Source organism: Dysidea avara, chromosome 7, assembly GCF_963678975.1.
Source record: "Dysidea avara chromosome 7, odDysAvar1.4, whole genome shotgun sequence".
In the NCBI taxonomy this organism is placed as follows: domain Eukaryota; kingdom Metazoa; phylum Porifera; class Demospongiae; order Dictyoceratida; family Dysideidae; genus Dysidea; species Dysidea avara.
The window spans coordinates 23336831-23625188 of NC_089278.1; the positions used below are offsets into that span (position 1 = coordinate 23336831).

Here is a 288358-nt window from a genome sequence, read left to right on the forward strand (position 1 = left end):
ATCCTCATTACTTTTCAAAACTGGATTTTTTGCTAACTTGAATGTGTAGAACACCTAGCTAAGCTTATAATTATTAGAAATACAATTAACTAAATATATAGACATACAACTTACTAAACTTTACCTCCATGAAAATCATTCCCCCCAAAAATACTTATTAATTGGTTACACCCTTTACTATTAGCTAAACATCAACAATCATAATGTGTTTAGAGGTGATTCTTTTATCATCTTATTTTGTAATTCGCAGGGGCATGGCATGACTCATGGAACAATACTTACTCAATCAGCAGGGTCATAATATGAAATGAAAGCATGCACTCAGTAGGAAATAAAATACAATAAAAAACATATAATCTAGTAGCAGTTTAAGCAGTACATTAAGGATTAACCACAGGGAGTCTTTCATAAAATAACATGTACACTTCCACTTGCTGTTTCTTGAGATCTTCAAAACCACCTGGAAGTCTCTTCACTTGACGATCATTAACATAAAACCAATCTCCTTTTTTAGCGTCATCTTCATCATAGACCATTCTTGATGGATGTGAAACACTTTCTGCCAACTTCTTGTTTCTTCTTCTAATATAGGCAACATAGTGGCCACCTGATAAACAATTTCCACGATGCTCCACTACAGCATATAGCCCATATAATATTTTCATACTGGAATCAGCAAATTCCTATTAATTAAAATATATGCATGCATGCATAATCACATACATGTACCTGTACACATGCAATTTTTGTGTATGTGTGCATAAATGGTTATGCTAGTAGGGATCAACCAGGATCTGGAACTTCTTCTCAATTAACATAAACTTAAACAACATTTACTGTTAAATCTAATTTCCTTTGAACATAGTGGCTTTGATTGGGGGTTGGTGGTGGCATCCTTAGCTTTTAGAGTGCTTTGAGGCGGCTTCTGATCGCCTCTAAACACTCCTAAAACTAAGGATACCACCAATGCCCAGGTTTGAGGCCACCATCCCCCACTTAAAACCACTGAGAAAATTTGAAGGTTAAATCTAATTTCCTTTGCCTACATACATAGTACACATACAGTGTATAATTCAACTTAGCTTAATTATGAGTCAGCTATTTAATAGTGACTGAAACTCAATATTAAAGTATATTAAACCTAATCCAAAATAGCTAAGCTGTGAAAAAGGGGTGCGGCCTTTCAAAAATTGGTTAGTGTGAAAAAGATGTGTGATATCAAAGGTGGCAAGCAAGAAATGGCTGCAAGATATCACGTCAATTAAATGACAATGTCGCCACCTTTGATATCACATATTTGTATATACAAGCACCAAAGCCATGCAGCTTGCAGCAGCTGGCTTTGAAGCTGACTTTTGTCTTTTTCTGCAGGTAAACAGAAAGCTCTAAGACATTCTACTATTTTGAAGTTATTTTGTAGTGACTTACTTCATATTTTGTTGAATTTATTTGTATTGCTGCTCTATTGAGATACATATATCTCGAAGTGTGCTTGTTACATAAACAAATGCATACTAGTATAATATATATGGCTGGCTATTGAGTTAGTTGTAACTCATTGATATTAAACAGATTTCCATTACATTAATGAAGGTTTGTACCTTAATATATAGTTACCTGACATGTGCAGGCATAAGCGGTTAAGCTGGAAGGCATGACAACAAATTGCACTGTCATCAACTGCACCATTTAGAGTACATTAGGATGTTTAGTATATTGCTAAAACCTAATTTATTTTTGTAGTACTCTAATCAATGGCGGATCCAGCATGGGGTATTTGGGGCAAATGTCCCGTATTTTTAAACCAGGTGCATGCCTACAGCTGGTGTGGGTGTGCGCCTGGTTTACTGAAATTGTTTTCATAAAGGTGTGTGTGTGTGTGTGTGCGTGTGTGTGTGTGTGTGCGCGCGTGCGTGCGTGCATGGGTGTGTGTGTGTGTGTGTACCTATCTACCTATGTTTGCAGTACACACCCACGTGAGCAAAATTGTTAAATGGTAAAAGCAACTTTTACATAAGAAGTAAAAGCGAAACGAAGTCTGTATTAAACTTTTGCACAGGTAAGCTTTGTTCTGAGGTGGTTTCTTTTCGGCAGTTTGAAATACGGGTGTGGCAACTCTCCTCAGACTTTGTGAATTACCTTCCCTTCGGGTTTTACAGGCATTTAACAACTGAAAAACAACTGTGCAGGCCTCGTAGACTACCAGGAATAGCCTATCCCTTCAAGTTGGAAAAGGGGCATATCCCCTACGTACGCAAACAAAAATGAAGAGCAGCTTTGAGACTTTGTTGAGAGAATTTGTGGGAAAAAACATGATAGTCAAACTATAAAACAGTTTAGAAGATACTTCTGCATGTAATATGTTTTTAAAAGCGGTTTGTTTGTTTGTTTGTTTATTTATTTATTTATTTATTAATGCTTTACAGCACAAGTGCTGAAGGTCTGTAGGATACCTGGTCCTACAGCCTGCTCAAAGACTTTAGCTACTTGGACTTTAACTACTTAAGGTGTGTTTGAAAAGTTGGAGAAAGGAGAAAAAATCCATGACTGGACCTAGGTAGCCTCGAACCTGCAGCCATCCGATTTACGCTCAAACGCTTACAGGAGTCTACCAGGTGGTCAGGATGTTTTCTCCTTGTTATTTTCATGTAATTATATCCATAGGAATTCTAGAGAGTAACTCATTATCTCTAAGTACCCCAAGTAGAACCAAATGGACACTAGTTTATTTATCAATGCTTTACAGCGTTTAACAAGCGCTTCCTTAGCAGTGCATAGCAACGTAACTGAAGAATCACAAAAATTTCGTGAATTACAAAATCAGAGAATTACAATAAATTATATATTATTGCACAACCAAAAACCTATTGGTTAAAATAAATAAATGTAAGTTAGCCAGCTGCATGGCCCCTGGCTTTTAGAAGTAGCACAACATCAACTTGTTTCTTTTGTCATTTTTCCCAACCAAATGACTAAAAAAATACAGGCTGGCTGGCGAGACTAGTAGCTAGCTATATACTAGTTCCTTCCCCTTTGATCTGAACTTGTTTGTGCCCTACCCCTGGATCCACTCCTGCTAATAGAGCACATATTTTTTTCTGAGTACCTCTAATACAACACTAATACAACTCACATAGAATGTTCTAGAACAATCTACTGATAAATCTATGAATTATAACACTTTTACCATTCTAGTGAAGTAAAGGTAAGCAACTGGCAGCAGTGGCAGAGCAATAAAGGGTTCTGGTGTGGAGGTCCCTAGTTTGAATCCTGTGCAAACATTTTTCCAACATCTTTCATGCACTTTTTTTTTACTTTACTTCTTCATGACTGCTTTACTAGAGTACCTCAATTGCACTTGTTTTACATATTTCGATTTTGCTTTATAACTCCTTAACTAACATACTCAGTACTTTCAATCCCCGCACTACAATAGTTACTTCATATACAGATTAATTTTCAATGTCAAGCAGATTACCCTGTAGGTGTGACAACAAATCTCTTTTGCATTTTTCAAAATTCACATATAACTCCCTTGTTCTTAATCTCATCTATACAAATATTGAACTGCAACATGCTGTATTATGCTTTTACTGCCCTCCAAATCTGAAGTAAATCAATTAGATTAAGAAAAATATGAAGAAAAAAAGACAAACCATGGGAGAACATATCTCAGCAATGGCTGAGTGGATTCAACTAAAATTTGAATAAGAGGTGTCCTACCCAGAGAAAGTTTCAAAAATAGTTAATTCCGTTCAGGCACTATTGAGCTACGGATGCGTGAAAACATCAACTTTCTTGGTTTCTGTAAAATACACACTTGTCTGTCGTGGCCTGCACTAGCTGTACTTGGCCACACGACACACCATTGTGTGTCTTGATACAACTCAGGGGCTCATGGCTTCTATGCAGATAAAAAAGGAGCAGAATCTACTTACCAAACAACCTTGTTTCGTAATATGTATGCACTGTACTAGTATAGTATATTACTACTATTATTCATTAACACAAAACTTACCTCAAGACATTCATTGGTGCAATAAGGTGCCATATTCAGAATCAATGGGAAAGAAATTATTATTGTAGATTTTGAAACGCGTACACCAAGGTTAAATCTTTTCATATGTAAAACTAGTATTTCAGGTAGATCAGCAATGCTAAGTTGTTTACTAACTTCAGACAAGCCAATCTGACTAGTAACTTCAGGTGAGTATCCTAGTAAATAAATAAATGCAAAAATAACAATTAAGTGTAAAATACTCAACTCTTAATCCAGTTAAAGCAAAAGAGTTGAGTTTCTACATCAATTCCCAAAACAACATAACTACTGGACAAATACCATACCTTGTTTTTCTACTCTTTCTGCAGTACAAACGTCACACATAAACTTATTATGTTCATCCAGTACATCTAGTTCAAAGTATGCTTGTAGTCCAGCCTCTAAATCAGTTTCTACATTACAACGTGAAACTCGGTAAGGAAACTTTTCTTTTTTCAAGTGCAACTGTAACTGTTTCTCGTCAGTTGTAAACTTAGCACCTTTAACAACAGCAGCAGTAGCAGTACTAGCAGCAGTACTAGCAGCAGTACTAGAAGAATCATTATGAACACTGGCTCCACCAATTACTGAAGAGCTTGAGGCTACTTTATAATCATTGTTGACTTCAGAAGGAACAGGCACTACAGCAGGGGGTTGATATTGGTGGACAGCCTCATTCTCAATAGTGACTGTAGTTAGATTACTATGACCTTCATCAGCTGGTTTTGTTGACTTTGTCATGGAAGGTTCAGGCATATGAGGAATTACAACTGTACTACTCCGAACTGAATCAGTAAACCTGTTTGATTCAACAAATTCACTAGTGGGCATTGAATATTTCTGTCTAGTGTCAGTTCGCATGTATGAAGCAACAGGCTGGTTGGATCTTTTCCGTGAAGAGGTAGACATCTCAAGCATACCAGTGTGGGCTGTAGAAGTGGTACTAGGTCTACTCAGAGTGGGACTTCTACTGCCAGGTATTTCTCTAGGTGTGCTCCGAATAATCGTTTCCGGTTCTGGCACTACATTAAGCAAAAGCAACTATTCACAGAAGTGATTATATCAATCTCTACAGTACCCATATTTTTAGCTCATGTGTCATAAAACACAGGACCATTTAAAATGCTTTGAAAAAAGTTGTTATGTGTGTACTGATTACATAAACATACAAAAGGATAGATCTATGGTTTGTGCACCAGAAAGATGCAGTAGATACTAAAGTCAATGTTGTTACTTTGACGGTCGTAAGCATCCTCATATTCTTCTTTCGAGGTATCTTCAGTGGCTGTTAAATAATTACTACTTTTACTATTGGTTGGAATCTCAAAACTGTGAGAGTAGCAATTGGAAGCTTTTTCAACTCTTTTCTATAACAAAAAATACTGTGGTCTGCATAAACTAATGTAACAAATAGCTTACTGCAACAGGAACTGACAAATCAAAATATTCCTCTTCAAGAGCTAATATCTGTATAGAAAAGAAATGATAAGCAGACATGTTACAATAACAAAATGCAAGCAGGGCTCAACCCAGAATGTTAAGCTAGGGAGGGCAAAGTAAGCCGCTTTGGATTCTAGGGGGCCCTGCATGGGGGCATGCTCCCCCAGGGAAATTCTGAAAATTTAGGTGTAAATATACTCAATTTTGGTGAAATTTTATTGTGATGCCATTGAATATTGACCATTCGATTACACAACTTTGGGATCAATTAAACCTTTCCATTTCTCAAGGCTTTAGGTACAAACCTAGGGGGGGAATGTGCACTTTCCACCCACCCTAGATTAAACCCTGGTAAGGATAACAGATTTCAGTTAACAAACAGTTCTAAGTTTAGGTAAACAATTTAAGTCTGAATAACTGGGAAAACTACGTGTACAGAAGTATGTAGCATGTAATAAGCATCCACCATAAGGGGCTAATTGTGTACAGGTGTATGTGTTGCAGTAGATCAAGACACATAGTGAAGTGTAGTGCAGCTGAGGGAAGTTGTACAGGTGTGTAACATAAAGTGTGCATTATGCAGAAACTATTGCTGCATCAGTCATTCCTGAATGAAATATTTCAATGTGGAAGCCCCTTTGGGTGGGACACGTTCTATACTGATACCCATCTTGGAGATATGTAAAAGTCTGATTTAACTTTTTCATACTCCACTTTCCTTTTTTAAATCACTGTAACTCACACATACTTAATTGAATTTCTTTCAAGTTTAGAGGATAGTAAAAGTATAGCACACTGCATGTTCTAACCAATATCATACAATACGGTAGTACTGTATATTAGGGATCATAGAGATTTGAGTTTTCCTAGCAAAAAATTCATCCCAAAATGAGCTTCACAACTCCATCCTGGCATCTTGGCAGTATTGGTTAGGTATAACCAAGCCCAAAAGTGCCTTCAGTACAACCCTAAAGGCTTCCAATAAATTGTTATTTAAAAAATTTATTCAATGGAATTTTCTACTGACTAACTGCCTGCCTGCCTGCCTGCCTGCCTGCCTGCCTGCCTGCCTGCCTGCCTGCCTGCCTGCCTGCCTGCCTGCCTGCCTGCCTGCCTGCCTGCCTGCCTGCCTGCCTGCCTGCAAACGTAACTTAATAACGGCTAAGGCTATGGGCTTGATTATTTTACTGTTCGATGTTACTTCGTCCCGGGATGTGCCTTTTGGCATACTGCAGTATGTACAATACACATCATGGACTTACCTTTGTCCTCCTTTGTGTCCCATTTCTTTTTGCTGACAGCCCAAGGTGTCGATTCGCGGTAGCACAATGCATGGCTTCCCTACGGTACGTTTGCAAATGGGAATCATCCGTATTTTCCGTGGTGACTGGATTGATTGCAGAGACGATTTTAACACTGTTCTTCATTTGTAACGTTGTGTAACGGGCTGAAAATAGCTGAAAGCGAAGCGTAATGGTGGCTGTGCACTTTCGAGGCAGTAATTGATAGTTGGGGGCACACAAATCGTCGTATTTTTGTGGTAACTGGATTGTTGCAAAGGTACTTTTTCTATTGTTTTTCATCTGTAGCACTGTGTAACGGGCTGAACATAGCTGAAAGTGAAGCGTAATGGCCACTGTACTTTTGAAGTAGTATTTGATAACTGGGGCGCATGCTGTTCAGACGAAAACATTAATTCTGGCGCCATCCTTTCTTTTGATGCGGTGTGCGTGGGTTCACCAGTCATAATAACGTTACAAAAAAAAATTAACAAACAAGTTTAAGGAAAAATTAGGAATTTTAAATTTGATTAAGGATCATAGAAAAAAAGTAGGGAAACAAGGGAGGTCGTCTACGCTTGCAAATATACTAGTGAACATTTAATCCCTAATTCAGTCTATATCCGAGACCAAGACTGAATTAGGGATTAAATGTTCACTAGTATATTTGCAAGTGTAGACGACCTCCCTTGTTTCCCTACTTTTTTTATTCTATGATACTTAAAATTCCTAATTTTCCGTATATAATTATGTTGAAGGATGACAAGAATAAAAAATGTGAAGTTCATAGTTACATAAGCAACATATATCAATAATAATAATAATCTACCCACCTGCATTGCCATTGTGAAAATTGGTGGCCAAGGAATTAATAATTAAGTTCATGCGGCTAATTTATTATATTTCAGGTGATTCTATAGTAGTAATAGTGCAACAAAAGATTATTAATTTAAAAATGAAGTAGGGTTCCAGCAATAAAAAATAGTGAAACAAGAGATGATGGTAGTTATGAAGGACTACTTGGCATTGTAGCAATGTGGGAAAATCCCTACTTGGCATTGGAGTAATGTCGATTGTCCCATGTTGCTACAATGCCAAGTAGCTAGGAATTTTCCCTCATAGCTACCATCATCTCTTGTTTCACTACTTTTTTATTGCTGGAACCCTACTTCAATTTTAAATTAATAACTTTTTATTACATTAGTTTGTTAACTTAGCATATAGCTATAAATACACATGTGGCTGTGACTGCTGTATTAGAGTATATCAATCTTACCATTGAGCTAGTGGGTGTGGCACAATGCTTTATTTTCCTATGGAGCCAGTTCGTTATAGCAAATTTTGATCATTTAAGGGGGCATGGCAATGTTTTAAAAGTGTAGCTTAGCTACTACCCAATACTACAGTATATTGAATGCCTCATATAGTTTCATGGCATCTAATTACGATCCTTCAAGGAAAGTGTTAATACGGAAAATTAACACCTTGGCATGGTTTATCATGAAGAAGATGATAATTTATTTGAAGATAAAAGGAATGGCAAAGCACAGAAGGTATACATTTGTCAGAACTACAAAAGGCACATCCCACCAGTAAGTTTGTTGCTATGGTGTAAAATGGTGGCTGTACGCTGCTTTATTTGGCTTGTGACTGTGGTCGGTCAGGCAGGCAGGCAGGCAGGCAGGCAGGCAGGCAGGCAGGCAGGCAGGCAGGCAGGCAGGCAGGCAGGCAGGCAGGCAGGCAGGCAGGCAGGCAGGCAGGCAGGCAGGCAGGCAGGCAGGCAGGCAGGCAGGCAGGCAGGCAGGCAGGCAGGCAGGCAGGCAGGCAGGCAGGCAGGCAGGCAGGCAGGCAGGCAGGCAGGCAGGCAGGCAGGCAGGCAGGCAGGCAGGCAGGCAGGCAGGCAGGCAGGCAGGCAGGCAGGCAGGCAGGCAGGCAGGCAGGCAGGCAGGCAGGCAGGCAGGCAGGGCAAGCTGGCAAACAAAATTTTGAGTTATGATGATTGTTTTAAAATTAAATATCCAGATGCCTGTAAGTGTTTTCTTGTTTTTAATGCTGTAATTTAAGCTGAATGGAGTAAGACTATTCCGTAAAGGTGATTTTTGCCGTTTCCATGATGGTTTTAGACATGGCTTTTTTTGCAGCGTGCATCACTCTAGGGGAGAACCTTACTAAACTGTGTGACCATACTGTTCAATACAATGCACATATCATGTGTTTGCATATGACCAGGCAGCTATACACTGTATGCTCCGAAAATCAGAATAACAAGTTGTTATCAATAGTTTATGATCATCACTTGCTACTAAGCGATACCATATAGCCAGAAATTTTCAAGGGATGAAACTTTTGTGAATTTCGTGAGTAATGATGGCTTCATGAAAATGTAATCAATGATCATGAAAGTTTTAGGTTTATATACATAGCTACTACTTTACCAAAACCAATTATTATACTTTGACCTAAAAATGCAAGGATTGTATTTTACACAGTTTCGTGAAAGTTTCATGCCTAAAAAATTTCCCGCTATACGGTATTATCTACATTGTCAGCCTATAACAATTTACAGTATGTACAGGCATGTACACTAGCCAGTAGTGTATGACTTTACAGAATGCTGTTAAAAGGCCTCTCAATTATCCTTGAATATCTAATGATGTCTGTAAGGTATGAGGTTCAGGGTAAACGATATATATTTTACCACACCATAAGGCCATTTGACAGTGACTACGCACAAGTCCCAATGTTACTCACCGAGTTACATTCACGACATACGATGATGTTGACAACTCTACCACCAAATACTTCCCTTACCAACTTGCAGTACTTCTGTGCTTGTCTCAAATATGCTGCAGTACAAAGATTAATACACATATGATTATATGACTCTCAATTGTTCAGTTACAATTAACATATGCAAAGACCTCCATATTAGAATCAGTGCAATGCCTTATGGCTGGAACATTTGTACAAAAAATTGTGTATTGCTAGAAATTATATTACACTGTAGCTTGTGAAACCATACCAAGCAATCGGTGCACTAGTTTATTGATACAGTACACTGTATACTATAACAACACATATATATAGAGCCCAGTAATTTCACATAGTCACCATAGAAAATATAATCCATGTGCTTTACTGTATAACAAGTAAACTTACTATATATATAGAGGTAGTTTTTAAATGCAGTATTTATGTAATTGCTAACTAGTAAAATGCTATCTGGATTGCACATACAGTCATTTCTTGTTTTGTATAATTGCAGCTTTATAAACCAAGACAATTTGGGATATACGTAATTCATTGATAAAACTTAAAGTAGTCCCTTTATTACATAAACATACCGTTAATCTCTCTTTGTTCCACTTCACCCCTTCGGTTAATAGATTTCTTGCCAACTCCAAAATATCTATAAATAGCTCGCTTAATTTCCTAGAAGACAGTATTAACTATAGTACAAACCGGCACATACAAAAGTACACTATCACACTGTCAAATTCATATTTGTAATCAATAAAATATCCAGCTGAGCAATAAAAATGCCGGACACTGAAAACAAACAAATACTACAAGAGCTGCTGAAATAGAAAAAAAATTGTACAGCCATGACTAAAAGAGGGATAAATACATACTAGTGTATAATCACTACAGATGTAGGCGACCTTCTTTGTTCTATTACTTATATTATTGCTAGAAAAATGAAGAATTTTAAGGGATCATAGAAACAAAAAGTAGTGAAACAAGGGAGGTCACTTGCACCTGAAGATATACAAGTGGACATCCTTAATGTCCACTAGCAGGTGTAGGCAACCTCCCTTAATGTTCACTAGTATATCTTCAGGTGTAGGCGACCTTCCTTGTTTCATTACTTTTTGTTTCTATGATCCCTAATTGAACTTATTTTTCCTTATACTTGTTTACTTTACAAGTATACAGAAAGATTTGGAATTTTCAACTAGAGTAGGGACCATAGCACATTGATAAAAAGTACTGAAACAAGCTGGAGTAGTGCACGATATTAAATCACAGTAAAACAATAAGAAGTGTTATATCCCTACTGAGCTCAAGATACCATAATGGAAATGCACAGTACGGATAGCTATAACACTTCTTATTGTTTTACTGTGATTTAATATCGTGCACTATTCCAGCTTGTTTCAGTACTTTTTATCGATGTGCTATGGTCCCTACTCTAGTTGAAAATTCCAAATTTTTCTGTGTACTTGTTTGTTAACTATGACCGGTGAACCCATGCATACTGCATCTAAAATGGCACTGCATGCCACAATTATCGTCTGAAAAGTGAAGTATCCATTACGCTTTGTTGTCAGCTATGTTCAACCTGTTACACAGCATTTCGGATCAAGAACTGTTCGAAAAGCACCTCTTCTATCAAAATAGCCACTATGAAATATACAGATGATTTACATCACGAAGGGAAGCCATCATGTGCTACCGCCAAATTGACACTTTTCGCTGTCAGCAAAGATGAATGGGACACAAAGAAGGACACTGGTAAGTCTAAGAAGAATACATTGTATGTATTGCGGTATACCAAAAGGCACCTCTCGGGCTGAAGCGACGTCAAACAGTGAAAAAATAAAACCCGTAGCCTTAGCCGTTATCGAGTTACGCTTGTCTGAAGGCATCAGTCAGTTACTTAGTCAGTCAGTAGAAAATTCCATTAAATAAATTATTTTTAAAATTCTGTAGCAACTTATGTAAAGCATTTTGGGTTGATCTGAAAGCTTGTTTGGGCTTAGTTTTACCTAACCAATACTGCCTCATCGTCATCAGGGAAAATTGAAGCTGGTTTTTCGGTGATGTCTTTTCGTGGGCCATGCCTACTCTCTTGTGGTCCCTACTATACAGTACTATCGTACTGTATAATTATTACTAGTGAACCCTTGCATACCGGAAAGAATAGCACCAGGCTTATTGTTTTTGCCCGAACACTTGCCCCAAATATCAATTACTGAAATAGCGAAGTGGCCATTACACTTCATTTTCAACTAGCCTGTTACACAGCATTAGAAATACTAGGAGAAGGGACAAAATGAAGCTTATAGCCTTGAGTTATACCTGTTTGAAGGAATCAGGTAAAAAGCAATTAGTCAGTCATTTAAAAAATCCACTAGTTAAAATTTGTAACATTTTTGGTCACGCTGAAGGAACTTTTGAGCTTGGTTATACCGTGAAGGTATTGTGAGGCTGGTTTCTGGTCAATATTTTTTTTTTGTGAGAAAGTGCAAATCTCACTATACAGTATTGCCGATATTGTATGGTGATGCCCACTCAAATTAAAAAAATTCCTAAAATTTTCCTTATACTTGTTTGTTTATTTTCTTTGTATAACATAATGTGACAAGTAAACTAGAGCACACTACATCAAAGGAGGAATGCACCAATCGCATATTTCAGTGTACATGCAAACCTTCAACAGCTGCAATCATTTGCTTTGTTTTTAACCTTTACACAATGTTACACACACAGAAAAGTACAAGAAGCTCATCTGTTCTCACTCCCAATGTAGCAAGTGTGGTACAAAAATTACTCACGTGCTATCCACCAATCAACACCTATGCACTAGTAGAGAAAGAAATGGGACAGAGAAAGGTAACGATTGTATTGTAGCTTCTGCAGTAGGCAAAAAGGAATGTCTCAGCCTAAGCAACATCAAACACAGAAGAAAACTTAATGCCATAGTTGAGTTACACTTGGCTGAAGGTAACAGTTACTTAGTCATTTAGTCTATAGAAAATTTGGTGGTTAACTTTAAAGTATTTGAAGACACGTTTGGGTTTGATTATCACCAGTGTCAGGTCATCATGAAAGAAAGGAGATATTGAACACTTTCATTGATAATTTTAAATGCACATCTTGATGATTCCTACTATACAGGTACATGTAAGACATGCATATCACACACCTCACATTCTTCATTTCTGATACAATCCAAAATTGTACGGAATACCTCATGGCTATCTTGTTGAGAATGTCCTTGGTACATCTTATTGCTACAATACACATGTATACATACTTATACCTGTTACACATGCTGTAATTACATACCCCGTGGCAAGTTTTTTTTTTTTTGTCAGGAAAGATTTTTACGAATTTACATATTATTTGTGAATATCTCCCTCTAACATTGTTTACATGTGTGTCACATTAGATTTCTAGCTAGAGCAGTAGCATGATCTAACTAGTATTTTATAAAAATTGTAAATTTAAAAATGAAGTAGGGATCTATGCAATAAAAGTAGTGAAACAAGAGATGAATTATGGTATTACAGCATAGCTCGGTGGGAATGTCCCTACTTTAGCACATTACTTTTTCATTGAACAAAATAATTGTTATCGCTAATGTGCCACAGTAGGGACCAAGCTATGCTGTAATACCATCATTCATCTCTTGTTTCACTACTTTTTATTGCATAGATCCCTACTTCATGTAAATTAACAATTTTTAAATATACTAGTTTGTTTAGTTTTTTGGTGTAGCACAGCTAACTACAATGTAACTTGTGACCGTTGTATTAGAATATCATACATGACTGTTGTATTAGAGTATCTCAAGTCAGCCAAGGGGTGTGCAGCTAGCTAGACCAATAAGGGGTGAGGTCATCATGTTTACTGTTAAGTAAATTACCTAGCTTGTTAAGAAGTGTGGTATCCGTACTCTATCGCTATTAGTAGTGTTGGGAGTAACGCGTTACTTATGTAACACGTTATGTAATATTATTACTTTTGTGGTAACTAAGTAATATAACGAAATACGCTATAAAAACAGGTAATATAACTCAAGTTACTTTACTTACAAATGTAACGCGTTACCTAAGTAATATAGTTACTGTAATGAATCTAATATTACGTAATATTATTAGTACAAGTAATAAAGTTACTAATCTCGTTAGTAATCCACTGAGTAACGCCTAGCCTCAATGAAGTAATGAAGCCTACTGAATGAAGCTTATTCACCAGCTTCTTATTCATAACCAAGATTTGCACATTGTCCAACAGCACAATCATGTCACGTGATAAGGTGGTAGTTTCACACGTGACAGCTTAAGGCTGTGGACACAAAGTAATATAATATGTAATATTACTATAGTTACTTTATTTCATGGGTAATATGTAACTGTAACTAAACAGTTCAGTTGCAAGTAATATGTAATATGTAACTAGTTACTTTTAAAAAGTAACTTGCCCAACACTGGCTATTAGTCCACTTAGGTCTTTATTTGATGGGCGTGGTCGCGAACCTACTGCGAATGGGATCCCCAATCGCAAAGTTGCAGATATCTACTAGCTAGTATACCTATTATATAGCACTGGGACTGAAGCGCTTCTGAAATCCAGCTCTGAAATAATTCTGTGGCATCTAAATATGCTGTTGAATGGAAGTAAATTAACGCCTTGATATGGTTTCGCTGGATGAAGAAGAAAACAAGCAGCCTGATTGAAGATAAAAGAAAAGACAAGGCAAAGTCGTCGGAACCCCAAAAGGCACATCCCACTGGTGAGTTTGTTATTGTGGCGTAAAATGGTGGCAGTGCACTGCTTCGTTAGGCCTCTAGCCTTGTGCTGTGGTCAGGCAGTGAGACTAAAATTTGAGTTTTAGTGATTTTCTAAAATTCTATATCTGGCTACTTGTAAGTGTTTTGTTATATTAAATCTAATCAAAAATAACCAAACTGTAAAAAAAGGGTGCAGCCTCCAAAAAAGCCAGGATGAAAAAGATGTGAAATACAAGGTGGCGGCCAAGAAATGGCTGTGATGGTAGGTTATGGAAAAAATTTTAATAACGACAAATTCAGGTGAATTTGTGTTGCCTTTTCCAAGTTTCACTAGGATTTGGCACCAAATTCACCTGAATTGTTGTTATTAAAATTTTTGGCATTAACCTACCATCATAGCCATTTCTTGGTTGCCACCTTGGATTTTGCATCTTTTTTCACCCTGACTTTTTTGGAGGTCACACCTTTTTTACAGCTTGGCTATTTTTGATTAGATATCACTTCTTTTTGTAATTTCATACCTAAAGTCAGCCTTTGGCTAGCTTTGGGTATTTCTTTCAACTTGTCCTTTTCTATTCTATAGGAATACTAAGAAAATTTTTAAAATTGTTAAGCTATACATGCACACTCACAATATTATTTAGTAATTATTACAGTTGTGTTTATTATTCATTAATTAACTCAATACAGGCTTAATTGTTTTGCAGCTGAAAACTCTACAGGGAAATGTGTATGTATGTAGCTGAAATTTCTACAGGGAGACTCATAATGTAGCTGTACTCTTAGACAACATGGTGAACGATTTGTAATTGAACTCACCATAGAGTGACTTATAAACCAAACTCTACAGAAGAATTACAAGATAGCTGAACTTTCTACAGGATGGTTTTCTTGTAGGTAAACCCTCTACAGTGTGAGATGTTTCTAGCTGAACTCTCTACAGGGTGACTTGGTTCTATCTGATCTCTCTACAGGGTGATTTGTTTCTAACTGATCCTTCTACTGGGTAATATGTTCCTCTCTACAGGTTGGTTTGAAATATAGCTGATTTTTCTATACTGTGACTTGTTTCTAGCTGATCTCTCTACAGGGTAATTGTTTCAAGCTGATCTATCTACAGGGTGACTTGTTTCTAACTGATCTCTCTACGGGATAATTTGATTCAAGCTGATCTTTCTACAGGGTGATTTGATGATCTCTCTACAGGGTGACTTGTTTCTAGCTGACCTCTGTGACTTGTTTTTAGCTAATTTCTCTACAGGTGACTTCTTTTATAGTTGAACTCTCTACAGGATGACTTGTTTCTACCTGATATCTGTACACAGTGATTCAGTGATTTGTTTCAAGCTGATCTCTCTACAGGGTGATTTGTTTCTAGCTGAACTGTCTACTGAGATATTTGTTTGCAGCTGAACTCTCTTGTAATGTAGTTGGACTCACTACAGGGTGACTTGATCAAGCTGATCTCTCTACAGAGTGATTTATTTCTAGTTGATTTCTCTACAGCATGATTTGTTTCTAGCTGATCTTTCTACAGGGTGACTTGTTTCTAGCTGAACTCTCTACAGGGTGACTTGATTCTATCTGATCTTACTACAGGGTGACTTGTTTCTAACTGATTCTTCCAGGGGGTGATTTGTTTCAAGCTGGTCTTTCTACAGGGTGATTTGAATGTAGCTGATCTTGCAACAGGGTGACTTGTTTCTAGCGAGCTGATCTTTCTACAGGGTGACTTGTTTCTAGCTGAACTCTCTACAGGGTGACTTGATTCTATCTGATCTCTCTACAGGGTGACTTGTTTCTAACTGATCCTTCCAGGGGGGTGATTCATTTCAAGCTGGTCTTTCAACAGGGTGATTTGAAATGTAGTTGATTTCGCTACAGGGTGACTTGTTTCTAGCTAGCTGATTCTACAGGGTGACAGGCAGCTTATTTCTCTACAGGGTGCCTTCTGAGCTCTCATTTTGTTTCGAACTAATCTCTCTACAGGGTTGCTTGTTTCTCTCTACAGGATGAAATGAAAACTAGTTGAACTATTTGCAGCATAGCTTGACCTCTCTATAGAGTGATTTGTTTCTAGCTGATCACTCTACAGAGTGATTTGTTTCTAACTGAATGCTATACAGGATAATTTGCTGATCAGTCTACTGAGAGATTTTTTTGTAGCTGAACTCTCCACAGGGTAACTTGTAATGTAGTTGGACTCACTACAGGGTGATTTGATAAAGTTGATCTCTCCACAAGGTGCCTTGTTTCCAGCTGATCTCTCAACAGAGTGATTATTTTCTAGCTGATCTTTCTACAGGGTGACTTGTTTCTAGCTAGCTGATCTCTACAGAGTGACCTGTTTCTGGCTGATTTCTCTCCAGCGTGACTTCTTTCTGGCTATACTCTCTACAGGGTGACTTGCTTCTACCAGATCTCTCTACAGGGTGATTTGTTTTGAGCTGATCTCTCTACAGGGTGATTTGAAATGTAGCTGATCTTATTACAGGGTTACTTGTTTCTAGCTGACCTCTCTATAGGATGCCTTGATTCTATCTGATCTCTCTACAGGGTGACTTGTTTCTAACTGATCCTTCTATGGGGTGATTTGCCTCAAGCTGGTCTTTCTACAGGGTGATTAGAGATGGCTGCAGGTTCGAGGCTACCTAGGTCCAGTCATGGATTTTTTCTCCTTTCTGCAACTTTTCAAACACACCTTATGTAACTAATGTCTTTGTGTCTAATGTCTTTGAGCAGGCTGTAGGACCAGGTGTCCTACAGACCTTCAGCACTTGTGCTGTAAAGCTTTAATAAATAAAAAATAAATAAAAGAAATGTAGCTGATCTCATTACAGGATGACTTGCTTCTAGCTAAACATTCTACAGGGTGACTTGATTCTAGCTGGTCTGTGATCTGTTTCTAGCTGAACTCTCTACAGAGTGACTTGAAATGTAGTCAAACTCTCTACTGGGTGACTTGATCAAGCTGATCTCTCTACAAGGTGATTTGTTTTCAGCTGATCTCTCTTCATGGTGACTTGCTTATATATAGCTGCATGAACTCTCTATACATAGTGACCTGATCTCTCTACAAGGTAACTTGTTTTTAGCTGAACTCTCAACAGAGTGACTTGAAATATAGTTGAATTCTCTTTAGGGTGAATGGTTTCTAGCTGAATACTCTACAGGATGTGCTTTAACACTTTGCAGAGTGACTTGCTGACTTGTTTCTAGCTGATTTCTCTACAGGGTGATCTTTTTTTTAGTTAAGCTCCATACTATAATACATAAATGACTGCTTTAAGAGAGTAATTATTTACTTATTAGCTGACTGCTCTATTAGGGTGTCTGCTCTATTAGAGTATCTTGATCGCGCACTTGTTATACCTAGTTGACTTTCGTAGTGTAGCTCAGTGGTTTTTATTCTGATTCCTTGTAAACTACTGAAAGATCATTCTAAAATAATTATTCTACCTCTCTACTTATTTTCAGCTGATTCCATTAGCTATTTGCCTGGTACGTGTGGTAAGTAATACTAAAAACTCAATCATGCGATTTTTACACATGGTTGGCATTTTTGTTATAACTCCATGGCTGTAAGTACGATTTCTTTCAAACCACAAAAGGTTTGCACTACGATAGCTACTCCATGTACGGACTGATTTTCAAGTTATTCTGTCAAATGGTTTACCCTGGAGGCGTAACAACAAATTGCCTTTGGGTTTTTGAAAATTTGCACATAACTCCCTTGTTCTTTGTCTGATCTGTACCAAAATTGGACTGTAAATGTGCAGTATTATGCTCTTACTGCCCTCCAAATGTTAAGTAAATCGACCAAAGTATGCACGAGTTATTTATTTTTCTAAAGTGTGCGAGACGTAGAAGAAAAACATGAAGAAAATAAGACGAACTTTGAAGGTGTGTATCTCAGTTATGGATGGGCAGATTCACATCAAATTTGGAATGGGAAGTGCCCTACCCAGAGGGAGTTTCCACAGCAAAAATGGTTAATTTTCATCCAGTCATTATCAAGCTATGGATGCATGAAAATGGCGTTTTCTTGGTTCCTGTAAAATACACACTTGTCTGTCACGGCTGTGCTTGGCCGCATGACACACTATCGTGTGTCTTGATGCAGTATTATACATTATATAGACTAGTACTATTCTATAAAAGTGATTTTTGTCACGTAAGATGTCTCTAGGATGATTTTCAGAGGTGGAATTTTGGTGGCGCACAAATTTTTGGGGCGATCCCTACTTAAATGGTACTACTGTACCATTTGATAAGGCAGTAAAGTTATCTGAAAATGTTTATCATGATATGTACAAATCAGTCAAAGAACTATGCTAGTGCCAGAAACTGTACATCTTATGTGGGACATTGGAAACAGTGGAAACCGAAACCTGAAACTGAAAAATTAGTACAGCTGTAATTCCTTACAAGACCACCTCTACAAAAGATTAACCTCTATAATAAGACCTCCTCGAAAAGTTGGATGGTAATGATTCATGAAAAATTTTAATCTTGAAAAACACTGTACATACATACATACATACATATGTATGTACGTATGTACGTACATGCACAGTACAAGTACACATACACTACATACACTTCACTTACCACTGACGTATTGTAGACAAGACTGCAGTTGGCTTGACCACAGTACGTGACTCATTGGAGTTTATTTCAGTAAAAAACTTGTACAGTGCTTTCCCCACGGAGCCCATTTTCCTATCCACAGTTACCTTTATACCCATACGGTCTGGTGATGCACTACTATCCTGTAAGAAATCAACATATATTATGTCTATATGTACAGCCTGCATGAAATGCTCAGTGACATATGTGGCTACCAGATGCAATATCTTACTTTGAGAATCAAATAATTTTGGTCATGATTTTGAGGCGAAGCAGCATCAGTCAATAACTTGAATACCTCAACAGTTTGGTTCAAACACTGCATGCATATAAATACAGGTAACTATTTTATGATTCAGTAGCAATTTATAAACATCTTAACTAGCTCAGTATAGTAAACACATGACAGAAGAGCTTACTCCAATTAATGTACACAGAAGTTAGTGAGCAGTTACTATTACTTCTGCATTGCATACTACAGCCAACTGCATGTGTTAAACAATATTACAGGCCTCTAATCTCATTAGATAATCTCAGATAACATACTATAATTACAATGAGCATGATAACGTGGTATAGGACTCACAGTGAGGAACAATGAGTATACAGATGTAAATCACTTACTTGCAACATGCTACTAAGGTAGCAAGTGTTTCCCAAGTTTTTCATACCCTATGAACAATTACACACATAGCTATAAAGTGTTTATATATATAAATAAGAAAAGCCATCTTTCTGTCTGTCTGCATTCCATTTGAGTCATGCGTTTGTTTTGTTCATAATTTATGACATCCTGGAATACAAGTTGCTTAAAACAAGAACCTTATATGGTAAGCTGATTAAGATATAGTCTGGCCAGTTTGTAATGTGCAGGAGCTGATTACGTACATGTGACCTACATGTGATAGGGCAAGTATTTGTGCTAGATATTTATATAAGGACAAAATACAAATAACTAAATAATATACTAACATAAAGGGGCAGGGACCATTACAATGAAACAAGGTGGAACCATCAACTGAAGTGCAAGTTTAATTCTTCATTTAACCAATATGATTAACAACAAACCAGACTAGGAATTCAAGTGACTATATAATCCTCACTTTCTTTTGTAATGATTAGGGTTTGTAAAATTCCTGATTTTTCTTTACACTTGATTCTCAACTTTTTGTAGTGAAATTCTATAACACTGCAGAATATCGTATCAGGGGATAATTGCGCATGCCCCCCCTCCCCATAAAAATTACTAGTAAGCAATGAAATGGTTTTGTGTAGCTTTAAGTTATGCTTGTCTGAAGGCATCATTTAGCTAGATAGTCAGTCAATAGAAAAAAATTTATTGAAGGCATTATTTAGGAGTTGCACTTAGGAGTGTTTAGGATTACATATACCTGCCGAAGTATTGTGAAGCTGGGGTCTGGTCAATACTTTTTCATGGAAGGGACAAACACACAGTATGATGTATCAGTGAATGGCACCAATACTGATACCGGTATCATTACATGTCCTTACAAAATACATCCAATTGATATACCTACCTTGACACCAGGATGAGAATAATATTGAGGACCACATAATGAAACTATAGAATAATGAACCACATGGATAGATTAAGACACAAACAAAACAAACATGCAAAACTTATAGGGCTTCCCATACCATTAGACCTACTATTAATTGTTCAGAAGATGTAAAAACACCTTAACTAATTTTTAATACTCTGTTGGTCTTTTTCAATAATATATAGCCTATTCGTTTAAGGCAGTGGAATGTTGTGGTTAGACTGTAACAACATAATTGGTCCATGATGTGGCAGCTACAATTTCGTATGAATGGGTAAGTGTTGACGAGTGGTGGATTATTACATTCGCGAGTAATTAGTGGGATTATCAAGTTGAAGCCATCTTAGCTTTGTTGCCAGTTATGTGAATGCTAGTCCTGTATCATTTACTGAAACAGCATGAAAGGAGAGTACTGTATACAGGTAGCCCAGTGATGTAGCCTAGATCAAAAGCATGGTACTCACAAGCTATCCAAGAGCTACAATAGCGTCAAATAAATCCCCAGCAATGCGTAGATTCATAGCGTCACTCCCAGCTATTATTATTTTCTTTAGCCTCTCCAATACGTTGGTTTCTCTACACAATCACTACCATCAAAGTTTGGGAACAGTACACTGGTCAAACGGCACCTTCACCATAGCTCCAGGTATGTCATTCACTATTTTCTGTTGTTGCCATCCTTAGCTTTGCTTGAATGGCTGCTAGTGGCGAGAAAGGTGGTGAATTATCATTAGCACTAGAATTATCACCAGTGGCTTCGTTAACTACAGCACTAAACAAAGTGATTAAGTACATGAACAGCTGTTTATACAACTTCTGTAACTCAAAGACGGGTTGTTGTAACGTAACAAGACAAAGTTTCCTGAGAGAGGAAGACCACATCTAACATCTAAAGAAACTTGGGATACATATACGGTAGTATGAAAGTTTCAGCTTTTTAAAAAAAATGTATTTTTGTAAAGGAGTCAATGGGAACCGCGAGTTGTGGTTAGCAATATTGCACTCCAGAAAAGTGAAGGAAGTATTTAATACTAATGACATATTTTGGTTAGTTAAACAAAAGGCCTATTCTACGACTATAGGAATAATGGTAAATGCCACATTTGAACAAGCTTAAGGTTCTCAGGAACATGATTATATCATTCACATCAGTACTTCCTCAAGCTATCTCCTTAATTATCCATACGCCAAAAGTGACTGTTCTATTAGAGTATTTCATTAATAGTGTCCATTCCATTAGAGTAAAAGTATGTTGTTCTATTAGAGTAATTGAATGGAGATCTGCACATAAATCGGTGGGCTTTATATTATCTATCAGAATAGCTTTAGGAACAAAGTTTTTTTGTTATGTACAGTAGGATCTCCACTATCTGAACACCTGTGTGCCAGTTCAATCATAAAAGTGTTCAGATAAGTGAATTTGTTTAGATAAATGATTTATATACAGAGTTCTGTTCAAATACTCTAATAGAACATACACTTACTCTAATAGAACGTTCACCTAATGACGAAATAATCTAATAGAACAGTCACCGCCACTGTTCAGATAATTGAAGGTTTGGATAATCTAAGTCCTACTGTATATGCATAGGCGTATAAATAACACAGAAAGATGAGCAAGTATCATATAATGTAAATTTGCTTACTTCTGCTCCGTCGTGACATGGTACTACCCTCCATTGAAGATGAACATCTTTTAAACGCTTCATGATCAACTTCTAAATTGAATTATACACAAGAGATCACATAACACATCCTGTATGTATGCATATGTACACAAGGAACTATAGTACTGTTACACACTGATCATTCACCTTTGCATTGAGTACATAAGACAATTTTGTACATAAGACAATTTTGTACATAAGACAATATTGCACATACCATGAGTACTATATGTAGTCTGCAAAGGTATCTGATTGCTTATATACTTGTTAATAGATTCAGACTACATTTTTCACACATGCATGCAGACATATTTTGTAGCAATTCCTTAATTCATAGTACATTCATTGTATTAGTAATTATATTAGTGAAACCGTATCATTTAGAAATACACAGCAGTCATAAGCCGAGAAAAAATCCAGGGTCGTTGTCACTTTAAATGATTTACCATAACATTGTAGTGACCATTTTTTGACTACCACCTAGATTTCACAATCATTATATATGCAACTGGATTTTGAAAAAACGATCTAAATTGCACATGAGAAGTTTCAAGATAAATGGTTTTAAAGAACCCAAGCCATTATAACTTGCCATAGATAGCAAGCACACAAATGAAATTTACACAAGAGATGCATCAATTTACAGACCACCTCCAGTACTTGTAGCTGTTTGTAGGGTTTCCTACCATATAATATATAAAATCTGACTAGCAAAGTAGTATCACGAGTGCTTACAAAGGGGTGGAGTGTGGGGGGTGGCAGGGTGGGCAGATATAGACTTAAAAATGGAAATAGACTACAATTGAAGTCCAGACATGAGATTGCAGGGCCGTGCTGGCCGATACACAGCAAAATCGACACAGAAACATTTGGCCAACTATATCAGGCCATCCACCAGTACAGTACTTATTCATAAGGCCAGATATCACCATTTGAGCTTGCCAGAAAATACATCTCTTAAAACCAGCCTTGAGTAATGATAACTAATAGTATGGGAGTGTAGCTATCCACTGGTGTTGTTAGTCTGATGTGAGGTTTGGATGGGTTTTGCAAAATCTGGTCACATTTTTAAGACAGATCCTTGTAGATATCATTTTGTGCTTGCATTTGTAAGTCCCAAAACTGGCTAATGAGACCGCCTTTGGTGTTTGCATTTCTAAATGAATAACAAGTTAATATTAAGACAGAACGTGTGTGTTGCTACAATATCTCCAACTTTTAAATCACTCTACAATTGATCTGCTGATTTTCTGCCATAGTGAGACTTTTCATTTATTTTGTTTGATACAAATACTTGGTAGAATACTAGATCACAGCTTTTAGTTTGATCAATGCAAAATTGTAATGTGATTAATCATGTAGCTATAGGTGGAAATATACACCTGGACAGATAAATACAGTAGAGGTGTAAACTTATATGAACACTTACTTGAAAGCTTTTCACGTTTAGAAGATCTGAAACAAAATAAAACACGATAAAGAGCTGTTATTTATGTGTACGCACATGTAGAATGTAATCAGTGTATATTGCAGTAATCACATATGACAAGAGAGTAAAGTTTCTTTATAACCGCAGGCTTCAAACAATAAACAAGTCTGGTAATGTGTGAGCAAAATTACCGGGCAAGTAACAAGGCTCCATGTCAACACACCGTCATGTTAAGAAATCACAATGATTACCTGACATGATGGTTAACTGTTGGGGCCTTGTAATAGTGCAACCTTTTAATGTGTGTCCGTGAACTAAAAGGGCTGAATTTGCACATGATAGACTAAACCTATAACTTCTCACATGATGCTGATTCTATTGGTGCATTAAAAGTCAAATGACAACAACACAACGGTGGAGACCTTGTTTGTTGCTTCATGTCGCAAATACAAGTTGTCTGGAATAATGCCTCACTCATGGTATGTATTTATGCATAATTACAAGCTGAAAATTTTAGTTGATCCTCTAAAGTATGGTTACTGGAAAAAAATGAAAAACAAACTTATACATACTTACAAGCACCACCATGCAGTGACCATGCACAATGTACAACAAAATTTCGTATGTTTATAACCTTCAACTACCTTAACTCTAATGGTCTCAGGTAATTGTAAAAGTGTTCAGTTAAGTGAAATGTTCAGATACCTGAAGCCTATGCATTTACCGTGCTCTGTTGAAATACTCTAATAGAACATACACCTGTACTCAAAATACTCTAATAGAACAGTCATTTCCAATAGACAAGGGTACAGATAAATGAGGGTATACTGTACTGAACTAACCTAAAACAACAACAACAAGTTGACTCATCATCGTCATCGTCATCACCATTATATTTATCATCATAGTTATCACCCATAGCACTACTTTCGTTCTTGATCATTGCGCTCTTCTCATCAACACTGTTGTCACCAATGACGTCATCACTCTTGATTTTATTTTTACTGTAAAAAAGCAATACACACACATTGATGCAGATACCAGTATAGTGCACATTGGCACACTACTGCACTTACCCAGTGGAGCAACAGCAAAGACAACAGCAAAGACAACAGCTGCAGCAGGTAGCCTTATCATTACCAACACTGTTTTTGCTCTTCTTTTTACTTAAAATGTATGTGTATAGATATTATACATATGTCTACAGTGTACTCACCCAAAGAGACCACAGCAACAAGTCGTCCTGTCATCATCATCACCCTCAAAGTAGTCACTGTTGATACTCAATGGTTCACCACTACTACCACTCCTGCTATTACTAGAAATCTTGTTCCCTTTAATTGGATTCTTCTTGCCAATCTTGCTTTTATCATCGCAATCCTCCTACAGTAAAAAAATACAACAGATTTTTTGCTAGTATTATACAAAAGCGCTAAATAGTAGGGATGTCACGTCAAGAGGATATGATATATTTATTATATGTATGACTAACATAAATCTGGTCAACACGATATATCAGTTTCCATACCTATGAGGGAATAACATCAGGACCAGATCCAGGAGCTGGCAAGGGAAGGGGCACAAACAAGCTCAGAACCACACCATTAAAAGGGAATCCATTCAGAGGCAGCTAGTGTATAGCTAGCTACAGTCTGTTATAGTTGATGTATACCTCACAGCAGCAAATAATCACCTAACAGTGGTGTAACTGTATCACTTACTGTAGGCTATTGCAGAAGGTTGTGAAGAGTCGTAAAAGCTATAACAAAAGCTACTAAATGGCTTAAACACCTGCGACATAACAATTAATTTCAGAGGCCGTTAGTGTACATGAAGAACCTGGATGACAGCTTGAGTTTGGTTTCAGGTGAACTTGCAGTAAAGGTAGCCTGTCTGCCTTTTAAAGCTAACATAGCATTTCTTGAGTAATAAACTGATTTTGGCCTTACTTTGGACTTTTAAATATTAATGTTATTTTAATGCAACAAATGGGAAAAGGTCACAATCAGGATTAATCAATCAACAAAACTATACCTTGATTGTTTGACAACCTAATAGAGCAGTAACACCTGATGTCACAGTGGTTGCATGATTAATTCCACAGGGTAGAAAATGTATGCAAGTTATAGGAGCACAAGCCTACATGTCGCTCCAGGTTTGTTAAGCTCCCCATCTAGATATGAACAGGTTACTAGGAACAAGAAAGTGAGTAATAGTATGAGAGATATTGGAGTAGAGCAAGTTGACCTGAGTAAGTGATTAGCAAAATATGCGTGGGATTTTGACACTTGTTAAGAACAACAGTCCCACAACATTTATATCACAGTTCACTATCATTCACTCTTCTTTTCTTCCTTACTGAAGTGTTGTTGTTTGGCGACCACTGCTTTCTCAAGTTGTGTCAAAATAGCCAGTTTGAATATCCTTGTAACCTGGTTAAAACTGCCCAAATAATGTTCATCATGGTATTTCCCAATTACTGCTCTATAAGATTTGTCAAATTGTAGGAGACACACTGTTGAATTAGCCACAATTTTTGCCCAAAGTTATCACTCTATAGACCATTCGTGATGTGGTCCACTACAAATGCACACAAGATGCTATTTTTGGGAGGGGTGCATAGGGAGGCAAAAACATATGCACTCCATGCAACGAAAATTTTTAAACGTGAAAGAACCATACTGGAAGTTAGTGCATTAAGTTATTTAACAAAGTTGTGCTGTGTTGTGATATTTTGCATAATGACAGTTCTTGCAATAAAACCTTTTACCATCACTTTTCCTATAAACATTGTGAAATCCAATTTCACAGGATCACATCCAAGATGGCACATGGTCTATACACAAATTTTGTTAACTTTATTAATTGTTTCTCATTCCCCCACCACCTTTTGCTGCTGTTATAATCATGTGCACAAGTGCTGAGTAAACTTTACCATTATTTTATAGTTCAAAAATGTCTCTTTCAGCTCAAAAGGTAGTAGAAAGTACTACCTTTCAAAAGGCTTTAGCTAATCTTTAGAGTAATGGATAACCTGGTATTGTTGTGGTTTGGAGTGATTTTCTATAATGAAAATGACATCCCAATCAATTTGGTTCATGAGAAACAAGTAATCAAGTTTGTCAAATCAGATTAGGATGTCAAATTAGATTAGGATGTCAAATCAGATTAGGATGTTATACATGCAATTATCTAGGTCTAGAGTTATTAAGGGTGGGGGAGTTAATTACACTTAGCGTCGTGCTTGACGTAACACAACATTTGCTTACTAAGGTTGAGTAGTGATGATTTGAAAACTGTGGCTGCGCCATAGCGGGTACCATCTTTTCCTCGATCTTTTCACACGCAGCACATGTAAAAAAAAAAAGTACCAAATACCTTGTGATATCATATTAGCTCACAACACTAGCTCACTTGTGCAAGCAGGTAGACTGCTTTTTTGTATTTTAAGCTACAATATGAGCAACGGCGACAACTTAACGCTCACACGCTCCAAAACAGACAGCAACATCTAAATCCGCATAACTCACCGTAAACTTTCGGTGACATTTCAGCGATTGCTTTGACTTAGAGATCACGTGTGCTTGTGCCACGTTGTTCAATAAAATGTTGCAGTGCTTGAGTCGCATGAATCGTTTCTGTTTATCGCGATCGTTATTGAGTAGGACAGTATGGAGACCTATTGTGCACGTAAGGAAGATATGTATACGTATCCTAGCTTGCACTTTGCTGTAACTTAATCCCACAATTGAAGTTTTTAAGGTTGTGCATTTAATTGCTGTAGGGTATCCATAACAGTAAACAGCTGACATCTTTTATAGTCTGCAGAGATTCTGTGTCAAAGTGTTCTTCAGGTAAGAGGTGTGTGTCCGTTTTGCTTAATGACTATCTACACTCGTTCACATTACAAGTCCCTTTAAATGTATTGGAGCAATTTGGCCATTGTAGTATGAATTTTGAGTGTTTTAATTTTAGGACTTGAGTGTAGGTGCTCTTTGTTGCATATGATATTTCTATGATGGTATTAATAGCAACACTTTGGTGGGGACCTTACTAAGTAGTACTTCCGTATTGTTTCATTAATTTATTGCTTGAATTCATCGCATTTTTATGCACTGCTTACAAAGCATTGCTCAACAAATCACTTAAAACCACCACAGATTACACACAGAAGTATTTCGGCTAGATTATATAATATTCTAAACACAAAATTCTAGACAAAACCTCAAGGATGTTCTTCATTTTCATAGATGTACAAAAAGGACATGTCCTTTTCAACTTAGAAACTCGTGTTTCAAACTGACCACCTGAAAGTAAAGATTACTTATGGAAGATCAAAGCCTTTATTTTTTCACAACAGGCTGCATTTAGCATTAAACATGTTGCTCACTAAGGTGCAGAAAGGCAAACAGGGAAACATGAATAAATACACATAAACGATAGCACGTACATTTTTCAGAGGAAAATGCATAGCAAACATCTGTTAATTTTACAAGTATAAGAATAATATGGACTAAAAATCAGGGATTAAATGCATATCTGGAGGTGTAGGCGACCTCCCATGTTTCCCTGCTTTTTTCTATGATCCCTAGAATTCAAACTTTTCCTTTGTTTACTTTTTTGTAACTGAAACCATGCATACTGCATCAAAGGAAAGGATGGCACCAGAGGTAATATTTTCAACTGAACGCATACCGCAACTATTGTTTACTGACTTGAAAGTGAAGTGGCCATTATTATGCTTGGCTTTCAGCTATGTTCAGCCAGTTTCAAGCACCTCTGCAATCAATCCATTCACCATGGAAAATATGGACGACTCCCATTTACAAGCATAGGTAAGCCATTGCACTACTGTGAATCAACACCTTGGGCTGTCAGCAAAAAGAAATATGACACAAAGGAGGACAAAGGAAAGTCCATGATGCATGTATTGTACATATTTTATTATAGTATGCCAAAAGGCACCTGTCAGGCTGAAGCAATGTAGAAAAAAATCAAGTCTGTAGCCTTAGCTGTTATCGAGTTACACTTATGTCAAGCAGGAAGGCAGTTAGCCACAGTCAGTAGAAAAAAAGTCCATTAAATAAAATTAAAAAAAAATTAGGGTCAACAATTGGGCTTGGTTATACCTAACCAATACTGCCAAGGCACCAGGAAGGTCTTGTGAAGCTGGTTTTTGGGTGGTATATTTGCTAAACTGATCCATGTTCCCTATTACCATACTGTATGATTATGTCTTTGGTCTATAGACTTGTTCCTCAATTTTGCCAGCCAATTTTTTGTAGCATTTGGCTAATCATGTTGAGTATCTGATCAGTTTGTACACAAAACCAATGTAGGGTCTAAATATGTTTCACTACTCTATGCAATGGGTCAATGAAATATATCAAATCCTCTAATGTTCTAGCACATTGTAACACAACCAGAAGGATTAAAATTTTCATAGATTTTGAAATAAATCTAGTAGATATTTCAGTTTTTCACAGCCAACTCACATCTAGCATCAAATCTAGTGCTAAAAACAAAACAAAGACTACTTACAGAAGACTGGAAAAGGTTTTTTTTTAAATTTTGGAGGTTTTTGTTCTGCCTGCCAGCCTGACTACAGTTACAAGGCTAGCAAAGCAGTGCATAACCATTTCATGCCACAATAACAAACTCACTAGTGGCATGTGCCTTTTCTGAGAATGCTATTCATCGATGCTTTGCCGTTCCTTTTATTCTCCTGTTGTCTTCTTCATGTCATACTGAGGCATTAATTTTCCATACCAACACTTAGAGGAATGCATTTAATCAATGTAGTGCTTATGTGCTATTGTAAGGGGGTAGATACCTGTTACTGTGCTTATGAAATAATCGCATGGCGGACCACGTCTTTAAAAGTTCAGAATATGATGTCACAATGATCAGAGCATGGCAACCAGATCTAGCTACAATCAGCTGCAGTTTTTGCTATAGAAAACAAGACACGTCAATCACCGATTCACTGATAATCACACCCTGTAATTGAGAGACTGAGATACTCCATTAAAGCAGTTACAGCCACATGTGTGTGTATTGATTGTAAATCAAGGAGATGGATTCTTGTTAGCACACTGTTAACACTTTTTTTTATTATCAAAACCACAACACTGTAAAACTATACATGTGTTACAAATGCATACGTGATCCTAATAGTACGTACACTACACTCTTCCCCAATCAACTTACAAGTAAAATTACAACAGAAGCTCCAGCATGATAGTAATGGTCACAAGAGAGAGTAACATTTCTGTTAGTTTCTGGACATAACAGGTCAAACCTGGTTCTCACCTCTCTCTCTTGAGAAATAGTGTACGTGGAGCAACGTTTGTTGTGGAATGAGGTGTAATTCTGTAGGTTAAGAGAAAATTCATCAAACGTTGATAGAAAAATGAGTTGCTTTTGCTGCTGACTTGCATGACTTTCTTGAATATCATCTGGAAGCCTTATGATTTTGTTTACCACAATGGAGCAGGGACTGTGTAGGGAGGTTCCCCAGTAAGTTCATTCACAGTACCATCTGTTGTACCTTTGAACTGGTGAGACTTCTTGTCTGCTGCCTCCATTCTGTTCACTATTTTCACTGTACAAGTGAAGTTTAGCTCACTTATAGTCAAAAGCTTCTGGGTGGCCTCACTTCATAAACCACATACAAAACGATCCCTCAATGCTTTATCTAAATGATCTTTACAATTGCAATTGAGTGTTAATTTACATAATTTAGCAAGATACTCGGCTATAGACTCTTAGTTTTGTTGATGACAGGTAAATCACTCAATGATGATCACTCTCTTAAGTTCATAGCGTTTCCTCAAGGATTCAAGTAATTTCGTCAAACTTGGACTGTGAGGTTTAGCTAGTGCCAGTATGTTCCTTAGCAAGCTGTACATTTGTCTGCCGATATTATTGAGAAGTACTGCATCTCATTTGTTATCATCAATGTCGTTCAGTAGAAAACAGAGTTCAATCCATTCAAGATAACTGCTAATAGTCACTTTATGACCTGGGTTAAACTTCTCAAGATGGCCAAACATTACCATTGTAAGTCAGTACCTCATTGCCAGTTGTAATTATTGTAACCAAGAAGGATTCAAGGAATTTGTGCTAGCACACTATTAACCCTATACTCATTTATTATCAAAACAATTACACATGCACATTACAGCACTATAAAACTATGCATACATCACAAGTACAGTGGATCCTCGCTTATCCAAACCTCAGTTATCCAAACACCCCGATTATCCAAACGCTAAATTTGACTGTTCTATTAGAGTATTTTGTCATCAGTATGCATTCTATGACTGTTCTATTAGAGTAGTTGAACGGAGCTCTATGGACTTCAGCTATCTGAACAATTTCACTTATCTGAACACTTTTGGCTAAAAAAGCTGTCTGGATAACTGAGGATCTGTTGTACATAATATATGATACAGCATACATTATTATACAGCATACATTATTGTACACCACATTTAGTGCAATGAAAATTATTAATGTAAAAATGAGGTAGGGTTCCAGCGATAAATAGTAGTGAAAGAAGAGATATGAATGATTATTACAATCGTGGTTATGTGGGAAAATCCTGGCATTAACACAATATAGCACAATATGTTGGGAAATCCCTACTTTGGCATTGACCACATATAGCTATGTCATAATAACTACATTATAATGGCTATGTCATATTATTAACTAGCTCCTCTTGTTTCACTACTTTTTATCTCTGCAATTCACTAGCCAGTTATACTTGTACTGCTTTATTTCAATTTCATTGTTATGCAATTAAAAACTTTCTTTTCCTTTTTTCATAGTTTTTCTACCTGTTTTGAAATTTACTGACTTCAGTCATGTGATTCCAACTTCTCATTCTCTGATACCAAGACGATACTTGACAGTGAACCAGAGGAGAATGAGAGGGAGATATCAAAAGAAGAGAAGAAAAGGTGTAATGTTTGGCAACCCACAAATGCGAGGAATTATTCTAAAGCTGGTTGTTCGTAAGCCAAGAAAGCCTAACTCTGCTCAAAGAAAATGTGCACTAGTAAAACTCAGTAATGGAAAGAGAGTGTTTGCATATATACCAGGAGTAGGTCACAATTTACAGGACCACAATATAGTGTTGGTACAAGGTGGAGGGCCACAGGACACACCTGCGGTGAACCGCTCTATTATTAGGGGAAAATATGATTGTGCGCATGTTAAAAAGAAATAAGTGTTTGTATCTTAATGGAATAATGTATTATTATTATTATGTAATGGACACAATTCAATTACAAAATTCAATTAATAGGCCAGGGGAATTTGACAATGTCAATATCCAGTTTCTATCCAGTAAACAACCGTTTAAATGTTGAGATTGTTTCAGCCATAACTACTTCAGGTAGGGTGTTCCAATGTTGAACTACTCGAAAAGTGAAGAAATGCTGACTAATGCTGGTATTAGTTCTTCGTTTAAATAGTTTCATTTGGTGACCCCTTGTGGCATTTCCTTGCTGTAGTGTAAAAACATCTTCTGGATTAATGTTGTAGTAAGAATTAAGTTTTTTGTATACCTCAATGAGGTCACCTCTCTTTGCCTTCTACAAAAATGTGAATGTATGTTTAGTTCTTCAAGTCTAGCTTCATATGACAATATAGTGATTGATGGTATCAGTTTAGTGACCCTCCTTATTATCATTAGACCTTCATTTGGAATCTGTTCAATCATGTGATGTTTACACTGGGTGTATTGGAAAGAATGCCTTGTAGTGTGTATTCTACTGTAAACCTCTGCCACATATGACACTTAATTTATACAACCCATGCACACAGTCACCCTTTATGTTTTTGTGTAGAACAGTGTGTCAAAAGGAGGATTATTGTCATAAATATTTAATTGATCTTCAAAAATAATATGCGGGCACACACACTAGCAAAACAAAAGTAAAGAGGAAAAAAAACAAGTCCAAAATCAGTCCAATCATAGTTTGGCAGCTCACCTCCTGGTAGGAGGATTTTCAAACCAGAACAGCTCACGATTTGTCCTCTCCCTTGCATGTATGGTGACATGATCATTCATCTTAGGTGGGTCAACTTCATAGCCTCCTTGCAATACAGTGTCTGGGAAGATCCCACTTTCAGAGATAATAAAGCAGCCAGATTTACAATTATCACCAGGGTTTTTCTCTTCATAGCGGAACTGGTAGGTTTTGTCCAGTGGCATGGGAAGAGGACTTCCCAGCACTATGTTGGAAGGCAGCTTGACAACCTTGACACGACAAGCCTTTTCATATCCTTCAATTCGATCATTTGTGGCTTGCAGGACTTTATTAGTAGTTGGGTAGCTGCAGATGATAAATTTCTCTCCCATTGATGGTGTCCTCACCAAGCACCAGTGTTGTTCTGTGGACTGAGCACCAAGCAGTCGAATGGTCTGTGAGTCTGGCCTTGAATCATTGGCAATTGTGACATAGAGTGTTTTTTCAGTGCTCCCTTGAGCACACTCCATACGTCCAACGACGGTAAGTTTGCTGACGTTCTCAGATGCCATCGTTGCTCAGTTGATTGCTGCTGCACTTGATAAACTCCAAAGTAGTGAGATGACAATTGCACTCTCTGTGTCCTCTTTTATACCTTATCACTGAAAAAATTCAGACTTGTTGGTTGACAGAACAGTACATTTTGATATGGCTTATTATTTCAACTGTGCATGGCATGATTGTGTAAATACAGTGTGTTATCTGTTCGTATAATTCCAGAATTACAAACATGCACTGTTTTTTTCAGCAAGATTTCTGTAGTGATAGCAAGTATGGTGACCTATTAATTATTTAATGGATGTAATTACTTCTATTGTCTTCTAGTTGGATGTAGCTATAGTTGCATTGATGGTGCAATAAAAAAAAGTTGATGACTACAGAAAAAAGTTGCAGTAGCCATACTCTTATGACCTATGTGTAGAACACAGCTCAGGAGAGTACAGTCTATTTCCGGTTGGTTGACTAGAGAAACAAAGTGTTAAAAGTCACGTTCTTGAAAAGTAGCCAATGAGATCAGTAGCCTTCAGTTTAAACTAGCGCCGTCCGCCTGGTGTGAAATTTCATTGGTTATTTCTATTCACATGATATTTTTGCATTTGGCTTATGTGGACAACCAACCTGAAATAGACTGTAAGGCTACTTTTATATATCTAGCATTTTTGTGTAATGTGTGTTAAAAGTCAGATTGAAGTCGGTTCACTAGATAGATCCATGGAGTTTTTCATGAGCCATAGTATATTGTTTCAGTGAGCTGTCGTCCGTGCATGTGACCAGTTAACATATTGTCTTCATGGCCTCTCAGGAAAGTTTGAGTACCAAGGTGGTTTTAGCATAGATATATAGTATACCACAGTGTCTGTGGTATACTATCTATGGTAGGTGTGTAGGATTTTTTTGGAAAAAAAAACATGGGTGATCCCTATTATATGAACTGAACTGATTCTATATGTTAATCACATAACACTCTTCTGATATACGAGTTTAGCTGCCAGCAGTCACAAATTATTTGTATGTCATGAACTATATAAATCTCTGAATCAAATTCCAATTGTACCTGTGCAGTCTATCATCTTTATAGTAACTATTATAGTAATATGTAACCATGAATGAATTTATCGGCAGTATCACCACTAAGCAGAGAGGAATTCTTGGGGGGGGGGGGGGGGGGGGGGTATGGAGGGCTGTTTGCTTTTATATACCCATAATTGCCAATAAATCACCCTATAGGCTTAATACTATATGTACCATCAAAAGTTAATAATAGAGCTATTATTACATTATGCCACACGCCCTATAGCTATAAGGCTGTGACATAAAATGTGACTATACACCAAAGTTAGTTACATAACACTTTAAAGTCCTAATAAGGACTATTTAATAGTGAGTGATGAAAATATACTATAGTTGTACATAAATGTAAGTTAGCTCTATATGATAACCTTTAAGGTGATGTCTCTCCCATGCATGATTGATTAGTAGGAGATGATGGTTCACATTTATTTTTCAATGGAACAATCCTAAACTATTATCACATATACACAACAGAGGAATGTGTATAGTATGCACTCAAGTGCATGGGTGTTACACACAGGTGTACCAGTGTTAGAATTAATAATCAGTAAAAGGCACAGCCTGTGAATCCTGTTCACAATACCATAGCATTGTACTAGATAGTATATCCTTCCTTAGGGCTGGGTACTTTGCACGCCAACTTCTATGTGCCATCTATGGTTTGTTTAGCTATCTTATAATACATTTGTGGAGTTGCAAGGCATGCATGCTAGTTTGTATGTAATTCACTTGTATCCTACACAATCCACTGACCCCAATCTAAAATATACATCTGTTAGCTATGACAATGGAGACCCTTTAAACTTGAAACCTGGGCCTTGGATCAGTGCCTGTAATGGATGTGATTTTCCTGCATTCTTTGAATTCATATGCATCATGTCCAGCTATTACAATGACCTCAAACTGTGCAACAAGAAGCCCCACAATATTGTTCAGGCATGTTGTTCAAGTGATGACACAGCAATAATATTATAATAATTATTTTGTTGTAAATTTTTTTAGCTAAATTACCAGCTGCTATATAGGTTAAATGTCTTAGACTCTAAGTAAACATATTATACATGGCTTCTATTGTCACATGCACATATAGCTATCAAGAGTTCATAATGCAGTTGTTGATGGTGGTGGTGGGGGGACTGACCAGAGTATAGATCTCTGGTAGCAGGGTTTACAGACTAAATGTGTACAGTTATCAATTGCAAGTTGTAGGATTGCAGTCAATAAAGCACCAACTATGGTACTACACTTGTATGACTGAATTAATAGTAGCTACAAAGCAGTTTTTAAACACTTAGAGAAACGGGAAGATCATAAAAGTATGGTCTTACAAGAAAAAAAAGTGGGAATCAAACCACATACCTCTTGATTTGAGACTGGATTGTGTATAATATTAAATAGTGCTGTTTCTTTGAAGTGATTGCACTAATTTTATTTCTGTTGCAATAGAACAGTACCCTTGGATTTTTGCAAAACAAATTGCAATTATTACAGGTGTTGTATTGGTTTAATGTACCACTGACAGCTGAAATAGTTGATTAGTTTGCTGTTGCACATCCTTGTATTTCTAAGGCAACAACACTGAAATATCTTATAGGTCACCTTATAAAAGGAGTCACAGAGAGAATGTAGTGGTCATCAAATTACTGAGTTTGAAGCTAAATCAGCACAAATCAACTGAACCAAGACACAGTAATGGAGAATGTTAGCAAGCTCACTGTTGTTGGTCGTATAGAATGTGCTCAAGGGAGCACTTCACAGCCCCTCTACATTACCATTGCTAATGATACACAGACGGACTCACAGACCATTAGACTGATCCGTGCCCAGTCTACAGAACAACACTGGTGCTTAGTGAGGACGCCATCAATGGGAGAGAAATTTATCATCTGCAGCTACCCAACCACAGATAGAGTTCTACAAGCTACAGAAGTTCCAATTGATGCATATGAAAAGGCTTTTCGTATCAAAGTTGTCAAGTTGCCTACCAACATAGTATTGGGACGACCTCTTCCCATGCCCATGGATAAATATTACCAATTCACTCTTGAAGAGAAGAAGCCTGGTGACCGCTGCAGAACTGGTTGCTTTATACGCTCAGAAAGTGAGATCTTATCAGACACTGTTGTACAGGGAGGCTACAAAAAATCTAAAGATGAGACTCCAGAACTTCCACCAGAGCCAAATGACAATGTAAACATCCACTTAAGGGCACTGATACATCGTGAGCTGTTCTGGTTTGAAAATGTTCCCACCAAGTAGCTAACAAAATGACAAAACACTTAAGGAACGTGATCTTTTCTTAATTGACTCTGTGAGTGTGTGTACAATATTTCTTTTAAACTCATTTTGATTATGACTGATATGGTCATGTAGCACCACATCTATATATAATTATACTCATAGTTGAGCTTTATGTTCTCAAACTACAGTATGCTACTTTACTGAGGGGTATTGTTACACATGATTTTAATAGCATGCAGTGTAATGAAGAATACCTCTATATAACCCGACACTGTTTGCTATACCAATATATAACACTTTATCAATGTCCTACCACGTATAATACAATAATCACTTTTGAGCAACAACAGATTACACTGAGCAGTATGTGTGCAGCTGCTACTGCAATATACATACATAGGGCTGATCGAGTCTTAATGCCATGATGCATTGGCCAATTTTGTTTGTGATTGGGAGTAATGGAGTCAGCATACAATGCTGGTTATCTTCTAATAATTTGTCCTAGAATAGCAGATCATTTCTAGCATAATATGATGAGTCTATGCCAGTATAGATTGTTACATATAGGGAGACAGAAGTTTCACTTTTTTGCACTGATGATATATAGGAGTATAGGGTAGTCTCATTTTCCACACTCAGGTATCAATTTTGGATTAGAGATTATAAATGTACCCTCTAAGGATGAGACTAAATCTATGGGGTAATTAGTATATTGTGCACACATACCATTCGTGACAGAATATATGAAAACAACTCATAGGCTTTCAGAAAAGTGCAAACAGTTAGAATCTAAAGAAGAGTCTCCACAGTTTAGTCCCACTCATCCACTTGAGTGTAACACACTTCAAAGTACGCACAATCATTCATGACGTACTGGCACTCATCTGCATCCTACATATATTATGCAGGTAAACCAAACTACAATCAATTGTGCAGTACACTTACTCCTTGGTCCACAGTTTCTGCTCCTTTTACATTGTCATACTTCAAACTGGTACGACAATGTTTCGAATTGCTAAGTTGGTTCAGAAGTGAAACAGTAAAATTTCCTTTGGGTTGGTATGCTACATCCCCATTATTGAAGTATGCACTGTTTTTCGTGATGTGCACGCTTTTAATTATTTCCTACATGTACATTATATGAACATACAAACACCACATATACTTTGGACTTACACTCTGCATTTCTTTACTACCATGCTGCAAATCTTTGATTAATTTAATATGGACAGAAAATTGAGTGACTCTATAGCCTTTCCCTCCAGGAATAATATGAACATAGACCCTGTAGCCATTCTCATGCGTGAGAAAGATTGGACTCTTATAAACAGTACGGTGATCTTTTTTATGAGAGACGTTGGTTATCTTCATTATTACTGGAGCTACCAGTTCAGTTTGACTTGTTAGTGAGCTTGATAATTCCAGCCGTGTTTCCCAATCCAGAGTACTTAATAGTTTGCTTAGGAACGAGCCATTCATCATTTTCCAATGGGCAAACTCCTCTTGCGTTCTATGTAACTCAGTGGTAACCACATCAAGCTTCCCATGCAGTTTAGCATTAAGGTCTTGTAAGTGTTGAACTTCATTTTGATGTAATAGATCATCCTCAAGTGGGAAAAGTGGTTCATTTTTCTTCTGGTGTTTCGATGCAAGCTCAACCTCCTTCGGTTTGTCATCCCAAGATTTATAAAACCTCCCTTCCCCAACTTGTAACTTGAGATCTATTAATTCTTCTTTGGTCTTCACAAGTTCATTTCTCATCAGCTGGAAATGTTCTTTCATGCAAGTGTCATCATGCTCGCCTTGACTGCCACTCAGGATCATGGCTTCACATCCCATAGTACGAAACCGACAGTAAACCTTTTGCAATGGACATTTCCTCAGGTGCTGTTTCAACTCACTCCTAGTGATATCTGTAAGGCCACACTCATTGGGACAGGCTAACGGTAACTTGGCGCACGTGTCCCTATGTTGCCCTATGATCCATCCATACTCTCCAGTCACGTGGCAATGTTCACAGTTCACTTGACGATGCAAACACTCATTTTGAAGGTGGGTGGTTACGTTTTGTCTCTGAACAAGCATCTCACAACCACCTGGGCACTGCACATCTTCAAATTCACACAAGCGTAAGTGATCTTCTGTCTTCTCTAACTCATCTCGCCATTTGCAGCCTTTGTCCTTGTTCTGACACAGAATAAGCAACTTCTTAATTTCGCGATCTGATAACTTGTTCGGAAAGGTTGTAAAAAAGACGTCGCTATCATCACAGGATGGACACCCTCCTTCTTCGCTTATTCTCTTCTCCAGACACAACTTGCAGAAATTGTTGCCGCAACAAACAGACAATTGTGGTTCGCGAGCTACCAGTTGACATATTTGGCACAACAGTGCTCCAGGAGGCGTGATAACAAACGTATAAGCGTAACCACTTCCACTACTCGCCATCATAGCCCTAGTGCTCTCGCATAAACAGACCACTTCTTTATGCGTATGGCCCGCGTATGGGTGGGCCCCAAAACCACACACAAAAGGGGTCTGGCTAAATCACGTGCCCGCCAATTTATATTAAGCGCCTACAGGAGGTTGGAGATGTGGTGGCGGCTAAAAATAATCGCTTTGACTGGCGTTTCTGGCATGATAGACTTCCTCTATGCTGTAGAAGGTGCGTATTTTGTACCAGCTATTTATGATAAAGGATTATCCACCTTTTATGGATCCATGTTGCTATCCCTTAGTCCCGTATTGGGTATTCTGTTTCAGAGTTACCTTGGGTCTGCTAGTGACCAGTGTAAGTGTCGCTGGGGGAAACGTAGACCTTTTATACTAGCACTGACTATTTGTTGTATTTGTGGATTAGTACTATTCCCCTTTACTGAAGACGTATCAGATCTGCTGGGTGGAGCAAGGCTTCCTGTTCTTATTGTGTTAACAGTAATAGCAACAACTCTGGTTGACTTTGGTGCAGGTGCTCTACAAGTTCCATCCAGGGCTTACCTGTTAGATGTCCTACCGCAAAAGCACACTAAATTTGGCAACATATTATACTCCGTATGGGTATCAGTAGGGGCTACAATAGGATTTGCTTTTGGTGCTATAAACTGGTCATCTGATTTTAGTACGCAAGTTAAAATAGTGTGTGGTATATCACTGGTGATCACTGTAATCTGTGTTACCCTAACACTGTTCAGTGTTGATGAACAAAACCCACAAGTGAAGGTAACAGTAAAAGAGACTACTGATGCATCATGTAAACCTCCCTCATCAGATAATGGCGACATTGATATAATGGAACGTACAAATGATGATAATAACGATAGATGTTCTTGTGATGTATCAATTGCAAGTGATGACAGAGAAGCTGCTTGTAATGGTGCTAAAATTCAAGGACAGTGTGCCCATATGATGAAATACTTGTCGATAGATGACTTGACCATATTGCCAAATGGAGAGTATGTTACAGATGTCGTATTTGATGATCAGAAAAATTGTGGATGTGATTGCATTAGTAACTTTACTAGCTCACTAGTAGGAAATTATCGTTTCACTAAATATATGTCCTCGCCAATGTGGATATTAACATTTGCCTACTTCTTTGGATTTCTAGCAATATTTAGTGAGACCTTTTTCTTCACAGACTATGTAGCAGATACCATATACAATGGTGATATTACAGCACCAGAGAACTCAACAGCTTACAATGAATACATCAAGGGTGTCAGAATTGGCTCACTTGCATTTGGCGTAGCATCACTTTCATCGTTAATCACTTCAATGTTGTTGGGACCAACAATGAAGTTGATCGGAACAAGACCAACCTTTGTAGCTTCTTATGTAGTAGTAATGATGCAAAGTGGTATCATGATTTTTAATCGTAATGTTATAGTGTTGTTCCTCCTATCAGCAACTATGCTGTGTAATAGTGTACTACTGACAATTGTTCCATTTATTTTAATATCTCAGTACGAAACCAAATCAATACTGTTGAGAAAGGTTTGGCCATATGCAGATAAGAATTTAATCGGAAGAGCTTGTTCTGTTCTCATCACAGCTTTACTCTTGTCACAAACTATTGCACTACTGACTAATGGACCATTACAAGATTTATATGGTGGTGCAGAGTCTGTGATGATTATTACATGTGCTTCTTCTTTTGTGGGTGCAGTCATCGCTTGCTTTGTAACAATTCCTCCTACGGAAACCAGTAATAAGAATTCCGTCAAACTACCAAAAATCAAGGAAGAAATAACAGAGTTATGACACTTAGCTACTAAGGGTATGTTCCATACCACCAGATGTACTACAAGTGATAACGTGCATTTGCATTTAATGCATCGTTTATGGCATTTAAGACTACTGAATATGATTGAGAGTATGTATTTTATGTAGGTCTGTCATTCATGTTTATCACAATAGAACTATTGCTGTATAATGAAGAGTTGTGACTATATGTGACCTGAGTATTCATTGTGAACAATGGTGACTGTCATTTACTGTGTTGTATTTAATTTTCAGTGTTGATTGTTCTCACTGAATATGTATGCCATAAATCTTGTGTGACTTAGCAAACTTTCACTAACTGAGTGATGGTGTGTATCCATTCACTGGACTGGATTACTAGACTACTGGACTCAAGTTTTTCTTTCATAGCCAGACTTAGCCACTGAAGTATATTAGAATTCATCTTGAGACAACTTGCACATTATTCACTAAAGCTACACTAAAACCTTAGTGTAGTTTGAATAAATGATGATCTGCCTACTGCTAACAATGTTACAAGCACTGTGCACATGATGCTACTAATGCACCTGTCTGTCTTCTATAATAGTACACATTGACATGGATTATGTTACCAGTCAGACAAGAGTTAGCATCGATGCATCATTGTGATTCTCACTAAAGGGGAAAAAAGGCAATATGGAATTGAGAAACTAAAGTAGGGATTAGTCAAAACTCAGTAGTCACCTCTTTTATAAAGACAACGCAACTCTATGGTTAGGCCACCTCATTACAGTGAACATGTCAAATAGGTTTCAAGGTATATACTTCATGACCATGCATGGCCCCAGATAAAGCACTTGAATATCATTATTACAAGATCCCAGAAAAGCTGTGGTAGTGTATTTCATGAGTTTGTTTACGAAGTCATCTATATTAGTGACTTCTTATTAGTGTAAAGAATTAATTTGTATAGTGGACTCTAGGCTTATTAATCAAGACTCCTGTGAGAGTGTTGATGTGTATGTTACAGAAGGATTAAGAGGTCATTATAGATTTAGAAATTTGCTTACTAAATATGATCACACCATCTTCTCCTTTGTTAAGTATATGGCAAATTTAATTAGCAAGTTCTGCACAAAGTGCTCCATGTCAGAGTTATACGTATACCTGTATACTTAGAGCATGCTCAGAGGCAGATCAGGATGTAGCATAAGGAGCAAATGCTCCCCCAAGGTGTATGGAAACATGTATACAGAGGAGCTACATGTACATGCACATTTGCTAGCTTTATCACTATATCGGGTGGATTTAACATCATCCTCTGCTCTGGCTTAACTAGTATAGTCAGTTTGTGTTCACCTGAGCAAATATGGTGGTATCAAAAAGGTGAATACATGGTCAGCTGTTTGGGTAGCTGACCCATACAACAAGAGTTATTAACAAGAAATGAGGGCTCAGGTGAACATAAACTAACTATAGAGCAGCCTATAACTCTAATAGTACAGTCATTGCAAAATCATTTATTACTATTAAGTGAGACCTTTGAATGGTATTGTTGATTACACTTAATGAACTATAAAATTAATGGTATTCGGTATAACAGAACCTTTCACTCTAACCACAGGACTGGGTGCTAGTAGCTCCCCTGACACTTTTTGTTGTCAAATTGCAAGTCTACAAATTATATAATAACTACAAAGTAGCTATATGTCTTGCTGTTACAATGCACATAATGAGCTAAGCTGCTAACTTGGTATTCCCTTTTTGGTACAGAAGCTACATGGGAGGCATTCTTGCCATCCCCACATAATTATATTATGCATTTAATATAATCAATCTGCTATTGTGTGCATGAAAGCCTAAAGACTTCATTTTCAGGTAATAACACTTTGTTTTTTAAAAACAACTATTCCACTATATATTTCACCATTTTAATCCCATTCCACTGTTTATACACTCCCCAGGGGAATGACTTGCACAAAATTGCTATTATGGATCTTTTCCCCTACCCCAATTACAAGAAATAGTAGTCGGCATGGTTATACAAGATTATATAATCATGATGTAGTAACTATAAATGAAGAAATTAACACGGAGGTTCTAATATAGCTACTTCATGACCTCATATGTTTGTCTCATACAAGGGAGCCGGTTCCAATATATGTATGGTGTAGCTGCTTCATGGCTTCATAAAATGATACTGTATGTTTGCAAGGACGGATCTATGGGGGAAGGGGGGTTGTGCTAAGCGGCATCTATATAGCAGGAACTATATATGAAAATCGGCTGCTGGTTAATACAACTATATATACAGCTATAGTATAGTGTGTGATCCCACAGAAAATTTCACAAATTTAACTTCTGAGATTGAATTTTGATTGAATTTCATGAATAAACGTAAGTATTTTAACTAAGTGAAATTAGCATTATTCTCTAGCAATGGTAACACAAGGTGTCCATATAAAGGGCATAGTACAGGGGATTTATCACTTCTTGCAACACAGAAAGCAAAATTCCAAAAGCGTCATATGGCTTCTTTAATTGACCAAAGATGTTGTTCTATAGTCCATATTAGGAATGATAACAGTAAACAACCACCATAATGGGAGTGAACTATACATGTTTGTGGCTGGCTAGTTCACATGTAAGAAGCCATACCACGCTCTATGCTTTTCACTCTCCAATGTTGCAAGCCCCTGTATCAGGACTCATGTTAGTAAGAACAAGCTATAGCTAGTGGCCATGGGGGCCCCAACCAGTTTTGCTTATACAGTATAGCTATCTGTGTTCAAATTAGAATGTAGCAATGCTACAGTGTGTTTAGCATCAACAACATGTGTGGCCACTATAACAAGATGTTCTTAATTATAGAGGTGGTGCATGTTTGTAAAGTGGTATAATTATTAGTAGCAAGTTATTTTAGTATCAAGTTTCAATTTCAGTATAGGTTTCAATTTGAGTGTCAGGTTTCAATTTCCACTGAACAAGTTACATCATATAGTGGCTTGCTACTGTGCCTCACACACACACTTACTCCTTCTGCCATGTTATGGATGACAGTTTTTTATTGCAGCGATTGGTCAAATATAATTCATTGGATTTATTTATTAACAGTTTTCTGGGTATGATTCCTTCTATTTGGGCCACCATCCCATTGACTTTGAGAGAAAGAGGTGTTACTGAGGGATGGTCTGCCCTTCACCAATTCCTGCAGCGACATGTTATACTAACACTTGACTGTTATACATGTATTTTTGTATGTAGCCATCATGTATTTGATGCCGTAAAAAAAAACATTATGCATGATGTGTCCATGCATCAACCCTTCTATATTAAAATCTATACGATCATCTTAAAATATTATTATGAATATAGCACATGCATGACTATCTATACCTGCTTTCACCTTTATACACAATAAAGTGATATTACAGTGTTCACAATTCAGTTGCATCTAAGCTAATTTCACTTTCATCTTTAATAATTTCATTTTTTGCTATGGCATGACGAGGAATTATTACAAAGCAAGCGATGACTGCACCCACAAAAGAAGAAGCACATGTAATAATCATCACAGACTCTGCACCACCGTATAAATCTTTCAATGGTCCATTAGTCAGTAGTGCAATAGTTTGTGACAAGAGTAAAGCAATTATGAACACCGAACAAGCTTTTCCAACCAAATCCTTATCTGCATATGGCCAGTCTTTTCGTAAGAGCATTGAATTGGTTTCATATTCAGATATTAAAATGAATGGCACTGTCAGCATAATGATAGTAGTGTAATAAATAGCTGGTGCCAATAGGAACAAAACGATGACATTGCAGTTAAATATCATGATACCACTTTGTATCATTAATATTACATTTGAAGTTACAAAAGTTAGTCTCCTTCCAAGTAGCTTCATTATTGGTCCTAGCAGTAAGGAAATAATTAGTGAAGATAGTGCTGATATGCCAAATGCAAGTGAGCCAATCCTTACACCTTCAGTGTAATTCTCATATGCTGTTGAGTTCTCTGGAGCAGTAACATCACCATTGTAAACAGTCTCTGCTACAAAGTCTGTGAAGAAAAATGTCTGACTGTAGAGTCCTAGAAATCCAAAGAAAGAATCAAGCATTAATATCCACATTGGTAATGACATGTACTTTGCAAAGTGATAATTTCCTACCAGTGAAGAAATGAGGTTATCCCAGCAATTAACTTTACATGTACACGTAGCTTTTCTCTGATCATCAGATGATATGTTTCTTTGTTCATCATCAGGCACGGTGTATCTTTTAGATGGGGCAGCATTTTCGCTAACTAAACTTACAGACACACGCCTCATTCTTTTGGCACACTCAGTTCGAATGATGATATCGGTACTAGCTGTTTCTCTGTCTCTATTCATATTTAGTACTGCATCTCCATGTATGTCTGCTATAGTAGTGATTCTGTTTATCTCAATGTCTCCTTTAGCGGATGTCGGTGATCCACATGATCGTAAATCTTCTACTGCCGCCACCTTTGCTAATGAATTTTGCTCTTTAACACTGAACAGTGTTAGGGTAACACAGATTACAGTGATCACCAGTGATATGCCACACACTACTTTAATTTGTGTATTAAAATCAGATGACCAGTTTATTGCACCAAAAGCAAATCCAACTGTTGCCCCTATTGATATCCACACGGAGCATATTACATTACCAATTTTTGTGTGTTCTTCGGGTAGGACATCTAATAGGTAAGCCCTGGATGGTGCCTGCCGGGAGAGCTCCCACACCAAAGTCAACCAGAGTTGTCGCTACTACTGTTAACACAATGAGAACCGTAAGCTGTGCTCTACTCAGAAGGTCTGATATGTCTTCAGTAAAGGGGAATAGTACTAATCCACAAATACAACAGATAGTCATTGCTAGTATAAAAGGTCTACGTTTCCCCCAACGACACTTGCACCGGTCACTAGCAGACCCAAGGTAATTTTGAAACAGAATACCCAATATGGGACTGACGGACAGCAACATGGATCCATAAATAGTGGATAACCCCTTGCCATAAATAGCTGGTACAAAATACGCACCTTCTACAGCGTACAATAAATCAATAACGCCAGCGACTCCATTCAAAGCGATAATTCTGGGCCACCACATGGCTCAAAAGTAGGCATGATAGCCGATAGCCACGTTCTGTATTTGTGATGAGCTTCTTGTTGCTCACTAGTCTGGCGCCGCCCACCCTTACTAAAGGGAGGGCGGCGCCAAACCCATAATGCACCTATCAGTATTAATCCCCCTCCTGGGCTTACTAGGGGATTAATGGGGGATTTTGGCCTGATTTTTATCAGAAATTCTGCCCCATTAGTGGGGCATTTGACTGTTCGAAATTCTAGGAGATGGTTGTTTAATAACTTGCAAGCTACATAAGTCGGCATTCCAGTATCCGAGAATTTTTAATAAAATAAGTCTCCGTATATTCCCAATAGAACCCTGGCACAAAATCTCGCACAAAATAACAACACTCGTTTAACTCGGGATTGCTCGTAGTCCGAGCTCCAATGAGGATGAAAGTCGCTATGGAGTTTTTCCACACGCTGATTATTATAAAAATCTTAGTTTTGTCGTGCGCGTTACATATAAGTAAGTTTTGTGCTGTTTTGTAAGGCCAATGAAACTTGATTAGCAGTTTCGCGTCATCGCCCGCATGCTTTTGATACACCCGCATGGAATTTCATTATTGGTATTTCACATCGAAATACTCTAATAGAACAGTCACTTTTATTCTAATAGAGCAATCAGCCATACTCTAATGGAAAAATCACTTGTTTAGGAGTTACAGAAATAGCTGAATATTCTAGTAACGTATTTCAGCTATTTAATGCAAGAGTAATCAATGTAGATCTCACTGTCTTTTGGCAGAAATCTTATGTTTGGGATGTGTGTTGTGCTTTTGGAAAATAATGAATAATGAATAATAACCTCCCGCCCGCATCAAATTTTCAAAAATCTGAGCGAGAAACTGGTAATCAAGTTTCATTGGCCTAATCTTTTCAAGCCTTGCAGTAAATGTATGTAGAATAGTTTAAAAAACGTACTGTCGGGTGGAAGGTAGTCACTGGTGCTTACTTTAAAGTGCATAGTTACTTCGCTCGGGTTAGCGATTTTCAGCTCCAGAGCAATTTTCTGATGGCTGTGTCATCAGCTCAAAAGTATAAACCACTCAAGTTCAAAGTCGGCATAACAATGCCATAATTGAAAACCACAACTCCACCTTAGGTATTGTTGCATCATTGTGACACCTCCACTTTAGTTGTTTACCTTTATAAGCTGTTAACTTGATGTTAGTTTTTCTTACTTGACATAGCCACTTGTCTATGGGTATACACCATTCTATTGACAAGTGTGCAGTAGGTGAAACTGACATATTTGCTCACCACAAAGCATACAAAGATCATTGAGATCCGATAAGACCTCAAGTTACTCTCATTACATGTACAAACCTGCAGCTAGAAGCAACTGCAGTTTCAAAACAGTCCAGATTGCTAGATGGCTTCCTAATTCAATTGTGCCATTTTCCCCTTTTTAATGTATGGGGAGCCCCAGAGAAAAAATATACCCTTTTTCAGTTTTTAAGCACTGTGCATGCCAAAGTAGCTAATTCCAACTCAACAAACTATATATTTCTGAGATCGGCAATCAATACTCTATCTATTGAGCATATAAAAGGTCCATTTTTACAAAATTTAAAAATCGGCCTGGAATGCCTAACATAAGAACTAAGTCCGGGCAAACTTGATTAATTGTTTCTCATCTCCGCCCGCATCCCTTTTTATCCTACCGCTTCTAATTTCATTATTGCTATTATTAGACACATTCAGATGCTAAGAAGGCTGACTATCATTTTACAGCACAGCAAATGTCACTCGCATCCCATGGCCAGAAACGGTGGTAACACCTGAGCATAAGTACTAGTTCTTAAAAGGCTTTGGCTAACCTTTATAGTAACAGTAATTGTAGCATACGCACTATAGCTAACTTTTTATTATGTAACACACACATACTGTAACTTTTTGTTTGCAATCAGTAATTATAACATACATACTCTTATTGATTGTAACGTGCACTGCACTATTTGTTGATTTTGCATCCTAGGCAAACCAGCTGTGCTGCATGTCTGCCTAGTAATTAATAATAAAGAACAGACAGACTTAATTTGGAGTATTTTCTTTAATAATGAATAATGACCTCCCACCCGCATGGAAATCTGAATTTTTGTGGATGAGAAACAAGTAATCAAGTTTGCCTGGCCTAACCTGTTCCTAAAGTGTACTGCAGCCATATACTATATGGAGATTTGACCACTAGTCATTCCCCCATGGGTGGAGAATTTGATTTTTCAAAAAGTCAAATCCCCACCATTTCCCATTTTACGCCCGGTGAGGGAGGTGGGGAATAATATTGATAGGTACATAACTAGCTATAGGTTCAGACAACTAACACCCTCTCACAATTGCACAACAGGTGCATGTTAGAATAATAGTGCATGTAATTGAAACTGGAAGATTTTGAAATTTGAATGATATGAGATTGAGCATTTCATTGGCATGTGTATACTTGAATTAAGTATTGCCATTATGTAAAGACTGTACAAGTAGATAATCAGTTATTTTTAAAATAGACCAATGCACTTCATTGTATGTACATGTATAGACACATCTTTAGGTGCAGACAGAATTCCATAGCAGAACCAACTATTAATTATCTGCTGAATATTCTATTAGAGTAGTTAAGTGACTGCTCTATTAGAGTATCTCAATCTTGTGCACCTCCAATGCTGATCCCAGTGATCAGGGCCCTTGTTGGATACCCTTTAGCATAAATCCAGTGTTAATGACTTGAAAAGATGATTATAAGTGGGTTTAACGAGTATTTGTACCATTATAACTATGCTAAGACAAAAGTTCATTATAATCTTCAGCATATTGATCAAGTAAAGTCTAAAAGCGAAAAGTGAAGGGGGAGGGGGCATTCTTGCCATCCCCACATAATTACATTATACATATAATCAATCTACTATTTTGTGCATGGTGAAATACAAAGCCTAAAGGAGTGTTAATACTTCACTTTCAGGTAATAGCACTTTGTTTTTTTCAAAATATACTTCACCATTTTAATTCCATTCCACTGTTTATACACTCCCAAGGGGAATGACTTGCACAAAATTGCTATTATGGATCTTTCCCCTACCCCAAGAAATAGCAGTCGGCATGGTTACACAAGACTATATAATTATTATGTAGTAACTATAAGTGAAGAAATTAACAAGGAGGTTCCAATATAGCTACTTCATGACCACATACTGCATGTATGTTTGTCTCATGGTTCCAATATATGATGGTGTAGCTACTTTTGGCCTTGTAAAATATTACCATATGTTTGTCTTATACAAGGATGAAGCTATGGGAGGGGGGTTGTACTAAGTGGCATCTATAGCAGGAGCTACGAAAATTGGCTGCTGGTCAATACAACTATATTATACAGTTATGTAGTATAGTGTGTGATCCCACAGAAAGTTTCACAAGTTTAACCTCTAAGATTGAATTTTATGAATAAACGTATAGTAAGTATTTTAACTAAGTGAAATTGGCATTATTCTCTAGCAATGGTAACACCAGTTGTCCATATAAAGGGTACAGTGTCAGGACTCATGTTAGTAAGAACAAGCTAGTGGCCATGGGGACCCCCAACCAATTTTGCTTATACAGTGTATAGCTATCTGTGTTCAAATTAGAATGTAGCAATGCTACAGTGTGTTTAGCATCAACAACATGTGTGGCCACTATAACAAGATGTTCTTATAGAGGTGGTGCATGTTTGTAAAGTGGTATACTTATTAGTAGCAGTTTATATTATATGAAGTTATTTTAGTATCAAGTCAGTTTCAATTTCAGTGTCAGGTTTCAATTTCCACTGTACGTTACACTATACAGTGGCTTACTACTGTACCCCACACACACGCTTACTCCTTCCACCATGTTATGGATGATAGTTTTTTTATTGCGGTGATTGGTCAAATATAATTCATTGGATTTATTTATTAACAGTTTTCTGGGTATGATTCCTTCTATTTGGGCCACCATCCCATTGACTTTGAGGGAAAGAGGTGTTACTGAGGGATGGTCTGCCCTTCTCCAATTCCTGCAGCGACATGTTACTAACACTTGACTGTTATATATGTATTTTTGTATGTAGCCATCATGTATTTGATGCCGTAAAAAAAACAAAAAACATTATGTATGATGTGTCCATGCATCAACCCTTCTATATTAAAATCCATGTAACCATCTTAAAATATTATTATGAATATAGCACATGCATGACTATCGATCTATACCTGCTTTCACCTTTATACACAATAAAGTGATATTACAGTTTACAATTCAGTTGCATCTAAGCTAATTTCACTTTCATCTTTAATAATTTCTTTTTTTGCTATGGCATGATGAGGAATTATTACAAAGCAAGCAATGACTGCACCCACAAAAGAAGGAGCACATGTAATAATCATCACAGACTCTGCACCACCGTATAAATCTTTCAATGGTCCATTAGTCAGTAGTGCAATAGTTTGTGACAAGAGTAAAGCAATTATGAACACCGAACAAGCTTTTCCAACCAAATCCTTATCTGCATATGGCCAGTCTTTTCGTAAGAGCATTGAATTGGTTTCATATTCAGATATTAAAATGAATGGCACTGTCAGCATAATGATAGTAGTGTAATAAATAGCTGCAGTGGCGGATATAGGGGGGTTGCAATGGTTTCAGCTGAAACTCCCTCTGAAAATAGTGCGCGCCCCTAATTCATCTACGACGTGTGATAAAATCACCATGAGTTATAGCTATATAGTGTATTATATTAGGACTTTCTACTGGTGAAACTTCATACTTTTGCCCTTGAAATCACCATTACGGTGTTCAATAGCAGCTTGTGACCTTTTTTTTTTTTGGTCTTCGACTTACAGCTAAGCTGCATCTGAAACCCCCTCTGAAAAATTTCTAGATCCACCACTGAGCTGGTGCCAGTAGGAACAAAACGATGACATTGCGGTTAAATATCATGATACCACTTTGTATCATTAATATTACATTTGAAGTTACAAAAGTTAGTTTCCTTCCAAGTAGCTTCATTATTGGTCCTAGCAGTAAGGAAATAATTAGTGAAGATAGTGCTGATATGCCAAATGCAAGTGAGCCAATCCTTACACCTTCAGTGTAATTCTCATATGCTGTTGAGTTCTCTGGAGCAGTAACATCACCATTGTAAACAGTCTCTGCTACAAAGTCTGTGAAGAAAAATGTCTGACTGTAGAGTCCTAGAAATCCAAAGAAAGAATCAAGCATTAATATCCACATTGGTAATGACATGTACTTTGCAAAGTGATAATTTCCTACCAGTGAAGAAATGAGGTTATCCCAACAATTAATTTTACATGTACATGTAGCTTTTCTCTGATCATCAGATGATATGTTTCTTTGTTCATCATCAGGCACAGTGTATCTTTTAGCTGGGGCAGAAGTTATGCTAACTAAACTAGGTACAAACTAGGTAAGCCCTGGATAGTGCCTGGAGAGCTCCCACACCAGTCAACCAGATTTGTCGCTATTATCGAAGTGTAAGTTGTGTTCCACCCATGTACCCAGCAGATCTGATATGTCTTCAGTAAAGGGGAATAGTACTAATCCACAAATACAACAGATAGTCAGTGCTAGTATAAAAGGTCTATGTTTCCCCCAGCAACACTTACACTGGTCACTAGCAGACCCAAGATAACTCTGAAACAGAATACCCAATATGGGACTGAGGCCAGCAGCATGGATCCATAAATAATAGACAATCCTTTGTCATAAATAGCTGGTACAAAATACGCACCTTCTACAGTGTACAATAAATCAATGACACCAGCAACTCCATTCAAAGCGATTATTCTTGGCCACCACATGGCTCAAAAGCAGTATATGATAATGGATAGCCACGCCCCATACTTGTGATGAATAAAAATAAATAACTGGCGCCACCTGCGGCAACACCAAAAACCCATAAGGCATAATCCTATAACCAAGAGTACCAGACTGAGTGAATAATGTAACCTATAACGACAGTACGTACTATTTGGAGGCAGCCGCCCGTCCTTTCGAAGGGCTGTCTGCAATTATTATAGTACTACCCTATGCTGCTGTTGCTTCTGCTGACTTATTCACAGGAGGTGCTTATTGATTAGAAATTATAAGCAACCTAAATATTAAAAAGTTTAATTGATAAGTGTCACCTTGGGTATATGAATTTCATAAGGAGTTTAAACCGTTGCCCCTAGCAACCTGAATTTTACATTATTTTCAAACTCCAATTTTTAAAAGATAGCATATATAGGTTATGAAGTAGCCACATTTTAAAGTTTGCAGTTTCCCCATACATTAACAGTTGCTCCTTCTGGGCAATCACATGGATAATGTATGGGAAAACCAAAAAATTCAAAATGTCATATCTCAAGATCTATTATACTCTATTGCTTTAAAATTTAGAGAGGTCAATTGTGAGATTCACACTTACAAATAATGTTAAATTGAGAAATGACATTAATTAAATTTGTTGTTTTCCCACACATTATTTATGTGATTGCCCAGAAGGTGCAACTGTTGCCCCCTCTCATAGACAATGCATGGAAAAATGACAAACTTTAAAATGTTGTATCTTATGACCTATATATGCTATCCATTTAAAATTTGGAGATGTTACTATATACCCCTACAATTCAGGTTACTAGGGGCAACTTTTGTTATTATGAATTCATCCATTGAAAGGGCCAGCCAGCAGACCCACATTAATGTGATACCTTTTAGTTTTCACCATGCACATGTAGCTATCTATATACCAGGTGTCCTACAGACCTTCAGTAGTTGTGCTGTAAGGCCTTATTAAATAAATAAACTACCTCAAAAACACCTTCGCTGTAAAAAAAAGGCACATCCAAGAAACTGCAAGTACTTTTAACCCAATGTAAAACAGCTCAGTTGTAGAGAAGACCTCATGAAATTAAAAATAACTGGTAACTTAAAAGAGCTGATATCTGGAGAGGCCAAGAATCACTCTTAATATAACTAACTGTAATTAGTTATGTTTTTAATCCATGCAAGAACACCATCCTAGGCTGTAAAACAGGTGCACACATGAAAATAAAAGTAATTGACAACTGAAACACCTGATATCTGAAGCAGCCAAGAATGAATGTTGATTAAGAATAATAATTTAAACATTGAACCTTTATCATTCAGCAAGAAAGGTAACTGCACATGTCTGTCTAACTACCACCTGACATGCATGTGCATCCATTGCTTTGTAGTGACCAGCATGGCTTTAGAAAACATCGTTTGGATGTGATAGCCAACCCCTTACCACTATTGAAGAATTTTCATGGCATATTGACACTGGGGCACAAATCGATGTTATATTATTGGATTTCTCCAACGCTTTTGATAAGGTAGCACATCAGCAGTTAGTTAAAGCTTGCACGTTATGGAATTCAGGGCCCTGTAATAAAGACACAACAAGTTGTAATATCACTAGTAGTACAGGTGTGCCCCAGGACTCTGTCCTGGGACCTCTTTTGTTCTTGTTGCATATTAATGATCTTCCTTCTACTGTCTCATCCCATATGTACTAGTAATAGCATGGGTAGCAGTGAAATTTGGGATAAATATCACGAGTGTTGTATTGGAAATGGGGATAAATTTCACGAGGCGAAGCCGAGTGAAATTTACCATTTCCAATACAACAAGAGTGGTATTTATCCCAAATTTCACTGCTACCCATGCTATTCCCAGTTAATACCATACTCGCTGCATATGCGCATGCCGTGCATTAGCTTTGCTATGTACGCAATTTGTCACTATGTACTAAACACGCGTCGACACTAATTGGCGCTACATTGTTAACATAAATTCTAGCCAATGAAATTGCAATTACAACTTTTTCACTGCTGTCAGTGAAATACGGGATAAATTTCACTGCTACTATTGAGACTTTTGTACGGGCAGTGAAACAGGTATGGTATTATAAGCTATATATATGCAGATGACAACTTTTAATATAATATAATCATCCACACACCTTAAGATATAGCAATGTTACAAAGAGACTTGGATACTTTATCTAAATGGGCAGAAAAATAGTTAATGAGCTTTAACTCTTCAAAATGTATGCATCTAACTATCACCCATAAGACACATCCTTTACCGTCAATTGCAAGATACTCAATCTGTGACTCAGTTAATCAACAAACCAATAGTGCCAAATACCTTGGAATTACCATTAAAAGTAATCTCTCATGGTCTGAACACATCAACTAGACTACCAACTAAGCCAATTCCACCAGAGCTTTCTTACAAAGAAATCTTAATCAGTGCCAACCATATCAGCTTGTTACACAACCTACATTTTCCCCATACTAGAGTATGCTTCAACTGTCTGGTCTCCCCATCTAGTTGGAGATATATAGTAAACAGAATTAAAATGGTCCAACGCTGCTCCGCAAGGTTTGTGCATAACAATTTTAACAGAACAGCTTGAACTGGCCCACTCTCACAACATAAACTACTTGAACTGGCCCACTCTCAAGCTCAGAAGAAATCAAGCCAAGCTAAATATGTTTTACAAAATCATAAATAATCTCAGTACCACATGACCATGTTTTATCCAGTCAATCTTCAACCACCCGAGGTCACAGCATGAGATATCCACAGCTGGCAGCTAGAACAAACACATATCTGCACTCCTTCTTCCCATCCACCACATGCATCAGAGTATGGAACTCCCTCCCAGAAGGAATTATTAGTTCACCAGACTTCAATCATTTTAAACTACTTTTAGAAAATTTAATCAATTGTATCTGTACTTGCATGCTATACTCAATTCTGTGCATTACAAATAAAAGCTAGTCAGTAAAATGTGCACAATTTCTGTTAAAAGGCCCACAATTTTAGTAATAAAGTCCAACATTTTGTAGCGAAGTATCTCAGTATTTTCAAAAAAATTCCTGCTGTGGCTTGCCCCCAAATCCCCCTAGCTTTGCATGTCTGATATAAACATTTACAAGAGGTTCACTTTTCATCCAAGAAACCACGCAGTACCCAGTTAAAAGTCTGGCTATGGCCCTGGAATGAGTGCCGTATAGGTGATTATTATAGTCATTGTATTAGTATAAACAAGTTACCCGCATCTAGAGAGTTCAACTACATTATTTTCAAGTCACCATGAATAGAGTTTAGTTACAAATAAATCATCCTGTAAAGAGTTGCGCAACAACAAAACAAGGCACCTGTAGCTTGACTGAGAGCTTAGCTGCACATGCAGCAAGTCAACCTAGATAGTTCAGCCTTAACAAGTTACCCTGTAGAGAGTTCGGCCACAAAAAGTCACTCTGTAGAGGTTTCAGTTGCAAAAATTCACCCTGCAGTAGAGTTCAGCTATGTTACAAGTCACCTTGTAGAGAGATCAGCTATGATTAAGTCACCATGGGAAGAGTTCAGCCACAAACAAGTCACCCTGTAGAAATTTCAGCTACACAGTTCAACAACAAATAAGTTACCCTGTAGAGAGTTCAGGTAAACAAAGTCAACCTGTAGGAAGTTCAGCTACATTACAAATTATTCTGTAGAGAGTTCAGCTATATTTCACCCCGCTTCCAAACCAGTCACCCTGTGTGGAGTACAAACAAGTCATCCTGTAGAGAGTTCTGCTACATAATAAGTCACCTTATTACCTAAGTGATAATCAGTTTTATATGCACTTAAAATTTGATTAGATATGGACAAACTATATAGCTGTAAACACATAGAAATTCTTTGTCTTGATCAACAATTCCTGTAAAAAACAAGTTAAAAGGAAGCCCCAAACCAGTGGCTTGCAATTATAAAAAGGAAGTGATATCTAAACCAAAACAGCCAAGCCGTAAAAAGAGTGTGGCCGCCAAAAAGGCCAGGAGCAAGGATGAAAAAAGTTGTGAAACCAAAAGTGACAGCCAAGAAGTTACAGTCTTCTTTTCTATATAGCTATCCTATTTCAAATTCAGTTAATTTTTTGCAAAGCGTAATCCCAAACATCTGGGGAGGAGGAAGGAGATCTCCACCAGGGACCTGCCTCTATGGAATGCACATTACCACAACTTCATAATTATCAACACAATAATGCCACAATCACACTACAGGATGCATGTACACTACTGGCTACTCCACTTTCACACTAAAGAAATAAAATTTAAAAATCATGTATATGTAGCTAATGTTTGATACAAAAAAATTAAGCAATCATTAAATATGTTCCAAGCCACTCGCACACACTAGGATGACGCCTGGGGAGTATTCTCCAGCACAACTGTACACTGTAGTATCGTACTGTTAGCATTGTCTGTACGATTAGCCACTACTGTGGCAGATGTATGAATTTCTGCCATCTGGTAGGGGAATGAAAAAGTTGCTGAAGAGGAGTTACCATTATTTCCAGTTTTCCAGTTAGCACAAATGCTTTGCCGTATGTCACATTTTTCCTGTATCTTCTCAGTCACTGGTAATGGTATATTAGCAGGCTTTACTTCCTCAGGACAATTCTGTATCTCTTCCACATCACGCTCTGGACATTTAGTCTGTTCATGAGCGGATTCCAATTCTGCAGAACCATTGCTGAGGCTCTTTGTATTATCATCAGTCTTTGTGCCAAACACACACTCTGGACTTTCTTTTTTCTGTAATTGATATCGACTGATACTACTACCCAATGACTTGACAGGATCAGATGAGTTCTTGCTCATATCTGTTGATGGTGCAGTAGACGATTTCTTAACGGATTGTTTACTTTTCTTCCGTTGCTTTGGTAACAAGTCACCACTACCACTGTCAATACTAACATCAGAACCTAGAAACATAACAAAATATCACCTTTATATAATATAGGCTATGTATATGCCTCTATACAGTGAAAGTGTTAGCCTTCACTCAGTTGTACAAAACATGTCACAATGCAATGTGTATATCACACATACATGTACTTTGATCATCTTGGCTTTCATCTCTTGATCGCTTATTAATTTTCACCCGACTCTCTGTATGCCGTAAAGTGTACTTAGATTTGGTTTTCAGTTCAGATCTGTCCCTGAAGGCACCTCGTCCTTTACTATAAAGGTTAGCAATAGGATATCATTCATCACATCCACAAGGAAAACAGATGATTTATACAGAGAGATGTGTACACTTCACAAACACAACTTGATACAGTGGAACCTCAGTTATCCAGACCCCAATTATCCAGATTCTTGGTTTACTGAACTACGGAAATGACTGCTCTATTAGAGTAGTAACTGTTCTATTGGTGTACTAAATTACGTTCTTTATGCTATTTTATACACAGTTTCAGAGATATGGACTATTCAGACTTACTGTATGGTCCACCCCTGGTCCCAAGGGGTTCGGATAACTGTACATATAGCAACATGAAGTAAGATAAACAGATCATTAATGCAACAATTTTGTATGGTGACATGTAAATACTGTATATCTAGCATTTAGTAGTAATGTGTAAAGAAATATCTATACTAAAACAACCAGGCTGTGGAAAAAGGTGTGGCTCTCTGTCATCATTAAAAATGATTAGCACTAGCATTGTTGCAGCCATTTCTTGTTTAACTTCCACCCTGGCCTTTTTGAAGAGTCTCACCCTTTTCTTCACAGCTTGTATAGATGTCACCTTTTTTTTTTTGTAATTGCAACCTGCTTTAAGGATTTCCTTTTACCTGTTTTTCTTTACTAATGGAATCATTCAACACAAAAAAGACTACTATTTTAGTGAATTTGTGTATAATATAAACTGAATAAAATGATTAGCTATTAGGGTGACTTGTTACGCAGCTGAACCCAGTACAGCGTGACTTTTACATGGCTGAACACTCTACAGGGTGGCTTGTTTGTAGCCAGTATCTCTACAGGGTGACTTGTTCATAGCTGAAATTTCTAGGGTAATGTTTTTGTATGCTGAACTTTCACAAGTTACAGCTGAACTCATTACAAGGTGGCTTGCTCATTGCTAAACTCTCTATGTTGTGACTTGATTGTAGCTGATCTCTCTATGAGGTTGACTTGTAATCTACAGAATTGCTGAACTCTCTACAAAGTGACTTGTTGTGGCCGAATTCTCTACAGGGTGACTACTTGTGCTACTTGTGCAGCTGAACTCTCTACATGGTGACTTGTTTGAAGTTGAACTCTCTCTAGGGTGACTTGTTTGTGTGGTTTTTATGTGAATTCTTCTAAACTACTGAAAGGTCATTCTATGATGATTAATCTACCTATACACTGATTTTCAGTTCATTTCTATAAGTGGTTTGCCTAGTAGGTGTGGCAACTAAACATTTTTTGAATTAACAAAACTTGATTACCAGGAGTGCATCGGATCCTATGGACAAGGGAGCATGTAACTCCGTACACTACCAATACTACGGGAAAACTTCAAACATGGCGTCGGGTGTTACTATGTATATAATTGGTTACATCATTCTTAAGTGGAACAGGGATGCACTGAGTGGGCTGCTACTCCATCGTCTAAAGTGAAGGTAGCAAAACTGCTTGATAGGAAGATCATCAAGTCGAAAGCTTGGAATAGTCAAGCGGAGTAATTTTGCGTGATTATTGACTGTAGAAAGACTGTCCTGCTAAGCCTGTGCTACTATTCCTCCGTTACGCCATTGAACTTCGTTTCCATAGCTTTGCTTCGTCGCAGCGGAAATGTGACGTATTTTAGTATGCGCCCCCACATAATATCCTAATTAAGAAATTTTAAAAGTTACTTATTATAGTACACGGCAGCCATGTTTGAATTTCACTCTTTACGAAGTTACCTGCTCCCTTGTCCATAGGATTCGATGCGCTCCTGTTACACACTGGTGGTTTTTGTGTTGTATCGATCTTCATGGTCTTAACCTTAATTTCTTTCAAACTACTAAAAGGCACTCCCATGATGGTTACTCTAACCACAGACCACCTTTTAACTGAATTCTCAAAGCGGTTTATCCTGTATGCACGATAGAAGTTTGATATTATTTTATTTATGCACATAACTCCATGAATGTTGATCGGATATCTACCAAAATTGGTACTGAGATTTGCTTTAATAACCCCTTTAAGTGTGCCAAATTTCAGCTTGATTGGAGTCCGCATTTGTGAAAGATTTTGAAAAGTGTGCAGAATGAAATAGAAATATATACAGGATATCCAATTGGTTAAGGGATCACAGAGCTACATATGTGTGAAATCATGTTTTCTTTCTTCCTGTCAACATACAGTACCATGGTGTGGTGTGCCAGCTTCTTGGGTCGTATGACACACTACTATGCGCCTTGATCAGGCAGTAAGGAAAGTGTAACCCCACCTTTACTTGTGGAAATCTAGTAGCAAGAGTTCATAATATATATACTAAGGAGAGTATCCTACTCTCATATACCCCTGTAGAAAGGCGTATCGTGAAGTTATGACGTAACGACAAGATGTTGTGGTTTGTGACGTACAGGAAGCTGTAAAAGTGCAAGAATCGTTAACACCGTTTCACACTTGCGACGCTCAGGATAGCCGTATTCGCAAATGGCCTAGTAAGAAACGCCTACGAAGTGGTCTTAACCCATGAAGGAACGATTGTAGTTGGGTGAGAAACGCTTAGAGCTGGAGTTAATTTGGTTGCTAACGACGTTGGTAGGCACGCGTTCAATCGATACCATTGTCAACTAATGACATCATTAATTATACAAAGAAAAACGGGCAAACTCAGAAGTGTTACGTCATAACTTCACGATACGCCTTTCTACAGGGGTATATGAGAGTAGGATACTCTCCTTAGTATATATATTATGAACTCTTGCTAGTAGGCCTCAGGTTAATAAATACTATATCCTACTTATGGTGTAGTTAACTATACTTACTGCTAGATACTAAGGCTAAATGGTATTTTAAGGAGTCAACATTAATACTTGCATTGAGATTCTGGTTGTCAAGCATTTGAATATTATAATACACTGTACATGTACATATGCAGGTGTAAGGCATGAATAGCTACAAATGTATTGTAAGTCAAGCAGTATTATGTTCATACATGTGATACAGTACTAAGTATACGCATATGGTATATACCTTTCACAAGTCTCACATTCACACAATTCATTTCCTTCGCCAAAAAAATTGTCCCCATAGTAACAAGTGATCTCGTCTCCAGGTTCCATGTCCTCCAACACTCTGACATAAGCAGTGTCTCTTCCTTTGGCTATAAACTAGATTATGTACAACGATGTACATTTACATGTCTATTTCAGCCATACCGAGCATCTATGCAGTATGTACTATACAACTTGCATCCTAAAATACACACAAATGGTCCACATACACACCACGTGGCATCCTGTGATCTATACTAACAGTACATGGCCACAGATTGGTTGTATCACAGCCATTAACTCGAAACAAACATTACAAATGTACAGAGTGTACAATAAACATATTGTACTGCACGGACAAACAAGGTGAAAAACTTACTTTACACGTTGGCTTGCAATCTATAGATACAACAAAACAGTAATATTACACATCCTAGAACAGTAAGCACCACAGTATATACTTGAACACCCAAGGTCACATGAGTACATGTACACTGCTAAACAATATCTGGAAAGGGATAGTAGTTAATTTTGTCAAGTCAGTGGCTTACAACATGTAAATCGCTTTCAACATGTAAATCATCAGCTTATAATGAGCTTTTGTCATTAATTAGGCCATGGCTAGGTGACCCATTTCTCGAGGCTTCACTTATAGCATGCACAACAATGTACAACACTAGAGTAAACAATGGAGCCATTCCATTATTTACTCTTGGGTACCAGAGGGGTAGGACATGATGTTATAACGTGTACGTTTTTTGCATAATGCAATTGAATTCCAACGATAATTACATGATAAAAACTAACGTACCAGCCACTTGCTTCACTGTAGATGCCCAAGTTGACTGAATTTACTGCTAGTGACTAAGAATGCAGCAAACAATAACACAGGTATCTAGAAATTGAATTTATTTTATAATGTGCTATTGCAAATTTCACCATAAAATTGCTGGAGCTCAATGAAGCTCAACACATGAAACAATTTCTACGCTAGTGAATTACCATGTCCGACAATAAATCCAGTTCACGGTTTACTAGAACTACACCCTATGGTAAATGTATAGTATGCATACGCCACACAATTATTGTGACATCATGTCCTATCCCCCCCCACGTTTGGTTACACTAAATGACATATTTTGATGTATGTACACATGCCACACAAAACATGACTAACCATGGTTGACATAGGCTGCTGGACCCAGCCATAGTTGAGAACACCTCTTGCGTGTTGAGAACATGACACTAAAGTCATTCTGGCCAGGCTTGAGAAATGTCCGTTCTTCCTCTTTAGACATCTCTGCTATGCAGCCAAATAAATTGGGAATATACTGGCCAACTTTCCTAGGTAAAGAAAACAATATCAATACACAGTAGTATAATTGTATCAGTACACAGCTTGTGTGTGTTGCATGAGCACACATTAAACAACACATGCCACACATCCCATGCGTACACACACACACATACACGTACACATATTTCAAGTTATCCAACCAAGTATAATGTTATAGTTACAAGCAACTACAACTATTAGGCAGACATAGCAATAAATAATCATAAAACCGCACACATTTAAGTACACGTGTAACTCTATACTCTATAATACTTGAACCTTGTGAGAATGAAACACACAATACGTACTTGATGCATTAGTGAGCCAAACGTACAGCATGTACACGTACCACGTTTTAGTCACAACAAGTTTGGCCCCAGCTCCTTCTTTGTCCTGAGAATATCTGTTTGATGAGGTGACCTTAAATCCTGAGTCTGGTTCATAGACACGCAAGTAGCGAACTAGCTATAAGGTCAAAAGAAAAAGGATGTTTATAGAAGCACATACCAACCAGTAACCAGTGGTGACTGTAGTTATGTATCAAGTTACCAGTTGATTAACTTGTTTGGTTTCCAATACCAACATGACCAAATATGTACGCTAATTCACATTCCCATCCCACACATTGTCACTTGACTCCTACATCCCCTATATGTGTGCCTATTATATTACAGGCATTGTTTGCCCTTTTTGTACATGTATAGCAAAAATGGATGGTTGTGATTTATTTATACTACAGCACATACTACACACAGTGTAAGCCACACAACAAATCCTTACAGATATAGCGTCTCTCTCTGCACACATTCAATTTTTATACTCTCTTGTATGAAGATGTAACAAGTAACAACTCAACACACACTGGGAAAATATTGTGGGAATTGTTAAAATTCAGGGACATCATCAGCTATCAGATTTGTATTTTTCTGAAACAGTGGAAAAACTAACAACTACTACATGATAGGAAATTTAACAAAATAGAAGGTCAATTAATTGGATAAATCTGTTTCAGCAAGCATCCATAAACCCCTTTAAATGTTTTAATATAGGATTTCTTCAACATTTTATTTGCTGATAATATTGTGGATTTTTGTCAACTTTCCTTCCATATGGTAATTAGGACAAGAATTAGTTATTACCGTAGATTCCCTAAAAATTCGGCAGAAATAAATTAATTCTGTTCAGGTCTGGCCGAACAATTAGGAAAAAAATGTACCAGCCTGGTGCTATTGTCGAATTTTTAGGGATCTATCTCTAATACAGTCTGCACGCTTCATGGCTATGTTATTTGCGATTTGTTTACTGCTTACTTTCTAGATTTCCTTCTACAGGGACCAATAGGAACACCTCGAGGTGGAGCTGACGATACCACAACACTCACTTGGCCGCAGCGCTATATACTATGATTGCCTACATTATCCAGGAGGGATGGTCAATGTCATTACTACATCACTTTTGAATACAATCACCCAGACGTAATATTAAAGATTTCAACAAGTAATAAAAAAAATAGAAACCACAATCAATAATATTATTAAACTATCTCGTGATAAATCTTGCTACTAGATGCTGCATGAAGTGTTCCATGGCTTAACAAAGTGTTATCTGAAGGTGTATCATGTGGGGCCAGGAGAGATTTTATTCTGTGAACAGAAACGAAGATCGTTTTGCTATAGCCAGCCGTGATGTCACACGATGATATCGTTGGGCACGTTCCCTGAACAATTTCACACTTGGTACTTCATACAGAATCGAGGTAACATATTGTGTGAGGTCACCGGGAATCCTCAGTACTCAAGAGACCTTCGTCAAACTAGTACTCCAAGCGCCGAAAAATTAGCGCGCTTATAATTAAAAACTTTCCTGCACTTGCCAAAACTTAGAGCACATTGCGTTCAAAGCACGGGGAGTGCCGAATATTTAGAGATGCCGAAATTTTAGGGAACCTACGGTATTCATAATAAAGGCTTTGTAAAAATTGCGGTAGCAGTGTATTTTAATAATAGAAAGACTGTATGACAGCAGTCTCCATAAGTAGCATTGATGGGGAGGAATAGCATAAACTTGCATGGTTAGTCATTTCAAGTAACTGTAATATATTTAACAGTATATTTAACGTATATAGAAATTAAACTTTGTTTTGACATCAGCTTAGTTACAGGGAACGTGTGTATAACACAGTGCACATTACACAATACAATTTCAAAGTCTATTAAGTCATAAATGTTGAGAGATAACAGTTTATTGTTATATTGAAAATGTTCTATATTCTGCAGAATCTGTACACAAATACATCATTGCAGCAACGTCCACATACTATTTAAATCTACAAACATTATGTAAACCATTAGAACCTTTCCATTGAAAGACCTGACATTAGCTAACATTTTGAGAATTGCGAAAGTTTCAATGGAATAAAAACTGGACACATTTTTTAAGATAGAGAAACATGCAGTAATTGTAATGATACAGTCTACACATTGTAAAAATATTCTCCATTTATGGATAAATGTATAGCCTCTACTGTACCTGACATACATCGGCTAGCAAACAAAAACAGTAATCCAATATGTTTACCAGTCATCAATATGTTAGCCTATCTGTGATTACATTAACAAGTGATCTTAGCAATTGCTGCATGACTCATTGTATCCAACTATTACTAATGAAATGTGTAGGCAACTAAATGACCAGTGGAACGTAGTTATTAAAACAAGAGGCGTTTACAAGAACTGAAATTATACAGTCCACACTCACATGTTCCTTGAAGGCAGCCTTTTGTTCTTCCGTTTTTCGTAAAAAGTACAAGCGGGCCCATTCTGTGTCCTCCACTAGCAGTTTGTACGCCTTCTCGGTATCGCCATCCTCAGAAAATTCCATTACAATCGCCTTCAAGTCGTGATATTTGCCTCTGACGTGTCTAAACCTGCTACACATTTTGTGTGTGGTGAACCCCAGCATTGGGTCCACCACGAGACTACTGGAAATGTCATCGAACTCGGCAAGCTGCCTCGAAGGAGTCATATTCAAACAGTGAGTGCACGTGATATCACGCGATAGTCCATGTGCTGTGAGTTTCTTCGCGAAAGGAGTTGGTGAAGAGTCTATCAGAACCTGGTGAGTGTTACTTGTGGTTAAATGGTGATTTCTTGACCAGTGGAACTCCTTGAGGACCGCTGTTGGAGATGTTGGAAACTTTTTAACCCTTAGCCATATAGATTTTTCGGGACATCCCTCTGTATCAGGCTGTGACGAAGATTGAAACGTGAGATGTGGTTGATTCTTGCCATGGTTAATTTATAAATACTAGGATTGTTTGTTGCTCATCTAGTTTCAATATTTATTTTGTTTAATTAACTGCACTTTTCTTAATTGATTAAAAACTTTTGTTTTGTAAATCTGAATATGGTTGTGCCGTCACCTGTCATGATCACTGCTCTTTCAAATGCAGAATTCATTGGTGTATACCTGATAATTAACTGAACATTTTTTGAATACCAGTCACTTTCTTGTGGTTAATGGTAAAACACGACTGAAGCGATATTCCCATGATTCCAAAATCTTTTGAATGCTTTTATCACTTTGATACTTTGAAAATTTTATGGTAGCTAAGAGACCAGGTAATGGGTAATATGTGATAGAGGCATTATTTAGAAAAAATGTACTCAAACCTGCACCTGTAGTTTTTATTATTATTATTATCATGAATAGATGTATTATCATGTTTACAGTGCAGCAAGTAGTAGTAGTAGTGGTTCACTGCTACTGACAGTGCAGCTGTTCAGTGTCTTTGCATCTGGGTGATTTGTTGTGGGTGAACACTGTAGTCAGTTAACTTCCAAAATATGGCAAAGCCAAAATAGCATATTTGCTGATGAATGGGGACTGAGATACTGATCGTCCTTTACAATACAGTAAAGAAGATCTGGTCATTTACTCATATAGTGGGTTTATTTCTTTCAGAAATTTTTGAGGTTGCATCTGAGAACTTAGCAATGGCCATACATAGCTGGACTTGACAATAATTAGCCCAGATACAATTATGAAGTATTGTATGCATGATTTAGAAATTGGGCCACCATTCTGCATTTTGAGAGTAGAAGTAAGTGTTTATGATGTAGTTGTAAATTAATACAATAGCTGTCACAAACTGCAAGTATGATGCTTGTTCATACATTGTGTGTTAATGTACACAGGTGATGGCTGTAATGTTATCTTTTCTCAAACTGCAATTCATTCAAAGTTCCTTAAAGCCATGTGCTCATACTGTGCTAACTTACAGTGTGAAACGTAATGATCATCATATTATATTGTCATTACTGTTGCTTTTAAAGTTGATGGTGGCTCATTTAAACCAAGAGTTCGTAACATATTATTAACTCTTGCTTAAACAGATTATGCATTGGCTGTTTGTTGTTACTCGTGTTTACGCCAGTTTTTAAACTGTATGGAATGGTTGCTAATCATTAAGTACTAAATATGTAGTATGGATTATTTACTATTCTTGAGAAATGTCTGAACAGCTAGTGTGACCACCTTTGGTTCCAGGTAATTGGTGTGCATCACTCATTTCTGTTGTAACCATTAATGTCCAGTGTCCACATACTCTTAAGAGATTGCCCCCACATCCTGAGCAACATCAATTCCATCAGAGAAAGTTTTCAGTAAAGCAGCATTTGCAGACCACATCGACTACGTGAAGCAAGCTTGTTTTCTGCCAGCACCTTTGAACATGCTGGTCTTTATAGTGGAGAACCTACTGACTTATAATGACCTAATGTGCAGTATTCAGTATTGTTAATAGTTAAGAATGCTATTGATCGTGATACTACAATAGCAGTATTGCTCTATACTTTTGATCATTAATAGATAAAATTCCGTTGAGCACCAAAAGAATTTCTTTTAATTCTTCACTTACATTCGCCAGGAAATCTTTGGTTTCCTACTCATAAAATCACAATGAATGGTGAGGCAACAATAAGCTTTTGAAGTCCACAAATCAGTGGTAATGACATAGTTATCTCCATTACTGATAGAATATACAAGCCTTGTACATCTTATACTGCGTTTTGACAGGAGTAGCGTTGGTCTTCCTGTCGGAGGGAAACTCAAAGACCATAGTTCATCAGTTTGCAGCATTATTAGAACCTGGCATCATTAATCGTGTTATAAGGGTAACATCTTTGCCAATTACCATACAGTACAATAGTAACTGTATAGTAGCGACCACAAAGGAGTAGGCGTGGCCCACGAAATAATATCACCCAAAAAAAACAGCCTCAATTTCCCCTGACGACAATGAGGCAGTATTGCTAAGGTAGAACTAAGCCCAAACAAGCTTTCAGATCGACCTAAAATGCTTTCAACAAGTTGCTACGGGATTTTAAAAATAGTTTATTTAACAGAATTTTCTACTGACTGAGTAAGTAAGTAAGTAACTGACTGATGCCTTCAGACAAGCGTAACTAGATAACGGCTAAGGCTACGGGCTTGATTTTTTCACTGTTCGACGTTGCTTTGGCCTGACAGGTGCCTTTTGGCATACCGCAGTACGTACAATGCATTCTTTATGGACTTACCAGTGTCCTCCTTTGTGTTCCATTCATCTTTGCTGACAGCAAAAAGTGTCGATTTGGCGATGGCACGTGATGGCTTCCCTTTGTAACGGAAATCGTCCGTATTTTTCATAGTGGCTATTTTGATAGCAGAGGTGCTTTTCGAACAGTTCTTTATACAAAATGCTGCATAACTGGTTGAACAAAGCTGACAATGAAGCATAATGTATACTTTACTTTTCAGACTATAATTGGGATGTGCAGTGCCATTTCAGATGCATGGGTTCACCAGTCCATAATAGTTATTTACAAAAAAAGTTAACAAACAAGTACACAGAAAAATTTGGAATTTTCAACTAGAGTAGGGACCATAGCACATCAATAAAAAGTACTGAAACAAGTGCACGATATTAAATCACAGTAAAACAATTATATCCCTACTGTGCATTTCCATTATGGTATCATGAGCACAGTAGGGATATAGCACTTCTTATTGTTTTACTGTGATTTAATATTGTACACTACTCCAGCTTGTTTCAGTACTTTTTATCAATGTGCTATGGTCCCTACTCTAGTTGAAAATTCCAAATTTTTCTGTGTACTTGTACTCTTAGTTGACTGAATTCGTTGATTGACTTAATTAGGGCAATGAAAATTAGGTGTTACACCATTTAGAGAAAGATTTCAGCTTTTATGCTGTACTACCCACGTGTCTTCTTGTAATACCAAGTGAGATGTTTTAGCTAGGTGCTTTCTCCCTTGGGATCTAGAGCAGAGAGAAGTGGGACCCTCCCTTCACCTGTGGGGTAACTGGTATCACCACACTTTTGTTAAACCTCTTACTACAGTTGCATACTAGTTGTGGTTGCCATGTTAGAGGTATTGGGAAGTCCCTTATTGATATCCCTGACAGACATCCCTGACGGACATCCCTGACCATGTGTAATTACTTTCCAGTTGACCTGAAACACTCCTGCCACCTTTGTTGGGAGCTCTGGCCTTGGGCAATTCTTGTGTCAATGCATCGTGCAGTTATTATGTAGTTTTTAAAGATATGCAATGCTTTAACTCACTCCTCATCATCCTCAATAGGCAGTTGTTGGCTGGTTTTGATATCCTCTGTGATCTACAGACCATGTGTGATCTAGCGTGCCAAACAATAAATGTATGCACTCTGTGGTAGGAAAAATTTTAAAATGCTAATGCAGTCGTACTGGAAGTTAGTGTATTAAAAGTATACTACATACTTACACTGTGGTGAATTATTCTGCTTAAGGATGGTTTTTGCAGTTGTGAACTATAAGCTATAAATAGTGCCACACATTTGCCACCACAGCCCTTTACCACAAGGGGCAATCACTCGAACACAGTCTTTAAGGTGCAAGTAAGACAAGGGTAAATTAGTTGCCATAGCTAACACAACAGGGTCAGTGGAGCAGCGGCAGCTGCACATCAACCCAAGCAGCAAGAATAAAAACACATCTGATAACTTACTAGGACAACACTGAGGATCAACCTGAATCTCTCTGCTGCTCTCAATCCAGTGAGTGATAATGGCAGGAAATCACCTTGCTGTCTTTGTGTCAGTTCTAACAAGGGAGTTTCCGAAAGGTACAGTAGCTTCACTGCACTGGCAAACACCCAAAAGAAACCAAGATGTCCCTCCTCAGCAAGACTGTACAAGGTGTGGAAGGCAGAACGTTCAAAGCAATCATCTAGAGGCCAAGTACCTTTTACTGGATGCTGTGGGACCTCTGGTATAGACCATATCTTGGGGGTGGTTCTGGAAAAAGTCACTATGGGTTTGGATTTCATGATGTTCTATGATGTTCTATGGGAAAAATGAGGGCAAGTTTTCTTGTGTAAATTGCATGTGCTGCACGTGCTTCTAAAACTTGAAATGACTGGCTAGCTTAAAAACTGGCTATCTATTAACTTGCTCTTGTGCAAATTGTGAATTTGATCCAGTGTTGTAGTTGTGCAATGGAAATATTTTTAATATAGTGTAGTTACAAGATCTATAAGTATACCCCCCTTGCTTTTATAGCACACCTTGGCTGAGGCATGGAATTGTAGCAATGCTAAAAGATACTGTTTCCTTTTTGCAATCTGTGTGAGGTAATACAGCGAATTACTTGCTGTAGTTGCACAGTTGATGTATTTATCAAGTGGCCTGTATGATCATGTGTCACCTTGTTATCATTGTAGTCATAATGCCTTCTAAGAAGGGATCACAATCTAAAGATCAACAACTGTCTCAGCCGCAACAACAGGCTCAGCCACAACAACAGGCTCCTCCTCCCCCACCAGCTACTACCACAGCTGCTGCTGCTGGTAAACTACTACAAGATCAGTCACAGCAGATGTTGTTGCTGCAGGAGAGCACAGATCCTGTCAGTGCTTGCATGTCGGTTGTTGATAGGAAAGTCCGTAACTTGGACAAGCGGAAGGTACGTGTGTTGGTATTGTTTTTTTTTTTTTGTTGTGTGTGTGTTCTGTAATAAATATACTTGCATGTTTTGTTTTCTGGTTAGACAAGACTTCTATCATTAAAGGAGAAGGTGTCAGCTGGTGAAAAAATCGAGAAAGAACAAATGGTATTTATGTTGTACACCGTTTATTGTTGTTGTCATGGTTTAATGATGCTGTGTAGGATGCTGTTTCTAAGCTGCAGTCTGTTGAGGAACAATTGGAGATGTTGAAAGATGTTCAGAAACAATTAAGTAGCCTAGGGACTGAAGTATGTAGTCGTAAAATCTTTGCAAAGTTTGTTTAGCCTATTGCCATATTGTGATGTGTGGTCACATTGTTAGTGCATTATAGTGTGTATAGTGTAGCAGATGTGCGTGTGTGTGCATGCATTGGTTGGTATTTGAGTCCATGAAGAATAATTTGTTTTCTAGTACGTTAAGTTAAAGAAAAAGCAACAGAGGCAAGAGAAGGTGCAGCAAAGAGATCAACAAAAAGAAATTGAGAAAAATGCCGTTGCAGGTATTTTATTATGTAAAAGTGGTTGAAACCATTTACAGGACTTGTTTACTTAAATATGTGCAGTCTGTATGACCTATGTACATATTAATAGTTAAAGTTTAAAGTGCCTTTGCTATCACTAATATTTTAATGTTTAGGGACTTTGAGACTGCAGTTGGTTTTAAACAGTTTGGATGACACTGCCAAGGAAGACTTCCAAAATGGAACCAATGGAGCAGTAGTAAGTGGAGAGTAGTTCATAGTGTTGGGCATGTGTATCATATCCTTTGATGTATAGAGATTAAATGAAGCAGAACTAGAACAGCTGGATGACTGGTACCAGTTGATCAACCCACCAAGAGCTGATAGCGAAGAGTAAGCATTGTGTTTGCTATACATGTCCATACTGTAGTACAGTGGTTCAACTTCATTTGTGCATCGGATGATACATGTTTGTGTAATGTGCATACAAAGTGTTTGTACTAAGCATTATGATCTTCTTGTCAATTGGTATTTTTTACAGTTACAGTCGAGATATACAAGAAGCCACCGATCATATATTATGTTATTTGGACAACAGTACAAAACAGGTTAACGGAACTACTTGTATCCTTTCCTTTGAAGGACTTGTTTGCTAGTGCTCTCTGTAGATGTGTATCTATCCAAGTGTCATATCATATAGTTTCTCAGTGGCTCAGTGTCTCAATACATAGTAATAGTGATTGGTTTCAAATTTGGCGTACAGCAGGAAATATGATGCATGCATCACAATCAGTTACCCTTGTGTGTGCATCTCATTTCTGTTTGCTTGAAGAAGTCTGCAGGTGCCACTTCACAAGTAGTGCGTGGGTCAATAGCTTGTCTGTCTCATAAGGATGTGATTTTTGTACCACATATCTGATTTGGTTTGAAAGGTCGTATAGTTCTCCATATGTAACAGGCAGTACACAGGTTAAGTTTGCTTGCCAGTAATTGGTACAGGGTGCATCAGCATGTGTCATACCCATGTAGCTGGTTCCTATCTTTCTGATGTTAATGAGTATTAAGTTATCCGGTGTTCAATACAATTGTATGTGTTACCACCAATATGCGCAGTGGGTTTAATAGTTAAATCTGTATACAACTGAATGAATGGTGATCTCTCCTTGAAACATGTAAACCTTGACAGAGATACAGATGAGGAACTCAATAAACTAGTCACGAAAGTCGATGAGAGTGGCTACTTTGATGTGGGACATGTTGGAACCGATGAAGAAGAGGAAGAAGAAGAATATTCGCAGGAGGAAGAAGAGGCTAAGGAAGACTATGGAGGAGATGAGTCATCACCTGAAGAAGATGAAGCAGAACCTCAGTCATCTCTCCAACAAGTATACATATGTAGCTAGTAAATATCCACGTGGTTGTGTGTATGCACAAATACTAGTATGTACCGTGAATATGCACATGTCCTATATGTGTATTGAATGTGATATGCTCTTATTTTGGTATCAGGTACTTGTTGGTTCAGTACCAGCACAGACAATTGGATTAGGAGGAAAGCGAGAAAGTCCTCAGCCAACAGCTTCTGCTTCTACTCACATTCCACCTGGTGAGTACTGGATAACCTTTTACAATTTTGTGATGGAGACGTTTCTTTGTAACCTGTTACAGCTGTACAGTCCCACCAAGGAATGGTGCCAGCACATGTTAACTATCTACCAGGCACCCCGTCACCGACATTTCCAGGTCTTCAGTCCACTATTCTACAAACTGGAGGAGAGGAAAATTTCCCAATTGACTTTCTACATGAATCAGACCTAAGAGGTGGTCTATGCACTAAGCTTGCATGTCATCTAAATGCCTTGGCTTATATCTTGAATGCATCAGTCATGTGTGTGCACGTCACATGTGCGTGTGGGTGTGTGTGGGCATGTGATATATATGGCAAACTGTGTACGTTAATTTGATTCAATTATACAGGTGTCACATTGTGCTAAGTGTAACTTGTGTGATGCTCCATTTTTGTGTTATGATTTAGTGACCTTAATAATGTGCCATGCGACATTAGCATCCATAGTATATGTGTGACTGCCCAACCCACCGTGTTTCATACTGTACAAAAATAGAGTTGAATGGTCTTAGAGTTGTGTTAACAGTAGACAGGGAAAACAGTTAGAAACCAGACGAAGTTGTGCAGAAATGAGAAAGATATTTTTTGCTATTCGTGAGCAGACAAATATGATTGCACATCCTTGTATAAAGGCCCGGGCTTCTATATCCTTCCTAGACATTTTGACCAAGCCTGTAATCATGGGCTTCAGGGCATTTATTTTGGATAGGTCCAATTGATGGCTGTCATTTAATCGAATTCAAGTCCTGGTAGAACACCATTATTGTGAAGAACCTTTAACAACATAAGTGTAGTGAAGGCCTAAAAGGACAGAAAAACAGTTGTATGATGCATATCTGCATGTATGCGGACTCGCATGGACTACTAATGTGATTACTTGTAGCACCTTCATCTCTCAGAGGGTTCTAAACTTAACAAGAGAGAAGAAACAACAGCAGCAAGGGAAAGCATTAAAGTCATTAACAGTAGATTCCAAATGTGCTGGAAATTCCTGGCTTGTAATCGAGACAGGCGTTTATTTTGAATTGGCTATTATATGGTGGGTTTGTGTCTTGCTTTGCTGAGTACTGAAACAAGTTTTTGTAACATCATACATAGTAGGGACCACAAAGGTTTGTGTGTGGCCCACCCAAAAACCAACATCATTTTTCCCTGATGACGATAAGCGGTATTGGTTAGCCCAAACAAGCCGACCCGAAATGCTTTCAACAAATTGCTATGAATTAAAAAAAAAAAAAATTATTAACCGAACTTTCTAGTGACTGGCTGACTGACTGATGCCTTCAGACTAGCGTAACTCGATAACTACTAAGGCTACGAGCTTGACTTTTTCACTGTTTGACGTAACTTCAGCCGGACACATGCCTTTTGGCATACCACAGTATGTACACTTACCAGTGTCCTCCTTTGTGTCCCATTCATCTTTGCTGACAGCGAAAGGTGTCAATTTAGTGGTAGTGTGTGATGGCTTCCTTTGTAATGGAAATCGTCTGTATTTTTCATAGTGGCTACTTTGATTGCAGGGGTGCTTTTTGAACAGTTCTTGTTTTGTAATGGTTGAACATAGCTGGCAAGGAAGCATAATGGATACTCCACTTTTCAGACGATAATTGATAGCTGGGGTGTGCAGCGCCATTTCTTTCTTTTGATGCGGTATGCATAGGTCCACCAGTCATAATAATTTTATTTTGCAAAAAAAAGTTTACAAGTACACAAAAAAATTTTAGAATTTTCAACTAGAGTAGGGACCATACATAGTACATCGATAAAAAGTACTGAAACAAGTGCACGATATTAAATCACAGTAAAACAATAAGTAATAGTTGTAACACAGGCATGAGGCTTTGCCTGATATGTATGCCCAACTACCTGAGGGCCACAGGCCCGAGGGCAGAGGGCATACATATCAGGCAAAGCCCGAATGCCCTGTGTTACTAACACTTACTAGGCTGATAGCCTGTACAGGGCGATCAATCACCCAAGCCAATACGAGTGCAGCCACTGGCTGTATTATATACAGACATGTATGCATACCTAAAATTTTCGATTATGGGTCAGCAGCTAGTACGTTCTGGTCACATTCGGTTATGATAAACGGACATATCCTAGGCGAAGAATTTCAGTTACGCAAGTTTAATGTTTAATCAGTGCTATTGAATCGTTTATGGAAAAACTACGCAGTTCACTAAAGGCCTAAACAGGTAAGCTTGCTTGTAGAGTGGTTACTCTGTACAGAGTGGTAGCTCGTGATGGGGGCGTGTCTGTATTCGAAAACATGTGCAAAAACGATCGATGAATAAGCTATAGCACTAGTTTTCACCTTAGTCCAATGTTTTTCAACTTGTAGGATGGCGAGGATAACAAAATGCTCTCTGAGTGGTTTTCATGGCAAAATCCAAGTCGTGCATCCTAATCACGTGAGTATTAGTCGATCCCCACAATCAATTTCGGTATCAGTGTCTATATAATCACTGCCCAGTTCTAGCCTGGTCTACATTTTGTATCTAGCTGGGCTACATACGAAATGTAGCCTGGGCGGTTCCTTTGATCTGAGGTGTGAAAGTGTTATATATCCCTACTGTACTAAAGATACCATAACGGAAATGCACAGTAGGGATATAACACTTCCGCTTATTATTTTACCATGATTTGTGACGGTCTCAGCGAAAAACCGCCTGGTTCGCACAAGCATGAGTTTTGAGAAAAACAAAATTTAAAAACTTGAAATTACGCATGTTACAAGAAAATTTTATGCAAGTTTTAATCAAGCCATTACTCAGAGAAAAAAGACTCAAATCAATTAAACCTATACACCATCTTATTCGCCAACTAATGGGGAGTTCAAAAATCTTTGTTTAACTTCTGTAGCCCCAATGGTTTGCGTGTCACGTGCGTTTGTTTATGATGCGGTAGACGTAAACAAAGCCGTTGCCGTTTCTTCAATAAAACCGTCTTCATACACCTATGCACAAGGAATTGTTGGGCGAAAACTAAACCTTGATCGATCTGCCAATTCATGGTGAATATTGTAAACCAAATCCCAACTCTGTAGACTAATCCAAACAGAAGTTATGGCTGCAAATGTAAGCGCCTGTTGTTTATTTTTAGTATAGTCACTGTACAAATCAATTTCCTTGTTCTTCCTACTGTCTAGTGCTGTAATTCCAAACCTACTCACCATAATTGACTGAAACTTTGGGGAACCGTTCCTTGATGAGATAATGCTGAGAAAACAAAAAGAAATTTGGAAGTTGTGCGAACTAGATGGGTTTTCGCTGAGATGGTCACATTTAATATGCACACTCCAGCTTGTTTCAGTACTTTTAATCGATGTACTATGGTCCCTACTCTAGTTAAAATTTCCAAATTTTTTTCTGTACTTGTTTTAAACAAAGTTTACAAACATGATGGGTTTTTGTTCACCCAATCTCATCATTGTATGTTGTAGATGATAATGCAATTTTAGTCTTAGAAGGCAACCCTTATATTGACTGTTCAATTAGAGTAATACAGCAGAGGTGTGTGTTCTATTAGAATATTTAAACAGACTTGTGTATTAATACCTGGTCAATACACTTTACCTGAGCACTGTTATCATTACATACAAACAAATGTCCTTGCAAGCAAAATTGCAAAATTTCTCATTTGTAAAAATAATTTTTTTCACGAATTTGTATGTACAATGAACGTAATTTTTTGGTGTATGTGTATGATACGTGTGCCTTAGTAAAGTAATTGTTAGCGATTTTCTTTTTAGGTGCTGAACACGAGCAAACTAATGATAGCTCATCATCATACATTGCTGCTCACCAGCAGCAGCAACAAAGTCACGAAGTGTCAACAGACTACAACTACACAAATGCAACATTAAACATGACTTCTGCAGACTCTGCTGTCCCTCCCATTGTGTCACCGACTGGTGAGATGATCCAACCTGGACCATCTAGCTATAGCAAGCAAACATTATCAAGTATGTGCAATCTAAAGTGTCAAGTGCTTATCATTCCTTGTTTAAAGCCAACATGTAGAATGGTTTTGCTTGAAACGCTTGCATATGATGCAGCTGAAATGGTGCCTTCTAGTCTTAGATAGCTTTTTGTGAACATTGAGTGTTCATGATAATCTCCAATGTTTTACACTGTACAAGTACTAGCTAAGTTTATTTTTTGTTGGCCTTGAATGAATGGGTTTGCACCATCATTACACTTTTAAATCTCAGTCAACACCAACATTTTGTCTGCTTGTTGTGGAGAGTATTAGTCTAGTTTCAGAAGGCAAACAACAAATATACATCCAAACAATACTTCAGGTTTACAGAATCAATTTTTTGGATGGTTAATCACAAACTGCTGTTGGTATGTTAACTGCATTCAAGTGTGCAGGTATATTGCCACACCACTGGTTGCTTATTCTAATCCGTGCCTTAAGTGCACTAATATTTCATTTACTCTTTAAGGTATATATAGTATGCAGTTTATCCTCTGTTCTAAAGAGCAGACTGAAGTGTTGTACAGCGTGTTAGCTGAATATGTAGTGTATGTTCTATTAGAGTACTAGACCAATGACTCTGTATTGACTGTGTGCAACTTGAGGCTGTTGTACCACATTAGCCATTTATCACAGTAGAGTATTTACAATGCAATGTACAAAGTGAGATGGCGTTTTCCTCTCATTATCCATTTTGTTATTTCGCTTAGATGAATTACCATATTCATTTACTCTGCTTATATAGGTCAGCAGGTAACGTCACACTCTCCGGACCTTACCGAATCATCTACTACCACACCTGGTGGAAGACCTCTACAGTCCAACTCTAAACCTTATGAAGGTGATTACCAAAGTTCTGGCCCCACTTATGCATCGTCGTCAAGCAGGAAGGTGTGTAAGGATTAGAATGTGTGCATGTCATGTTGTAGGAGGAGCACTAGTGAAATATCTAGTTTGGTTTTGCTCGGTGAGAACCGATGCTTATCAAACGGTACTACTGTACCGTTTAAGTAGGGATTGCCCAGAAAATTTTGTGTACCGCTCAAAATTCCGCCTTTAAAAATCACCCTAGAGACATTTTACGCAATGAAAATCAACTTTATGGAATAGTACTAGTCCATATAGTATATAAAACAGCACAAAACACAGGTGGCCGGATATAGATTTTTTTTAAAAAAAATTGCCAAAACCCCTAATTTTAGTCTCACTGCCTCACTGCCTGCCGCAGTCATAAGGCTAGAGGCCAAATGAAGCAGCGCATGGCTACCATTTTACGCCACAATAACAAACTCACCAGTGGAATGTGCCTTTTGGGGTTCTGACGAGTATAGGCCCTCTGCACCTTATCTTTTCTTTTATCTTCAATCAGGCTGCTTGTCTTCTTCATCCAACGAAACCATATTGAGGCATTAATTTTCTGTATCAACACTTTCTTTCAGCAACGTATAAATACCACAGAATTATTTCAGAGCTGGATTTCAGAAGCGATTCAGTCCTGGCGCTATAAGAGATATACTAGCTAGATATCTGCAAGTTTGCGATTGGGATCCCATTTGCGATAGGTTCGCAACCACACCCATTAATTAAAGATCTAGGTGGACTAATAGTGATAGAGTACGGGACTACACCTCTTAACAATCCAACGGTTTACTTAACAGTAAACAAGATGACCTCACCCCGTATTGGTCTAGCTAGCTGCACACCTCTTGGCTGACTTGTCTCTAATACAACAGTCATGTATGATATTCTAATAGAACAGTCACAATGTGCCAAAGTAGGGACTTTCCCACTGAGCTATGCTGTAATACCATCATTCATCTCTTGTTTCACTACTTTTTGTTGCATAGATCCCTACTTCATTTTTAAATTAACAATTTTTAAAAAATACTAGTTTTAGTTTTTTTGTAGTAGCACAGCTAACTACAATGTAACTTATGACTGTTGTATTAGAGTGACTGTTGTATTAGAGTATATCTCAAGTCAGCCAAGAGGTGTGCAGCTAGCTAGACCAATATGGGTGAGGTCATCTTGTTAACTGTTAAGTAAACAGCTAGATTGGTTAAGAGGTATGGTCTCCGTACTCTATCACTATTAGTCCACCTAGATCTTTAATTGATGGGCGTGGTTGCAAACGGGATCCCAATCAGATATCTAGCTAGTATAGCGCTCGGACTGAAGTGCTTCTGAAATCCAGCTCTGAAATAATTCTGTGACGTCTATATTATGTTGCTGAAAGAAAGTGTTGATACGGAAAATTGATGCCTCAATTTGGTTTCGTTGGATGAAGAAGAAGACAAGCAGCCCGAAAGAAAAGACAAGGTGCAGAGGGAACACACTCGTCGGACCCCCCAAAAGGCACATCCCACTGGTGAGTTTGCTATTGTGGCGTAAAATGGTGGCCGCGTGCTGCTTCATTTGGCCTCTAGCCTTGCGACTGTGGTCAGTGAGACTAAAATTTGAGTTTTTAGCAATTAAAAAAAATTAATATCTGTCCACCTGTGTTTTGTTGTATTTGATGTTGTTTTATGTATTATATGGACTAGTACCATTCCGTAAAGTGGCGTAAAATGTCCCTAGGATGATTTTAAAAGCAGAATTTTGGGTGGTGTGCAAAATTTTCACCGCGATTCCTACTTAAACGGTACTACCGTACCATTTAATTCTAGAGTACATAGTGAATGCTTTGTTTATTCTTGTGTTTTAAAATGCTTGTGGTTCTCTTTATTGTTAACCTAGTGCAAGTTAGTCATATTTTGGTCAAGCAACTTGGTGAATTACCATCCTAAAACATATTTCATACCATATTGAGAATGTTAGATGACTAATTTTATTTCAATCTAATTTATTTGTAGGTTATATGGCTTTTATCAAATCATTTCATAATTTGGATTCTACTTTAATGGACATGTCTTATTCACAGACATCAACCATTTGATGTGTATAGTGCTTGGACCAACAGTTGCCATTGTAACACCATACTAGTGTCAGAGAAATTCCAAACTGGGATCTTCCCAGCAGCTTTATTTTTAGTAACCTAGAGCAACCGTGTCTTATTGCTACGTATGTCATATATATGTGTGCGTTTTGTAAAGAGCAATGCTTAATACGTATGTTTGCATTTGTAGCCATTGGATAACGGTGGATCCTCAAACAGTCGAAATTACGGCACTAACAATAACAATGGAAACTTTCGTGGCAATCGCGGAGGAAAGGGCCAGAACATGGGATATCGTAACAGTGGACAAATGGTTGGAGCACCAGTGATAGATAGAGGTGGAAACAAGCCTCCTTACCAGGTATTGCCTATAACTGACTATGAGTATGTACAGTGTTCCAGGCAATTGAGAGTGAATATAGCTAGTGAAGTATTTATATAATTCCTTCCTTTTGTTCATGTAGAGAGTAAAATCCAGCTACCAGGTATTTACCACAAGCCTGCATGTTATTTATTTTTTTTATTAATGCTTTACAGCACAAGTGCTGAAGGTCTGTAGGACACCTGGTCCTACAGCCTGCTCAAAGACTTTAGCTACTTAGACTTTAACTACTTAAGGTGTGTTTGAAAAGGTGGAGAAAGGAGAAAAAATCCATGACTGGACCTAGGTAGCCTCGAACCTGCAGCCATCCGATGTCTGGCCACCTAGCTATCATCAAAATGTAGCCTAAGGGTTGTAGTTTACCTGTTTGTATTAAGAGAGGGAGAGTATCAAACACTCAATATACATGTACAAACTTACTACCACAAGTTAACCTTTTGATGAAATTAATATCTGTCCTAATATGGAGAGATATTGATAGGTGTTTAATACAACTCCACTGGTAAGAGAGAACTGTTGATAGGTGTTGAAGCCTCTATTCTACAGAACAGAGTGAGGTGTTGATACTGTACTAGTGGCAGTGCAGTTTGATAAATACATTCCAGTTAGATACTCTCCCTTACTACTGTATTATGAACTCTTACTGATGCTAATAACAGTTGCTTGGTTGCTAGGAGACACTACTTCTTACGAATAACCATGAGGCCTACTCCTTCCAGTTAGCTGCATGTGCTAGCTCACAACTACAGTGGGGTAGTTGGATAAGGTGGACATGGTCGGATTCGGACGTGGACATACTTAAACATTTATATGGTGTCATGCCTAATGTTGTTTTACACACTAGTCCCTACTTTCGACCCAGACATTGGTTGTCTTCGCATAGCACCGACCATTTTTATAAGCACATGTGTGGATGGTGGGCTAGCACACTACAGAATACTATAGACCATACTGTTGTACATATGCTCTAGAAATATGATGCAGAGTTATATAAACCATAAAGATTCAACTGGTATGCCCCAGTTTAGTCTCACAGGCTAGATCCAGGATTTTATGGTTTTCAGTATAAAGTGCAGGCATTTATACTGAAATAATGAGGCTGTAAGCCTGGCCTGTGAGACTAAGCTAGGGCATTCCAGTTGAATCTCCATGACTCTGTATTAGAGTTTTTAGAGCAAATGTACAACAGTATCAAACAATATAGTAAAAATGTTTAGTAGTGCCATCCCACTCCCTCCCCCTAAAATTAATGTATTGTATGTAGCAAATAGCACCTAAGGAAGAGTCTTTGTTATCAAATCCAGCATCACAAACAAGAAAACACCTAGAGAAGGCTGAATATAGAATTTTTAATGCTGAAACCCGATTTTTGGCCTGCCTGCTAGCTGCAAGGCTAGAGGCCAAACAAAGTAGCATATGGCCATTTTATGTTGCTAGGCGTTGGAGGGTCAATTAAAAAAATAGTGTTCCAGCAATAGAGGATATGCATGCTATATTATTCGAACGAAAAATGATCAGCGGCGCAGCGCTTCCAAAAAAAGTTGACGGTGAACGACTATCGAAGATTTACGAAAATTCCATATAAAAGTACTGGGTAGTGAATGCGGCTCGAAGTATAACTCGCCTTTTAAGCTACATGCAGGCTTTCTGTTGTCGTGAACGATTACCACAAGGCCACGAAAAACTCATATAAAAGTATGGGCAGTGAATGAATGTTCGAACTGGAACTCGCCACTAAAGCGACAGGCCTGCTTCTTCTCGCCGGATGTACTACTTCTTAGGCAGAAGGATAAGTCACTTAGTAAGAATTGCTCGTAACTGATTTACCGTCCATGTAATGAATCGATTCGCATTCCGTTCACCATCATGACGTATGAAAAAATCACGTGTTCATTAGAATGTATTCGGCAGTGCATATCCTCTATAAAAAAGTAGTGAAACAATATATGAATGGTGGTAGCTATTAAAATATAACTATGTGGGAAAATCTCTACTTTGGCATTGAACTTATGGTGTAATGTGGGATTTTGACACATAGCTTTGTTGTAATAGTTGCCATCATTCATATATCTTGTTTCACTACTTTATTGCTGGAACCCTACAGTACTTCATTTTTGAATTAATAATAATAATTTTTAACTGCACCAGTAGTCTGGAATATTCTAAAGCATGCAAGCCTATCCTCTACATATGCACTTATAATGTATTAGTGCTATGCGAAGGTCTCGTAGTAGAAGCTGGTGTAAATTAACATTTTAAAATGTATTTTGAAAATTCCTGTGTTTGTGTCCATGTTCAACCACTTCTACCTTTTCCAACTGCCAACTACAGTGACCATTATTAAGCTGTTAACCATGACTGTTATGGTTAGAAATTAGGAATAATTTCCTTTGATGTCTGTAGGCTTGATGACTTAGATAAATACCTATAGTGGTGGGGTTACTAAATAGGGTATCTTGTGGTCTCACTTGTGGTGTTTACTACTGATCAAAAACCAAAGACAAAATAGGTGTACTGAGATGAACATCATTAGTGTTTATGGTATACTAATTTAATGCTTAAGGTGGTAAAACTTAACTGCTTGTCTGTTTATAATATATGTTGTGTATCTGTCAAGGTTGCTAAGATACATGTAGATGTATTTGTCATTGTACAATCTGTTGACATAAATATAATGGTTTATCTGCTTTACTTGTAGTTACTCCATTGCTGCAATAATACCAGTTTTTAACCCTTAAACCAGAAAACTGGATTTAAACTAATAAATATGCATGCCTTGTACAAAGCGCTGTAACTTTCGAAGTATCCATCTTATGACTACACAATTTACGTCATTCTACTTTTGATGTAACAAGGATTAAAATGATACCTAGGGTTTTACCCTAGTGGTAAACAGTGAGGCCAACACTAGCCATGTAAGTAACTTTTTGGTAAGGAAACACACAAACCCTTTACATACCTTTATAAAATCATCCATAACTCAATGGTGTACTCCTATCACCTTGAAACAAGTTCCTTTTGATTTGCCATTAATTTTCCATCAGGCTATATACGATTAACATGAGTAAACCCACAATCAAAATTAAACACGTGGCTAGAATTTTGAAACACGAAGATGCGACTCGCTGTTGTTCATCACTTCATAACAAGTAAGCCACTGTAGTTAGTGTTTATTTAACCTTCTCCAAGTAGCCCAGTGAACAGGCTTTTAATTAATGTGTAGTTGTAGGCTATAAGAATTAAGTTACCCCTCCTAGTGTCACCATGCATGCTCGTATTGTGTAAACATGCATTTCCCCAAAGTTCTTTGCGGGTTTAAGGGTTAATAGCAAATAGTAGAAAGTCAGGCCTTCATCTAGGTAATGACTCAAAGTGGTCAAAGTAAGCATGTGCACAACATCTATAGAGGAGTTTGCAATTAAATGAAAAAAATATATCCATGTGGATGTTTCATTGTTTGTTTTCTTACAGAATGATTATAGACGTCCAAACAATAATGGAAATTTTAATAGAAACTCAGGTATGGTTTGTTTGAAGATATGTTTAGCACATTGCATATTGCTAGTTATCACATTGCCATCAAATGCATCATTAGAAAGTTTTTTGTCCTTTATAAAGAAGCCTCTTAGCAGAGTACTGTTGATTTAGGGCCCGGACAGATGTGTGAGATTATTCCTGATTCGTAGATGTCCTTTAACTGGGAGTCTACTGTTTGAACTTCAATTGTTATTGTCTTTGTTTTGTATTACTATTAAAGCTCTGCTGTTATCCATCTTGTTGTGATGGTGCTTTACAGGTCGGGGTGGCCAGCGAGGAGGAAGCACTTCATCTAGAAGGACGTAGAAACTACCACATCATTCCAGTTAACACTATTAAGTAGACAACTTGATTTTACATATAATTGCATAGTCATAAAACATTGATGATTCAGCAAATGATTTAAAGTTCTGTAAATACTGTAGTGGTGTGAACTCGGTCACTGATGGCTTTATAATTATAGATTTTGCATTCTATATGTGAGCAAATGCAGAATAGTGGAGATTTTGTAATGAGAACAAAATTGTTGTCCGCTATCCTGTCATTGCTATTCCATCACTAACAAATTTTTTGCAGAAAGTTGACAAATTTTTCCTTGATTTAATATTTTGGGAAAAATAACATCAGCAAAATATTGATCTAGGTTGTAAGACTGTAAATGCTGTCTGTATCTTGCTGGGAGCTGAAGTTACTGAGGATACGTGTGTTTGTTATCTGACCATACATGGTGTTTTTGAAATTCATATACTGATTGATACTAACGACGGTTTCAGACATGTTTTCACATCACATAAAAAGAAGCCATTAATATTTAGTAGTTTGCATAATTGCGTGCACTTTTATTATGTAAGGAAATATCTAACAGCTGTTCATATACACCATCATGCCATATCTACTTATATGGAATTGTTCATCTCTCCGTTGAAACAGAAGTCAAATGTGTTTGGAACTTAATACAATTAAGTTAAATATTCTAATTAATATTAATCTGTCCATCTCACTGTGGTATAGTGTGACATGTTTATGGAAGTTATATAAGTAGAGAATATAAAACTAATACTCATAGTTCCAGTTGCTCTCCAACAGGCTATCTAGAACTAGAAAGCTATAGAAACCCCTCTCTCTTTTTTTTGTAAGCAGAAAGAGATGCATATTTTCTGTGCTATAAAAGACAGGCACCAAACTTCTAACATGAAAACCTGCACAAATTTTCTTTCAATGCTCTACATTAGACTGTATACATGTGCCAGCTTCAGTTGGGGCCTGTTTACCAATGTGCATGGTATGGTCAAGTATACAGTTTGGTAGTACTGTTTTAGTAGTTCAGTGGGCTTTCCATAACCAGCCTCATTTTCCTTCATATAACAGCTTGACAGCATTGGTTAGAAACTGAAAAATGCCTTCAGAGTGACCCCAAACCCTTCCAACAAGTCTCAGTGGTATTGGAAGTAGTAACCAATTAGCCCACTATTTGGTGCTCTGTCTTTCATCAGAAAATTCCAAATGTACAGTGCGGGCAGGCAGGTCATTACCATTATCCATAGTACTTTCCACAGTATAGCTAGCTAGACTTATTTCACACCTCTGTACTCTCCAGGGCCTGATCATGATACACAGGTAATTTGCTAACTCAGCTGTAATATATCTAGTTTGGCAACTTTTTTCTTTAGATGTAGCTACGTTGTCCTCTGTCACGTGATTAGTTCTACTTGAGAGTCAACCTCTTACTTGCAAACTTCATTGAATCAATTTTTCACATTCGCTTGGCTACAATGTGCAAGGTAGCCGCTGTATGAGTGCAACAATCTTGAAACTGAACTGCACATCCTCAATATTTGATAATCAGATGAAATAATGGTTAAATCTTGTATTTGAATGGGAAAATAATTTTTTATGTGCGGCAGTAAAAATACACACGCTGAGGTGCTGATGAAAAACAGAACATTAAACAGTGACCTTATAGTGGTTGATAGTACTGTAACACTGAAAGGCTCTAATTGGAAATCAATGTTATCTTCTAAGCAATATCTTCTGTAGCACAATGAAATGAGCATCAAAGGAAAGAATGCATATGATGCCAAACATTTAAAAATTAATTGTGTGACTGAGCTATTATATGAATTACTGAAATGCAAAGTGGCTATTTCGCTTTAAAATGAAAGACAGTGTGAGAGGTGCTTCTGCAATCAAATCCAGTCACTGGAAAATACAACTGAAAGTGTGCCCTGGCATTTCACTTCAGTTTCAGTGTTTCAACTCTACAAACGAAGAACAGTATGATAAGTTGATCCTCTGCAATCAATCCAGTCACACTATGGAAATTGAAGCACATCAGTAAAAGCCATAACATGTTACCACCAATCAATACCTATGTGGTAATGGAGAAAGAAATGGGACACAAAGGAGAAGAAAGGTATTGATACGTGCTACAGTTGGTGAAAAGGCATGTCTTGGGCTGAAGTGACATTGACTGTAACCTTATCCAATGCTTGGCTGAAGGCATCAATTAGTCATTTAGATTAGTAGAAAATTTAGTAAAGGTTTGAGACTGATTTTTGATTATAATTTTTGACAGGATACTTATGATCCCTAGTATGTAGTTACAAGTGTAAAAAAAAAATTTTTTTTGAATATTTAACAAGCTATAGTAGGGATCATTACAATAAAAGAAGAGGGATTGTCACCTATAGTGCAAATTTAATTTCTAGTTTAGCCCATTTGATTAGTAATAAACCAGAACACTTAAAGTAGGAATTAAATTTGCACTGCAGGTGATAATCCCCTTGTTTAACCACTTCTTATTATAGAATGCATAAGAAATTTCATTTGAGAGTCACAGAAATGAAAAGCCAGTGGGCAATGAAACAAGGGAGGTCATGTACACCTGCATGCAGCTACACTAGTGGACATTTAATTCTTATGCAGCCTGTCAATATTATATAGCTATGACTGAATCAGTCTAGATAAATGTCTGCTAGTATACCAGCAGGTATAGATGTCCTACCCTTTTCATTGCTTTTTATTTCTACGATCCCTACTGAAACCTCATACTTATTCAGTTAATTTTTTTGTGATAACATAGTTCATTTCTGGTAAATCAGCACATACTGCAACAAAGACCAGACATATTATAAAAATTAACTGTGCAACTGAACATGCACTCCGACTATCAATTATTGAAAGGCAAAGAGACTATTCTGCTTTGTTTTTAGTTAAGTTCTGCTTAACAGTACTGTATAGCCTAAATATTTTGAGGGGAAAATTTTTCAAGGTTGAGCAATGTTGCTAAAAATAATTTTTTTGCGGATTTGCAAACACTCCCAAAATGTATTAGACTATAATAATATTATGGAGGTCTAAATATTTCAAAGATAAAATTTTCACTGATAACACCCAAAATCGCGAAATCAGCAAAAAATGTTCCCCTCGAAATATTTAGGCTATATGGTATGAGAAGCACCTGCAATCAATCTATCTAGTTACTACTAAAAGTAATGACAATACACTTGTTGCCAAAAATCAACACCTATGAGACACAAAACAGGACAAATTAAAGTTAAGCCCATGATGAGTGCATTGTAGCTGCTGTGCATGGTTGGTAAAAAGGCATGTTTTGTACTGAAGCTACATCAAACAGTGCATATGATTGTACAATGCTTTTCTACAGAACTGAATGTAATTGTAACTGAATGAAAGAATCTCTATACTGCAGAATCTATTTTGTGAGGTATCTGCTTCAGTAGGACTCTTATCAATGTGTAATCATTATCACTGGTATTGCATCATCTCTTTCGTCACCTGAATCAGAATCTTTGATGGTTCCAGCTTCAGATATAGTATCATCTTTTATAATATCTTGACAAATACAGTAAAACCTCACTTAGTGGCCACCTCATTAATAAGGCCACCTTGTTATAGTGGCCAGGTCCAGAAAGTCCAGATGTAGCTATCTTCCATACTATTCCATTGATTTAATTTTCATTTTTTTAAAGCCAGTGGCCATATACTGAAGGACCAAACTGGTAAAACTAACACAATGTTCCCTTAATAAAGAGGCCAGCTGAACAAACAGTCAACGTATCACTGCAAAAGTTGCTGCTCCTGAGTACCTGCCAAAAGCTATGCCAATAATTTTAGCAATGTGCTTCATGCTGGCTTTTAGCAACCATTATGCCTCAAGTAATGAATAATCCTATCTGTGCATTATGATTAAACCTGTAGTATACGTATATAGCTGTTACAGTAACTATAGCCAGGTGTTGATTTGTTGAAAACCTTGATAATAAGGCCACTTTGTTTATAGCCGGATTAATGAGGTTTTCATTAATAAGGCCACTTCACTAATAGGGCCACTTATTGTGGGTCTCAAAGGTGGCCGTATTAACAAGGTTCACTGTAGTAACATTCATTTCGATATGTTTGCTTGCAGAAACAAATAAATATTAAAAGTCAAGTAATAAGGTATCATTTTGTAGCTATTCAAAATAATTTGCGAACAACGTCTCTGGCTACCATATAAGGTTAGTGACATCACATTTGCTTGTGGGATTTAATTTAGCAGTCATTTACATCAGAAAACAAAACCAGGTGCTAACTTTGATATTTCTAATGCAAAAGACAGCAAGAAATGGTGCTGCTGTGGAAATACAACTAATTATTGAATCAATAACTGAAAAATTCTTACGGCAATGACTATAAACCAAGAGTTCCTTTCAGTAAGCTATATGAACTCTTGCTATAACTTTTCAAAGCTGGATGAAGAATAGAGATGCTACTTTCTGACCCTTTTCTTCATTTAATATGTTTTATTTATTAAATGCTATCCCACTATAGGGACCTGTGAGAAGGCTAAAGCCTATGAGTACAGGGAATCTGAAACATGTAACTGAAACATTGAAGAATGCAGAAAAATCTCAGACCCAGCGGTGACTTGATCCCCTGCAACATGCAGTCTATAGGCACGAGCCAGAGGAGCCACAACAGCTGGGATCTGTGATCTTCTCTGCATTCAACCTCTACTTAATCATTGACTTCTCGCCATCAAGGGGGTTTTATTAAATGCTGTCCCACTAGGGACCTGCGAGAAGGCTAAAGCCTGTGAATATAGGGAGTGTGAAACATCAGCATATTTTTTTATTCCCATGCAGTTGATACCTTGTTATTGTAGTTGGCTAGTTACTTGGTCACATGACAAGGTGGCCAGTAAGCAAAGGACACATGATCCTTTAGTTGCATAAGAGAAGATATTCCTTACCTTAGTAAATAATTACAGTAGAATTTTGTCTGCTTAACAGTTTACACAATGAAGTCTTACTGTCTTACAACATGCTGTTTTTCTTGTTTTAAAACACTGTGATGTGGCTATTTTACTACAGTAATCTCCAACATATACACTATATATTTCGTATATTTGTTTTCAGGGGTTTATCAATATCTATAATCATACAGTACGGTATAGTACTGTATATTAGGGATCATGGAGATTTGGGTTTTCCTAGCCAAAAAATTCACCCAGAAACCAGCTTCACAACTCCATTCTGGCACCTTGGCAGTATTGGTTAGATGTAACCAAGCCTAAAAGTACCTTCAGTACGATCCTAAAAGGTTACAATAAATTGTTATGAAATTAAAAAAAAAACTTTCTACTGACTAACGCTTGCCTTCAGGCAAGTGTAACTCGATAACGGCTAAGGCTATGGGCTTGATTTTTTCACTGTTAAATTTTTAGTATACCAAGATTGAGATACTCTTAGTAGAGCAGTCACTCTAATAAAGCAGTCACAGTATTAGAACAGTGTGTAGTGAGCTATGTAAGGATTTTTATGTACTTTATCAGCTATTGTCAGCTGGCTGTACCCCCCCCCCCTTTTTTTTTGGCCTCACCTTACCAAACCAGAGACAATGTAGTGCCTCAGTTCATTTTGACCCCCCCCCTCTTTCCATAAGTCTGGATCCGCCCCTGCCGAGATGTGTCTTTTGGCATACCGCAGTACGTGCAATGCACACATCATGGACTCTCCTTTGTGTCCCATGTCTTTTTCAGAAAGTCCAAGGTGTCGATTCGCGGTAGCGCGATGCATGGCTTCCCTACAGTACGTTTGTAAGCTTACTCCCACTCTTCAGAGGGCTGTTACTTTAGCACAGGAAAAGGGTGCTTCTAGCTGGCTTACTGCCCTACCTGTGCAGGAACATGGTTTCTCCCTACACAAGACTGCCTTTCAAGATGCCCTTGCTTTGAGGTATGGCTGGATGCCCTCTCGTACACCTTCCCACTGTGCGTGTGGTACCAACTTTTCTGTTGATCATGCCCTATCTTGTCCAAAGGGTGGATTCCCTTCAATACGCCACAACGAAGTGAGGGATATCACAGCTGAATTGTTATCTGAAGTGTGCCATGATGTGGAGGTTGAGCCTCATCTGCAGCCTCTAAGTGATGAAAGATTTCAACAGAAGACAGCCAACACTCAGGATGGCGCACGCTTGGACATTGCCATGAATGGATTTTGGGGTGGTCGTTATGAAAAATGTTATACGGATGTCAGAGTTTTTAACCCACTTGCACCATCCAACAGTGGAACCACCCTTCAGTCATGTTACAAGAAACACGAAATAACAAAGAAGAGAGCTTATGAGTTGCGAATCCGTGAAGTGGAACACAGTTCTTTTACCCCTCTAGTGTTCTCTTCTTCTGGGGGAATGGGCCATGAAGCCAGTGTTTTTTACAAGCGATTGGCGAGTTTATTGTCTGACAAATGGAATGACCCTTATGCCACAGTACTAGGATGGATTAGATGTAGATTGTCATTTTGTTTACTGCGTTCAGCAATCCAATGCATTAGAGGAGCACGATCTTCACAAGGTCGTTACATCAAAAGTGCTCCTGTGGCCTTGGTGCAATCAGAGACTCAGTTTATGATTTAATTGTTTAACTGTTATTTGTTTGTTCTAATCTTATTTTCTTTATAACTACCACAAAAGAAAAAAAAAGAAAAAAAGAAAATAAATAAATAAAAAAAGAAGATAGTAATTGATAGTCGGGGGGGGGCGCGCAAATCGTCGTATTTTCGTGGTGACTGGACTGTTGCAGAGGCACTTCTTCTACTGTTTTTCGTCTGTATCGCTGTGTAACGGGCTGAACATAACTGACAGCGAAGCGTAATGGCCACTGCACTTTCGAAACAGTTCTTGATAGCTGCATGGGGCGCGCGTTCAGATGAAACATTAATTCTGGCGCCATCCTTTCTTTTGATGCGGTATGCGTGGGTTCACCAGTCATAATAATTTTACAAAAAAGTGAACAAACAAGGGTAAGGAAAAATTAGAAATTTTAAGTTTGATTAAGGATCATAGAAAAAAAAAGAGTAGGGAAACAAGGGAGGTCGCCTACACCTGCAGATATACTAGTGGACATTTAATCCCTAATTCAGTCTTGCATGGTCTTGGGTATAGACTGAATTAGGGATTAAATGTTCGCTAGTATATCTGCAGGTGTAGGCGACCTCCCTTGTTTTCCTACTTTTTTTTCTATGATCCCTAATCGAACTTAAAATTTCTAATTTTTCCTTAAACTTGTACATATAGTACCGTATATAATATATATATTCCAGCACTGATTATTATTGAATGGCCAATTAGTAACGACGTGAATGTCCTGTGTGACTCAGTCAATTATTATGACTATAAATGGTTAACGTTCATTCCCATTGGATTCATGATAATTATTTCGGTAAGTATATAGACAGGTTAGCTACTCAAGTTTCATAGTCAGACTCAAAGCTGGTATGTTCACTAAAGTTGATAGTTTACATAATAACACTTAAGAATATACTGTATTAGGAAGTAGCCAATAGCTAATATATTCATTGTATTATAATCTCTGCCATAAAAGTATTTGTACATATATGGAGTTCTGTATATTAGTTAACAGAAGCCAATTGTAAATGGAATGTAACCTGATTAATGAATAGAAAGGAAGTAATATAATACGTATATAATTGTAATTGGATCTGCAAAACCAGGGATTGACATCATCCATTACTATAATGCTCTAAGATCACAATGTACATGATAGCTGCGTTTAACACTTCATCAGAGACTGCTTTTGTATAATGTCACATTTCTGAGTTTCAGTTTGAGCTCTTTAATAGAGAGGCTCAGGAACACTACACGAAGTATGGATAATTAATTATGTGTGGCATCCAGACTCACATTCCACATGTAATGCTGGACATGGTGACAGTGGAGATGGGGATGCGCTCCCTCCCCCTCAACTTTTATAGGACAATATTTGCAAGAAAAGATCGAGATACTCTAATAGAACAGTCACAGTAGCAGAGAAGCAGTGTAGCAAGCTACTTAGCTACGTATGTGTAGTAATAAATAAGGAGATATAGTTGGTGGAGGGCAGCTATTGTCAGCAGATGATTATTTTTTTCTTTCTTCTTCACTTACAGCTGGTCTGGCCCCCCTCACTCTTTGGCCTGCTCCACAGCCCCTGAACTGTAGCCATCTTATGATTATTTCTACCATAGCCCCCCATGCAGCTGGGCACATGACTGTCACGTGCCCAGCTGGGGGTTACAGCAGTTGCATAGCTATACTTATTTCATTTGTGATAGCTATTAGGTGAAATATACATCATTTTATTAGTTGATTTTCCCACAAGTTTCATTTAGAATTTTAGCTACACATGCAACTGACAACTGAAAAAAGAAACTGTCATAGCTATATGGCTATATAGTGAGGTAAATTTTTTCTTTAAGACCATGAGATGCTGCCAGGATAATGCCAGCTGGGTGAGACCAACATACCACCTCTGAACACTACAGTCATGCAAGAACCACCATGTATCATGTGCATAGCTACATAACACTATGTTGCTTTTGGTTACCATTGTTTGGCTTGTTTATATAGCTATCAGGCCATTAGGCGTTAGCAACTCCAATGCATGTGTGTGTGTGTGTGTGTGTGTGTGTGTGTGTGTGTGTGTGTGTGTGTGTGTGTGTGTGTGTGTGTGTGTGTGTGTGTGTGTGTGTGTGTGTGTGTGTGTGTGTGTGTGTGTGTGTGTGTGTGTGTGTGTGTGTGTGTGTGTGTGTGTGTGTGTGTGTGTGTGTGTGTGTGTGTGTGTGTGTGTGTGTGTGTGTGTGTGTGTGTGTGCGTGTGAAGTATCAACTTGACCACACCTTTTATATATGCAGTTACCTTAATTGCAGCACACAATCCATTTAAAAATTCCAGCTTTAGTGTGTGATATATAGTTACCGCAGTAATGATTTAGTCTGGCCACTGGAGCTTCATGTATATATGATGGGCCCAGCTATTGGCCATTATTTGTTTAGACGAGTATAGCTTTAGTTGTCAATATGATAATGATAATACAACACTACAAATCATAACTGTAGAGGTAGCTGGCTAGCTAGCTAGCCAGCTACGAAGATGTTAATCGCTTGTACTGGCACTTATGCTGTGCTAAAATATTAAAGTCTTCCAAGAAGCCTATATAGCAGTAACGCATCCATGCATGTATAGCTAGCTAGTTGAATATTTTTTGGCAAGCCGATTAGTTTACTGTATTATCATACTTATCAGTCAAAAATATTAAAGGACGAACACAGACAGTGTTTTGCCCTAAAAGTCTATGTTTTAGCTGCATAGCTGCAAACAAGCCCCTATAGTGTGGCGCGGCCGCTCCTTCGATTAAACCTTAATCTCTAATCGAAGGGGCGGCCGCGCCAGACTAGCAAGCTCCGGCCAGTTGTTATGGTCTTAAAAAACCGCTTGACCTGATTCAATAATAGTGCACGGAATATTCCGGTTTTAGTGGTATAAATGACGAAACATGTACACTTGTGCGGCTACTCAACTGTCGGCGACACTGACACCAGCCATTTCGTGATTCACCCAGCTGAATCCGTGTAAGTGCAATTTCTATAAAGTATCATTTTACTTTCCGGCCAGGTTACTAGTCACACCGTGGCTCGTTGACTTGCGTAGTGTACAACTGGCAGGTGTTTGGATTCAGACTTTCCAACAGGTACGTCGAATGTATGCCGTATGTAACAATAGCTAATAATTATCAAATAGCTGTACCGGATAGAGTCGATGCAAAGCCGGTGCACCGAATAGCTAAAATTGCTTGTAAATTTGCTCAGCTCAATTCAAGCATAAAAGCATAGCTGTGGACACAATTCGGAGGGTGTGGGCTGCGTCTTATTAAAGTGCCCAACCACTGTAGTCACGCGCCAACAGACCGAAAAGGCACTTCTGTAGCAAGTGCGTGGCGGTGGGACTATTAATATCTACACCTATAGAGGGAACTTTTATTACAGTTTTCAAAAGCATGATTATTCCATACCAATAGCTGCTAAAAAAAAAAAACCAGATTTCTACTTCGCCATCAGCTAGCTAGATGTGAAAGTTACGAACCAGCTGCTATTAAAATAACACTAAATTGACCTGTGAAGACCATCTCGAACCCGACGTTTGACCTGCCGTCACGCTTTCTGTTCAGTCCAAGTTTTGTAGATTCTGTTGAACTTGAGACCTCCTGTAGAACCTGGAACTGATTGGCCAACTTTATTCCACGAAGTTGAACTCTGTTTCATGCTCCCACTCCCTGCAGTTTGGTCAGTAGCCTGCAGGGCTTTCTTCTCAAGGCCCCTGTCCGGGGGTTTTGCTGTGTGTATGCTGGCGGTCCATGCGGTGTTTTTGTAGGTCTGTGTAGGCTCTGTAGGTTTAGCTGCTTCTTGTCTTTTATAAATTAAATTAGGTTTAACTTCTAGCTAGAGATTGGGGAGGATGGGAGTGCCATTATAGGGCCGGAATAAAAATATAAAAGGAAACTTTATTCCACGAACTGGACTCGCGGACTGAGCTGGAAACAGCTTTTAAACATTAATCCAGGCATTATCCATCTCTTGCAACACTGGAGACACCACTATCGAGCTACAACTGCTGGTACTGCTCTTCCTTGACACTAGCGCCTGCACTAATTGATTACTGACAATTAACTTTACTACATAAGTTTAATTAACTCCCGGCTGCCAGCACAGGTTGCTGGCAGACCATCAATGCAACTTTTTCTTCATCTATACCCACCTACACATGTATAATTGTAATTGTATGTTGCATTGTAAAGCATTAATAATATTAGAATACACTTACGATACGCGTTTACTAGCAGTGATACAGCGTGATAGAGGCTATTGTTATAGTGTAGATGTTTTCCTTTGTTGCTTTAGCATTAGTGTTACAGCTGTAGAGATGAGCTAGTAATTGTTCTTAGTAGGTAGCTAGAGTCAACTATCAATTATCGCGCACTATAGTTTTCGAACAGCTGCCACTTACTTCATAGAAATCCAACAGCTGAGGTTATTATACCACAAAGTAGCCTACACTAAGCAGCAATTATCCTCCAATAATCAGGTATGTAGGATTAATAGCAGGAGAGCTGCAGCTACTAGGTCCGATAAATTCCAGGCTCGAACTGTCAATGCACCAATGGTCCGGGCATATAAGGTCTGGGCGGACCATTTATGCTGTCACAAATGGTCTGGCCGGACCACTTGTGTTTACATAACTGGTCCCCCCGGACCACCCATGACAGTGCATAAATGGTCTGGGCTGGACATCAACGGTCCGCCTCCAGTCTGCCATGCATGCACCCGATAATTACGCTGGCGTGAATTTTGCAGCGTAAGTTATAGATATTTGAAGCAATATGGTTGATTCTACAAACCTTTGACATTTTAAAGACATGGGTTAATCAAAACTTCATTTAGGTAGATTTGGATTGTGTATATGTGTGCTGGGTGCAGTAGCTAGGGTGTTACTGTCAGAGAAGCCTAAATGCAATGTAGCTATTTGGGCAAAAATCAAGGTGCAGCCATTGTATATGTATCTATTTACTATTAAACGGTTGCTGATGCTCTCAATGTTCATAAAAATAGCTTTGAACTCGATATAGGTAACTATTTGATTTGCAAGAGCTTCACATCTGGCCGAATTTAAGATTGCACGACAGAGGTGACTTTGAAGCTTTGTAATTCCCAGCCAATAAGGACTAAGCCAATTTTCTGCATATATTTGGAGGGTATAAGAGTTGCTTTCATATCAAGCACAGAAAGACTTGATCAGTTTCAAGCATTACAAGCAGTACCACTCGACCGATAATACATTTTTTGTCCGAGAATTGAGAACATTCGGACAGGTCACTTTTGCAGCTCCTGCAGCCAGACGAAGAAAGCTGCAGACCTGAAATTTTGCATGCAAGAGTTTATGGTCTAGACCTCTCCCAAGGAATTTGCAAGAGCAGAAATTTTCTTTGCAGGTTTAAAGCAAATTCGTGTCCAAAGTGATGGTGGTCGAACATCAGTAGCTTAGTCTAGCTACTCCGCCAGTATATTTGCTAACTGCTGAGGACGAACTGTCTCCAGACCTTGACTTTGGTTAAGTTGATAGTTAGGTATGATAGGTATTTTTGGTCACTCAGTATAGCAAGTAGTGACGAGTGGCTAAATTAGCTTTACCATTGACATTTATAACCCGGGCCAGTTTTGCTCGGGTAGGACCATTTTTGTTGTCAAAGCTGGTCCGGCCAGACCATTTATGTCGAACATATGCGGTCCGGCCGGACCGTTTATGCACCCGGACCAAATATTTTGTTACAGAACAAAACCATCCATTTACGAACATTTCGTTTCACTACCAGAAAACAATACCCAATTTTTTTTTCAAATATATGTATAATATGCCTGTGTTCGTTAGCTACCAATGACCAGAAAATGGTTTCGATATCTTTAGCATAGAGGGAGTACGGGCCTTACGGTATTTGGCGGTGTTTTTGAACGCCATTTATTCTTTATTTAGCTATGCCCACCAGTAGATTTTATGCTTTTGCAAGAAATGCACCGGTGCTAAAGTACAGAAACCGGTAAATAAACACCTTGCATGTATAGAACTGTACTGTGAAGTTGATATCAAAGATATTTTCGTTGTTGCACTGCATTTTTAGCTCCTACATGAGGCCATCACAAATTAATTTTATGTTTCTCGGATGCGGCGGGTCAACAATTTCACTTTTCTGAAAAAGAATAAAAATCATGTGAACTCACATGGCAGATGAAACTGACACCACAGCTTCACGAATCGTTGAGTCATAGATTCTCTCTTGATAATCTATGGTTGAGTGTTGTTTTGAAACGAAGTGTAGTCATCGTTAAAACAGAACAATAGTGAAGTGCTCCTGCGAAGAGACATTTGGGTCACTGGCTAGAAAAGTCGCTTCGGCGGAATTTCACTGAGAAGAAAGAGTCAGGTAATGGGAATATAGCTTACAGCCAGTGGCTTACTTGGCTTTAGTGATTCGACATGCTAAACATACATGTTAATGGAATTTAAACATATAAATTGATATCTAATGGTGAGAAGGGATATATCAATGGTATGTATAATGCACCTATCAATGTCACGCCCCACCTACCCCAGGTCGGGCAGCGGGTGGGGATTTGTAGGGGATTTGTCACCCAAGCTCGTCCCTAGGGTAGGGGCATTTGCAACACGAATATCCGTACTTTTCCATACTGTTGTGATTCCTGGGATAATTAGTAGGGGATTCGTAACTCAAAGTTGTCCCCAGGGGTGGGGAATTTGCATTCTCGCATTTGCAAATCCCCAACAATCCCCACCTCTGCCTGACCTGGGGTAGGTGGGGCTTGACATTGATAGGTGCATAAAGTCTGTCTCTTCAGCTTTGTAGTCACGGCAGGTTTTGCTGATCCAGGTATAGTGTGGCAGCTACTTATGTACATAGCCTACTGCACAAACATGGCATATATATATATACATGCAAAAGATGTTTAAAAACTCATGTATTTTAAGCTGCAAACTGATCATATAATTTATTGCAGCTATATATGTTCTGCTGGGAGTCAATACACAGTATTGTTATAAATCTATGTATGTATTTTAATATACATGTGCCATTCTTTTTTTTTTTTTTTTTTCAACCTGCCGGGTCACCCTTGAGGGTAAAATAATCCGAGAAACATAATATTTATTTGGTATGGCCTGAAGGAGATGCAAAAAAGTGAAAAAAATGAAGTAAGGAGAAGTATCCTCCTGACCATCTCTATATGTTAGTCTAGGTGGCCCACCACAAATACAACCATAAAATTTAAAGGGTGTTGCTTTATCTACCTTATATGGGCGCATAAAGATGCATGATATTGTCATTTTGGCTACTTTATGCACCCTTATAAGGTAGATAAAGCAGCGCCCTTCAAATTTTATGGTTGTATTTGTGGTGGGCCACCTAGACTAACATATAGGGATGGTCAGGAGGTTGCTTCTCCTTACTTCATTTTTTCACTTTTTTTCATCTCTTTCATGTAGGAGCTAAAAATGTAGTGCAACAATGAAAATATCTTTGATATCAACTTCACAGTACAGTTCTATACATGCAAGGTGTTTATTTACCGGTTTCTGTACTGGTGCATTTCTTGCGAAAGCATAAAATCTACTGGTGATCATGGCTAAATAAAAAATAAATGGCGTTCGAAAATACTGCCAAATATCGTAAGGCCCGTACTCCCTCTATGCTAAAGATATCGAAACCATTTTCTGGTCATTGGTAGCTAATGAACACAGGCATATTATACATAAACTTGAAAAAGTTGGGTACTGTATTATTTTCTGGTAGTAAAACAAAATGTTTGTAAATGGATGGTTTTGTTCGAACCTGGAATTTATCGGACCTTGCATATTAGTAGCTGCAGCTCTCCCGCTATTAATCCTACATACCTGATTATTGGAGGATAATTGCTGTTTAGTGTAGGCTACTTTGTCGTACAATAACCTAAGCTGTTGGATTTCCATGAAGTGAGTGGCAGCTGTTTGAAGACCATAGTGCCCAATAATTGATAGTTGACTCTAGGTGGCACCGAGCACCACCAGACGAGGTGATGGGGCTATGCAAATAAACTGGCTCATCACTACAGCCCTAACACTAGTGTTAAGTATTAAAGCAACAAAGGAAAACATCTACACTACAACAATAGCCTCTATCATGCTTTATCACTGTGAGTACACGTGTATCGTAAGTGTATTCTAATTAATCAGTGCGTGCGCTAGTGTCATGAGTTGTAAGGAGGAGCAGTACCAGCAGTTATAGCTCAATAGTGGTGTCTCTAGTGTTGCAAGAGATGGATAATGTCTAGATTATTGTTTAAAAGCTGTTTCCAGCTCAGTCTGCGAGTCCAGTCTGTGGAATGAAGTAGGTGCGGGCCAAACGGACTATTGTCTGGTCTCCATTCAGGTCAAACGTCCTTTCTATGGGCAGCTTCTGGCACATTTCCAACTGCAATGAATTTGCGTCAGCATTGCAATGTAAAATGTATTCTATTTGATTCTTCACGTCCCACTACTGCTCATATCCTAAGTGGTGCATTATCTCAGCTTATCGACATGACTTGGTACTTCATTCTTTAGTCACTAGCTTTTGGCCAAGCAAAGTAGATTGGTAGTTTCTCATCAGCCACTTCCTCAATTTTGATGTGAGCTGGCGGTCATTTTTTTCATTCATCATGAAGGAAGCCCCCAAAATCAAACAATAGTAGGTTCAGTGTCTTTCATGACAAAAGCCTTCTTAAAGCTTATGCTTACACTTTATCACCAGGAAGAAACATTTTCTTAGCTTAAAATGATGGTTGGTTTGTCTAAACATTAAAATGCTAGCACATATGATCTATAGTAATGGAACGGTGATGAGAAACTGTGAATCAGCTTTTCTTGGCCTCATGGAAATGTTGTCAGTTTACTATTTGTTTGTATCTATGCAACCTGTGAGCATGTGAGTCACCTCCGGATACAATTCCAAATAGATAATATAGTAAAGGGGATTGCCAATGGTGGTGTCTCCTTATTATGGGTTGACTTGTCTTGGTTACGAGTTCAGTAGTTGACAGAATCAATGCTCAGTTCACGAAATATATCCTTCATACAAATCTTCAACCACTGTGGACTTAGTTGTTGTTGAAAAAATTCTTGTACTTTGTCAGGGTCCTTAGTAATAGTGCCACAAAAATTATTGGTGCCACACCTGGGCAACCATAACAATGAAGCTCAAGACAACTGGCTCTGTACCGCCTTGACTTGATGACACTCACCTGATGTTATAGTGAAGAGGAAACTCTCAAGGTAAATTCATGAAGAACCAAAGGAGATATGGCCACTCAAAGTCTGGACCCATAACAAGGATTGCCCATACATAAAACTATTAGTTTCTATGGGAATGATGTCACCGTTGCTAGTATACTATATTATCTATGTTCCAACTAATGTACTGGTGACACCTTTTAGACCAGACATTGCCATCCACAATACCATCACTTCCAGTATAACATTATTTGAGCTGACATGTCAATTGGATTCTAATCATCACCTATTGCAGGCTTGATCTTGTAAGCAAAGTAAGGTAGAGTATGAGCAAATACTAGCAGAACTAAATCGGCTGAAAATTCTAAACTCCTCAAAATTTACAATTTATAGTATATTTCTCATGCCCACACTGGTTTTATTTTTGAGTCAGTCTTTGTGGTCACACGTGATCAAGGTTTTTCATGCACGTACTTAGTACATTACATTCTCTCATTATTTAATAATGATGGTTTTCAAACAAATAGTAGTGGTCAATTAGTAATCACATAAAGCTAGACATCTATGCATGCCTATCCGTCAATACTCAATTTTTAGCTAGACACACTGAAATTCCTTTATTGGTGTCAAAAAAGCAAGAATATATCCTAAGTTTGGAAAGGAAAGGTGCACCAGGGTAGTAGGTAGATGATAAACATTCTATAAATTTTAACACAATAGTTTTGTGTACAAATATCTAAAATGTGGCAAGTTGTGCTCGCATATGAATACATGGTCTTTATTATACATGAGTAGTAGGGATCACACAGTGGTAAATTTGACTGTTCTATTAGAGTACCTTGATCTTGCATTAATGGTTTGAGGATGGAGGGGAAAAGATCTCCACACCTCCTGTGCTTCCTCTGGATCCACCACTAAGTTGTTTTGGTTGAACATTATTAAACATTTAATATGTTAGTATTTAAATGTTGAATAGCACTAATGTGTATCATAGGGTTAAGTCAAGCGGGGAGGGGGACATTTGCTCTGTGTGCGCTGAATCTGCCACTGAAAATCATGTCAGATTAGTGACGATGTTGGATTATTGAGATAGTAGCTATTACATAGAAAATGTCTTATTGGTGGAGCAACCATATTCATATTAATATTAATTTTGCATCTAAATGCGTGCCCCAACAATCAATTATGTACTGAAAAGTGAGGTGGCCATTGTGCTTCATCTTCAGGTATGTTTTGCCTGTTACACAGCTTACAAATGAAGAACAGTACAAGAAGTGTCTCTGCCCACCATTATGGAAAATACAGGTGATAGATAAGCATGATACAGTACCACCCAGAGGTAATGTTACAATCCCTCGCGAGTGCTCAAATCCACGCCACAACTTGACATAACACAAGACTGGAATACATCACGTGCAAAGGTACACGGTTACTGGAGCAGCCACCCGAGGGAGTTTGCATGTCATGGCTACATGTGGTGAGTTAGCTAGCACACACATGCCAAAGACATCACGGGTCAAAAAATGGCTACATGAGTGTCAACTGCTTGCTAGTGTAACATTACCTCTGGACAGTACTGTAGCTAGTAGAAGGATATGTATCACATTATCATGAATTAATACCTTGCTTTGTCAATGAAAAGACACAGGAGAACAAAGGGAATTCCATGATGTGTGTATTGTACATACTGCAGTTGGTGAAAAGGCACATCTCAGGATGAAGTGACGTCAAGTAGTGAAGAAATCAAGTCCATAGCTTTATCCACTGTTGAGTTATGTTTGGCTGGAAGCATCACTCAGTCAGTCAGTTAGCAGAAAATTCAGTTAGATAAAAAAATTATAGAAAAGGGTTTGGGGTTGGTCTGAAGACATTTTTGGACTTGGTTATACCTGACCGATACTGCCAAGCTGTCATGTAGGGAAAGTGAGGCTGGTTTTTGGAGAGCTAAAATGCCCAAACCTCACTGATCTCTAATATACGGTACTACCGTACTGTATGATAGCCTGCATTAAACTTCTGGGTAGGTAAGTGTTTAAGGGAAGTCCTTAAGTCAAGTCAGTTTTAAAGTACAGGTCAATGAGTTTCTGAAGACATTGTGAATACCTTTCCCAATTGGCTATAAGGATGTAAAACAACCCGAATATTGTATATCTAGCCTCGTATAGGCTATCAGGAATAACAAATTCCTTTGAGGGGAATGTGCTGTACTTAGCTATGCAAATGAAATGAAGAACAGCCCCAAGGTTTTCTCTGGAGAATTTGGGTAACAGAGCATGACAGACAGGCTATATATAAAACAGTTGAGAAGTTGTTTCTGTGTGTACTTTGTGGTAAGCAGTGCATAGCAGCATTTATAATCAAAATATTTCAAATTCAATATTTAGAACTGAACCAAAATTTTATTATTGCTAACTAAAACATTTATATAATTTATGCATGGTTGATCAATTGTCTGTTTGCAAGGGTAGTATTGACTGCAGGGTGTCTGGATTTTAGAAGTGGCGCCTCATCAACTTCTTGCATTTATACTTCCTCATATTTACAGTATGGCAACATTGAGATATTCTAATAGAGCATTCATCATCTGTTAAACTATGTCCTTGAAGTCTGACCTATGCTTGCAGTAAAAAATGTGACCAGCTGAATGAAAACTGGCCATTTTTGCAAAATTCTAGTTTGCCATTAAAATGTACTGAAATGAACTGGGTAAACATACGCATGATACATAAAACATTTATGCATGTTTTAATTACTTTGGTATGCACTGATAAAAAGCTCAAATCAACAAAACATAATATACCATTAGATTTGTCTGTTCATGAAGAACAAGAAAATTTGTGTTTTGTGTTTGTAGAGCAAAAGTTACATGAGGTATGAACGCATATTACGATACAGTAGAAATACAGTTTACTGTCATCATTTCTTTGTTTGGAATGGCTTTCTTCTTTGTCCACATGGAGAAATACAGGGAAAACACTACCTTGATGGATTTGCTAGTTCTCATTGAGATAAATTTCGTCTTCATAGCTTGTTTCAGTTGTGAGTTATGATGATCAAATAAGTGCCTGTACCCCCAATACCATTGATTGTAATTATTATTATTATGCAGTACTGTAATTTGAAGTCATAGTCAAATCAAAATCAAATCTAATCAAATCAAAGCTTGTAATTTATTTGCTGTGTTGTTGCTTTACAAATCAAATTTATTACTGTTCCAACTGTCTAAGTGCTACAACTCCAAAGCTAGTAGCTACTCATCATGAAAGGCTGAAACTTTGGCTGTCCACTCCTTTGTTGCTATAGATAACAGAGAAGCAATAAAATGGAATTTGAAGAATGTGCAAAGATGACCGGTTTTTGCTCAGCCAGTCACAAATAAGGCTTTACCAGTTCAACACTTAGTGATCTAGAGGTGCCAGTCACTCGATCTGTCAGCCAGTCTGTGGTCAGTCTGTTAGTTATACAATAGTAATAGTATAACTTATGCAAAGAATTCAAGTATTTTTTAAAAGTAATATTAATTCATTATGTTGCTGCATTTAGCCCAATTCAGCCGCCAAGCCAAGCAAAACCACAATATTTATAAAGCACAATGGATAATCGTTTGTGCACAGTAAATGTTGAATATATACTGGTTGAATAATACTATTAGTTTAAAACTGGCAAAGCCCCGTTGCTACTTAGCACATTTCAGACCACCAATTGTTTTGTAAATGTGTCACTTGACAGTAATTTTTCATATAGCTACTAATATTATACACTCGAAAACTATTATTTACTATTGATACAGTTTTTATATGTTTTGACATCTAGTTCATGTTTGAAATATTGTATTAGCAACTGTTCCAAGATGAATGTGCTGCTGTTGCTCATGTCTCTAGTGGCATTAACCACTGAGACATGTATCATGAGAATATGTCCTCTTGGAAAGTTCTACAGTACTACCAGTGGCTCTTGTGTTAGTAGCTGTTATCCACATTATGGTAACTGGACCACAGGAAACTGTACAGAAGGTACAGCATGTACTTATTGACTGTAGAACATGTGTCGGTTCCCAAATTGCAAATGTTTTGTTTGGAATAGTTCATATATTGTGGTCTGTGTTAAGTGAGGGGTCACCTAGCTGTAGGGATGCCATACATGGAAACTTTTATCTTGTCATGATATAACATCTGTCATGAACAGCTAAGCCCCCTTTTAAATAAAAGAGTAGCACATCCTGCTATGAAACACAAGAAACAAAGCTAGATTTTATTCCTCGTATGGTTTATAATGTAATACTGCCACAAATAACACAGACAAGGTAGCTAGCCTTTACTCTATAGTTATATTAATTTGACTTAATCAACAGAGACAAGGTAACTACTAAGGAACTTTTACTGCAGGTTAATGATATGTTTTTTTTCTGTGTGATGTAGTACCAAAAGATCAAGAAGTATGGTTGGATGCCACTGTGTATGAAATCTTCATAAAACCAACTACTAGTTTAAATGAAGTGATTGCTAAGTTTAACTTAACAGTGAGGAAAGATTTTGAAATGGATTCTAGTGGCTCGCATGATATTGATGTTGATGACATAATGCTTGATTTGCAGTCTTCAGACTATTTTTCTCTTACCAACCAGAAAGGTTCTGATTCAGATTTTCATGGACACAATGTTGTTGAGGTACAGCTGCTTTCAACCAAAGCTGGTACCATATCGCTAAATGACTACAAGATGAAGTTAGAAGTTACTATTGGTGATAATCCTTTAACAAGTAGTGACATTATCATTCATGTTGTAGACCCACTACCAACTTTACCTGTACCAGGTAATGTTAGTCACTAGTTTGTATAATGCACTATGTTGTGGAAGTCATCTCTATTAAAAATTGATAACCACACCTTGTTTTTGTGTAGTCTCATGTGTTGGATTCAGTCATTATACATATTATACCATGGAGTCTGATGGTCTACTGAATATTACACTGCAATTAACTGGAGATCCCAAGTCATTTCCTGTCAATGTGACACTTATAGCCAATGTGTCTGATGTGCTGTTCAGCAAAGGTAAATAAATTCACATCCACAGTGATTCATTGGATAGGCAGCAATAATAGAAGCCACAAACTGACTTCTGCATAATACACCACCTGCTGTATGTTGTACTTCTGCTTAAATATTTTTATGTGTGTAACAGTTGTAGTAATGCTTCATTGACAGCATTGTTTATAGCTTATATAGACAGAAGAGACACCTCTCAAGGATACTTCAATATCACATTTTTACCCAATACCACTCAGTTATCAGTGAATGTATCACTACAAAAAGACAAGATAGCAGAAGAGTGTATGGTGTATCTGTACATACCAAGTAGTACATATGAATTAGGAGTGCAAGGAAGCATCCTGCAGGCAGTTATTGTTGTACAAGGTAACTACAATATTTTATTGCTGCAAAGTTTTATAACATCGTAAATAGATTTGTTAGAATCACATCCATAATACCAAGGGTATACAGTGGAACCTCTCTTAACAAACTCCCCGAATTAAGGACACAATAGAAAAAACCTCCATAATAAGGACAAAAATTTTGGTCCCAACAGGTCTGGTTAATACATTTTTTACCTCTGAAAGAGGAAAACCTCTATATTACAGCAAAAAGTGGCCAAATAGTCTGGGTCCCAAAATGTCCACAATAGAGAGGTTCCACTGTACACAGTACTTACACTACCCTACAACATACGTGCTATATACATAGTGGTAGTGTGACTGCTCTATTAGACTATCTTGGTCTAGATAAGCGTAACATATAAAAACTGAAACTGTGTACCCTACAAAATTGACATTACTGCTAAAACATGATTGTTCTCTTGATGTGCCTGTGTTGTATGGTCTGCATCAAGTGTGATGTGAATGGTAATTTGTTTATAATCTCTTCATGACAGGAACAGTGTTTTTCAACAGTTCAGTATATAATTTGGATGACAATTTCAGTTCTGGTGATGGGAGCGGATCTCCTGATGTTATTGAATTGCTGTTATCTCGACCATTTGAAGAAACAACTACCATATACATATCAGTAATGGACGAAGGTAGTTGGAAATTTATTATGTATATATATGTGTGTGTGTATATATATAGACCGTGATGAACTGGATACCATTACAGTAGAGTTTAACACTGGAGAAACTTCTTATGTCATTGAACCAGAACTGCTGAAGGGTGCTAACATGCCTACTAACATTAATGCTATTATTTTGGCTATTAAACCATTTGAGCATCCACTATTAAGTGCTGGTGATAAATCTGAAACAACAGTGATTTTAATAAGTCAGTAGATAAGTACTGTAGATAAACGTTGTTAATGTAGTGCTCTCTGTAGATGAGGTGTTAGTAGAGTGGATTTCTAGATCATTTGAAGCATATGAAAACAGCAGTTACATTGTTGCTACACTTACATCATCTGCAGCATATTCATTTCAATATAACATCACAATTATTCCTTATGGACTAGATAACACATCGGTTATGCCACCTTACTCTCCAGCAAGTAAGTGGTAAATTTTCATGAGCTTTCATAGCATACACATATTATAATGTAGTTTGTGAGCATGGGGTGGCCATTGGTAATCATATGGTGAACACTGGTGATATTAAATAACATTTTTTTGTATATATAAATGTCACAAATCATACAGTACAGTAGTACTGTGTAGTAGTGATTATAAGGTTTGGACTTTCTTGCCCATAAATAACACCCAAAAACCAGACTCACATTTTCTTCACACCAGGCATACATAGTTAAGCCCATAAATATCTTCAGAGTTACCCCAAACCATTCCAACAAATTTCTATGAAATTTTCCTATTTGGCTGAAATTCTACTAACTGACTTGATGCCTTCAGCGAAACATAACTCAACTACAAGTAATGCTACAGGCGTAATTTCTTCACTATTCAATATTACTTCATCCCAAGACATGCTTTTTTGCCAAACAGTGCATACATCATGGACTGTCCTTTCCTTTGTACCCCATTGACTTGTACAGTAAGTAATGTGTGATGACTTCATTGCTAGCTATTATGAGAATTGTCTGTATTTTCATAGTCAGTGGATTGATTGCACGAGGCATCTCATATTGTTCTTCATTTGTGCCATATAACAGGTTGAATATAGCTGAAAATGAAGCAGAATGGTGCCCACTTTCAGTAATTGATGGTTGAGGCTCACATTTACTTGCAATATCTGTAGTGACTGATTGAGTCACTTCTTGTACTTTTCTTTGCTTATAATGGGTGGAATAAGTTGAGAATGAAACAGATTGGTCACATTGCTTTTCAGTAGTTGATAGTCGGAGCACATGTTCAGTTGCTTAATTGATTTTATAGTGTGCTAGCCACTAGGTTATAAAATTTGAAAAAAATTGTGTTTATGTACTTAAATTATACAAGTCTGTGGAAGGTGTTTGATTAATCTGTTAGAATGACTGACTATTCTATTAGAGCTTATTGGGCAATTTATTAGCCACATGCGTGTCCACAGAATAGGTTTCCTGAAAAAAACTGCCTTTTATGATAGCATTATGCTGAAAATTATGCTAGCATAATTTATTTATCAAGGCTTTAGAACACAAGTGCTGAATGTCTGTAAGACGCCTGATCCTACAGTCTGTTTAAAGATGTTATATTAAGTATATTTGCAAAGTCGGAGAAAGGAGAAAAAATTCATGACTGGACCTGAGCAGCTAATAGGCTGGTCCCTAATTCTTATCTATGATCCTACTCAAATTCTAATTTTTCCTTACATTTGTAGAAGATAGATAAAACATTGCTGGGTGAGGTATTAATTTCATTTACAACATTACTGACAGGGATACTAAACATTTTGGAGGTTTAAAGTACTCTCCGTGACCTGAGCTTCCTTAATTCTATCCTTGCTGTTGCCCATGGTATTCAAAAATCTGAGGACGGTTAAAATGCACACTACTGAGAAAGCAAGGGGAATCTCTGTTTAGTAATAGTCTTTCTTCCCTTTGCTTTTCCATAAGCTCCTTTGCAGTCTAGTGTTTTTTTAAAATGTGTAGTGAACATGGCTGTTTGTGAGTGTGAGTGTGTGCATGCGTGTGTGCTTATGTGTGTATATGATATTCATGTTGCATTTTTATGTGCTATATAGAAAGTAGAACAGACTTTCAATCAGAGCCATTCAATATTACTGTGATGAAGTACAGCACCACCATTATGTGCCATATGCCAATATTTCCTGATGTGGCATTGGCATATAGGAAAATATTTGGATTGAAGTTCAATATCTCAGATGAAGTGAGTGTTAAAGTTGGAAGCACTAGTGAAAGCAGAGCCATCATTATAAATACTGACCGTGAGTTTTACAGTGGTAGTGCTTTGTACCAAATGTTATGATTTATGTGTTCACTCAGGCGTTTATGTTATGTTTAATAAGCCATACTACTTTGTTGGTGAAATGAGACAAGCTATACTTGAAGTAACTGTGGACAGGCCTGCTAATGTATCATTCACAGTTAATATGACTACAAAAACATCTGATTTGATTGGTAAGCTTATCCTCACTGTAATTTGCTGTTGTTAAAAGCATTTCACCTTTAAAAAACTTATACAGACAATATGGAATTAATTGTGCATGATATTCTCAAATTTTGCTCATGGTTGATTGCACATTGGTTTAATCTGTTGTACTGATTTCTAAGGTTGCATTAAGGGTGAATTTAGGGGGGTCCTCCAAAATTTTAGCTAGAAAGATAGTAGAAGCTACAGTACTTGCATCCATGGGTAATGGAAACATGGAAAGAGTGAGAAGAAAAGTCTTCTAGGAATTAACAAGAAGGGATCAACTTTATATTTCAGGGGTACCGTAAGCGTATTAAATTTCATGGGTAAAATTTTCATGGTTTAATCTCGACGAGCCAGTTTATTTTCTCAAGGAGCCGCGGAGAGATAAATTCGTGTTTTAAGGTCGCTACAGCTTAGCTAATGGCTTGGCTACTCCATTTACACTGCCTGCGCACTTATTTGTGACTAAGCAAACCATTTTGTGGAGTTGACTCACCACAAAAAATCTTTCCTGCTGGAATAATCAGAGGAAATGGAGGAAACGGGTTGAACAAGGCCATCATCACTATGGTGAATAAGTGTATCTGTCGTCGTCAGGTCATACGTCGCGCATTACAAAAATAATAATATGCTATTATTCTCTGTTATGCGCATTAATAGTATAAGGAAAGCACATTGGTGGCGACGGTTATTAGGTCTGCTCGAGCTGAGACGTACGTTTCTATATGGATTAATTTTTGTGAATCAGCTGTATGCGGATTAATTTTCGTGGATCAACTGCAAACCACGAATTCTGCGAAAATTTATACATCACGAAAATTTCTACGCTGATGGTAAAACTGCTAAACATTGAAATACTCTAATAGAACATCCATCATTAAAATTATTTAAACTATAAAAACAAAGACCAACTCCTAGACCCCTTGAACTTCAACTTTGAACTCAAAAACCATACTGCAGCATTTATGTTGTGCCCTTTATATGACAGCTAGTTACCACTGCAAGTGGCTTACCATGCTTTTAAAAGCCAAATTTGATCTCAGAAAGTTTCCTGTAAGGGCATGCCCCAGACCCCTAGATAAAGCATGCTCCTCGTGCTGAGTGTACTTCTCACACTGCATTGACCAATTGCCATGTTTTTAGCCCTATAGCTAAGCACCCTCTTCGAAAATCCTAGATCCGTTCCTGCATTACACTTTACAGTGTAATGTGTGGCTGATATGGTTAAGGAACAAAACTACATTTGTATGTATGTTATTATGTATTAAGAAATTAAATTGGTGTTCTTGCTCTTTAGCTAGGTGCTAGCATTCTTACTTAGGTTTGAAATAAACAAAATAAATGTAATTGTATATCTTTATAAAAATTTTGCAGTGCCTCCCAGTGTGGGAAACTTTCAACCCAATGATTTGAATACAACTGGAATCATAGAAATACCTGAAGTTACAAACAACTCAGTGATTCAGTTATATTTAGAAGTTCCTCATCAGTTTCAAATGATAGGTGTGCTACTTGGAAAGTTGAGTGTTAGCACGGTGACCATCATTGATGATAGCTGTATGTTGGTACTAGTGTTAAGTACATAGTGATGACTGTTTTATTGTAGATACTCTTATTGAATTTGCTTCTACTTCATACTTTGTAACTGAAATCTCATCAGTGATAAACATTATTGTGAGAAGGAAATTTAATAGTGCAACTGTTACCAGTTTCAGTGTGGCATTACTGCCACTTACAGCTGTTGGTAAGTGGCATATATTGCATTGATACAAAACAAGGTGAATGCTTTTCTTTAGCTAATAGTGATTATGTGCCTTTTGTGGAGCACAAAACATTTTCTGCCAATACTGCTGAAATGGTAATCTCTGTTAGAATCATTAATGATTTAATAGTAGAGAGAGATGAAACTTTCAAAGTTGTGTTACAAGATCCTGGAAAAAACGTTGTTATAGGAGAACATAATGAAACTACCATCACTATCATTAACGATGACTGTGAGTCTCAATCAATACCATAGATAGATAGATACATAGTATGTTATATAGATGGATGTATTGATAGGTAGATATGTATTGGGTACACAAGTAGAAGGGTAGTGATTTGGTTGTTTGTGAATGATGTACTCTATTATTTTTGCAGTTATAATAATTCAATTGTCAACTCCCGCACATTTTGTTCAAGAAAGTTCTGGCTCTTTATCAGTATTGGTTACATTAACCAAAGCAAGCTCGATCCCTTTTGAAGTAAACCTCATCATTTCTAATGATACAGCAACAGGTGATCACATCGATTTACATGTGTGTATATGTGTACATGATATTATAGATTTCACCTGAGTCCCTTGTTTTTATTAAGTAACCTTTGATAAATTGGCCATCTTCCTAAATACTGTGAAGCCCGTTAAATACTAGAACTGTTTATCAGAAGGCAGGAATTATGGGACTTTAAAGCAATTTACATGGTTAGTTTAAATCTTGTAGTGAACATAACATGTTTTTAACACAAAACAACTTTTGTTCCAGTACAAAACCATTGTGAGCATGTGTTCACCTCACTGCCTATAGTGTTCATGGGAGGTAAGGTGAAAAAACAAACAAATGTATCCATGGCTCTCCATGAAATGAATACATCTTGAAATGTATATCCATCCATGAAATGTATCCATCATCCATAACCATGTATCCATGTGCTAGTTAGAAAGATACAGTACAGGTAGAATTACATCTAAAGCATACACAGACAATGAAAAGATGGAAAGAGTGAGAACAGAAGAGCTAATCTCTTCTAGGAATTAACAAGAGGGGGTCAAATTTATATTTCAGTCTAAAAAAACTGTTAAGTAGCAGCATCAAACAGAACAGTCAATTACTCTAATAGAACATCCATCATTAGAATTAACAAAGACCAACTCCTAGACCCCTTGAACTTCACCTTTGAACCCAAACCATACTGCAGCATTTATACTTTGCCCTTTATAATTATGAAAGCTAGTTACCACTAGCAGAAAATAATGATTCCACTTTAATAGCAGAAGTGACTCACAATGCTTATTCAATAAGGCTCTGTAAAAATTTGATCTCAGAAAACTAAATTTGCAAAATTTTCCTATGAGGGCATGTCCCCAGACCTCCCAAGATAAAGCATGCTCTGCATGCTGAGTGTGCTACTCACACTGTACTACTAGTTGTATCAACCAGTTGCCAATTATTTCAGCTCCCACTATAGATGCCCCTAGCTTAGCACCCCCCTCTTGGGAAATCCTAGATCTGCTCCTGATACTATGTGGATAATAAAGCACAAGGAATTTGGCCAAGATACTAATAAAGCATAAGGCTAAGGCAAAGCTGAGTGCTTTATTAGCATCAAGGCTGGGTGCTGAGTGCTTTATTATTGAGCAAGGCAATGCTTAAAGTATTATGGAGTTTTCTAGTGAATTGAAGCCCAGTACATAAAACGTACTAACATGGCAGCTTGCATATGGTGGTTGTTCACTTACACGTGTTGACACTAGTTCAGGTGAGTGTCAGGTCCATAGTGTTTTAGCTTCCTTGTAGCATACAACAAGCCTGTTACAATTAGCATGATAATCATAAATGTCAGCAATTTTCTGTGAACTGAGCTGCTGATTACTGAGTTCCAGTCAGCTGTCCTGAGGGTTGTTGACAACAAACCCGCTGATGTTTGTATTTTAATTACTGTCATAACTGTACTTTATTTGAAGTTTTGTAAGGTATAGTTAGTGGTAAACAAAGTACAGTTCACACCTCAACTGTACTTTATCGAAAATAAAGTACACCTTTTTGTTTGAGTATATGCGACTGTTTTATTAGATCATGCATTTGTTACACATGTTTAGTTTACTCAGTTTGCTTTTTGAGCTACCAAAATGGTGCCTTCCTACAGTGGGTGATGTTGAGCAGGTGATGATAAATATAGTGTTCTGGAATGTGGTGAGATCAAGGCAACGTTCATGGATACACTACTACGACTTAAACTCTGACCTAACTGTATACACACATGACACATTACAATAATAACTAAATGTTGCTGTAGTTAATTACTCAACATCCTCAGGGTCACCAAGGTCCTTAATCCATGCCTAAATCTAATGTTCTGCCTTCTTCTTGGGTGTATGTTGAGGTCGGTTCTGTGGCTGAATTGTCCACATCATTTGGGGTTAGATCATCTGTACTGACGTCTATATGTTGTTTGTCAGAGTCTCTTGGGGGAACACTTCTAAAGGATGCAGTTTAGGATAGGTCTATTTGTCCTGCCATTCATATTTCTGATATGAGCAGCTCTCTCCAAGCCATCACATCCAACTATCATTTCCTCTATCACTGCAAGCTTCCAGTTGATTTAGGAAGTATCATCTTGAACCAAAACTACATCTCCAACAGAAACTCTCTGTTTGGTTGTACCATAGCCAAAAGCTGTCTTGTGGTACTCTTGCAATGAGGTAAGATGTCCATGTTTATATCTCAACTTGAAGTGTTGTAGTGCCAGTTGCTGTTGTTTGACTAATAGTCTTACACTTGATTCATCTCCAAAGTTTGAATCATCCACTTTGTCATTCATAGAATAGGGAAGTTATTCTCTTGCCGTGTCAGAGTCAGAGGATCCATCTCATCAAACTCTGAAGGTGTGTATGTCAAGGGCCTATTATTCAGGACTGCTTCTATTTCCACAACAAGCGTCTCAAGGACTGTCAACAAAACATTAGCTCTATTTAACATCTTCTTCAAAGCAGTCTTCATTATAATCCAATCAAACACTCCCACCAACCACCATCCCAAGGTGCACGTTTTGGCATAAAACTTCCACAGTACTCCCACATTTGCCTATAATGATTCTGCTAGCTTCCTTGATGACAATAACTTCCTCAACTCTTTCGCCACTGAGAGGTAAGTAGAATCAATATCCGAAACAATTATTCACAGTAGTAACTTTTGACCTGCAAATCTCCTCAGGGCTAGAAGGAAGGTTTTGGTGGTAAGGTCTGTAATGATCTCCAAGTGCACTCCTCTTGTTGTTGCGCATGTAAATAGATCTCACTCTCAGCACCATTGATCTGTGCATAGAAGGCGCCCGTAAAGTAAATATCAGTAATTATAAATGGAACCACATCACATATTCTATTCCTGGTAAGAGTGGTTTGGGAATTTGGTTGTTCTTGCCCAAAGAAGCATTGTGGATCCTCCAGCCATAGCAAATGAAGCCATCTTCATTAATAAAGAGGCGATGTTGTCTTACTAGTGGTAACCATTTGCTAGCTAATGAATGTGTACTGGAACTTTCAATATAGAGTGCTTGTTGCTGGCAGTCTTTAACCCACATCATTGTTGCTTCATGTAACTCAACTGCTGTGGGTTGCCCAGTATGTTTAGTATTCTTCAACTTCAGGTTAGCTACAAATCTTAGCACAATGGCAGTAACCCTTACTACTTTCTCAAGTGCACTATAGTTACCCAAGTTGATGATATGGTGCAGACCAATTCAAGGAGGTGAAGTTGTGCTGATGGCAGGAACAAACTCTGCAGTTGTCACAGCTGCTGCTTGCAGATGAACTGTTGCTAATGGCTGCTATACTGGCCAGTTGTTGCAGTTAGTCAGCTACTGTGGTCCAGAATGCCAATCTTGGGATGACTGCTGCAACTGTGCTGCTGTGATACCTTAAATCTGCAGAGTTATCTTCAATGCTCCCATGTTGCAGTGGTTGAGAGCTGGAGGATTTAGTGGGATACAAATTGATTTTAAATTCTTTTCACTATTGAGCCAGTACAGAACTATTTGGCTATCAGACCATGACCAGGCAAAAAAAAAAACTTGCAAGATTAAACAAAATCGTCCAAGATCTTGCAAGGTCACACTAGGTGCAAGGAAAACTCCAACAATCTGGAAAGTAAATGCAAGAATTGGCAAGATTTGTGCAAGAATTTGATGCAAGATTAGCAAGATTCTTGCAAGTTTTTTTTCACCTGGATCAATAGATGGACGATTGAAATGTCTGTGAAATGTAATTTCTTAATCTGGCATCTGTAAGTGCACCCATGAGCTCCAGTTTTGGTAGTGTCAGTTGCTACAGTGGTGCTACTCTTGCCTTGGACGTCACAAAACTGGTGTTGTATCCATGAGGAAGGCTACTGCCTTATAAGCTTTCATGCTGGCATCTGTGAACACATGGAGCTGACAAGGTGATTGAATGTTGTCACCAGTGAAATACTGTCTAGCGATGGAGGGAATTCAGCTACATAGACTTTTCTTTTTATAGTAAGAAAAAAGGAAAGTAAAAGGTATATAATTACAAATAGAAGTGATATCTATTCCAAAACAGCCAAGCTGCAAAAAGGTTCGACCCCCAAAAACCAGGGTGAAAAAAGTTGTGAAATCAAAGGTGGTGGCCAATAAATAGCTATGTAGGCAGGTTAATAGCAAAAACTTTAATATTGATACAGGAGTAAGTTGTGAAATTAAAGGTGGTGGCCAAGAAATGCTGTGATGAGGCTAATGGAAAAATTTTAATTTAGGTGAATTTGGATACAAAATCCTTGGAGGAGGCAACACAAATTTACTTGAATTGTCATTATTAAATTTTTTTGCCATCAACTTACTATCACAACCATTTGTTGGCTGCCATGGTTTGATTTCCCAACTTTTTCATCTTGGCCTTTTTGAGGCCGCATACTTTTTTTTGCAGCTTGGCTGTTTTGGTATAGAATGATTCTTAAGCCCATAAGCAGTTTACCCTCTGGAGGTGACAACAGATCAGCTACTTTGTTTGTTATTACTCTCTGTAAATATTGAAAGACATACGTAAGGCTGTAACTTGTTAGACTTGTTTTGCCCAGCAATTGATCCATTTGTTTGTGTGAATGTAATGACATATCTGTACAAGCTATGACAGTCTAATTAATGCACCTGTAGTTTTATTTTCCATATTAACACTGTACTAATCAATCTTTCTGTTTGTAGCATCGTAGCTTTTAAAGCTCTTAGGTTCTAGAGCCAAAACTTGAGCTGACCATTCCTTCAACTGTCTAGATAAATAACATAAAATAAAATGGATTTGAAAATACATGAACATATGCGGTTCTATGCAGTGGCAAATCCAGGAAGTTTCTAAGGGTTCCATAGAGCCCCTACCCTTTGGAAGAGCTTTCAATTAATTTTACTTGTTGAAATGCTAATTGAAGTATTCATTCTCAGTGAACCAATCAACATTTTGTTGTTCAAATAATTGCTATTATATAATTTTATAGTGGAAAAACACTCAGTTTACCTTTGTTTATTGCAAAATCACTTAAAACTGTTACCTGAACACCTTTATATGCATTAAGTGCCTCTAAAAATAATTATCATGTTGATATTGAACTATTAACGCTACTACTATAAAGACTTCAGTTGCTTTCCTATTTGTAGACCTACATCAAATATGCCAACATAATAAAAAGCATAATAGGCTAGAATGCTATGTCAGCGTAATGCTGGCATATTTCAAACTATGGAGCTTAATAGTTTGATACTGTCTAATAGAGCAGTAAGTATGCAAAAAGAGCACTCAAGTGCATTGTAATTAGATCAATACTCTCTAATAGAACAGTCACTTTGTAGTGAACTACTCTAATAGGACATTCAATGATCAAATGTCCAAAATTATTGTAAGAAATATTATTAGCCTAGGAGAATAACGCATGCATAATGGAGACACTGCAGAGCATAATAGGTGAAAGTTTTGATCCCTGAAAGTATTTTGGGCTAAATTTTTAGTGTATTTGACAGTGAAAAATTACTGAGGATTATTTGCTATCATACACTACAGCTAGGTAGCTATGCTGTAGCTATTACCTTACTTCAGAGTGGACTTCCTTTTAAAAGTCTGAATCCATCTCTGGTATGTCTTGATAAGTGAAGAATTAGAGTCAAATGTGTTAAGGGTACAGTGTGGTAGTATGGTATAATAATTGATGAAACTTCAACAAGACCGTGAATCACTTTAAAGAGCATATGTATATAGAAGCTGGCGCGTAACATCCGTGAGTATATTGATCAAGACACACGGTAGTGTGTCGTGCGGCCCAAGAAGCCGGCGCATAACACCTGTGAGTATATTGACAGGAAGAAAGAAAACGCAATTTTCGCACCTCCGTAGCTTTGTGCTGCCTTGATGAAACAAGACGATTTTTGCTGTGGACACTCCCTCCATCTTCAGCACTGCACATTCCAAATTAAAGCGAAATCGCTTCAAGCGTTCCCGAGATATGCGACTTCAAAAATTGGCTTAGTTTCTTTGTTTTTTTTTTTCTTCTTATTTTTCTTCCTCTTTTCGCGCACTTACAAAAACTGCTATAAAACGTGAACGCTATATCCGATTGCCTTGAAATTTGGCTCGCAGAAGGGGGGATAAAGACGCATCTCTGTACTAACTTTGGCTGGAATACAATAAACAGGCAAAGAGTTATGATCGATTATTCACGAAAAATAACACCAATATGTTGTCAAGCCTACAGGGTAAACCGCGTATGGGAAGAAGCTGAAAATCGGTTGATGAATAGGTTAACTATTGAACCTCAAACCTTTTGTGGTTTGAAAGAAATCGAGCTAAAAACTAGGAAGATACAATGAAAAAACCAACAGTGTGTAACAATTATGCAATCGAGATTAGCTAATAAAAAACGACTACTTGGCACGCCTACCAGATAACCTGCTAGGGGGAATGCTTTGAAAATCGCTGTATAGAAGGAGTAATCATCTTAGAAAGGCTCTTCAATGGTGTAGAAGAATCAGACTTAAAGCCACAGAGTTATAACACGAAATCCAACTTGGAGCAGCAAGTGCGAGATCGAGATACTCTAATAGAGCAGTCATCCTAATAGAGCAGAGAATTCAAGAGATCAGCTAGAAACAAGTAACCTGTATAGAGATCAGCTAGAAACAATTCACCCTGCAGAAAGATCAGCTAGAAGAAATTACCTTGTAGAGAGTTCAGCTACAAAGAAACCATCATGTGGAGAGTTCAGCTGCAAACAAAACACCTGTAGAGAGTTCAGCTACAAACAAATCTCCCTGTAGAGAGATCAGCTAGAAGAAGTTTCCTTGTAGAGAGTTCTGCTACAAACAAATCACCCTGTAGAAAGATTAGCTAGAAGGAGTCACCTTGTAGAGAGTTCAGTTACAAAGAAACCATCATGTAGAGAATTCAGCTACAAACTAGTGACCTTGTAGAGACATCAGCTAAAAGAAATTACCTTGTAGAGAGTTCAGCTACAAAGAAACCACCATGTAGAGAGTTCAGCTGCAAACAAATCACCTGTAGAGAGTTCAGCTACAAGCAAATCTCCCTGTAGAGAGATCAGCTAGAAGAAGTTACCTTGAGGAGAGTTCAGCTACAAAGAAACCATATTGTAGAGAGTTCAGCTGCAAACAAATCACCTATAGAGAGTTCAGCTACAAACAAATCACCCTGTAGAAAGATCAGCTAGAAGGAGTCACTTTGTAGAGAGTTCAGTTACAAAGAAATCATCATGTAGAGAGTTCATCTGCAAACAAATCACCTGTAGAGAGTTAAGCTACAAACAAATCTCCCTGTAGAGAGATCAGCTAGAAGAAGTTACCTTGTGGAGAGTTCAGCTACAAACTAGTGACCTTGTAGAGACATCAGCTAAAATAAATTATCTTGTACAGAGTTCAGCTACAAAGAAACCATCATGTAGAGAGTTCAGCTACAAACAAATCTTCCTGTAGAGAGATCAGCTAGAAGAAGTTACCTTGTGGAGAGTTCAGCTACAAACTAGTGACCTTGTAGAGACATCAGCTAAAATAAATTATCTTGTACAGAGTTCAGCTACAAAGAAACCATCATGTAGAGAGTTCAGCTGCAAACAAATCTTCCTGTAGAGAGATCAGCTAGAAGAAGTTACCTTGTGGAGAGTTCAGTTTCAAAGAAACAATCATGTAGAGAGTTCAGCTGCAAACAAATCACCTGTAGAAAGTTCAGCTACAAACAAATCACCCTGTAGAGAGATCAGCTATAAGAAGTTTCCTTGTAGAGAGTTCAGCTACAAACAAATCACCGTGTAGAAAGATCAGCTAGAAGAAGTTACCTTGTAGAGAGTTCAGTTACAAAGAAACCATCATGTAGAGAGTTCAGCTTCAAACAAATCACCTGTAGAGAGTTCAACTACAAACAAAATCTCCCTGTAGAGAGATTAGTTAGAAGAAGTTTCCTTGTAGAGAGTTCAGCTACAAACAAATCACCCTGTAGAAAGATCAGCTAGAAGGAGTCACCTTGTAGAGAGTTCAGCTACAAACAAATCTCCCTGTAGAAAGATCAGCTAGAAGAAGTCACCTTGTAGAGAGTTCAGTTACAAAGAAACCATCATGTAGAGAGTTCAGCTTCAAACAAATCACCTGTAGAGAGTTCAACTACAAACAAATCTCCCTGTAGAGAGATCAGTTAGAAGAAGTTTCCTTGTAGAGAGTTCAGCTACAAACAAATCTCCCTGTAGAAAGATCAGCTAGAAGGAGTCACATTGTAGAGAGTTCAGTTACAAAGAAATCATCATGTAGAGAGTTCAGCTACAAACTAGTGACCTTGTAGAGACATCAGCTAAAAGAAATTACCTTGTAGAGAGTTCAGCTACAAAGAAACCATCATGTAGAGAGTTCAGCTGCAAACAAATCACCTGTAGAGAGTTCAGCTACAAACAAATCTCCCTGTAGAGAGATCAACTAGAAGAAGTTACCTTGTGGAGAGTTCAGCTTCAAAGAAACCATCATGTAGAGAGTTCAGCTGCAAACAAATCACCTGTAGAGAGTTCAGTTACAAACAAATCTCCCTGTAGAGAGATCCGCTAGAAGAAGTTTCCTTGTAGAGAGTTCAGCTACAAACAAATCACCCTGTAGAAAGATCAGCTAGAAGGAGTCACCTTGTAGAGAGTTCAGTTACAAAGAAACCATCATGTAGAGAGTTCAGCTGCAAACAAATCAGCTGTAAAGAGTTCAGCTACAAACAAATCTCCCTGTAGAGAGATCAGCTAGAAGAAGTTTCCTTGTAGAGAATTCAGCTACAAACAAATCACCCTGTAGAAAGATCAGCTAGAAGAAGTCACCTTGTAGAGAGTTTAGTTACAAAGAAACCATCATGTAGAGAGTTCAGCTGCAAACAAATCACCTGTAGAGAGTTCAGCTACAAACAAATCTCCCTGTAGAAAGATCAGCTAGAAGAAGTCACCTTGTAGAGAGTTCAGCTACAAAGAACCATCATGTAGAGAGTTCAACTGCAAACAAATCACCTGTAGAGAGTTCAGCTACAAACAAATCTCCCTGTAGAAAGATTAGCTGGAAGAAGTTACCTTGTAGAGAGTTCAGCTACAAAGAACCATCATGTAGAGAGTTCAGCTGCAAACAAACCACCTGTAGAGAGTTAAGTTACAAACAAATCTCCCTGTAGAGAGATCAGATAGAAGAAGTTACCTTGTAGAGAGTTCAGTTACATAGAAACCACCATGTAGAGAGTTCAGCTTCAAAGAAATCACCCTGTAGAAAATTCTGCCACAAACAAATTGCCCTGTAGAAAGATCAGTTAGAAGAAGTTACCTTGTAGAGAGTTCAGCTACAAAGAAACCATTCTGTAAAGAGCTCAGCTGCAAACAAATCACCTGCACAGAATTCAGCTACAAACAAATCACCCTGTAGAGAGATCAGCTAGAAGAAGTTACCTTGTAGATTGTTCAGCTACTAACAATTCACCCTGTAGAGAGGGCAGCAAGAAGAAGTCACCTTGTAGAGTGATCAGTTACAAAGAAACCACCATGGATAGTTCTGTAATAAATATATGTATTATATATATAATTTGTACATTTGCTGATAAAATCAGAAATATTTAAAGTACATCTCTTCATCTTTTCTTCTTCCTGTGGTAGAGAAAAAAAAGACAGATTAAAAAAGTCCCAAAGCCGGTCTATTTGTGGTATACAAATACAAAAAGAAATGAAATCTAATCCAAAACAGCCAAGCTGTAAAAAAACAGTGCGGCCCTCAAAAAGGCTATGGTGAAAAAAGATGTGAAATCCAAAGTGGCGGCCAAGAAATGGCTGTGATGGTAGGTTAATGGTAAAATTTTAATAACGGCAATTTAGGTGAATTTTTTAGCGGCACAAAAATTCACCTGAATTGTCGTTATTAAAATTTTTACCATTAACCTACCATCACAGCCATTTCTTGGCCGTCACTTTGGATTTCACATCTTTTTTCACCATAGCCTTTTTGAGGGCCGCACTGTTTTTTTACAGCTTGGCTGTTTTGGATTAGATATATATATATATATATACAACTTGTTCTTTAGTGTAGATATACTTTTAAAATGAGGATCCCACAAAATTACAAATCTTGAAATTTTGTTGAGGACTTAAGACTAGATATATCTAATCCAAAACAGCAAAGCTGTAAAAAAAGTGTGCGGCCCTCAGAAAGGCTATGGTGGAAAAAGATGTGAAATCCAAGGTGGCAGCCAAGAAATAGCTGTGATGGTAGGTTAATGGTAAAAATTTTAATAATGACAATTCAGGTGAATTTTGTGCCAAGACCAAGCGGCACAAAAATTCACCTGAATTGTCGTTATTAAAATTTTTACCATTAACCTACCATCACAGCCATTTCTTGGCCGCCACCTTGGATTTCACATCTTTTTTCACCATAGCCTTTCTGAGGGCCGCACACTTTTTTTACAGCTTGGCTGTTTTGGATTAGATTTCATTTCTTTTTGTATTTGTATACCCCAAAGCCGGCCTATGGCCAGCTTTGGGACTTTTATACCCTATGTTTTTTTTCTTTACTACAGGAAGAAGAAAAGATGAAGTAGATGTACTTTAAGTATTTTATCAGTAAATGTACAAATTATATATATAATACATAATTTGATTACAGAAATCTCCATGGTGGTTTCTTTGTAACTGAACACTCTACAAGCTCTCTATAGGGTGAATTGTTTGTAGCTGAACGATCTACAAGGTAACTTCTTCTAGCTGATCTCTCTACAGGGTGATGTGTTTGTAGTTGAATTCTGTACAGGTGATTTGTTTGCAGCTGAGCTCTTTACAGAATGGTTTCTTTTCTTTGTAGCTGAACTTTCTAAAAGGTAACTTCTTCTAACTGATCTTTCTACAGGGCAATTTGTTTCTTGCAGAATTTTCTACAGGGTGATTTCTTTGCAGCTGAACTCTCTACATGGTGGTTTTTTGTAGCTGAACTCTCTACAAGGTAATTTCTTCTAGCTGATCTCTCTACAGGGAGATTTGTTTGTAGCTGAACTATCTACAAGGTAACTTCTTCTAGCTGATCTCTCTACAGGGTGATTTGTTCGTAGCTGAATTCTGTACAGGTGATTTGTTTGCAGCTGAGCTCTTTACAAAATGGTTTCTTTGTAGCTGAACTCTCTACAAGGTAACTTCTTCTAACTGATCTTTCTACAGGGTGATTTGTTTGTAGCTGAACTATCTACAAGGTAATTTCTTCTAGCTGATCTCTCTACAGGGAGATTTGTTTTTAGCTGAACTATCTACAAGGTAATTTCTTCTAGCTGATCTCTCTACAGGGTGATTTGTTTGTAGCTGAATTCTGTACAGGTGATTTGTTTGCAGCTGAGCTCTTTACAGAATGGTTTCTTTGTAGCTGAACTCTCTACAAGGTAACTTCTTCTAGCTGATGTCTCTACAACATCTTCTGGGCCATGTTCACTTCAAACTTTGATGACAATAATTACTGTACTTATCATGTTGTATGTCCTTGTCATAGGTGTAGTTCCACCCCAATTACCCCTTTGTTAATTAATTAGTTTACTTGTAATTTTTAGTTGCTCCCTTGTAATCTTAACTTATAATTGGCTGCTGATAGCTCTTATCAGCACACCAGCTGCTGTATTTTATTGTCTAGTTTAGTTTTATACCAACCCCCCAGTTTGTATCCATGTCTTTCAGCAGCAAAATCACAATAATAATAATAATAATAATACAAGGTCACTAGTTTGTAGCTGAGCTCTCTACATAGTGGTTTCTTTGTAACTGAACTCTCTACAAGGTGACCTCTGCTAGCTGATCTTTCTACAGGGTGATTTGTTTGAAGCTGAACTCTCTACAAGGTAACTTCTTCTAGCTGATCTCTCTACAGGGAGATTTGTTTGTAGCTGAACTCTCTACATGATGGTTTCTTTGTAGCTGAACTCTCTACAAGGTAACTTCTTCTAGCTAATCTCTCTACAGGGAGATTTGTTTGTAGCTGAACTCTCTACATGATGGTTTCTTTGTAGCTGAACTCTCTACAAGGTAACTTCTTCTAGCTAATCTCTCTACAGGGAGATTTGTTTGTAGCTGAACTCTCTACATGATGGTTTCTTTGTAGCTGAACTCTCTGCAAGGTGACTTCTTCTATTGATCTCTCCACAGGGCGATTGGTTTGTAGCTGAACTCTCTACATGGTGGTTTCTTTGTAGCTGAACTCTACAAGGTGATTTCTTCTAGCTGAACTATCTCTTTCCATAGTTGCATGAACTCCCTACAAGGTAACTTCTTCTAGCTGATCTCTCTACAGGGTGACTTGTGTGTAGCTGATCTCTATACAGGTTTCTTGTTTCTAGCTGATCTCTTGAATTTTCTTCAGGGTGACTGCTCTATTAGGATGACTGCTCTATTAGAGTATCTCGATCTCGCACTTGCTGCACCAAGTTGGATTTCGTGTTATAACTCCGTGGCTTTAAGTCTGATTCTTCTACACCATTGATGAGCCTTTCTAAGATGATTACTCCATCTGTACAACGATTTTCAAAGCATTACCCGAAGCGGTTTATCTGGTAGGCGTGGCAAGCAGTCGTTTTTTTTATTAGCTAATCTCGATTGCATAATTGTTACAGACTGTTGGTTTTTTCGTTGTATCTCCCTGTTTTTTACCTCGATTTCTTTCAAACCACAAAAGATTTGAGGTTCAATAGTTAACCTATTCACCCACCGATTTTCAGCTTCTTCCCATATGCGGTTTACCCTGTAGGCGTGACAACATATTGGTGTTATTTTTCGTGAATAATCGCTCATAACTCTTTGCCTGTTTATGGTATTCCAGCCAAAGTTGGTACCCAGATGCGCTTTTATATCCCCCTTCTGTGTGCCAAATTGCAAGGCAATCGGATATAGCGTTCGCGTTTTATAGCAGTTTTTGTAAGTGTGCGACAAGAAAAAGAAAAATAAGAAGAAAAAAAACCGAAGAAACTGAGCCAATTTCTGAAGTCGCATATCTTGGGAACGCGTTAAGCAATTTCGCTAAAATTTGGAATGTGGAGTGCTGCAGTTGGAGGGCATTTCCACAGCAAAAATCGTCTTGTTTCATCAAGGGAGCACAGAACTACGGAGGTGCGAAAATTGCGTTTTCTTTCTTCCTGTCAATATACTCACGGGTGTTATGCGCCGGCTTCTTGGGCCGCACGACACACTACCGTGTGTCTTGATCACAGCAGCACTTTGATATGATGATATCAAATAAAGCATTAGAAAGCATTAAAACTTCCTTGAAATTTGTGTTTAATGATAGACATTTAACAATCACCAGAACAATTCTAAGGAAACTTAATTGCTATCCCAGTAGGAACCCATGTGCCACAAAGAAATTGAAAACATATACAGCAGGGAGTCAGGTTCTTGTCATTAAAGCTCTGTTGAAAATACAACCTGGGGCATCAATAATTGGAGATACTCTAATAGAGCAGCCAAGATCAAGATACTCTAATGCACCTATCAATGTTTTGCCCCACTACTATGAACACGGGCAGAAGTGGGGGGTAGGTGGGGAATCGACCTCAAACTGTGCCCCAGGTGGTGGGGTATTTGATGCAACAAGGGCACGTAGCGGGTGCTTCGGGGTCCTTTACTGGGGGATAAGTGGGGAATTTGACATCAAAAGTAGCCCCAGGTAGTGGGGATAAGAATTTTTAAATGTTCAAATTCCCACCTATCCCCCACCTCTGCCTGTGTTCATAGTGGTGGGGCAAAACATTGATATGTGCATAATAGAGCAGTCACAATATTTCAGAGAAAAGCAGTGTAACAAGCTACGTATGTAGTTATAATTAAGGAGGTATAGTTGGTGGAGGGCAGCTATTGTTTGTAGGTAGTTACCTTTTTAGACCAGGCGCGCGCCCACAGCTGGCCTTCGGCCGGCTGTGGGCGTGCGCCTGGTTTACTGAAATTGTTTTCGTAAAAGTGTGTGTGTGTGTACCTATCTACCTATCTATGTTTATCCGTACGCACCCACGTGAGCAAAATCGTTTAGTAATGGTAAGAACAGCTTTTAAGTAAGAAGTAAAAGTGAAATGAAGTCTGTATTAAACTTCTGCACAGGTGAACTTTGCTCTGAGGTGGTTTCTTTTCGGCGGACTGAAATACGGGTGTGGCGACTTTCCTCAGACTACCTTCCCCTTGAGGTTATCATGCGTTTAGCCCGGTGCAGGCCTCGTACACTACCAGGAATAGCCTATCACTTCGAGTTGAAAGGGGGCGTATTCCTTACATACGTGAATGAAAATGAAGAGCAGCTTTGAGGCTTTGTCGAGAGAATTTGTGGGAAAAAACACGTTAGTCAAACTATAAAACAGTTTAGAAGATACTTTTGTGCGTATTATGTTGGTAAAAGCAGTTTGTTTAACAAACGCTTCCTTAGTAGTGCATAGCAATGTAATTGAACGAATTACGAATATTTAATGAATTACAAAATACGAGAATTAGCTAATAATGTTATTGCACAACCCAAAATTACCCTATTGTAAAGTAGTAATACATAATTGGTCAATTCATAGTAGCATATACTGTCTATAGATGAGTTAGCTAGCTGCATGGTGCCTGGTTTTTAGAAGTGTACAACATCAACTTGTTTTCTTCTTTGTTTTGGTCTTCAACTTACAGCTAGGCCCTGGCATCACCAAAAGTCTGGCTATACCCCTGATGATATCAAATACTCTGTATCAATTAAATGATTACAGTTAACAGCTAGTGCTATGTAGATACTCCTAAAGTACTTTACTGCAGTGTTACAAGACCGTTTATTATTTATAGCTGAAGATTTCAATTACACAAGTGTAATTCCAGTAAAATTCGAAGCTGGTATCACTGCTGTTGCAGCAAGTATCACTATTGTGGATGATATAGAAGTGGAGTCTGTCACTGAACGGTTCACTATTGAGTTGGTGGTTCCAAACAGTGCCAAAGATATTGGAATAAAAGCTGGATTTATTACTAAGGCAATGGTAGACATATTAGATGATGACAGTGAGTACCACACATGTCTAATAATTGATACATTCTGTTGCATGTAGCTGCCACTGTTGGATTTACCCAGTCACAGTTTAGTGCATTTGAGAATGAGTCACCACTGGTAGCCACACTAGAAGCCAGTGCTCTTGTTGGAATTTCTTTTGAAGTGTTTGTTATTGCAACACCTTTAACTGGACATGGTGGTGCAGGGGGTAAGTGTGTGGTTATATCTGACAACCATGTACATGTTTTACTGAACAGGTTCTGATTTTATGGTTGGTCTTTTAAATGTGGATTTTGTGGCAAGGCAGTTAAAGGTAAATGTATCCATCAATATTATGGATGATGATGATTTGGAACCAGCTGAAGAGTTTAGGTTGACATTTATCATAGTAGCTACGGTTAGTTCAATACAACCAGGAAATATCACTACAGCAACTGGAAGAATTCTAAATGATGACAGTACGTTTATATGTTTTATAAACACGGTTATTTATGGTATCAATTAGGGGTCTATGTTGGGTGGTTGTCCAACATGGCCACAGTATTTGAAGGAAATGATCTTTCTGTTGCTCTGGTATTAAACAGAGAACCTGGTATAACATTTACAGTATCAGTGAATGCCACTAATCTTAATACTACAAGTAAGTAAATTTCTCATTTATCTTAATTTATATTGGAAATATAATATAGAAGATGATTACAGCATTAGTTCACCCTCAATTAATTTTGCAATGGATGAGACAATCAAGTCAATTATTATTTCACCTAGAGTTGACGGATTGCTTGAATTCAATGAAACTTTTCAATTACAGTTTGAAATTGAATCAGATGCAAGGGAAGTAGGAGTTATTTCCAATTCTTCTTCAGTTGCCACCATCACTATACAAAATATTGATAGTTAGTAATATAGTAGTTATGTATGATCGTTTGGTTAAACATGTGTGTTGTAGCTGTTGTAGTGAAATTTGCACAACCAAAATACAATGTCACTGAAGGAGCAGTTATTTCAATTACAGTGGTTATTGGCAGAAGTACTAACAGAAATTTCTCATTGATATTAACCACACTCACCAATTCGTCATCTGGTATGTATCGCTCTGCTCATTAACACATTTGTGATTCACCTGTTCTACACAGAGGATGATTTTGTTAGTAGTACATTTGAATTGGTGCTTGGTCTTAACAAAACAGAAACAAGTGTATTAATCCACACAAAGCAGGATAAAATATTAGAGCCTGATGAAACATTCTTTGCTTTACTACAACTGACAGAAGAAAGCTACAACATTGGAGTTAGACTTGAAGAGGAAACCAGCATCACTGCAGTTACTATTATTAACACCAATGGTGATCATATTTTATTTCAATTTAATAATGTGTTTAGTGTGTCTGTACACAGTGATCTATGTGGGCTTAACTACTACTGAGTACTTCAGTTTTGAGGATAGTAGAGTAATGGCTATTACCTTGGAGAGTGATCCACCAACAAATGCCAATATAAGTGTCAGTTTGAAGCTAACACCCAAATCTGCATCAGGTACTACAACATACTTTGTCATAACTTTATATGTATACTATTGCTCCATTATAGAACTAGACTTCGATAGTGGTGAAATTGAAGTAGTCTTTAGCCCAAACAGTACTCTAGTGTCTGTTAACATTACAATTTTTGATGATATCGACCCTGAATTTAATGAAACAATTGATATTGCAATAATGATAACAGCTGCAATGAAAGAAATAGGTGTGAAGGATGGAAATATTACAAAAGCAATTGGAGTTATACTGAATGACGACAGTAAGCTTATTATAATTGGTACAGCTATTTTTAGACATGTGTATGTTGTGTAGGTTTGTATGTTAGTTTTAATGAGTCATCAGTTACTGTGGATGAAGGAAATAGTACCATAATACAAATAGTTCTAGATCATGCAGCTGGATCCAACTTTTCAGTGAACATTGAGATAACTTCACCATCAATGTTGATAACAGGTGATAGACTATTTTATGGTGCACACAACAAACTAGAAAATATATACATACTGAATCACAATAATTTTCAGGTGATGATTACTCTTTGCCTCAAACTGTAAAGTTTGGACCTAATGAAACAATACAGAATATAATATTGGAGGCAATTGATGATGATGTTGTCGAGTATGATGAAGTTCTTACTTTGAAAATTGACATCACAGATGAGTTGATGGAGATTGGAATTATGCCTGGTGTTCTTAATGAAATGACTGCAACTATTGTTGAAACTGATGGTAAGAGTATATTCTGTATTTTATCCCTACCATACTGCTGTTGCTTTGTATCTTTTAGTTGTTACTGTATCTTTTGAATCTAATTATACATCAGTTGTTGAAGGAGGCAAACTGGAACTTACAGTGGTTGCAAACTATGCATTTGTCTTGACTTACGACATTTTGATATTATCCAACTATGATGGTTTGTAAATCCACTATAGTATTTAAAATGATTTATCTTTTCATAGAGGGAGCTAACAATTATTACACAGCCACATTCAAAGCTGGAGAAACATTGACCAAGGTTGATATTGACATTAAAGAAGATTCCGTGGTAGAGACTGTTAAGCAGTATTCTTTCATGCTTAATGGAAGTAATCAGTCAGTTCCTTTGCAGTTAGGAACTCCTGATCATTTGCAAGTGGATGTGATAGATAATGATGGTAACGAATAATTGTTGTATTTTATGTAAACTATTACAATATACACAGAACATTCTAAAAGAGCATAATTGCATATATTTTAGGAGAAAAAAATTACTATTTAGGTAACAGATGATGTATCATTGTAATATTGTAATATTCCTTTCTGCACGCAATATACCTTTGAACAACAACTTTGATCACCAAAAAACACACACAAAATGTACAGTAACGCAAGTCTATTTTATACCATGCATAATCTTACAATAACATGGTTACAATACAAAAACAAGTTGCTTACTAATTTACAAAGACATTTACACAACCATAATAAGTGCTAATAACCTACTGTAATTACAAAACTCAACAAACAGTTCATAGGTAAAGCTTCTGTTTACCACAATCATGTATATACATATGCAATGTACAGTGTAGCATAATTATTATTAATGAAGTTACCGTATATATAGCTGGTAATTTTCAAAAGGTTTTATTTTCGGATATTTCAAAGAGGCCCTTCTCTTTGAAATAAATTCCCACGTCCGATTGTTCTTCAAAAATAAATTCCCACAAGTGAAAGCAATGATCCAACTTTCGGCGATCCGCTTGTGTATTCCTCAAGTTTTAGCTCAGTATTACTGATGATAATGGGTAAATTGTATCATTACTGTGCCAATAACCAGAAAATAGGCGATCCAGAAGGGAAATTGATGCCGTCTGCTCTTAGAATCTATGGTAGATAGCTAGATAGCTAGCTATGATCGAGTGTGATAGAGCCAGTGAATTTATTCACTTGAGACTCCCTGAGTCTTCTCTCCAGTACACAGGGATGGGAATTATTCCATCAGTAATTCAGTTTTGACAAACATTCATGCATCTTCATAATTTGTGACACAAATTTCCATTTATTTGAAATCCTTCCGGACTTCAAAATATACACTCTTCGAAATTAAAATCCTTCGAAATTCAGATATTGCTTCTTGTGCAAAATTTTCTGTTTCGAAAATAACCCTCTATATGGTAGATTAATAAAGAAAATGTGATGTGTGTATTTAGTTATGGGCATCAGATTTGATCAAGAATCACAGGACATCATTGAAGGAGATGTAGGTACAGTCTCAGTTGTGGCAGATCACATTTCTGAAGTAAATGTTACCATTTACATACAAGTAACTCCTATCACTACATCTGGTAAGACATATTAATCCATCCAATTTGTTCCATTGGTATTTTACGTTTAGTTGATGACTATTACTATTATAATTCGACCACTGTTAATAACACATTGACATCTACTCAAGGGAATACATCTAACATGATGGGTGTAGAATTAGTTCTAGTCTCTGGCCAGAACATGACATCCATCAACATTACCACAGTGGATGATGATATTGTAGAATCAACAGAATCATTACATATTACAATTTACCATGTTTTGACAACAGGAGTTATTTCTCTGCAAATCACAGGACAAAACTCATCAAGTATACAAATTATTAACAATGATGGTAATTGATTATCCTGTAACTAATATAATTTTACATAACTGGTGCATTTCAGTAACATATTCAAGCCTTGCAGCAGCTGAGCAAACAGTTGTTGAAGGTCATGTTGTCATGATTGTTGTTGAAGTCAGTCGACCATTAAGCTTTGATACAACTGTGAATATCTCAATAACTCCATCTAGCAGTTCAGAAACAGGTTTACAATTTGTGTGATTTGTACAGTGGTGCTTTATATAACTTGTTGTATAGCCTCTGTAGATGATTACAGTCCAACTCAACTTACAGCAACCATCACTCCAGGAAGTACAAATACAACAGTGATGTTTGTTATCACTGATGATGATATGCTTGAATCAGTGGAAATATTTGAAATTTTGCTAATAGTGCCAATAGATATGGCTATTTTACCAGGAAATATCACAACACTCACTCTAACTGTCTTAGATAATGATGGTCAGTTTCACAGGAGTGAATATAATAAAATGATTATACACTTTTTTAGAAACTTCTCTGTCATTTTCAAGTCACGAATACATTATATATGAGAATGACACTCAAGTCACAATAATACTGACATCAAATAATATCACCTCTACTATTTTTGAGGTAGAATTGCACATCTCCAAAATCTCTGCAACAGGTAAAAATGAATTATGTTAGTAATTTAGACATATGATATGTATTCAACATATATCCATGCAAACACAGCCAATTGTAAACTGTAAAAAGTTTGTGGTGAAAAAACAAACTTTGAAGCAAACTTTAAATAAATAGTTCAAAGCTGCATGAGTGTATAGGACTTCTAGAAGCAGAGGGTCTGAGAGGACAGACACCCCATACATTTGTTGATATGAATAGACAAGTCCTAGAGATATACAGAATTATGCTAAGCCCCACAATAGATGCATATTGCATGCTAATTACCTGTCATAATAGTACCATGGTTACAAGATGTATTGCACTTATATACACCCTTCATCCTCAATCATCAGAAATTTACTGTTGATAACCCTTGTCTTTGGCTTGGGGTTTATCGCCAGTACATTTCCTCTATTTTGGTTTTGGGGTGTATATAGGTGCAATACACCTCATAGCCATGCTTTACATATCCTTTGCAGCTGGAGATTTTAATACTGCAAGTATCATTCCAATAACATTTGAACCCAACATTACTGAGGTTGTAGTGAATATCACTATTGTGGATGATATGGAACTGGAACTGACTGAAGAGTTTAGTATTGAGCTAGTGATACCGGACAAAGTTCATAATATTGGAGTAAATCCTGGCTTCGTTGCTAGTGCAGTGGTGAAGATAGTAGATGATGATAGTGAGTGATATTGTGTGCAGTAGCTATAAATATTAATTATTGTAACACACAGCTGTTATTGTGGAGTTCACACAGTCAGTATTTACAGTGTTTGAGAATGAGTTAGAAATTATAATCACATTGGAAGTCCGTCATCCCGCACTGACTGAGTTTACTGTGATTGTTTTAGCATCACCTGATACTGCTGATGGTAAAGACTTTGTTAGAGATATTGCCAGTTATATCTTTATATTTATCTTTTAAGCTTCTGATTTTGCAATTGGCAATACAACAGTAACATTTGGACCTGTTGATACGCAAGTGATGTTTCCTATAACGATCACTAATGATAATACTTTAGAGCTGACAGAAGAGTTTGGTTTGACTTTGTTTATCCCTGATATAAGCAGGAGGCTTGGGGTAATGAAAGGGGCCAGAAATTTTGCAGCTGGAAGAATTATGAATGATGATGGTAATGAAATAAAATATGGAAATTGTGATTTTAAGCAGCACTGGTGTTATAGGTGCAAATATTTCATGGTCAATGGACACAGCACTGGTAACCGAAGGAGTGAATATGTCCATTAGCTTGATACTAAACAGAGCACCTGGTGTACCATTTGTTGTTTCTGTGAATTCAACTAACATCAATACCACAGGTTTTGCTGAGTAGCTACATATTAAGACAATTGTCCAATTATTTGCTTTTTATTGTACAGATCACGATTATGCTATCATTCCAAGCTTGGTGAAATTTGATCCTAATGATATAAGAAAAGAGGTCATCATTATGGCATCTATTGATAAACTGTTGGAGTTCAATGAAACATTTGTGCTAAATTTTGAGATTGATTCTGATGCCCAAAGAAGAGGAATCGTTCAGAGCAATCCGTCAATGGCAACCATCACCATAGTGAATAATGATAGTTAGTCATGATAACTTTGTACTATAGTTGAATGTATTTTCAACTGTTATAGTTGTATCTGTCAAGCTTGATCGATTACAATACAGTGTGATGGAGGGATCAAATGTTTCAGTTAAGATTCTAGCTGATAAGCCGGTATTGACAGTTTACTCAGTTTTGCTTGAAACAGTATCCTCTAAATCTTCATCTAGAGCATCTGGTATTTAGTTGTCAATGTATATTTGTAGGTGTTGCTTATGTACATGTTGCAGCTAACGATTTTATTATGGAGATGGTTGAACTACAGTTTGCTCCAAACCAGACAGAGATAAGTTTCTCAATACACACACTAAGTGATTTCCTATTAGAAGCTGATGAGGAGTTTGTTGTTAGGATAGAGGTAACTGATTCAAGTAAAATGATTGGAGTAAAACACAGTAAATCAAATACTTCATCCGCAACTGTTACTATCATCAATACTAATGGTAATATATGTATATGCATGTATACAAAACTATATATATTGTTTGTTTAACAGAGGTCTTTGTGGAACTAACAGCTAATGAGTATTTCACTGTTGAAGATAGTGGAATAATGTTTGTTAGTCTAGAAAGCAATCAACCTGCCAATACTAGCATTACCGTTATTTTACAACTAATGTCAGAAAGTGCATCAGGTATTATGCATGCTAGCTACTTCGTGTTCTAACCATTGTTTGTTCAGGGATGGATTTTAAGAACGATGACATTGCAATGGTATTTGGTCCTAATGATTCCCTAGTAGAAACCAACATTACAATTGTTGCTGACATATATCCAGAATTTAATGAAACATTTGGCATCAGGATTTTAATACCACTGTTCATGGAAGAGATAGGTGTGAAGAGTGGAAATATCACTAAAGCAACTGGAGTCATATGGAATGATGATAGTAATCATTGTTGTGTATTCATATCTTATTATTAACATTTATTTACTTTCAGGTCTGTTTGTCAGCTTTGAGGATCTAATATATAATGTGATTGAAGGAACTGGTGCTGTCATCCAAGTTATATTAGACCATCCTCCAGGCAGTAATATTGATATTATGATAGATGTTAACCCTTTATCTGCAACAGGTGTGTATTAGGGTTGGAACGAATATATAAATACATCCTCCAAAGCGTCTTTTGAAAATGTTGCCAAAGCTTTGAAGCTTTGTTACAGATGTCATGTCAACAATTAATGAATACAATTGATGGTTACTAGGGTATACACTGTAATACAAACTTCTACACTTTGTTATAGCTCCAGTGTAACCATTGTTTAAACTATAACTACTCCAAAAAATAAGCAAATAGCAGCTTCCATAAGGAGTGAAATAGTTGTGCAACTGGTTTAACTTGTTAGTATCTATGGTAATGAAGCTTTGGTGAAGTAAAGCAGCATCCGAATGTTATGAAACCGAACAAAGCTTCAAAGCTTTGAACTATTTGTCTCAACCCTAGTGTGTATATATGTGTGTAATGTGCAAAGTTATTGTTTTGATTAATTTTAGCTTTGGACTACATTTTATCACGTACTAATGTAACATTTGGACCAAATGACACATCACAAAATGTGACACTGTTAGCAGTTGATGATGATATTGTGGAGTATGATGAGTTGTTAACTATGAGTATCATGATCACTGATCAATTAATGGATATTGGAGTTCTACTAGGAGATATTACTATGACAACTATTAATATTACTGATAATGATAGTGAGAACTAGCTACAATATATTTAGTTGATTATAATTATGCTATTTATCACATACAGGAGTTACAGCAAGCCTCTCCCCATCCACTGTTAATGTTAATGAAGGTGACAATTATACAATTGCTGTTACTCTTGACAGACCTGCTGGTGTCATAATTGGTCTGATTATTGAAACAAATCCTTTGACAGCTACAGGTATGTGTACTTCGGTAGTGTAGGCATGCAATATCATTTTGAGTAAGTCTGTAATAACATAGACGTGGGATAGTGATTTTCATTATTGCATTTATACTGGATTTTTATACTGCAGCTGATGACTATGACAATGGAACAATTGTGATATATTTTGAATCAACTGAAGTATCACAAAATCTAACATTGACCACAATACAAGACTCGATATTTGAACCCAAAGAAAGATTTGAGTTGCTTTTGAAAATTCATTATGAATACCAACATTTAGAAATACATACAGCTAATGATAAGGTCATGGTCAATATTGCTAATGATGATGGTGAGTAACTTACCATTGTTATGCTTTATCCTATTGTGATCTTGTTTTTGCATAGAATTGACCATCAGTTTTACAGAACCACTCTACTCTGTATTTGAAAACCAGTCCAGGTTGAAAGTTCAGCTAGAGTGCAGTCAACCACCATACAGAAATATTGCATTCACAGTGACACCAATTGCTGTCAATGCTTCAAGTAAATTAGTGTAGACTTCCTTGTATGCATGTAAACATTTCTGTTTTATGTGTAGAGAGAGATGTAATTTAAAGGATGTTGATGGAAGATTCAAGTTCAATCAAACTAAGACAGAGGTTGAGATTCGCATAAAAGATGATTCTCGTTTAGAATCAGCAGAAATATTTCGATTGATGATAGTTATTGCCAAACGTTATAGAAATATTGGTGTTGCTAAAGGTACATTGTCTGATGCACTAGTTAAAATCATCAGCGATGATAGTAAGTTATGCAAAGTCTGTGATGTTATTAACAAGCTGTTAATATTTAGCTGTAACTGTGCAATTTTCTGCAAACATGTTTAATGCCAGTGAGAACAATGATCTTCCCCCTATCACTGTGACTGTCAGTAGGTTGACTAGAACTCCTTTCAGCATCTATGTGATTGCAACTGCCAACACTGCTATTGGTATAGCAACATCTGTGTAAATGTTTGTCATGACTTAAATGTTGTACACACACACACACACACACACACACACACACACACACACACACACACACACACACACACACACACACACACACACACACACACACACACACACACATACACACACACACACACACACACACACACACACACACACACACACACACACACACATACACACACACACACTGTAATCATATTAAATTATGTCTTTGCTGTGTATACCATTTAATATAGGAGACGATTACCATTTAACCACAACACTACTGCTGGTCAATTTCAGTGGAGACTCACCCACTGCTGATGTCAACATACCAATAGTAGATGATCAAATATTGGAACATCCTGAAATGTTTAGTCTTCAGATTAGCATACCACAAGAATCTGCTGACATTGGAATATTGCTGGGAGACCAGGACACTGCTAATGTGACCATAATAGATAATGATGGTAAGAATCAAGTTTGTTTTGTAATTAGCATAATATAAAAATAATGCATGAAGTTTCATCTGGGTAGCTGTCAAAATTAGGTATAGCTTATGTATATATTAAGCAGTTGCTAATTATATAGACAGTAAAGAGATGTTATCAAAATGGGTAGGCATTTACAGAAGTGCTGATGTTCAGTGAATCTGTTGTGATAATGTGCATCGCTTTGCACACCATTTACATTTGTTATGATCAATAAATAGATTGGCACATTATCATAGTAACTGAGTGTTATTTTAAATCTGAAGCTTAATGACAAATAGCAGTATATCCACTGACAAATATAGTGAAGGTGGGTGTTATTGGTTTTGTTTATGTAATGGTGTAGCTACCTCATGAATTATGTTGCTTTCACTATGCATTTCCCTAAATTTATTCCTGGTAGTGTATGGTATAGCACAGTAATTCTTACTTGGAATAAATCAGAAATATGAGAACCAATAGTTGTAACACAAATCAGTATTTGCTCTGCCTCAAATTCACATGATATCTCATAGTACTGTATATTTTTTTAGTGGCAATACTTATGAGAATATGTTATCAATTACAGGAGTTATAGCCAGTTTTTCATCATCCAGTCCCAATGTAAAAGAAGGCGATAATTATACAGTGACTGTTAGTCTTGACAAATCTCCTGGTAGATTGATTGGTTTCATAATTGAAACCATTCCTTTGTCAGCAACAAGTATGTATGTGTGTTGAATTGTATAAGTCTGTATAATGTATTATATGAACAATCATTTTCATAGCCATTTATTGTGTAAATTTGTTACAACACAATTTCGAGCAGTGCACACCGCCAGAGCAGTGCACACCCTCAGCACTTTTCATGGATTTCATATATGAGCACACATAGGGTAGCATGACTATATAGTAGTTTCCTAGCTATACACACCACACCACATGTAGTTCTACCATGTTGCCACATCAGTTATCATGTTAAATATTGAACTTGTACTTGTACCTGTAATATTGGAAATGTTGACATGTACAGCTGAAAGAAACCATATATGTAGATGTGCATATATGGACCACTTTGATACTTAGCCAATCAATAGTGCTTTTTCCTGGTCTGTGGAGGATATATTAAGTACATCCCAAGGGATTATGAAGGCTTGCATCTTTCCATAAAAAGAATATTGACCAGAAACCAGACTCATAATATCTTGACAGCACCTTGGTGGTATTGGTTGGGTATGCTCTCACTCAAAATTGATAAGTTGCTACAAACTATTTTGTGGAATATTTTACTAGCTACTTAATGCCTTCAGCTAAGCATAAGCTGCAATATTGACTAGTATAGAGGCTAGGGGCTTGATCACTGTTATATGTTACTTCAGCCTGACAGGTACCTTTTGACACACCTTAGGATATACAATGCATGCATCATGGACTTACATTTGTCTTTCTTTTCATCCTGCCTCTTTTCATTGGCACTGCAAGGTGTTGATTTGCAGTAGCACACCAATGATTTAAAATAAAATGAACCTCAAAAATGTTACAGCCTGACCACTCAAGTGTATTCCATTCCATCCAGACTGCTGATATTGAGTGTGTTTTTCAGCATTTGGGCCATAAGTCACCTACTACTGATTGTATACTCCATTGCAGAATTTTAAACCTGCTTGTAAATAGGCAAGTACATGATGTCATGCGAGAACAGAAATTCAACCTTGTATAACTTGACTAGATAGGGGTAATGCTCAGCGCTCTAACCAAATTATAATATCGTATGCAGAACTGATTAATCATCATATTAATAATAGCATAAATGTTAACCACATATGTATATATATGTGTGTGTGTGTGTGTGTGTGTGATGACATGCGGTGATGATAACTTACCATGACATTTTTACTATTATAGGTAGTGATTTTGAAATTGGACCATTTGAAGTGAATTTTGAATCGAATGATATGTCACACAATCTGACACTGGAAATCCTCCAAGATTTAATATTTGAACCTGTGGAATCTTTTGAATTACGTTTGACAGTTCCTGATCAATACCGACACTTAGAAATAAGCATTGATGCATCCAATGACAATGTTAGAGTCAGGATTAATAGTGATGATGGTATGCAACTGATTAGTATAGCTATCACTACCTTGAGCTGAAATTTTAAGGGCTTGGTTTTCAGTGTCATTTAATGGCAGCTTTCAAAATAATATTTTCAAAATTTATGATATGTGTTTCCTCAATTGAAAAACATGTTCATATATCTTCCTATTTGTACTTCTTTGTTTTGTCACAGAACTGGCCATAAGCTTTGCACAACCATTTTACACTGTGTTTGAGAATGAGTCTACTTTGAGAGTGCAGTTAGAATGTAGTCAACTTCCATACAGAGGCATTTCAGTGACAGTGAGACCAACTGCTATCAATGTTACAAGTATGATAGTGTAATTTTCTTGTGCATATAAACAATGCTGGTTTTTGTTTGCAGGAAGAGATCTAGACTTAAGCGATGTTAACACAAAGTTTATGTTGAACGAAACTAAGTCAGAGATTGACATTCGCATTAAAGATGACTCTGATTTAGAATCAGTAGAAGTATTTCAGCTGCGTGTAATTATTCCTAAAGCTATGAGAAGAATTAATGTAGTGAAGGGAGAACTTTATAGTGCATTGGCTGGAATCATTAGCGATGACAGTAAGTTATAGTAGGATATATTTATATTGTGGTATATATTATCTTCTTTTAGCTGTAACTGTGCAGTTTACTGCTAGTACTTTTAATGTCAGTGAGAGCAATGACCATAAACCTGTAACTTTAGCTGTTAGTAGATCAACTGGAATACTTTTTTATGTTGTTGTTAAAGCAGCTTCTCAAACAGCTACAGGTAATATTTACATACAACATGTGCATTTTGACAAGAGGAACATCATGCATTGTTAATGGTTGATAATGTGTGTAAAATAATCACACTGACGCATGAGATTTGTAAAGCTGGGGTATTTTGCTGTTTTGATAGGAGATGATTACCAGGTAGTTGATACACTACTGGTCAATTTCAGGGGAGACTCACTCACTGCTGATGTCAACATACCAATAGTAGATGATCAAATATTGGAACGTCCTGAAATGTTTAGTCTTCAGATCAGCATACCACAAGAATCTGCTGACATAGGAATATTATTAGGAGACCAGGACACTGCTAATGTGACCATAATAGATAATGATGGTAAAGTTGTCTTAGTACTTTTATGTTTTTAACTAGATCATGTGGTTACTTTTTCATAGAGTTCTCAATACACTTTGATGATGATGTGTACATTATTGGGGAACATCAGTTGGTACTACCAATTACAGTAATTGCTGAGAGACCAGCTTTAGTAGAATATGATGTTTTAGTCCATCCTGTGGTAACTGACTCCAATGCTACAAGTATGTATGTGTAGCCATGCATGTTATCATTAATTTCTATTAAAAATTTTAACGTGCAGAGTTTTAATTTGCAACGTTTCAGTTAAAGTTTTTAGCTACTATTTTAAAACTCAGTAGCTCTGTTTAGTAGGTTTCTCCCCCTGGTGCCTGCCAAAATGCTGCCATTAAAGAAGTATCACATGTGACCCGATTTGTGAAAAGGGGTCTTCCAGACATATCCAATTTACCAACTTTGACAACTCATAACTTCAGATAGGAAAAGGCTGTTGACTTAAAATTTGGTCAGTGGTGCACACCAACATCAATTTCAGGTTAATATGTTTGTTTATCACTAAATTGTAGTCTTCCGAGTTCATAGAATTAGATGTGTGTGGAAGTCCCCTTTTTGCAAATTTGGTCACATATACAATGAAAATCATCTTTATGGAATAGTCTTAGTGTATCTGGTATGTTAAACAACAAGACAACAATTACAGAAAGCCAAATATTGAATTTTTAAAAATTCCGCAACTCAATTTTAAATTAATTTGCTTGTCTCCTGTCCTCACCATAGTCGTAAGGATAGAGGCCAAACAGAGTAGTCCATGGCCCCTTTCTCACCACAATAACAAACTCACTTGTGGTATGTGCTTTTTCTGGTTATGATGAGTGTCTCCCTTTTTCGTTTTGCCTTTCCTTTTATCTTCAATTATATGATCATTTTTTCTTCATGCAAGGAAACCATACTGAGGTGTTTATTTCTGTATCAACACTTTCTGCCACAAACTATTTGAAACATTTATGCTACTGTATGAGGAAGTAGATACCTGTAGCAGCACTTACAAAATGATCGTCACACCCCTTAAGTGATCAGGACTTGCCACCACATCCTTAAATGGCAGAACATGGTGCCTATGTCCCTTAATAATCTAGTTGCATTTAGTTACAGTGTTGCTATAGAAAAACAAGACTAGAAACCGTGCCTCTTAATCTGTTACATAGCTCACTCAAGATAGCAGTCATGGCCACATGTGATGTGCTATATCAAAAAAAAAAAACCAAAAAAAAGATCAAAAAAAACTATATAATACAATTATATAATACAATTACTTTAAAAATGAAGTAGGTTTCAGCAATAAAAAGTCGAGGGGTAGCCAATGTCTTGGGACTCTCGTACACTATCCGAGAAATCCAATTAGAAATCCACTAAATATTTAGAAATTCTAAATCCTGAGCCATGTACAGAATAGGTTACTCTTGTTTCTGTCCGTAAATGAGTTCAGTTATAGCCGTCGCTCATACAAATCAACAGTAGTGCAAAGTACATCTGTGCCTCTTCTGGAGTTCCTCTGATCCCATCAGCTCCTCTCTTAGGTGTTTCCTGACAAGCATTAGCAAAAACTTGAGGTAAAAAATCACGATAAAAATTGAAATTAGAATTGCATTGTATTTACAAATATTTTAAAATGTTTTTGACATACTTAAATAGTGGGACTCTCATACACAATATTGGGTTTTTGTATGGGTATTGGCTACTCCCTCGTGAAAAGTAGTGAAACAAGAAATATGAATGATGGTAGCTATTACAACATAACTAATTATGTAAAGTCCCTACTTGGGCATGTTATCACCACCACCTGTTCAGTGCTGAAGTAGGGATTTCCCACTAGTATGATAGAAACACTCTTACCTGAAAACTTCAAAGCATATAATGTTCAAAAATTTTGTGCCCCTCTGACCCCCTTAGGTTGGCATGCTTTGCATACTAGTGCACAAACTAAGTTATCCTCTCAGTATACACAATCTATCACCTAGATATAGTGTTATCCTAAAAACATCTGACTACATCCCTGAATGTGCAACCCCTCTAAAAGTTGTTTCCTTCCCCCTACATTTTGGTGGTTGGTGTTAACATCATTTGTGACCCAGTCTGAGAAAACTGGTCTTATCGCCCATGTCAGTAGATTTGATTTTTCACCCAGGACACAAAGCTACATGAATAAACTATCTAATTCCACAATCAAAATCAGCTAGACTTGAGTGGTCTGGTTTTGCTGGCTGCTTTTCCCAAGCCCAGTGGCGATCCGTACTTGCGGTGTGGGGCCTTAATGGAGCTCTGGTAAGCTTGGGGATGACTGTATGTGGCTGTACAGCTCTGTGATGTTGAATAAGTACTTCTGCTGTGAATTTCCTTTATTTTGGCCAATTTTGAGACCTGAATGGCCCAAAACTTGGCCTAATTCATCCCTATGCCTTCCTTTTAAATTTTTGTACACCATCTTGCCCCCTTCCAGCCCCCCACCTCCCACCCCTTTTGCAGCTCACCTGATACAGTCAACCTTGGTTTAAAAACTATCTAAAATGGCGGGAAATTTAGTTGTTGGCTACTTGCACAGTGGATTCTCTGGAAGGTAAGGAGTTGGTGTAAAACGTGTGAAAATTTGGTACACATAGCTTCAACCATTGGCAAGCTACAACACACTAAATACTTAAAACCGGCATTTCTTGATACTTTTAAATAGGAAATAAGACCGGTTTTCCCAGAGTGGGTCACATTTGTGCTGCATCCATCATAAACAGAGTGTTCAACTATCAGTACTTACTATGTTACAGATAATACAGTGCAAATGTTTTGTGTTAATAGGTGGTGATCTAAACACTTCAGTGCTGACAGCTCATTTTGGTCCTAATGATACTAACAGTACAGTACATATCATCATTACTAATGATGCAATTGTAGAGCCAAGGGAAGCATTCAGAATATCAGTATCTCTTCCAGTTGATTCCATTGAACTTGGTGTTCTCATTGGTGACCCAGCCAATGCTGTTGTGGTGATATTAGATGATGACAGTGGGTGACTTCAACTTTAAATTGTTACTATTCTCTTTTGTATTCTTAGACCTTCATGTATTCTTTAGACACTTGAAGTATACAGCAGTTGAGAATTCTACAATAATGAGTGTTGAAATAGAAGCCAGTAAACCAGCTGGCATCACCTTCAGTGTTTCCGTAGTACCACAATTGTTCATTAACCAAACTGGTATGTTGTAAACCTAACTTTATACACACAAAATGTGTATTCCACAAGCAAGTTAAGTAATAAAAAGTATTGTGAAATCAAAAGGTGGAAATGGCTGCAATGATGGTAATGCCAATCATTTTTTAAAATTGACTTGGTTGCTTTGATATAGATATTACTTCTTATTGTAGCTTTGGAGCTTCCTTTGTGTGTGACTTGCTATGTGTCTATTTGAATCATTTTTGTTGTTTATAACTTAGCTACTGTATAATAATTATTGCCACCTTATTTATAGCTAACTGAAAACTCTACAGGGCAAGTTGTAATGTTGCTAAACTCTCACTTGTAATGTAGCTACACTATCTACAGGGTGACTTGTAACATAAGCTGAACTCTAGGGTGGTTTTACTTGTTTGTAGCTGAACTCTTTACATGGTGACTTGTACCTCTCTAGAGGGTAACTTGCTTGTAGCTGAACTCTCTGACATGTTATTTAACTGAATGCTTTACAGGGTGACTTGCTTGTCTCTCAGTGTGACATTGCTGAATTCTCTACTTGGCAGATAATGTGGCTGAACTCTCTACAGGGTAATTTGTTTGTAGCTGAACTCTCTGCAGAGTGACTTGTTACTTTGCTGATGGTCTAGTAGGTTTATAGGTGACATGAATGCTGAATGCTCTAATAGGATGACTGTAGTATTAGAGTATCTTGATTGGATACTGGTTACTTATAGTTGGTATTCAACTCAGTGACTTTTAATCTCAACAACTGAAAGGGTGTATTGCCTATCTACATACCACTTTTCAGCTTATTCCTTTAAGCAGTTTGTTTGATAGGCGTGACAACAAATTATATTTATTCACAACCTAGATCATGCATCTGTTACGTTTGCAATCTGTACAAAATTGGAGTATCAATGTGCAGTATTATGCTCTTATTGTCCTGTAAAATGAACTAAAGCATGTGTGAGTTATTAAAAAATTTCTAAAGCAACTGAAAAGAATACGAAAAATACAAAGAAAATAAGACAAAAACGTTTTGAAGGCATATATCTTAGTTATGGTTTGGAGAATTCAGCTCAAATTTAGAATAGTCAATGCCCTATTCTGAGGGAGTTAATGGTTAGTGTCCATTCAGGAACAACCAAGATACGGACATGTGAAAATGTCTTTTCTTGGTTTGTGTATAACACACACTTGTCTGTTGTACCCACACCTGCTGTACTTGGCTGCATGACACACTATCACATATCTTGCTGCCAACTACATAATAATTTCCTATCTTTCTATATAGAGTCCAGTGCAACTGATAAGGACATTAACATTTTCCAAATGCCACTGGCATTGTTTGGACCGACTGATAATCATGCTGTTGTTAATGTGACAATCATTGATGATGATGCTGTTGAAGATGAAGAAGTGTTTCAACTACAATTGATGATTTCTTCATCTTTGCAAGAGATTGGTATAATGAAAGGAACACCAAATGTCGCAGAAGCATTAATAGTTGACAATGATGGTTAGTTATGTTGAAAAATAACAATATGTATAATGGTATAGGAAAAATTTGGAATGCTTATACACACAAAATTGCTAGATTTAGTCAGTTTTAGCTCTGCAATAGCCACTGAATTTTCATATTTGATAGATTTTCTTCCAAAGCATTTACTGTGCAAGAACCTTTAGCCTATTTATTGCACTTGTTGAAGTCATCCATTTATGCATATATATGTAAACAGTTTAGTTATTAATCAAACACTCACATTTATACAGTATTAGGTATCAGATTTGAAACAGCTTCACAGAATATTACTGAAGGAGATATAGTGACCATTACACTTGTAGCAGATCACATTGCTGAAGTAGATATTTCCTTTGTATTGCAAGTTGCTCCTATTACAGCCTCTGGTGAGATTTAAATTGGTGTATGTCTATATCAAATGCCTGTGTCACATTGTTAGTTGAAGATTATGGCAATAGTACCCTAGAGACTGTGCTTACAGCTGGACAGCAAACTGCACCAATAAACATATCTACCTTGGATGATAAAATAGTTGAAAAAACTGAATCATTTAATTTAATGATTGAACATATTTTGACACTACCAAAAGTTTCTGTACACGTTATGGAGCCAAGTTCTTCATTAGTAAGAATGGCTAACAATGATGGTAATGAATAAATTGACGTGATTATTACAATTATAGCTTGTACATTGTAGAAACACATGTTAGTCTCTCAGCAACTCAGTACACCATCCTTGAAGGTTTTGATCTTAATATTACTGTTGAGATGGACTTTCCTTTAGGCTTCACTGAAGTCATATACATCGTTGTTGGTCCTTCTAACACTTCAAATACAGGTATGACTGAGTTCTACCTGTTTCAATTGTAATATGCTTTGCAGCCACTGATGATGATTATACATACAATACTGGTCAACCAATACAAATGATTCTCACTGCTGGAGTGACTACCAATACAGTCACACTTGCCATCACTGATGATGATCTTTTAGAATCAACAGAAACTTTTCATATCTCCCTTGGCTTACCTCTACCACACTTGACTAATAAAGGTGTCTTACCAGGGAATGTTACAAAAGCTATAGTGAATATTGTGGACAATGATGGTAACCTACATAACATGAGTCCATTTATTTATTTATTTGTTACAGAAACTACTTTATCATTGTCAAGTAGTGCGTACACAGTTAATGAAACTAGTGGGATAGTATTAATATCTGTGACATCATCTAACATGACCTCTACCACATTTATAGTAGAGCTGCATACTATTCAGCACTCAGCTACAGGTAAAACCATCTGGCATCTAAATCTGTTGGTATCAGTGTTCTTGTGTAAAAAATTTAATTAGCTGCTGATTTTAATGCTACCAGTGTTATTCCAATAACATTTGAACCCAACATTACTGAGGTTGTAGTGAATATCACTATTGTGGATGATATGGAACTGGAACTGACTGAAGAGTTTAGTATAGAGCTAGTAATACCAGACAGTGTTCATAATATTGGAGTAAATCCTGGCTCCATTACTAGTGCAGTGGTGAAGATAGTGGATGATGATAGTGCGTTATATCGCATGTAGTGTGGAGCTATAGTTATTATCATATGTTTTTGTGCTGTAGTTGTTAATGTAGAGTTCACGCAATCAGTGTTTAGTGTATTTGAAAATGAGTCAGAAATGATAATAACTTTGGAAGTCAGTCATCCAGCATTGACTGAGTTTACTGTGATTGTTGTACCTTCACCTGATATTGCTGATGGTAAAGAATATTTTGCATATACTTACGTATATTTCCTTAGTTAATGTGTGTTATTTTAGCTCAAGTGAGATAATTAAATGCTGATTCATACTACTATCTTACACTGGTCACTGTATTCTCTGCTTAGAGCCATGTGTGGGGTTGGTTTGGTAAATGTGCAAGACTTCAACTGTAATGGGGCAAAACTTTGGTAATTCTTTTTCAGTGGCCAAATAGTAATATGACAAAGATACTTGGATAGGAAGATATTTTGTGACTAGATTGGCTCTGTCACTCCAAACGGTATTTTCAATTAGGCCAGAGAAAGCAAGCCAGTAGCTTAGGACAGCTGTTACCCAAGCACCTAACCTAGCATCTTAGATGTGTCAGGATGTTTTAGCCTGTACCGCAGAAGTATAGCTGTCCCATTCTGTAAACTAAAATCAAGATACTCTAATAGAAGTATTAAGTAATCTAATAGAACATCCAAAGTATTTTATTGATGCTCTGCTATTAAAAGGATTAGTATGTGAGCAAAAATTGAGCTTCTTTTTATTCTCATGCATGTTTTAAGTTCAAACAACATCACAACATCTTGCTGTAAAAAAAACCAAGCTGGTGGCATTAGCCAATGCTTTTGTCTATAGATTATAGTCAATAATTATTAGTGTTGGGTGACTAGTCAGTTAGTGTGATGAAAACATGAAGTTGTAAATTGACACTAATTCTTGCAAGTCACTTTGGATTACTTTAAAATCACATTTAAGGTTTGTGGCAAACTGGATTCAGATTGATACATAATTGTGTAGGCAATCACTGCCCTTTTTAAAATTTATTTACAATATCATCTAAAGAGCATACAACATACATACAATTAAACACGCCCTTTGGGATTCCTACTATTGAGCACTATAGATTGCATTTTTATGAATTTCCGAAGGTTCAGATTTTACTACTGAAAATGCAACTGTGACATTTGAACCATATGATGTTCAGGGGAACTTTTCCATAAGGATTATCGATGATGATAGTTTAGAACTGGTTGAGGAGTTTAATTTGGAATTAATTATTCCTTTTGCAAGTAAAGCTATAGGAGTACAAAACACTAATAGTATTGCAACTGGAAGAATTTTGAGTGATGATAGTAAGTAATCAAGCAATTTTAATTGTAAATTTATACTGTTTTATACACATATAGGGGTGGAAATTGCTTGGTTTACTGATGCTATTTTATTAAGTGAAGGAGATAATGTGTCAGTTAGTATAATACTAGACAGACCACCTGGTGTAATGTTTACAGTCTCAATCATTGTTACTGATGTTGATACTACAGGTATTGTGTATATAGTATTTCTTAGCTTACTAAGTATACATGGTTTTATACTAACTACACAGGAGCAGATTACATCATTCTACCAATTTCAGTCACTTTTGATATTGATCAGACAGAGCAAGAAGTTTACATTTCAGTTTTACCTGATTCATTGTTAGAGTTTAATGAAACATTTGAGCTTCAAATTGAAATTTCACATAATGATACACAATTAGGAATCATTTCAAGTATCCCATCAACTCTTACTGTTACTATTCATAACAATGACAGTTAGTTGTTGTTAGTACTGAGCATATAGTAAATGTTGTATCACACAGGTGTGTCTGTCCAACTGTCAGCTATAAATTATACAATTGTTGAAGGATCTAATATTTTAATAACAGTATTAGCAGACAAGCCAGCAAGGAGAAATTTCTCAGTTTTATTGACTCCTTTTACCATAAGCACCACAGGTGCAGCCTCTGGTATGTGTCATGTACCAGTGGTTGAATAGCGCATGAATGTGATTGCTGTATTCTAGCTGATGAGTTTGATAATAGAACACTAGTACTACAGTTTGGTCCCAATCAGACGGTGGGAAGTGTGATGATACAAGCAAATCATGATTTGATATTAGAAAGTGATGAAGTGTTTTATGTCAGATTGGAATTAACAGAAGAAAGTGAAATTATTGGAGTTAATGTTGATGAACCAAATGTGGCAACTGTCACTATTGTCAATACTAATGGTATGACCCATGCTTTACAAATGTATCATATACTGATATTGTATTTATATATTCTACTTCAGTTGTTTTTGTGAGATTAACATCATCTGAATATTTTACTGTTGAAGATAGTGGAGTAATGACTGTTAGTCTTGAATGTGATCAACCAGCCAACATCAGTTTTACTGTTACTCTACAACTAACACCACAAACTGCATCAGGTATTGTTAATATATGTGTGTGTATCAGTATGTACATTTTACGTTTTCTAGAATCAGATTTTAAGCGAGATGATATTGATGTGGTGTTTGGCCCAAATGATACACAAGTATTTGTTAATATCACAATTTTTGATGATTCTTATCCAGAGTTTAATGAAACATTTAATATTTCAGTGATAATCCCACCTGCTATGAGACAAATAGGTGTTATGGAAGGAGACATTATTACTACAACTGGGTTTATACTGAACGATGATAGTAAGCTTTAGTTAAAAGTGTCTTTATGTTTGTATTTCTTGTAATTTCAGGTTTATATATCAATTTTGAGCAGCCATTGTTGGTTGTGAGTGAAGGACACAAACTTGTAGTACAAATTATGACAGACCATCCTGCTGGAACAAGTTTCTCCGTGACAATTCTTGTCAGTGTAGTAAATGCTGTAGGTATGTGTTTCAGCTTATACTTGTAATCGTTTGCTATTACAATATTCTGCAGCTTCAGACTACAATTTATCACATACTAATGTAACATTTGGATCAAATGACACATCACAAAATGTGACACTGTTAGCAGTTGATGATGATATTGTGGAGTATGATGAGTTGTTAACTATGAGTATCATGATCCCTGATCAACTAATGGATATTGGAGTTCTACTAGGAGATGTTACTATGACAACTATTAATATCACTGATAATGATAGTGAGAACTAACTACAATATTAAGTTGATTATTATGCTATTTATCACATACAGGAGTTATAGCAAGCCTGTCACCTTCAACTATCAGAATAGTGGAAGGTGACAATTTTACAGTGACTATCAATCTTGACAGACATGCTGGTACTGAGATTGGATTGATGATTAGTCTTGTGTCTTTGAGTGCTACAGGTCAGCATGTGCACCTGGATGTTGAATATATCTGTTCAATTAGCATAACAATGTCAACTAATACAGAGCACTGTTAAGTGTATGAGCTATTCTAGTACATATTTAAACGTATTTGTCAAAGCTGTAGCAAGTGGTCCAACTTGGCTAGATCACTTTCAGGTATGTGCTTAAATTTTTCCAAAGATCAAGGTACTCTAACAAGTACAAGGAAAATTGGGAATTTTTAAATTCAATTAGGGATCATAGAAATAAATAGTAGTGAAAGAAGGGAGACCACCTACACCTGCAGATATAATAGTGGACATTTAATCCCATTATGTCTGAATTAGGAATTAAAAGTCCTCTGCAGGTGTAGGCGACCTCACTTGTTTCACTACCTGTTGTTTCTATGATACCTAATTGAACTTAAATTCCCAATTCCCTGTACTTGTTTGTTTGCATCATTATGATTAGTGCATACAGCATCAAAATAAAAAATGGCGCCATAAAATTAATTTTGCATCAGAACATGCACCCCAACTGTCAAGTGTAATGGTCATTATGCTTCATTTTCAGCTGTGTTCATCCCGTTACACAACATTAAAAACTAAGAACAGTACCAGAAGCATTTTTACAATCAATTCAGTCACTACAGAAAATATGAATGATTACTATTGTTGTGTAGTAGTCAGCAGGGGTAAGCCAAAGTGCACTACCATGAATTGACACCTTGGCACTCTTAGTGAAAAGAAATGGGACACAGAGGAAGACAAAGGTAAGTCCATGATGCATGTACGTACTGCGGTGTGCCAAAAGGTACCTCCTGTTGGGCTGAAGCAACATCTGGAAGTGAAAAAAATGAAGCCTGTAGTCTTAGCTGCTATTGAGTTATACTTGTCTGAAGGCATTAGTAAGTCAGTCAGTCAGTCGGCAGAAAATTCCACAAAATAAACTTTTTAAAACAACTTATTTGAAGCATTTTGCATCACACTGAAGCACTTTTGGGTTATACTTATGAAGGCAGTGGCTTAAAAGTTATTATTTACAACTGAGACCAGGGGGGAGGGTACATATACTGTTTGAACTATGACAAAGTGCCAGTAATTTTATAAAGAGGAAAACTGTAGGGATTTCTGACTAACTACGGGGTCTGGAGCATACTCTCCAGCAGGGAAATTTTTGTAACGTAAGTGTGCCAAGATTGAATCTGCATATGAAGAAGTTTGCTACATGGCAGTAGTGGTGTGCGGTATCAGGATTTTCATTTCGATACGATATCGATACGATAATAGGGTAAATATCGAAATTTCGATTCGATTTTTGATAATTTTTAATTGTGTGGGTGGAGTAATTGCGTGGGCGGCCGAATTTATAAGTATGCTTCAAATCAAGACTCACGGTAGTGAGTCGCGTGGCCAGTAAAGCAGAAACGCGCGCCGCAGACAATAAATGACGCGACCACTACGTGAGGATTTTACAGGAACGAACGTTGTCAAATTCGGCCGTCCTATAACTCACCCACCACTTACGCGATCCCTCTGAAACTCTAGAGTTGAACTCATCGTGTCACTAGTAACTACCACACAAGCAGTGAAGCAAATCCATGCCAATTGTTTCGTGATCGAGATTGCCGACATCAAAGGGGAAGTTTCATTTTTTTTTTTTTAAATTAATTTATTATTTTTATTATTATTTTTTTAAATTAATTTTTTTATCGCATGCGGTTAGATGCAACCGCAGGTGTATGCCTTGCGTTCCTTTGTGCATTCCAAACATTGATTGCCCTGCTATCGCTTCAGTATTCACTCAATCGCCTCAAGATTCACATCATCGATTTCACCATACATGATTATCCTACAGTCGTAATTTCAGCACCAAATGAAGTTTCAGTCGTCCTCAGTCGACCTAGAGGCCAAATACAAAACCCAGATTGTTGTTTTCCGCAATACTCGCTTGGCATGTAGGGCAATGTGTCTTTAAACTGTTCTAAAAGTTTCGTTTAGATTGAAACATATGTTTTCGAGAATGGCTAGTTTGAAATTTGAATTTAGTCGCCCCCACGTAATTTGCTCTCTCTAAGAATTTCACTCAGAATTTAAAGAATGACGCATAGCACAACTGCGGTCACTGGGTATTGATGAACTGGCGCTCTATGTAGTTAATCAGTGCATAAAGCCACAAAGAAGTGTGCTGCCATAGATTATAGTTCACAGATATAATCTATGGTGCTGCATACCATCATTCGTTTTTAACAAATTTAGTTGCCCCCACCGTGACGTAATTTGTCCTCTAAGGGCGTGGCTTAAAGAATGACACAGAGTACAACTGCAGTTACCAGTTGTTGACACAAGCTGCGAGTAATTAGCACATGTAGCTAGCCAATTGTCACCATGCATTATTGCATTTTATAGCACCCCCGGCCCACACAAAAATTATACATGTAATTACAACATACAGAGGACACATGAATGCCAAACACTTTTCACAACAATAATGTAAGAATTGTACAATAATGACTGTAATATAACAGCTATGAAATGTTTTCCAGTGGCCCGCCATGGTAGCAAGTCTCACATGACGGCATGTATATTCATTCAATCCAAGCACAATGGGAGTAATACGTAAGTATGATGACAAGTTGGTATGACTCCATTTGTAGAATCCAGATGAGTGGGTGTGGCTCCAGTATGTCTAAACAGTTAACAGACATTCCTGTTATAAATACGTGCTAGAGTTGCAATATAATAGCATAGTATTTAAATGCAACAATACATAGTCTCCATTGCAACACTATCAAACGACACTAAGTGGAGGATATTGCTGCATCTCTAGTATGCACACTCTATCAGTACAACCTGTCTTAATGGCCACCAGTATAGAAAGACAACCTCTCTTGAAAAGCCAATTCCAATTGAGAATTTATACACTGTTACCTGCTTATTGAGTGAAAGTGGCAATAAACAAGTTCCACCGTAATCAGCGGCGGAGGAAGTAGTTGATATGAGGGGGGGCTCCGCTGGGCTGACCCAGACTTATTTCTATAGTTTGGTAAGGTGAGACCAAAAAAAAAAAAAAAAAAAAAGGTCATAACCAACTGACAAGAGCTTTCCACCTCACCAGCTACCATTTCTAGCTGATAAACTACATAAAAATCCTTACATAGCTCGCTACACACTGACTACTTTATTAGAGTGACTGCTCTATTAGAGTATCTCGATCTTTATCATGGTTTTCTGCCCCACTCCAAGAAAGATAATTTCGGTGTGATATCATTCTGAGGGGGGCTTCAGCCCCCTAGCCCCCCCCCTTTCCACCGCCTATGACTGTAATTTATACACATGATCTGATCTGTATATTCTGTCAGTGGATGAGATCCACTTGGCCAGGACAAAATGTGACCCAAATGTCCTGGATGATCCATACTCAACCCACTTATGACCCAGTGGCACAATGGAACTGAGTATAGAGAATACATTTATATTTATTTCTAAGATGTGTGGATGTGTGGACACATTACAACACATTACATGTACATACAAGACATGCTACGTACTGTTTTAGCATTTCAAGTCACCACATTATGTACGGACCAGTCAACAATGCTTCATAGTGCCCATCAGTAAACCTGAAGAAAAGTTACGAAAACTAAAAATTCACATAAGTACAATGAAACCTCATTAATATGGCCAGCTGTGGAACCAAAAATTTGGCCTGAATAACAAGGTGGCCTTATGAATGAGGTCATAAAGTACTGCTTAGCTATATTTGGGATCTACTAGAGGTGGCCAATATAATGAGGTGGTCTTATTAAAGAGGTGGCCGCTAAGTGAGGTTTCACTGTACATACAGTTCACAATATTAATGGTTAACAATATACACTGAAACCTGCAGGTCACTTGTGGAAGATTACTCTCTACACAAAATGACACCTTCAGAGATGGATGATACAGTAACACATTGTGACTTCAATACTCGTGATGTGTCACTGCTAGGCAGCAACCATATACACGGCACTGCCAATGCACAACATCCCACTTGTTTGTACACACAATTTTGCTCAAGATTTTACAAATTGATAATTAAGGGGTGTGGAAACTAGCTGCTCGCTTGAAAGACTGTGTGGCAGCTGTTTCCCTTCTGTACAAGTGGCCACCAAGACAGGTCCACTGTGGATAAAAGCCAGGCATTAGATATTTGGTATTTCATGTGTTGAAGGCATTCCAGGGCTTCCGGTAGTCTCAAATCTCACCACAGTTTAACTCAGGTAGTGTTGTGGTCACCACTAAACCACTGGAATGCTGTGTTATGTGAAAAATATATCCTATGGATAATGACTTCATCACTTTCTTCATCAGGAGCTTATAAGGACCAATAGTGAAACTTTTTACACTTTGGGCTGACAGCCAACTGCCTTAGTCTGAAACAGTGCCTTTGGTGCTCTAACAGATTGGCTGTCCCCTTGCTGCCAGCACTCATTGTCTCATACGTTGTCACACACTAAATCCATCTCTATAGCCAGTTAGAACAGTATGCTTCTTACCTTTTTTAAGGCGCAAAATGCAGCCACCTCTTTAAAAAGCTAGGTCAGAAAATTTTTGTCCCTACGGCCTGAATAATGACCAGCTTTCACTGTACTATTAGTGATCATGGAGGATTATTTATTAAGATACTAAGATATACAAACGCTACAACCTCTAAATATAGCAGTAAATTTTTTACCCTGGTCCAATGTATAATAATCATGAGAGACTCTACTGTGACAAATACATGTTTATCATGATATGTGCTAATCGCCTTTTACAATTAAGTTTTACAACACAAATACATGTATAATTAAACTCACCAATTGTGACTAAATCCCTTCAACACGAAAAGACAAGTAATGAGACAACCTTGGAGACAACAGCCTCACAAGCCTATTCTGGTGTGCTTATTTAGTAGTAATATAAATTTTAAAGGCGTTTATTTACAACAGGACATAATTACGCGCCCCTCTTTTGTCTCTGTACATACTTGCCTTTTCTTTACTATTTTCATTTCATTTCACAAGATCTCTTGGCAGGGGCGTAGCTTCTTCACTTGAATTAGTCAATGCTTGAAGTAGATCGAGATACTCTAATAGAACAGTCACATTTCTACAAGTGCCATATTTTTATATTGTAAAGTGTGTAAGTAGCTAGTAATTTAAACTATACAATCCAATGCTAAGCAGAAGTTGTAACTATGCTAAATATTGATTGCAGTGTTACAGCTATTTTGTGACTGCTCTAATAGAGTATTTTGATCGTTTTAATGCAGTACAAGATGAAAGGCAAAGTGTTATTAAGGGTTTACTAGTTAAAATGGGTGTTAGTTGACTGCAGTTGCATGCCACTAACAGGGCCGCCCAGAGAAATTAGGGGGCCCAGGGAAAAGAGTTAAAGAGGGGCCCAGGGGCAAGGAAGGGTCTAGATCCTGACTGCTCTATTAGAGTATATCGACCTTTCTTTAAACAGGCAATCAAGGGGCTCCTTTTGGGCTGGGGCAGGGGGAAAATACCCCCCCCCCCCATGTAGGCGGCCCTGGCCACTAAAATTACAGTTATATTTTAATATTCTGTCACTGTAATCTGGGGTTTCTGTCAAAACCATGGAAACTCACCTACTTTTATCAACAGTGCATTGCTTATTCTAACAAAACGTATTGAAATCCCATCCAAAACAGCTTATAGCTGTAAAAAAGTGTGCGTCCAAGTAAAGCAGAGTTAACTGCGACAAAAAGTAATGATATCATAATGCGGCCATGTACGAGGTGTGCAAGTTGTAAAATTCATATTAGCTAATCAGATAATACAATGTTATTGTTAAAGTGTTAATGAGAACTATGTGATGCTAGTTTATAAGTGTGTGAGCATCTTCATAAATGCCACATAAATTTAATTCTCAATAAAGCAATGTGTATAGATTCTCTGATAGCAATAAATAGTTTGAGTTTGGCCGCCTTTCATGTATACGGCAATGCTACGAACAAAGGAAAGGTGGCCAAACTCAAACTATTTATTGCTATCAGAGAATCTATACACATTGCTTTATTGAGAATTAAATTTATGTGGCATTTATGAAGATGCTCACACACTTATAAACTAGCATCACATAGTTCTCATTAACACTTTAACAATAACATTGTATTATCTGATTAGCTAATATGAATTTTATAACTTGCACACCTCGTACATGGCCGCATTATGATATCATTACTTTTTGTCGCAGTTAACTCTGCTTTACTTGGATATGCACTTTTTTACAGCTATAAGCTGTTTTTGTATGGGATACAATTTACACTCCAGAACTATTGCATAGACCTAATAATAAACCTAGAAAACTGGTAGACAAGCTTTTAAAGTGGCTAGATTGTACAGAACCAACCTTCATTTCTAGCGTGATTGTGCAATCACACATTAAATGCTGTTGATTTATCGAAATTTTCTGCGATATTTCGATAATTATCGAAAAGTTTCGATAATATCGAAATCTGCTGAAGTAGTATAGAAATCGATACGATAACGATATTGACAAATTATCGTGATATCGATATTTTTTCGATATATCGCACACCACTACATGGCAGGACTTAATCACGGAACACTGCAATTTTCACGAACTAACCTGCAGAACTAATTCACAGTGCTTTTGTTTCATTCAACACTAATATAGTGAAGGTTAATGGCTGTCAAGACATCGAAATAGCTCAGAGTGTTCCCTTATAAATATCCACCATTCAATTCACCATAGAAAAAGTAAGTGATTTTCAACCTTAAAATGATGCGCTTAGGTTTCCTCTGATTTCCTTATATTTAATTCGTTATTCACTGCTCTTTCCAAATCTGGTTCAGAATCTGAGGTATCTATCACGTGTCACGGGTTATTATACCTTTTATTGCATGTCCCCGAAATACCCAATACAAAATGTATAGTATGGGGAAATTTTCTACACCCGGTGGGTTTAGGCCATTTTGATGTCCCAATTTTTTTATGAATTTGACTTCTTTTGGCATCATTGTACTCGCAGAGAGTTGCTCTACACATATCAAATTCGGAAAGTTACTAAACAGACTCGAGGTAGGCGGTACACCATAATTTTTAATGGTTTTTCAATCGAAATGTATTGGACATTCCTGTTCCAGCTGGCATTTTTGCCATGAACAAAGGTATAGCAAATGTCCAAAACTTCTTGATATGGGAAACAATTTTAACTGTAAAACTATGTATATAATTACATACATGCATGCAAGCCTTGTTTTATCGGATTTAGAGAATTTTATTTTATAGCGCAGACAGTATAAAACTAGTTGGATTGTAGGGCAATTTTAATGAACCTCAAAATGGAAAATTTTTGAAAACAGCTATCTCAAGATTGGATCTTGAGGTACTTTTAGTCAAACCCTGTAATAAATTGTAAGAGTTAAGATTACAACACATAAGTATATATAACTTTGAGTTTATACTTTTTGTGGAGCAGCTGGCTAAGTTTTACAACTAGCTCAATTACCATTTACAAAAGTCATTTACAACTAGCTTTATGGCCACAACTAACCCCCTTTTTTAGCCCCTGAATGAAGGTATTGTGAGGCTGGTTTCTGGTTAATATATTTTTTTGCAAGATTGTGTAAACTAGTAAGTTCAGTCAGAAATGCTTCCAGTTTCAGTTCAGTTTTAGGGAGGAATGCCTCCATATTTTCCTAGTTTGGTCTTTATGTGCTACACACAGTGCAGCTATCTGCCCTTTCATCCACAACACAGATGTTAATAGCCTGACCATTTTTTTTCTCCTTGCCATGGTTACTAATTGTTCACTTTTTGCAGATTTTTGTGATTTGTAGCTATGAGTGTTATAGATGTGATGTGTTACATTTCATTGTGCTGACTGTAGCTGATGACTATGAAAATGGGCCATTTATGGTGCAGTTTAATTCTAATGAAACAGTAAAAACTGTCAATGTAATGATCATACAAGATGCTCTATTTGAACAAAATGAAATCTTTGAAGTAACTTTACAAGTGCAAGATGAATACCAGCAACTAGGCATTGATATTGATTCTAAAGCGAGTACCATTAGAGTAACAATTAATGATGATGATGGTATGTCTGTGTGTTGCATAGGCGGATCTGAGGGGGGGCAAAGGGGTGCTGTGCCCCCCCTGGCCCTTCTCTGGCCCCCCTTGGACCTACAGTACCATTTGTATACCAGAAACTAGAATCATGCATTCACACTGCATTTAGAAGTATAGAAAGCCAATGGGCAAATAGAAGACAACACTTATAAATGTGCTTAACATTTATAGTTAAACTGTACACCGTAAAGAAAGTGAGGCAAATAAATTTGAATTTTTGTGCAAAGATCGAGATACTCTAATAGAGCAGTCACTACTCTAATAGAACAGTCGCAATTGTGATGTCATCAATTTACAAATTTTACAAATCGTAACAATGTTAGCTACTCCTTATTTTGATTTGGTATACACTTTACCATCAAACAGGTTATCTCAGATAGGCTAATCAATCTTTGTATGCATTGCAAAGCATACACTTTTTAAGCTAAGCGTTATCAAAAATGCTCTGAAATTCAAACCTGGGAGGTCTGATTTTTAAAATTTTCTCCAACTACAGTTTTACAAATTGTATGTCCATCGTTCATCCAGCTATATGCCGAATAAGGTTATGCAAATGAATATAACTTGTGTTCTAGAATTTCCCCATAGCTCATAGTAGAATAAACACTGTTGTGCACTAAAACTTCTTGCCCCCCTTTGGCCCCCCCTGACAGTGTCTCCTAGATCCGCCTATGGTGTGTTGTATATCATTGTGTATTTAGGCATTGTTTCTTACCAATTTAGAATTGAAAATAAACTTTCTGGAGCAACTGTACACTGTCTTTGAGAATGAATCTGTGTTAAGAGTACAGTTAGAATGCAGTCAACCTCCCTATAGAGGGATTCGAGTAACACTCGAGCTCAACCCTATCAATGTAACAAGTAAAGCAGTATGATTTAATACTGAATTTCTGATAATTTGTAATAATTTCAGGAGAAGATGTAGAATTAAGGGATGTAAGTGCAAGGTTTATGATCAACCAAACTGTTACAGAAGCTACAATAACAATAAAAAATGACAACAATTTAGAAGCAATAGAACTGTTTGAATTAGACATTTCTATCTCACGAGTTATAAGAAACATTGGGGTAAATAAAGGTCCATTATCAACTGCAGTAGTTAGAATTGTTAGTGATGACAGTGAGTTATACTGAATCTTTCCTTTCACATATTTTTACTGCTGTTATATTACTAGCTGCTTCTGTACAATTTTCTGCCATGATGTTTAATGTCAGCGAAAGCAATGACCATCAACCTATCACTCTGACTGTCAACAGACTAACAAGAGTACAGTTTAGTGTCATTGTTAATACAATTGCCTATACTGCTACAGGTAATATGTACAATAATAAAACTACAATATTTATTGTAAGAGCTACAAATTAGCATCATACAGATAAATTATCAAACATTTGATGCACATTATCATATTTTACAGGAGATGATTACCAGTTAGTTGATACACTGCTGGTCAATTTCAGTGGAGACTCACTCACTGCTAATGTCAACATACCAATAGTAGATGATCAAATATTGGAACGTCCTGAGATGTTTAGTCTTCAGATTAGCATACCACAAGAATCTGCTGACATAGGAATATTACTGGGAGACCAGGACACTGCTAATGTGACCATATTAGATAATGATGGTAAAGTTGTCTCATTACTTTTATATCGTTAAACTATATCATGTGGGTACTTTGTCATAGAGTTCTCAATACACTTTGATGATGATGTGTACATTATTGGGGAACATCAGTTGTTACTACCAATTACAGTAATTGCTGAGAGACCAGCCTTAGTAGAATATGATGTTTTGGTCCATCCTGTGATAACTGACTCCAATGCTACAGGTTTGTAAGTCTGTGGTGGTATATGTTGAATGTTTAATTTTTGGCATTACTAGTATAGTGTACTATTGTAGATTTAACAATTATTATTTTTTAATATGAAGTAGGGATGCAAGCCTGTTAGTACATTGGCATGTTATAACACTTATTTTGCTCAATGCCTTCCCACCAAGCTATGCTGTAATACCATCATTCATCTCTTGTTTCACTGGTATACTAGTTTATTAAGTTTTTTGTTATAACATACAGCTGTATGAGAGTATCTCGAGTTAGCCTCTCACCTGTTGCATTATAAATATAGCTAAACCAATAAAGAGGTGTGGTCATCACATGTTTGAGTAAATGGATTGTTAACAGGTGTGGTCTCCACTCTCAATTATTATTAATCAACCAAGACCATTAATGGGTGTGGTCTAATACTGATTGTGAAGTTACAGGTATCTACCGAGTGCCCAGTACCTCTTACAGTAGCGTAAGCACTTTAATAAATACTTTTGTGGAGTCTAAGTATACTGCCCAAGGAAAGAAAGTGTTGATACAGAAAATTAACATCTCGATATGGTTTTATTGCATGAAGAAGACGACTACCTGTCTGATTGAAGATAAAAGGAAAGACGAGTCACAGAGAACACACACACTCGCAAAAGGCACATACCACTGGTTCACATTGTTGCTGGTATACCCCATAAGGAAAGTTGTTTGTCCATATTCAAACTGGTACACAGTAAGCTGTACATAGTGCTGAGTAGCTACAGTATTATACAGCATTTATCACCCACTGGCTTCTTTTAATCTTTTCTGTGCAAGTGTATGGGATGGGTGTGGACAGACATGCATTCAGAGGCATGATTTTTCCACACCAATTTCAAGTAACCAAGGCATGTGGCCTGTGGGTCTATAATTCTATACAACATGTGATACATACATCTTCTGGTTATCACAGGGAGCGATCTAAACACTTCAGTGCTGACAGCTCATTTTGGTCCTAATGACACTAACAGTACAGTACATATCATCATTACTAATGATGCAGAGGTAGAGCCAAGGGAAGCATTCAGGATATCATTATCTCTTCCAGTTGATTCCACAGAACTTGGTGTTCTCATTGGTGACCCAGCCAATGCTGTTGTGGTGATATTTGATGATGACAGTGAGTGACTACAACTTTGAATTATCATTACTCTCTTTTGCATTCTTAGACTTTCATGTGTTCTTTAGACACTTGAAGTATACAACAGTTGAGAATTCTACAATAATGAGTGTTGAAATAGAAGCCAGTAAACCAGCTGGAATTTCATTCAATGTTTCTGTAGCACTGCTACTCTTATCCAATACTACGAATACAGGTATGCTGTATATATGTACGAAGTGCACAAAAAAGTGGAATTTTCAACTAGAGTAGGGACCATAGCACATCGATAAAAGTACTGAAACAAGTTGGAGTAGTGCATGATATTAAACAATAAGAAGTGATATATCCCTACTGTGCATGGTATCTTGAGCACAGTAGGGACATAACACTTCTTATTGTTTTACTGTGATTTAATATCATGCACTACCCCCAGCTTGTTTCAGTACTTTTTATTGATGTGCTATGGTCCCTACTCTGGTTGAAAATTCCAATTTTTTTGTGCATTTGTTTGTTAACTTTTTTTATAAAATAAAATTATTGTGACTGATGAACCCATACATACTGCATCAAAAGAAAGAAATGGCACCGCACACCGCAGCCATCAATTATCAACTAAAAAGTGAAGTACCCCATTATGCTTCATTGTCAGCTATGTTCAACCTGTTACACACAGCATTACAAATAAAGAACTGTTCAAAAAGTACCTCTGCAATCAAAGTAGCCACTATGAAAAATATGGATGATTTCCGGTATGAAAGGAAGCCATCATTTGCTATTGCCAAATCAACACTTTTCGTTGTCAGTGAAATGAATGGGACACAAAGGAAAACACTGGTAAGTCCATGAAGAATGCATTGTGTGTACTGTGTGTGGTATGCCAAAAGACACCTCTCATGCTGAAGTGATGTCGAGCAGTGAAAAAAATCAAGCCTGTAGTCTTAGCTGTTATTGAGTTATGCTTGTCTGAAGGCATCAGTGAGTCAGTAGAAAATTCTGTTTAATAATTCAAAAAAAATCTGTAGCAACTTGTTGAAAGCATTTTGGGTCGATCGGAAAGCTTGTTTGGGTTTAGTTTTACCTAACAAATACTGCCTCATTGTCATTAGGGAAAGTGAGACTGGTTTTTGGATGATGTTTCATGGGCCACGCCCACTCCTTTGTGTTCCTTACTATACAGTACAAACTGTTCCTGTAAAAAGGTACAAAATGATCAGTGAAACCTCACTTTTCTTCACCTGTTTGATAAGGCCATATCATTGGCCATGACAAATAGTCTATAACCAATATACAGGTGTACCTTATGAACATAATAATGAGATATATCACCCTATATTATAAACAAGGTTTTATATGTTGTGTTAAAATTTGTTGAACTGATTCAACTCAATTTGTAAAATCATCCATTACGGAGATCAGGAGGTTAAGTATACTTGTAAATGCACTACAAATATTTACAGCATAAAACACACGGCACTTATTACAAAAGTACAATTAAATGTCATAAGATTTCATAATGGCATAATTCACCATTTGTATAATCTTGAGTCTCAACATGATTGTATCATTATGTAGTAGTTAGAGCAAGCAGTGGAGATGTAGATATCTACCAGATGCCACTTGCTTTATTTGGACCAACTGATACAAGCGCCATTGTCTATGTAACAATCACTGATGATAATGTTTCTGAAGATCAAGAAATGTTTCAGCTTGTACTGAATATTTCTCCATCTTTGCAAGAAATTGGCATAGCAAAGGGAACTCCCAGTGTTGTTGATGCATTAATAATTGATGATGATGGTAATTGTGAAGTTTTCTGTATGCTAAACATAGTTAAGCAAGTGTAGCCGTAGTCAAACTTTAGCGTTAAGTTATGAATTTAGTCTATAAAGTGATTTATATGTTGGTAAACATGACTGAATATTCACACCTACAGTAATCCTTCTATTATCTGGCCACAAGCATTCCATTATCCAAACTGTGGAAATGACTGTTCTATTAGAGTATTTGACAAAGGTGTACATTCTATTAGAATATTTGAACAGAGTTTTGTATATGAATGAGCTTCTATTATCCAAACTTTTCAATTATGTGGACTCACTCAGGGTACAAAGAGTTTGGATAATGGAGGAAGGACTGTACTTTGTATACTGCAATTAAAAATTCTTATCTCATGTGTTACCTTGTATTATGATAAAACATTGTTATTTGTATGCATATAGTTCTGAGCATCAGATTTGATCTAGCATTTCAAAATGTCTCAGAAGGAGATGTAGTAACTATTTCACTAGTAGCAGATCATTTTGCTGAATTCCAGCTGTCATTCATCATGCAAATCACTCCTGTTACTGCCTCCAGTAAGAATTGTGATTTACTTGCATTCAGCACAGAATGTTGTAATATGAATTGTATAGGTGAAGACTATTACCACAGTGATTCTGTGGAAATTACATTACTGCCGGGTCAACAAGTAGGTCAAACAGACATTGTCACAGTAGACGATGAAGTTGTGGAATTTAATAAATCATTAACTGTGAGGATTGGACACATAATAGTGTCACAAGGCATAGATGTACAAATTGAAAGACCAAATTCTTCATTCATAGAGATTATTGACAATGATGGTAATATTAAGAATTTATTGCTAAATGCTGCTATCTGTTGTGTTGTACAGAAACACAAGTTAACCTGCTGGTAGAAGATTATAGTGTTATTGAAGGAGACGATCTCATGATTACTATTGAATTAAGTAACCAGTTAGATTTTAATGAAATTGTATATATCATCACATCGCCATCCAATAGCTCAAAATCAGGTTATTGCTGTATAGCGTAAATATATAGTGTAACTAAAGTTTTACTTTTTAGCTTCATTTGATGATTACAGTCCTTTGCTAATGGAAGTGTTTCTTTTTCCGGGGATCACAAACACAACAGTTGCACTTGCTACCAATGATGATAACGAGCTAGAATCTGTTGAGCTGTTTGATGTTTCCCTTGTTGTACCACTAAACCTGAGTAACTTAGGTATTTTGCCAGGAAATGCTACAACAGCTTCATTGAATGTTGTGGATAATGATGGTAAGTTAACCATTTAGCAAGTATGTGGTAGGTGTGGGGAGGTGGGTGGGCTTCTCATAGGAGTATAAAATGAAGTAAGAAGACAGTTGCAATTCAGAAGTCTAATTTGGGCCCTTCTTGCACTCAAATCACTCCCAATGAAGGAGAACACAACTGGCAAGTTCTTTGAAGCTTCCCAGCTTACTACACACCATTCCAACAAAGCCATGGCCATTAAATGGTGCCAAACCATTATTCAAGGCTTTCTCAAGGTCTGAGAAAAGCTGCTATAGAAACCAGACTCACCAATTCTGAAGAAAAGGTACAGTGGAAAATGACAGTGTGTGTATTAGGCCAGCAATAAATTTCTGCAAAAATGTTCTGAAATCCAGTTACATATATATACATGCGCAATACCAAAAACTGGACAAAATATGTAGAAATCAGCTGTGGAATGGATTCTGCTGTAAGTAAACTACATAGAATAGTACTTTGGAATATAAGACATTTTCATAAAAGATTAGGTGGGATTCTGTTATTTTTTCAGGCTAGTTTTTACCAAAAGTTTAGACTTTGCTGTTTAACAACTTCTGTGCCGATATTGTTGTGTAGCCCCTTGGTTTGTAGCAAGTATTTAGATATAAAGTAATTCTGTGTACAGGATGGTTAGTACAATGTAATTCGGCATTTTGGCCTAAGCATTTGTTGGTTAATGGGTTAATTTGTATAAAACAGCTAACCTGTGAAACAGTGGGGCCTTCAAAAACTGGGATTGTATATTAAAGTTGTGAACCCTTCATCTTTAGTAGCAGTTCATATATAATTTTATATTTTGGCATTTTGTATATAACATGATTGCAGCCATTTCTTGGTTATCAACTTTGATTTCGGCTTTTATACTGTTAAACTTTTTCCATTTGGAGAAGATAGAGTGAAGTATACATTGCCTTGTTTAATAATGCACTGGTGGGGTATACCAGCTGATTGGGTTGCATGACACACTGCTGTGTATCTTGATATGTAATATAATACTTTTTTTGTAGAAACACTTGTTTCATTATCAAGCAATGCATACATTTCTCATGAAAGTGATCATCAAGTAACAATATCAGTGACTTCGTCTATCGTTAGCTCAACTTACTTTGTAATAGAATTACACACCAATCCATCTACTGCAACAGGTAATATTTTTATCTGTTTTATAGCTTTACCGGTAGTCAATTCTTGTCTGTGTTGCTTACATCTTAATTCTAGATGCTGATTTTAGCACTACCAGTGTTATTCCAGTAGTATTTGAACCCAACATTACTGAGGTTGTAGTGAACATCACTATTGTGGATGATATGGAACTGGAATTGACTGAAGAGTTTAGTATTGAGCTAGTAATACCAGACATTGTTCATAATATTGGAGTAAATCCTGGCTCCATTACTAGTGCAGTGGTGGAGATAGTAGATGATGATAGTAAGTTAGATTGGAATTAATAACTATGGTTATTATCGTGTATTTTTGCACTGTAGCTGTTAATGTAGAGTTCACGCAATCAGTATTTAGTGTATTCGAAAATGAGTCAGAAATGATAATTGCTTTGGAAGTCAGTCATCCTGCATTGACTGAGTTTACTGTGATTGTTGTAGCATCACCTGATACTGCTGATGGTAGGTGAAGATAATATTAGTAGTGTTAATATACTTTTGTGTTGAAATCATGTTAGATTCTGATGTTGTTCTTGAGAATAAAACACTGACATTTGGTGCAATGGATGTGCAAGCAAATGTATCTCTCAGTATTGTTAATGATGATATTTTAGAACTAGAAGAGCAGTTTTCTTTAGCTTTAATCATTTCAAATCAAAGTAAAATGATTGGAGTAGAAGAAGGAACTCTAATCTCCGCTACTGGAAAGATCTTAAATGATGATGGTAAGTGATGCAATGCTTGTTACAGCAGCAGTCATGTAGGATATAAGCACAGTAACTGGTAGGAGTAAAATCAACACAATAGTGCACATCACAGTTGCAATATATTACTGTAATGAATAAGCGGTGGAAACAGGAAGAGCATGGCCACCTACTTTCATTGGTTAGTACTTGCAGGCGAGATGCAGTCAAAAATTCTACTGAAACAGCTCAGTGATACTGACTCAATATTAACCCTAGTGTAAAGCAATACAACAAGCATGGATGTCATTCTGGGGGCGTGTCCCCAGGAAAATTTTATTTTAGAAGCTATTATACTATTTCACTGTGTTGTTAAGTAGCAAATTACAGTATTAAGAATTTTATATTACGACTGCATGACCCAGTAACCTATATCCAGGTCTGATGCTAATCTGACCTGGAGATGTGTGCTACACCCTACATGCCAAGCTTTACCATACAACCTAAATATTTTAAGGGGTAGAATTTTCACTGATTCCAAGGTTTTGAAAGAAACAGTGAAAATTTTATCCATGAAATATTTATACCAGCATATATATTACATATGGGTTTGCTTGCAAATCCGTGAATATTCTACTGTCCTCATTGCAAATATGATTCAACCTTGAAAATATTCCCCTCAAAATCTTTAGGCTATTATCCAAACTTATTGGGCCCCAGGTGCATTCAGATAATAAAAAAAGTTTAGATAAACAAAGCCCATTCATTTATATACACAGCCCTGTTCAATAGAATGCATACTTTAGACAAAATACTCTAATAGAACAGTTATTTCTATGTGTTCGGATAGTTAATTGATGGACGGATAATGAGGGACCACTTTAAATTGGTTCTGTGTTAGAGTTTTATAAGAGCAAAAGGTACAAGCAAGCTTTTTTTTCATAAATACTCTCATATGCAGAATCTGGGCATGGTTCTAACTGGGTGACTAATAGCGTCTCCATGCTGTATTTTTAATGTCCCCCCTATAAAATTGAAAGGTAGCTGCCAATGGCCAACACAATTACTTAAGAGTGTTTAAATCACAAAGTAGGATTATGATAATCTATACCACCAATATATGTGTGTTTGTTCATCCCTCAGTTATAATATATTCTGGCAGCTTATTTAGGATAATTTTCATGGTGGGAATGCATGAATATGTATGGATATGTACTAACAATAACATATGTATGTCAGGAATGATGCGAATTTACAGATTATTTCTACTTTTGTAGCAACTCTTGTTTCTTTGTCAAGTTCTACGTACATTTCTCATGAAAGTGATCATCAAGTAACAATATCAGTGACTTCATCTACTGTTAGCTCAACTGACTTTGTAATAGAATTGCATACCAATCCAATTACTGTATCAGGTATTTTAAATTATTTGTGATTAGCATTAGTCTAGGTGCATCTTTTTAACCACTTTTAGCCACAGATATTAACACTACAAGTATTATTCCAATAACATTTGAACCCAACATTACTGAGGTTGTAGTAAATATCACTATTGTGGATGATATGGAACTAGAACTGACTGAAGAGTTTAGTATTGAGCTAGTAATACCAGACAGTGTTCATAATATTGGAGTAAATCCTGGCTCCATTACTAGTGCAGTGGTGAAGATAGTGGATGATGATAGTGAGTGATGCTGTTCCAATTATACAAGCATAAGGCCACTTATTGTAAATTTTATGTTTCAGATCAGGAGTCAGCCTAAAACGATGTGGGTGGGCAGATCATTATTCATTACAATCTTGGATGCCTGACTGTTTCATTAGAGTTAGCTGAATGCTCTATTAGAGTATCTTGATCTTTTATCTTAACTTATTGAGAAGTGAAAGGGTTTATTAAAGTCCTTTCTCAGGGTTGGTCTTCAACCCACCTAGCTTTCCTTTCTCTCTGTATTCCTAGCTATGTAAGCAAGTTTGTTTATACAATCACTAAACATTTAGATAATGAAATAATGGTGAAAACTCATCATAATTAACAATTTAGGAGTGAGATGTAGTTGGGGATCTGAAACATGAAATTACCAATAAGTGGTCTAAGAAAATTAGACCACAGCAAGGTGAAATACTCAAATTTCATTGGCTACTTACAAGTATCTAAATTCTGTAGATCCTTTGTTTATGTCTCAATATATCCCTGTCTCTGGGACGATACAAAACACGGCAGTTATGTGCCTGTAACATTTGGCAACGCATAGGAGTTTATCTGGTTAGCAAGTTCTGTTACAAGGTACAGGTATAGGTGTAATGAATGCTACATATTTCGTGTCACAAGCAGCTGTGAAGGTACAACAAGCAGCAGCGAAGGTACAACAACGAGCTGTGGTCTAAATTAGTTAGACTTTGAAACACAGGGTTCCACAGAATTTAGAAAACCTCAGGCCCTGTAGTAGCACCCTTGTGCTTTACTTGTGTGCCACAACGCAGGGAATTTTGGATTTCTAAATTCAGTAGAACCCTGTGTTTTGATGTCTAACTATTATATAAGAATGTTAAGTTGGTTGGGATTATGGAAAAAAAGTAGGGAAACAAGGGAGATCACCTACACCTGCAGATATACTAGTGGACATTTAACTTGATTCATTCTATACCCACGACTGAATTAGGGATTAAATATCCACTGGTATATCTGCAGGTGTAGGTGACCTCCCCTGTTTCCCTACTTTTTGCTATGATCCGTAATCGAGTTTAAAATTCTTAATTTTTCTTTATGCTTCTATTTTGTAACATTATTGTGACTGGTGAACTTGTGCATACTGCATCAAAAGGAAGGATGGAACCAGAGGTAATGTTTTTGACTGAACGCATGCCCCAACTATCAATTACTGACTCAAAAGAACAGTGGCTATTACGCTTTGCTTTTGGCTATGTTCAGCCTGTTACTCAATGTTCCAAATGAAGAACAGTAGGAGGAGAAGCATCTCTGCAATCAATCCAGTCACTGCAGAAAATACGAACAATTCCAGTTTAAAAAAACATAGGAAAGCCATCATGCTACTGCAAATAAACACCTTAGACTGTCAGCAAAATGATATGGCACACAAAGGTAAATCCATGATGTATGCATTGTACATACTGCGATATGCCAAAAGACACCTGTTGGGCAGTAGTGATGTCAAACAGGGAAAAAATCAAGCCTGTATCCTTAGCTGTTATTGAGTCTGAAGGCATCAGACAGGCAGGCGGGTGGGTGGGCGAGCAGGCAGACATGCGGGCAGGTGGGCAGGTGGGCAGGTGGGCAGGTGGGTGGGAGGGCAGGCAGGCAAGTAGGCAGTAGAACATTCCATTGAATAATGTAACAATCTATTGGAAGCATTTAGGGTTGTACTAAAGGCACATTTTGATACCTAACCAATACTGCCAAAGTGCCAGGATGGTATTGTGAAGCTGGTTTTTTGGCGATAATTTTGAAAAGCCAAGCCTCCATGATCCCTAATACACAGTACTACTGTACTACATGATAATTATTAGTTGTGTTGGTATACTGTTCACAGTGGTTACTATGGAGTTTACACAGTCAGTATTTAGTGTATTTGAGAACAATTCACAAATGATGATTACATTGAATGTCAGTCATCCTGCATTGACTGAGTTTACTGTGATTGTTGTAGCATCACCTGATACTGCTGATGGTAGGTGAAGATAATATTAGTAGTGTTAATATACTTTTGTGTTGAAATCATGTTAGATTCTGATGTTGTTCTTGAGAATAAAACACTGACATTTGGTGCAATGGATGTGCAAGCAAATGTATCTCTCAGTATTGTTAATGATGATATTTTAGAACTAGAAGAACAGTTTTCTTTAGCTTTAATCATTTCAAATCAAAGTAAAATGATTGGAGTAGAAGAAGGAACTCTAATCTCCGCTACTGGAAAAATCTTAAATGATGATGGTAAGACTCACTGACCTAGATCCAGGTCAGATGCTAATCTTACTTGGATGTGAGCCAGTTTAATTAGAGATGTGTACATTACCATATATGCTAAATATTTTGAGGAATAACATTTTCAATGATTCTTAGGTTTTGAAAGAACAGCAAAAGAAATATTTATATATTACATGTGGGTTTGCTAGCGAATTTGTGAAATTTTTATTGCAATTGTAAATATAGTTCAACTTTGAAAATATCCCCTCAAAATATTTATGCTATTATCCAATCTCATTAAGCCTCAATTGCATTCAGATAATCAAAAAGTTTGAATAAATGAAGCCCATTCATTTAATATACAGAGCCCCGTTCAATAGAATGCACATGTTAGACAAAATACTCTAATAGAACAGTTATTTCTACTGTTCAGATAGTTAATTGATGGCTGGATAATGAAGAAACCATTGTAATTGGTTTTGTGTTAAAACAAAGAGAGTTATATAAGAGCAAGAGGTAAGTATGTAGATTCAGACTATGTATTAACCAAACAGGAACACAAAGCATTAAAATACAGGATGAGGATGCTATTAGTCATCCAGTTGGAGCCATACCCAGATTCTACATATGACAGTATTTATGGAAATAATTCTTGCTCTTCCCCTATTAGCTATCATTGAATGGTTGAAAGGTAGCTGCTAATGGCCAACACAAATAGTTAAGGGTATTTAGGATTATGATTGTCTATGCTACCAATATCCGTTTGTTTGTTCATCCCTTTTCCTGCAGTTATGCCCTGTTTAGTATATTCTGGTAGCTTGTTTGGGATAATTTTCATGGTGGGAATGACTATGTATTAACCTACATATATGATAACATATGTCAGGAATGATATAAAAATCAATTTACAGATTATTTCTACTTTTGTAGTAACACTTGTTTCTTTGTCAAGTTCTACATACATTTCTCAAGAAAATGATCATCAAGTAACAATATCAGTAACTTCATCTACTGTTAGCTCAACTGACTTTGCAATAGAATTACATACCAATCCAATTACTGCATCAGGTATTTAGGACTATATGTGATTGGCATTAGTCTAGGTGCGTCTTTTACCATTTTTAGCCACAGATATTAACACTACTAGTGTTATTCCAATAACATTTGAACCCAACATTACTGAGGTTGTAGTGAATATCACTATTGTGGATGATATGGAACTAGAACTGACTGAAGAGTTTAGTATTGAGCTAGTAATACCAGACAGTGTTCATAATATTGGAGTAAATCCTGGCTCTATTACTAGTGCAGTGGTGGAGATAGTAGATGATGATAGTAAGTTAGATTGGAATTAATAACTATGGTTATTATCGTGTATTTTTGTACTGTAGCTGTTAATGTAGAGTTCACGCAATCAGTGTTTAGTGTATTTGAAAATGAGTCAGAAATGATAATTACTTTGGAAGTCAGTCATCCTGCATTGACTGAGTTTACTGTGATTGTTGTAGCATCACCTGATATCGCTGATGGTAAAGAGTATTTTGTATTTATATTTAATGTGTGTTACTATGGTTCAGGTGAGATAAGACCTTTGTTTAAATGCTGAATCATGCTATAATTTATTCCCTTGATATTTTTTTACTCTGGTTACTGCACTATCTGCTTAGAGCCTCTCTTCAAGAGTCTCACACAATCCTTTGATTGTGGGGTTGGTTTGGTAAATGTACAAGATCTCAACTGTAATATGGCAAATTTTGGTAATTTTTTCAGTGGTTAAGTAGTAATAAAATGTCTGTAAAATGTCTGTAGGACAGAAGATTTTTTTTGGGGTTAGATTCTGTTTCTTCAAATGATTCTTTCAATTATGCCAGAGAAAGCAAGCCAGTAGTGTAGGCCAGCTGTCGTCCAGGCACCTTGATGATGAATATTCTGATTATTTGTTTGTGGATAAATAGCTGGGGATACTATGGTGACATCATGCAGTAATACAGTATATTGGACAATACAATTTATAACAACAAATAAAAATAACAAGAAATTATAATGCCATATTCCTATGATAAACAACTGTTTGGATAGCTTGCAAGTTCATAAGATGGTGTTTTATGTACACTTATCACTACAACTACAACCTTGCATCTTTTATGTAGACGTCAAGGTGTTTTAGCCTGTGCAACAGAAGTATAGCTTTAGTAGTTGAAATCAAAATACTCTAATAGAAGTATTAACTACTCTAATAGAACATGCAAAGAATTTAATTTATGCTCTGCCATTGAAAAGATCAGTGTGTGATGAAAAAATTGAAGTTTTAAATTTGACAAAACCTCCTACAGGTCACTTTGGATTGCTTTAAAAGAATATTTAAGGTTTTGTGGTAAATATTTGGTGCTGAATTTTGGTTGATATATAATTGTGTAGGTAATCACTGCCCCGAGCATTTAAGATTGTGCTTTTATGAATTTCTTAAGGTTCAGATTTTACTATTGAAAACACAACTGTGACATTTGAACCAGATGATGTTCAGGAGAACTTTTCCATAAGGATTATCGATGATGATAGTTTAGAGCTGGTTGAGGACTTTTATTTGGAATTAGTTATTCCTTTTGCAAGTAAAGCTATAGGAGTACAAAATACTAATAGTATTGCAACTGGAAGAATCTTGAGTGATGACAGTAAGTAATAAGCATTGTGATAGTTTTATGCACATATTGGAGTTAGCTGTTGTTAATACTGAGCATTTGGTAAATGTTGTATCACACAGGCATATCTGTCCAACTGTCAGCACAAAATTTTACCATTGTTGAAGGATCTAGTATTTTAATATCAGTATTAGCAGACAAACCAGCAAGGAGAGAGTTCTCAGTTTTGTTGATTCCTTTTACCATAAGCACCACAGGTGCGGCCTCTGGTATGTGTCATGTACCAGTGGTTGAATAGTGCATGAATGTGATTGCTGTATTCTAGCTGATGAGTTTGATAATAGAACACAAGTACTACAGTTTGGTCCAAATCAAACGGTGGGAAGTGTGATGATGCAAGCAAATCATGATTTGATATTAGAAAGTGATGAAGTGTTTTATGTCAGATTGGAATTAACAGAAGAAAGTGAAATTATTGGAGTTAATGTTGATGAACCAAATGTGGCAATTGTCACTATCATCAATACTAATGGTACGATCCATGCTTTACAAATGTATCATATACTGATATTGTATTTATTATATTCTACTTCAGTTGTTTTTGTGAGATTAACATCATCTGAATCTTTTGCTGTTGAAGATAGCGGAGTAATGACTGTTAGTCTTGAATGTGATCAACCAGCCAACATCAGTTTCACTGTTACTCTACAACTACCACCACAATCTGCATTAGGTATTGTTAATATATGCATGCGTGTGGATAAGCATGTATATTTTATGATTTCTAGAAACAGATTTTAAGAGAGATAATATTGATGTGGTGTTTGGCCCAAATGATACACAAGTATTTGTTAATATCACAATTGTTGATGATTCTTATCCAGAGTTTAATGAAACATTTAATATTTCAGTGATAATCCCACCTGCTATGAGACAAATAGGTGTTATGGAAGGAGACATTATTACTACAACTGGGTTTATACTGAACGATGATAGTAAGCTTCCAAAAAAGTCTTCAAGTTTGTATTTCTTGTAATTTCAGGTTTATATATCAATTTTGAACAGTCATTGTTAGTTGTGAGTGAAGGACATAAACTTGTAGTACAAATTATGGCAGATCATCCTGCTGGAACAAGTTTCTCTGTGACAATTCTTGTCAGTGCAGTAAATGCTGTAGGTATGTGTCTCAGCTTACACATGTAATCTTTTGCTATTACAATATTCTGCAGCTTCAGACTACAATTTATCACATACTAATGTAACATTTGGACCAAATGACACATCACAAAATGTGACACTGTTAGCAGTTGATGATGATATTGTGGAGTATGATGAGTTGTTAACTATGAGTATCATGATCGCTGATCAATTAATGGATATTGGAGTTCTACTAGGAGATGTTAATACGACAACTATTACTATTACTGATAATGATAGTGAGAACTAGCTACAATATATTTAGTTGATTATTATGCTATTTATCACATACAGGAGTTATAGCAAGCCTGTCACCTTCAACCATTAGAATAGTGGAAGGTAACAATTTTACAGTGACTATCAATCTTGACAGACATGCTGGTACTGAGATTGGATTGATGATTAGTCTTGTGTCTTTAAGTGCTACAGGTCAGCATGTACACCTGAATGTTGAATATATATCTGTTCAATTAGCATAACAATGACAACTAATACAGATGTAGATAGGCACTGTTAAGTGTATGGGCTATTCTAGTATGTACATATTTAAACATATTTGTCAAAGCTGTAGCAAGTGATCCAACTATATAGTCTGGTTTTGGCTAGATCACTTTCAGATATGTACTTAAATTTCATTACTTTTTATTTCTATGATCCCCAATCGAACTAAAAATTCCCAATTCCTTGTATTTGTTTGTTTACTTTTGATTATGATTAAAGAATTCGCGCATACCACATCAAAATAAAAAATGGCTCCATAACTTGCATCAGAGCATGCACCCTAATTATCAAGTGTAGTGGCCATTGCACTTCATTTTCAGCTATGCTCAGCTCATTACACAACATTACAAACTAACCAGAAACACCTCTGCGAATATTTCAGTCACTACAGAAAGTACAAATGATTACCATTGTAATGTAGTAGTCAGCAGAGGTAAGCCAAAGTGCACTACCATGAATTGATACCTTGGCACTGTCAGCAAAAGAAATTGGACACAAAGGAGGGCAAAGGTAAGTTCATGATGCATGCATTGTACATACTGTGGTAAGCCAAAAGCTACCTGTTGAGCTGAACTGAGATTGAACAGTGATTAATGTTTAGTTACGCTACCATTCACCTATTTATGTGCTCTGTTCCTTGGATCTTCATTCTTCACCTCCAGCAATCCATTGATTGAGGAGGGGGTGTGGTAAGTGCCAGGGGGCCTCATCTGCCATGGTATATGGCCTAGGCAAGGTTATGTAATTCCAGCGGGGCCAAAGTAGGAAGTACTTTTGGTTTATTGATGCTTGGGTAATGAAAGAGTTTAGAGCAGAGAAGCGTCTCTGTCCTAAACTCTTTACAATAGAGGCCATAGGTAGGTCATGATATGTATTATGTATATCGTGATCTACCCCCCCAAGCATCAAGGTTATTTATTTAGACCATGCAATGTGCAGAAATGATGATGGTGGCAACATCTAGTAATATGCAAGATAAGCTATGCTTGCAGCATACAGAAGATGATGATGATGTGCAAGCTGAGCAACGGTGACATACAAAACAAGCAGTGGCAGTGACATACATTGGTATACGGACAAGCAATGGTGACGACATACATATCAAGCAAGTGTGACAACATAAACATTGGGAAGACATAACGTACACGCAAACTAACATGCAACTAACAATCCAATGGTGTGCCCCGTACCAATTGCCTGGCAAAGTTGTGGAACAGATCCTAACCATAGAACTACAGATATATGACGAAGACACTGTATCGTGTACACATTAGAGCAAGCACTGTGTTTGAAACAATTCCTGTTGAAGATGTATAGGTTGAAGTTTCCTTTAATGACAATAAAATGGACTTTTCTTTGGGACTATTATAAGACTCAAGGGGTATGGTGTGCAAGAAGCTGGCACAACACCGTGAAACTACTATGCAAAGTTCTAACATGTACTTGGCTGCTTTTCAACATACAATTTATGATAACCATGTGTTTGTGTTGTTGTTTTTACAAAGCAACTCTTATTATTTCACATTTTACTGGAGGTGTACCAATAGAGAAATTTCTGAACCGATCCAATATAAAGCGATATACTGAGTCAGAACACCGATACTGACCCAATATAATAAACTGAGAAACTTTAACTTGCCATAAGATACACTTAGTAAGTAGTTCCAAGTCCTAACAATCACTGCCAATGGTTGATTGCCTGTGGTGGTGTGGCCTCAATTAACAGCCCGGACCGTGAGGCACCCACAAGTTTATTTTTTATTATTATTATTTAGTGCGTGCTCCCACCAAGATAAGTCCAAATCACTCCGTATTTTAATGGCTTGTAGAGATGGCTGGTTGTTTCAAGCTGTGTTTCTAGTTTATTCATCCCATGGTTCCTTTTTTTATTTTTTATAATTATTATTATTATTTTTTTTTTATAGCTCTCCACTATGATCATTTTTGTATGGTTATAACAAGGAATGTTTGCTATGCACGTATTTCTATGGCTTCTCGTAGCGTAGCACTTCTTTTCGAGGATAAAACTACTGTTTCCCCAGCTTTGTTTGCTATATAACAGAGGGTATAATGCAGCTTTACCATGGCAAAGACTATTTCGGTATATTATATTGATTTTGGCGGCTATATTGAGACCAACCGATATTGGCAAAAAATAAAATCGCCATATTGGCCACTGATACGATGTACCGGTACATCCCCACTGATTGCATGCAAATATATACAGTGTGTGTGGGGACAGTGTGCAAGATTATACTAGTACACCAATTGGTGTTATACTGTTGCTTAGCCGATGCAGCATCTTGTTTGAGGCCATTTCGCGATAGTCGTGGTGTTTGTCCTCGAAGATTCTGATTGATGCCCATCACGTGATTTCCCTGCATTTTTGTTGATTAGGTGGCGTCTGACGAACTGGCTATGGTATGAGGTGGAGCTGTAGTTACTGTTGGTATTGAGTCCAGCGGCGTTGGAGCTGTCCCAGGCGACAGTGACACCGTGCGTGGGCCAAGGTAAGCAACTTGTAGAAACGACCCTGAAGGCGGCTACTAGCATTGTAGTATCTCATCTTGTCGCGTCGTCGTCCTGTCCGGAATACTTGTTCCTTTAGGCGGCCCTTCCTCCGGCGTGACAAAGCTCTTCGCTTGCTCAATCCAGCAGTCGACCTTCCCAAGGACGACGACCCTCCCTTTCCTCAGCTGGCGAGAACTACGAGTATTCATCTTGAAGATTAAAAGCCACTGTAACTGGCAAGATTTGTTACAACAGGTATGAATTACTGCCAACGTGTTCTGCTCACTTTGTTGCGCATGCGTTGTTCTTATTAGAGCCCACTGTTGCATGCTAATATTTTGGGTATTTGCGCAGCCTACGCTTCACAACATTAACTGTGTTTAATACTTAAACTTTATAAAACTGAAGCCTGTAGTCAGCTGTTATTAAGTTAAAGTTGTGCATGTCTAAAGGCATTAGTAATTCAGTCAGTCTATCTACTAAATAATTTTAAAAAATGTCAGCAATTTATTGGAAGCATTTTGCATCACACTGAAGGCACTTTTGGGCTTAGTTATACCTAACCAATTCTGCTAAGGTGCCATGAAGGCATTGTGAGGCTGGTTTTAGGGTGATATTTTGTATAAGAATGTGACCTTGCTATGGCTCTAGTTGTTCGCTATTTGCAGGCTTTTGTGATTTGTAGCTGTGAGTGTTATAAATGTGATGTGTTACATTTCATTGTTCTGACTGTAGCTGATGACTATGAGAATGGGTCATTTATGGTGCAGTTTAAATCTAATGAAACAGTAAAAACTGTCAATGTAGCAACTATACAAGATGCTCTATTTGAACAAAATGAAATCTTTGAAGTAACTTTACAAGTGCAAGATGAATACCAGCAACTAGGCATTGATATTGATTCTAAAGCGAGTACCATTAGAGTAATAATTAACAATGATGATGGTATGTCTGTGTGTTGTATATCATTGTGTATTTAGGCATTGTTTCTTACCAACTTAGAATTGAAAATAAACTTTCTGGAGCAACTGTACACTGTCTTTGAGAATGAAACTGTGTTAAGAGTACAGTTAGAATGCAGTCAACCTCCCTATAGAGGGATTCGAGTAACACTCGAGCTCAACCCTATCAATGTAACAAGTAAAGCAGTATGATTTAATACTGAATTTCTGATCATTTGTAATAATTTCAGGAGAAGATTTAGAATTAAGGGATGTAAGTGCAAGGTTTATGATCAACCAAACTGTTACAGAAGCTACAATAACAATAAGAAATGACAACAATTTAGAAGCAATAGAACTGTTTGAATTAGACATTTCTATCTCACGAGTTATAAGAAACATTGGGGTAAATAAAGGTCCATTATCAACTGCATTAGTTAGAATTGTTAGTGATGACAGTGAGTTGTACTGAATATTTCCTTTCACATATTACTACTGTTGTATTACTAGCTGCTTCTGTACAATTTTCTGCCATGATGTTTAATGTCAGCGAAAGCAATGACCATGAACCTATCACTCTGACTGTCAACAGACTAACAAGAGTACAGTTTAGTGTTATTGTTAATGCAGTTGCCTATACTGCTACAGGTAATATGTGATAATAAAAATTACATATTTATTGTGAGAGCTACAAATTAGCATCATACCGATAAATTATTGAATATTTGATGCACATTATCATATTTTACAGGAGATGATTACCAGTTAGTTGATACACTGCTGGTCAATTTCAGTGGAGACTCACTCACTGCTAATGTCAACATACCAATAGTAGATGATCAAATATTGGAACGTCCTGAAATGTTTAGTCTTCAAATTAGCATACCACAAGAATCTGCTGACATAGGAATATTATTGGGAGACCAGGACACTGCTAATGTGACCATATTAGATAATGATGGTAAAATTGTCTCATTACTTTTATATTGTTAAACTAGATCATGTGGGTACTTTGTCATAGAGTTCTCAGTACACTTTGATGATGATGTGTACATTATTGGGGAACATCAGTTGGTACTACCAATCACAGTAATTGCTGAGAGACCAGCCTTAGTAGAATATGATGTTTTGGTCCATCCTGTGATAACTGACTCCAATGCTACAGGTTTGTAAGTCTGTGGTGGTATATGTTGAATGTTTAATTTTTGGCATACTAGTATAGTGTACTATTGTAGATTTAACAATTATTATTTTTAATATGAAGTAGGGATCCATGCCTGTTAGTACATTGGCATATTATAACACTTATTTTGCTCAATGCCTTTTCACCGAGCTATGCTGTAATACCATCATTCATCTCTTGTTTCACTGGTATACTAGTTTATTAAGTTTTTTGTTATGACACACAGCTATACATATGTGACTGTTCTATTAGGTTGACTGCTGTATTAGAGTATCTCGAGTTAGCCTCTCACCTGTTGCATTATAAATATAGCTAAACCAATAAGGAGGTGTGGTCATCACATGTTTGAGTAAATGGATTGTTATCAGGTGTGGTCTCCACTCTCAATTATTATTAATCAACCAAGACCATTAATGGGCGTGGTCTAATACTGATCACGACGTTACAGGTATCTACTGGGTGTCCAGTACCTCTTACAGTAGCGTAAGCACTTTAATAAATAATTTTGTGAAGTCTAAGTATGTTGCTCAAGGAAAGAAAGTGTTGATACAGAAAATTAACATCTCGATATGGTTTTATTGCATGAAGAAGACGACTACCTGTCTGATTGAAGATAAAAGGAAAGACATGTCACAGAGAGCACACACTCTCAAAAGGCACATGCCACTGGTTCACATTGTTGCTGGTATACCCCATAAGGAAAGTTGTTTGTCCATATTCAAACTAGTACACAGTAAGCTGTACATAGTGCTGAGTAGCTACAGTATTATACAGCATTTATCACCCACTGGCTTCTTTTAATCTTTTCTGTGCAAGTGTATGGGATGGGTGTGGACAGACATGCATTCAGAGACATGATTTTCCACACTAATTTCAAATAACCAAGGCATGTGGCCTGTGGGTCTATAATTCTATACAAGATGTGATACATACATTTTCTGGTTATCACAGGGAGTGATCTAAACACTTCAGTGCTGACAGCTCATTTTGATCCTAATGACACTAACAGTACAGTACATATCATCATTACTAATGATGCAGTGGTAGAGCCAAAGGAAGCATTCAGGATATCATTATCTCTTCCAGTTGATTCCATTGAACTTGGTGTTCTCATTGGTGACCCAGCCAATGCTGTTGTGGTGATATTTGATGATGACAGTGAGTGACTACAACTTTGAATTATCATTACTCTCTTTTGCATTCTTAGACCTTCATGTATTCTTTAGACACTTGAAGTATACAGCAGTTGAGAATTCTACAATAATGAGTGTTGAAATAGAAGCCAGTAAACCAGCTGGAATTTCATTCAATGTTTCTGTAGCACCGCTACTCTTATCTAACACTACAAATACAGGTATGCTGTATATCTGCAAAAAGTTGGAATTTTCAACTAGAGTAGGGACTAGGGTCCCGCCTATTATGCTCAAAATTTACCTATTATGCTATGCTGCACTGCTCAAAAATTTTACCTATTATGCTCAAATTATGCTCTAGCTTTGTACCTAATTTTCCATGTTTTTGCAGTTATGGGCACACAATAGGTGGCTGAAGCACATCTTTGCTCTTCAAAATGCATGTGACAGAAAAGATTGATATACTATAATAGAACAGTCATTGCCTGATTGTTCTATTAGAGTTATTGACTGTTCTATTAGAGTATATCGATCTTTTTCTGTGATCTGTATTTTAACCATCAAGGATTTCTTCCTATTATGCTGAATGCTTTCAGGCACCTATTATGCTCATAATTATGCCAGCATAATCGGCGGGTCCCTAGTAGGGACCATAGCATATTGATAAAAAATACTGAAACAAGCTGGAGTAGTGTATGATATTAAATCGCAGTAAAACAATAAGAAGTGTTATATCCCTACTGTGCTCAAGATACCATACACAGTAGGGATATATCACTTCTTATTGTTTTACTGTGATCTAATATCGTACATTACTCCAGCTTGTTTCAGTACTTTTTATCGATGTTCTATGACCCCTACTCTAGTTGAAAATTCCAATTTTTTGTGTAGTTGTTTGTTAACTTTCTTTTATAAATAAATTTCTTGTGACTGGTGAACCATGCATACCGCACCAAAAGAAAGAAATGGTACCGCACACCCCAGCTATCAATTATCAACTGAAAAGTGAAGTACCCCAATACGCTTCATTGTCAGCTATGTTCAACCTGTTACACACAGCTGAGGGGTAGGTAATGAGCCAAAATCGAAATTTCAAAGATGACTGCCCATATTTCATCTTTCAGAAGTATGACTGCCCAAATTTCATCTTTCAAGACAAATTTTAGTTCCAATTTCTCCGTAAAGTTTAGTAAATTTGAAATTAGTAAATCTGTAAATTTTTGACTCGATAAAACTCCGTAAATATTTATTACATCTTTCAATCATCAAATTTCATCTTTCAAAGTACACAATTTCAGGCAATATTTCATCTTTCAGAAATAATTTCAGAGATGATCTACGAAATTTCAGGTCGTTACCTATCCCTCGCACACAGCATTACAAATCAAGAACTGTTCAAAAAGCACCTCTGCAATCAAAGTAGCCACTATGAAAAATATGGATGATTTTAATTACGAAGGGAAGCCATCATGTAGTAGTGGGGTCTTGGTACCACATATTATTTTTTCTTCACCATTTGCGTGATTTGTCCATTGACCATTAACTCACCCGCCAACAGTCACAACATCAGTATCTACCCTGCATATACAGAAAGGGATACAGTATGGTAAGGCACAGCTAACTAAAAATGTGTAATCATAGTCAGACTAACATGTCAACAAATACTTACTTCCACTATTATGATTATTGTTAAAGTGAGCATCCAACATAGTCATTTCCAAGATGTATTCAGCATACTGCAGCAATTGATGACCAATTTTGGAGTATATTACTTGACTTCTTTTGTGGTTCTCACCTACATTGTTGACATAACAGTTTTTGTTGCTAGGAGACATATAAACTAGGAGGGACTAATGGTTATAGCATAATGGTAAACAAGTTACAACAGCAAAGGAAATTTTAATAAACTAGCAGTGATTGGATAGTTGATAGATAAAAGTAGAAGACAATTTGTAGTTTTTCCAGTCCTGATTGTTTGAGGATAAGCACATTAGCTGAAAAAAGCAAGACAGACTAAATTTCAACACAAGGTTTATGATGCAAACCCATTATGCACCTACCAATGTGTTACCCTACCACTCCCCTTGGATGTAAGTAGGGCTTTACAAGGCGAATTGACATGAAACTGCTGCTTCACTATGGGGCATTTGACAATCATTCATTAAGCACCCAAGTATTTTTTCTACACTGTCAAATCACCCACGTTGCAACTGGAGCCAATGGTGGGGATTTAACACAATAGGTTTGTCCTACCATGGGGCATTTAACATTCGGTTGTGCCCACTATAGCCCTATATATGCCCGAAGGGGGTGGGGGGTGGGGGGTTAGTAGGGAAATATGTTGATATGTGCATTATATATAATATGGTGCATCTACTGGGGTAAGTAGACTAAGCCTGTACCTTGCGGGCCTAAGCATGTTCCTCTCCTGTTTTGAAAAATAATCTTTTATTGCCTGCCCCTAACTGGAGTTTGCCTAACACCTTCAACATCACAAAAAGCTATCTAAAATGGTTAATTTAGCTTTGACCATTGGCAAACTACAACACTCAACAATTATATCAGAGTATACATAACTCTATATATCTGCCCAGTTACTATATAGTAGGGTCCATGGTTGTCTCAGATCTGCACATGTTATCATCACATCAATCGATTGATGCATATAGTAATTATGGTATACTGTATGTACGCATTGAGCTGAGCCCTCAAAAATATTAACTTATTAGTTTTGTAGTATTGACTTACTTGCTAATCATTCAAATGCCTGACACATTATTCATAGCCAAAGATTTCATCATACATTAGATGAAGCCATAAAAGTATATAGTCTTATTGCCATTCCTGAACTGTTGATGGAAGCATTTGTCTGCTCTTGACAACGGTTGGTTGAAATGTTGAGAAAAAATCTTTCATTTTAGCTGTTTTCTCACTAGGGTTCAGCTCAACTTGTTCGCGGTCTGACCCACACAGCTGCTAGAACAATCCAGCTACAAGGATCTGGCCTACAAAAGCATATACATATAATCCCAGGAAGCTACTATGGCGTGGCCCATGGGGGATTCCTGTCTAAAATTATGACGGTAGTTATATATCCGTTTACAATGACTTATACACGAACTTACTCGGAAATTCACTGGGAGAATAATAGTGTGATGCATTCAGCGCCTTCATGTTGAGTCCATTCCGAGGCATACATTCAGCTAGTCTCGCCATTCAGCAACAACTCGCAGCCGATTCGCCTCCACTTGTTACGCACACAGACTATAGTTATATCACCAATCCACTGCTTCAGGAAGAAACATTAAGATGGTAGCCTCAACTTTGTCACTATCCCTCACGGTTCTTATTTTCACGTGAACATCACGCAAAATATCATGTGAGTCCTTGAGGGAAATTTGAATGGTTTGAATGAGTTTTCTCTTAGCAAGTCACTTTTAGTAGTGCTTCTAAACACTGAACTTGAAGCTTTTGCTACTGATTTAACTAGCTAATCTCATACTGAAGCTGTTATTATGCATGCATACATGTGGTGTCTCCTATGTAATATAATAGCCAATCTTCAGTAACTGTATGCTCTCCATTCAACAAAAAGTAGTGATATCCTGTGCCAAAAACAGCCCAGCTGTAAAAAAGGCGAGGCCAAGAATGCACAAGTACATGTTCATGGAGTAACTACAACCAAAAGACATGATATCAAAATCTGGCCAAGAAAGCATTCACAGTATAGGCACTTTTGTGAATTCGTTTTCTATATGCTTCACATTATCACATCCAGCTAGCTGTACATGTGTGCTTGCAATATAAACAATACTACTGAGATGATAAAAGATATTACACTGCATTGTTACCAAAATTAATTTAACTAAAAATTTACAATTGGTTTCTACTTGGCCATCTTTTTGCACTGCATATTAAAATAAAAAGATGGCCAAGTAGAAACCAATTGTAAATTTTTAGTTAAATTAATTTTGGTAACAATGCAGTGTAATATCTTTTATCATCTCAGTAGTATTGTTTATATTGCAAGCACACATGTACAGCTAGCTGGATGTGATATTGTGAAGCATATAGAAAACGAATGCACAAAAGTGCCTATACTGTGAATGCTTTCTTGGCCAGATTTTGATATCATGTCTTTTGGTTGTAGTTACTCCATGAAAATGTACTTGCGCATTCTTGGCCTCGCCTTTTTTTACAGCTGGGCTGTTTTTAGCACAGGATATTGGTTAGGCATAGCCAAGCCCATGAATCTATTCAGAATGGCCCTAAACCCTTCCAAAAAATTTCTATGAAATTTAAAAAAAATCTATTTAACAGAATTTTATGCTGACTGACTGAGTGACTAACTGATTCCTCCAGCCAAGCATAACTTGACAATGGATAAGGTTACAGGCTTGATTTCTTCACTATTTGATGTCGCATCATCCTGAGATTTGATTTTTTGCCAACTGCAGTACATACAATACATGCATTGTGGACTTCCCTTTGTCCTCCTTTGTGTCTCAGTTCTTTTCACTGACAATGCAAGGTGTCAATTTACAATAGCATGATATGGCCTCCCTGTGACCGTGCTGACTAGCTATCATGCTTATCGCCCATATTTTTAATGGTGATTGGATTGATTACAGAAGCACTTCTCGTACTGTTCTTCATTTGTAACACTGTGTAACGGGCAGAAAATGAAATGACCACTTCACTTTTCAGTAATTTATTTGTTGGAGCTTGCGTTCAAATGAATAATTAATTTTATGGTATGCCTAGTGCCATTCTTTCTTTTTATGTGGTATGCATGAGTTCAGTAGTCATAATTATGCTATCAAAAAAGTAAACAAACAAGTAGAAGGAAAAATAGGAATACTAAGTTGGGTATGGATCAAATAAAGTAGTAAAACAAGGGAATAGCTAAAAAGTAGTGAAACAAGAAAGGTTGTCTATACTTGCAAATATGCTAATACAGTGGTGGATCCAGAGGGGGCACAGGCAGAATGTACCCCTCCCCCCTTGCCCCCAAAAGAAATTTTATACACAAGATTGCGATACTCTAATAGAGCAGTCAGTAGAATACTCTAATAGAACAGTCACCATATGTAACACTATTTTAGAATCCTCCATTGAGTATGAAAACTTGCATCTGCAGCACCAATCCATTAGCTATATGTAGCTTGCTAGGAATCCAATTCACTTGGTTCTTTGTATGTCATTCTTAAAGGACAATTTACTTTAGGCTTGTAACTGACACAATTGCCACTGATCCCTAGATGCAGCTCTTGTTCAATGTAGACCACTTAGAAAGACTTAGAAAGTATGATCTATTACTATGATTTGTGCATAAAAATACTCTACATAAAATTTTCAGTCCTGAAACATGTAAAATGACTATAGCTTTAGGAGGGCACACCCCGTATAGCTACCTACTACCCTGGTCATGGTGCACCCCCTTGTCAATCCTGGATTTGTCCCTGTAATGGAGTTTAATTCCTAATATGGTCATGCTAATAGACTGAAGTACAGGGATCAAATGTCCATCAGTATACATATTTGCAGGTATAGACAGCCTTTCTTGTTTTGCTGCTTTTTAGCTATTCCCTTGTTTCACTACTTTTTTTCTTTGATTCCAACTTATAATTTCTAATATTTCCTTATGTGCTTGTAAGTGCACTCCAAACATTTGTAGCATACAGTACACATAGCACATGCTACAATAGCATAAAATACAATTAATAATTGTCACAAGATTTAAAAAATTTCATAATGGAAATAAAAAGCACAGTTTACTTTTTTGTACCATTTTAAGTTTCAACATGGTCGTATCATTATTTAGTGGTTAGAGCAAGCAGTGGAGATATAGATATCTACCAGATGCCACTTGCTTTATTTGGATCAACTGATACACGTGCCATTGTCAATGTAGCAATTGTTGATGATAATGTTTCTGAAGATCAAGAAGTTTTTCAGCTTGTACTAATTATTTCTCCATCTTTGCAAGAAATTGGCATAGCAAAGGGAACTCCCAGTGTTGCCGATGCATTAATAGTTGATGATGATGGTAATTGTGTAGTTTTTTGTATACTAAACATATTTAAACAATATAAGTGTGTCTGTAGTCAAACTTTAGCATTAAGTTATGAATTTAGTATATGAAGTGGTTACATGTTTGTAAGCATAACTGAATATTCACACACTGCAATTAAAAACTCCTAATATAGACTATCTCATGTGTTACCTTGCATTATGGTAAAACGTTGTTATTCATTTGTGTAGTGCTGAGTATCAGATTTGATCTAGCATTTCAAAATGTCTCAGAAGGAGATGTAGTAACTATTTCGCTAGTAGCAGATCATTTTGCTGAATTCCAGCTGTCATTCATCATGCAAATCACTCCTGTCACTGCCTCCAGTAAGAATTGTGATTTACTTGCATTCAGCACAGAATGTTGCAATATGAATTGTATAGGTGAAGACTATTACCACAATGATACTGTGGAAATTACATTACTACCGGGTCAACAAGTAGGTCAAACAGACATTGTCACAGTGGATGATGAAGTAGTGGAATTTGATAAATCGTTAACTGTGAGGATTGGACACATAATAGTGTCACAAGGCATAGATGTACAAATTGAAAGACCAAATTCTTCATTCATAGAGATTATTGACAATGATGGTAATATTAAGAATTTATTGCTAAATGCTGCTATCTGTTGTGTTGTACAGAAACACAAGTTAACCTGCTGGTAGAAGATTATAGTGTTGTTGAAGGAGATGATCTCATGATAACTATTGAATTAAGTAACCAGTTAGATTTTAATGAAATTGTACATATCATAACATCGCTATCGAATAGCTCAAAATCAGGTTATTGCTGTATATAGTAAATGTATAGTGTAACTAAAGTTTCACTTTTTAGCTTCATTTGATGATTACAGTCCTATTCTAATGGAAGTGTTTCTTTTTCCGGGGATCACAAACACAACAGTTGCACTTGCTACCAATGATGATGACGAGCTAGAATCTGTTGAGCTGTTTGATGTTTCCCTTGTTGTACCACTCAACGTGAGCAACTTACGTATTCTGCCAGGAAATGCTACAACAGTTTCATTGAATATTGTGGATAATGATGGTAAGTTAATCATTCTGCAAGGATGTGGTGGGTGTGGGGAGGTCAGTGGCTTCTCATAGGAGTATAAAATGAAGCAAAAAGACAGTTGCAATTCAGAGGTCTAATTTGGACCCTTCTTGCACTCAAATCACTCCCAAATGAAGGAGAACACAACTGGCAAGTTCTTTGAGGTTTCCCAGCTTACTACACACCATTCCAACAAAGCCATGGCCATTGAATGGTGTCAAACCATTATTCAAGGCTTTTTTGGAGTTTGCTGCAGAAACCAGACTCACCAGCTCTAAAGAAAGATACAATGGAAAACGATAGTGTATTAGGCCAGCAATCAAAATGTGGGTTTGATTTGTTTGAAATCTGGTTACATATATGCATGCCCCAACTATCACTTATTGCTGAAAAGTGAAGTGCCATACGCTTCATTCTCAGCCATGTCCAGCCCATTATATACAGCATTGCAGATGAAGATCAGTACAAGAAACACTTCTTTAATCAAACCAGTTACTATGGAAAATACGGATGATTTTTGTTATAAAATGTGATAGTCAGCAGAGAGGAAGACACATGCGCTACTGCAAATTAACACCTTGCACTGTCAATGAAAAGGAATGCGATGCAAAAGAGGACAAGATAAGTCCAGGGTGCATGCATTGTATGTACTGCGTTATACCAAAAGGGACCAGTCGGGCTGAAATGATGTTTATAAGCGAAAAATCAGGCCCATAGCTTAGCGATTGTCAATTTACACTTGTCTGAAGGCATCAGGTAGTTAGCTAATCAGTCAATCAGTAGAAAATTCTACTAAAAATTAAAATTCCATAGCAGCTTGTTGGAAGCTTTTTTGAACATGCTGTAAACACTTTTGGGCTTGCTTATACCTCACTAACACTGCAAAGATACCATGAAGGTATTGTGAGGCTGGTTTTGGGGTGATACTTTTGGCCAGAAAAGCCCAAACTTTCACGATATCTAATATACAGTACTATGACAATACACAGCTGTTGTTAATAAATATTAGCTATAGCATCATTGCAGCCACTTGTTGGCTGCCATTTTTGATTTCACAACTTTTTCACACCCAGGCAATTGCAGGCTGCACCCCTTTTCACAGCTTGACTGTTTTTGTGAGGATTTCATTTCTTTTTATACTCTATGTGGCCCCACCCACATTTCTTCTGATCTACAGACATTATTGAAGACAGAAGTTGTATTTGTATTAACATTTTGGTAATATTATTGTAATACTCTAATAGAGCACACATTTTTGAGGAATTCTAATAGAACACTTTACATTGATAGATCTCACACCAATTTTTGCATTATAGCTGTCACCTTGGTAGGGTAAGCCACATAGCAAGTTTGGTTAAATTCGCTCCAGCCTTTCATGACATATGAGCAGCAAAATTTTCAATTTTTCTCTTTGTTTTTTCTTCTTAAGGGGGCCTACGGGGGCCTAGATTATTGTTTTTTGCACACTTTGCATACCTTGTTATAAAGTGCAAAAATGTATAATTTGGTACAGATAAAGAGCATATTCATGCACTAAGTTTGCAAGGAATCTAATAAGTTTCCACAGTACTAGTTTATTTATGTAAGAAAAGATTAAACTCCTGTCACGGCTACCAGTGTAAATCTTGTATGGGAATAGATTGAAATTTAATGTGTACATAGGCTAGCTACGTATGTATCATGGCAGTGCCTTTTGATGGTTAGAAAAATGAAGAAGTAATAGCTTTATAGTTACAAAACAAAAATCAAACAAATGTAAATCATGGGGTTTAGTTATCAAATGGAACAGTCACTGTGGGGTACGAAAAAGTGTATGAAAATATTGAAAGAAAAACATACCAGAATTCAAACCAGGGACCTCCATACTGATCACTCAAATCATTAACCACTGAAATCTACATAATAGTTAGACTTGAAACACAGTGTCCTATGGAATTTAGTAACTTGAAGGCCCTGTGTTGTGGCACCCAAGTGAAGCAAAGGTGCTACTACAGGGCCTGAGGGTTTGTAAGTTCCATGGATCCCTGTGTTATGAAGTCTAATTTATTTAGACTACAGTTGTTTGTGACATGATGTTTATTAGTATAAACAAGCCCAGTGTATGTCTTTAGTTAGTAAGGCATTTGTTATCCAGTTAAACAGCTATGTGTTGCCAAATTTACAGGTGTATGTACCACTCTGCGTGGGAAGTTCAAAGGCACCGCCAGTGCCATAATTTGTATATTGCACTGCTGCAGACCGCAGCGACTGCATTATAACTTATAACGCACTGGTTGCGGTTTTGTAGACCACAACGAGTGCATTATAAGTTATAATGCACCGACCGCAGTGCAATATACAGATATTGCACTGGCTGCGGTTTTGTGCAGCATAGCACAAGTGCCGGTGGCGATGACCACTACGACACCTCACCTAATAGGTAGAAAGACACTTCACAAATCACTCGAATTCTTTTATAGCCTGACATGTAAAGGTCGATTGTGGGCCATAACGTCGCCAATGCGTATAATGTTTACAAGCAGCCAATGGCGATCGATAAAGCCAACACGGGTGGCCACAACTCTAGTCTACATATATATATATAAACGTACTTATACACCTTACTAGTCTGGTGCCATCTTAGCCCAGATTAAACTGTAGTCCACTTCGACAATGACTCAATAAAACAAATATATTCTAAATAATACTAACCTTTACGTCCGATTGTGGTAACCAGTTTTGTCATGCCACCAGATTCGAGTTTAGCCAGTGTGAATAGTAAGAATTAGACTAGTATCGTTTAGTAGTTAGGTTTTGTTTACTTAAACCGTCTATTTAGCTGCTTTTTTTCGCTCGAGAGAATCACTATGGCGATTAGTCTGGCACTTAGTCTATATGGCGATTGAGTGATCACGCTGGCATGCTGAGCACTACATGATGAGAGTCAAACAGCGAATGCAGGTTAGTGATATAACGCATAGCGTACTAGCTTTCAATATCTCAGGTGGCTGCAGGGGGAACGTCATCGCAACGTCCGGCTTGGTTACCCACAATCGATGTTAGAAACCTGGCCTTTATAAGTGTTACAGCTGTCTTGTGAGACTCTCCGCACCTATTAGGTGAGTGGTACATAACAGTTATACAACATGCACTCGTGCTCTGCCTGTATAAACGCACTTGCCTTCGGGCCTAACGGCCCTCAGGCTTGTGCGTTTATATCAGGCAGAGCACTCGTGGCCATTGTATAACTATATAAAAATTGCTGCATATTGTATTGCCCTAGAGACAGGGATCTATTGAGAAGAAAACAAGGTTTAGATACCTATTGAAATTGGGTATTTTATCTTGCTGTTGTCTACTTAATAGTAACAGTTTGTAATTCATGGAGCTATGCAAGCATGAAAATTGCATTTACTTTCTTTCTGTCAATATACACATGGTGTGATGTGCCTCTTTTCCTGACTGCATGACACACTACCATGTGTCTTGATGTTAAAATATATTATATAAATTATATACAAACTGCTACTGAAAATGGAGGGAATTTTTACTCCTTAACTTTTTCCATTTGGAGAAGTTTACTTTGCATTAAAATAATGCACTGGTGTTGCACTGCTTTGTATGTTGATATGTGATACTTTATTGTAGAAACATTTGTTTCATTATCGAGCAATACATACAGTTCTCATGAAAGTGATCATCAAGTAACAATATCGGTGACTTCGTCAACCATTAGCTCAACTTACTTTGTAATAGAATTACACACCAATCCATCTACTGCAACAGGTAATGATGTCTTTGTTTTTAACTTTGTAATCAACTCTTGTCTGTGTTGCTTATATCTTAATTCTAGATGCTGATTTTAACACTACCAGTGTTATTCCAGTAATATTTGAACCCAACATTACTGAGGTTGTAGTGAATATCACTATTGTGAATGATATGGAACTGGAACTGACTGAAGAGTTTAGTATTGAGCTAGTAATACCAGGCAGTGTTCATAATATTGGAGTAAATCCTGGCTCCATTACTAGTGCAGTGGTGAAAATTGTGGATGATGATAGTGAGTGATATTGGAATTAATAACTATAGTTATTATTGTGTTTTTGCACTGTAGCCGTTAATGTAGAGTTCACGCAATCAGTGTTTAGTGTATTCGAAAATGAGTCAGAAATGATACTTACTTTGAAAGTCAGTCGTCCTGCATTGACTGAGTTTACTGTGATTGTTGTAGCATCACCCGATACTGCTGATGGTAGGTGAAGATAATATTAGTAGTGTTAATATTCTTTTGTGTTGAAATTATGTGTTAGGTTCTGATGCTGTTCTTGAGAGTAAATCACTGGCATTTGGACCAATGGATATGCAAACAAAGATATCTCTCAGTATTGTTAATGATGATATTTTAGAACTAGAAGAGCAGTTTTCTTTAGCTTTAATCATTTCAAATCAAAGTAAAATGATTGGAGTAGAAGAAGGAACTCTAATCTCCGCTACTGGAAAAATCTTAAATGATGATGGTAAGTGATGCAATGCTTGCTACAGCAGCAGTCATGTAGGATATAAGCAAAGTAACTGGTAGGAGTAAAATCAACACAATAGTGCACATCACAGTTTACAATATATTGCTGTAATGAATAAGCGGTGGAAACAGGAAGAGCATGGCCACCTACTTATATTTGTCATGTTTACAGATAAATATCCTAATAGAGCAGTCAAGAATTCTACTAGAGCAGTTGCAATATCAAGACACTTGGTAGTGTGTTGTGCGGCCAAGAAAGTTGGGGCACGACACTGCGAGTATATTGACAGGAAAAAAAGCAGTATTTCACACATACAGGGTACATAGCTCCATGACCCCTTCTCCAAAGCACATCACTTTTGTATATAGCTGTCTGCCAGGTAGGGTAGACCACACAGCAAATTTGATTAAATTGGCACTAGCCATTTGCAAGATATGGGCATTCAAAGTTTTGATTTATGTAATTTCTTAATTTTTTTAAGCTGTAGGAGACTACAGGGGCTTCAATTTATTTTTGCACACTTTGCAAAAATTTATACAAAACACAAACGTACGTGTAGCTTGATTGGGACAAATGAAGAGCATATAAAGGTGAATTCACGTACGAAATTTGCTATGAATTTGATGAATACCCAAAAAATTATGAGCATTTAATCACGTAAAAAAGACCAAACTTCTGTCACAGCTACAGGGTAAACCGAGTATCATAATGGGAAATTGGTGTGTACATAGGCTGATCATTTTAGCAGTGCCTTTTGATGGTTTGAATAGCAATAGAGTTAAAGTTATCCACACAAAAACAGCCAAGCTGTGAAAAATGGTGCGGCCTTAAAAGCCTGGGTGAAAAAGGTTGTGAAATCAAAGGTGGTGGACAAGAAATAGCTGCAATGATGTTAATGCTAATAAATTTTAATAATGCATACAGCCATGATTAAAAAAAAAAATTAGCATTAACATCATTGCAGCCATTTCTTGTCTGCCAGCTTTGATTTCACAACTTTTTTCACCCAGGCTTTTTAAGGCCGCACCATTTTTTCACAGATTAGCTGTTTTTGTGTGGATTTCAGTTCTTTTTGTACTTTATAAGGCCTCCAAAACCAGCCTATGGCTGACTTTGAGATTTACTCACATTTCTTCTTTTCTATGCAGATACAATGATGATTATTGAAGACAGACTTATAAATGCATGATTTAATTCAATATTATTGTAATACTCTAATAGAGTGCACATTTTTTTGAGGACTTCTAATAGAACATACATAGAATGTTCTAGAACAATCTAGTACTTCTATTGGTAGATCTATGAAATTACAAACGTTTCATTATAAGCAGATTTCAACTAGAAATTTTATTTATAAAGCAGAAATTAAGTGAGGTGATCAGCCAACTGATAAGATATTTTTTGTACACCTTTTTTACCCCGCGGTGACTGCTCTATTAGAGTATCTCGATCCCGCAATTTTACACTTGCTTAGCTTTTGCTTTTTTACCTTTGTCGCTGTAACTCTATTGCTATTCAAACTATCAAAAGGCACTGCTACAATGATCAGTCTATCTACACACCAATTTTTAAGTTATTTCTATACTTGGTTTACCCTGTAGCCATGACAGAAATTTGATCTTTTTTTACGTGAATAAATGCTCATAACTCCTTGAATATTACTTAGATTCACAACAAACTTGGTATGTGAATTCACCGTTGCACGCTCTTGATTTGTGCCAAAGATCGAGGCAATCGAGTTACACATTTGCATTTATAGCAATTTTTGCAAAGTGTGCGAAAAGAAATCAAAGCCCCCATAGCCCCCCCATATGGCATAAGAAGAAAAAAATGGAGAAATATGAAATTTTGAATGCCCATTTCTCGCAAATGGCTGTTGCGAATTTAATCAGATTTGCTGTGTGGCGTACCCTACTTGGGGGACAGCTATAATGCAAAAATGGTGTGCTTAGGAGAAGGGGTCATGGAGCTATATACGCATGAAAAAGCTGTCTTCTTTCTTCCTATAAATATACTCACGGTGTGGTCGCCAGCTTTCTTGGCTGCACGACACACTACCGTGTGTCTTGATATAGCAAAAACCAAACATTGCTCTCTAATAGAGCAGTAACTACAGGGTAAAAAAGTGCACAAAAATGTAAAAAAAAACTTTCAACAGTTCGAACCAGGGACCTTCATACTTAACACCTGGTTTAAAGCAAGCATAGAGAAGTGTAGAAGAAGTGTAGTGTGTAAGTGTAGAAGCTATGAAAAAATGGTGCGACCTTAAAAAGCCTGGGTGAAAAAAGCAAGTGTAGAGAAGATAAAAAAGGCAATGGCTGAAAGTAATAGCAATGAGCAGATTCAACCTTCATCTGTAGATGTACAAGCAAGCCCATTCATTTGTATACAGAGCCCCACTCAATTACTCTAATAGAATGCACACGTTATACAAAATACTCTAATAGAACAGTCATTTCTATTGTTCGAATAGCTAACTAATGGCTGGATAATGAAGGGACCACTGTAATTGGTTTTGTGTTAAAACAAAGAGTTTTATAAGAGCAAAAGAGACATATGCAGATTCAGGTTATGTATTAACCAAATAGTAACACAAGCAAGCGATATTCATAAATACTCTCATATGCAGAATCTGGGCATGGCTCCAACTGGTTGACTAATAGCATCTTCATGCTGTATTTTATGCTTTCCTATAAGCTATCATTAAAAGGTTGAAAGGTAGCTGCTAATGGCCAACGCAACTACTTAAGAGTGTTCAGGTTTGTATCTCACTAAGATAATCTATACCACCAATGTATGTACATTTGTCCATCCCCTTTTCCTGCAGTTACGCCCTGTTTAGTATGTTCTGGTAGCTTGTTTGGGATAATTTTGATGGTGGGAATGACTATGTATTAACCTAAATATATGATAACATATATGTTAGGATTTACAGATTATTTCTACTTCTGTAGTTACACTTGTTTCATTATCAAGCAATGCATACATTTCTCATGAAAGTGATCATCAAGTTACAATATCAGTGACTTCATCTACTGTTAGCTCAACTGACTTTGTGGTAGAATTACATACCAATCCAATTACTGCATCAGGTATTTAGGAATGTGTATAATTAGCATTAGTCTAGGTGCATCTTTACCATTTTTAGCCACAGATATTAACACTACAAGTGTTATTCCAATAACATTTGAACCCAACATTACTGAGGTTGTAGTGAATATCACTATTGTGGATGATATGGAACTGGAACTGACTGAAGAGTTTAGTATTGAGCTAGTAATACCAGACAGTGTTCATAATATTGGAGTAAATCCTGGCTCTATTACTAGTGCAGTGGTGAAGATAGTAGATGATGATAGTGAGTGATGCTGATCTAATTATTATTAATGTTATTTATTCACAGTGGTTACTGTGGAGTTTACACAGTCAGTATTTAGTGTATTTGAGAATGATTCAAACATGATGATTACATTGAATGCCAGTCATCCTGCATTGACTGAGTTTAGTGTGATTGTTGTTATATCACCTGATACTGCTGATGGTAAATATACATACATTGTTCCATAGGTCTCATTCTAGTTTACTGTATTGTGTATACTTGTGATTAGGTTCTGATTTGGCTATTGGAAACACGACAGTGACATTTGGAGCAATGGATATGCAAGCAAATATAACTCTCAGTATTATTAATGATGATATTCTAGAATTAGAGGAGCAATTTGGTTTAGATTTGATCATTTCCAATATAAGTAAAGAGATTGGAGTAGAAGAAGGAACAGTTGTTTCTGCTACTGGAAAGATATTGAATGATGATAGTAAGTGTTGTAATTCTGTGTTGCTTTTAACAGCAGGAAGTTTGAACATGAGCTGATATCTATTGATTCACACTAGTAACACCATAATAGCCTAATTGCTGCATGCATTACAACAGCAGTGGCAGTGAACTTGTTTATCAAATAAATTGCTGGGGTGATTAGTAACCAGACACTTCATTTAGAGTTTTGTATGATGTATTTGTGATGTGTATATATTAGTTATACCATGGCCACGAGGAATTTGCGTGATATAATTATATGCTCAAGCCTGAGGGCATGGGCTATATATCAAGCAAATCCCAAGTGGCCATGGTATTTGTAGTATATGTAACACTTTCACACCTCAGATCAAAGGAGCAGCCTGGGCTACAAATGGGCAGTGATTATATAGACGTTGAGGCCACAATCGATTGAAAGGATCTACTAATACTAACGTGATTAGGCACATAAAACTAATGATTGTGGGTTTTGCTGGTTGTAGTGTGCACTCTGGCCCTGCAGTCCCTCGTGCTCGTGCGTATATTTCAGGCAAATCAAAAGTGCCCTTGTTACAACTACTACACTATAATTATACATACCATGAACATGTGAAACTTCAAACGCACCGCCAGGTGTATATATTTAGGCATACAACCCTCAAACCACAGATAAGTAGATGTGTACTCACCTGTGGTTTGAGACATGTGGCACTAATATGTATCATTCCTATTTGCAGGCTAATAGCCCTGCGGCGGGTGCCAGTACAATCAATTGCCAAAGCTAGTTCAGGCTAAAAGCCTTTGCCACGCTGGGCTATCATTCAAGAATTCAACCACTGGATTCATTTTATAGACATACCTCACAACTTCGATGATGGATGGCAGCAGGTAACATTGCTCTTATGTTTGTTGATATGAATGGAAAAGTTCTGGAGATATATGGAGATTATTAAGTCTTAAAATCAATTGAGGAAGCTACCAGCATGTCTACCATGCAAAACTATGGTGAATTAGCTTTATTATGTAGTTAGTTTGCGTGCACATAGGTTGTGTAGTGCGCTTAGACACATGGTATGTATTATATGAACAATGGCTCACTTCAGTGTATTGTGTGTGTGTGTGTGTGTGTGTGTGTGTGTGTGTGTGTGTGTGTGTGTGTGTGTGTGCAGGAGGGAAAGCAGTGCTATGAATATAGCACACAAAAGAGTGGAGCAGAGACAAATATGTGATAGTCTCAGGAAAAACCTGCCTAGTTTGAAGAACTTCCAAATTTCTTTTTATTTTCTCTTTAATGTTGGTCGTTTAATAATGAATTCTGAACAATCAGCCATTTGTTTCAAGTTTATATTGTTCACTTGTCAACCACCGCCCAATGATGGTGGTTGTTTTGGTAGTTGTGCAGGGTTCCATGGTTCTCCTGCACAATTTTTGCAATAGGACCATTGATATGATCAGCCACAAATTGTGGCTCTCAATTGCATGAGACTTGGGGGTGAAATACCTGGGGGTTCCCAACTTTGAAGCCATAGGGATTTCTAAGGCAATTCTAACAATCCTAATGAAACCCTGCACTATCACACCCCAAGCTATGAATTGCTACTCTTGGAATGGGGGAACACTGGACTTGAGTCTACCACACAAGATTCCCTTCAAAAACTGAGTCTACCATACAAGACTCTCTTTAATGTCTGTGCATTTCCTCCCCTGATAGAAAAAAATCCCATACCATGATGTTTATCCCCTCTTCTTAATAAACATGTCATTTTTATTATCATTCTTATAGCAGCATTAATGTAATTGATTATTTATGTACTCATTTCTGACATAGTCTCCTAGTCCTAGGGGTGGGCTATGAGAAGGAACTATTTTATTCCACCTGGTTACACATTTGGGATGACCCATACATGCGGTATTTTCCTATGCATGTGTTCATAATGTTTTCCAAGTAATACCTATTGTTCCATACTACATCTAACATTGTGTGATGCGGGTGTGCTATGTACCTATTTCATGCTGGCTAGCTGCAATGTGTTGCTACACTGCCCAAACACACGCAAATTATCTCCCTCTGTTAACTTTGTTTAACAAGTTAAACTTCATGCATTTTCTACAGTGTCTAATGAATGGGACTACCAAAGTTTCAGTTTCAGCCTATTGTGGTGAGTAGTTTTGGAATTATAGTGCTTGACAGTAGGAAAAACAAAGGAATCAATTTATACAGCAACTATGCTGATAATAAACTAGAGGTGATTAAATTTGCAGTCATAACTTCCATTTACATTGGTCTATATGGCTTAAAATGTTTGCCATGAATTGTCTAATCAATCAAAGTATAGTTTTAACTCTGTTGTCACTTGCGCATACATGTTTATGAAGACGTTCTAAATAAAGAAATGATCTTGTTTATATTTACTGCATTGTAAATAAACACATGTGACATGCATACCACTGAGATTACAGAAACAAATAAAAAAATATTTGAACTCTCCATGACTTAGCAAATGAGATGGTGTATAGGTTTAATTGATTTAGACTTTCTTCTCTGAGTAATAGCTTGATTTAACTTGTGTATTGTTTTCTTTGCTCCAGGCATAATTTTGCCAATTTTTTCACATTTTGTTTTTCTCAAAAAAGTTTGCTTGTGCAAGCTAGGTGGGTTTTGCTGAGACAATCACATATAGCATAAGGTGAAGCTAAGTGCTACATTTTATCTCAATACGACTTTTAAGTGCAACGTTTTTGAATAGCATGATGCTTAAGCATTCCAAAGAGCCACCTTGAGTAGTTTTAAAGTCTATTATCTTCAATAGATCCACCCATCCAAGAATACTTTCTTTAAGCATTTGTGTCTTGTTGCCCACTTAGTGCTGTATATTGTCTAGGTTGGTTCATGTGCCATTCTAGAACTGTGATATAGACCTACAGTCATGTAAACCAGTTTTATGGTGAATATAGAACTGTTCTTTGCTATGATCTCCCATGCAAGGTTCTTTTATCATACAGTATGGTAGTGCTGTATAGTAGGGATCTTGCAGAACTGGGGTTTTCCAGCCAAAAATATCACCCTAAAACCAGCCTCAATTTCCCTTCATGACAACTTGGCAGTATTGGTTAGGCACAGCCAAGCCCAAAATGTTTTCATATCAACCCTAAACCCTTCCAAAAAAAGTTTCTATGGAATTTTAAAAATTTCTATTTAGCAGAATTTTATTCTGACTAACTGATTCCTTCAGCCAAGCATAATTCGACAATGGATATAGCTACGGGCTTGATTTTTCACTTGTTTCATCCTGAGATATTCCTTTTAACCAACTGCAGTATGTACAATACACGCATCATGGATTTCCTTTGTGCCCAGTTCTTTCCCTGACAATGCAAGGTGTTCATGTATTCATGATAGCGCATCATTGGCTTCCTGCTAATAATTTATTTAGTATGTGCTGCTTGATTTTCTGTGCTGGTTGCTCATGTTTGTTTCTCATGTGTTTGAGTTCAAGTGATTGTTCCAGATGATAGGGATGACGGGTGTAGGATAAGAACTCATTTTTAGCGAAGTAGAACAGGCACATGCTGATTAGTTGGCATGGTTAAATCGCTTGTGTTTCTCATTAATGAACTGCTTTACTGCTGCATAAGTTGTACTCAGGCTAAGGTATTCATTCTATGAACACTGTTAATTGTTTGTTTTTTGTGTGTTTGAGTTCAACTGACTGTTCTAGACGACGGGTGGATACGAACTTGTTCTTAGCCAAGTAGAACAGGCACGTGCTGATTAGTCTCATGTGTCTGAGTTCAAATAACTGTTCCAGATGATGCCAGGGTGGATAAGAACTCATTCTTAGCAAAGTAGACAGAGATGTGTTGATTAGTTGGCACAGTTTCACGCTGCTTTGCTGTATAAGTTCTTTGTACTAAGCTATTTCATTGATGTGCTTGCCTGTATGCCCAGTATGCCCAGCTTGTTACAATTGAGATTAGTTGCTCAGGGCATTTTACACCTGTGACACTATCTCGTGCATGCAAGTTACCATTAAGTCATTGTTTGATCAAGCTGCCAGAATTGCAATATTCTGCCCATACTGGCAGAATTTTCAGTGCTTGCTCCTCAGATCTGTGGGATCTGTCAGATCTAATTAATTTAACATAATAATTGATGTATGTGTGTGTTTTGTTTCTTTTGTGTGTGTGTTTGCCTTGCCAGGGCTCCAGCCGCTTTAAAGCCTGCTACCTCTGCATCTAGGTTGCTTATTTATTTCCTGTACACTTGTCTTAAACCATATTAGACATATAAAACAATCAATTAAATCAATTGTTGTAGAATATCAGTACACTAACCTATGTGCAGAATTACAGTTTATGTTCAACAAGAAAATTGATGGTGTCTTCTTTGACTTCCCATAGCTACATCAATTCATCTTTATGAAACAAGCTAGTTATGTAGGTTGATCACCAGTTCTATAAAAAGAACACAAACAAGTATAAGAAAAAATAGACTAGAGTAGGGGTCAACTAGAATATAGTGCACCATTAATATTAATTACTTGACTAACCTTTGACGTGTCCAGGGAGGTGCAGCACTGGTCGCTCTTCGCCACCGACCAACTGTTGTTGGTAGTGGTGGTTTTGGTATGTGTACCTGGTCCCGGTTGCTGGGTTTGATTTAAAGAATTTTCTGTCCTAAGATTTCTTTTTGGGATCAATTGCCTACCGGGTCTTATATTTTTATTTTCCAGATGTGCTGATACTTGGGCAGGGAAGGACTTTGGTGCCCAGAGGCATTCTACGCACCAAAAGCCTTCCTTTAAGCCATAGAAAGGTGAGCACCCCCACCAGGCACAGGTGGGTGGGGGGGGGGAAGAGACCTTTCACCCAAGTATCTAGATTATGTGTTTTGGAGATACCGGCTGTTTGGGAACAGCAGGTGTGTATGCCAACAAATTGTGTAGGTCAACCGTTATAGCGTGAAGCCACTTTGCGGTAGTGTCAAGACAAGCATGGTAGCAACAAGAAGTGACTGTACAACACTATCAATATGACATATGCAGTACTATTAGACAGTCCTTAGTACATATAAATACACCAATTACATGCTGAGGTTGTCAAAAAGGAGTCAGTGATGACCAGCTGCAATGATCTTGGACATATTTGCTACCTCACTGAGAGGAGGTCTGATATACCTTTTAAATGCATTGCTTTTCCAGCGGCCAAGAATTTGTATGTGAGAGTCTGGCAGTTTGGCTAGAGGCGCAGACGTTGCTGCCCCAATCCGAAGGCTATGTGTGTTATAGTGGCGCTTATCGAGTTTGAGGCTGACCATCAGGGACTGGAGGCCTGCACGAAACATGGCTCCCGTCCAGCCATTTCCTTCTTCAGTGATGAAGAGTGGGCCTGGTTGTTCACTCCTTCTGCCGAGGTATGAAATCATTGCTTTTATTGGACATACCGAGCTATCTGTGGCACCCATGTGCACCTTGGCACCCTGCCTGAATGGGTCTGTTTTGGATTCTTTGAGGGACAGTTGCAGGAGACGGGGTTTCTTCCTGTTGTCAACTGCAATATCCTTGAGAGATAGGTGTCGTGATGGATCATAGGAGCCTTCTGTAGGAATTGTAAACTCGCTGACTCTTAAGAACCCAAAAAAGGCAAGACAGCACATAGCCCAGAGTGTGGTATTATAATAGGAAGGAGGTTTCTTTGATAGGAGGGCTTTTATGTTATAGAGCATCTGGATGGTAATCGGCAGTCGGGTTTTTCCTGAGTGCATGGCTGCTTGGTGCTTTTTGATTCCCCTTAAGATGAGATGGAGCCTAGGAGTGATTTGGCGGTTGAAGTGGTTATGAAGCCCCTTGCATACATGCATGTGTCTAACTGCTGATAGATACACCTTGATAGTTCCCTGCGAGATGTTGGAGGTAGCTAGGTGCGATATGAACAGAGTTAGGGTGCACTCGGATGTTGGGATCGGGTGAATCCTTGCCATTTTGCAGAAGTTAACATATCGTCTTCGTCCAGCCGTGTAGGTGCTTCTGCTGGATTTGGCCAGTCCATGATGTAGTAGCTTTTGGGCTTTGTTCAGTAGCTTGTTGAGGTGAGTACTCCTTGGTAGGTCTACAAATGGAATTTAAGTATGTATGTGTGGCCTTGTTTGCAAGTGTCTATTGGGATTTTGTAACAAGAATGGCAAATGAATTATCAGCTAAGTTAATCATACAGCAATTACAATGAACAGCATAAATTACATTGAACAACAAGTGTGTGGTCAATTATGTTGTAGCATTGTTTTATGTGAGCTCATTAAGTATGTGATTTTTTATTTCTTGCAGGTGGAGACCCTTGCAGTGTATTGATGGTTCGCTTGAAGTGACGAAGAAAGGAGGGAGAAGTCCAGTCTTGTCTCCGGGGTGATATGAGCTTCAACAGTGACATTGGGATTGATGCAGGGGAGCGGCAGGTGTGAGGATGCAGCTTTAAGAATTCTGTTGATCTGTTTCTAGATAACTGGTCTGCGGCAGTGTTCGACGTGCCTGGAATATGGCAAGCTGAGATCTTTATATCAAAATGAGCTGAGAAGAACCAGAGACAGCGTAAGAGGTGCATGACCATTATTTCCTTTGAGGATCCTTTGGTAATGGAGTCAACAACACTGCTGTTGTCACAGTGGAATTCCACTCTGCTGCCTGATAGTAGTGGTCCCCAAATAGCGCAGCTTAAAACAATTGGTGCTAACTCCTTCGCCATTATGTCGATTTGTGCCCAGTCTTTTGACCATGCTAGTTGCAGCCACTGAGATCCAAATACTGCTCCACAGCCCCAGGACCCTGATGCGTCTGAGGCAATTATATAGTCTGGAGTGGAGCCGTTGATAAAACTGAGCCCGTTCCAATGTGTGATGAAGAGGTGCCACCATCTAAGATCTGAGCGGAAGCCGCTTGTGAGACGCGTAAAGTGAGATAATTTTTTGAGGTGAGCTGCTAGTCTGTACATTCTGGACACAAAGGTCCTTCCTGGTGTTACCACCTTAGTGGCATGCTGTAGCAAGCCTACCAGGGATAAGATATCCCTTTTTGTTGCTTTTCTGTGAGATAGCCAAGCTGAAACTTGGTTCCGGATTCTTGAGAGTTTTTCATCAGGTAGGCGGGCCAGCATGAGTTGAGTATCCAGAGAGATTCCCAAAAAGATTAGAGATTGGGAAGGGCCTTCAACCTTCTCTAGGGCAAGAGGTATTCCTAACAAGGAGCAAGTATCTTTAATCCTCTGAAGATTACTAGCACACGAAGGGGAATCTTGTGGGCCAATAGTAAGGAAATCATCCAGATAGTGCAGGACTGGTGTCACCATCTGTTGCTCCAAGACCCAAGACCCAAGACAGTAGGTCGGCCAGAACGTTGAACAACTTGGGGGCAGACCTAAGCCCGAAGGGTAGGCAAGTATCAACAAAGATCTGCTTCTTCCATCTCATAGACAAAAGGTGGCGATCGGCTGGGTGAACTGGAAGGAGGCGGAATGCATTTTTGATGTCAATTTTGGCTAGCAGTGTTCCACGGCCTGTGCACTTAATTTGGTCAATAGCTGAGTCCACTGTGATGTACTTCAGCGAACACAGTTCCTTAGGGATCCCTGCATTGATGCTGCCACTGGTCGGATGGGAGAGGTCAACAATCAGCCTCCACTTGTTTGGTTGGTGGTGCTTGGGGATGACCCCAAATCTGCTAACATGTGCTTGTGGGACCGAAGACTTTTGGAATGGGCCAGCAACATGACCAAGTGCAATTTCTTCGGTTAGGTAGTTCTCTACTGTGTCAGGGTGTTGAAGAGCACAACTCAGGTTTTGCTTGGTGGATTTCAATGGAGTTAATTGCTCTTTGAAGCCAATGCGAAAGCCCTCTGTGATACCGGAAATAAAAAAGTTGACCAATGGTCTGTTAGGGTGATCTACCAGCAATTTTTTCCAGTTGCTTGCATCTAGTGGTGTGTTGACTGCCCTGGCCGCAGGTGGTACTTTGACATCAGATAGCTGGTGGCTCAGGTGATTGGTCCAAGATGAGATCCAGTCACTGTAGTTACAACGCAAGTCCTTAGTGTGCACACCAATAATATGTTGTTCCGACACCACTGCGAGGGGATAAGGTGTCAATAATTAGACTGTCAGCATTGTGCATACTTATCACCACACATAATATTGCATAATATTATATTGACTAAATAGTGTTATTGCACAACAAATCATATGGAAAGAAAAGGAACTACTATCAGTATTGGCCTAAAGTCAGTTAACAAAGAAGGGGAAAAAAACAACAACAAATCACTCAAGTCAAGATTGGTTGTGCTGCCTGTCCTTCTGCCTATATAGACACTGGGAGGCCTTGTGATTCTTGTCTTGGGCTCTGGGATTATGAACACATTGGTAGCAAATATGCTTGAAGCGGCAGGGCGACCGGGAGCATCCATTAGGATTTTCGTTCCAGTCCAGGCAAATTGTTTGGTATTGATATTGGCGTTGTGACCGTTGGGAAGGGTTTGAAGCATAGGGGGTGGAGCCTGCCTGCTGGCGACTCTGAATAACCCTTTCTGGGAAAGTCATATTCCAGAGTGTAACATCTATAACAGACCATAGAGCATTCCGAGAGGCCGATGCTTTTAGGCGAAAGTGACGATCATAAATAACCCACTTGCCTTCACGACAGTCCATTGATGCCCCAATTATTAGGCTCTGGTATCCTAGGAGGTCAGCAATCCTCTTGGGTTTATGGCGGGAAATAATTGCCATATATACTGCAAAGCACTGGATCCAATCAATTATATCTGTCACTGTAGGAAGTCGCTTGCATGATGCGACCTGCCCTTCATTAATGTTAAGGTCAGCTGAGTCCAGGTGGCTTGGCAGAAGTTCTGCCATCTCAACAAACAATCCATCCTCCACGCGCTTCATCAGTCTGGATGGGATGGGAGGGAGGCCATTACTTATTAACACTGGTGGGCGTGACTTCTCCGAAGGGGATGTCTCATCCGAATCATGGCTGTCAATGCTAAGGAGATCATCGGAATCTGGATGGACTTCCAACTGCCGGATATGAGGGAGTTCACAGCCATCAGTGGACTCGTCTGCAGAACAGGACACTAAAGACAATGAGAAGGGGTGGGGTGGGGATTGAATAACGTCTGATTTTTTAACATTATATGGCCTGCATTAAGTAAACATAGTAAGAGGCTTAGGCATGGTATTATGAGATACCCCTTGAACGAGGCTGGAGCATGGTGCATATTACAACTAACGCCACGTGCTACTGCGCATTTGCTAGGATTCTTATTAGTGTGTTGTTATTCTTATTAATGTCTCGTGTCTAAGAGTGGATGCTCGAGGCCGCCATCAAGTTCAATATTAACTTTGTTTAAAGGTATTTTAAACTACATATAAAAAGTACTGATACAAGCTTGACTTAGTATATTATTGCAGCAAATTACTGTAACACAAAAAGAAGTGAATATCCCTACTGTCCATTTCAAGTATGGAAACTCCACAGCACAGTATGGATATTCACTTCTTTTTGTGTAACAGTAATTGGCTGTCATAATATACCAACTCAAGCTTGTTTCAGTACTTTTTATTGGTGCACTATATTCTAGTTAATCCCTCCTCTAGGTTAAAATTCCTAGTTTTTTTTTATACTTGTGTTTATTGTGTGCTGTACATGTTGCAGTAAGATTGACGGTAATGTTGTAATCATAAAAATAGTGATTAAATTTATGCTCTGTTCAAGATTGGCATATAAGTAGGCATATTCTAACGGTTAACATGGGTCGCTAGGATAGTACAACTTAACTGTTATAATACTTGTGAAGTATAATAGGTATACTGTGCAAAAGTTTGAAGCTTACATGATGATGTCTACTTTTATAGCAACACTCATTTCTTTGTCAAGTTCTACATACATTTCTCATGAAAGTGATCATCAAGTAACAATATCAGTGACTTCATCTACTGTTAGCTCAACTGACTTTGTAATAGAATTACATACCAATCCAATTTCTGTAACAGGTAATCAAGCAAGTGTGTAATTGTGCCGATGGCACACTTTTGTAATTCTAGATGCTGATTTTAACACTACTAGTGTTATTCCAGTAACATTTGAGCCCAACATTACTGAGGTTGTAGTGAATATCACTATTGTGGATGATATGGAACTGGAACTGACTGAAGAGTTTAGTATTGAGCTAGTAATACCAGACAGTGTTCATAATATTGGAGTAAATTCTGGCTCCATTACTAGTGCAGTGGTGAAGATAGTAGATGATGATAGTGGGTTATATTTATATGTTGTATTCTGTTGATCATTATATGTATTATTGTACTACAGCTGTTACTGTGCAGTTTGCACAATCAGAATTCAGTGTATTTGAAAATGAGTCAGAAATTATCATCATTTTGGAAGTCAGTCATCCTGCACTTACCGAGTTTACTGTAATTGTTGTAGCATCACCTGATACTGCTGATGGTAGGTATACACTGTTTAAGCAATGCCAGTTTATTGAAAATAATGCTTAGGTTCTGATTTTGCTATTAAAAATGAAACAGTTACATTTGGACCAAGGGATATACAAGCAAACACAATGTTAAGTATCACTGACGATGTCATATTAGAACTGGAAGAGCATTTTAGTTTATCATTACTCATTCCTAATGTCAGCTTAGCAATCGGAGTACAAGAAGGACCTCTAATATTTTCCACTGGAAGAATCTTTAATGATGATGGTAAGTTAAGTTTATATTCACATGTAGTAGTTGTTTATAATAGCTTGTGTACCTTGTTATTACCAAAACAATGATATTATAACTTTTATGCATATGCAATCCTAGTCTCACTAACCAGCTAGTTTTTTATGTGGAGGTGGTAAAATATTGTATAGACACCTGGATTTGTGCAATGATTTACACTCAGTAGCATAAGTTCTTTAAATAACTTTGTAGCATCTACATACACTCTTCTAAAAAAATGTCAATATGGAAAATTAATGCCTTGGTATGGTTTCCTTGCATGAAGAAAACAACCACGTAATCAAAGACAAAAGGAAAGGCAAAGTGCAGAAGGCAGACACTCATTGGAACCAGAAAAGGCACATGCCACACATGAGTTTGTTATTGTGGCAAGAAATGTGGCTGTGTGCTGCTTCATTTGGCAGGTAGTAGGTGGACCAAAAATCAGGTTTTGGCAATTTAAAATCTGTTTTTATATTCAGTATTTGGCCTTCTGCAAGTGTTTTCTTGCTGTGGATTTGATGTTAGATGTACTACAAATATTCCATAAAGGTGATTTTTGTCACGTATAATATTTTAGGGTGGTTTTTATTAGCAACATTTTGGTAGGTGCTGTTCATTTTAAGGGTAAACCTACTAAACAGTACCATCTACTGTACATGTTAATTTTTTACTGATTAGCAAATTTTAAAGTTAACACAGCTTTTTTGCATTCATACTTTCAATCAATAAGCCACTCAATCTCTACACTTAAGCCATGACCAGGTTGAGAAATAAGTCAGATATTTTTTATGGATGATGCCTAGATTACATTGTACTATTCTTAACAGTCTCCAAGGTGGAGTTTTCCAGTAACTATTACAACATCAGTGAAGATGATGATATACTGACAGTGGAGCTATTATCCAGTACAATGTCAGATTTTCCTTTTTATGTTCATATTAATCCATCAAGTTTGGAAATACTAAATGGTACATAACTGCTTTTATATACATCACTTGATTTATGTAAATATTGTGTAAAGGTACTGACTATTTGTTAAGTGTGGTTGAAGTAAGGTTTGAACCAGGAGAGACCACTGCATCAGCTAACATTAACATTATTGATGATAAAATACTAGAGTATACTGAACTGTTTAATATGACATTGGGTATACCAGAACAATTCATGGAATATGGAGTGATGCTAGGGAAGAAATTGGCCACAGTGGTTGAGATTTATGACAATGATGGTGAGGTGATACAGTGTTATTCTGCTTCTATATGTATAAAGTTACTTTTGCACAGAAATTGATACAATATTTTAAGCTGATAGTAATGCATTTACAAAGCTTTGTATATTTTAAAATTGTAGAATTGACTATCAGTTTTAATAGTCAAGAATATAGTGTCGCTGAAGGAAACTTTGTTGTCATCATGATAAATGCTAATAAGCAATCTGGAACACCATATGAAGCTTACCTGACTATTCCAGGTGCCGAAGTCACTGGTAGGTTAATGACCAGTGAAGAGTATCATTGTTTAACCTAATTTTTCATATAGCAAACAGATACAACCAGTCGCATTTAATTGTGATCCATTTTGGACCATCTGATCTCAATCAACAATTTGAGTTACAAGTACACAATAACACATTGGTAGATCCTCCAGTGGAATTTGAAGTTTCATTGTCAGTATCTACAAATGTATCACAACTTGGAGTCATGTTAGGAGAAAATCAATCAGCAGCAGTTGTAGTAGTTGATTCAGGTTAGCATTATGTACTATTAAGACACATCCATCACTGCTGTCTATGACAGGAATAATTGAAGTTAACTTTACACAAAATGAGTACACTATTCCTAATCCACCAATGAGTAATTCTTGTGTAATGCAAAATGATAGTTTACCACTACCATCACTTATAATGTTGCAACTGGATAAACCTGCTTCTGCTAATATAACTGTAACTATTGTAGTGAAGCAAAAAGGAAAATTGAGTAAGGGATATTGTGTACATAATAGTATATTCATGTAACAACCGTGTTATTGAATATTTACAGATGATAGTCAGGAAGTGATGGCATATTTTGGACCTGGTGAAATACTGTGGATTGCGGATAACAGTGCTTTGTTGGAATTAAGAACTAATGAATTACAATTTGAGATTAAAATACCTGAGAACAACATTGAAATAGTCACATCATTCCCAAACCAAGCAAGAGCAGTAATTGGTACACTTATGTTGTATGATAGATGTGACCATTTATGTGATCACATGTGTTGTATGCTAAATAATGTTTCTTGTTTCTAACTCTTTACAAGAGTGTAACTTACTCTGGGATAATTCTCAATTATTATCTCCTCTTTGGGATGGTTTGGGCCTCGCTTATCATAGCTATGTATTCAGTCAGGGTCCCTTTAGCCTCTAATCACAAACTTTGCAAGGTTTTGTATCAGTTCTCTGCATGTAACGTTTAACTGATAATAAAATTAACTCTATTGTATATATATATTCAGCTACTTTAGAGCCCGAGTTAGATTTGTTGGATTACAAACCAACTGAAGTCACTCTGAGAGGAGATGGTGTTATGTTGATGTGTTACGCACGTGGAAGAAGCAAAATCAGCTATCACTGGGAGTATCACAGAAATGGATCTGATGAATGGACAGCACTAAAAACAGAAAGTGGTTTATTAATGTTACCAAGTGTCACTGATGATAATGAAGGAGAATATCGTTGTGTAGCATGTGATTGTTATTCTTGCTCTTATTCCAAGAATACAACCACCCTAGTTGTCTATGGTAAGATTTCATAAATTATGAAGTATAATTTTGAGTTTTAAATTTATTTTATAGATAAGCCAACAGTAGGCCTGCCATCATCGATCGTTAAATTGGAATATACCTCATTTAACCTGACTTGCACTGCTAATGTTGATCCTGATTCTCCACACAGTTTTGTTAGCATTGAATGGCGTAACAGCAGTGGAAACGTGATTGTGAATAATAATGGAACCAATATCACATCTGCTCTACTGAATTTTATGAACACTAGTAGGGATGCTTCTGGAGAATATGAATGTTCTATATTTGATGGAATGTTTAGTCATTCTGATGTCACTAATCTTCATATACAATGTTAGTTACAGCTTCTGCTCATATGTTAATGTAATCATTTATTACTATTAGATGGTCCTACAATTACAAATATAACATCATCACATACGCTGGTACTGGGACAGCCACTTGTGTTAATATGTAAAGCTCATGGAGACCCATTGCCTTTGGTTGGTTGGTACCACAATGGAACACAATTAAATTCCACTCACAATTACAACAAATCACTTATAACAACTGAAGACTCTGGCATATACACTTGTGTAACCAGTAACACTGCTGCAGGGATACCTATGAGTGACAACAAAACTACCACAGTAACTGTTTTGTCAAGTTAGTATACATATTGTATATAAAGTATAGAGTAGTACAAATGGAATTGTACATGTGCAGAGGTGGTGGAAATGGAGGATCATGGCCTTCCCAACTTTGTTGGTGAATACTTGTAACAAAAGATCAAGATACTCCAATAGAACAGTCAATCACTTTAGCAGAACAGCTACCGTAATCAAGACACACAATAGTGTATCATGTGGCCAAGTACAGCCAGTGTGGGCGCGCAACAGACAAGTGTGTATTAGAAATCAAGAAAATGCTGTTTTCATACATTCATATCTCGATAATGGCTAAACGGAAATTAACCATTTTTGCTGTGGAAATTCCCTCGGAGTAGGAAATTTTCCATTCAAAATTTGAAGTGAATTCACCCATCCATCACTGAGATACGTGCCTTCAAATTTCATCTTATTTTCTTCGTATTTTTCTTTTTGATCTTTTTCTTCTTGTTCGCCTCGCACACTTTAGAAAAATCATAATAACTCATGTGTGCTTTAGTCAATTTACTTAAAATTTGAATGGTAGTAAGAGTGTAATACTGTACATGTAGAGTCCAATTTTGGTACAGATCAGACAAAGAACAATGGAGTTATGCACAATTTTTCAAATTTCCAAAGGCAATTTGTTGTCACGCCTCTAGGATAAACTGCTTGGCAGAATAACTTGAAAATTGGTCTGTACATGGAGTAACTATTGTAGTGCGAATCTTTTGTGGTTTGAAAGAAATCACGCTAACAGTCATGGAGTTATAACAAAATCTTCAACCATGTGTAAAATTGTGGGATCAAAATATTCTAATAGAGCAATCACCTTCTTCTGTTTCGTCTCACACACTTAAAAAATATTGTAATAGCTCGTGCGTGCTTTGGTTGATTTACTTAAAATTTGGATGGCAATAGAATGTAATACTGTGCATTTAAAGTCCAATTTTGGTATAGATCAGACAAAAACAAGGGAGTTATGCACAATTTTTCAAAATTCCAAAGGCAATTTGTTGTCACGCCTCCAGGGTAAACCGCTTGACAGAATAACTTGAAAATTGGTCTGTACATGGACTAACTATTGTAGTGAAAATCTTTTGTGGTTTGAAAGAAATCGCACTAACAGTCATGGAGTTATAACAAAATCTCCAACCATGTGTAAAATTGTGAGATTGAGATATTATAATATAGCAGTCACCGCGGGGTAAAAAGGTGCACAAAAAATGTCGAAAAAAAATTTACCAGAGTTCAAACCAGGGACCTCCATATGTATCTAACACTCACATCCTTAACCACTGCTATCTTGGCTGATCACCTTAATTTATTTCTGCTTTATAAATGAAAGTTCAGCAACATTTGTAATTCATAGAACTTGTAGATCTATCAGTGGGAATTCTAGAACATTCTACATGCGTTGTATTGAAGCACTCAGAAAAAATGTGTGCTCTATTAGAGTAGCTACTACAAAAATTATGAAAAAAGCCTATACCAAGTCTGTCATGTGGCCAAGTACAGCTGGTGCGGGTGGGTGGGTGGGTGGGCAATATACTCATTTTACAGAATCAAAAATCGCTGTTTTGTGTATGTGTTGCTCCATAGTCTTGATTGGCGTAATCGATAACCATTTCTGTTATGGAGGCTTCCTCAGGATAGGGTATCTTTCATTCCTAATTTGAGTCAAACCTGTCCAGCTATCATTGGGATATAGGTGCCTTCATGAAATGGGTGAGGATGGAGCTTGTCTAGACGCTTCTGCTTCAGGATTCTGGGGAGGTCAGTGAGCCACAGAAGGCATTTTTGATGTCACAGTGTTTAATGCTAATGCACCTTCATATGGTGGTACCAAGTATCCTCACTTTATCGATGTTTTGAACGTGAGAAACAACACAACTATGAACAACGTAGTACTATAGAAATGAGATGGGTTCTTTACCTCACTTGTTTTTTCAACATTTGGTGCAGTGGTGGTATTGATTATGCTGCTGCTGTATTTTACAGAAGACTTTCTCTCCTTGTCTCTTCAGAAGGAGTCCTGTGATGTTATGGCTGTGTTGCAGGAGGATTAGTTACTCTTTGTTATGCTACACTATATGTGTTTGAGAGGAGCTAGATTACATATCAGGGCTGGCTGTCTGCCACTTTCACTAGGAGCACCAGTTTGTCTAGCACTTCTAACATCTTTAGTGCTAGGGGTGGTAGCAAAGGGTGTTGGTATATGACCCTAGGTAAAAAAGATATATGTGCCTTCAAAAATTTATCTTATTTCAGTTCTTCATTTGCCACGTAGTCTTTGATGATTCCTGTATAGTAAAGGGGGAAAAGATCAAAAGGAATTATCAAGGCCAACCATATAAGCTGGCTTTGGAACTTGCAATTACAAAAATAAGTGATATCCACACAAGCTGTGAATAAAGGTGCGGCCTTAAAAAACCTGGCTGAAAAAAGTTGTGAAATCAAAGGTGGCAGCCAACAAATGGCTGCAATGATGTTATGCTAATAAATTTTAATATTGGCTGTGTGCATTAAAATTTATTAGCATTAACATAATTCCAGCCATTTGTTGGCTGCCACCTTTGATTTCACAACTTTTTTAACCCAGGTTTTTTAAGGCCACACTTTTTTAACAGCTTGGCTGTTTTTGTGTGGATTTTATAAGTAACTACTTAATTACCTGTAAGAATATGGTGAAAATACTATGTAATATCCGAAAAAAATTTATGCCCCAGATCCCCAACATTGGAATCCATGTCTATTTTATGGTTATGTAAAACTCAACTGTGCAACTTTCATTACCAAAATTGCCTCCCCAGCTCCCCCACCCTATGGCCTGCCCTGTGCATGCATACAGTAATTTAATTTTTTGTAATCATGCTCACTGTTTGAAATTACATTAACTGTTTACTCCTACAGGTCTTCCTTCACCCAGACAATTTCATCACATTTTGCTAGACTATGATGTTACATTTACATGGGAAGATCCTAACCTGTCTAGTGATGTTCACCTAGCTAATTTCATATTATTTTACAATGTGACAGATGCATTTCAGAAACAACTAAATGAATCTGTTCAAATTAATGCTATGGATAATTCTTATACGTTCAACAATGCATGTAGTTATGAAACTGAACTATCACTGTGTCCATCATCTGAATACTGCTTTGTACTAAGAGGAACATATATTAGAAATGAAATAGCAGTACTGACAATTCCAACCAATAGAATATGTTTCACTACTGACAAATATCGTAAGTAGAAAATGCTTAGCTACTGTTAAAAGTTCTACACACTTCTATACAGCTCTAATGGTGTCCTTTGCTGACACACACTATAATGCAACAGAGGGAATCAAACTGAATATAAAGTTGTTATCATCCAGAACATTTTCTACTGATTTCTATGTGTATACCAATGTATCGTTAATATCTGCATTGGGTGAGTAGTGTGTATATAAACAATATATACATAGGCATACAAAACTGTACACACCATAGCTTCTGATTTTAACATACCTCAGCAAGTATTGTTTGATCCCACCAATGGACGAGAAGCTGTACTCACTGTAGATATCATTGATGATATCAAATATGAGCCTGGAAATTCATCATTTAGTATCACCATATCAATTGATGAAAATGCTAAGCCACTTGGAGTTATCTTGGGGGATAACAAAACAGCTACTATTTTCATCACTGATAATGATAGTGAGCTAATGGTGTTTATTTTTCTAATGCTTCAATCATTCTATATTATGATAGAATTCAGAGAGTGTGAGGAAGAAATAGATAGGCAGTGGTCAATAAGGTGGAATAAAACAAAACCAAGAAATTATGATGAACAGAAATGCCCTGGAGAATTAACAGTTGGTATGTGATTTGTACACATCTATCAGTGTATCTGCATTAGTACAACATAATTTTCCCACAGGAGTATCTTTTAGGTTGTGTGACTATGGAGGTGTGTGGCATCAGCCTAATGTCAGTACTTGTGTAACAAGAGAATTCATTAATATCAAAAATAAGGTACTGCCATTAATTGTGATCCATTTACAACTTTTGTGCACATAATTCTCAGACTAATTCACTGAATACGACAGATACCAGAAATGTTACTGACATTATTACTGAACTTGTTAACATCACTAAGCCAAATAATCAGTCTCAGTTGCCACAAGACATATCAGTAGCAGTGGAAGTGCTAGAGACCATTATTAACAGGTATGGACTACTATGTAATGTACTGTGAATTTGGGTTCTGCGTACAGATTGAACACAACAAATGAGAGATCAATCACAAATAATGGTGATGTTGTTGATGTATGTTAAGTAGAATGGGTACATTATAGTTTTTAATGCAAATTCTTTATATTTCAGAGTGCTATTAGTGTTATCAATAATTTGCTAAATGAAACTAACAAGGATGGTTGGAATTTGCAATCTCAGGTGTGTATAAATTTTGCGCTTTAGCTAATTGTATGTTCTGTTTCTGAAGAATGCAGAACATCCAGCTGAAATGCTGCTGGAGACTGCAGATGAACTTGGCAGAATTATTAGCTTCTCATCAATACAAAATGTGTCAAGTGTTAATGCAACTGAAACACCAAGCATTGAAAAGGAAAATATTGGTTAGTCAAAGAGTTCAGTAAAGAAAATTTTCCTAACTGCATTTTTGTATTGGGATCCTGTAGTCATACAAACAGTTCAGATAACAAAAGAAGAAATTTCACAACTAGAATCATCAGGATATATATCTTTTCTCAGCAATACAAGTTACAGAAGCTTTCAGGGACGAAATGTTTCTGTAAATTATCCCAGTAACACTGTTAAAGAACAACTGAAAGATGGTATTTCCTGAAATCTATGTTGATTTTGATTTATATTTTCTGTTTTGCAATAAGGTGAAAATATCACATTTGTCAACATGGTATTCTCTAATTTGGGAGATTTCCTAACTGCAGGAAACACAAGGTATGAACACATGGTCCATGCTATACTGTTTTGGAACAGAGTTATAGGGTGCAAACAGTCAGTGACATTATATCCACACAAATCAATTGGAATTACTTGAATGACTTTAGCAGAGAACCCATTGAATTATTATTTGAAGTATCTGAAGTAAGCTAAACACACATATGCGTAAGTTGCTAAATGCAATGCAATTATTTGCTAGATTGTGGACTATGAAGATTACAATATTTCATGTGTGTTTTGGAACTTTAGTATTGATCCATCAAAGTAAGTTTTATAATTAATACTCTATGCTGGTCATAATAAGCAATTTATATATAGAACTGTCAGTCTTACAAGATGGTCCAAGGAAGGGATTAAAACTATAGTTGAAGCTAATTCTTCAACAGTAAAATGCCTATCTAGTCATCTGTCAAGCTTTGCTGTTGTTGCTGAGAATTTGACAATTATAACAGAGATGAACAATAATACAACAACAACTCCAACTGTAACAACAACTACTTCTGAACTACCGACATGTATGAATTTGATGTGCTTATGATATGCATTACTATTGTGTTTGTTTGGAATTATAGCACAAATGCCTTTGTCATGCTGTTGTAGTGAAGATGTAGAGCAATACAGGGATTTTAGTGTTACTTGGAATATCACTGATATTGGTGAAACTGTGGTTACTGATTGCAAAGCAGATGGTGTAATTGGTAAATACAAAAAAAACAGCTTGTATTTTGTATCTATGACAAAACATTGATCCTTAGGGAATGTGACACGTACTTGTGACTCAGATAATCAATGGCTACCTGCTAAGATATATTGCATACGTGAGCAAATCAGCATGGTCTTTTCTCAGGTACGAATTTTTTTTATACCTGTATGTGACATATTGCTGTCCCTATTGCGTATGTTTATGGTGTGTTTGTTTTAGATAACCAACCTCACAGAGTCATTCAGTAATTTAACTGTTACTGAGCAAATCAATGAGACTGACAGTATTATAGAAACTCTGGTGAGTATAACACAACCTGATAAGCAGTCACAATATCCACAAGAACTAAGTGCAGTAGTGGGGATTATTTCTACCATTAACAAGTTAGTAATATCGGTACTTCTATTTGTAAATATCATGTTTGGTTATGTAGTTTTACTGAAGAAATTATTGAGAACCGACAGCCTAATGACACATTCTTCCAAGTACATAAATGAATGTATACATGTAACTATATAATGTGTTGCAAAATGTTTTAGGAAACGCTTCAAGTTTTTGATAATTTACTGAGTGAAAATAATGAAGCAGGCTGGAGAGAACTCCAAGAAGTATATGACTAAATAATCAAACCAAATCCACTACTACTTATTACAGATATCCAGTGATGCTAACCAAGAGCTAGTCAGAAATGCTGAACAATTTGGTCAGTTGCTAGCACGAACGTTAGGTGAAGAAACTCAGGAAGTGCTTATACCCAGATCCAATATAGGTATGAATATTTATAAAAGTATCTTTATTACCACTGTGTTGCATAATTTTCATTACTATTCATATAGTGGTTAAAGCAGAGATCACAACAGCAGAAAAAATCAATCAGTTAGTGACAGAAAGGCGTCCTTTAAGATTTCCAAATGATGATGACATTGCAAAGATTGGTGAATTCTTTAAAGGATTACGTTCTCAAATATCACTACCAAACACACTGTTATCTGAAGCTTTAAACAAAACAAGTGAATATGTATGGAAATTGCTGTTGTTGCTTACATTGTAGTTTCAGATGGAACTAGTCTACCATTAATCAACACTGTATTTAGAAATCTTGCATCAGTCTTGCCAAATGTTTCATGGAATGAGTTAGTATTTCAATTCTTGTACATTTTTATGTTGTGTATTTTTGTAGTGGTAGCGCACATCCCATCAGTGCAGTTCTGTCCAGCCAGATAAGTGACTCAGGAACATTTACTACATCCAACCCCGTTGAACTGGAATTTGATATTACTGAGGTGTGTAGAATTACAGTAACAAAGGCAAATTATACTTTCACATATTCATACTTCATGATAGAATAATAAGAATGAAAGTGTGATGTTAGATCAATTCTGTGGATTTTGGGATTTTAACCTGAACACAAGCAGGTGTGCTGATCATGAAAGTTTCGTTGGGTGGAATTATTTGTGTGTGGTGATAGTGACAGTAATGGACGTGGAGGCTGGTCACGTGAAGGAGTTGAATTGGTAGAAGAACTGTCTAATAACATGTCTGCAATTTGTCGTAGTTACCATCTTACTAGTTTTGCTGTCTTGGTATCCATTCATGAACCTGAAAAAGTACAGTATATCATATTGGTGTGGAATATAAATTTTTGTCGTCTTATAGGAAACAGAAGCTCAGGCACTTACAGTTGTGTCATACATTGGATGTTCTATTTCAATAGTTTGTCTTATAATATCCATTGTTGTACTGGGTGCTTTCATGTACAAGTAAGCTTATAATGCATATGGAGAGTTGTGAATTACTTTACTCTAGGAACTATTTGAAAGGAACTCATGTCTTCATTCATTTTAACTTGTGTATAGCATTACTACTGGGAAATATTGTGTTTGTGTCTGGTGTGGATACTGCTACTAGTAATAGGGTATGTTATAGCCATAATTTTACTACTTGTTAAAGTTTAATTAGTTAAACAAGGTCAATGTTGGGTGTGTATATGGAATAATATCACTTACCAACAGCTAATAGTTGATGACCAGATGAATGCAATATGGTAAATGGGTTCCACAATTTAAAGCAGGCAAAAGAAGGGTGAGCATTAATCAGGGTGACTCACAAATGTATGCACCAGAAAGAGCACGCAGATAGGGTATGTTTCAAGGCCACATGGTGTAAAAAAATCTGTCCCCATCCAAAGCCCACCCATAGATTTAGGAGACTACATTCAAATTTGTGTATATACTGTGTATATATAAGCAGTGCAAATAAAAGATTAAATGCTAAATAATTTAAAAAAAGATATATTGGAGGAGGATATGCATCACATGACAAGTAGACTTGTGCTCCAATATTACCACATTACACGAGTAGCTTCCAACTCAAGGTTAGCTTGAGGTGTGATAGTGCAGGGTTTCAGTAGGATTGGTAGGATGGCCTTAGAAATCCCTGTGGCTTCAAAGTTGGGAACCCCCAGGTATTTGTCCTCAAGCCTCATGCAATCAGGGGAGCCACAATCTGTGGCTATACATATAAGTGGTCCTGTTTTAAAAATATAGGTGAACCGTGGAACCCTGCACAACTTCCCACAACAACCACCATCATTGGACAGAGGTTGACAAGAGAACCAGTTGTGTCACATGGCGAACTGGTTGTGTTATTGTATTGACCAACATTAATACGAATCAAGCAATATAGTTACTGTAATTGTGGTTCCCTCAGATAATGCATGCCATGACTTATGATTCAATACCCTCAAGAAATTAGAAATATGCCTGTGTTAGAAGTATTAAAAACCCAATATGTTGGTCAAAGTGATTGATATAAACTCACAGTATTGATCTTGAGCTAGTGAATAGGTCATGTGAAAATCATAGACATAACTCTTTATTGACATGTGTGTACACCAAAGCTTTCAGAAATATAAGGTTGAATTCAAAACTGAACTGTCTGCTGTTACTGCTTCCTGCTGACAGATGCATGTAATTGCAGCAGCTTTGGCAGACAAGCTCTGGTTACATTGTAGTTTTACAACTTGGTTTAGACTATACATATGTGTGTGTGTGTGTGTGTGTGTGTATGTGTGTGTGTATGTGTGTGTGTGTGTGTGTGTGTGTGTGTGTGTGTGTGTGTGTGTGTGTGTGTGTGTGTGTGTGTGTGTGTGTATACTTGGGGGAGAACATACCAGTTTCCCAAGGACACTTATATTTCCTGTGTCCACCCATCCACCACCACTGATCTCATGTGAAACTCAAAGTCTACTAAACCATCTGTATGCATGGATTATAGTTTGAAATCTAACATGGTGTGTTTTTACAAGTTCTGGATGTCTAATATTTTGGTAAGGCTTTCACTGACTGCTGCATATGCATAAAAAAAGTTTCAAATATTGCTTAAAGCTAGCTACACTACCAGTAAAATAACTTTGTACATTTTAATAGCTACTGGCTTAGTTGCATATGATTTTTGTATACAGGGTGCTTGCATATTTGTGGCAGTTATGCTGCAGTACTTCTTCACATCAGCTTTTTGTTGGATGCTTTGTGAAGGAGTGATACTCTACCTGATGTTGGTCATTGTCTTCAGCAGCAGATTTAACAACCGTCTATTTTTCTTTGCATTGGGATGGGGTATGAATGCAATAATATAGTATAGTTGTGTTATAGTGTGTTTACAGGTCCTGCAATACCTATAGTCGCTATATCTGTTGGAATAGCACATGATCAATATGGTATTGATTAGTAAGTTATTATTCATGAATAACAAAATTGTACATAACAATTTGTACAGCTGCTGGATATCTACAGAAAATGGTGCAATTGCAGCATTTATTGTCCCTATGGTGGTGATCATTTTGGTATGTTTTTTTTCTTACTGAATGGTAGTAACATGATCATTCATGTAGATAAACTGTGTGTTCCTCGGGTTTGCATTACGAGCACTCTACCATAGTAAAAAGGGAAATCCCACTAGTGTGGAGATCAAGAATGCAAATTTGGCAAAGTATGGAGTATCAGATGATTATTATACATATCTAATAATTGAAGTATTCATTGCAAACACCAAATTTATTTTTAGTTGCGTGATAAATAAATTTTGTCACACTTAGCAAGCTGTTATTATTTTCTAAATTAAATTGATACCTTATGCTCATCAATAAGTTTACATTTAGTGTATGTAACTGCATTGAAATAGGTACATTATTAAAGCTACGGTGGTTTTGTTGCCTGTGTTGGGGCTCACTTGGTTAATTGGAATCATATCTGTTAATGAAAACACTACGGCATTTGCTTGGATTTTTACTATTCTGAACTCTTTGCAGGTATGTTTAAGTATTTTTGAATAATGTTTACAAATGGGTTTTTAAATGTAGGGAGTTTTTGTGCTGTTTTTCCATGTGCTCAGAAATCAGGAGGTATCTTTATTGGTAAAATGGTCCATAGCAATCAGAGTATTGTATGTAGGTGAAGAAACGCTTGATTAACATGAAACTCAGAATAACCAGTAGAACATTTCACTCTACTAAATCAGTGAGTTATTTGTTAGGAACTTTGGTAATTACAAACTGCATATTTACTTTTCCTACTAGGGCAGTAAATTCTATCCAACAACTTCAGTATGTCAATGCTTTGTTATTAGTGTATAATTTATGTGCCTTTCTAGACACATTCTTCAAATACAGCTAAAAGAAGGAAGTGTAAGCATGTATTACATTTTATGATGCATTTATGTGTGCTTGTATGCATGCATGGTCACATAGCAAAATTAGCATTGATAGAACTGTGCTGGCATTTGCACTTGTAACTTTACACAGCTTCCCAGAGTGATACCTTCAGTTATAACCAGCCAACAACTCCAACAACCCCTGTTCACTCAGGTGTATTCAGTGAAGGGTATTTGTCTACCACACTTGATAGACCAAGTAAGAAAAGGATACAAAGCGATGAGCCACAGGGTGTTGAAAGCAGTCTATGTAAGTAAAATATATGTATATTGTGTCTTATCAAGAGTTCATAATATCTGTATGGGGAAAGTGTCTAATTGCCAGTATGGCCTGCACAAACACACTGCTGCAAGTTCACTTTTGATCATATGTATACCTCTAGCCTGATTCTACTGATTACAAAGGACTGTTGATTGGTGTTGGTAAGATCAAGTCTTTCTTCTAAGAGAAGCCTGAGGTATTACTTGCAGCAGTGTGTTTACTGAATGTACTCCAGTTAGACATAAATATTATGAACTCTTGGTTTTATGTAAATCTGACTGTTGAGTGCAGTTTTATGTTCACTTTTGTTTTATTTAAAGGTGAAAGCATTTGTAGCATAATTTTTAAAATCAATAATGCTTTTTTTACTGTTACTCCATCTAGGGGTGTATCCAGAATTTTTTCCACATTTGATAGACTTATAGGTGCAGGGTCTGGGGGTGCAGTCCCCAGCCACTGGCAAATTATGCACATTGTACAATGCTTCAAAATTTGTTAGATTCATGATTTCATGTCTCAATATATCATTATTCAACTGAAAAAATGTTCATTAATAAATATTTCAAGATAAAAATGGTTTCGTCCTTCCCTTTTCCTGATGAAAATATTTATGCATGAATAGTTGCTGGAACGCTATGGGACCACATAGCTACACTGTAGTTATGCTAGCTGGAAAGAAGAAGGTATTTAACCAGAAATGTTAGTTATGCCAGCGAGACTGCTAGCTACTATCACTAATGAATCACTGATGAATATACTATGGTGCTAGGTGAACAATGCAGTTGTGTGCTAGTTTTGGTATTATGCTGTAGACGTTTACTAGACTACACTAGACTTAGTGCTCCTGTTGTATGGGGTGTGTTTCATTTCTCCACCTCCACTGACACTACCTTCCTCCATGTCACTTCCCTATCACTAATGCAATATCTAACATCCAGCAGATGCAAGTGCCTCTTTCTGTTTATAATACTGGTAGAGTCATTGTAGTTGGCTTACTCGTTACAACTTGTTATCACTATTGAAGATTGAAAATTTTCATACAGAAAGTTTTCATACAGAATAGCTAGCTAAAATTTGGTCAAATTATGTTCTTTGATGATGAAAATTTTTTTTGTATCAAATATTTTCCTAACCACATTAGGCTATATGCTTTGCTTCCTTTGCCAATTATGGTTGTCAGGCATCAGTTGCGGTGGTCCAATGATTATATCAAATTAAAGTAAAAGTTTAAGAGTTAGCTGCTATCTTTAAATTTCAAGTTTGTTTTTATATTTATGTATTCTTTAAAATTGTACTCTATTGTGAATATTCTATTAGAGTAGTTTTGATGCAATTGTACATCTGACTGCTGTATTAGAGTATATATACATACCCTTGTTCCCACTTTTGAGGAATCATTGTAAGTTTCCATGTTACACTGCTCTGTCCTGTTTTTATTTGTTCTGTATATTTGTGCTACCAAACCATGGTAGTCTGGTATTCTTGCTGCAAGCCCACTAGTTAAATTTCAGATTGGGTTTCCAGAAACACAGGAAATATATATAGTCCCTGCCATCAGTAAGTAATTGCTTGAAATGTCAAACAGTTCCAGATTTACTGCACTTGCTAAGTAACATTTTCAATAGAGTAACTTCCACACAGGCATTCCAACATAAATTGAAGTAATAGATTTGTAGAATTGATATATTTCCTAAAGATTGAGATATTTTAATAGAGTAGTTGGAGAACCTAGCACAGCAGTCACATTACTCTCAACTCTAATAGAATGGTCAACTTGTATCACCTGGTTAATCATTAGGGAGGGATATACTCCTTCCTAATTTTAGTTCAGTACCAGTCAGTTAATTTGTTTGTATTGTTAGATCAGTCTATACACTATGCATCTAACCATTAAGAATGTGTATAAATTTTAATTCATTAGATGATCCTATCACTAATGCTAGCAAGCCTATTGAAATGAATATTACTATTGGTCAAGATATTATAAAAGATGTTGATACTATATCTGAGGCTGGAACCATCAAAGATTCTGATTCATGTGATGAAATGGATGATGTGTTATCAGTGGTTAATGATAACACTGAAGTTGATAAGAGCCCTACTGAAGTGAATGTCCTCCAAATAGTAGAATCCGCAGTGTAGGGAACGTGTAATTAATTTTTTGTGTAGTAACATTGTTTAGCTACTGGTGTATCAACTCTTTGCTAAACATGTAGATGTTCTTACTTAGGCTAGCTGTATTACTTGCAGTTCTGTGTAGCATTATTATACTCAGTATCAACACATGTATGCATGATCTTTGTTATTGTTTCTGAGTATTAAATAACTATAATTGAGGCTAAGGGTGCTCTGTACAGTTCATGTATGGCTCCCATGAAATTACCATAACTTACAAATGGTTTGGGCAAATATACTGTACTTTCTATCTGGATATAAGCTAACACTAGAGCACACTTTATTCCAAACCCAACTGCTAATTTGCTGTAGAATGCGAGTTATAATTTTTCCCTTTAAACTAGAACTAGTCTTACAGTTTACATGCTAGAGCCTTGATACATTCATGATACACTATACAAAACAGTACAAATAATTGTGCATTTTTATTTTTGTCTTTTACCTTCTCAGTCATCAGATACTCAACTTTCGGTTAACTTCCGGTTTGACACTGCCACCAATCTTTCTTTTCACTTCCATGCTATTTGTCACTTGAAGTTGCTATCAAAAAACTGCAAGCGTTCTTTTTTAGCAAAATTACTACAGTAACTCATCCAAAATTTTCGTGTCTTTTGGGTGAAAAATGACAGACTAGCTAGTTCTATTTTAAACATAAGAGTGTAGAATAGCAAGGGGTGTGCCTGTAGCCTAACACGCAGGTGCTAAAAATTCAGTAATAAGCCACAGACTAATTAGCAACCACAATATTTCCATCAACATAAAAGATAACCCTGTTTTGCCATATGACTTGGGAAGCCTTACGCAAACTGTACAGAGCATCCTTAAAACCTACATTTTTAAAGCTTGCAAAACTTAGTTTCTTTTCTTAGTAATTGAATGCGGACTATATAGCTATACAGCTATGAAAGGTCATATGTTTTAGTGCAAGGCCACTAAATTTAATTCTAAAGAATCAAATAATGTATGATTGGTCACCACTTTGCATAACCTTCATCAAGTCTGCTAGCTTTTACATCACCACCAGTAGCAGATCTAGAATTTTTCAGAGGGATTTTGAGTTTCAGGTTCAGGAAGTTTTCAACAACTGTGATCCCAGACTGAGAAGTGTACCAGTATAGTCTTGATAGTTCAGTGTCCTACTAGACTATTATAACTATAGAGGTCTAGGTCTATAGCTTAAACTAGCTAGCAGTGAATCAGTAAAAATCACTCTAAAACATTGTTTCACAGTTGAATCTTCCCATTTTTTGAAGCAAAACAGCACTTTCACTAATTTAAACAATAGTCATTTTAGAGGTGCTTAAGATGCTTATTGCCATGATGGCATTTTCAGTGATTTCGAAGGGAAAGTATGAAGTTTGGCCAGTAGAAAGTCCCAATATAGTACACTATGTATAACTCTTGGTGATTTATCACCCACATAATCTGTAAATAAATTTGGAGTGTGAGCACTATCTCAGAGAGTGAAACCATTGCAACCCTGTATCTGCCACTGACCACTACAGTATCTTTATTAGATGGAGTAGTTATTTCATTGCAAGTAGCTGTCAATGCATGATTTAACTATCAGCTTTGTATAATACATACTAGCACAAGTAAAACCTACTAAAAGAGTATGCCGATGGTTTAAAATGGAGTGCCCAACAAGCTCAACATTGTAGTACATGTGAGTATATATCTTCAAAAGTAATACAGTCAACTCAGTTCTCAATAACATGTAACTATGCTTCTATAATATGCAGAAAACATTCCAGGTATCTATAAAACAGTATGAAACTGTATATATATGGCATGTTTTCATCTAAGCAAGGTTCTAATGGGTTATTTCTGTTTACCGAGTGAAAGAATTAACCTAAATACTGGTTCATTATGCAAAGATACAATCACTGCAGATGGGGTATGTGTATAGAAATTCATGGTAGTTAATTTTATTTAATCATTTGTGCAAAAAATCATAACATTGCTTCTTTAGACTATTTATGTCATTATATACATTGGTGGCATATGTATTTATACTATCCCACCATGTGTAAGCACAGTATATTGTAGTATCTATGGTGCAAGTATATAAGTGCAATCAGTACGTTGTTAGCTATTACGTAACTATCTCTATCCATGAAATTTGTATTAGCATGCTGTAGCCTGTATGGTTACTGTACTCAGCTAAACTGATGCATATATTTAGATTGATTTCTCTTTTAAACTCCACACAATTGGCTATACGGCTGTTCTTCCTTGCAGGAGGAAACATTACAACACATAATGACAATACAAACTGCAATGTATTTACCTAGTTACAAATAATTATAATGGTATCATTAGCCTCACACACTATTCCACCTATGATCAATGGTATGCTTTATGTGTGAAAACGTGAAAAGGTAAGATTGTACTGATATGGAGTCACAAAAATGGCTTAACCTTTGTATAATAGTGATCTGGGTACTATGAAAGTGAATAGGTGGCTCCAAGAGGTGCGATGGTACTGAAATGTACACAGAATAGAATTGGACAGTACATGGCCATGTCAGCCACAGAAAAAGGTCATGATAGGTCATGATTTTGAGGATTTAAATCATTATCAGACAAATGCTGTGTTAGAGAGGGACCCACACAGGTAGAACATAATGGAAGTGAGAAATATGAGAGAATCGGTTAGTAATTTAATGTAATCAAGTGCTTATAATTATGTTTATATTAGTAGGTATATGAACTATATGACTATTTTATTAGTATGGTTGATTGCTCTATCAAAGTGTCTTGACTAATAAAAGTGGGGCTAACTTGCACCACCACCTATGCAACATATACTAATTTTGAGCTTCTTGATGAGTGTATCCCCAGGCACAGGGGCTGACCTAGGATTTAGCAAAGGGATGCACCAGGGTAGAAGCAGCCAAAATAGTGCCTTATGGTTTTAGATAGCTTTTTGTGAACATTGAGTGTTCATGATAATCTCCAATGTTTTACATTGTACAAGTACTGGCTAAGTTTATGTTTTGTTGGTCTTGAATGAATGGGTTTGCACCATCATCACACTTTTAAATCTCAGTCAACTCCAACATTTTGTCTGCTTGTTGTGGAGAGTATTAGTCTAGTTTCAGAAGGCAAACAACAAATATATATCAAAACAATACTTCAGGTTTACAGAATCAATTTTTTGGATGGTTAATCACAAACTGCTGTTGGTATGTTAACTGCATTCAAGTGTGCAGGTATATTGGCACACCACTGGTTGCTTATTCTAATTCGTGCCTTAAGTGCACTAATATTTCATTTACTCTTTTAAAGCATATTAGTATGCAGCTTATCCTCTGTTCTAAAGAGCAGACTAAAGTGTTATTGTACGGTGTGTTAGCTGATATATAGTGTATGTTCTATTAGAGTACTAGCAATACTAGATCAATGACTCTGTATTGTTCAGTGTGTGCAACTTGAGGCTATTGTACCACACTGGCTGCTTATCACAGTAGAGTACAATACAATGTACAAAATGTGATGGCGTTTTCCTCTCATTATCAATTTTGTTATTTCACTTAGATGAATTACCATATTCATTTACTCTGCTTATGTAGGTCAGCAGGTAAAGTCACATTCTCCGGACCTTACTGAATCATGTACTACCATACCTGGTGGAAGACCTCTACAATCCAACTCTAAACCTTATGAAGGTGATTATCAAAGTTCTGGCTCAACTTATGCATCATTGTCAAGCAGGAAGGTGTGTAAGGATCAGAATGTGTGCATGGCATGTTGTAGGAGAAGCACTAGTGAAATATCTAGTTATGTTATGCTCGGCTTGTTTACTATATTTGTATGCTGAGAACTGATGGTTATGTATTACAAGTACACGGAAAAATTTGGAATTTTTAACTAGAGTAGGGACTACAGCACATCGATAAAAAGTACTGAAACAAGCTGGAGTAGTGCACAGTATCAATTACAGTAAAGCAATAAGAAGTATTATATTCCTACTGTGCATTTCCATTATGTATCTTGAGCACAGTAGAGATATAACACTTCTTATTGTTTTACTGTGATTTAATATCGTGCACTACTCCAGTTTATTTCAGTACTTTTTATCAATGTGCTATGGTCCCTACTCTAGTTGAAAATTCCAAATGTTTTTGTGTACTTGTTTGTTACCCTTTTTTGTAAATAATTATTATGATTGGTGAACCCATGCATACTGCATCTGAAATGGCACCGCGCGCCCCAGCTACAGGTATATCAATTATTGTCTGAAAAGTGAAGTATCCATTACGTTTCGTTGTCGGCTATGTTCAACCCGTTACACAGCAGTATGAATCAAAAACTGTTTGAATAGCACCTCTGCAATCAAAATAGCCACTATGAAAAATACAAACGATTTCCGTTACAAAGGGAAGCCATCACGTGCTACCGCCAAGTCGACACTTTTTGCTGTCAGTAAAGATGAATGGGACACAAAGGAGGACACTGGTAAGTCCATGAAGAATGTACTGCAGTATGCCAAAAGGCACCTCTCGGGCCGAAGCAACGTCGAACAGTGAAAAATCAAGCCCACAGCTTTAGCTGTTATTGAGTTACGCTTGTCTAAAAGTATCAGTCAGTCAGTCAATCACTAGAAAATTCCGTTAAAATAATTAAAAAAAAAACAATTCCGTAGTAACTTGATGAAAGAAAGCTTGTTTGGGCTTGGTTTTACCTAACCAATACTACCTCATCATCATCAGGGAAAATTGAGGCTAGTTTTTGGGTCACGTGATGTTATTTCATGGGCCACACCTACTCCTTTGTGGTCCCTACTATACAGACGATATAACCTAAGTACTTTTGTTTTCTATTCTAGAGTATATAGTGAATGCTTTTATTCTTGTACTTTAAAATGCTTGTAGTTCTCTTTATTGTTAACCCAGTGCAAGTTAGTCATATTTGGTCAAGCAACTTGGTGAATTAACATACTTCATTCCATATTGAGAATGTTAGATGACTAATTTTATTTCAATCTAATTCATTTATGGCTTATATGGCTTTTATAAAATCATTTCATATTTTAGATTCTACTTTAATGGACATGTCTTATTCACAGACATTAATTCTTTGATGTGTATAGTGCTTGGACCAACAGGTGCCATTGTAACACCATACTAGTGTCAGAGAAATTCCAATGCTCAGTACATGTGTTTGCATTTGTAGCCATTGGATAACGGTGGATCCTCAAACAGTTGAAATTATGGCACTAATAATAACAATGGAAACTTTCGTGGCAGTCGTGGAGGAAAGAACCAGAACATGGGATATCGTAATAGTGGACAAATGGTTGGAGCACCAGTGGTGGAAACAAGCCTCCCTACCAGGTATTGCCTTTAATTGACTATCAGTATGTAGAGTAACCCAAGCAGTTGAGAGCGAATACAGCAAATGAAGCATTTTTACAATTGATTCCTTTTTGTTTATGCAGAGAGTACCACAAGCCTGCATGTCTGACTATAATAAATGGCCCTAGCTATCACCAAAAGAACAAGGATGGAGCCTAAAGGGAATAGTTTACCTGTTTGTACTAATGCTAGTCATAACATTTGCTTGGAGACATTACAAACCAAGAGGGATGACTATATGAGGCCTACTCCTTCCAGTTAGCTGCATAATATTGCCACAGTGGGGTATTTGGAAAAAGTGGACACGGTCAGTTGCGGACATGGGCATACTTTATCATTTATGTAATGGCTAATTTACATACCTAATGTTGTTTTATAGACTATTTTCTACTTCCAGATCTAGCCATTGATTGTCTTTGCATAGTGCGTACCCATTTATAAGTGGCACATTACAGAATACTATAGATCATACTGTTGTACATATGCTCCAGAAATGTGATGTAAACCATAGAGGTTCAACTGGTTTGCCCCAGCTTAGGAGATCAAGGATTTTATGGCTTTCAGTATAGAGCTCAGACAGTTATACTGAAGCAGTGAGGCTGTGAGACTAAGTTGGAAATGCCAAATTTTCGAAGTACGTAATTTTCGTAGATCAACAAATTTCAGGATTTTCACAATTTTATTTTCAAGGATCACTCATTTTTCACTGAGGTTATCTATTAGAAAGCATAGTGATAATTGTCAATTTTCGGGGATGAAAATTTCACAGAAAGAGAAGTAACCTTGAAATCTGCGAAATTACATCCCTCGAAAATTTGTACATGTACAGTACTTTCTAGTAGCCCCCTCCACATTCCAAAATGAAAGGCACCCTGCCATTAAGAACTATCAGAAATATTGTATGCACCTTTTAAGGAAGAGTCGTAGTATCATGCAAGAAAACACGTACAGAAAGCTGAATATTAATTCTTGAAAAAAATGCTGAAACCTGATTTTTGGTCTGCCTACCTAGGGGATAGTGTAAAGATCCGTGTATTTACCATGTGCACAGCATCTAGGGGAGTTTGTAGCTAAATGTATAGAGTAATAATTATGTCCACGTAGATGTTTTCTTGTTTATTTTCTTACAGAACGATTATAGATGTTCAAATAATAATGGAAATTTTAACAGAAACTCAGGTATGGTTTTTTTATATTAGTGAGGTTATTTTTCTGTCCTTTATAAAGAAGCCACTTAGCAGAGTACTACTGATTTAGGGCCCAGGAAGATGTGCTACATAAAGAGATTGCCCCCATTTCATGGTTGTCCTTTTATGGGGTTCCACTGTAATGCATGAAATTTTTATAGTATCTTTGTTTATTATTTATTATTATTAGCACTTTTCAGTGACCAGCACTGAAGGTCTGACAGCAACATGTGCTGCAGCCTTAAAATTACCTAACCTAATTTCAGGGACTCTTGGTATTACTATTAAATATCTGCTGTCATCTATCTTGTTGTTGTGATTGTTACTTTACAGGCTGGGGTGGCCAACGAGGAGGAGGCACTTCATCTAGAAGAATGTAGAAACTACCACATCATTACAGTTAACACTATTAAGTAGAAAACTTGATTTTGCAATGTATGCATATAATTGCATAGTCATAAAACATCGATGATTCAGCAATAAATAATTTAAAGCTTCTGTATAATAATATACTGTAGTGGTGTGAACACATGCAGTATCACTGATGGTGTTATAAAAAGTAGATTTTGCATTTGAGCAAATGCCACATAGTGGGGGATTTTGTGATGTGAACAAAAATGCCATCCTGTTGTGTCTGCATTCCATTATCCTTTCATTGCTAATGCATCACTAATGAATTCTTTTAGACAATTGACCATTTTTATCCTTGATTTTTGTAGGTGAACAGTTTTGGTGAAGTTTTTGAAAAATGACTAGCATTTCAGCAAAATATTCCTATATAGTATAAAAAAAAATTGTGGCATGATTATTTGATTTTTTTTATGATTCTATAGGTTGTAGTGAAGGAAGAATTGATACAAGTACAAGACTTATTAATAACAAAGTACAAAATTCATTAAACCATAATGACAAATGCTGTCCGTCTGGAAGCTGAAGTTACTGAGGATATGTGTGTTTGTTCTCTGACCATACATGGCGTTTTTAAATTCATATGCGAATGATACTAATGACATGTAGACACATCATATAAAAAAGAAGCCATTGATATTTAATAGTTCGCTTTAAATTTCAGGAAATATCTAACAGCTGGTTCATATACACAATGTACTTATATGGAATTGTGCAACTCTCCATTGAAACAGAAACCAGATGTGTTTGGAACTTTTTATACATTAGAGTTAGATATTCTAATTAATATTAATTGTGTCCATGTGTAGTGCGACATGTTATGGAGTGACAATGATTGCAAGCACTGATTATTAGGGCTGAAACAATTATGGCATTTTATACTCATAGAGTTAACGATCGAGTACTCACAAATACTAGCTATATCCATTTAATATGTTTTATACTGAGTTTACAGCTTTTTTAGTAACAACAATGATACACACATTGTATTAAAGTACTAATGTTAGTATTCCTGACAAGATATTATACCAATCAAACTCTAAAACCTTCATTGTGTCGTTCCCTGATGGCAAATGCATTATGTGAGCTGGGTCATGTGATCTTAATGAGTACTTGGGTACCAATTTTATTATCCGCGTACCAAAATGCTTAGGGGTGGTCCACAATTTCTGCTTTTTTGCGAGCGTACAAACCGTACGCTAGGGGTAAAATCGCATGTAGTTATATTCTCTCTCAGGAGGGCACAACCCAGGGGGATCCCTTGGCTATGCCAATGTATGCTCTTGGGGTTGTGCCCCTCATTCAGCAATTGGCTGACATGAATGTTTCCCAAATATGGTATGTTGACGATGCCTCTGCTGGTGGAGACCTTCGGGGTCTTCGCTGCTGGTGGGATAAGTTGTCCCGTCTTGGCCCCGACTATGGCTATTTTCCAAACCCAATCAAAACTTGTCTAATAGTCAAGCCGTCTCTTCTTTGTCGGGCTAAGACGTTGTTTCATGGAACAGGTATTGTTATATCAGATTCAGGAAAGCATCATTTGGGTTCAGCAATTGGCTCTGAGGATTTTGTGGCCAGCTATGTTGAAAGAAAAGTTGCTTCATGGGTATCGGAAATTGAAAAGCTGTCAGCAATTGCTGTCACCCAACCTCAGGCAGCATTTGCTGCTTTCACGCATGTGTTTTTACATTGCTGGTCTTATATTGCCTGGACTACTCCATGGTCGTCAGAGTCTTTCCAACATCTTGATGAAGTTCTTAGTGTTTGTTTGCTGCCTGCCATTACTGGTAAGCCAGCCTTTGGACCCTTAGAAAGAGAGTTGCTCTCCTTACCTGCTCGTCTGGGTGGTTTGGGCATAATAGTCCCTTCTACCCATTTTCCTCTTCCTTTCCTACCTCCAGGCAAGGTCCTCACGCCATGCTGTCTTGTGCACCATGGCTAGGTCTTTTCCTGATCGTCTCTCGCCTTCTTTGCGACGGGCCTTTGAGGCTGCTTTTGAGTGTGGCTCACCAGGCTGGTTGACTACCTTCCCTATCGCTGCACATGGATTTTCCATGCCTAAGGGTGAGTTTAGGGATGCCCTTTGTCTACATTTTGGTTGGCAGGTTCCTAACCTGCCTCAGACTTGTGTGTGTGGTAAATCCTTCACTGTACAACATGCCTTTAGCTGTCCTTGTGGTGGTTTTCCATCGATTTGCCACAATGAACTACGTAATCTAACGGCGGAACTACTTAGTGAGGTATGCTCTGATGTTGGCATTGAGCCCACTCTCCAGCCCCTGGATAGCAAGCCTCTTTGGTATGCCACTGGTAATAGGGAGGATGGTGCAAGACTTGATGTGGTAGCCCGGGACTTTTGGGGCCCGAACAGGCAGCGTGCGTTTTTTTGACATTAGGGTGTTTAACCCATTTGCAAGCTCCTATTCGCAGTCTCCTTTGTCCCGGTGCTATGTTACCAATGAGCAAGAAAAGAGGCATGTTTATGATGAGAGAGTGAGAGAGGTTGAGAGGGTATGTTTTTCTCCTCTGGTGTTTTCAGCTAGTGGTGGCATGGGGCCAACTGCTACCCGGCACAGTTTACAAGAAGTTAGCTTCTATGTTGGCAGACAAATGGGATATGAACTATAGTAAATGTTTGTTTTGGCTGAGATGTAGGCTTTGCTTCTCACTGTTAAGGTCTGCCATCATGTGCCTGAGGGGACATCGATCTTCTGTACATCGTCCCATACCTGCTTGCGTTGATCTGGCCTATTCCGAGGGCAGGCTGATGCCCTCATGTAGTTTATTTTACTGTCGCTGGTGTTATCCAGCTGTCCAGCATTTGACAGCCAGTGCTGGGGGTGGTGGCAAGGGCATTCCATCTAGCCCGGGGAAAAAAATCGCATGTACGCTTTTTGAAATGTCGATCACGTGAGTTGGCGAGAAATCCGAATGTAGTGATAAGGCTCTAGTACTATACTGACCTCTACTGCTACTTATTCAGTGTCCAATTATAAACGGTGGACTAAAAGCGAGCTGCTGCTGTTAATGCATGCATGGGCCCAAGCCAACACATGATTGGACGAAATTGTGCTTCGGCGAACTCTGGAAAACAGTGTAGCTTAGTTTCGCGTATCCGGCAGACCACTTTTCCCCTTTGTGTGTGGGTGGGGAAAAAGGGTCTGGTACACTTCCAATAGAATTTCTGTGTAGCGTTTCACCAGCTCTACGGTCAGTGCTGATTGGCGAAGCCGGCATTCTCTTCTTACACTTTACTAGTGATGTGACGATAGTATGTTGCTCCGGCAGTAGTGCCGGAATGGCTTCGCCAATCAGCACTCACCGTAGAGCTGGTGAAACGCTACACAGAAATTCTATTGGAAGTGTACCAGACTTTAAAAAAATTTTTCCCGGACTAGATGGACTGCCCTTGCCACCACCCCCAGCACTTTTTTCCCCACCCACACACAAAGGAAAAAGTGGTCTGGCTACGCGAGACTAAGTGTAGCTAGCTAGGGTTCAGTAGCTACCAATGAAATTAAAAGAAGAATTTAGAGTTAGAATTTTTGTCACAGTATAGCATATCTAGTTAGAATTTTGTATAGCATATAGTCAATGACATCATTGCCAACATCCAAAGTGAGATCCGTCTTTTTGCAGATGATATCCTTATTTACAAAACCATTAAAACACCACAAGACCATAAAATACTTCAAGATGATTTAAACTCACTGACAAGATGGGCAACTGACTGGATGATGGAATTCAACATCTCCAAATGTAAAATTTTACAGATAACAACACACCATAACAAGAGTACTTTCACATACAAAATGTCCGACATTCCACTGGCTACAGTATTAGAACACAATTACCTTGAAATCCGTCTCCACCACAAATTATCATGGGATCCTCACATCAATTACATCTGTAACAAGGCAAATCGATTCCTTGGATTCTTAAAAAGAAATCTCCACAATGCACCATCAGAAATTAAAGAACACGTCTACAAACAATTGCTCTTACCATCATTAGAATACTGCTCAACCATCTGGGACCCCTATCAGCACACTAGTATTAGTAAACTAGAAATGATTCAACACCGCACTGCTCGTTTCGTTTTGAACAAACCCTGGCACAGATCTAACCAAAACCATGATAGCATCACAGATATGTTAACCAGTCTTGAATGGCCTACACTTCAAAACAGAAGAACAATTGCTAGACTCACCTTCCTATTCAAGATTGTCAGGAACTTAATAGCAATACCTGATCATTGCTTACCGTCACCAACTCCAGTGTCCTCCACCCGTGCTCAACATCCTCTCAAGCTAACTCAATTGCAAACAAGAGTTGATGTGTTCAAATACTCCTTCCTCCCTCGAACAATTATTCAATGGAACTCCCTTCAAATTCCTAACATCGACACTATAGATCTTGAAACATTTAAGAACGCTGTAAGTAATATAATATAATATGTGATTGTAATGCTCATTAGCGTGTTGCCCCTAGTGGGCTTTGCTAATTAACAATAATAATAATAATAATAATAATAGTCTAGCTATATATGATGAAACTAAAAGAAGTTTTACGAGGTAAAGGAAAGATAAAGCTCATTGACTCTACAGGTAAGAGGGTTATCAGCGTGATAACACGTAGCTACTACAGGCTTTATATACTTTTATAACAGCACTTACTCATATCCAACAATTAATTATAAGCGACTTTTAATAAAAAAATTTTTATGGACAAGATAGCTACACGCGTCTACACTGGAAGCAGGTTTTCAAGGCTCTGTTATGGAGCGTCAGATAACTTTTAAACCTTTCCCCGGTTCTAGCAGGAATGGCCAGCATGACATCTACTTTCACGTAAAATGTAACAGCTTAATACGGCCTTCTTCATGGTACAAAGTAGGGGGTTTAACATTACACATAGAACCATTGGCAATGAAAATATTGGCTCACCCCAACAATCCAGGCGCGAACTTTTTAACGAATCCCGGTTATACCAGGCTAGATCTATCCTTTCTTGAATACTTCAACTAGCTATACCGTTCGTGACGAACGTTTTACACGGTACAAATAATTTTAAAAAATCACCATCTCAATCCAAAAGTCGCATACCCCGGCTGAGCACTGATTATTAGTGACGCGCGCGCTATATTGCGTGGGCGAGTTGCAATGGAGAAGCATTCCGTTCTTGAATGTTTAATTCATCAACTTTTCAATGGTCAATAGTCCTTGTACATCAAGCTAATAACTTTTTCGATCACGTGATACATCTTTGTATTTTGTACATGTAATCAAATAAATATTTTAAAAAAATGGTCATTATAAAAATTTCAAGTTAGTTGTTTGCAGTTCTCCAACATATAAACCTGTGGAAAAAACAGTCACATTTAAATTGGTGAATTTAAAAAAAAAGCTTTATCACGCACACACTACACACACACACACACACTACACACTACACACACACTACACACACACTACACACACACTATACACACACACACACACACACACACACACACACACACACACACACACACACACACACACACACACACACACACACACACACTACACACACACTTCACTACATATTCACATAAAAATAAAACACTACAAGGTATTGTAATGGTTGTTTACATTGGTTAATTTTGTGGTGTGCCACATATAGCAACAAGGGAAGTGTGTATCTGTGATCAAGAATTTAGATTGTAATATCATAATTAGATGGTCAGACTATCTTTGTCAACTAGAGATGAACTGGCTTTTGGTAAAAAGCAAGGGGTAGCCAATGCCTTGGGACTCTTGTATGCTATGTGAGAAATCCAATCAGAAATACACAAATATATTAGAAACCAAATCCTAAATCCAAAATCATGTAAAAATAATGGAGAAAGTGAGTTTAACAAAGTAGACAATGATCGATCATGAATAACTAGAACAGGATGTAGATCAACAACTGTACAGGTAGTTACTATAGTTAGGGTCCGCAATCCGAAAAATCAACTTCTACAAATCAATCCCCTACCATTGTGGGATGTTCATTGTAGTATCCCATTGCTTGATCCACCATGAAACCGGAGGTACGATTGTTGTCTTCACAGAAATATCATTTTCAGTATCTCACAAGATGCAAGATTTATTTTTAAAATTTCGTGCTCCACACAAAGGACTGGATGAAACTTGCTACTTAGCCAAATCGTATCCAGAGTTGTTGTAGTTGAAAACTACGCACAGAAATAAGTAAATGATTTGCTGGATGTCCGGCACAGGGTTGCTTTTTTTGAAAAAACAGACAAAGAAATATGAAGTTTCGAATTCAAACTGCCCTACCACCCAGGGCAAGAGAAGCCAACTATTCCTCATAGTGTTTCGATACGGTTGGGTGCATAGTCTGTCTATGCTGTTAGTTTGTAAAAGATCTGAGACTTCTCACCATCTGGGTGACAAGCGTCAAAATTTTCTGCACTATCAAAGAATTGTGTCGCACTTTCTAATCATTTCCAGCGCTTCTGCAGCCACAACAATCATCAATTATAGACTAAAACTATGGCAAAAGATGTCCCTGAACGTTTGGTAATAGCGGTTGTCAATTATTGTTTCATCCACAGCTTCCACGCCTCGCTCTAAGCTATACATCAAGGGAGGCAGCAAAATCGTCCAAATTTGACTTCACCTCTCACGCTCCACAGCAGCTTCAAATCTTCACTAGATCACCCTACATCACCATTAAGCTTCAAAAAATCCCAAAACAAACCGAAAAATGCACAAAATCTTTCATTTTTGATTCGAGCTGGGTGGAGCTCCTGGTGAGCTGCTGGTATACTGCATCATATGAAATCACAGAAACACCACCTGCTACTACTACCAAACGTTTTGATCCATCATTTATCATCATTCTAAACAAAATTAAGTGACCAGTGTGGCATCAGAAGTAGCGATTCCGGAATTCCGTAAATTTTGCATAAAATTTTCTCCGTGAATCTTCCATTGGAGAGTTGGCACAATCAATTCGCTGCCGTACGAGTGATTGATCAAACAATTGGATCATCTTTAGGGTTTCTGGGGGCAAGGAATACGATGGTGCAGTTAGTTTTCTGCTACAAATATGTCTGTGTGTAGTTTTATGCCAATTATAAGATTATTTTGCAATATAGCCACCACAATGTAATGTTCTCTTTGCAAGAAACGAACTAGCACATGTTAGTTACACCAAAGTGAGCATTTTTGTACATGTAGTTTTCAATATTACTATGCTAAAAGTTAGCAAATTTGCACCACAAATAGCTCATCTCTTTGATGCACCATTTTGGTAGCTGTCAAGGAGCTGTGCATTAAGAGAAAAAATAATCATATAAGCAGCTATAAATCAACAGTACACCTCCTTGCTTTGCATGCACATTGTATTTTTGAGTGGAGGTGACTGCTACAGAGTGGTTGAACTTCACCATGTGTATGCTGCTTTGCCTTCCGCAAGATCCTAAATGCATACAACTATTTAGTGGCTTTCTATGGAGGTGACTTTTATTCAGAGGGTCTTACAAGTAAGGTTACACTGTGGTCCATATATTAAGGTACTGACAACAGAAAACAGAAGTTCAAAATGTTATTGCAAAGCTCAGTTATAAGCATTCATTCAATTGTGCCATTTTGGGACTATTTTCAATGGAAAGATACGGAGAAAATTTTGTCTATTTTTCAGGACAAAACTGCTTATAACTCCACCATCCTATGATGGATTTTTAAAAACTAAGTGTTTATGAGATCCTTAGGGAGTACTGCACAAGGCTATGCTAAATAAAAACTATTTCCATTAATTTTAAAATTCTTCCGGAATCGCTATCAGAAGTACTGGAAAGCACTTTGGTACCATTGAGAGAATCCCTTGAAATGACGCACGAAAATTTTGACGTTCTTCACCCAGATGGTGAGAAGTCTCAGATCCTTTCCAGACTAACAGTATAGACAGACTATGCATCCAACCTTATCACATTACTATGAGGAAGAGTTGGCTTTTCTTATCTTGGCAGGTAGGGCAGTTTGAATTTGAAAATTCGTGTTTTGTTTTGTGCTTTTTGAGAGAAAGCAACCCTGTGCTGGGAACCCAGTGAATCATTTGCTTATTACTGTGCGTACTTTTTAACTACATTAACTCTAGATAATATCTAGCTAAGCAGCAAGTTCTATCCTGTTCTTTGTGTGGAGCACGAAATTTAAAAAATAATTTTTGCATCTCACGAAATACTAAAATCGATAGTTCTGTGAAGACAACAATCGTGCCTCCGGTTTCATGGTGGATCTAGCAATGGGATACTACAATGAACATCCTACAATGGTAGGTGGATTGATTTGTGAAAGTTGATTTTTCGGATTGCGGACCCTACTATAGTTAGCAATCTCACTAAATGCTTTTAAAAATACATAAAGATTGGGAGTCTCGTACACACCATTTGGGTGCTTTGCGTGGGCATTGGCAACCCCTCTGGTACACCATTTTGGTGTTTTGCGTGGGCGTTGGCTACTCCTCAGGAAAAATAAAATAATGAAAGACTATGCAGAAGCTGGTCTGTACAGAAGATGAGCCCTGCACAGCTACGTGGGCTTCTTTTTACAAAGCATACACTCACCTTATTTGCACATTGCCCAATCATCATCATGGACGCTTCCACCTCCCACCGTGCACTAAAGTAATAGAAACAAACATCATTAAATAATATAAGCATTAATATTATTATAGCATAACACAGCAGCACAATATTACAGCATGATAAACAAACCAAAGTATTTATACAGAAAACTATGTCATAGACATTTAATCGTCTTTGAGCAAGGCCATTTGAACGAAGGCATGCACAAATTGGGCGTGGGCGGGCAATTCATTACATTCTGTTCGCCGTTTATAACTATCACTGACAAACTAATGCATATACAATATCAAAGAAAGTATATATTTAAACAGTTGTATGATACTGTTTTTTCACTGTCAACCACTTCTTGTGAGTGGGCACCCCTCCCCTCCGCACTAGTCTCGCGTGCCAGACGGTTTGTATGGGGGCGGTACAAACCGTCTGGCACGCGAGACTACCTCCGCACCCTCCCACCCCCTATATGATATACGTGCTATACAGGTGAGCATATAAAAGTTGCTAAAATTAACAGGTTTTTGTAGAATCAGTTTTATTTTTAAAATTCTAATTGAACAAACAGTACATTTTCATACTGTAGCTGAATGACATTAAAATTATTATTATTATTATTATTATTGGGGGTACAGGTAAGGAGGCAAAGCCTGTAAAAACCTGATCTAAACAATCAAACTACTACAAAAATAACTATACAATATCATACTGGTAATCATAATAAAATCTATCTAGGTGTGTCTTAAACAAATTGGTTGAATGAACATTAACTGAGTCATATGGGAGTCCATTCCAATCATTTATAATTCTTACTGAATAAAAGTGACGGCGTGGCAAGCAGGTAGCGTGTGGTTTGTAGATCTTTAAATCATGACCTCTTGTTATAGAAGATGATCGAAGGGTAAATAAAGATGAGCTATCCATGTCCAGCATGTTATGAAATAGTCTGTATGTGTAAATTAAGTCCCCTCTACGACGTCGATATCTGAGAGATGGTAAGTTTAGGTGGTTTAATCTGTCAACATATTGCAAGTCTTTAATTTCACTCACTAACTTGGTAGCTCTTCTTTGAATTTTTTCAACTGACTGCTGATCAAGTATGAACTGTGGACCCCGTATAATATTTCCATATTCTAATATGGGACTAACAAAAGATTTGTACAGTTGGAGTAACACGTTGGTGTTCAAGTACTCAAACGATTTATTAATCACAGCTAGTATACGATTAGCTCTTGCAGTTACTATAGCAGTATGGTTATGAAACTTCAGAGAAGAGTCAACGACGATTCCCAAATCTTTGACTGACTCAGTAGATGTTATAACATTACCGTCAATACAATAATTTCCATAGGAGTGGGTGGGACCTAAATGCAAACCATAACACTTGCTAATATTAAAATTAAGCAACCAGGTTCTCGACCATTCAAACAATATATCAATATCCCGTTGAAGTTGTAAGTAATCGGCTTCACATCTAATTGATCGAAAGATCTTGGCATCATCAGCAAATAGTAAGATTGAGCTGTCCACAGATAACGGAATATCATTAACATATAACAGAAAGAGCAGGGGGCCAAGGACTGAACCTTGGGGAACCCCGCTAGAGACTGTGGACCAACTAGAGTGATCACCATTAAGCACAACTCGTTACCTTCTACCAGAAAGAAAATTCTGTACCCATCTTAGTAGAGACCCGCCCATGCCATATGCCTTCAATTTCATCAGTAGTCGATTATGAGGGACAGAATCAAATGCCTTTCGGAAATCTAAATATATAATGTCAACAGGATAGCCATCATTAAGTGATTGGGTCTAGTAGTCCATTGCTGTAAGAAGCTGTGTTGTGCACGACCTGCCAGCAATGAAACCATGTTGGCTTGGAGAAAATAAACTGTTAGTGAGCATGTGGTGTGTGATATGATCTTTAATGATTGACTCCAAAATTCGGACTATAGGTGACGTTAAACTTATTGGACGGTAGTTATCAGCAGCAGAATGATTTCCCTTCTTGTGAATTGGTGTGACATGGGCGTGTTTCCAACTACTAGGGAGGCAGCTACTACTAAGTGACTTTTTAAACAGTATACACAATGGAACACTCTAAGTTGTAAAGCAGTTTCCTTTAATGAGAGTAGACGCCAACCGTCAGGTCCTGATGATTTGTTTACATTGATTTTCTCTAACCTGTCAAGTTTTATTTATTTATTTATTTATTAATGCTTTACAGCACAAGAGCTGAAGGTCTGTAGGACACCTGGTCCTACAGCCTGCTCAAAGACTTTAGCTACTTAGACTTTAACTACTTAAGGTGTGTTTGAAAAGTTGGAGAAAGGAGAAAAAATCCATGACTGGACCTAGGTAGCCTCGAACCTGCAGCCATCCGATTTACGCTCGAACGCTTACAGGAGTCTACCAGGTGGTCAGGATGTTTTCTCCTTGTTATTTTCATGTAATTATATCCATAGGAATTCTAGAGAGTAACTCATTATCTCTAAGTACCCAAAGTAGAACCAAATGGACACTAGTTTATTTATTAATGCTTTACAGCACAAGTGCTGAAGGTCTGTAGGACACTTGGTCCTACAGCCTGCTCAAAGTACGATAGATGGTGTTATATCGACATCATTAAGTGTTGGTACTGTGTGATCAAGATGAAATGAAGGTACTGAGGATATATCCTCTCTAGTATATACACTGGCAAAATGATTGTTGAAAACATTAGCCATCTCAGTGTTGGAGTGTGTCATGGAGCCATCAGCATGTTGTAGACAATTGATACTATAGACTTTGATTTTAATCTGGAGTTTACATATTTCCAAAATACTTTCTGGTTAGTTTTAATATTGGAGGCGATTTTCTCTTCATATGACTTGCGAAGAGACCTTGTCAAATTACGCAGCTCATTTCTGACTTTGCTATATAGTGAATAGTCTGTCTTTGTGCCAGATAGCTTATACTGTTTCCAAAGCTTACATTTTTTCTTATTCATACGAAATGCTTCACGTGTCATATAAATGTTTTTCTTCTTCATTTTAAGTGCATGGCAGGGTATACATTCCTTAAGAATTGACTCATAATGAGAGGCAAATACATCCCATGCTTGATAAATGCATATCAGAGCAATTCAATATATTTTAATGTCATTCAGCTATAGTATGAAAATGCACTGTTTGTTCAATTAGAATTATTTTAAAAAAACTGATTCTACAGAAACCTGTTAATTTTAGCAACTTTTATATACTCACCTGTATAGCACGTATATCAATATAGGGGGTGGGTGGGTGGGAGGGTGCGGAGGGGAGGGGTGGAAAAAACAGTCTATATGTATCATGCAACTGTTTAAATATATACGTTCTTTGATATTGTATATACATTAGTTTGCCAGTGATAGTTATAAACGACGAACAGAATGTAATGAATTTCCTGCCCACGCACAATTTGCGCCTTCGTTAAAATAGCCTTGCTCAAAGACGATTAAATGTCTAGGACGTAGTTTTCTGTATAAATACTTTGGTTTGTTTATCATGCTGTAATATTGAGCTGCTGTGTTATGCTATAATAATATTAATGCTTACATTATTATTTTAATGATGTTTCTATTACTTTAGTGCACGGTGGGAGGTGGAAGCGTCCATGATGACGATTGGGCACTGTGCAAATAAGGTGAGTGTATGCTTTGTACAAAGAAACCCACATAGCTGTGCAGGGCTCATCTTCTGTATAGTCTTTTTGTTTTTGTTTGTTTTTTCGAGGGGTAGTCAACACCCATGCAAAACACTGAAATGGTGTACCAGAGGGGTTGCCAATGCCCACGCAAAGCACCCAAATGGTGTGTACGAGAGTCCCAATCTTTATGTATTTTAAAAGCATTTAGTGAGATTGCTAACTAGTAACTACCTGTACAGTTGTTGATCTACATCTTGTTTTAGCTATTCGTGATCGATCATTGTCTACTTTGTTAAACTCATTTTCTCCATTATTTTTACGTGATTTTGGATTTAGGATTTGGTTTCTAAAATATTTGTGTATTTCTGTTTGGATTTCTCACATAGTGTACAAGAGTCCCAAGGCATTGGCTACCCCTCGCTTTTTACCAAAAGTCAGTTCATCTCTAGTTGACAAAGGTAGTCTGACCATATAACTATGATATTAGAATCTAAATTAAATTCTTGATCACAGATACACATTTCCCTTGTTGCTATATGTGGTGGACCACAAAATTAACTAATGTAAACAACCCTTACCATACCTTGTAGTGTTTTATTTTTATGTGAATATGTAGTGTAGTGTAGTGTAGTGTAGTATAGTGTGTGCGTGTGTGTGTGTGTGTGTGTGTGTGTGTGTGTGTGTGTGTGTGTGTGTGAGTGTGTGTGTGTGTGTGTGTGTGTGAGTGTGTGTGAGTGTGTGTGTGTGTGTGTGTGTGTGTGTGTGTGTGTGTGTGTGTGTGTGTGTGTGTGTGTGTGAGTGTGTGTGTGTGCGTGATAAAAATTTTTTTAAATTCACCAATTAAAATGTGACCGTTTTTTCCACAGGTTTACATTCTGGAGATCTGCAAACAGCTAACTTGAAAGTTTTATATTGACAATTTTTTAAAAAAATTAATATTTATTTGATTACATGTACAATGGCTATTGACCATTCAAAAGTTGATGAATTAAACATTCACGAAAGGAATACTTCTCCATTGCAACTCGCCCACGCAATATAGCGCGCGCTTCACTAATAATTAGTGCTCAGCCGGGGTATGCGACTATTGGATTGAGATGGTGATTTTTATAAAATTATTTGTATCGTGTATAACGTTCGTCACGAACGGTATAACTAGCTAAAGTATTCAAGCAAGGAGTGATCTAGGCTTGTATCACCGGGATTCGTTAAAAAGTTCGCGCCTGGATTGTTGGGGTGAGCCAATATTTTCATTGCCAATGGTTTTATGTGTAATGTTAAACCCCCTACTTTGTACCATGAAAAAGGCCGTATTAAGCTGTTGCGTTTTACGTGAAAGTAGATGTCATCTTGGCCATTCCTGCTAGAACGGGGGAAAGTTTTAAAAGTTATCTGACGCTCCATGACAGAGCCTTGAAAACCTGCTTCCAGTGTAGACGCGTGTATCTTGTAAACGAAAAAAAATTTTTTTAAAGTCGCTTAATTGTTTGATATGGTCTAAAGAACTTAATGTATCATCCCAGTCAATAGCCTCCAGCAAAGTCCGCATCCTGTCAAAATCAGCTTGATGAAGGTTGTACCTTGGCTTGTTATCATGGATGTACGTACCATAACATGTTAAAGCAAATTTGAGACAAACATGATCACTCAAACCGAGACCAGGGAGATGTTGTATATCAGATATCATTCCTTCTTCATTTGTGAAAACAAGATCAAGTAAACTGGAAGAGGAGCTACGATGTCGTGTTGGTTCCAGTACATGTTGAAAGAGATATATATCTTGAACAGCATCAAGAAATAGCTGTTCACAAAATACATTGAATTGTCTGATATGTTTTCCTTCTCGTTAGCCTAGCAATTAACACTGATAAACATTTACAACTGAATAGCTTGTAGCTACACTGCAGCGGTGCTTGTTGCTTTTGTTTTCTACCTGCAGAAGGTTAGTCTCGTGCCCAGACGGGTAGGTAAAAACAGTGGACCCGGCGGGACCAGGGGACCTGGAGACCCACGGAAATCCAACTCTGCTTGGAATTTTATACACCTCACAGTATTCTATACTTGTACTAGGTACCTTTGCAAGTAGTTTTGCATGGCCAATCCACTTTTTCTCCCCTCGCGGCGTCTCGCACGATGTTTGCACCAATTTGAAATCATAAGCGCCTCTAAAAAGTGTCTGAAGCTGACTGCATTAATTTATAGGTTACTGCCTGCTGCACAGTAAGCATACTAGTCTATTATGCCGCCTAGCTACTAGAGTAGTTTAGGAACATTCTGCAAATGCATCATGACGTATGAAGAGCTGCTGGAACTTGCTTAGCTTGGCTTAGCTGGTAATTGTTCGCCTGCTGCACGACTGATGAGCATGCTAGTCTATTATGTCACCTAGGTACTAAAGTTTAGAAACATTGTGCAAACAAATACTCTAGGAAAATAGCGAGTGACCTGTAATTAATGCAGTCAGCTTCAGACACTTTTTAGTCGACTTTTTCAGAGGCGCTTATAATTTCTAATTGGTATAAACATCGTGCCGGCGAGACGCCGCGAGGGGGGAAAAGTGGATTGCCAATCCTGGGCAAGTTACTTTTAGTAACTAGTTACATCTTGCAACTGAACTATTTAGTTACAGTTACATATTACCCATAAAGTAACTATAATAATATTACATATTATATTACTTTGTGTCCACAGCCTTAAGCTGTCACGTGTGAAACTACCACCTTATCACGTGGCATGATTTCGTTGTTGGGCAATGTGCAAATTTTGGTTATAAGTAAGAAGCTGGTGAATAAGCTTCATTCAGTAGGCTTCATTACTTCGTTGTGGCTAGGCATTAGCTACTCAGTGGATTACTGACGAGATTATTTATATTTATTTATTGTTAATCAGCAGGACCCTCCAGGGGTATAATGCTGATGTGCAATTACATGTGTACAATTTCAATTAGTTACTTAACTGTGTAAGTATGTACAATTACGACAAGTGACTTAATTATATAAATATTTATTTATTTTAACTGCTCCATTCTGGTACAGTTCTTGGGAGGAAGGAATATTTATATACTTCAATTCTTGGTTGGTAAGGTACTAGTTTAAAGTTGTGTGAGTGTCGGGTGCGTAATACAGTAGATTTAAATGGGAGGTAACAGTTTGGTGTAATTAATAAATCAGTAACTTCGTTACTTGTAGAAATAATATTACGTAATACTAGACTCGTTACAGTAACTGTATTACTTAGGTAACGTGTTACATTTGTAAGTAAAGTAACTTGAGTTATATTACCTGTTTTTATAGCGTATTTCGTTATATTACTTAGATACCACAAAAGTAATAATAATACGTAACACGTTACATAAGTAACGCGTTACTCCCAACACTGTGGATTGGCTATGCAAGACTGCTTGCAGAGGTACCTAGTACAAGTGTAGAATACTCTGAAGTGTAAAAAGTTCCTAGAAGAGTTGGATTTGGACTCACTCAGACTGTTGACTTCCCAACCAGATTGTGTGAACTTCATTCAAAATAATTTCACTATGTTAAAATCTCAATGTAAGAGAATCTTTGATTTAGCAGCGGCAATTTCAATATCCTCTTCTAGGAGAATATTTATGGCGAAGAGCTGCCAAGAATGGTGTGTGGACTTTTGAACATTATGTTGGCAAGACATTTTTCATTATTAATTGTGTGTGTGTTTTGTTTTTTGTTAATTGTACTCCTTGCCATGCCCACCTGTGGGGCTTTTTATGCCCTATTTTTGTGGTAGCATGTGTCCGAGGACATTTGATTGTAATTGTTTGTGTCATCAATAATACTGATGGTTCTTCTCTCTAAGCAACACACTAGATATCTTTTTAACCAATAGACCTTCTTTAATTAATTATTGTACACCTATAGCTGGCATTTCTGACCACGAAGCTGTACTGACTGAATCCAACATTAGTATCTTTGTACAAAAACAACCAAGAAGAAAAATTTACCTGTGGAATAGAGCAGACTTTAGCTTAATAAGAAACTTCTTTTATGACTTTAGCAATGAATATCTGCATTCCAACACCACTGACACACCAATCAACCAGTTGTGGACTGACTTTAAATCTGCTTGTCACTTCTGTCTGGACACTTTGGTTCCTAGCAAGTTATCTTCGAACAAGACATCAAACCGACCATGGATCACCACCTACATTAAAAGAATTTGTAGACGAAAGAAGCGAGCTTATGCTCAGTATCGCTGAACACGCTCACCTGCCGCCTGGCAATATTATAAAACTCTCAAAAATTTAGCTCAAAAAGAATGCCGTCAAGCCTATAATGACTACTTTTCGAAGCTCATTGACTCCAGTTCCACATCTAATTCAAAAAAACTATGGTCATATATCAAAAAGCAAAAATTGGATCACGTTGGAATACCCCCACTGTCACATAATGGTCATACCATCACTGATTCCACCCACAAAGCTAATATCCTCAACGATTATTTTAGCTCAGTGTTTACCACCGAAGACACCCAGTGTACTCTCACACCAGATGAAAGCCCTTATCTTGATATACAACCTATTTCCATTACTTATACTGATGTCTCCCAGCTTCTAACAACTTTGGATGTTCATAAAGCACCAGGACCAGACAAAATCCCATCACACATATTACAATTAGCCTCTCACGAAATTGCTCCAGTACTAACTCTGATCATCAATTCATCACTTCATCAAGGAGAACTTCCCATGGACTGGAAAAGTGCTAATATTGTACCTGTATTCAAAAAAGGAGACAAAACACTTGCATCCAATTACAGACCAATATCGCTAACCAGTATCAGCTGCAAGATCATGGAGCGCCTAATTCACACTCATCTCTTCTCTCACCTAGAATCAATAAATATCCTCTGTGACCAACAACATGGTTTCCGACCTAGAAGATCATGTGAATCACAACTTATTACTACCGTAAACAACATTTCTAAATCTCTTGACTCTGGCTTTCAAATTGACATCATTTTTCTAGATCTATCTAAGGCATTTGATAAAGTCCCCCATCACCGATTATGTAACAAATTATCCTACTATGGTATTAGAGGGGAACTACTAACATGGCTACAAAACTTCCTCATCGGTAGGCATCAACAAGTAACTCTTGACGGTTCAACCAGTGAGTCACATGCAGTTAACTCGAGTGTCCCCCAAGGAACAATCTTAGCCTCTCTATTATTTTTATGTTATATTAATGACCTCCCATTATCAATCAATGCCAACATTGGTCTGTATGCTGACGATACCATACTTTATACTGTTATTCACTCTACATCCGACTGTTTATCACTTCAAAATGATCTCAACTCCTTATCACAATGGGGCACTAGATCTGGTATGTTTTTTAATCCTTATAAAAGTGTATTCATGAGAATCACTCGTAAACACAATCCGATCACATACAACTACGCCATTAATGACATCTCTATCCAAGAAGTTTCATCTACTAAATATTTAGGAGTTACAATCACCAATGACTTGTCTTGGTCCACACACATTACTAACATCACATCCAAAGCTCTATCAGTCAAAGCATTCCTACAGAGAAATCTTAAGTCCTGCCCAACTCAAATCAAATTGAAATGTTATAATGCCATGATAAGACCAATCTTAGAATACGCCAATCCTGTCTGGTCCCCTCACATAAGAAGAGACATTGATAGGCTTGAACGAGTACAGAGGCAATCTGCCAGATTCATTATGGCTGACTTCTCGCGTTTCAGCAGCGTAACTAACATGCTCATTGACCTTAACATTCCCAGCTTAGAACACCACAGACAAGTATCTAGTATCACCCTCCTCTACAAAATTGTTCACAATCTCATTGATATATCCCCAGTTGATTTAATCCCTATCACTTCTAGCACCATAGGACATGATCAAAGATTTCATCATATCTATGCAAGGACCAATCAGTACAGTAATTCATTCTTCCCTAGATCAATTAGACTGTGGAATTCACTCCCACCTGACCTAATCCAACAACAATCATTACAAATTTTTAAGTACCAACTGAAATTATTATTATTACTTTCCCCTACCAATCAGTAATCCCATAATCAATCATATAATCAATCATATTGTAAAACATTTTGTATGCATGTTTCATATGTACGTTAATCCTCAAACTGAGGCTGCACATTTTTGGAAAATAAAATAAAAATAAATAAACAAAGATTTCCGCGGGTCTCCTGGTCCTGGGTCCTTGGTCCCCGGGTCCACTGTTTTTACCTACCCTGCCCAGACCGCTTTTTTTCCTTTTATGTGCCCCCACACAAAAGAAAAAAAAGCGGTCTGGGCACGAGACTAGCAGAAGGTGTTGTTGTGGGTTTAGGAATACTGTTGGGTATGGGATTATGTGGGTACTAATTTGCTTACACTACATAGTTGTGGTCACAGTTGTGGGTTGCCTATAAAGAAAACCTGTCTCTGCAGAGTGTACCCACATCTCCTGACTCCAGTCCACCTCAGACTATGGTGAATACCCAACAACTATTACTACTGTTGCTACTGCCAGTGTTGGGATGATTTTGTATGAACACATTGAAGATAGCCAAGAACTGTTTCTATGATGTGTATGTACACATTTGCAAATGTGCATCAGGTACTAATGCCCGCTGTGTGTAGGAATGTTTCTTTCAGGGTATCCAGCTTCAAAAGCATCAAAATGATAAGATGCCTAAAACAAATACCAAACATGAATTTTGCAAGTATCCATGTGTTTGTTCTGCTATACAATACATCCATGTGTCAACATTTATACGGTACGCTTTGGGCTGGGGGGAGGGGGTTAGAAAAAAGAGTACTCTTTGTACGTTCGCAAAAGAGCAGAAAATTGTGGACCACCCCTTAACGAGTATATATATATATATATATATATATATATATTTTTTAATACTGAAAATAATTATATTGGTATAGTACAATATCTACAACATGATTAGAGATCTGAAGTCATTGAAGGTAATAGTACTGTCAATTTGTAAAACATGGAAATAGTATCAAATTTGTCCAGCCACCAGCTCAAGTTGGTTCTTATAAATTTAGTTTCTTTCCCCAATCAATTCACTTGTGAAACAAGCATAGTACTAATTGCAGGTGTAATATAATCTAATCAAAAACAGCCAAGTTGTAAAAAAAGGAGTGCGGCCCTTGAAAAGGCTATGGTGAAAAAAGATGTGAAATCCAAGGTGGCGGCCAAGAAATGGCTGTGATGGTAGGTTAATGGTAAAAATTTTAATAACGACAATTCAGGTGAATTTGGTGCCGCTTGGTCAATTGGCACAAAATTCACCTGAATTGTTGTTATTAAAATTTTTACCATTAACCTACCATCACAGCCATTTCTTGGCCGCCACCTTGGATTTCACATCTTTTTTCACCATAGCCTTTTCAAGGGCCGCACTCCTTTTTTTACAGCTTGGCTGTTTTTGATTAGATTTCACTTCTTTTTGTATTTGTATACCCCAAAGCCGGCCTATGGCCAGCTTTGGGGCTTTTTAACCTATATATTTTTCTTTACCACAGGAAAAAGAAAAAGATGAATCAGATTTTATAAATACTTTAACTCATTCTGATTTTATCAGTAAATGTACAAATTATATATATAATGCATATATCAAGAGTTCATAATATAAAAAGAGAGAATATATTTATTACATGTCAATTAATCCCCACAGGATAATTTGCAGCTGATTTCTCTACTGGGTGACTTGAAATGTAGCTGAACTCTCTACAGGGTGATCTGCTTGTATGTAGATGAACTCTTTACAGGATTCTCTCTACAGGGTGACTTGACTCTAGCTGAACCCTCTGCAGGGTTATCTGTTTGTAGTTGAATTCTCTACAGGGTGATTTGTTTGCAGCTGATGAACTCTCTACAAGGTAACTTCTTCTAGCTGATCTGTCTACAGGGTGACTTGTTTCTAGCTGGTCTCTCTACAGGGCGATTTGTTTGTAGCAGAATTCTCTACAGGGTGATGTGTTTGCAGCTGAACTCTCTACATGGTGGTTGCTTTGTAGCTAAACTCTCTAATAAGTGACTTCTTCTAGCTGAACTCTCTACAGGGTGATCTTTTCATAGCTGAACTCTCTACAGGATGATTTGTTTGCAGCTGAACTCTCTACTTGATGATTTCTTTGTAGCTGAACTCTCTACAGGGTGATTTGTTTGTAGCTGAAATCCCTACAAGGTAACTTCTTCTAGCTGATCTTTCTACAGGGCGATTTGTTTGTAGCTGAGTTCTCTACAGGGTGTTCGTTTGCAGCTGAATTCGCTACATGGTGGTTTCTTTATAGCTGAACTCTCTACAAGGGGACTTCTTCTAGCTGATCTCTCTACAGGGTGATTTGTTTGTAGCTGAACTTTCTACAGGTGATTTGTTTGTAGCTGAACTCTCTACAAGGTGATACTTCTAGGTGATCTCTCTACAGGATGACTTGTTTCTAACTGAACTCTCAACAGGGTGATCTGTTCATAGCTGAACTTTCTACTGGGTGATTTGTTTGCAGCTGAACTCTCTACATGGTGGTTTCTTTGTAGCTGAACTCTTTACAAGGTAATTTCTTCTAGCTGAACTCTCTATAGGGTGACTTGTTTCTAGCTGATCTCTCTGCAGGGTGATCTGTTCATAGCTGAACTTTCTACGGGGTGATTTGTTTGCAGCTGAACTCTCTATACATGGTAGTTTCTTTGTAGCTGAATTCTCTACAATGTGACTTCTTCTAGCTGAACTCTCTACAAGGTGACTTGTTTTCTAGCTGATCTCTCTACAGGGTGACTTGTTTCTAGCTGAACTCTCTACAGGTGATTTCTTTGTAGCTGAACTCTCTACATGATGGCTTTGTTGTAGCTGAACTCTCTACAAGGTAACTTCTTCTAGCTGATCTTTTTACAGGGCATATTTGTTTGTAGCTGAGTTCTCTACAGGGTGATTTGTTTGCAGCTGAACTCTCTACATGGGAGTTTCATTGTAACTGAACTCTCTACAATGTGACTTCTTCTAGCTGAACTCTCTGCAGGTGATTTCTTTGCAGCTGAACTCTGGTTTCTTTGTAGCTGAACTCTCTACAAGGTAACTTCTTATAGCTGATCTTTCTACAGGGTGACTTGTTTCTAGCTGATCTCTCTGCAGGGTGATCTGTTCATAGCTGAACTTTCTACGGGGTGATTTGTTTGCAGCTGAACTCTCTATACATGGTAGTTTCTTTGTAGCTGAATTCTCTACAATGTGACTTCTTCTAGCTGAACTCTCTACAAGGTGACTTGTTTTCTAGCTGATCTCTCTACAGGTGATTTCTTTGTAGCTGAATTCTCTACAATGTGACTTCTTCTAGCTGAACTCTCTACAAGGTGACTTGTTTTCTAGCTGATATTTTTACAGGGCATATTTGTTTGTAGCTGAGTTCTCTACAGGGTGATTTGTTTGCAGCTGAACTCTCTACATGGGAGTTTCATTGTAACTGAACTCTCTACAATGTGACTTCTTCTAGCTGAACTCTCTACAGGTGATTTCTTTGCAGCTGAACTCTGGTTTCTTTGTAGCTGAACTCTCTGCAAGGTAACTTCTTCTAGCTGATCTTTCTACAGGGTGATTTGTTTGTAGCTGAATTCTCTACAGGGTGATTTATTTGCAGCTGAACTCTCTACAAGGTGACTTCTTCTAGCTGAACTCTCTACAGAGTGATTGATTTTTTTGCAGCTGAACTCTCTACATGGTGGTAGCTTTGTAGCTGAACTCTCTAAAAGGTGACTTATTCTAGCTGAACTCTCTAAAGGGTGATCTTTTCATAGCTGAACTCTCTACAGGGTGACTTGTTTCTAGCTGATCTCTCTACAGGGTGACTTGTTTCTAGCTGAACTCTCTACAGTGGATTTGTTTGCAGCTGAACTCTCTACAAGGTAACTTCTTCTACCTGATCTTTCTACTGGGTGATTTGTTTGTAGCTGAATTCTCTACAGGGTGACTTTTTTCTAGCTGATCTCTGTACAGGGTGACTTGTTCCTGCTGAACTCTCTACAGGTGATTTGTTTGCAGCTGAACTCTCTTACATGGTGGTTTCTTTGTAGCTGAACTCTCTACAAGGTTACTTCTTCTAGCTGATCTCTCTACAACATGACTTGCTTCTAACTGAACTCTCTACAGTGTGATCTGTTCATAGTGGAACTTTCTACTGGGTGATTTGTTTGTAGCTGAACACTTTGCATGATTGTTTCTTTGTAACTGAACTCTCTACAAGGTAACTTCTTCTAGCTGATCTCTCTACAGGGCAATTTGTTTGAGCTGAACTCTCTACATGATGGTTTCTTTGTAGCTGAACTCTCTATTAGGTACCTTCTTCTGGCTGATCTGACTACAGGGTGACTTGTTTGTAACTGAATTCCCTACAGAATAATTTGTAATGTAATAAATTATAAGTGAGTAAATTATAAATGCAGCTGAATGCTTTATTAGGGTGACTGTTCTATTAGAGTATCTCGATCTCGCATTTGCTACACGTAGTTGCCTTTCGAATCATAACTCAGTGGTTTGTAATCCGATTCTTCTGTACTACTGCAAGGACTTTCTATGATGATTATTCCAGCTACATACTGATTTTCAGCTCATTGCTCTAAGCGGTTTGCCTGGTAGATACAAAAACTAATAGTTTTTTTATTCATAAAAATCGATTGCGTAATTTTGACACAGGTCGGGTTTTGTGTCATATCTCCGTGGTCTTTATCCCGATTCCTTTCAAACCACAAAAAGGCACTCCTACGATGGTTGCTCCATCTACATATCAATTTTCAACTGATTCCTCAAAGGAGTTTACCCTGTAGGCGTGACAGACCTTCGACCTTATTTTACGCAAATAATCGATCATAACTCCGTGAATGCTCATCGGATTCCTACCAAAGTTGGTACACAGATCCGCCTTAATGAGCCCTTTACGTGTGCCAAATTTCAGCCCGATCCGAGCACGCATTCGTGTTTTATGGCGGATTTTGCGAATGTGAGAAATGAAGAAGTAGAAGAAGAAGAAAAAAACGAAGAAATTAAAACGAAAATTGTGTTCGCTCGTATCTCGAAAATGGCTGGAGCGATTTTCTTCAAAGTTGGTGTGTAGACTCCCCTTACTGGCCGGCACCTCTCTAGCAAATTTGGTTCCAATAGGATAAGGGATCACAGAGCTACATAGGTGTGAAAATTGCATTTTCTTTCTTCCTGTTAATATACTCACGGGTGGCACGCCGGCTTCTTGGGCCGCACGACACACTACCGTGTGTCTTGATTTGGCATTTCTAGTTCAACTAAGATTTTTAAAAACATTAGTAATTGTAATTTTTCATGTTGGTATTGTACTGACTTCATTTTTTGATAGCTGATACACTACTTGTTCTTCTATAATCTGAGACAATAATAAAGCGTCCCGCTCGGTTTTGAATAGCTTCAAGTTTGTTAATATGACATTGTGAATGTGGTGTCCAAACTGTGGCAAGATTGGTTTGATAAATATGTTGTAAGCATCCAGTTTCACTTGTTTATGGCAGGATTTCAGATATTGATGAATAAAGGTGAGTGTGTGGTTTGCCTTTTGACAAGTGGCATCAGTGTGGTGTTTAAAAAGAAAGCTAGGAATCAAGTACAATTCCCAAATGTTTAGCTTAACTTGAGTATTTGCAGTATTTGCTTCAGCCTACTGGTTATAGTTGCAGCTGCTCTCCAACAGGCTATCTAGAAATAGAAAGCCTTCTAAATGCATTAACTAAGCAGCCAGGAAATGCATGTTTTCTGTGCTAGACAATCAAAACTTCTAACATCAAAAAACCTGCATGCACAAATCTTATTAGAGCTTTGGGGCTTGTTTACCCACACACCCAACTACATGACATGGTCAAGTATCATGTACGGTAGTACTGGTATCATGCTGGGAGATTTGAGCTTTTTTGCCCAAAAATATAACCAGTCTCATTTTCCTTCATAACAGTACTAGTTTGGCAGTATCAAGACCAAGCTCAAAAATACCTCCATAGAGACCCCAAACCTTTCCAATAAGTCTCAGTGGTTTTTTGAAGTAAGGGTTGTTAGTTTAATTGAGGTGCATTGCTAATAATAGTGTTGTTTTATTATTATTAAAGCTTTACAGCTGCAGAGTATGATTACAAAAATAGTGGGAGTAATATACAAGGCAGCTGAAGGTCAGCTGGTATCCTGTACCAGCTGCCATAGAATTAATGTTAGAGTATCTACTTAATTTACTAAAAGTAACTATTGATTAATACAATAACTTCAGTTATAGAGTTCTGAAAATTGGATTATGGGGCAGCCTTGAAGCATTTATTGCAGGGACATAGCTAAGTAGTGGAAAGTACAAGGTAGATCTGGGTTAAATTTTTCTTCAAAATTCTTCCATAGATATTTAGTGAGACTGGACTTGATTGTGTCAATAGCTGGGGAAGTGTCAATCACAGGTAGGGAATTCCATAGTCTTACCAAATGTGCAATGTAGGAGTGATGTGATTCAGATGTGTTAGACCTTAAATGGACCAGTTTAGAGCGAGAGGAAGATCTAGTTGAATGATTTGCAAATGTATTATACTTTCTGATGTCGAAATGAGTAGTTGGAGTCCTGAATGACTTGACAAAAAGATGATGTCACTTAGTTCATAGACATCAATGGTAACAACTGCAATTGCTGGAGTCTAGCTTTGTAATCTGAATGATAGTCATTTAGAATATATTTGGTAGCTCTACATTGCACTCGCTCTAAAGCTGTAATATCTTTAATAAGATGGGGTCTCCATATCTGACTACAGTGCATCAACTTGGAACAGACAAGGGAAATAATATTATATGTTTGCTTTTTTGCCATGGTGTAATTAGATGTAAAAGTTCTTCTAATCAAACCTAGTATCATATAGGCTTGGCTTATAATAGAATTGTAATGAGGGATCCAGTTCAAATTGTTAGTTAAAATTATCCCTAGATCCTTATGTTGATCTTTTTGGTTGATATCACTGTTGTTGATATAGTTAAATGATGAATATTTATTTACTGTAATTACCACTAAAAGGCTCTAATTGGAAATTATATCAAGATGTTTCTGCAGTGCAATGAAATGTGAAACTTAAAGTAACATTATCTGTAGCCAAGTAGGGTTTCATGTAGAAAATAAGACCACCACTGGAGTCGACTGGACAGAATTTTTTCTGCATTCCACAGAATTTTAGTTACATGTTTCTGACACTTAACATTAGTAGTATTACTGATGTCTGGGATAATTTTTTCATATGCACTGGTTCACCAGTCATAAATTATGCTACAAAATAATAAAGTGAACAAACAAGTGTAGCTAAGTGAGTATTAAAATTTAGAAATTTAGTTATAGGGATCATAAGCAATGGAACAGCAAAGTCATTAATTTCATGTATTTTTTTTATAATCATTGCTGCACCATTGCATACAATATCAAAGAATACCCAGACATTTAAGTTGTGCGACTGAGCACACCCCATGGCCAACTTTATATCAATTATTGAAACACAAAGTGGCTATTCTACTTTGAATTCAACCCCACTGTAATTATAGCATTAAGCTTGTAAAATATTCCAAGGATTTTATATTTGTAGCTACGTACTTAGGGATCATACGAGTTCTGTCAATATAGAAGATCTACCCTTTTCATTGCTTTTTGTTCCTATGACATGATCCCTACTGAAACTTTATACTTATTCGTGATAACACGGTTCATTTCTGGTGAACCAACACATACTGCCACAAAGGAAAGAATGGTGCCAGACACATAAAAATTAAAATTAACTGTACAACTGAACATGCACTCCAACTATCAATTACTGAAAGGCGAAGCTTGTGGGACAAAATGCTTTAATAAGGCAGTCACTATCAGTATGCACATTTAGCTACATCAAAAAACAAAATCTGTGCTAATATGAGTGCAAAAAACAGTTTGTCTGTAGAAAATGGTGCTGCTGTGCAAGTACAAGTAACTGGAGAGTACCCTCCTGTACTGAATGTATCAATAAGTTTTTAGGGCAACGACAGTGTAACTTTTCATAGTAGGAATGAAGAATAAAGATGACTTCTTCAAAATATAATATGCTTCATTCCTGTGCAGTTGATTCCTTCGTCATTACTGTAGTTGACTAGTTACTTGCTCAGTAGAAAATTACAATAGAAAAGTTTTGTCACTTAATTGATTCTGCTTAATAGTTCACACCTTGAAATCACAAAGTCACTACCAACATAATTATACACTATTTCATACATTTGTTTTTGTTTAAGCTGTCAAGTATGATTAATAGTAGCTATCAGTACTAACAATGCAATGTTTGTAGGCCTTTAATTGGAGATTGCAACTGAGTAGCTAGTTTCATCAGTGAAACCCATACATTGTCATCTGGCCATATTTTATAATAGCTATAATACTGTATATTATATTAAGTGCTATCCCACTAGGGACCTGTGAGGAGACTAGGCCTGTAAATACAGGGAGTCAGAAACATGTATGTAAAACTGTGAATACAAATAAAATTTAATTACTGATTAGTAACGACGTATATACATCAATGTGATGTGAATGTCCTGTGTGACTTGGTCAATTAATATGACTATAAATGGTTAAGGTTCATTCCTATGCGTTAAGTGGTTTCAGGGTAGCTTGGTAAACATGTAGACAGGTTAGCTACTCAAGTTTCATAGTCAGACTCAAAGCTGGTATGTTCACTAAAGTTGAGAGTTTACATAGCTATATTAGGAAGTAGCCAATAGCTAATATATTCTGTACTGTTAAACATTAATAATAATATTCATTGTGTTATCATCTCTACCATAAAATTATATTTGTACATATATGGAATTCTATATGTTAACAGAAGCCAATTGTAAATGGAATGTAACTGATTAATAAATTGAAAGGAATTAATATATTAACTTTGTAATTGGATCTGTGAAAACCAGGCATTGACATTATCCATATATTATTATAGTGTTCTAAGATTACAATACAACCTCACAAAACAGCTAAGCTGTGAAAAATGGTGCGGCCTTAAAAGCCTGGGTGAAAAAAAGTTGTGAAATCAAAGGTGGTGGCCAAGAAGTTGCTGCAGTGATGATGCTAATAAATTTTAACAATGCACACCATTATTAAAATTAGTAGCATTAACATCAGGCATTGACATCATCCTGTTCTAAGATTACAATACAACGTGATAGCTGCATTTATACTGTAACGTTACATGCACTTCATCAGAGACTGCTTTTGAATAATGTCACATTCCTGAGTTGTAGTTTGAGCTCTGTAATAAATAGGCTAACTATAGCTATTATTAGGAACACTACGAAGTCTTGTGAATGCCATGTTGATTTGTATACTATTTGATTTTGTGTGGCATCTAGACTCTCATTCCACAAGTAATGCTGGACATGTTTGTGTTGCACAGACAAATATACAGTTAAGCCTTGTTCAGGTTAGCTACACAACTGATGACTGAAAAAGAAACTGTCATAACTATGTGGCTATGGTGAGGTTGATTTTTTTCCTTTAAGATCATGATGATGATATGCTGATGCCAGCTGGGTATGACCAACGTACCACCTCTGGTCAAGTACCGCCATGTATCTAACATCATGTTGCTTTTCGTTAGATCTTGTTTTTCTGTCAGATCATTAGGCATTAGCAACTCGCATGCCACCAGTGCATGCGTGCATGTGTGTGTGTCTGGGGAAGCAGCCTACCCAGCTGTAACATCAATGGGTACCTGGTGTAAACTGGGGAGGCAAATGCTCAACTGTCCATGTCTCATATAGCAGTTGAAGGTCCAGGTGGGACTTTGGGTGCCCACATCTTCAACTGTGAGACATGGTACAGCCTCCTGCGGGTTACTAGTCCTGCCCCAGGAGGGCATGCCTGCGCTGACTCATAGCACCTGAATAGCGCACAGGTTCCCCAGTGCTAGCCACTGGGCAGCGTGACCGCTTATCGGCAGCTGAAAGCTTTGCTTTGCTTTTGTGTGTCTGTGTGTGTGCATGTGTGTACATGCATGTGTGTGGATGGGTGGGGATTAGCTAGGTGATGGTCTGCCTATGATAGGCAAAGTTGACAGATATCTTTATGTATGCAGTAACCTTGCAGCACAATCCATTTAAAGATAATAATGTGATGATTAATTGCAGTAATGATTTATGTCTGGCCACTGGAGCCATATGTAATTAACCCCATGGGATTTAGCTATATAACATAGCTACATACTCTAACGTATCATCATAGAGCATATGTAGGTAGGTATATGTACACTGTAAAGTTAATTATTATTATTATTATTATTATTATTATATAGCTGAAAAACAGCCTTCTTTGGCTGACGCGCCCTGCATAAATAACTGAATAACTGAAATTAATCAGCAGTCAGGCAAAAAGGTGAGTGTTTTAGCTACCTTGTGTTATTAAAGCTACAGCTGCAAGTAAGCTGTAACACACAGGTGGTAACACTCTAGGCCGACTATAATCTATGGTTCAAACCGCTTTAATTTCGGAAGCTGAGTACACTTTTTTGGGGTATATAATATACTGTCGCGACACACTAATTATCTGCATAAACAAACCCTTGCAAAACACCGACGTGTAGACTTTGTTGATAAGAATCCATGTGAGTGCAATTAAATTTATCTTTTCCTAGCGTCAAGTTACTAGTTCACAGTTTACACCGGGGCTCGTTGGCTTGCCTAGTGTACAAGCAGGTGTTTGGATGCCGCAGAGGTACGTCGAAGTTTCTATATGTACGCATGCCCTATGTAATAATAGCTAGCTAACACTTACCGCGCAGCTCGTTACTGGGCGGATTCCTCGGCCATAGCTAGTACTTGGTGCGATAGCCTGTATGTATACTAGGCTACTCGATGCAATTAAAGCTGGTCAGTGCTTCACCGAATAGCTACATATCATTATTATAAAGTTGTTCGAAGCTAACCGAAGACTTCAGGGGCGGCGGAGAAGGGGGGACTGTATGTAGCTAGTCCCTGTGAAAAAAATTATCTATAGCTGTGAAGAACCTAGCATCAATACTCTAACAGAGCAGTCACTTGGAGGAGCAGTGTAGCAAGCTACATATGTAGTTGTAAATAAGGAGATATAGTTGGTGGAGGGCAACTATTGCCAGCAGGTGGTCCGAGACGTTTTTTTTTTTTTTTTGGTCTTTGACTTACAGCTAGGCCATGGCATCACCAAACTAGAAGACCCCCAGCCCCCCTTAAATAAAGGTGTCTCCTCCGAACTTGACTGAAGTTGCTTCAGTCCACGTATAAAAGCATACGTAGCTACTAGCCTCGCGTAGCCAGACCGCTATGACTTTACTTTTTTGTGTGGGCGTTTGGAAAAGTAGGGTCTGGTACACCTGCATTAAGAATTCTGTGTAACGTTCCACTGCAGTCAGGGTGAATGTTGATTGCTGCTGATTGGCGAAGCCCTAAACTTCTTAGACCTGTTAAATTGCAGCCGGGTACTGTTCTCTTGTGTTGCAGCTGAAGGGCGCGCGTGACGCTTTTGCAGGTCTAAGAAGTTTAGGGCTTTGCCAATCAGCAGCAATCAACATTCATCCTGACTGCAGTGGAACGTTACACAGAATTCTTAATGCAGGTGTACCAGACCCTACTTTTCCAAACGCCCACACAAAATGAAAAGTAGTGGTCTGGCTACGCGAGACTACGTAGCTACGTAGTGCACTTGTCAATTTCATGCCCCACCCCCGGGGCGTCCTCACCCCCGGGGCGTCCCCACACCCCAGGTGGGAATTTGACATTGCTTCTTGTCCCCACCCCTGGGGCAATTGACAGCACTGACCGATTTTCGGTAGTTGCATTTCTAAGCAATAAAATCGCACTTGCTATAAGTTTACTAGCTACAGGGCAGGTTTATTACTAGTCGCATACATGAAATATTCGCTTAATCATCCTTGGGGTGTTGTCAAATCCCCTACTATGGGGGTGGGGACATAGTGGGGATTTGACAGCCGATTTTGCCCCAGTAGTGGGGAATTTGACACCACGATTTGTCAAATCCCCTGTGTTCCCCCATCCTCCCTGGGGTGGTGGGGCATGAAATTGACAAGTGCATAGTATGGATAAAATATGGAGGGTGTGGGTGTTTTTGTCTCGCGCCCAACACTCGGAGGCCCAGGGGAAACTTTGTTCAGTTTCAAGAGGCTGAAATAGCTTTCTATTTTGCCATCAGCTAAGAATCAGCTGCTGAATAACACCAAATTGGGGGGTCTTGCATCTCCAAACACTTTCTGTTCAGTCCAAGTTTGCAGATTCTGCTGAACTTGAGACCTAGCTCCTGTAGAACCTGGAACCAATTATTGTCTGGTCTCCATGTCCGGGAATCTTCTGGCACATTACCAACCACAATGAATTTGTGCCAGCAGTGCAATGCAAAATGTATTCTATTGATTCTTAATTCATGTCCCATTATACTAGCTTCTCATGTCCTAAGCGGATGTCCAGTTGCATTATCTCAGCAAAGGTATATACTTATCATATGACTTGGTACTTCATTCCTTAGTCACTAGCATTAGGCCAAGCAAAGTAGCTCAATTTTTTGATGTGGACTGGTGGGCATTTTTCATTATTCATTATTCATTGTGAAGGAAGCTTCTAAGTTCACAGCAACAGTAGGTTGTCTGTCACGATAAGGATTATCTATTCCAAAACAGCCAGCTGTAAAAAAAGTGTGCGGCCCTCAAAAAGGCTATGGTGAAAAAAGATGTGAAATCCAAGGTGGCGGCCAAGAAATGGCTGTGATGGTAGGTTAATGGTAAAAATTTTAATAACAACAATTCAGGTGAATTTTTGTGCCGCTTGGCCTTGGCAAAAAATTCATCTAAATTTCCGTTATTAAAATTTTTACCATTAACCTACCATCACAGCCATTTCTTGGCCGCCACCTTGGATTTCACATCTTTTTTCACCATAGCCTTTTTGAGGGCCGCACACTTTTTTTACAGCTGGCTGTTTTGGAATAGATTTCACTTCTTTTTGTATTTGTATACCCCAAAGCCGGCCTATCCGGCCATAGGCCGGCTTTGGGACTTTTTTAACCTGTCTTTTTTTCTTTTCCACAGGAAGAAGAAAAGATGAAGCAGATGTACTTTAAATATTTCTGATTTTATCAGTAAATGTACAAATTATATATATAATACATATATTTATTACAGAACTCTCCATGGTGGTTTCTTTGTAACTGAACACTCTACAACGTGACTTCTTCTTGCTGCTCTCTCTACAGGGTGAATTGTTTGTAGCTGAACAATATACAAGTAACTTCTTCTAGCTGATCTCTCTACAGGGTGGTTTGTTTGTAGCTGAATTCTGTGCAGGTGATTTGTTTGCAGCTGAGCTCTTTACAGAATGGTTTCTTTGTAGCTGAACTCTCTACAAGGTAACTTCTTCTAACTGATCTTTCTACAGGGCAATTTGTTTGTGGCTGAATTTTCTACAGGGTGATTCCTTTGCAGCTGAACTCTCTACATGGTGGTTTCTTTGTAACTGAACTCTCTACAAGGTACCTTCTTCTAGCTGTTTGCACCTTAACTCTCTACATGATGGTTTCTTTGTAGCTGATCTCTCCACAAGGTAACTTCTTTTAGCTGATCTCTCTATAGGGAGATTTGTTTGTAACTGAACTCTCTACAGGTGATTTGTTTGCAGCTGAACTCTCTACATGATGGTTTCTTTGTAGCTGAACTCTCCACAAGGTAACTTCTTCTAGCTGATCTTTCTACAGGGTGATTTGTTTGTAGCTGAACTCTCTACAAGGAAACTTCTTCTAGTTGATCTCTCTACAGGGAGATTTGTTTGTAGCTGAACTCTATACAGGTGATTTGTTTGCAGCTAAACTCTCTACATGATGGTTCTTTGTAGCTGAACTCTCTACAAGGTGACTTCTTCTAGCTGACCATTCTACAGGGAGATTTGTTTGTAGCTGAACTCTCTACAGGTGATTTGTTTGCAGCTGAACTGTTTACATGATGGTTTCTTTGTAGCTAGACTCTCTACAAGGTAACTTCTTCTAGCTGATCTCTCTACAGGGAGATTTGTTTGTAGCTGAACTCTATACAGGTGATTTGTTTGCAGCTGAACTCTCTACATGATGGTTCTTTGTAGCTGAACTCTCTACAAGGTGACTTCTTCTAGCTGACCTTTCTACAGGGAGATTTGTTTGTAGCTGAACTCTCTACAGGTGATTTGTTTGCAGCTGAACTCTCTACATGATGGTTTCTTTGTAGCCGAACTCTCTACAAGGTAATTTCTTCTAGCTGATCTGATCTCTCTACAGAGAGATTTGTTTGTAGCTGAACTCTCTACAGGTGATTTGTTTGAAGCTGAACTCTCTACATGATGGTTTCTTTGTAGCTGAACTCTCCACAAGGTAACATCTTCTAGCTGATCTTTCTACAGGGTGATTTGTTTGTAGCTGAACGAAACTTCTTCTAGCTGATCTCTCTACAGAGAGATTTGTTTGTAGCTGAACTCTATACAGGTGATTTGTTTGCAGCTGAACTCTCTACATGATGGTTTCTTTGTAGCTGAACTCTCTACAAGGTGACTTCTTCTAGCTGACCTTTCTACAGGGAGATTTGTTTGTAGCTGAACTCTCTACAGGTGATTTGTTTGCAGCTGACCTCTCTACATGATGGTTTCTTTGTAGCTGAACTCTCTACAAGGTAACTGATGTCTCTACAAGGTCACTAGTTTGTAACTGAACTCTCTACATGGTGGTTTATTTGTAACTGAACTCTCTACAGGGTGACTTCTTTTAGCTGATCTTTCTAGAGGGTGATTTGTTTGTAGCTGTACTCTCTACAGGTGATTTGTTTGCAGCTGAACTCTCTACATGATGGTTTCTTTGTAGCTGAACTCTCTACAAGGTAACTTCTTCTAGCTGATCTCTATACAGGGAGATTTGTTTGTAGCTGACCTCTCTACAGGGTGATTTTTTTTGTAGCTGAACTTTCTACATACAAAGTGACTTGTTCTAGCTGGTCTCTCTACAGGATGACTTGTTTCTAGCTGATCTCTCTGTAGGGTGACTTGTTTCTAGCTGAACTCTACCGGGTGATCTGTTCGTAGCTGAACTCTCTACAGGATGATTTGTTTACAGCTGAACTATCTACATGGTGGTTTCTTTGCAGCTGAATTCTCTACAAGGTGACTTCACTAGCTGAACTCTCTATAGGGTGATCTTCTCGTAGCTGATCTCTCTGCAGGGTGATTCGTTTGCAGCTGAACTTTCTACATGGTGGTTTGTTCATAACTGAACACTCTACAAGGTAACCTCTTCTAGCTTATCTCTTTACAGGATAACTTGTTTCTAGCTGAACTCTGTACATGGTGATTTGTTGGTAGCTAAACTCTCTACAATTCGATTTGTTTGCAGCTGAACTCTCTACATGGTGGTTTCTTTGTAGCTGAACTCTCTACAAGGTAGCTTCTTCTAGCTGATCTCTCTACAGGATGACTTGTTTCTAGCTGAACTCTCTACAGTGTGATCCTTTCGTAGCTGAACTCTCTACAGGGTGATTTGTTTGCAGCTGAAGTCTCTACATGATGGTTTGTTTGCAGCTGTACTCTCTACTAGGTAACTTCTTCTAGTTGATTTCTCTACAGGGTGACTTGTTTCTAGCTGATCTCTCTACAGGGTGATTTGTTTGTAGCTAAACTCTGTACAGTTTGATTTGTTTGCAGTTGAACTTTCTACATGGTTGTTTCTTTGTAGCTGAACTCTCTACAAGGTAACTTCTTCTAGTTGATCTCTCTACAGGATGACTTGTTTCTAGCTGAACTCTCAACAGGATGATCTGTTCATAGCTGAATTCTCTACATGGTAGTTTCTTTGTAGCTAAGCTCTTTACAAGGTGACTTCTTCTAGCTGATCTCTCTATAGGGTGATTTGTTTGTAGCTGAACTACTGTATCTGCAGGGTGATTTGAACTCTCTACAAGGTGATGTTTTCTAGTTGATCTCTCTACTCAGTCTGGATGACTTGTTTCTAGCTGAACTCTCTACAGTGTGATCTGTTAAGTTTCTACCTGATCTCTCTATAGAGTTATATCTTGTTTGTATAGCTGAACTCTTTTACATGGTGGTTTTTTGATTGGTTGCTGAACTCTCTCTCCACGGTGACTTGTTTGTACTACAGAGTGACTTGTTTGTAGCTGAATTCTCTACAGAGTGACTTACTTGTAGCTGAACATTGCATAAAGTAACTTGTTTGTAGCTGATCTAGATGAACTCTCTACTAGGTAGCTTTTTTTGTAGCTGAACCTTTTACGCAGTGACTTGTTTGTAGCTGAATTCTCTACAGAGTGACTTGTTGTAGCTGAACTCTCTACAAGGTGACTTGTTTATAGTTAAATTCTCTTCAGTGTGACTTATAATGTTCTGAATCTCTACAGCAACATATTTGTAGCTGAACTCTCTACAGGATGACTTGCTTGTAGCTGAATTGTCTATAAGATTAACTGTTTGTAGCTGAACTCCCTACAGAATAACTTGCAATGCCAAAGAAATTCTATAATGGAGTAAGTTATAAACGTAGCTGAATGCTTTATTAGGGTGACTGTTCTATTAGAGTATCTCGATCTCGCATATGCTACACGTAGTTGGCTTTGGAATCATAACTCAGTGGTTTGTAATCCGATTCTTCTGTACTACTGCAAGGACTTTCTATGATAATTATTCCAGCTACACACCGATTTTCAGCTCACTGTTCTAAGCGGTTTGGCTGGTAGGCGTGAAAACTAATAGTTTTTTTATTCATAAAAGTCGATCGCGTAATTGTGACATAGGTTGGGTTTTGTGTCATATCTCGATGGCCTTTAACTGGATTCCTTTCAAACCACAAAAAGGCACCCCTACGATAGTTACTCCATCTACATAGCAATTTTCAGCTCATTCCTTCAAGCGGTTTACCCTGTGGGCGTGACAGACCTTCGACCTTATTTTACGCAGATAATCGGTCATAACTCCGTGAATGTTCATCGGATTCCTACCAAACTTGGTACTGAGATTCGCCTTAATGAGCCCTTTAAGTGTGCCAAATTTCAGTCCGATTGGAGCACGCATTCGTGTTTTATTGCGGATTTTGCAAAATGTGCGAAAAGAAGAAGAAAAAAACGAAGAAAAAAACTCCAAACTTTGGCCGCTCGTATCTCGGAAATGGCTGGAGCGATTTTCTTCAAATTTGGTATGTGGACTCCCCTACCTCGCCGGCATTTCTGTAGCAACTTTGGTTTTAATAGGATAAGGAATCACGGAGCTACAAAGGTGTGAAAATTGGGTTTACTTTCTTCCTGTAAATATACTCACGGTGTGGCGCGCCGGCTAATTGGGCCGCACGACACACTACCGTGTGTCTTGATTAAAAGCCTTCTTAAAGCTTATACCTACACTTTATCACCTTTCTGTACCAGGAAGCTTAGCTGAAAATGATGGTTTGTTTGTCTAAACATTGAAACACTGGCACATGTGATCAGTTACAGTAATAATGAATAGAGGTGGCAGGGTGGAAGGTGATGTGGTCAGGTGATGAGAAACTGTGAATTAACTTTTCCTGGCCTTATGGAAACATTACCATTTGTTTGTATTTATGCTGACCTGCCCAACTTGCAAGCCAGTGAGACACCTCAGTCTACAATTCCGTACTACTGATGACACCTTTTAGACCAGACGCTGTCATCCACAATATACCATCAAGAAAAGTAAAGTAGATTACCAGCAAATACTAGCAGAACTAGACAGGGACGACGGAAAAGGGGGGCTACAGCCCCTGTGAAAAAAATTATGGGGGGGCTTAGCCCTCCTAAAATTATCTGTAGCTGTGATGGAGAACCTAGCTTTATCAGCATCATTCGAGATACTCTAATAGAGCAGTCAAGATCGAGATACTTTAATAGAGTGATCACACTATTTGAGGAGCAGTGTAGCAAACTACATATGTAGTTATAAATAAGGAGATATAGTCTAGTTGGTAGAGGGCACTATTGCCAGCAGATAATGACCTTTTCTTCTTTATTTTTTGGGGGAGGGGGTCTTCGACTTGCAACTAGGCCATGGCATCACCAAGCTAGACCCCCAGCCTCCCCTAAATATAGGTGTCTCCACCACCTCTGGAACTAGATTGGCTGAAAATTCTAATTACTATGAGACCTCGAAATTAGTGTTTGGGCATTACCAACAATTTCTGTTGTGGACATTTGGAATGTCCTCCATTTTACTTGTTAGGATTTACCAATATCAAAGGACCAATGAGACGAATTTTAGGTAAAGCCTCAAAAATTTGCTTCACAGCATCCGAAAAGATATTTATGGCATGGGACTGCTGGTTGTGTCCTACTTAGAAGAACTTGTAATTTATAATTTACTTGTTCACCCTTGCCATGCCCTTTCATTTTTGAACCAGTCTTTGTGGTCGTATGTGACCAAGATTTTTCATTCATATACTTAGTGCATTACATTCTCTCATTATTTAATAATGATGGCTTTCAAACAAATAGCGGTGGTCAATCAGTATCATGTAAAGCTAGACATCTATGTATGTCTACCTGTTAACTTCAATACATGGGTATAACCAGACAAGAGTGGATCCAGAGTTTGCAAAGGGAAGGTGTATCAGGATAAGGAAAGGTGTACCAGGATAAGGAAAGGTGCACCAGGATTGTTATATTAATTAAGCAACTATACACATTTCTAACATATGAATATCTAAAATGTGGCAGTAAACTGTGCTCGAATATCTTCATCACACAGTAGGAGGGATCAGAAGTGGTGACCTTTACTGTTCTATTAGAGTATCTTAATCCTTAATCTTGCATAAATTGTATCCTTGGTTTGAGGATGGAGGGGAAAAGGCCACATATTGGATTAACCACTAAGTTGTTTTGGTTGAACATTATTAAACATTTAGTATGTTAGTACAGTAGGACCTCCACTATCTGAACACCTGTGTGCCAGGTAAATCATAAAAGTGTTCAGATAAGTGAATTTGTTTGGATAAATGAAGCCCATTCATTTATATACAGAGTTCTGTTCAACTACTCTAATAGAACATACACTTGCTCTAATAGAATGTTCACCTAATTACGAAATACTCTAATAGAGCAGTCACTTACACTGTTCGGATAATCGAGGGTTCGGATAATCGAGATTCGGATAATCGAGGTCCTACTGTATATGAATGTTGTGGCACTAATGTGTATTGTATAGGGTTAAGTCAGTAAGCAGGGGGGTGGGGGGAGGGGAACTTCTCTGTGTACTACCCTGTACCCCCTGGATCTGCCATCAAAAATCATGTCAAATTAGTGATGATGTTGGATTATTGAGACATATTATGTAGAATTGGTGGAGCAATCATAGTATCAGATTAGCGTGTTCTTAATTACAGAGGTATTGGATTAGAGAGGTTCACTGCAGCTAATATGGACTTTGTTCTAGTTAACTTTGTTGATATTTTTAGCTTGACTGAACCTCCAATTGTGAATTCCTAGTACACTACACCACCCCACTGTATTGTCAAATCTAACTGCTAAATCCTGTTGTTTGTGCTATACAAATGTAATGTTATGAAGATTAAATATCAGTAAATACAGTAGTACATAATAGTAGGGATCCTCCAAAATAAAATGATGTTCCCAAAAAATGCTACCATTAATCAGTATAGAAAGATATAATGTTTCCCCATGGAATTATATCTAATGCTAAATCCAGTGTTTACCATATTCTATAAATTTTCACGAGTAAAACTTCTGTGCTAAAATTTTTCATCTATGTCCTCAAGTGACACAATTTTTTTATTAATGAATTATGTAACTGTATTAATTCATTAAAATTATATTCTGGAGAAGCAGAATGACAAGCAGTGAAACTTAAGTGTGGCGTCTCCGTTCCAAGGAGGCTGCACCCCAGATTTAGAAGTTGTCCATCACAAATCAAGCAATGGGCTGGAATGCAATTGTTGTAGCTAGAAGCTCATTCCATGCAATATGCATATTTGTATATGTACTTCATTTAATGTGTCTACCACGGCATGGCACTTATCATTGCCAACGCTAACGCTTGCGGCAAAATACTGAGATGAGGACAACTCTCCCCTAGGATCAGGGAGGCCATTCTTGTTTTTAAAATACTGCAGCAAAGAAGTATATACGCTTGACACACCAATGGTCAAGCCTTGATCCAGGTGGCCAGAAAGCAGTTAACTAAATTAATTCTACTTCTCTAATGTTAAATTAGTAAATTTTTTGCATAATTAATTTTCGTCAGATGCTAGCTTTGACAAAATATTTTTAATGGTTTATAGAAATACAGTATAATATGAAAACCTTCATAGAAGCACTGGTGTTGATTTTTTTTTCAAAACAAAATGGCCAAAAAAGATACTCCATTAATCAAATTTATTGCTGTTCCAACTGTGACCAGTTTTTGCTCAGCCAGTCACAAATAAGGCTTTACCAGTTTAACTTAACACTTGGTGGTCTGGTCTCCAGTCACTTGATCTGTCAGTCTTTGGTCAGTCTGTAATGGTAATACTATAAATTTTGAATAGCTTACACAGAGAGTTGGTTATCAAGAAATTTATTACTTATTTAATGCATTTATGTTGCTACATTTAGCCCAATTCAGCTACTAAGCTAAGCAAAAACACAAAATTTGGATAGAGTACAATGGCTAATCTTTTGTGTACAATAATTATTGAATAATATTATACTTGGTTGAATAATACTAAAACTGGCAAACAAAGCCCCATTACCACTTGCCACATTTCAGACCATCATTTCTTGTAAATGTGTCACTTGACACAATCAATTTTCATATAGTTGTACACACTCAATACTATTATTTACTATTGATGCAGATTTTATGCTTTAATAGCTAGTTCATGTTTGAAAATTATTGCTTTAGCAACTGTTCCAAGATGAATGTGCTGTTGCTGCTCATGTCGTTAGTGGCGATAACTACTGAGATGTGTATTATGAGGTTATGTCCTCTTGGAAAGTTCTATAGTACTACCAGTGGCTCTTGTGTTAGTAGCTGTTATCCAGGCTATGGTAACTGGACTACAGGAAACTGTACAGAAGGTATATACTACATGTACTTATAAACTGTAGAACACGTGTCAGTTCCCAATTGCAAATGTTTAGAAATTTCATGTATTGTGGTCTATGTTTAGTGAGGCATGGAAATTTAACCAGAATTAATGCTTACCACGATTCCTTTTTCCCCTCAACTATCGCGTTATGGAACAATCTGCCAGTGGAGGTTGTTACTTCTAGTAACTTGGAACATTTTAGAAAGAGTTGTAACAGTTATTTTTATAACTGAATATTATTATTTTCTTATCAACATAATCATGTACATTTTTCCTCTTATAGAGGTTGTACAATAATCAAATATAATATAATAATATAATTTTCATGATTATGTCATGACATTTCTTGCTTGCATATCTTGCTAAGCCCCCTTTTAAATGAAGCGTAGCACATCTTACTATGAAACACATGAAACAAAGTTCCTAGTATGATTTACAATGCAATACTGCCATATCAGCTATTTTATTCTCTATACAGCTACTTATATCCCAGTGCATGGAAGTGTCAAAGCGCTGCGCTGGGTGATAGCTAACTTATCACCCAGTGCGTGGGTTTTCAAATAGTGCATGAGGGCAAGCTTCAAAACCAGCCATGTTACATGAGTAGGGAGAAGCAGACCGGTAAGATTGATACATTTGCTTAATGTTTAGTAATTTAGAGCAGCCATGATGTATGTTTGTGCTACTCAAGTCAATTTATGACTAATGAATTGATTAGAATACAGGCACTAAAATCAGCTTAATGGTGGCTTTTGGCTATGATTTGCACTTGGATATAAACTGGTTATATCCCAGTACACTCAGACAATATCTTAGTTATTACCCTTGTACTGGGATATAACTATAACTTAATCAACAGAAATAAGGTAGCTATCAAGGTTTAAATGTATTCAATACAACTTTTACTGCAAGTTTGTTGTTTTGTTTTCTGTGTGATACAGTACCAATAGATCAAGAAGTATGGTTGGATGCCACTGTATACGAAATCTTCATAAAACCAACTACTACTTTAAATGAAGTGATTGCCAAGTTTAACTTAACAGTGAGGGAAAATTATCTTTATGAAATTGATTCTATTGGCTCCCATGATATTGATGACATTATGGTTCATCCAAAATCCTCAGACTACTTTTCTCTTACCAAACAGAATAGTTCTAATTCAGATTTTCATGGACATGATGTTATTGAAGTACAGCTGCTTTCGACCAAAGCTGGTACCATATCACTAAATGACTACAAGATGACATTGGAAGTTACCATTGATGATAATCCTTTAACAAGTAGTGACATTATCATTCATGTGGTGGACCCACTACCAACTTTACCTGTACCAGGTAATGTTAGTTACTTGCCATGGTATAGTACTAGCTATTTAAAAAATTAAAAATTTCAGAAGGAAGTAGGGGTTGATATAATATACATGCTACGAAAAGTAAGGAAACAAGCTCAAAAATGTTATAGTTGAAATGAAAAATGATCCAGCAGTAAAAAGTAAGGAAACAAGATTAGGCGACTACTTGCTAAAACGAGACACACTTTAATGCCTACTTTTGGCTAGCATCTTGAAATGAGACCATCAAATTATCCCAAAGTAGGGATTAAAGTGTGTCTCATTTTAGCAAGTAGTCATCTAATCTTGTTTCCTTACTTTTTACTGCTGGATCATTTCTCATTTCAACTATAACAATTTGAGCTTGTTTCCTTACTTTTTGTAGCGTGTATATTATATCAATTCCCATATATTTCTTTTGAAATTTTTAATTTTTAAACAGCTAGTTTGTTAACTTTTTTTGCCTAGCTAGCTACGTAGCTATATTATACTCTGTTTGTTCTCCACATAGTATCAATATCACTTAAGCAGCTATCTTTTACCTTCGTGTGCAATAAGCGACTCTAAAATAATTATTGTTTTGTCTTTTAAAGCTATTACAGCAACTGTTTAAGGCTTCAGCTGCATTTCTAATGGCCTAAATGTTGATGATTTTATAGTAAAAGATTGCTGGAGAGTCCACCATTATAAGAGTGGAACCCTCACTTTTACAATTCTGGATCCCGAGGTGGATCCACCCCTCGAAGACATTATTAGCTAGCTATCTCACAAAAAAGCTAAACTGGTAATTAAGACTATATAAAATGACTACCCAGCATTAATAAATGTTAGAGACGACTCCTTGGGTACTACACCCGTTCACCCTTATCTTACGCACACATATTCACACTCTTTGCGTGCGCCGCAACTATTAAGCGCCGCAACTATTAAGCGCTGCAACTATTAAGTGCCGCAACTATTAATTATTCTTCAAGAAGAACAAAGAAGCGGATGAATGATGAAAGCAAACAGCATGGTACAGTGGACAGAATGTAATCGGAACAACAGATTCATGAATCCGCTGTCATTACCTTGACTGTCTGAAATTTCTGGAGCCGTACACATAGTGCTACCAGGTCTCACAGCCGACAGGCTGGCAGATGAAATGTTGGTGAATTTCAAAATTTTAAAAACTCACTGTACATCGAAACATTCGATTTTTCGCTTTGTTTACCCAAGGTACAGTATCATTATAACAGTACTAATGCATTCCAGGTGGTTTTTTGGGTAAAATTTATTGCAAGGCATTTTTAAGGTGTGAAAATCCACGAAACCATATGATTTCTTACCAACCCCTGTTATACAGTACTATCGTACTGTATGATACTATCGTACTGTATGATACTATCGTACTGTATGATATACGTGTTGAGCTGGATTCTCAAAAACATTTAATAATTCACGGATGCAACTACACACAATCTTGAAATTTGGCTCATTTGTAGTCTGCTAAAAATATTTCAACATCTTTCATTCAAATGTCTGATGCAATATTTATGGCTAATCAAAATTTTCAGCATGCATTTCCTATGGAGAAGCCATAAAACTACAGTGTTTGTTACAACCCTTTCCTGAATTTGTAATGGACCCAAATTGTGCATGTCTGTTGTTGACACCTCTGGTTGGCTGAAATATTAACTCACTTCAATTTTAATGTTTAGCTGTTTTTCAGGATCCAGCTCAACTTGTACATACTATAGTTTATTTATATAATGCACTATGTCATGTAACCATCTCTATTAGAAATTGATAACCACACCTTGTTTTTGTGTAGACTCATGTGTTGGGTTCAGTCATTCTACATATTATACCATGGAGTCTGATGGTCTACTGAATATTACACTGCAATTAACTGGAGATCCCAAGTCATTCCCTGTCAATTTGACACTTATAGCCAATGTGTCTGATGTGCTTTTCAGTAATACAGGTAAATAAGTTCCGTGAGTCTCTGGCTTGCACAATAGAAGCCACAAACTGACTCCTGCATATAACAACACCTGCTGTATGTTGTGCTTCTGCTTAAATGTTTTTATGTGTGTAACAGTTGTAGTAATGCTTCACAAACAGCATAATTTTTGTAATCGTTATATCTTTATATAGATGGAAGAAACACCTCTCAAGGACACTTCAATATCACATTTTTACCCAATACCACTCAGTTATCAGTGAATGTATCATTACAAAAAGACAAGATAGCAGAAGAGTGTATGGTGTATCTGTACATACCAAGTAGCACATATGAATTAGGAGTGCAAGGAAGCATCCTGCAGGCAGTTATGGTTGGACAAGGTAACCACAATATATTTTATTGTTACAAAGTTTTATACATATTGTAAAGATCAAGGTAGATTTGTTAGAATCACATCCATAATATCAAGGGTATATACAGTACTTGCACTACCCACCCTATTGTACACATAGAGGTAGTGTGACTGCTCTATTAGAATATCTTGATCTAGCATACAAGCTTTTACCATGGTGGCTGCCTTGGTTGCTCAAAGGTAGCTACATCACTGCACCCAACTCCTGAATATCGCAATTTGATTTTTTTTACAAATGTGGCTATCTGTCACATGTGTTTATTAGTGTAGACAATTTAAAGTAAGTGTAACACATAGCTGAACTGTTGCTATATATACCCTACAAAATTGACAATACTGCTAATACATGATTGTTCTCTTGATGTGCCTGTATTGTATGGTCTGCATCAAGTGTGATGTGAATTGCAATTTGTTTATAATCTCTTCATGACAGGAACAGTGTTTTTCAGTAGTTCAGAATATAACTTGGATGACAATGTCGGTTCTGGTGATGGGAGTGTATCCATTGAATTACTGTTATCTCGACCATTTGAAGAAACAACTACCATATACATATCAGTAATGGACGAAGGTAGTTGGAATTTTATCATGATTAAGTAGTATAGTAGTTTTGATGTGTAATCATATGTGTATTATAGATCGTGATGAACTGGATACCATTACAGTAGAGTTTAACACTAGCGAAACTTCTTATATCATTGAACCAGAGCTGCTAAGGAATGCTAGCATCCCTGCTAACATTAGTGCTATTGTTTTGGCTGTTAGACCTTTTGAACATCCACTCTTAAGTGCTGGTGATAAATCTGAAACAAGAGTGATTTTAATAAGTTAGTAGATAAGTACTGTAGATAAACGTTGTTAGTGTAATGCTTTCTTCAGATGAGGTGTTAGTAGAGTGGATTTCTAGATCATTTGAAGCATATGAAAACAGCGGTTACGTGGTTGCTACACTTACATCATCTGCAGCATACTCATTTCAATATAATATCACTATTATTTCTTATGGACTAGATAACACATCAGTTGTGCCACCTTACTCTCCTGCAAGTAAGTGGTAAATTTTTATTGACTCCAATATCATACACACAAGTGTGGCATCATTGTAATGTGGTTTGTGAGCATGGGACATCCATTGGAGCTATGATGAATATTGGTGATATTTTGTATATACAGTACAGTACTGTGTAGTAGAAATCATGAAGGATTTTCTATTTCTACTAACTGACTGATGCCTTCAGCTAAACATAAGTCAACTATGGGTAATGAATGATACAGGCTTACTGTAAATCAGAGAAAAATTGGTGTAGAAAATTTTCGTCTATTAAAATTTCGATGCAATATAATATTTTTCTCACTGACATAATCGATGAAACAATTTGACAGAAACGTTTACAGCACATAAATATTTGCATGTGCAAATTATTCATATAGTTAAAAAAATAATTTGTCATTTTAATTTTTGTCGATACAGCCAGCAACAAAATTTTTTTAACGACACATTTATCCTGATTTACGGTAATTTCTCTTCGGTGTTTGATATTACTTCATCCCAATACATGCCCTTTTGTCAACCATAACACATGCATCATAGACTTGCCTTTTCTTTGTGTCCCATTTCTTTCTCCACTGCCAAGTAGGCATTGACTTGCACAGCAATGTGCGATGACCTCATTGCTAGCTATCATGAAAACTGTCTGTATTTTCGTAGTCAGTGGATTGATTGCAGAGGGACATCTCAAACCGTTCTTCAATTGTAATGCTATATAACAGGAGCTGAATAGCCACTTCACTTTTACTACTTGATAGTTTATGCTCACATTTAGTTGCAATATCAGGGTGTAGCCAGGAAATTTTGGAAGGGGGTTTGAATTTGGAAGTGGAATATCTGGGAAATTCCCAGGGTATTCCCCTACAGCCAGTTTCTAGATGAAAATTATGCATGCACAAAGTCTGCCCTTAGGCAGTATCATTAAATTTTTTTCCCGGGCTAGATGGTCTGCCCTTGCCACCACCTCCAGCACCAGTTGGCATGTGCTGGACAACTGTTGCATCATTAAAATTAGCTCTGTGTGCATCTATCTAGCTGAACCTACACTGCTGTTTATGCAGCTTATGAACACTATAATCCTACTGTATTATTAATGAAACTATCTATTCAGTAAATCTTCACTTCACTGATTCCAAACTCTAACCTTCTACCACACCGTCCTTCTCCGAGATCCACTCCTGAGTTCCTTTTTTAGCAGGCATTATTTCAGGTACAAACTTTAATATCATTCTTGGTTCTTCTCTCAAATTCATCACACACCGTCCTTCTCCGAGATCCACTCCTGAGTTCCTTTTTTAGCAGGCATTATTTCAGGTACAAACTTTAATATCATTCTTGGTTCTTCTCTCAAATTCATCACTAGACTGGCTTGTACTCTAATACATTCAAGACATCGCATGCTCGCCTCATGGCACTAAACATCGTACTAAAAAGACATTCACAATGTCTATTTCTAACCAAATAACCCAGTTAAAGATGTCTAAGGTGCTAAAGTAAGTGCTGAAGAGTATAGGTGACTGATCTTGACAATGTCTAAGCCATCTTGTCACATAGTTGAAATGTGCTACAAGTTTAAGGAAAAATTAGGAATTTTAAGTTCAATTAGGGATCACAAAAAGTAGGGAAACAAGGGAGGTTGTCTACACCTGCAGATATACTAGCGAACATTTAATTCCTAATTCACTCTACACCCCAAGACTGAATTAGGGATTAAATGTTCACTAGTATATCTGCAGGTGTAGGCAACCTCTCTTCGAAGGTATAGACTGAATTAGGGATTAAATGTTCACTAGTATGTCTGCAGGTGTAGGTGACCCCCCTTCTTTCCCTACTTTTATTTTCTATGATCCCTAATCGACTTAAAATTCTTAATTTTTCCTTAAACTTGTTTGTTTACTTTTTTTGTAACATTATTATGGCTGGTGAACCCACACATACCGCATCAAAAGAAAGGATGGCACCAGAATTAATGTTTTCACCTGAACATGTGCCCCAGCTATCAAATACTGCTTCGAAAGTGCAGTGGCCATTACGCTTCGCTTTCAGCTATGTTCAGCCCATTACACACAGACAAAAAACAGTGAAAGAAGTGCCTCTGCAAAAATCCAGTCACCACGAAAATATGATGATTCGTGCACCCCCAACTATCAATTACTGCTTCGAAAGTGCAGCAGCCATTACACTTTGCTTTCAGCTATGTTCAGCCCGTTATACAGCGTTACAAATGAAGAACAGTGTTAGAATCATCTCTGCAATCAATCCAGTCAGCATGGAAAATACGGACAATTCCCATTTACTGTTGGGAAGCCATGCATTGCACTACCACGAATTGACACCTTGGGCTGTCAGAAAAAGAAATGGGATACAAAGGAGGACAGAGGTAAGTCCATGATGCGTGCATTGTACATACTGTGGTATGCAAAAAGGCATGTCTTGAGATGAAGCAATGTTGATCAGTAAAAAAATCAAGCCCATTGCCTTAGCAATTATCAAATTACACTTGCCTGAAGGCATCAGGCAGGCAGTTAGTCAGTAGAAAATTTCATTGAATATTTTTTTTAAATTTTGTAACAATTTATTGGAAGCTTTTAGGATCATACTGAAGACACTTTTGGGCTTGCAAATTGGTTATACCTAACCAATACTGCCAAGGTGCCAGGATGGAGTTGTGATGCTGGTTTTTGGGTGAATTTTTTGGCTAGAAAAACCCTAATTTCCATGATCTCTAATATACAGTACTACCGTACTGTATGATATAGACAACCATCCCCAACACTGCACAAACAAATATTTAGTGGTGCGTAGTAGCTGATGATGACTCATTCAATTAATTTTCCTTGAAGAAAATGCTTGGCCAGCTGAGCCTATATGCTAAACTCAAACCCACAATGCAAAGCTTTAAATAGCTCAATATAAAGAATCAAAGGGAACTGATGCTTTGTAGTTGTCTCAGCATCAAAGGCATTTGTGGTCAGGGCTATACATAGATATCGCCCTGTGGTAAGGGAAATATGTGAAATATAACCTTGTGGTTTCCTTCCTGAAGTGTCAAAGTGGTATATATCATGATAACTGTAGCTGCTGCCCTTCAACCAATTTCCACCATTTTGACAATCTAATTTCCACTGTTTTCACCAGGTACGTATCATGTGCATAATTGCTCACATGATATACCCTATAGAATTGCTTTGTTTCATCGTTAATGATTCACCTTTAGATTCTCAGGGGCCACGATAGTGTGCGTATACCTACTGGAGAGCTCCAAGGCTGAAAGTTTAATGCACTTTTTAATTTGAATTTATTTTGCCACTGAAAATGGGGGTTTGCCCGAACAATCCTAACCCCCCTTTCCTATACCCCTGAATATTTGTAGAGGCTGAAATGATTGTGGAGGTGCTTCTTGTATTTTTTTGTGTATAGTGGATGGAATAATGTCAGTAATGCACATGTTTAATTGCTAAATTGATTTTATAGTGTGTCGGGATGGCACCATGCATTTTTTCCCTTTGACACAGTGTGCAAAGAAAGTAAACAAACGAGTTTGAGTAAAAATTAGAGATTTTATATTTGAGTAGAGATCATAGAAATAAAAGCAATAAAGTACACCTGCAGTTTTATACTAGTGGACATTTAATTCTCATAGCTAGCTACCTTTGGACTGTATATAGCTATGTAATGCTTTTTGTATGTGTAGTGAACATGTGTGAGTGTGTATGTGTTGTGAGTGTGTGCATATGAGTATTTTTATACACGTTGCCTTTTTTTGTACTATAGGAAGTAAAACAGATTTTCAATCAGAGCCATTCAATATTACTGTGATGAAATACAGCACCACCATTATGTGCCATATCCCAATATTTCCTGATATGGCATTGGCATATAGGAAAATATTTGGATTGAAGTTTAGTATCTCAGATGAAGTGAGTGTTAAAGTTGGAAGCACTAGTGAAAGCAGAGCCATTATTATAAATACTGACCGTGAGTTTTACATTGGTAGTGCTTTGTACCAAATATTATGATATTATGTGTTCACTCAGGTGTTTATGTTAAGTTTAATAAGCCACACTACTTTGTTGGTGAAATGGCACAGGCTATGCTTGAAGTAACAGTGGATAGGTCTGCTAATGTATCGTTCACAGTTAATTTTACTACCAATACATCTGATTTGATTGGTAAGTTTATCCTCACTGTAATTTGCTGTTGTTAGGTATATAGCTGGAGAATTATTTGTGTACATATAATTATGAAGGTACAACATCAGCAGTGAAGGTACAACAACTTAGCTAGACATTGAAACACAGGGTTCCACAGAATTTAGAAACCCTCAGGCCCTGTAATAGCACCCTCACTTTGCCTTTACAGTGCAATATGTGATTAATGTGCAATGTGTGGTTAAGGAACAGAACTACAGTAATTTTTGAATGATATTGTATATCATGAAATTGAATTGGTGCTTTAAAACATGTAATATGTTTTAAAATGTTTTAATAGTAATTTCTGAATTAGGTTTGAAATAAACATAGTAAATGTAATTGTATATCTTTTAAAATTAATGTAGGACTAATATTTTTACAGTGCCTCCTGGTGTGGGAAACTTTCAGCCCAACAATTTGAATACATCTGGAACCATAGAAATACCTGAAGTTGCAAACAACTCAGTGATTCAGTTGTATTTAGAAGTTCCTCATCAGTTTCAAATGATGGGCGTGCTACTTGGAGAACTGAGTGTTACCACAGTGACCATCATTGATGATAGCTGTATGTTGGTACTAGTATTAAGTATATATACAGTGTTGACTGTTTTATTGTAGATACTCTTATTGGATTTGCTTCTACTTCATACTTTGTAACTGAAATCTCGTCAATCATAAACATTATTGTGAAAAGGAAATTTAATAATGCAATTGTTAGCAGCTTTAGTGTGGCGTTACTGCCACTTACAGCTGATGGTAAGTGGTAAATATTGTATTGATACAAAACAAGGTGATTACTTTTCTTTAGCTAATAGTGATTATGTGCCTTTTATGGAGCGCAAAACATTTCCTGCCAATACTGCTGAAATGGTAATCTCTGTTAGAATCGTTAATGATTTAATAGTAGAGAGAAATGAAACATTCAAAGTTGTGTTACAAGATCCTGGAAGAAATGTTGTTATAGGAGAACATAATGAAACTACCATCACTATCATTAATGATGACTGTGAGTTTCAATAGATAGATATGTTATATAGGTGGATGGTTTGATAGCCAGATTATATTGGGAATGCAAGTAAAAGGGTAGTAATTTGGTTGTCTGTGAATGATTACTCTATTATTTTTGCAGTTATATCTATTCGATTATCAAGTCCTGCACATTTCATTGAAGAAAGTTCTGGCTCTTTATCAGTAAAGGTTGCATTAACCAAAGCAAGCTTGATCCCTTTTGAAGTAAACCTCATCATTTCTAACGATACAGCAACAGGTGATCACATTGATTTACATGTGTGTATGTGTGTACATGATATATATATGTAATACTCCACTGAACAAACTAAACTACTATTAGAATCACTTTTGTTGTAACTCAGCGTCAGAAGAGAATACAACACACTATCACATCTTAGACTACAACAAGTTTGATACTGAAATTTGATTGGCTGAAAACGTGGTCTCTAAATCTCGTAGAGCCACGCTCATGTCCAATAGAGACCACGCTCTGAGGCGATACGAAACACGATAATTACACGCCTGTAACATTGGCAATGCATGGGCGTTTAAATGGCTAGTAACAGCCGTACTGAATTAGAGGGAGGTGTAATGGGCTTGTTTGTACTAATCAACACTACATTACTTGCTTACAAGCAGCTGTCGAGGCACAACAACAGCAACAATGAGTTGTAGTCCAGTCGCTGAGTCCAGTCGCTGAGTCCAGTACTTCGATACATAGCACGCGCCTGTAACATTGGCAACGCATGGGCGTTTAAACAGGTAGCAACAGCCACGCTGAGGTCCCGCCATGTAGGGAGGTGTAGAGGGCTTGTTTCTAGTAATTAGCCATACATTTCTCGTTTACAAGCAGCTGTCAACTCAAGGTACAATAACGAGTTGTAGTCTAAATAAGTTAGACATCAAGAACACTGGGTTCTACGGGATTTAGAAAACCCTCAGGCCCTTAGTAGCTCCCTCGCTTCATTTGGGCACTACAGCCCAGGGTCTTCAAGTTTTCTAAATCCCGTAGAACCCTGGTTCTTGACGTCTAACTATTATTTATTTATACTAACAGTCACAAAGGTTAAGGTTACAATGTCAGGCTAAAAATAACAGGTTTACAATAAAAGGTACAAGTTTGTTACAGCAATTTTAAATTCAGGCTATTACATACATACCATATACAGTACAGTAGTACTGTGTACTAGGTGGAGATCATGGAGGTTTAAGTTTTCTGGCCAAAAATATACCCAAAAACCAGCTCCACCTGGCACCTTGGTAGTATTGGTTATTATAACCAATCCCAAAAATATCCCAATAGATTGCTGCAAAATTATTTAAAATGGAGTTTCTACTGACTGACTAACTGCCTGATGTCTTCAGAGAAGCATAACTTGAGCTATAGACTTGATTTGTTCACTGTTCGACGTTGCTTCAGCTTGACAGGTGCCTTTTGGCATGCATCATGGACTTACTTTTGTTCTCCTTTGTACGAAACCATTGGGAGCATGTGCACTTCTCTGATATTACTGCCTATAGCTTTCATGAGAGGTAGGTGAACACAAACAAATGTATCCATGACTGAACCGCCAAGCTGTAAAAAAGAATAGTGGTACTAAAGAAATGGCTGCAATGATGTCAATGCAAAATTTTAAAACTTGAGGCTGTCATAATTGAAACTGTTTATATACAAGTATTAAAATTCAATTAGGGATCATAGAAGTAAAACAAGGGAAGTTGAAGATACACTAGTGAACATTAAATCCCTACTTCAATCCATACCTACAACTGAAGTAGGGATTAACCCATCAACAGATATGGCGGCATGGCATCATAACACTCATAGAATAAACTTTAGTCTCACTATAACTTGTAAAAATCATTTCATAGCAAGAGTGTGCTAGTACTACAGCGAACACACCCATAGAGGTCCCATTTCTGGGATAACCAGATCCTTGCCAGACTAATGCGCATTTGTTATGTAATAGCGCAAAGTGTAACCTTTATAATATGGAGTTTAACTAGATAAACAAGGGAGATAATTGCGTGTATATGGAATAATATCACTTACCAGCAGCTAATAGTTAAGGACCAGGTGGATGCAATATGGTAAATGGGTTCCAGAATGCAAAGCAGGCGAAAGAGGGTGAGCATTAACCAGGGTGACTTGCAAACATATGCGCCAGAAAGAGCACGCAGATTGGGTATGCATCAAGGCCACGTGGTGTAAAAAAAAGTCTGTGATGTTTAAAAAAAGTCTGTCGTGATGGGGAGAAAGAAGAACGAAAAAAGGAAGGCGCACAGATGGGGATAAAGAAGAACAGAAAGGGATACGTCAGATACAGTAGGGAGAAAGAAGAATAAGGCCGAGGATGTTTGGCATGAGAGATGACTGACAAGGTGAAGCCTAGACGATGCTGAGTTGAGCATTTTAGTCACTGGATACTTCGTCCTGTGAGTTCTTTCCTTGTTGTTGTGTGTGCACGTGTAGTGAGATAAAGACTTGCCGTGATGGCACGCTTTCCCGGCAGCACATGGTCATGATCGTTTGGTACCACTTTAGTGGACGACAGGCACGTGGGAGGACTCCCGCTCGGGGCATGGATTATTGGATCTGGCTTTTGTGTGCAAAGTTTCGCTACAGTGGTCCTCGGGACTGATTAGCATAATCAAAGGCCCATTGCATGGTTATTACATAATTTTGTTAATTCATGGGACATGGTTGTGATAATTAATTCATGAGCACAGCGGATTATAATATAGGGTGCTGGGTCTGGCTTTGTGTGGGAATCCTATCACTACGTTTGAAATTGATAGTCCCCTAGGATTACTACAATGGAAGGCTCACTCTGGGGGATATTATGTAACTCATTAATTAATAATGACATGGCCACGAGTATCAATTCATAGGGGTGTGGGTTCTGCATTTCAGTTGGTAAGTCATTATAACATATAAAGAAAGTTAGACTGGACCCAGCACAGATCCTTGGGGTATACCACTGAGTACCTCAGACCAGGTAGGTAACTACTACCCTTTGCTTCTATTTGTTAAAAAAAACATTCAATCCAATGAAACAGTGGGCCATCAATGCCATATGCTTTAAGTTTGATTAGGAGCCTCTTGTGGGGAACAGAATCAAACGCTTTCTTAAAATCAAAGTATATTATATCAACAGCATCCCCATGACTTAATGCTTTAGACTAGTGTTCTGATGCCACTAACAATTGAGTTATGCATGACTGTTCTGCATCTTAGAAAACATGTTGTTTTTCATCATATGGCTAACAATGCTATCCTTGATAATTGATTCAAACACTTTGCATACGACAGATGTGAGACTGATTGGCCGATAATTATTAGGTTGGTGATGGTCCCCTTTCTTAAAAACAGGCTTCTTTCCATTCAGATGGAAGGATCCCTTCAGCTAAAGACTTTCTATAAATTAGACACAAAGGTAAACAAAGCTGTTTTGAGCAGTTTGGTTTAATAATCTTGGGTGACAACCTTCAGGACCTGGGGATTTACTTGGTGACAATGAGTTGAGCTTACTGCACACTAGATCAGATGTAATACGAATGAATATTAGATAGTGGCTCACGATAAGGATGCCTATCCATTTGAGGTAGGTTGTTTAAATTCTCTTTAGTAAATACACTACCAAAATAAGAATTTAGTACTGTGGCATACTCCAGCATATTAGGTGAACTATGGAGCTTAATTCCTGATAATGATTCAAAGTGGATAATGCAAACTGTGAGCTTGGAAATACTTCAAAATGGGGATTGCACAAAATCACAAGTCTTGAAATTTTTTGTGGACTTTAGATAGCTATATCACTGAAAATGCAGCACCATTTTGATTGTTAGTTCAGCTGATATGATGATATCAAATACAGCATTAGAAAGCATTAAAATTACCTAGAAACTTGTGTTTAATTATGATGATCACTAGAGGAATTCTAAGGAAACTTGATTGTTATCCCAGTAGGAACCCACATGCCACAAAGAGGTTGAAAACCTTTACAGCAGAGAGTCAGGTTCTTGTTGTTAAAGCTCTGTTGAATACAGAAAAATATTCTAGACTTGATCTCCCATCCTACTTGTTTGAATTTCCGTACATGTTTGCTGCATAGATCTTTTAGATTAATGGTACAAATCTGCAATGAAATGATCACAGTTAATAATGCTATGTAGATGCTCCTAAGGTATTTTACTGCAATGTTACAAGAGTGTTTGTTATTTATAGCTGAAGATTTCAATTACACAAGTGTAATTCCAGTAAAATTTGAAGCTGGCATCATTGAAGTTACAGTAAATATCACTATTGTGGATGACGCAGAAGTGGAGGACTTCACTGAACGGTTCACTATTGAGTTGGTGATTCCAAACAGTGCCAAAGATATTGGAGTTAAAGCTGGAAGTATTACTAAGGCTATGGTAACCATAGTAGATGATGACAGTGAGTACCACGCATGTCTAATAATTGATACATTCTGTTGCATGTAGCTGCCACTGTTGAATTTACCCAGTCACAGTTTAGTGCATTTGAGAATGAGTCACCATTGGTAGCCACACTAGAAGTCAGTGCTCCTGTTGGAATTTCTTTTCAAGTGTTTGTTATAGCAACACCTTTAACTGGACAAGGTGGAGCAGAAAGTAAGTGTGTAATCATATCTGACAACCATGTACATGTTTTACTAAACAGTTTCTGATTTTATGGTTGGTCTTATAATTGTGGATTTTGCGGCAAGGCAGTCAAAAGCAAATGTATCCATCAATATTATGGATGATGATGATTTGGAACCAGCTGAAGAGTTTAGGTTGACATTTATTGTACTAGCTATGGTTAGTTCAATAAAACCAGGCAATATCACTGAAGCAACTGGAAGAATTCTAAATGATGACAGTATGTTTATAAATTTTATAAACACGGTTATTTATGGTATCAATTAGGGGTCTATGTTGGGTGGTTGTCCAACATGGCCACAGTATTTGAAGGAAATGATCTTTCTGTTGCTCTGGTATTAAACAGAGAACCTGGTATAACATTTACAGTATCAGTGAATGCCACTAATCTTAATACTACAAGTAAGTACATTTCTCATTTATCTTAATTTATATTGGAAATATAATATAGGAGATGATTACAACATTAGTTCAACCTCAGTTAATTTTGCAATGGACGAGATAAATAAGTCAATTATTATTTCACCTAGAGTTGATGGATTGCTGGAATTCAATGAAACTTTTCAATTACAGTTTGAAATTGAACCAGACACAAAAAAAGTAGGAGTCATTTCCAATTCTTCTTCAGTTGCCACCATCACTATACAAAATATTGATAGTTAGTAGTAAAGTAGTTTTATATGATCAATTGGTTAAGTATGTGTGTTGTAGTTGTTGTAGTGAAATTTGCACAACCAAAATACAATGTTACTGAAGGATCAGTTGTTTCAATTACAGTGATTATTGGCAAAAGTACTAATAGAAATTTCTCATTTATATTAACCACACTCACCAATTCATCATCTGGTATGTATTGTTCTACTCATTACGCATTTGTAATTCACCTGTTCTATGCAGAGGATGATTTTGTTAGCAGTACATTTGAATTGGTGCTTGGTCTTAACGAAACAGAAACAAGTGTATTAATCCACACAAAGCAGGATAAAATATTAGAGCCTGATGAAACATTCTTTGCTTTACTACAACTGACAGAAGAAAGTTACAACATTGGAGCTAGACTTGAAGAGGAAACCAGCATCACTGCAGTTACTATTATCAACACCAATGGTGATCATATTTTATTTCAGTTTATCAATGTATTTAATGTGTCTGTACACAGTGATCTATGTGGGATTAACTACTACTGAATACTTCAGTTTTGAGGATAGTAGAGTAATGGCTATTACATTGGAGAGTGATCCACCAACAAATGCTGATATAAGTGTCAGTTTGAAACTAACACCCAAATCAGCATCAGGTGCTATATACTTTATCACATCTTTATATGTATATTATTGCTCTATTATAGAAATAGACTTTGTTAGTAGTGAAATTGAAGTAGTCTTTAGCCCAAACAGTACTCTAGTGTCTGTTAACATTACAATTTTTGATGATATCTACCCTGAATTTAATGAATCATTTGATATTGCAATAATGATACCAGCTGCAATGAAAGAAATAGGTGTGAAGGATGGAAATATTACAAAAGCAATTGGATTTATACTAAATGACGACAGTAAGTTTATTAAAATTGGTACAGCTATTTAGACATCTATATGTTGTACATTTATTATAGGTTTGTATGTTAGTTTTAATGAGTCATCAGTTACGGTGGATGAAGGAAATAGTACCATGATACAGATAGTTCTAGATCATGCAGCTGGATCCAACTTTTCCGTGAACATTGTGGTAACTTCATCATCAATGATGATAACAGGTGATAGACTATTTTATGGTGCACAAAGCAAACTAGAAAATATATACATACAAAATCACAATAATTTTTAGGTGATGATTACTCTTTGCCTCAAACTGTAAAGTTTGGACCTAATGAAACAATACAGAATATAATATTGGAGGCAGTTGATGATGATGTTGTTGAGTATGATGAAGTCCTTACTTTGAAAATTGACATCACAGATGAGTTGATGGAGATTGGAATTATACTTGGTGTTCTTAATGAAATGACTGCAACTATTGTTGAAACTGATGGTAAGAGTATATTCTGTATTTTATCCCTACCATACTGCTGTTGCTTTGTATCTTTTAGTTGTTACTGTATCTTTTGAATCTAATTATACATCAGTTGTTGAAGGAGGCAAACTGGAACTTACAGTGGTTGCAAACTATGCATTTGTCTTGACTTACGACATTTTGATATTATCCAACTATGATGGTTTGTAAATCCATTATAGTATTTAAAATGATTTCATCAACTTTATCTTTTCACAGAGGGAGCTAACAATTATTACACAGCCACATTCAAAGCTGGAGAAACATTGACCAAGGTTGATATTGACATTAAAGAAGATTCCGTGGTAGAGACTGTTAAGCAGTATTCTTTCATGCTTAATGGAAGTAATCAGTCAGTTCCTTTGCAGTTAGGAACTCCTGATCATTTGCAAGTGGATGTGATAGATAATGATGGTAACGAATAATTGTTGTATTTTATGTAAACTATTACAACATACACAGAACACTCTAAAAGAGCATAATTGCATATATCTTTGGAGAAAAAATTACTATTTAGGTAACAGATGATGTATCATTGTAATATTCCTTTCTGTACGTGATATACTTTTGAACAACAACTTCAATCACCAAAAAACACACACAAAGTGTACAGCAATATAAGTCTATTTTATACCATGCATAATCTTACAATGAGATGGTTACAATACAAAAACAAGTTGTTTACTAATTTACAAAGACATTTACACAACCATAAATAAGTTGTTTACATAAGTGCTAATAACCTACTGTAACTACAAAACTCAACAAACAGTTCATTGGTAAAGCTTCTGTTTACCACAATCATGTATATACATATGCTCTGAACAGTGTAGCATAATTATTATTAATGAAGTTACTGTATAGCTGGTAATTTTCAAAAGGTTTTTATTTTTGGATATTTTGAAGAGGCCCTTCTCTTCGAAAATAAATTCCCACATCCGGTTGTTCTTCGAAAATAAATTCCCACAAGTGAAAGCAATGATCCAACTTTCGGCGATTCGCTTGTACATTCCTCAAGTTTTAGCTCAGTATTACTGATGATAATGGTAAACTGTATCATTACTGTGCCAATAACCAGAAAATAGGTGATCCAGAATGGGAATTGATGCCGTCTGCTCTAGAATCTATGGTAGATAGCTATATAGCTAGCTACGAATGAGTGTGATCGAGCCAGTGAATTTACTCCACTCGAGACTCCCTGAGTCTTCTATCCAGTGCACAGGGACGGGGATTATTCCATCAGTAATTCAGTTTTTGGCAAACATTCATGCATCTTCATAATTTGTGACATGAATGTCCTTTTATTTGAAATCCTTCCGGACTTTGAAATATTCCCTCTTTGAAATTAAAATCCTTTGAAATTCAGATTTTGCTTCTTGTGGGAAATTTTCTGTTTCGAAAATAACCCGCTATAATGTAGATTAATAGCAAAAATATGATATGTGTGTTTAGTTATGGGCATCGGATTTGATCAAGAATCACAGAACATCACTGAAGGAGATGTAGGTACAGTCTCAGTTGTGGCAGATAATATTTCTGAAGAAAATGTTACCATTTACATACAAGTAACTCCTATCACTGCATCTGGTAAGACATATTAATGCATCCAATTAGTTCCATTTGTATTTACGTTTAGTTGATGACTATTACTATTATAATTTGACGACTGTTAACACATTGACATCTACTCAAGGGAACACATCTATCATTAATAACACTATGGGTGTAGAATTAGTTCTAGTCTCTGGCCAGAACACGGCATCCATCAGCATTACCACAGTGGATGATGATATTGTAGAATCAACAGAATCATTACATATTACAATTTACCATGTTTTGACAACAGGAGTTATTTCTCTGCAAATTACAGGACAAAACTCATCAAGTATACAAATTGTTAACAATGATGGTAATTGATTATCCTGTAACGAATATAATTTTACATAACTGGTGCTTTTCAGAAACATATTCAAGCCTTGCAGCAGCTGAGCAAACAGTTGTTGAAGGTCATGTTGTCATGATTGTTGTTGAAGTTAGTCGACCATTAAGCTTTGATACAACTGTGAATATCTTAATAACTCCATCTAACAGTTCAGAAACAGGTTTACAATTTGTGTGATTTGTACAGTGGTGCTTTATATAACTTGTTGTATAGCCTCTGTAGATGATTACAGTCCAACTAAACTTACAACAACCATCACTCCAGGAAGTACAAACACAACAGTGATGTTTGTTATCACTGATGATGATATGCTTGAATCAGAGGAAATATTTGAAATTTTGCTAATAGTGCCAAAGGATATGGCTATTTTACTAGGAAATATCACAACACTCACTCTAACTGTCATAGATAATGATGGTCAGTTTCACAGAAGTGAATATAATAAAATGATTATACACTTTTTTAGAAACTTCTCTGTCATTTTCAAGTCATGAATACATTATATATGAGAATGACACTCAAGTCACAATAATACTGACATCAAATAATATCACCTCTACTATTTTTGAGGTAGAATTGCACATCTCCAAAATCTCTGCAACAGGTAAAAATGAATTTTTGTTAGTAATTTAGACATATGATATGTATGCAACGTATATCCATGCAAACACAGCCAATTGTAAACTGTAAAAAGTTTGTGGTAAAAAAAACAACAACTGTGAAGCAAATTTTAAATAAATAGATCAAAGCTGCATGAGTGTATAGGACTTCTAGAAGCAGAGAGTCTAAGAGCACAGGCACCCCATACATTTGTTGATATCAATAGACAAGTCCTAGGGATATACAGAAATATGCTAAGTCCCACAATTGATTGCATGTTGTGAGCAAACGTAATCGCTAGAGGAAGTCTGTATACTGTGCCAAACTATGGTGAATTACGATTGAGTTCCTTTATTAACTTAGTTTTTAGAGCATATTGTGTGTTTGTGTTTTGCATATTGCATGCTAATTACATGTCATAATAGTATTATGGCTACAAGATGTATGCACTTATATACACCCCTCATCCTCAATCATCAGAAATTTACTGTTGATAACCCTTGTCTTTGGCTTGGGGTTTATCACCAGTACATTTCCTCTACTTTGGTTTTGGGGTGTATATAGGTGCAATACACCTTGTAGCCATGCTTTACATATCCTTTGCAGCTGGAGATTTTAATACTGCAAGTATCATTCCAATAACATTTGAACCCAACATTATTGAGGTTGTAGTGAATATCACTATTGTGGATGATATGGAACTGGAACTGACTGAAGAGTTTAGTATTGAGCTAGTGATACCAGACATAGTTCATAATATTGGAGTAAATCCTGGCTCCGTTACTAGTGCAGTGGTGAAGATAGTAGATGATGATAGTGAGTGATATTGTGTGCAGTAGCTATAAATATTAATTATTGTAACACAGCTGTTATTGTGGAGTTCACACAATCAGTATTTACAGTGTTTGAGAATGAGTTAGAAATTATAATCACATTGGAAGCCCATCATCCCGCACTGACTGAGTTTACTGTGATTGTTGTAGCATCACCTGATACTGCTGATGGTAAAGACTTTGTTAGAGATATTGCCAGTTATATCTGTATTTTTATCTTTTTAAGCTTCTGATTTTGAAATTGGCAATACAACAGTAACATTTGGGCCTGCTGATACGCGAGTGATGTTTCCTATAACGATCACTAATGATAATGCTTTAGAGCTGACAGAAGAGTTTCGTTTGACTTTATTTATCCCTGATATAAGCAGGAGGCTTGGAGTAATGAAAGGGGCCAGAAATTTTGCAGCTGGAAGAATTATGAATGATGATGGTAATGAAATAAATATGGAAATTTTTGATTTTAAGCAGCACTGGTGTTATAGGTGCAAATGTTTCATGGTCAATGGACACAGCACTGGTAACAGAAGGAGTGAATATGTCTATTAGTCTGATGCTAAACAGAGCACCTGGTGTACCATTTGCTGTTTTTGTGAATTCAACTAACATCAATACCACAGGTTTTGCCGAGTAGCTACATATTAAGACAATTGTCCAATTATTTGTTGTTTTTTTTATTGTACAGATCACGATTATGCTATCATTCCAAGCTTGGTGAAATTTGATTCTAATGATATAAGAAAAGAAGTCATCATTATGGCATCTACTGATAAGCTATTGGAATTAAATGAAACATTTGCGCTACATTTTGAGATTGATTCTGATGCCCAAAGAAGAGGAATCATTCAGAGCAATCCGTCAATAGCAACCATCACCATACTGAATAATGATAGTTAGTCATGATAACTTTGTACTATAGTTGAATGTATTTTCAACTGTTATAGTTGTATCTGTCAAGCTTGATCAATTACAATACAGTGTGATGGAGGGATCAAATGTTTCAGTTAAGATTCTAGCTGATAAACCAGTATTAACAGTTTACTCAGTTTTGCTTGAGACAGTATCCTCTAAATCTTCATCTAGAGCATCTGGTATTTAGCTGTGAATGTATATTTGTAGGTGTTGCTTATGTACATGTTGTAGCTGATGATTTTATTATGGAGATAGTTGAACTACTGTTTACACCAAACCAGACAGAGATAAGTTTCTCAATACACACACTAAGTGATTTCCTATTAGAAGCTGATGAGGAGTTTGTTGTTAGGATAGAGGTAACTGATTCAAGTAAAATGATTGGAATAAAACACAGTGAACCAAATGCTTCATCCGCAACTGTTACTATTATCAATACTAATGGTAATGTATATGCATGTATGCAAAACTTTATATTGTTTGTTTAACAGAGGTCTTTGTGGAACTAACAGCTAATGAGTATTTCACTGTTGAAGATAGTGGAATAATGTTTGTTAGTCTAGAAAGCAATCAACCTGCCAATACTAGCATTACCGTTATTTTACAACTAATGTCAGAAAGTGCATCAGGTATTATGCATGCTAGCTACTTCGTGTTCTAACCATTGTTTGTTCAGGGATGGATTTTAAGAATGATGACATTGCAATGATATTTGGTCCAAATGATTCTCTAGTAGAATCCAACATTACAATTGTTGCTGACATATATCCAGAATTTAATGAAACATTTAGCATCAGGATTTTAATACCACTTTTCATGGAAGAGATAGGCGTGAAGAGTGGAAATATCACTAAAGCAACTGGAGTCATATGGAATGATGATAGTAAGTGTTGTTATGTATTCATATCTTATTATTAACATTTATTTACTTTCAGGTCTGTATGTCAGCTTTGAGGATCTAATATATAATGTGATTGAAGGAACTGGTGTTGTCATCCAAGTTATATTAGACCATCTTCCAGGCAGTAATATTGATATTATGATAGATGTTAACCCTTTATCTGCAACAGGTGTGTATATATGTGTGTAATGTGCAAAGTTATTGTTTTGATTAATTTTAGCTTTGGACTACATTTTATCACGTACTAATGTAATATTTGGACCAAATGACACATCACAAAATGTGACACTGTTAGCAGTTGATGATGATATTGTGGAGTATGATGAGTTGTTAACTATGAGTATCATGATCCCTGATCAACTAATGGATATTGGAGTTCTACCAGGAGGTGTTACTATGACAACTATTAATATTACTGATAATGATAGTGAGAACTAGCTACAATACATTTAGTTGATTATAATTATGGTATTTACCACATACAGGAGTTACAGCAAGCCTCTCCCCATCCACTGTTAATGTTAATGAAGGTGACAATTATACAATTGCTGTTACTCTTGACAGACCTGCTGGTGTCATAATTGGCCTGATTATTGAAACAAATCCTTTATCAGCTACAGGTATGTACTTTGGTAGTGTAGATATGTAGTATCATTTTGAGTTAGCTTGTAATAACATAAACATGGGATAGTGGTTTTATTAATTTTTACTGCATTTATACTGCATTTTTACTGCAGCTGAAGATTTTGACAATGGAACAATTGTGGTATATTTTGAATCAACTGAAGTATCACAAAATCTAACATTGGCCACAATACAAGACTTGATATTTGAACCCAAAGAAAGAT

General features: G+C 37.2%; 9 protein-coding genes, 5 long non-coding RNA genes and 2 pseudogenes across 21 annotated transcripts in view; 8 read left to right on the forward strand and 8 right to left on the reverse strand.

Annotated features, from left to right (window-relative positions):
- Window positions 1-278: 278 nt before the first annotated feature.
- LOC136262560 (ubiquitin carboxyl-terminal hydrolase 45-like) lies at window positions 279-27138 on the reverse strand. Of its 3 annotated transcripts, none has more exons than XM_066056873.1 (19): window positions 26981-27138; window positions 26836-26901; window positions 24783-24949; window positions 24643-24732; window positions 24409-24570; window positions 23567-23592; window positions 22117-22188; window positions 20447-20490; window positions 19533-19580; window positions 19141-19227; window positions 18891-19051; window positions 12689-12776; window positions 10104-10191; window positions 9511-9605; window positions 5459-5506; window positions 5274-5406; window positions 4345-5061; window positions 4019-4215; window positions 279-683 (listed from the first exon to the last, which is right to left on the reverse strand). In XM_066056873.1, exons 2-19 carry the CDS (start codon window positions 26887-26889, stop codon window positions 381-383), a joined length of 2580 nt encoding a protein of 859 aa, XP_065912945.1. In that variant the 5' UTR covers window positions 26890-26901; window positions 26981-27138; the 3' UTR covers window positions 279-380. The 3 variants fall into 3 exon arrangements, with proteins under 3 accessions (XP_065912945.1, XP_065912946.1, XP_065912947.1); XM_066056874.1 differs by having other exon boundaries at window positions 26836-26889; window positions 26981-27118; XM_066056875.1 differs by lacking the exon at window positions 24643-24732.
- On the forward strand, window positions 27120-32958 carry LOC136262562 (small ribosomal subunit protein uS12-like). Its single transcript, XM_066056880.1, has 3 exons — window positions 27120-27256; window positions 27351-27420; window positions 31402-32958. The coding sequence occupies exons 1-3, from the start codon at window positions 27173-27175 to the stop codon at window positions 31800-31802; spliced, it is 555 nt and encodes a 184-aa protein (XP_065912952.1). The 5' UTR covers window positions 27120-27172; the 3' UTR covers window positions 31803-32958.
- Window positions 32959-37152: 4194 nt separating this feature from the next.
- On the reverse strand, window positions 37153-38961 carry LOC136260434 (TNF receptor-associated factor 3-like). Its single transcript, XM_066054157.1, has 3 exons — window positions 37597-38961; window positions 37366-37545; window positions 37153-37311 (listed from the first exon to the last, which is right to left on the reverse strand). The coding sequence occupies exons 1-3, from the start codon at window positions 38869-38871 to the stop codon at window positions 37231-37233; spliced, it is 1536 nt and encodes a 511-aa protein (XP_065910229.1). The 5' UTR covers window positions 38872-38961; the 3' UTR covers window positions 37153-37230.
- Window positions 38962-38992: 31 nt separating this feature from the next.
- On the forward strand, window positions 38993-41658 carry LOC136260435 (membrane-associated transporter protein-like). Its single transcript, XM_066054158.1, has one exon. The coding sequence runs from the start codon at window positions 39013-39015 to the stop codon at window positions 40678-40680; it is 1668 nt and encodes a 555-aa protein (XP_065910230.1). The 5' UTR covers window positions 38993-39012; the 3' UTR covers window positions 40681-41658.
- A 2334-nt stretch (window positions 41659-43992) lies between these two features.
- Window positions 43993-46113, reverse strand: LOC136261278 (membrane-associated transporter protein-like; annotated as a pseudogene).
- A 3848-nt stretch (window positions 46114-49961) lies between these two features.
- On the reverse strand, window positions 49962-51625 carry LOC136261106 (membrane-associated transporter protein-like; annotated as a pseudogene).
- A 4203-nt stretch (window positions 51626-55828) lies between these two features.
- Window positions 55829-64396, reverse strand: LOC136259724 (histone-lysine N-methyltransferase KMT5B-like). 2 transcript variants are annotated; one of them, XM_066053245.1, is made up of 7 exons: window positions 63960-64396; window positions 61552-61667; window positions 61044-61210; window positions 60246-60265; window positions 59847-59983; window positions 56723-56847; window positions 55829-56589 (listed from the first exon to the last, which is right to left on the reverse strand). In XM_066053245.1, exons 1-7 carry the CDS (start codon window positions 64224-64226, stop codon window positions 56018-56020), a joined length of 1404 nt encoding a protein of 467 aa, XP_065909317.1. In that variant the 5' UTR covers window positions 64227-64396; the 3' UTR covers window positions 55829-56017. The 2 variants fall into 2 exon arrangements, with proteins under 2 accessions (XP_065909317.1, XP_065909316.1); XM_066053244.1 differs by having other exon boundaries at window positions 56717-56847; window positions 63960-64388.
- LOC136259723 (caprin-1-like) lies at window positions 64165-82601 on the forward strand. Of its 5 annotated transcripts, none has more exons than XM_066053242.1 (17): window positions 64216-64319; window positions 64413-64467; window positions 68966-69207; window positions 69292-69354; window positions 69411-69497; window positions 69661-69748; window positions 69886-69968; window positions 70026-70102; window positions 70251-70333; window positions 70904-71094; window positions 71219-71315; window positions 71378-71530; window positions 75094-75306; window positions 76069-76214; window positions 78449-78619; window positions 82112-82160; window positions 82437-82601. In XM_066053242.1, the coding sequence occupies exons 3-17, from the start codon at window positions 68971-68973 to the stop codon at window positions 82481-82483; spliced, it is 1785 nt and encodes a 594-aa protein (XP_065909314.1). In that variant the 5' UTR covers window positions 64216-64319; window positions 64413-64467; window positions 68966-68970; the 3' UTR covers window positions 82484-82601. The 5 variants fall into 5 exon arrangements, with proteins under 5 accessions (XP_065909313.1, XP_065909314.1, XP_065909312.1 ...); XM_066053243.1 differs by having other exon boundaries at window positions 64229-64319; window positions 64421-64467; XM_066053241.1 differs by lacking the exon at window positions 64413-64467 and having other exon boundaries at window positions 64165-64319.
- A 9516-nt stretch (window positions 82602-92117) lies between these two features.
- Window positions 92118-133210, forward strand: LOC136261602 (adhesion G-protein coupled receptor V1-like). The gene is made up of 47 exons (XM_066055631.1): window positions 92118-92210; window positions 102167-102342; window positions 102748-103140; window positions 103229-103378; window positions 103544-103741; window positions 104256-104402; window positions 104452-104640; window positions 104693-104860; window positions 106486-106689; window positions 106748-106882; window positions 108273-108455; window positions 108505-108642; window positions 108695-108892; window positions 109038-109175; window positions 123989-124201; window positions 124249-124398; window positions 124448-124648; window positions 124696-124830; window positions 124880-125086; window positions 125140-125274; window positions 125327-125536; window positions 125589-125726; window positions 125781-125987; window positions 126041-126181; window positions 126253-126456; window positions 126515-126640; window positions 126687-126881; window positions 127917-128051; window positions 128102-128368; window positions 128421-128561; window positions 128615-128818; window positions 128868-129005; window positions 129484-129693; window positions 129746-129883; window positions 129938-130144; window positions 130197-130331; window positions 130392-130598; window positions 130651-130797; window positions 130850-131062; window positions 131116-131253; window positions 131301-131507; window positions 131560-131694; window positions 132114-132320; window positions 132379-132513; window positions 132629-132832; window positions 132888-133025; window positions 133081-133210. The coding sequence occupies exons 2-47, from the start codon at window positions 102180-102182 to the stop codon at window positions 133095-133097; spliced, it is 7989 nt and encodes a 2662-aa protein (XP_065911703.1). The 5' UTR covers window positions 92118-92210; window positions 102167-102179; the 3' UTR covers window positions 133098-133210.
- On the forward strand, window positions 133118-219379 carry LOC136261601 (adhesion G-protein coupled receptor V1-like). The gene is made up of 134 exons (XM_066055629.1): window positions 133118-133286; window positions 133336-133473; window positions 133735-133947; window positions 134537-134671; window positions 135853-136062; window positions 136241-136378; window positions 136433-136639; window positions 136692-136829; window positions 136962-137171; window positions 137231-137374; window positions 139998-140204; window positions 140254-140394; window positions 141668-141892; window positions 142147-142281; window positions 142335-142541; window positions 142592-142732; window positions 142777-143001; window positions 143047-143184; window positions 143247-143456; window positions 143517-143654; window positions 144574-144777; window positions 144832-144966; window positions 145029-145235; window positions 145284-145430; window positions 145487-145693; window positions 145756-145893; window positions 145945-146151; window positions 146202-146336; window positions 146389-146595; window positions 146649-146783; window positions 154671-154880; window positions 155636-155773; window positions 155826-156032; window positions 156088-156225; window positions 156331-156540; window positions 156601-156744; window positions 157685-157891; window positions 157941-158087; window positions 159446-159670; window positions 160093-160227; window positions 160285-160494; window positions 160545-160685; window positions 160738-160950; window positions 161973-162110; window positions 162184-162393; window positions 162450-162587; window positions 162644-162850; window positions 164086-164223; window positions 164283-164492; window positions 166357-166494; window positions 166551-166757; window positions 167661-167798; window positions 167856-168065; window positions 168122-168259; window positions 169199-169402; window positions 169492-169638; window positions 169695-169901; window positions 169965-170102; window positions 170158-170364; window positions 170412-170546; window positions 170599-170805; window positions 170861-170995; window positions 174314-174523; window positions 174581-174718; window positions 174771-174977; window positions 175030-175167; window positions 175271-175480; window positions 175541-175684; window positions 176654-176860; window positions 176910-177056; window positions 182660-182884; window positions 183100-183234; window positions 183292-183501; window positions 183552-183692; window positions 183745-183957; window positions 187591-187728; window positions 187796-188005; window positions 188060-188197; window positions 188256-188462; window positions 191420-191557; window positions 191614-191823; window positions 191869-192006; window positions 192074-192280; window positions 202157-202294; window positions 202346-202555; window positions 202614-202751; window positions 202802-203008; window positions 203842-203982; window positions 204036-204242; window positions 204365-204499; window positions 204553-204759; window positions 204810-204989; window positions 205053-205223; window positions 205510-205794; window positions 205849-206130; window positions 206182-206442; window positions 209337-209672; window positions 209725-209859; window positions 209919-210128; window positions 210183-210290; window positions 210352-210446; window positions 210499-210641; window positions 210689-210740; window positions 210798-210866; window positions 210916-211048; window positions 211112-211267; window positions 211322-211391; window positions 211439-211538; window positions 211594-211658; window positions 211713-211909; window positions 211967-212092; window positions 212150-212241; window positions 212317-212480; window positions 212531-212582; window positions 212637-212705; window positions 212752-212866; window positions 212934-213107; window positions 213155-213230; window positions 213278-213380; window positions 213442-213512; window positions 213566-213704; window positions 213754-213857; window positions 213904-214012; window positions 215561-215714; window positions 215762-215825; window positions 215875-215941; window positions 215990-216087; window positions 216280-216406; window positions 216458-216499; window positions 216549-216614; window positions 216674-216700; window positions 216748-216781; window positions 216899-217057; window positions 218991-219379. Exons 1-134 carry the CDS (start codon window positions 133199-133201, stop codon window positions 219209-219211), a joined length of 21282 nt encoding a protein of 7093 aa, XP_065911701.1. The 5' UTR covers window positions 133118-133198; the 3' UTR covers window positions 219212-219379.
- Window positions 149148-151711, reverse strand: LOC136261603 (uncharacterized). The gene is made up of 3 exons (XR_010703954.1): window positions 151606-151711; window positions 150316-150387; window positions 149148-149453 (listed from the first exon to the last, which is right to left on the reverse strand). It is a non-coding gene; the product is annotated as an uncharacterized lncRNA (long non-coding RNA).
- LOC136262070 (uncharacterized) lies at window positions 178301-180063 on the reverse strand. The gene is made up of 3 exons (XR_010704094.1): window positions 179961-180063; window positions 178505-178630; window positions 178301-178413 (listed from the first exon to the last, which is right to left on the reverse strand). It is a non-coding gene; the product is annotated as an uncharacterized lncRNA (long non-coding RNA).
- Window positions 219380-221500: 2121 nt separating the features above from the next.
- LOC136261409 (uncharacterized) lies at window positions 221501-226263 on the forward strand. The gene is made up of 3 exons (XR_010703888.1): window positions 221501-222965; window positions 224423-225783; window positions 226125-226263. It is a non-coding gene; the product is annotated as an uncharacterized lncRNA (long non-coding RNA).
- A 16830-nt stretch (window positions 226264-243093) lies between these two features.
- On the reverse strand, window positions 243094-243868 carry LOC136262376 (uncharacterized). Its single transcript, XR_010704185.1, has 3 exons — window positions 243722-243868; window positions 243304-243358; window positions 243094-243245 (listed from the first exon to the last, which is right to left on the reverse strand). It is a non-coding gene; the product is annotated as an uncharacterized lncRNA (long non-coding RNA).
- Window positions 243869-255196: 11328 nt separating this feature from the next.
- Window positions 255197-265921, forward strand: LOC136261604 (uncharacterized). Its single transcript, XR_010703955.1, has 3 exons — window positions 255197-255277; window positions 265474-265649; window positions 265742-265921. It is a non-coding gene; the product is annotated as an uncharacterized lncRNA (long non-coding RNA).
- A 338-nt stretch (window positions 265922-266259) lies between these two features.
- Window positions 266260-288358, forward strand: part of LOC136261107 (adhesion G-protein coupled receptor V1-like) — a 76180-nt gene continuing 54081 nt past the window's right edge. Inside the window, exons 1-44 of the mRNA XM_066055075.1 lie at window positions 266260-266281; window positions 266602-266994; window positions 268804-268956; window positions 269130-269318; window positions 269784-269921; window positions 269989-270177; window positions 270230-270397; window positions 274173-274376; window positions 274436-274570; window positions 274974-275156; window positions 275210-275347; window positions 275400-275597; window positions 275721-275858; window positions 279831-280043; window positions 280091-280240; window positions 280290-280490; window positions 280538-280672; window positions 280722-280928; window positions 280982-281116; window positions 281168-281377; window positions 281430-281567; window positions 281619-281825; window positions 281886-282026; window positions 282098-282301; window positions 282360-282485; window positions 282542-282736; window positions 283775-283909; window positions 283959-284231; window positions 284284-284424; window positions 284478-284681; window positions 284731-284868; window positions 285471-285680; window positions 285731-285868; window positions 285924-286130; window positions 286183-286317; window positions 286383-286589; window positions 286642-286788; window positions 286841-287053; window positions 287101-287238; window positions 287286-287492; window positions 287545-287679; window positions 287731-287937; window positions 287996-288130; window positions 288248-288358. The exon at window positions 288248-288358 is cut by the window's right edge and continues 93 nt beyond it. Coding sequence (XP_065911147.1) covers window positions 266260-266281; window positions 266602-266994; window positions 268804-268956; window positions 269130-269318; window positions 269784-269921; window positions 269989-270177; window positions 270230-270397; window positions 274173-274376; window positions 274436-274570; window positions 274974-275156; window positions 275210-275347; window positions 275400-275597; window positions 275721-275858; window positions 279831-280043; window positions 280091-280240; window positions 280290-280490; window positions 280538-280672; window positions 280722-280928; window positions 280982-281116; window positions 281168-281377; window positions 281430-281567; window positions 281619-281825; window positions 281886-282026; window positions 282098-282301; window positions 282360-282485; window positions 282542-282736; window positions 283775-283909; window positions 283959-284231; window positions 284284-284424; window positions 284478-284681; window positions 284731-284868; window positions 285471-285680; window positions 285731-285868; window positions 285924-286130; window positions 286183-286317; window positions 286383-286589; window positions 286642-286788; window positions 286841-287053; window positions 287101-287238; window positions 287286-287492; window positions 287545-287679; window positions 287731-287937; window positions 287996-288130; window positions 288248-288358 — 7591 coding nt within the window. The remainder of the gene's footprint in view (window positions 266282-266601; window positions 266995-268803; window positions 268957-269129; window positions 269319-269783; window positions 269922-269988; window positions 270178-270229; window positions 270398-274172; window positions 274377-274435; window positions 274571-274973; window positions 275157-275209; window positions 275348-275399; window positions 275598-275720; window positions 275859-279830; window positions 280044-280090; window positions 280241-280289; window positions 280491-280537; window positions 280673-280721; window positions 280929-280981; window positions 281117-281167; window positions 281378-281429; window positions 281568-281618; window positions 281826-281885; window positions 282027-282097; window positions 282302-282359; window positions 282486-282541; window positions 282737-283774; window positions 283910-283958; window positions 284232-284283; window positions 284425-284477; window positions 284682-284730; window positions 284869-285470; window positions 285681-285730; window positions 285869-285923; window positions 286131-286182; window positions 286318-286382; window positions 286590-286641; window positions 286789-286840; window positions 287054-287100; window positions 287239-287285; window positions 287493-287544; window positions 287680-287730; window positions 287938-287995; window positions 288131-288247) is intronic.

Excerpts from the sequence above, each read along its gene's own strand:
- LOC136259723 (XM_066053239.1), top strand. The coding sequence starts at position 68,581 with ATGATGTTCTATGGGAAAAATGAGG. Across the intron at positions 70,334-70,903 it reads ACAGGTTAACGGAACTACTT|ATGAGGAACTCAATAAACTA; the intron begins GTATCCTTTCCT and ends ACAGAGATACAG. Across the intron at positions 71,531-75,093 it reads ACATGAATCAGACCTAAGAG|GTGCTGAACACGAGCAAACT; the intron begins GTGGTCTATGCA and ends TTTTCTTTTTAG.
- LOC136260434 (XM_066054157.1), bottom strand. The coding sequence starts at position 38,871 with ATGATGGCGAGTAGTGGAAGTGGTTACGCTTATACGTTTGTTATCACG. Across the intron at positions 37,546-37,596 it reads GTAGTAAAGAAATGCAGAGT|GAAATAATTAAAAGCGTGCA; the intron begins GTAAGTCCAAAG and ends ATGTACATGTAG. Across the intron at positions 37,312-37,365 it reads CAGAAACTGTGGACCAAGGA|GATGCAGATGAGTGCCAGTA; the intron begins GTAAGTGTACTG and ends TAATATATGTAG.
- LOC136262562 (XM_066056880.1), top strand. The coding sequence starts at position 27,173 with ATGTTGCAGTGCTTGAGTCGCATGAATCGTTTCTGTTTATCGCGATCG. Across the intron at positions 27,257-27,350 it reads TATGGAGACCTATTGTGCAC|GGTATCCATAACAGTAAACA; the intron begins GTAAGGAAGATA and ends TAATTGCTGTAG. Across the intron at positions 27,421-31,401 it reads TGTGTCAAAGTGTTCTTCAG|TTTTTCTACCTGTTTTGAAA; the intron begins GTAAGAGGTGTG and ends CTTTTTTCATAG.
- LOC136259724 (XM_066053244.1), bottom strand. The coding sequence starts at position 64,226 with ATGACTCCTTCGAGGCAGCTTGCCGAGTTCGATGACATTTCCAGTAGT. Across the intron at positions 60,266-61,043 it reads AGCAGCCTATGTCAACCATG|ATTGCAAGCCAACGTGTAAA; the intron begins GTTAGTCATGTT and ends TTGTATCTATAG. Across the intron at positions 56,590-56,716 it reads CCAAGATGATCAAAGTACAT|GTTCTGATGTTAGTATTGAC; the intron begins GTATGTGTGATA and ends TTATGTTTCTAG.
- LOC136262560 (XM_066056873.1), bottom strand. The coding sequence starts at position 26,889 with ATGGTACCCGCTATGGCGCAGCCACAGTTTTCAAATCATCACTACTCA. Across the intron at positions 24,733-24,782 it reads TGTTGCTGTGGTCTCTTTGG|TAAAAAGAAGAGCAAAAACA; the intron begins GTGAGTACACTG and ends ATACATTTTAAG. Across the intron at positions 23,593-24,408 it reads ACTTGTTGTTGTTGTTTTAG|ATCTTCTAAACGTGAAAAGC; the intron begins GTTAGTTCAGTA and ends ATTTTGTTTCAG.
- LOC136260435 (XM_066054158.1), top strand. The coding sequence starts at position 39,013 with ATGTGGTGGCGGCTAAAAATAATCGCTTTGACTGGCGTTTCTGGCATG.
- LOC136261601 (XM_066055629.1), top strand. The coding sequence starts at position 133,199 with ATGATAGTTATTGCCAAACGTTATAGAAATATTGGTGTTGCTAAAGGT. Across the intron at positions 202,556-202,613 it reads GAAGATAGTAGATGATGATA|CTGTTACTGTGCAGTTTGCA; the intron begins GTGGGTTATATT and ends ATTGTACTACAG. Across the intron at positions 206,131-206,181 it reads CACTAATCTTCATATACAAT|ATGGTCCTACAATTACAAAT; the intron begins GTTAGTTACAGC and ends TATTACTATTAG.
- LOC136261602 (XM_066055631.1), top strand. The coding sequence starts at position 102,180 with ATGAATGTGCTGCTGTTGCTCATGTCTCTAGTGGCATTAACCACTGAG. Across the intron at positions 103,379-103,543 it reads TGATGTGCTGTTCAGCAAAG|CTTATATAGACAGAAGAGAC; the intron begins GTAAATAAATTC and ends CATTGTTTATAG. Across the intron at positions 130,798-130,849 it reads ATCTTCATCTAGAGCATCTG|CTAACGATTTTATTATGGAG; the intron begins GTATTTAGTTGT and ends TACATGTTGCAG.